Source organism: Tenrec ecaudatus, chromosome 14, assembly GCF_050624435.1.
Source record: "Tenrec ecaudatus isolate mTenEca1 chromosome 14, mTenEca1.hap1, whole genome shotgun sequence".
Classification (NCBI taxonomy): domain Eukaryota; kingdom Metazoa; phylum Chordata; class Mammalia; order Afrosoricida; family Tenrecidae; genus Tenrec; species Tenrec ecaudatus.
In genome coordinates, this window is record NC_134543.1 from 74,930,468 (window position 1) to 75,218,825 (window position 288,358).

Consider the following 288,358-nt stretch of genomic DNA (forward strand, 5'->3'; position numbering starts at 1 on the left):
GCACTTCCCACAGCGATCTTGGATGTGCTTTCTAATGATACGCTGTGCCCAGATAGCTCTTAAACACTATACACATATGTGCTATCTTAAATTTATATCAGATTTCCAAATACTCGATTGTTTTCTTTATTTATATCCTAATTTCATTGACTGTTAGCATATAAATACAGTATAGATTACTTGAAGGGAAGAATTTAATGACTTATGTATTTTCTGGCTTCTTGGGTTTATCAGCTTTATAGCATCACATCAATTCTCCAAAGGCCCTTATGTAATAAGTAGAAAATGATATTCAGTAGAATTCCTTTCATCAGAAGGATTGTTTTGTTTAGAAGAATTTCCTTGACAAACCTTCTTGGGGTGAAAAAAAAAGAGAGAAACCTCAAGGGACCTTATTGGGAAGAGAAAACATCTGAGTGGAGAAGTGGGCGATTGTCTGCCTGAGACCGAGGATCTGCCTGAGACTTAGCTCATTTGGTCATGTGTCTCCTCCTTGGGGAAGGTGACTTCCCACGTCGTCAGTAAAGCTAAAAACCTTACACAGTGCATTGAGCAAATAGCTTTAAAAAGAGAGGGGAAGACATTCATGTAGAGGCTTGACTCCGAAGGCACACAGATTGGAAAGGTGAGCCAGGCAGATGAAGGAATCGGAAATCGGTGGCGAGAAGAGTATGTAGAGAGGTGAGGAGCTTTTTGATATCTCAGACTATGGCACAGGGGGTTGGGTTAAGGTGCACCAGCTCTCCTTAGTCCTGATGGGCAGACCCAAAGAGAAGGCACACGGTGGCAGAGTTTAAATTTCTAACTGAATCATGTGTACTGTTGGGTGAAACCCCGAGTGTGTAGGCGTGCACATTGGTGTTGTGAGTTGCTGTCAAGCAGGCTCTGTTTCGTGGTGAGCTTAAGAACAGAATAAAGCACTGCCTGTTCCGTGCCGTCTTGATGATCCTTCCTATGTCTGAATGCATTGTATCAGCTGTTAGACCTGTCTGTCTCAATTGGGGGTTTTCCCTCATTTTCACTGACCCTCATCCCCAGCAGCATATTCTTGATGATGAAATGTGGTGGATTAATGAGTTGAGATACTAATCACAAGATCAGAAGTTCGAACCTACTGTGGAAGATGGAGGCAGCTTTCTGATTCCCTAAAGATGTACAGCCTTGTGAACACAAAGGAGCGTGCTACCTGAAGTCGCTGAAGGCAATGGGTGCACAAGCAAATGTGGTGAAGAAAGCTGATAGTGCCCAGCTCCCAAAAGATAAAGCATCTGAAGTCTTAAAGACCTGAAGATAAAAAAGCAGTCATCTAGCTGAGAGAGAGCAAAACCCACATGGAGAAACACACTGTCCTGTCCTGACTAGATCACTGAGGACAAAGTGGGTGCATAAGCAAAAGTTGCAAACAAAGCTGATGGTGCCCGGCTATCAAATGATCTAGCATCAGGGGTCTTAACGGCTTGAAGACATTCAAGCGGCCATCTAACTAAGAAACAACAAAGTCCACAAGGAAGAAGCACACCAGCCTACCCCGACATGAACGCTGAAGACAAAGCAGGTGCATGGGCAAGTGTGGTGAAGAAAGCTGATGGTGGCCAGTTTTCAAAATATATAGACTCTGGGGTCCCATAGGATGGAAGATAAGCAAGGGGCCATCTAACTGAAAAACAACAAAGCCCACATGGAAAATACACACCAGCCTGTGAGATGACAAGGCATCGAAGGGGTCAGGTATCAGGCATCAAACACAACAACAACAACAACAAAATCATAGCATCATGAATGAGGGGGAGTGCAGAGTGGGGACCCAGGGCCCTTCTGGGGGAAATTGGACATCCCTTTGCAGAAGGGCTGTGGGAGGTGACGAACCAGTCGGAGTGTAGTGTAGCAACAATGAAACATACAATTTTCCTTTAGTTCTTGAATGCTCCCCCCCTCCACACACACACACACACACACACACACACACACACACACACACTATCATGCTCCCAATTCTACCTTACATAACTGGCTGGACCGGGAGATATACACTGGCACGAATAGGAACTGGAAATACAGGGAATCCAGGACAGATGAGCCCCTCAGGAACAGTGGTGAGAGTGGTGATATCGGGAAGGTGGAGGGAGGGTGAGGGAGAAAGGGGAAACAGATGACAAGGTCTACATGTAACGTCCTCGCTGGAGGATGGACAGCGGAGAACTGGGTGAGGAAGATGTCGGATGATGTAAGATATGATAAAATAATAATTATTTATAAATTATCAAGGGTTCGGGGGAGGGGAAAGCAGGGACGGAGGAGAAAATGAGGAGCTGATGCCAGGGGCTCAGGTGGAGAGTGGGTGTTTTGAGAATGATGATAGCAACATACATACAAATGTGCTGGACACAAATGATGTATGTACGGATTGTAAAAAGAGTTGTATGAGCCCCTAATCAAATGATTAAAATAAATAAATAGTACATATTAAAAACAAAAACAAAGGAGCGTGCTAGCCTACCCTGGGGGGCCCTGTGAGTCAGAATCATCTCAAGGGTAGTGAGGGGTTTTTATTTTGAATGACATGATGTGTCCAAAGTCTGGTGACATCTTGCCATCCCTGCTATTAGGGACCACTCTGATTGTTAAGACTGACAGTTGTAGATTGCTGGCCAACATAGGACCGTTTACAGCATAGCTTACCCTGTTGTCATGCGATGTTTAAGAGCAGGGTTGGATGATGATCTCTTCTGAGATCCGGGTCTGTTGGCAGAGCGGGACCAGATGCGGATAGTCATGACCGGTCCAATCTTAAGTGCAGATACAGGTGTACTGCACAGGGAGTGCCCTCTCAGGAAGCTTCTTTCACAGCCCACCATCAGCGTGACGCGGGACTCAGAAGTAGGAGAGAGGCAAGAGAGAGGATTTTGCCGCTGGAGGATTTGCTCTCTCACCTCCGTGACGTGTGTGGCTGTGGATGTCCAAAGTGCTGCTGCAGAACAGGGCCGGCATCTCGCCCAGAGGAAGAGCCGAAAACCACCAGGTTGTCCGCTTCTCTTCTTGGTCTTTCGTTCCAATAGCTTTCTGGAGTTCTGATGGCCACTGGTTGATAAGCAGAGGTCAAGGCGGCAAGACCTTTTTTGTTGAAGACGCCACCTCGTATTTCTTCCAAGCTTCCAAGGTGTTCATGCTGGCCTTTTGGACCCTGCTCTCACCCCTGAGCTCACACTACTGTTTTCCCCAGCAGAATGTGGATTCTCTTAACACAACATGTAACGGACCAACTGTGTTTTCTGCCCCTCTCTCTCTGCTTGCCCTCGCATTGCGATGACTGTGTGCATCCTCTACCCTGTAAATCACATTGGCCTCCTTACAATTGTGTTCAAGAGACAGCAAGGCCTCACCCCTCTGGTGGCTTTCTGCTACTAGTGATCAGGGGCAGTTAAAAGTCTCCTTCACCTCACCAAGGTCATTCCCACTGTCAGTCTAGTTCAGAGCGACCTGACTTCGGTGGAAAGCTTTTCAGTTAAAAAAATAGTTATAATGAGCTTTGATATTGCCCGTTAATGTTGATTTTTAACTTCCGTACCATAGTTGGAAGTGCAGTGTGTACTGCTTTTTAACCACATTGAAAAACTAGATAATGATGTTACTAATTCTAAAAATAGAGCATGTTTGGCTAGTAAGATGTCTCTTGTATTTGCTTTAGAGGGGTCAGCTGTATAATTTAACATTCAACTCTTACCTTAAAGGTAATTCATGTGCTCTGTTCCAGGATAGCTCTCCCTGGGAGCCGAGTGGGGTGGGGGTGGGGGAGGCAGCATCTGAGTGAACACCCAGTAGACCACACAGTTCAGTGTCATGTCCAAACATTCAGAACAGGAGGAGAATAGCCACATTGTTAACAGGCACCCAAAGGCCGGTGCTGGTTCTTCTTAGAGGCTGAGCAGGGCATTTGAATGACTTTGAGGGCTTGGGTTATTTTTGCAACATCAGACAGTTTACATTTATTTACATATACATTACCATGGCTAACTACCTGAAAGGTAAAGTATACGAGAGGTGCCGAGAGCAGTCAAGGACTAGGAGAGCAGCTTCAAGACTCAGCTCCTTTCCTCTGCTTATGGGGCCACTGGGAGATTTTGTCACTCTTGTCCTGGGCCTGTGATTTAATTCACTCACTTCTCTCCCTTTCCCTCCTCATGGGGGAGGTGTGGTGCTAGGTCATGGGGAGACGGAGGTGAACAAAACTTTGGTACTGGTCCAGAGGAGTGCACCCTTTCATAATTCTTTATGTTTAATGCATGGGCAAATTTGCCTATGACATTTACCCCTTACGCACTTTAACTACTGTAAGAGGCAGCGTCTAGCATGGTGGAGAGAGACTCTAGAATGACACTTTATTCTCTTCTCAGAACGAAGAAGCAATATTTTCTTAGCGAGGACATTTTAAATATTTTCAGGCTTTGGAATAAAAGAGACGCATTAGATGTTAATGCCCGCTACACAGCTATAGCGGTCAAAGCAGCGTGGTGCCGGCGCTGTCCTGTAGGGTTGCCGTTGTTGGAAACGACTGGACAACAAAGGGTTAGTTAGTCTCTATCTCGGGTTTGTTGTAAAGGCTAGAGGATATGAAGACATGCAAATGAAATGTTCTGAGCTTCCTCACCATAGTGTAAAACAAATGTTCTACTGCTTACTGTCTCTTCCCTGTCCCCCGGGCTACCCCTCTGTTCTGTGGCACTTTGGAGTCCCAGCTTAGGGTCTCAGGTTGACTCTTCGCTGTGACTCTACTTCTTTGGACAGGACAGCTAGGTTGGTTTTGTTTTGCTTTGATTTTCCAGCAGCCTGGTCATCTGCCCAGTTACTTTTTCTCTCCAGCCAGAAGGAAAGTCCGTGTTTTCTCTGAAGTCCATTTCTGTTGGGCTGAAGGGACAGGACTCAGACTAGTAGCATGGCTTTCAGGTTACTCATTTTGTGCCGTGCAATGGGGTGCTTTCAAAAGGATGGCTTGTATTTTACTTGAGGACCTAGTCTTTCCAGGACCCCCCTGGTGCTCCCAAGAGATCTGGTTTTCTGTATTTCTTTTTGAAATAATGGTACTGTTTCTCTTTCAGCATTTTCTCTCTTCCTCCTTCCCCCCCCACCCCCAATTCAGCACACATGCCGGCAAGGTGTTCGGGGAGGGGGCTCTGATGCACAGAAATATATTTGATCACACTTCGGGTAGGCAGATGTCTGAATTCAAGGACTCGGCCCCCTGTGTGGGCTGTAGAGGAAGATCCTTCCTTGTCCCTTCCAGCTTCTATAGCTCAGTTACTGCGTGGCGTCCTTTGGCTGGGAGATGACATCATCCCCTACTTGTGACTTTTTCTGTCCCTGTACAACAGTGGTTCTCAGCCTTGAGTAGAGGCCCAATGTCTATTTGCTATCTTAAAACTTAAAACAGTGGTTCTCAACCTTCCTAGTGCCACGACCCTTTAATACAGTCCCTCATGTTGTGGTCATCCCCAACCATGAAATTATTTTCGTTACTGCTTGATAACTGTCATTTTGCTACTGTTATGAATTGGGTGGCCCTTGTGGAAGGATCGTTTGACACCCCCCCCCCAAGGGGTCATGACCCACAGGTTGAGAACTGCTGCCTTACAAGTTTTCCCTCTCAACAAGGCACCATACTGTTTGGGGTGAGGGACTAGGATTGGGACTGCCCTAAGCAGCATGTTCTTATCATCAAAGAAAGCTTCTGTTTCCCCACAAGTCCCATTCACTGATTGTAGGTGTCAGGACTTCACATTTAAGCCATAATGGATACAATCTGATGCCTGAGTTTCCCTGTGCTCAGAGTTGCCTTCAGACTTGCTTCCTTATGGTCCTGGACCCCTTCCATCTGGGTAGCTGCTAGCTGAACTTCACTCGGCTCTCTATGATAGATGAATATATTTATGAATCTAATTTTTCCTGTGTACTCACATTACTCTGCAAATGAGGTGGTGGTTTGTTCCCCAGTAAGTTGAAGAAAACCCATATTCACTGTGTGAAGGCTCACTGTAGCTCTGCGAAGATGAAGACTTGTGGAATTCGTGAGGCTTTCTTCTGCCACCAGTAATCCTAGACAGAAATTAGCTGCTTTCTGGTGGCTGATGGGACTCCTTCACCTGGGAAAAGAGGAAGCACGGTGTCAGAAGTTTGCTCTGCTTGCACTTATCTGTAGGTGGGATTTCTGGAATAGTCTTGGAGTCTGGGCCTGCTGGCCTGTGTAGAGGGGCGAGTTGGTGGAGAGATAATAGAAGAAAGTTCATCAGTTAGACTGGATCACTTGTCACCCCTTTAAACCTGAGCTTCTCCAGTCCAATAGTTTCAGAAGCTTTCACCTAAAAGGAGATTAAGACAATGGCTCCTAAACCTGGGTCAATGTGACTCATGATATCACTTAGTATCATTCTCTCTTTTTGTTCTTTTTCAAAATCAGCTTGTTTTGTTATACTTTTTTTCTGTATTAAATCTTTTTATTGGGGGCTCTTATAGCTCTTTAAAAATCATTTTATTGGGGGCTCATACATCTCTTATCACAATCCACACATCCATCCATTGTGTCAAGCACATTTATACATTTGTTGCCATCATCATTCTCAAAACATTTGCTTTCTACTTGAGCCCTTGGTATCATCTAATTTCCTCTTCCCTCCCCACTTCCCCCTCCCTCACGAACCCTTGAAATGAATAAATTGTTATTATTTTTTTCCCATATCTTACACTGACATCTCCCTTTACCCTCTTTTCTGTTGTCTTTTTGGAGACAAACCTTCCCCTTACCTTCCTGGTATTGCTGCTCTCATTGTTGGGCCTGAGGGGTTTCCCTCTCCTGGATTCCCTGTGTTTCCAGATCTTATAGCTCCTATCAGAATCCATCCATTGTGTGAAGCACATTTGTACATATGCCACCATAATCATTTTCAAAACACCCTCTTTCCATTTGAGCCCTTGGTATCACCTCTTTTCTCCTTCCCCCACTCTTTGTCCCTCATGAACCCTTGATAATTTATAAATTATTGTGTTTTTTATGAATTAGAATGTTATAATTTTATAAAGTAAGGTACATAGTACCAATGGGCACGATGGGGAAATAGCTCCCAGGTCAAATGATAAAGATGTTCTCCTTTCATATGTATTTATGGGGATACCGGGCTTAGAAGGTAAATTTAATTTGGAACATCGAAAGCAACTGAGATCTCCTTTAATTGTGCTTTCTCCTTGGGCATCTCTTTCCTGTGTCTTACTGTGGTGAATCCATGAATCTGTGGAGCATCCCGTCCAGATGAAAGGTGGGTTTGTTTGTTGGTGGAGGAAGGAAAGAAATCACTAGGTGAGAAGGGCAGTTGCCCAAAGAGGACAAAGGTGCCTTTGATGTGGGGCTTATTTTTACTCTTTGGAAAAATATCTTATTTTTACCGGCTTCAGATTCAGAATGTTCTTCACTCTTGTCTTTGGACTGCTTTCTCTCAAAACACAAGCCGTTTATTGGAAACCTGACCATCGAGCACTCTGTAGCCTAGTGATTGTCTCTGGGGCTGGATCCATCCTGATGGCCGCATCAGGGTCACCGGCCACCAAACCTTTATCTGAGCGCCGAGGGCCTGCATGTCAGGGGAGTAAGTCTGAATCCTGGGCTTTGTTGAGACGCTGGGGCAGGCACTGGATGTCATGACCAGTCACAGAGCACAGGCCAGTGCAGATACGCAGGCTATAGACACGGGCAGATTCAGCTGCAAAGGCAGCCTGGGGAGAGGTGACAGCTGGAGCCCATGAGCCACACGCATACCACACGGGGGTGATCACACCGGACACTGTGCCAGGAGGGAGGCAGGCAAATCACAGATGACACCTGCGGAAGGAGAGCATCAGCCCACTTCCTTCCTTCCCTTCCTGTGACGCAGCTTGGTGTGACAGCTTGCGCATTTTGCAGTCCTTGGAGAGGAGCTGTTTGAGGCGCCGGCTGGATCCAGGGAGACCTGGCCTTCCCGGCTGCAGGAATTAGACTGAGTACACCCGGAGGGCGGCGCCTCTGGCCCACCGATGCCTCCTTTCAAACAGCAAGAGTTTGGATTCAGACAGATCGGACTAGTTCAGAGTCCACTGTTTACCAATGGAACAAGCGGTCACAGGCCATGCAGCTCTATGTCCTTGTCTGTGACGCAGGGATGTTGTGGTTAGTTCGTTTCTGCCCAGTGAGTTCTGACTCAAGGCGCCCCGTGTTCAGAGGGTGACTCCAGAGGGCTTTCAAGGCCGTGACCTTGTGGAGCTCTAGGTCGTCTTCCTGCGTCCTGCTGCGTTTGCGCGAGCCGCCACCATGCCGTCTGCTGGTGGAGCACATCTCCTGAGAAGCCTGGGGACAGGGAGCCTTCTTGGGGGATTACTGAGCTCGCATGTAATGTACCTAACAAAGTCTGTCAGATAATGGACGGTAAGCTGTTCATTTCCTCTTCTGCCTCTCAGCAAAGTATGATCTAGGCACCTGATCATTGCTGATTCCTGGTACATGTTAAATTATTTTAAAAAATGGAATACAGGTGGAAAAATCAGTTATTCTATGGATTTCGTTGGAATATTAGCATATTAATGATGGTGGGGCACTTGAGGATTTGAAATCCAACCCACGTTTGTTTTTAAGTAGTGGACACATGATCAGAAATTCATTTGCATGTGCACAGCAGGGTTTTTAAAAGATTATGAGCAGGATTAAATATGTAAAACATATTTTAGTAGCGAATTTAAAAAAAAGTGGGCCAAAATACTTTAATTTATTTCCACAAAAGTTTATAGTTGGAGGGCGAGGTAATAGGTCAAATGTGAAACAAACTTAAGTGAGAAATCTGGTTTCTGACAGACTGGAGGCACCTTGAACTGTGGCGTCTATCCTTGGACCCACCTCAGTTCTAAATCTACTTCAACATCCATTGGGCGTGCTGGCTTCACTTTCAGCAGTGCTGTGACACGGAAGGCATTTTCTTTGAACCAGTCAGACTGATTGTTTGAATGATATCTTTTAGAAGGACCAGCACCAAGCCAGTTTTTATAAGGTAAAAGATGTCTCAGATATCTTAACTCTTCCAAACTGTATTACTCCGTCATTTCGACATCAACTGCTCCTGCCCCCCCCCACACCCTCCCTTCTGTATGTGGGCTTCGTAATTCTCTGTAATGTCTCAGAACTCATGACCCATCTATCAGGGTGGGGCAGTTCCATAATCTCCTATCAGCTTGAGTGAAGGGGTGGGGCCTGGCAATGGGGTCAGAGTCAATGGTCACTCTGTGTGGGCATGGCTCTCTCCTGAGGATCTGGGAACTCCGTTCATCCTCCCTGGAGGTGGGACACTCTCCCTGTGGGACATTCCTGTTGACAAACCACTGATGGAGCCAGAGATCTAGAGCAAGAGGAGCCACGTGGAGACACACGCCAGCGCTGAGATGCTTCCACTGCCAGTGGATCTACAACACTTTCCACCCACTGGCCTGAGATCTTCCTGCAGTCACATTGCATGTGCTGCATGAGTCTGAAGAGGAATTGATAGACTGGTATCAGGCATATGGGCTAATATTGGACTTACAGACCTGCTCTGGGATGTTTTCTTAATATACAATTACTCTCTTTCTTACATGTATATGAGCATCTCTGGTATAGACTGGTATCAGACATATGGGCTAATACTGGACTTACCTGATCTGGACTGAGCTGGGATATTTTCTTAATATACAATTACTCTTTGATATAAAGCTCTCTCTCTTACACATATATGAGTGTCTCTGGAATTGTTCCTCTAGTCTACCTGGACGAACACCCAGGGAAACAGCTTGTGCGGTGGTGGATGCTAGCAAGTCTGAAATCCATGGGTCTAGCATCAGTCTGAAGGCCTCTCCTGACTTACATAACTGCAGGGGCTGATGAACCCAGACTGGCAGACCACTAGTTGACAAGGCTGTGGAAGCCAATTAGGGACCACTAGCTTAAGTCCTAATAATCAGTGGTAATAAAAGGATATGGTGTAGTGGTTACACATTGGACTGCTAGGTCAGCAGCTCAAAACCACCGGCTGCTCCACAGGAGAAAGAATAGGCTTTTTACTCCCATAAAGAATTACAGTCTTGGAAACTCCCAGGCCGGTTGTCCCCTGTCCTACAGAGTTACTGTGACTTGGCATGGAGCTGACGGCAGTGAGTTTGGGTTGGCTTTTAGGAGGACAAAGACAAGGCAGACTCAGGATCCTGCAAAAAATAAGAGAGAGCAGTCGGCCGGTGCATCCCTAGATGTTGGGTACAGCCCTCCTCGCCAAGGAAACAAAGGGAAGTTACTTGAGTCATGCCCTCTAGTAAGGTGGACACTCTAGGTGCATTCTGTCCTAAGGAGCCCGGCCACAGAGTGAGTTGCCCCCTGCCCCTCCACAGAGGAAGATGAGGCTTTCTGCTCCCACGGGATGCGCCTTCTGGGACACCCACGGGCACCCACATGTCTGCTCTGCCCTGTATGCTTGCTCTAAGTTGGAATCGACTCTCGACGGTGCATCTTGGGGTTGTTTGAGGCATTCACTGCGCCGTGGTCTGCCCTTCGAGTCACTGGCCTTTCCTACTTAAAGATTGGCCTTCCTTCCCTTCCCCGATCACTTCACCAGGATGATTAACAGCCAGTCCTTCTGCTGGGCAGAAAGCCCTAGGGACGAGGCTTCTCAGGGACCAGGCCTGCGACGGAAACCCTCTGCTCTGGCCAGGCACTCCAAGTCAGTCTCGCCTCCTACCCTTTCTGGCCCCTGATTCAAATGTAAGTATGAGAAGTGTATTCCCTACGCCTGGCACTCTCAGCATAATGTCAGCCCTTCCTCGCCGCGTCCTGCCTTGGTTCATTTATCCCGGCTGTTGTTTCGCCTTCCTTCTGTTTGTCATGCAGTCTTACTTGAACTTCTCCAGATGGGATGACCTGAGGAGGTACAGCTGCTCGGCCAGTGCAGATGGCTGGCAGCATGACTGGTCTAGGAAGTGGTGTCCCCCTCCGTCGACTCCCATTCTTATTGGGTAGGGTGCACAGGTACACAATCAGTGGGCTATCTCGACCACTAGGCAATGCAGCAGTGTCAACTGTCGGCCCCAACTTTGCCTGATGGGGCCAAGGGAATTGGGGGATGTCAGCGTACAGGTTCTGGGGTGAAAACACAGTGCCGCGGCTGCCTGCCTGGTCCCAGGACTGCAGCGTCTGAGCAAAGTGCCGGTGAATTGGACTACCGTCACACCGAGGGATGAGGGAATCTGCCCGGTGGTGAGCCTCCCTTGCCCCTCCTCGTGTGGAAGATGACCACAGACTCACGAAGGCATATAAACCAGCTTGCCTTCACCTGCCCTCGTTTTAGATAATGTCTCACCTGCCCGTTCCAATTCTGTGTCAAACCATTCTTCTGACGCTGGGGCACACATGGCATGGTCATGTAATCAGACATCCCTAGGCCCGTTGCTGCGGCCCGTGGGCTGTAGAGTGTGTTCCTCAATCTGAGAAAATACACATTGTGGGGGTCCAAATTGGCATCCTTTCTTTAGCTCTGATCCCTTCTTGGTATTTTTGCCCCCTGTATCTGTGATGGGGTGCGTGAGGCCCCGTTGAGAGTAAGTATCGCTTTCTGGCTTTCTGGGAGGAGCTACCTGGGGCCAGTGTCATGCTTGCCAGCTAGTTGCGCGCCTTTCCCCACAGGGATCTGCTTTGTGGCTACCGGCAGCCTCTGCTTTCCCGCGTGCAGGAATGCACAGTACTCTTGTGCCTCAGAAAGTGCAAGAGAGAAGAGTCTAGATTCCCCCAGGTCTTTTCATTTTACGGACCCAGTTGGGCACATCAGGGGAATGTGCCAGTATGACCTCAGGCTGATTCCGATTTCCCTCGATCTATGAAGGGGGCTCTTCTGATGGGCATCGACATACCCCCCTCTAAGGCATCCTCTACACTTTCAGTGTCCATAGGGCCCTTCCACATATGGGCATCCCCTTAACAATCCAATTTTCTTGTGCCCATATGCCTGACCCCATAGCTAGGCAATTGTCCAGGAGTTTGTAAAAATCCAATAATGTCTTTGCTCACCACAGCTAAGAGAAGAATGCAGCACGCAGTTCTGTCCATTGAGTTGACATGGTCTTAGCTTCTTCAATCCGGGCCTTTCCAGCTGCTGGTTTTAACACAGCAGTTCCTCCCCCCCCCCCCCCATGCACCCCGGAACGGGAACTGCTATCTGCGCAGCCTTCTGCTGGTGAAGTAACAATTTCCTCTATGAGAATTAGCACAAGACTGGCCTCAAGAAGGTGAAGGTTAAGCATATTCCAAATGTCACCTTTCCACACTGTTGTGCCACTTTGTCACTTCTACCACCAACCACTACCTTCTCCCCTTAGTATAGGCTGCCATGGCTCCTCTAAACACACAATGTAAAGGAAAATGGCTCACCTCTTGTGAGTGTGGAAAAGTCCCAAATCACCATGCAGACATCTATCTGGAGGACCCTCCGGATCCCCAGTGCTGTTCAAGCGAGTGAAATACCAGGTTCAAGAACCAAATTCAGGAGCTGAAGGACGTGCTTCATATGGACTCTTGCTGGTAGTGAAAGGCCATTTCCAGGTTCTCTGAAGGCTTTTTCTACGCAGCAGGATGGCAAGCACATGTCGCCTGTTGGCAGTTAACTCACAGGTAAATGCTATCAGTCTCTTCCCAGCACCTCCTTACTCAGACCCGCGCAGGAAAAGGTTGTTTGGTGGGAGTGCTACAGAGACTGCCCTATAGCTGGTCAACCGGAAGTTGTTCCTAGTGCACTGTCCATAGGATGATGGGCTCTTCCGGCTTCTTAGGTGGTTCCAGGGCAAGGCCTAAGGAAAAGAGGGGACCTGCTCTTGGGTACCGTGAGTTTCCCCCAATAGCTTTCTGTTGTACAAATCATATTATTTGGACCTTTTTTCTTTTGTTTGAGATGAACTTTTTTGTCATTAAAACCTCCAAATTCATTTCAATCTTTCCTTCCTTAGTGTGTGATATTTTCAGGTTTTTGATACAAGCTTCAGTGTGGCAGATAGCTCCCAAATCATGTCTGAATATGGATCATTAGGGTCTAAAGGCAAACAGAGAAGGACTGCTTTCAGTAACGTTGACACAGCCTCCTGTTGCTCTGGTCCCCATTCATCCCCCCACCGAGTGATTAATGGATGAGAGCCGCAATATTTCCATATTTGGAATATGCATTCTCTCTAATCGATTCAAAGTAGTCTTGTGGGTAGGTAGTGACAGCCACTTATTTTGTATTGCCTGCAAAGTGTCACAGGTGACTCCTGGGCAAATTATTCCTAGGATATTCACTGTTTGCGCAAGGCCCTGGATTTATCAAGCAGCCTCTGTTGGTCATGTGGGTTACTACTTCTTTCAAATTAGTCCTAGTCTATTGTTTGACATTAACATACTATTGTCATTTAAGGCCATTTAATGTATCATTACACTGGAGATCGGCATCAAGTCCAAATCACTTCCAACCAAGCTATGACAGGAGACTGATGAACTCAAATACCTCTGGCAGAACAGTGAAAGTAAATTGGGATCTTTTCCACATGAAAACAATGGCAGCTGGCTCCTTTCTAGGACTGGAGTAAGAAAAAGGCATTTATAAAAGTTCTAATTTTACATTCAGATCTTTGACCCATCTTGAGTTTTTTGTTTGGATCAAGATTTTTATTAGGGTTTGAAAAAGTGTGCTTCTCTAATTCCTCCTTTTTTAAAAATAATTTTATTCAGGGATTGTACTACTCTTATCACCATCCATCCATCCATCCATTGTGTCAAACACTTTTTTTTAAAGATAATTTTACTTGGCTCTCTTACAGCTCTTATAACAATCCATACTTCAATTGTATCAAGCATATTTGTACACATGTTCCATTATTTTCTAAACATTTACTTTCTATTTGAGCCCTTGATATAATCTCCTTTTCCCCACCCCTTCTACCCCCCACCATCACGAGCCCTTGATAAATTATAATTATTTCCATATCTTATACTGAATGCTGGCTCCCTTAGTTTCCCCATAGTCTCTGTTGTTCATCCCCCTTGGGGTGGACCGTGTGTGTAGTCATGATCATGTGTTGATCATTGTGCTTGGTTCCCCCTTCCTCCTCTACTCGCTCTCATTTTTTTATGTTCTATGAGATATGGATTCAGAAGACAATGTGGAACAAGGGATAGCCACAGCCCATGAATCAGTATATAATCTCACATCTGGCCATTTTTCCTTATATGCAAACTGAACGGCCAGGTGCACTGCTCGAAGTTCTGCCCATTGGGAAGATTTCCCTTCACCACTGTCCTTTAGGGAGATCCCAGAAAGGGGCTGTAGTGCTTCTGCTGTCCACTTACGAGTGGCACCTGCATATCGTGCAGAGCCATCCGTAAACCAAGCATGACTTTTTGGTCTTCACTTAAAGTATGGTAAGGAACTCCCCAGGAGACCATAGGTGCAGACTGGGAGAAAGGAGGCAATGTGACAGGAGTGGAGACTGTTGGCATTTGGGCCACTTCTTCATGCAGCTTACTTGTTCCTTCAGGTCCTGCTTTGGCCCGATCTCGTATATACAACTTCCATTTAACAGTGGAGTGTTGCTGCACACGTCCAACTTTGGGTCAGACAATACCCAGTTCATGATAGGTAATTCAGGCCTCATGGTGACTTGGTGGCCCATGGTGAGGCGTTCAGTCTCCACCAAGGCCCAGTAACAGGCCAACAGCTGTTTTTCAAAGGGGGAGTAGTTGTTTGCAGAGGATGGCAAGACTTTACTCCAAAATCCCAATGGTCTACGCTGTGACTCACCAATAGGGGTCTGCCAAAGACTCCACACTGCATCTTTATCTACAACTGACACCTCTAGCACCATTGGGTCAGCTGGATCATATGGTCCCAGTGGCAAAGCAGCTTGCACGGCAGCCTGAACTTGTTGAAGAACCTTTTCTTGTTCTGGGCCCCACTCAAAAATGGAGGCTTTTTGTGTCACTTGATAAATAGGTCGAAGTAGAACACCCAAGTGAGGAATATGTTGCCTCAAAAATCCGAAGAGGACCACTAGGCGTTGTGCCTCTTTTTTAGTCGTTGGGGGAGCTAAATGTAATAGCTTATCCTTCACTTTAGTAGGAATAGCTCGACATGCCCAACACCACTGGACTCCTAGAAATTTTACTGATGTGGAGGGTACCTGAATCTTTGTTGGGTTAATTTCCCAACCCCTTGTACGCAGATATTGTACCAATGCTGGGTCCAATCAGCATAATGTCATCAATATAATGGACCAGTGTGACATTTTGTGGAATAGACAGGTGGTCAAGGTCCCTTCGGACTAAATTATGGCACAGGGCAGAAGAGTTGATGTACCTCTGGGGGAGAGTTGTGAAAGTATATTGTTGCCCCTGCCAGGGGAAGGCAAACTGCTTCTGGTGGTCCTTTGAGACTGGTATGGAGAAGAAGGCATTAGCCAGATCAGTAGCTGCATACCATGTACCAGGAGAAGTATTAATTTGCTCAAGCAATGTAATCACATCTGGGACAGCAGCTGCAATTGGAGTCAGCACCTGATTAAGTTTACGATAATCCACTGTCATTCTCCAGGATCCATCTGTCTTCTTTACAGGCCAAATTGGTGAATTAAATGGGGATATAGTAGGAATCACCACCCCTGCATCTTTCAGGTCTTTGATGGTGGCACTGATCTCTGCAATCCCTCCAGGAATGCGGTACTGCTTTTGGTTTACTATTTTCCTAGGTAATGGCAGTTCTAATGGCCTTTCCTACCATGATAGCCCTTATTCCACATTTTAGGCATCCGATATGGGGGTTCTGCCAGTTACTAAGTATGTCTATTCCAATGATGCATTCTGGAACTGGGGAAATAACCACAGGATGGGTTCGGGGACCCACTGGACCCACAGTGAGGCGTACTTGAGCTAAAACTCCATTGATAACTTGACGTCCATAAGCCCCCACTCTGATTGGTGGGCCTTCAAAACATTTTGGGTCTCCTGGAATTAGTGTCAGTTCTGAGCCGGTGTCTAGTAATCCCCGAAAAGTTTGATTATTTCCTTTCCCCCAATGAGCAGTCACTCTTGTGAAAGGCCGCAGGTCCCTTTGGGGAAGGTTAGAAGAAAGACTAACAGTATAAACCTTCAGTGATGTAGCAGGGTCCTCCTTACAAGGGGCCCAGCCTCCCCTTCATTCAAGGGGTTGTGGCTCAGGTCTGGGAATTGATTGAGCGATCGTGACTGTCTGTTCTGCTGTTCACCTGATCTACCATTCTTTTGCCTGTACAGATCACGTAAATATTTAGTAGGTTTCCCATCTATTTCATTTCTAGGGACACCGTGGCTAAGTAGCCAATGCCATAATTCCACACGAGACAGGTTGCTTTGATTATTATTGAAAACTTGTTGTCTAATATAACCACACCGACCCTGTCTCTGTTGATTCAGTGCTGACACCTGCCCTCTACCATCATGGGGACCAATCAGCCCCATTGTGGGCAAATGTCTGGGTTCGCTTAGGACAGTGCCCACTGTTAATCCTGGTGCACATAAAATAGCAATTACAGGAGTCTTAAGAGATGCTGGGGCCCACTTCACAAACCTGTTCCTTATGGTTGTGGTAAAGGGTATGTCCTCAGCACATCCCCTTTTTGGGTCTATGGGAATATCTTGATAGATCCATTCTAACATACCAATTTCTCTAAGCTTTTGGATGCCTTCCTCTACAGTGTACCAAGGTAGGTCAGGTACTTCAAGTTGGTCTAATCTAGGCCATCTGGCAGTCCATGCTTCATTGAACCAACCAAATAACGACTTTGATCCTTTTTTAGCCTGTCTCGCAGAGACATTGAAAGAAGAGTCTGTGCTTAGGGGTCCCATATCCAGAAACTCAGACCGGTCTGATATTACATTTCGTGCACCAGTATCCCACACCCTGAGTAACCATTCCCAGGGATATTCTCCAGGCTTTTGCTTGTACGTATTTGAGAACTCGAGCAGGTCTTTATGTGTGTAGCTCACTTCTTCTTGGATAATCCTCTCAACCTCACCTTTGGGAGGTTTCTGAGACTTAACTTTAGTGACAGGTCTAGCGGAAATAATGGGTGGTGAGGGTGTTTCCTGGGTGCTCTCAGCAATATCTTGAGAGGCATCTTCCTCAGGTAATGCTATTGATGCAGCCCCACCTGGCATATCAACTCGAATAGTTTGGCTAATCTGCTCAGGTGTTTCTAAGGGCTCAATATCCTCTTCTTCTGGATCATCAGCCCATATGTTCCCATCCCATGTTTCAGGGTCCCAACTTTTCCCAATTAATGCCCTTACTTTGGTTTCAGACACTTCTCTAGATCTGCAATTCAGCTGCCGTTGTAATTCAGCCACTTGTATAATGAGACTCTGGACCTGGTTCTCAGCAATGCCAGCTCTTTTACTAGAGGAGAGAAGGCTCTCCTTTGTAGCACAGATGGAAGTTTTCAAATCTGTTAGTCTGCACCTGAGGCGTGCTTTTGAGGCTCTGAGATCATCCCTCTCCTTAATCACACTTTCCATTGTATGAAGGACCAGCTAACCAGCTTCCCTGTACTTGTCATTATCACAAAACTCCTGGAAAATATCAAATACAGGATTACCTAGAGCATCTCCTTTATCCAGCACGTCATCTACTTTAGGTGCTACTTTAGGTATTATCTTTTCTGTTTCACACCATGGATTAGTACGGGTAGCAGACGTATCCACATCAAGACTAAATAGGTTGGAAAGCCAAGTTAAGAAATCCATATTTATAGTTTATTTCTCTAGAAGCTCTCCTGGTACCAAAATGTGTTAGACAGGGTTCTCTAGAGAGACAAACCAGATTTCTAGTAATTATATATAAATATATTTATAAAGATATATAATACAAGAAGTGAACCATTAAATTATATACAGATAGATGATACAAGAAATTAACAGTTAAATTATAACGCAGTGAGACACTAGCAGTCCTTTAAGGCTTCAGAGCTGCCAGTTGCCAGTCCCCTTCTGTAGAGAGAGCTGGGCTATATATATCCAGGCAGCAAACAGCAATGTCATCAACTGCCATTCACTCAGGTTGAAATGAGATTATCAAACTACCACAGCACCTGTTCTTTCTTTTTTAAAAAGCAGTAAACAAAATATGCAGTGTAGTGTCTATCTACCCTCCTCCCCCTGCATATTCTTTATTTGACAAACACACTTTTTTCAGAACTTAGGAGGTTAACTCCATTTCTTAGAGAGAGTTTGGTGCCGCTGCGTTGGTCGATGTGTCTAGTGTTGTATAGGTAGTTGTGACCACTGTGTAGGAGGGTCTGAGACTGGGGAGCGAGGGCCTCCTACATCGTTCTTCTTTAGTAGGCCTTGTTTATCCAGGATCTCTTTCCTTTCCATATAAAGTTGGTGTTTCACTTTTCCATCTATTTAAAAAATGATGCTGAAATCTGGACTGTGTTTGATTTATAAATGTAGATTGGCTTGAATCCAGGGATACTTATGGTAGCCAACTAAAAAGGAGTCGGGGAAAGGAAAAAAAATTAAAAAAGAAATGGGTAGCTGGGGCACAGGGCACTAACCCACCCAAAGGGGAGGGTATTGTTAATATCCACAGGGAAAGAGGGACCAGACTTCAACCCAGTGCTCCAAGATGTGGATGCAACATGCCAGCATGGAGTAGGGAAGTAGTGGAGAGGTCTGAGGGGCTGGCCTCAATCCCAACTATTTGGACACCTGCCCCCTCCCCCCAGAAGAATTTATTTCAGAGGACAGCACTGAATCTGCAGCTCAGGGAGAGAGACATGTCTGATCAGAGCACACGGGAGCAAATGAAGGGGGAGGACGAGAGAGTGGAGCACATCCTGGCCCAACAACCCTTGAAGACGATATTCCCGCTCAGAGCAGCCAATCCACATAGAAGACCATATGACCGGCCCCACTATGAGACACGACGTCCCTTACTGACCCATAGCCCCACAGGGGACAACACTGGAGACATAGTATGGGAATTTTGCTCGATCTGATCCCACCACACCAACGCAAAATACTAAGGGCATGGGACAGAACAGCAAGGGGAACAGAGCAAGAAAGTCCCCAGGGAATACCAAAAATAGACTTTGGGGCCAGACCTTGGTGCCCCATTAGACTCGACCGGAAAACACTTCTAAAGGCCAACAAACAGTCCTTGAACTAACAACAAACTTTTCTTGTTGTTGTGTTTTTTTTGGTCATTGGCTTGTTGTTTTGTTTTATTCTGTTGCTTGATTTTGCTCTCTCTTGTTTTTGTGCATGTTATTATCTCCATAGGTCTGTCTAAATAAGATAGGCTGGATAAACAATCTGGAGGAGAAAACAGTGGGACCAACAATTCAGGGGGGACATGCAAGAGGAGGAGGAGGGGGGAAAGGAAGTGGTGTTAACAAACCCAGGGATAAGGGAACAACAAGTGATCCAAATCAGTGGTAAGGAGAATGTAGGAGGCCTGGCATGGCGTGACCAAGGGTAATGTAACCGAGAGGAATTACTGAAACCCAAATGAAGCTGAGCATGATAGTGGGACAAGAGGAAAGTAAAAGGAAATAGAGGAAAGAACTAGGAGGCAAAGGGCATTTGTAGAGGTCTAAATAAAGGCATGTACATATGTAAAGATATTTATATATGAGGATGTGGAAATAGATCTATGTGCATATATTTATAGGTTTAGTATTAAGGTAGCAGATGGATACTGGGCCTCCACTCAAGTATTCCCTCAATGCAAGAATACTTTGTTGTATTAAACTGGCATTCCATGATTCTCACCTTCCTGAATACAATTGCTGAAGACAAAGCAGGTGAATAAGCAAATGTGGTGAAGAAAGCTGATGGTTCCCAACTATCAAAAGATAGCATCTGGGGTCTTAAAAGCTTGAAGGTAAACAAGCGACCATCTAGCTCAGAAGCAACAAAGCCCACATGGAAGAAGCACACCAGCCTGTGCGACCACTAGGTGTCGAAGGGATCAGGTTTCAGGCATCATCAGAACAAAACAATCATATCATTGTGAATGAGGGGTAGTGCGAAGTGGAACCCAAAGTCCATCTGTAGGCAACTGGACATCCCCTTACAGAAGGATTGCGGGAAGGAGACGAGTCAGTCAGGGTGTAGTGTAGCAACGATTAAACATACAACTTTCTTCTAGTTCCTAAATGTTTCCCCTCCCCCCCCACTATCATGATCCCAATTCTACCTTACAAATGTGGCTAGACCAGAGGATGTACACTGGTACAGATAGGAACTGGAAACACAGGGAATCTAGGGCGGATGATCCCTTCAGGACCAGTGGTGTGAGTGGCGATACTGGGTAGGCTGAAGAAGGGTAGGGTGGAAAGGGGGAACGGATTACAAGGATCTACATATAACCTCCTCCATGGGGGACGGACAACAGAAAAGGGGGGTAAGGGAGATGTCGGACAGTGTAAGATATGACAAAATAATAATTTATAAATTATCAAGGGTTCATGAGGGAGGGGGAGCGGGGAGAGATGAGGGAAAATGAGGAGCTGATGCCAGGGCCTTAGGTGAAGAGCAAATGTTGAGAATGACGAGGGCAATGAATGTACAAATGTGCTTTATACAATTGATGTGTGTGTGGATTGTGATAGGAGTTGTATGAGCCCCTACTGAAATGATTTTTAAAAAATCTATATTGGTTTGGGTAGAATTGACATTTTTCATAATGTTATATTTTCCTATTGATGAGCAAGGTATATTTTTTCATTATGTAACTTTCTTGGAGTATAGAGTTTTTGTTTTTTGTACAAGTCTTTGGTTTCTCTGGTTAAGTTTATTCCTAAGTATTTAAACTTTTGGGTACCTACTATAAATGGTATAGTTTTCTTGATTTCCTTTTCAGAGCACCAATAAGCCAATTGATTTTGGTATGTTGATCCTGTACCCTGCCAGTTTGCTGAATAAATTAGTTCCAAGATTCTTCATTCTGATTTGTATGTATAGGTCATATTACCTGCACATAAAGATGGAGCTTTGTCTACTTGGATGCCTTTAATTTCTTTGTTGCCTGGCAGCGCTGGGTAAGAATTGTAACATTGTGGTGATAAAGGGCATCCTTGTCTGGCTCCCCTGTGCAAGAGGACTACTTTCAATTCCTCTTCATTGAGACCATGTTGGCCATTGGTATTGCATATATGCTTTTTATTATGTTGAAGAATTTCTCTTTCATTCCAATTTTGTTGAATGTTTTTATCAGGAATGGGTGTTAGGTTTTCTGAATGGCCATTCTGTGACAATTTATATAATCATGGGGTTCTTTTCCTATGATATTTCACTTATGTGATAAATTACATTGATTATTTTGCTAATGTAAAACCATCCTTACATATTTGATACGAATCCCATTTGGTCACAATATATTATTTTCTAGACATACTGTTGTATTTATTGGCTAGGATTTTATTTTGAATTTTTACATCTATGTTCATGAGGGATATGTTCCTTTTTTAGTGATACTTCTGCTAGATTTTAGTATCAGAGTTATATCACTTTATAAAATGAATTCAGGAGTTTTCCCATTATCTTCTATTTTTGGCAGTAGAATTTTGAGTAGAGTTGGCAGTAGCTCTTCTCAGAAAGCTTACTAGAGTGCACCAGTGAAGTGGGACTGGCGTTTTTTTTTTTTGGGGGGGGGTGGGAGGGCAGAGAGAGATTTTAGTGACCTAATCAGTTTTTTTTCCTGAGTCTGTTCATGTTTTCTCCTTCGGTCCCTGTTAGTTTAGCTATATAGTGTGGTTCTAGAAATTTTTTTTCTAGGTTTTCAAATCTGTTGGAGTATAGGTTTTTTTTCCCCACGTATATATTTTTTGATAGAAGTAATAACATGTGATCTGGAGAGCAACACCCATTCATCCATCCTTCCATGCATCCATCCAGCCATCTACCCACCCATCTATGCATCCATCCATCCATGCAGTCATCCATCCTTCCATGCATCCATCCACCCGCCCATCTATGCATCCATCCATCCACCCACCCATCTATGCATCCATCCATCCATCCATCCTTCCATGCATCCATCTACCTACCCATCTTTGCATCCATCCATCTATCCTATCACCTTTTCTTTAAAAAAAGTTTTTAAATACTTTTATTAGGGGCTCTTACATTTCTTATTACAATCCATACATTCATCCATTGTGTCAAGCACATTTGCACATATGCTGCCATCATCATTTTCAAAGCATTCTCTTCCCAATTGAGACCCTGATGTCTGCTTTCCAGGAGGATAAGTTTTTATAATTTTCTCTTATCCTTTTTATTTCAGTTGGTTCTATTGTGATATCACCCATTTCATTTCTGCATCTTTTCCTGTATTAGATTTGCCATATTGTCACTCTCTTCAAAGAACCAAAGTTTTGGCTTGTTGATTTCTTTATATCCATTTATTTATCTTTTAATTTTTATTATTTATTTTCTCCTGGTGGACATCGGATTATTTTTCGCTTGTATTCCAATTGTTGGAAATGTTGCGTGAAGGTGTTTTGACTCCTTTTGTTGATGTGTGAATGTCTCGCTACAAATCGCCCTCTCAGCACTACTTTTGTTGTGTCCCAAAGACTGTTTTGTTCAGTCTTATTCTTGTTTTATTCAAGGAATTAAAATTTTTATTCTATTACCCAGTAGTTTTGAGGCAGAGTATTATATAATTTCCATCTATTTTATATTGTCTCCTCGAGCTTCCTGTTCCTGATTTCTAATTTTATAGCACTGTCATCTGAAGAGATACTGTGCAATATCTGAATGTTTTAAAATTTACTGAAGCTGTTCTGTGGCCTAACAGATGGTCCATTGTGGAGAATGCCCGATGTACACTGGAAAAGAATACATGTTGTTCTGTTGAATGTATGCCTATGAAGTCCGTTTGGTTGATTGTGTTTTTTAGTTCTTCTGTTTTATTTGAGTTTCTTTCTAGTTGTTCTGCCTTCATTGAAAGTGGTGTATTAAGGTTTCCTGATATTCTTGTAATCTTTGTTTCTTTCTTCATTTCTTTGAGTGTTTGATTAATGTATTTTGAGGCTCTTTTATTGACTTTATTGTTCCCCCACCCACCCACCTATCATACCAACGGTGATACTGGTTTCTTTATTCCATATAATCTTTGTGCTGAGTTAGTTTTATAGGGTTTCTTATCATTTTTTCCATTGCTGTTGCCTTAGTGTTTACTAAACCTTTATGATTTTTTTATTTTGATGAAATTTATTTTCTCTTACTTTACTCTTTAATTACTTAATATTTTCCAAAGTTGAAACAGTCTGTTCTAGTTTGAAAACTACTTGATTTCCTCTCCACTTGGAAGTCTGTAACTATAGAATTCCTTCTATTTACTTTGCAAGTTGGTTAAAAAATAATAATGTATGATTTATCAAGGGTTCATGAGGGTGGGAGGGGGTAAAAAGAGGAGCTGAAACCAAGGGCCCAAGTAGAAAGAAAATATTTTGAAAATTATGGCAACATAGGTACACGTGTGCTTGATACAGTGGCTGTGTGCATTGTTATAAGAGCTGTAATAAGCAATGTCTCTGGGTTCCTAGGTTCAATCTGGCAGGTGTATTTGAGCACTCTTCCTTGAGCTGAGTTCTCCATGGTAACCGTGTTAAGCTAATCTCAGGTTGTTGTCTTCTTTTGTTGGTTGCCTGTTCCAAGAAGGCTCCTAACTCTACTGTGTAGGGTTGGTCTGACTCCTCTGCAAAACCAGTGCTTCAGATCTACCAACTACTCCTTACACAGTTGAGACTATCCATTCATATAAAGATTTAGCATCTCAGAAACCCAATATAGCGTCCCTATGATTTGGGAGAGATTTTAGTGGCCGTGCGTCTCACTTAATAATGACTAATGATATTTAAACATGCTTTGTGACCATTGAATAGCCTCAGGTGAAATGTCCTTTTAAGTCCTTTGTCTCTTTGGATTTAAGCAGAGTATTATTTCATTTCCATCTGCTCTGTAGAAGAGACCCCCATACGCATCCTGCACCCCTCTTGTCTGTCAGCCTGCCACTGTAATGGCGTGAGCATTACTGTGATACTACACACAGTCAGTGGCACTTCACGCACAATCCCCAGACTCAGAACAGACTATAAAGAGGGAAGAGGCTCTCTACTTCAGAGGATTTAGCTACTAAGAATCTCATGGATAGCAGTATAACATAGTCACATACAGCAAACCTCATAAATGGCAGCAGAACATTGTCAGAGACAGTGCCAGAAGATGAGCTGCTTAGGTCAGAAGGAAGTTCAAACATGTCTGAGAAAGGAGAGTTAAACAGAATGATGTGGCTGCATAAAGCCGTCAGGCATACAGCTTTCTGGACCTGCATTTGTTGATGGGCCCAGCTCAAAATGAGAATAATCAGCACGTATCTATTAATAATTAGAAATTGGAATGTATAAAGTGTGAATCTAGGGCAATTGGAAATCATAAAAAATTAAATGGAATGAATAAAGATCAGTATCCTAGGTAGTAATTAACAGAAATGGACAGGTATTGGCCATTTTGAATCAGTCAGTCATATGGTTTACTATGCCAGAATGGACAGATTCAAGAGGAATGGTGTCATGTTTGTCAAAAAGGACATTTCAAGATCTTTCATGAAGTCCCATGCTATCTGTGATAGGAGAATAACTATTTGAATACAAGGAAATCCAGTCAATAGAACTATTACTTAAAACTTCTATTCAAATTCACACACCAACCACTATCACTTATTTTCAGTACTTGAAAATTTTTATGAACAGCTTCAGAGAAATTGATCAAACATCCAATCAAGATGCTTTGCTAATTTTTGCTGATGAGAATGCAAAAGTTGGGAACAAAGATGAAAGAGCAATACTTGGAAAATATGGCCATAGTTATAGAAATGAAGCTGGAGATTCCCTGATAGAATTTTGCAAGACCAATGACTCATTGAAAATACTTTTTAATGTCATGAAGACAAATAAGTGGTCATCTAGCTGAGAAACAACAAAGCCCACATGGAAGAAGCACACTAGCCTGTGTGATCACAAGGTGTTGATGGGATCAGGTTTCAGGCTTCAAAGACCCAGACAAAAAAAGCATATCAATGTGAATGAGGGGGAGAGCAGAGTGGAGACCCAAAGCATATTTGTAGACAATTGGACATCCCCTTACAGAAGGGTCACTAGGAAGAGACGAGCCAGTCAGGGTGCAGAATAGCATTGATGAAACATACAACTTTCCTCTAGTTTTTTAATGTTTCCTTCCCCACCTACCACACACTATCATGACTCCAATTCTACCTTACAAATCTGGCTAGACCAGAGTATGTACACTGGTACAGATAAAAGCTCGCAACACAGGGAATCCAGGACAGATAAACCCCTCAGGACCAATAATGAGAGTATCGATACCAGAAGGGTAAAGGGAGGGTGGGGGGTAAAGGGGGAACTGTTCACAATGATCTATATATAACTTCTCTCCCTCGGGGACGGACAACAAAAAAGTGGGTGAAAGGAAACCTCGGTCCGTGTAAGACATGGAAATAATTTATAAACTATTGGCTCATGAGGGAGGGATGGTAGGGAGGGCAAAAATGAGCTGATACCAAGGGCTCAAGGAGAAAGAATATGTTTTGAAAATGATGATGACAATGTATGTACAAATGACACAATGGGTGGATGTATGGATTGTGATAAGAGTGTACAAGCCCCAAAAAATGATTAAAAAAAGGAAGAAAAAATATCTTTTCCAAGAACACAAATGGCAACTAGACATGTGGACTTCTTTAGCGGGAATACACAGAGATCAAATCAACTACAACTGTGGGAAGAGATGATAGAGAAGCTTAGTGTGAGCTGCTGAAGGGAGGCCAGGAGCTGACTGTGGAACCGAACTCACAGCTCAGTTCAGCTTCAAGCCAAAAACAATGAAAACAAGTCCACGTGAGCCAAAATATGAATTTGAGTGTATCCCACCTGAATTTCAAGAACAGAGTTGATGCGTTGAATACTAATCAGAGAAGAGCTGATGAGCCGTGGGATGACATCAAGACTTAGGCATCAAGAAAGCAAAAGGTCATTAAAAAGATAGGAAAAACAAAGTGGGTATCAGTCGAGCCTCTGAAACTTGCTCTTAATGGTAGAATAACTAAGGAATATAGAAGAGGTGATGAAGTCAAAGAGCTAAAAACAACATTTCAAAGGGAAGCTCAACAGGATAAAGTATTAGAATGAAATATGCAAAGGCAGAAAACTCAAAAGGGAATAATTTCAGCGTATCTTAAATGGAAAGAACTGAAGAGTAGATTTAAGCTTAGAATTGCATGATTGAAAGCTCTTATGGGTAAAATACTGGACGATACAGGAAGCATTGAAGGAGATGGAACGAATACACAGTCCCTGTACCCAAAAGAACTAGGTCACATTCCACCATTTCAGGAGGTAGCTTATGAGCAAGAACCAATGGGACTGGAGGCAGAAGTTCAGGCTGCACTGAAAGCATGAGCCACAAACAAGGCTCCAGGAACTGGTGGTACACCACTGGAAATGTTCCAATAATCTGATTAAGCGCTGGAAGCCCGCATTCATCTATGCCCTGAAAATGGGACGGTAACTCCCTGGATGACTGGAAACAGAAGTCAAAAGTACAACTTACTACCATGGGGTTGATGTCCACTCACGGAGGCCCTGTAAGAAGGGGAGAACTGCCTCTGTGAATTTCTGAGGCTAACTCTCTACAGGAGTAGACAGCTTCATCTTTTCCCATGGAGCAGCTGGTACTTTTGAACTGCTGACCTTGAGGGTAGCAGCCCAGTGCATAGTCAGTGTACCACCAGGGACCCTACGTACCGGAGCAGAGACTATGCAGTTTGTTGTGATCCACACAGTTGAAGACCTTTCCATAGCCACTGAAACAAAGATACCATTCTGGTACTCTGCTGTCAGCCAAGATCCATCTGGCATCAGCAATGATATCTCTTGCCATAACTTCCCTGCCTGCCACAAGAAACTATTAATCCAGTTACTGCCTCTATAGATACCTATCCGAGATTTAATATAAAGAAAACCAATTAAAAAGCAAAACCAACAATAACAAGACAGAGAAAAACCAGTTGAAAAGATAATAGAACATACTTTAAGTACAACAAATTTAAAATGGGTCAAAAGTGAGAAGAAATGATAAGGTATTAAATATAATTTTAACCTAACTACATCCCGCATGAGTCCACCTTCTAATGTACTCTGTCACAATACATACATAATCCATTGTGTCAAGCATTTGTACATGTTGCCATCATTTTCAAAACATTTTCTTTCTACTTAAGCCTTTCGTATCAGCTCCCCCCCCCCATGAACTGTGATAATTTAAAAATTATCTTACATCGTCCCCTAACTTCACCCACTTTTCTGTTAACCATCCCCCTGGGGTGGGGACTTATATGTCAATCATTGTGATCAGTTCCTCCTTCTCCCCCTACATTCCCCCCGCCCCTTACCCTCCTTGAATCACTACTCTCATTATTCGTCCAGGGCCTTACCTGTCCTGGATTCCCTGTGTTGCAAGCTCTTATCCGTACCAGTGTACATGCCCTGGTCTAGCTGAATTTGTAAGATAGAATTGGGGTCGTGATTTGGGGGTAACAGGTGAGGGGAGAAGCATTAAACTAGAGGAAAGTTGTATGTTTCATTGGTGCTACTGCACCCTCACTAGCTCGTCTCCTTGTGACCCTTCTGTAAGATGTCCAATTTTCTACAGATGGGCTTTGGTGTCCACGCCACCCTCCCCTGATATGTTTTTTTTTTTTGTTGTTGTTCTGGGTCTTTAATGCCTGATACCTGATCCCATCAACACCTCATAATCTCACAGGCTGGTGTGCTTCTTCCATGTGAGTTTTGTTACTTCTGAGCTAGATGGCTGCTTGTTTATCTTTAAGCCTTTAAGACCCCAGATGCTCTATCTTTTGATAGCTGGGCACCATCAGCTTTCTTCACCACATTTGCTTATGCACCCATTTTGTCTTCAGCAATCATGTTGGGTAGGTGAGCATCACAGAATGCCAGGTTATTAGAACAAAGTGTTCTTGTGTTGAGGGAATACTATGAGTTGAGGTCCAATGTCCATCTGTTCCTGTCTTAATACTTAACATATCCACATAGATCTATTTCCCTATGATATATTTACATGTGTACATGCCTGCATCTAGACCTCTATAAATGCCCTTTGCCTCCTAGCTCTTCTATGTCCTTTCACTTTCCCCTTGTCCCACCATCATGTTTGGCTTTCATTCGAGTTTTAGTAATTTCTCTTGGCTGCATTACCCTTGAGCAAGACCCACCAGGCATCCTACACCCTACTTGCCATCAATTTTAGCTTACTTGTTTTTCCCTTGTCCCTGACTTTGTTGACAACTCCCCAATCAATTCCCCCTCTCCCGTGAGCACCTGGGAACAGTCAGTCCTGTTGTTTTCTCCTCTGGAGCAGTGTAGAAGTTTTGAAAACATGATGAGTACTGAAATAAAGACATTGTGTATAAAATGGGGCCTTGAGAGACGAAGGCATTACCACACTTGGTATGAGCCATTTCAAGCTTGACCTGATATATGTATGCCCCGCTGCTGTTTCAGCCTTTCCGCCCTATGACGAAGTCTGAACAGCAGCAGCAACCACTTCTCTAACAAAATAAATGTACTGAAGAAATTATGGAGAAGGCAACAAAGTAGTTTGAGGAAAGTGATTAGAAAAAATATTTCTGCTTACAAAGCAGCTATTAATAGACATACAGTTCAGTAATCAGGAAGTCATATGTTAAATACTTTACATTATGTTAATTGATTTACTTATATTCAAGTATTTAATGTTTCAGTAAATTGGCTGGAGTTTTCAATGGACATTTAATGGACACATTTTTTCATTTGAAATAATGGAAAATAGTTTCTTAAGAGTTTTAAGAACATTAAACTTAAAAAAATCATTGTATTGGGGGCTCGTACAACTCTTAACACAATCCATACATATATCCGTTGTGTCAAGCCACGATCATTCTCAAAACATTTGCTTTCTACCTGAACTCTTGGTATCAGCTCACTTTCCCCGTCCCTTATGAACCCTTTATAATGTATAGATTATTTTATCATGCCTTACATTGACTGACGTCTCCCTTTACCCACTTTTCTGTTGTCCATCCCCCAGGGAGGTTATATGTACATCCTTATAATAGGTTCCCCCTTTCTACCCCACCTTCTTCTATCCTCCTGGTATTGCCAACTCTCACCACTCGTCCTGAGGGGTTCATCTGTCCTGGATTCTCTGTTTCCAGTCCCTATCTGTACCAGTGTACATCCTCTGGTCCAGCCGATTTCTAAGGTAGAATTGGGATGTTAGTGGGGAAGAGGAAGCATTAAAGAGAGGAAATTTGTGTTTCATCATTGTTACACTGTACCGACTGGCTTGTGTCCTCCCTGCGACCCTTCTGTGAGGGGATGTCCAGTTGCCTACATATGGGCTTTGGGCCCCCACTCCACACTCATTCACAATGATATGATTATTTAGAACATTCTACTTTTACCAGCAGGTTACTTCTATATAAAACAGGTTTTATTTTACAATGTGTGATAATCCTGTAAGCTGAAGTCTTCTAGCTTATTTCTGCTTCCTGATGTTTTGCCAGTTCTAATGCATAGTACTTTTCCTTGTTTTGCTTTTTCAATGTGAGGTGATCATTTTTACTTAAACGTTATTTGTAGCAATTTCCTGAGCACTTGAGAGAAGGGCTATTCTTTGGAGAAGATCCACATTTAATTCTTCTAGTTGTCTAGGGCGCCTAAGTGCTCTAGGACCACTTCACCAAAGACCATAGTCAAAGGAATCCTGGACCATCCACTAGTTTATCATGTAGCTTCCGAAGGATAAAGCTGTCCGTTACCTTAGAAACCCTTGTGAGGAGCAGGACATAGGCCTGGCTCATCTGTGTGGTGAGGGGTTTAACACTTTGAGGCCCATTGTTCATGGAGAGAGTATGTTCTACTGGGTCCTGTTGGGGGGTGGGGGGCTCAGGGCTGTCTTCTGTCATGCACAAGGTGGAGTCTTCTGAGTATGACTCCTCATATTTTCCTTATCATTTTGCTAGCTTTTAGATGTCTTTTTAGATTAAAAAAAAACAACCCATCTTATTATGCCATTTTAGTTTTTTTTTTAACTACTGGGAATAAAAGACCAAAACTTGTATTTTCATATAAGTAGTGGCCCCTCAGAATTTCTAGAATCTCTAAAATTCATACAAAATTATAGGTAAAGTGGATTGCTGTAACTAATGTCTCTTTAAAAATCAGGTGGCATAATGCCTTAAAATACTATAAACTCTTAGCAAGCTGGGTCCCTACTAATCTCTTTGAGGTTGACATTTGATATGAAACATTGCTGTCTTTTAATGACTAGTACTCTGTATTCATTGAATGATACAAGTGGCCCAGTGTTGCCTCAGAAGAAAGGCCTGGCAAACGGCTTCCATGAAACCCATCACTGAAACCTTTGTGGGGCACTGTTCTACTGACGCACATGGGACTGCCTGCCAGGAGTCAGAATGGATTGGCAATGCATTTTTTAAATGAAATGTTCAGTACCCTAGTTTTGTTTCTATTTAAATGAATTAAAGTTGGTTTTTTAAAAATATTTTTAAATTTCAAAATCTCCCCCTCTTCCCTCCTCCCCCGCGGAGCCGAATTAAAGTTTTAAGAAAATCTGGATTTCAACCCCAGATTATTTCAACTCGTATGTAGGGGAAGATGGGAGTTGTTTTGGGTCTGTGTTCCTTTTAGGCTTTTCTAACTGTGAGATAGATGGGTCTGTATCATTTGCATATGTTTTAAATTTTGGCCCGGAACTAAGATGAGCAGTACTTACTCCCTAATGGGCTTTCTTGACCTCGGATGTGGTAGGATAGCAATGGCCCAGGAGGGTCGTGCACCTTGACAGCGTGCTGTAAGGTTACAGATTCCTTTTGATAAGGCCTATCAGAGGAAAAAAGAATGATGAGGTCAACATTTTCTTCTTGCTGTTGGGTACTGATTAAGAACTTTCTGTTCAACCAGATCGTGCTCCATGTTTGACTATCACCACTGTATAGAGGAATTTTATGTTATATTTAGGTGTGGCAGAAGAGACATTAAAAGGGCACCTTAAAGTTTTGAGATCTGGGAGATTAGGAAACAATGGAGAGAGGTAGGTTCTTAATTAAATGCAAGAGAATTACTTGTGAGCGAAATATAACAGGAGAGAAAATGTACCTTAAAAAATTTATTTCGGAAATGCTTTATTCTTTTAATCAGTATACATTATATTAAGTATAGAATTACTAAAAATTATGAAATAACGGTTCACTGTTAGAACATTGTTACAGAGAAGGAAAGAAAGATCTGGCTCTTCTTTTTAAAACTTTAATCCAAGTTCCAAGGAGTTGACCCTCCATAAAGTTCTTCCAGGTTATTTCTGTCCAAGTTGGGACAACTGAAACAAAACAAAATCCTTGTAAGTTATTCATACAATTTAAAAAAATCAGCTTTTATCATGGTAGAAAAAAAATTTTGTGATCACCACTAATTCCAATATTTAATAGATACTGTCAATTAGCAAAGAATTTAGGAAAGATATTAAAACCTTCACTTACAGATGACAAAATTGAAATTGTGACTTTTAGCAAGATACTAGATTTCTCTAAGTAAAAATGTAACATAATGGTTTATTTACTGTAGTTGTACAAAAACCCCTGGACAAAGGGTTTTATTGTACACAGCAATAGAACCAGTTCAACGAGCCCCAATTCTTGCTTATGGAATGGGATGAATTACAGGCTAAGAATCCTGAGTATAGAGAACTCAATTTTTTTAATAATAGGTGGTAAGCCTGCCTGATTTGCCTTTTGTTTGCTCCTGTGGCCTCTGTTTGCAAAATAGGCTGTATTATATGTTGATTATGTGAATTGTCTCCCAACAAATGCAGATAACACTGTTGAAAAAAAAAACTTAATAAATTTAGATATACAAGGGACTTCAAGAAGTTCATGGAAACATGGCATTAAAAGGTAATGGAAGTTTTCCATGTCCTTTCATGCTTAGCTTTCATGAAATCTGAACAACCCCCCTGGTGAGATAATGCTAAATTTCTATGCAAGTATGAAGGACTTAGTTTCAAATGCCCACAATCCCTACGTGGTTAGAGGCTATTGTTCTTCATGTACAGTAGTACACTGACCACACAAAGTTGTATAAGCAGTGTTCACCTGGAATAGCCAAAAGTTGAAGACCTTACACTTTCCTGATTGGTACAGTGGCACTAACAAATCATTGGAACTTGATTGTCTCTGTCACCAAAGCCATCCAATGGGGAGGAAGTCTTTGTAATGAAGGGCTCTAGGATATATGGTCTTCAATATGGGCATTCATATAAGTAAATCGATCTTTGGCTTCCATTTCAAATCTTACTCAAGCTAAAAGTACATAGTTAAGTTTTATTGCTGACTGTACAGTTTTTCAACTTTCGTGTATGTTTAAATAAATGTTGGGGGAAAATTTTTTAATAAGAACAGTATTAGGAAAGTATTTAGCATTCTTTTTACTACAAGGTCAGAAATACAAAAACCTTGGGGGGAGACCAATTCCACAAACAGGTGGCTAAAAAGGAGTATAGACTGCAGTTAAGATTTTTATGGCAGCAAAGGAGAGTAGACATTACCGGTCATCCCGTTATTGGGAACGTTAGCAATAACCAACTCAAAGTGTCAACAGGCCAATTACTATCGTAAGAGAGTTACTTAATTTCTCAGCCTCAACTTGTGATGTATTTGCAAAGGTCTATAAGTAAATGCTGAATTGAATATTGCCAAATGTAGTAAAGTTATTTTGATTTTGTTTTTTATGTTTGCCTTTTCCTAAAGATGTAGCATAATGGGGAAAAGATATTACTTTTAAGAGTTTACTTTAGTTATAAGTTAAAAATATCAAGCAAACTGATTCAACAAGCACGTTAACAGAAACAAACTAAAATGTATACCTTACCTGTTTTATGAACTGTGTAGCATTAAAAAGCTCGCTGCAGCCATATAAAATGTGTTTGCCTGGCTTTCCCTGTAAAAATCAGACAGGACTCAGATGTAATTAGGTGGCATTTTCCATGTTCCCAAAGGAGAACTACACACATAGGCAGCTTTTTTTTTTTTAATCTCAGTGGTGCTTTTTCCTTGGTAGTGGACTACTGATTAGATTTGTGTACACGTTTACCCGAAAATTGTATGCAATAAAGTCATGTGGTGACATAGGCATTAGTTTTATTCCCCCATCAAAATACAAATGGACTTTTAAAAGATCATGGAAAAATGGAAGACTGTTAATAGACTTTTCCCACAAGCCTGTTAGGCCCAGTGAAAATATAATGAATCGATTGATCACCACATTTACAATGTGAAACACTTTGTAGAATTTAGTTTTGCTGAACGTGTGGTATAGTGCAAGTAGCACACATTGTCATGTGGTCTCACTTGTTCAACCCAGTGTTAACAAAATAGCACAGCCCATTCCATCTTGTCACTCTTGTTCCTGACTTTCACAGAATATTGGCAAGTCCTTATGGACTATTTGTAAGATTTTTTTTATAATATAAAAATATTCTATAATAACGTTAATAATTTGATAATTCATCTTGAACAAAAGGATGATGGCTTTTAATATGAGAATAGTTTTTTGCGTCTATATGTGTGTGTGTGTGTGGGGGGGGCGTTGAATCTATTTCTAGCTGCCCTTCTCTGACAACAAATGAAACCATAGCCACTACACCTCACTCACATTCCAAAAAATTAGATGTAGCAATTACACAAGGTCTGATCATTATTGATGCCTTCACATAAAGTATCATACAGGGAAAAAAAGCATAGAGAACACCACAGGAATCTAAGATTTTCAGGCACGGCTCTATGTTTCGCTTTCTGATCCCAAACTCAATGTAAGGTACGGTCGTCTCAGGAGAGTCTAGTTATTCTGGGAGCGGTCCTTTTTTTTTTTTACAGGGGAGGGGGCTGTATGCTAAGTTTTTGCCTTTTATTTTTCCTCCAGGAGCGGTCACAACTGGGTCCATGATTAGTGCAAATTGCTTCTGGGTACCAAGGCCTCTCTACCTGTATTAACACTTTATGTGAGTATACTACCTTCTTCCATATCATTTACTATTTCAAAGTATCTCTTTGTGCTTGCTGCAGTTCATCTACCTTGAGTACTTTAAGCATAACTCAGTGATATTTATACAAGCAGTTATGTAATAGGAGACGTTTACTATTTCAAATCTTGAACGACACATGGACTGTTCATCAATGCAAAAGACAAAACCTATTAAAGGGTCATTCTCTTTCTTTAATGGCATTTTTCCTTTTCAAGCTAAGACTCTTCCTTCACTGTCAGCTGACTCCATATTTACTTTGCTATCTCAAATGTTCCCATTTTAGGGGGGCGGGTGGTGGTGGTGGAGCTGGGAAAAGCTATTTCAAGTTTGCTAGAGCTACATTGTTGGTTCTCATCAGTACGATGGGAGTAAAGCACATGTTATTCAGGTAAATGAGCTCTAGAAATCATTTCCCCAGAGACTTTGTTGGAACAGAAGCTTATTTTACATTTCTAAATATTTCAAGTAAAATCTAGATAGCGGTAGTACATTCCAATTATAACATACATTTTCCAGTGCAATACAAATGTGATCAGAACAGGAAAAACAACATATGGGCATTTCAGCCTCTTAAAAAAGAGCTGGTTACGTATACAGATCAAGAGGGCCTCAGCGACAACACTGTGACACTATCCTACGATAGAAGAGTAAAAAACCCAGAATATACCTTTATGTAGTCTACAAGATTTTGATATTCAATGTAGTTGCCTCCTCCCACCACAAAAACGATTGCCTAGAAATGCAAACAGGGAGGAAAACATAAGTTGAATCAAATAAACTAAAACAGTAATTTAACTTTCCAGCACCAAGACTTTTAGTCTTGAAGTCTGTTCCACATTTGAAGTAATGAAATACTAGATGGTAAGAGGTCCCTGGTGCAATTTCAATTAAGAAATTGTTTTCTAAAAGAAGTATATAAATTTTTAATGCCTACCCAGTGGTAAAGAGAAATTAAGTAACATCAAATAAATACAAAGGACTTTCTCCAGAGGGTAGTTCTGTATTAGAGGGATTTTGGGGGTAGGAAAAATTGAAAAGCTAGCACTTACAAAATTTCAATGTTAACCTTGATTTGTTATTAATTTTTACTAAGAATTTTTCTTTGCATTTAAATAAAATATTTGGAATCCAGTTTTACAAAGAAGCTTCATACATATAAAATGTATTATATGGATACCACATTTGTTTATGTTGGATGATGGACACTTGCTCCGGACCTTTTGGCTGTTATGACCAACACTGCTATAAAAATTCACAATCAAGAGTTTGTGTGGACATACACAGAATTGGTGGGTCATACGGTAACACTGTTTACTGCCAGACTATTTTCCAAATCAGCTGCGCCCTTTTATATTTCCCCCAGCACTGGACTAGGGCGATTTCAACACTTGTTAGCTTGTGTATCACTGTTTGAGCGGCCCTTCAAAGAGTTTGTGGGAACATTCCATTACCTTTCATTTCCAGTTTTTCTACCAACTTTTAGAAACCCCCTTATATATGGTATAGGATGGAGTTTAAATTTATCCTTGTGTTGTTAAACAATTGTTTTAAAAAAATATTTCTTAGCAACTCTATTTTCCTGATTTATAAAGAATTTTAGATTATGTAGTATTGGACTTAAAGCCATTCCTCAACATTTTATAGTCACCTTTTTTCTCTCCTTTGCAGGGACAGAGTTTTCTAAAGGCACTTACCTCTTGGAATGGATTTTTGTTCCTTGGCACTGAGCTGTAACAAAGAAAAAGTACCCTGAAAACATCGTAAGTGGTTTTTCTTATTGGATAAATAGGCATTGAGAATACATTTACAATTCTGCCTCCCTCTCTTAGGAAGGTGGGTCCTTGTTTTTCTGAGCAAAGAAGTGACTGGATGCAGACGGATAAGCTGCAAGCATCAGATATCCTAGTATCTTAAAGGGAGGGAGGGAGTGCTAACCCATTGACTGTAAAAGAAAACTAGGAGAGAAGACAGACGGAGAGACTGAATAGAAGTGCCCATTAAAAGTAGAATACTTGATATAGGTGAGTGAGCAATTTTAGAAGGAAGGGAAGAGAGAACTTGCTCTAGTTTCCTACGTAGTTAGTCTTGGAAACAAACAGGACAGTTCTGTGTGTTGCAACTGTCCTGTGGGGTTGCTAGGAGCTAGAATCGATTCCATGACCGTGTTTTTTTCTAAACGTTTTATTAGGGGCTTATACAATTGTGTAAAGCACATCTGTACATTCTTTGCCCTCATCATTTTCAAAGCATTTGCTTTCCACTTAAGCCCTTGGCATCAGGTCTTTTTTTCCCCTCCCTCATGAGCCCTTGATAATAAAGTATTCGTTTGTCATATCTTGCCCTGTCCGTCTCACTTCACCCCCTTTTTTGTTGTCCACACCCCAGGGAGGTGATCACATGTAGATCCTTGTAATTGGTTCCCTCTTTCCAACCCTACCTTCCCTCTACCCTCCCAGTATTGCCCCTCACACCCCAGGTCCTGAAGTTATCATCCGCCCTGGATTCCCTGTGCCTCCAGCTCCTATCTGCACCAGTGTACATCCTCTGGTCTATCCAGACTTGCAAGGTAGAATTTGGATCATGATAGTGTGGGAGGGGGAGCATTTAGGAACTAGAGGAAAGCTGTATTCTTCATCAGTGCTACATCACACACTGACTGACTCATCTCCTCCCCTAGACCCCTCTGCAAGGGGGATCTCCAGTGGCCGGCAAATAGGCTTTGGTTTTCCACTCTGCACTCCCCTCCTCATTCACTATTGTAAGATTTTTTTGTTCTGATGATGCCTGATACCTGATCCCTTCTACACCTTGTGATCGCTCAGGTGGGTGTGTTTCTTCCATGTGGGCTGTGTTGCTTCTGAGCTAGATGGCCGGTTGTTTACCTTCAAACCTTTAAGACCCCAGACGCAATTGTATCAGCCCCAATAAATTGTTAAAAAAAAAAAAAAAAAAAAAAGACCCCAGACGCAATTCGCCATATTTGCTTATGTACCCGTTTGTCCTCAGCGATCGTATCATGGGTGTGCACCTGGGTTTATTTTTTCATAGATATCATTATATATAAAAAGTATGTTAATTGCTATATTATAAAAGGTATCTATAACATTTTTCAAAATTTGCAAATCAGGCATTTATTTTGAGTGCTAAAACAGGCTATAGAATGACTTATAAAGAAGAGAGAGCTATTAGAACTATGTAAATACCCTGTGAATAATTGAGTAGGTTATTTCATTTCCCCCTCTTTTCTATGGGAATATTTCATAGCAAGGGCTTTAGCAGGCCCAGATGACAGTAACACCTTACCAGTTTATGACATTCTAGAGTGCTTCAAGTTCCTTTAACAGAGTTTTTAAATTTTTTTAAAAATCATTGTACTGGGGGCTTTCACAGCTCTTATAACAATCTATACACTCATTGTGGCAAGCACATTTATACATATGTTGCCATCAACCTTTTCAAAACATTTTGTTTCTATTTGAGCCCTTGGTATCAGCTCTTTATTTCCTTCCTCTCCCACCCACAGCAAGTGATCTAAAATTTATGGCGAGGAGGGCACAGAATGCCTGGTGGGGTTTGGATCAAGTGCAATGTAGCCGAGGAATTACTGAAAGCTGAATAAAGGTTGAACATGATAGTGGGACAAGAGGAAAGTGGAAGGAAATAGAGGAAAGAACCAGGAGGCAAAGGACATTTATAGAGGTCTAAATATATTTATATATAACGTTATGGAAATAGACCCATACACATTTTTTATATGTTAAGTATTAAGATAGCAGACCAACATTGGGCCTCTCTTTATTCAAGTACTCCCTCAACACAGAAACACTTTGTTCTAATAACCTGGTGTTCTGTTATGCTTACCTTCCCTACACGATTGCTGAAAACAAAATAGGTGCATAAGCAAATGTGGTGAATAAAGTTGGTGGTGTCTAGTTATAAAAGAAAGCATCGGGGTCTTAAAGGTTTGAAGATAAACAAGCAGTCATCTAGGTGGGAAGCAGCAAAGCCTACATGAGGAAGCACACTAGCCTGTGTGATCACTAGGTGTTGAAGGGATCAGGTATCAGAAGACTCAAAACAAATAATCATTATCGATGTGAACAAGGGGTTGGGTGGCATGGAGACTAAAGCCCATCTGTATAGACAATTGGACATCCTCTTACAGAAAGGTCACAGGGAAGAGATGAGCCAGTCAGGGTGCAGTATAGCACCGAAGAAACATACAGCATTTTTCTAGTTCTTGAATGCTTCCTCCCTTCCACTCTTATGGCCCCAGTTCTACCTTACAGAGCTGGCTAGACCAGAGTATGTACACTGGTACAGATAAGAGCACTCAGCACACGGGATCCAGGACACGTAAACCCCTCAGGACTAATAATGGGAGTAGATGAGGGTAGAGGGAAGGTGGGGGGAGAAAGGTGGAACTAATTGCAATGATCAATGTATAATACAAACACCCCGGGTGATGAACAACCGAAACATGGGTTAAGGGAGACAGCAGAAATGAAAATAATTTATAAGAGATTTTTTTAAGTCAGTTACTAAGAACAAAATGTATTTACATGTTAGTGGTATGTCACATGGAAGGAAAAAAATTAAGCTGGCACATATATTTTCCCCTCTTAAAAGCTGTCCTGCTCCATAAAAGGAGCAAAGGGAAGCAAGGAAGGGGAAACATTCCCTGACTGAAGGCTTTGTGGACATCTCTAACTTAATGCTGAAATAAGGCTATTGAAAGAGTAACACATACCATCCCTATTGTCTACAAGAAATTCTGTACTTAATAGCAGTTACTCCCTTCGGTAATTTATTCTCTGCCAATTTCCTGCCAACTGTATCAATTTTGGCTAATATTTTTGCTATGTTTAGAAAAAAGATTGTTACCAGAACCACCTAATAATGAACTATCTAGTGAATAGAAGTTTTCACATCTTTGTGTATAGTCATGACAGATTAAGGGAAGACTAAGTTCGAATGACTCCAAATGAAATGAATAAGCAGGAAATCAACTACATCCAATCCTGCCTGTTCTCTCTGTAGTTTCTAGGCTATTTTTCATGTCACCATTAATTAAATCTTAATACAGAATACGTTACCACATCATGCTTCTCATTGCAGACAGAAGTTATGTACGGACTATAAAAACGAAACACCTGGTCTGACCGACAGCCCTCTTTGGTCACAGACCCTCACCGTTCTCATTGTGATCAAGGCGACCCCAGCTCATAGCTAGCGTGTGCATTTTCGAGACTAACTCTTTCTCTGGTAACCTCACTGCCCTTTCAGGTAGCAGCCGACCCACTAGGCCCCGAAACATTTCACCCACCTTGGAAGGACAAACATCAAAATGTTAAGCATGATTTGGGATTTTAACGAAGATATCATTGGTAATCAGGAAAAGACAATCATTTCCATTCTTGGGGTGGCAAAAAACCCACAGCAAATTACTCAAGACAAAACCTGCTTACCTGTCATTGCCTCGTAACATTTTGGGGTCAAAATATCTGTAGTCATCTGTTTCCTATTTAAAAAAAAAGGGTACTTGACTACAGCTATGAAATTTCTTCTTTAGGAATTCACAACTTAGCAGGGTGCATAAGCCACCACCATTTGCTGAGTACTTACTATGTGCTAAGCAGTATTCTAAGTAATTTATATGAATTAAGTCATTTAATCCCAATAACAGTCCTATGATGCATTTTCATTGTTTTTTACTTTGGGGGTAAATGGGAGGTTATAAAACTTACCTGAGGTCAAATAATTAGTTGGGGAACTTGAAATCAAGCACTTAACCCTTAGGGCACAATCTTTCAAAAAAAGATTAACTGTTCATTGACCTAACTGTAGGTCTAAAATAAGACAAAGTATATGAAAAGAGCCTAACTTGAACAAGGCTTTGCCATCAAGGTCTAAAAGTCTTTCAGAAATGGTTGGTAATACAGTACACGTGTGATCCTGCTAACCAATCACAGCACTGGTGAACTCCGATTAGTGTCAGGCTCCTTCAACAGGTAGCTCCAGAAAAGTGCTACCAGCCAGTTTCAAGATGAGACTCACCTACCTTATACCTTCATTCCTTTCTTTTGCTTTATTCAGAAATCAGAGCAACTAACTATCAAAGATGGTAAGAATGCACCTAGAATTAGGTGACACCATTCTGAAGGTTCTGATACAGGAAAATGGAAGACTACAAACTGCTCAGAGTGCGCCCAAATCAGCTTTCTCATCTGGACGAAGAAATGCTGTCAAAGCAGAAATGCGCCCCAGGTCAGAATACAGGAATAATGGGTTCTAATTTCCTATTCTACCAAAGCAGCGTGACTTGGAAAAGGCACTTTAACATACATCTCTTGGCTTCATCTGCTCTAATGTGAAAATGCTTTCTTTAAATTTCCCTACCTCCTTCTGTGATTCCATGAAAGGTGTGAATTTTGGCCTAATTATTATTGCAGCATAGTGGTTACACATGGTCTGTGTGTCCTTGGGCAAGATAATTGACCTCACTGTGCAAGTTTCTGTAACTGTAATGTGAGAATATATTTTCAGATGACTCTAATGAGGATTAAAGAAATGCTGAAAATGTTTTCATTAGCACCTTGCGCACACTGAGTAATAAACATTAGCTTTATTATTAGTCTACCTCGACTTCAAAGGTTAAGGGCAGAAATAAAGTTTTTAAAACCATTATTATTACTGGGATACTATCTTTCAGAAGTTTACTACTTATTATGAAACAATCTCTAAGACAATTAGCTATAAATACACACCTCAGGGTTTTGAAGGAAAGTCCTTCAAATATTCTAAGAAGTCGTGACAAAATATATACTACATACCACTTTACAACTGTAATTACCCTTTTGGGGGTGTTTTATTAGACTATATGTAAAGATGTCACATTAGACTGAAGCTCCTTGACCTCAGCCTGGACTCTGAAGATGCTCTGTCAAGTCCACAGAGATCTAGATCAGCCCAAACTGGGGTCCTGGTATGCTTAAGAGCATGCTGCCTTTGGTGATTCCAGACTCTAAGCCATATGCTATGTAATTTTTACATTTTCCTCTTTTAGGAAATGTGAACACTATTTACCCATTCTAACAATTTGACTCAATTTTAGTACAATAAAATTCAGTGCCTTCTGATCATAGCCACGTAAAATTATATAAAATTATGCTGGCCTTCTGTTTTTTCTAATATACCAACTGTTAAGCAGCTCACCATTTCCCTTTCATTTACAGAAACTTGCTCGTGTTGTATATTGAATTACTCACACAATATATTCTACATTTAATTTAGGTGAGAGCCAGTCAGAGTGGTCATAGCAACTGCAAAAACTAGTATCAGTGATACCAGTATCAGTGATATTGGCTTAAAAAAAACTCTTCCCTTCTTTTTGCCTATTATGCCAGTGTTATATGTTTAAGTATGAATATATATATATATATATATAAAATCATTTTATTGGGGGCTCTTACAACTCTTGTTACAATCCATACATAATTGTATCAGACATATCAGTATATATATTGCCATCGTTATTTTCTTGGTAAGAATTTATATTTTACAAGTACAATGTTATTAGTTACTTACTGGGTTTGATTTCATCTCCATGAGGTTGTCTAAAATTCGAGTAACAGGCAGATTCTATAGAAGAGATTAGGAAGTATTTGTTAAATATTAGAATAACAAATCAGAGTTTTCTATTAAAAACCTAATCATGCTAATTAGATGTACTTATGGCTAAAATTTTAAATAAAAATATGCACAAAGCCATTTTACAGTTAAGCATACTTATTCATTAATTGACACTACATGATTACATATTCTCTCTAATGTGCCAGGTACAGTCAGTTTTAGAAGAAATTTTTTACTTCGTTTGCAAGCTTTTGTTGTGATAAACACCCTACTTTTTCCATTGACTATAAACATTTTCTTTATAAATGCAGTAAACTGTTAAAGTTTGTGAAGATGGACATAAACACAACTTCACTGATCAATTTGCCTGTAATAGAGGAAATTCCGCTTTGAACATGATATGTACAACCCATTGGTGTTGGTAGAGAATGGCCTCATTCATGCCTTGGAACATGAAGTATGATTCTTATATTCAATCTGACAGCGTTATCCGCATTTGAACATAACAACCTAACGAGCACAGACAATTTACTAAGTGGCTATTCTGCCATTTAAAGGACAATCTTACTGAGATGGTACTCTGCATATTTTGAACAGATATTTCCTGTGAACTATACAGGATGTTCTGGAAAGGGCAGTTCTGTGTCTTAGAGACTTCTAACATCAAAGACAACATTAAATCCGATTGTTTAAAAAACTGTCACATCATCATTTCACAAAAAGATTTAAAGGAATTCTAGTTTTCTTAGGGTCATAATACATTTTATTGTTACAAAGGACTATCATTAAGGGAAATGCATTTCTTTTCTTTCTCTAGACCAGTTAAGTAGAAACCTTTTGATTTTATCAGGCAAATAAAATTAAATCTATCTTTCTCGGGTGTTTGTGTTGGCCAGGAATTTTTAAATATAAACATGAGCACTAAAGGTTCAAGCTGACTGAATGTTCTTCCTGTATTCTACTACTTAGAATTAAAAAACAAACCACAAAAAGGCCATTTTAAATTTTTACTTTTTGGGTTTTTGTTTTTTGAATATAGTTTCTTCATTTAATAATATGTCTAAATAATAAATTTCTCCAAGAGTTACTGAGTATAAATCTAAACCTGTACCATACTTTTTTCTAAATGCAAAACGTATGCATTTATTTGTTCCAGGCAACACCAACTAAAGATGAAAGAAAAATTAAGAGTTTACCAACTTATTTCTCTACAGTGAATTCTGCTTAGTTCTTTGAAATGTGAACACTTACATCTACACAATGGATAGATATTCAGAAATTGTTTTATATACTAAAACCAACAGGAATGGTATATTAATTTTCATAATTGGAAATAGTGGAAAATTGAGTATTTATGATTCAAATAAATGTCATGCTAGAAGGTTCAATGAAATTTTCTTTGCACTTTTATAGATCTGTTATCTATTTCTGATAGCCACTAAAAATCCTGTGGCATGCAGTTCTACTTTGAAACATAGTGTTGCCAGGTGAGTAGCAATCAGCTAGACAGAAACTACGTTGGTTTTAAGTTTATATCTGAGGACAAAAATCTCTTACATTTTGTCTGTTCTTGTCAACCACATAACAAACTCCTAATCTACCACTGCTGCACCAATATGCACACAGTGACACATGCTATCGTTCTTTACACATGAAGTTTTCTTTAAATTTTAAAGGCATAAGAAATAGAATACTTTACAAGGTTCATCAAGTGTTCTCAACTATTGGAAAAAAAATGATACAATTTTCTTTGCTCAACCATCTGTTATATCTTACTCATCTTTACAAATTTTTGTATGCTTCACTAGGAGATACAAATAAAGTTTAATTAAATACAATTTCTTTTAATATTTAAATATTATAGCAACTTTGTTTTTGTAATATGATGGGAAAAATATAAATTTGATGGACAAGAGTTCTACACACATGCGTATCCTAAATTAAGGAATACTAGCTCTAAAATCTGAAATCTTACACAAATAAAAAAAATTGGGACTATTTCCAGAAACCTCAACTGGTTTTATGATTATAGTCATGGGAAATTTAAAAAATATTTTTCAGTTTCTGTTCATATTGTATTTCAGTCTAAGAAAAATTATGTGACAGGGTTTCTAAAAGTTCATGGAAAAATTCCATTATCTCAATTCCAAACCATTCTCATATGGCCCTATAATCAAAATAGTGAATTCCCCCCCTCTAGAATGAGCCACCTGTCAACAGATACTATGTCCCTTGCAGCTGTGGACTTGTACTCTGATGCCAAAGTCAGCAGTGGGGTTGGAACAATAGTTGCTACTATCTGGACTCTCAGAGCCCTGGAGAATAAATAATAGAAGAACCTCCCCTTGCAGGAGATGCCTAATTTGAAGGCTGTGGTTAAGGTGGAATGTGTAGACACTAGAAACACAATGGGGATGAGGAATATAGCAATGAGTAGAAAGTTGTCAATCTGTTTTTAACATTTTTAAATTATAAAAGGGATTTACAAATGTTATCTGCTGCCAGTAACTCACAGATGAAAAAACCATAAAAACATGCTCATGGCAAGCCAATGAAACACATGCTTATCTATGATGAGTGGAAGTGGCTACCAAATTTTAACAATTTAAAACAAATATAACTATAGTAATATAATTATTTTTGCTGCTATAGGAAAAATGTATAAACAACAAAACAATGCTTGGGTTAAGGTCCTCATACCAAAATACTGATCTTGTCAGCTTATAGGCAGATCATAAATTTTAATGTTACTTTAAAACTTTTTTTAAACCATAAGACAAAATTAAAACACATTCGAAAGCAGAGACTAATTAAAGAATCTTCCAGGCACTATCACCCAAATGAAAATCCATTGCATTAGCCCCTAATAAAATGTTTAAAACAAACAAACAAAAACAAAAAAAAAGAATTGTGATTAAGAGTTGTATAAGCCCCCAACAAAATGATTAAAAAAAAAAAAAGAAAATAACAAGGTACAATCTATCCATGGAGAGCAAATGTTATGAGAATGATGAAGGCAATGAATGTACAAAGGTGCTTTATACAATTGATGTATGCATTGTAATAAGAGTTGTATGAGCCCCTAATAAAATGAAAAAAACAAAACAAAAAAAAAAGAAAATCCATTGCATTGAGCCAATTCTGACTCATAGCAACCCTGCTTCAACAATGAACAACTCAGGACAATTCTTACTTCTTACTCCCCCCAGCTCTCACTATCAAATTATTTTATCTATATTGATTATGTATCTCTAAAATAATTGTATTACAGCTCAATATCCAACTGGTGCTTTAAGTTTTCTCGAGCAATTATCCTCATGTAACCATATTCCATATCTATGAACATTCAAAAGGTTTTATGCTGCCCAGAAAATGAAAGCCATCCTCTTATTTGTAGCTAATTTATTTACAGATTTAAAAGTTGATTCCAATGAAAGAGAAACAGTATTGATCTCTGGCTGTCTCGGTGCTTTAACTTTTCCCTTCCCAGACCGCCCCAGATCTCACTGCAGTGCTTGAATTTAGAGTACAGGGCAGGGAACAGGAGTGGCACAGTGGTTACCTGCTGGGCTGCAATCTGGAAGGTCAGTGATTAGAACCATCGAAAGAGGAGGCTTTTTACTCCCACAATTAATCCCAGACGGGAACTCCCTTCTACCCTGTCCTACAGGGTCACCACGAGTCAGCATTGACGCAATGGCTGAATTTGGTTTGAAGGCAAGCTAACTTTAAAGCATTTCTAGTACAAGACACTCTTATGTGTGAATTCACAAAGCTCGTACATAAAAACACAGATAATGTCCAGGGATAAAGAGAACACAGGGAAACAGACATTTCAAACACTGCTGGTAGTACTCTAAATCAATCCAGGGATAGAAAATTATTTAAGGTAGCTCTTCTAGTCAAAATCTCTAACTCCCACCAAACTCTCTCTCCCTGCATGTGTCAGGTATGAAGGTGGGAGAAGATTACTGTCATGATTCACCTGTGAATTACTACCAACAAAGTTCCCTGGAGTGTCATCCTCCTGTGTACGAGTGCTCTGAGAACAGAAGGAGGAAATCTCATATCAAGAGCCAGTAGTGGAGTGAGTCCTCTGGACCCAAGATCCCTGCATAGTGAACCTCCTAGATCCAGAGGACAGTTATGCCATCAGAGGAGCAGCAGCAGAACTAGAAGCCGGCGCATGCAACAGTGATGGACTTCCCAACTCTCAAGCAAGTAAAGCTGAGTGCTTATGTGCCTTTGGGCTGGCCGACCCACTGAGCTCCAGCTGCCTGCCTACCTGCAGCAGAGTGGTATGCCCTGTGGGTATTTGTTAGCCGACCTGAAACTCTGCAGCTTGTCTTGGTAAACAACGACCAAAGCCTTTCTCCCTGCATTACAATTGGTTAACTTCCTTAATAAACCCTTTAATCACGAATTTTGTCTGTGAGTCTGCATAGCCACTGCAATAGACATAAGAACTCAAAGAACTGAAGAAGAGAATACCAAGTCTGTACAATCAATATATGATCCAGAACAATGAAAAATGGTTTCATAACCAAATTCTAGGAATTTACTTAATATGATAATCAGAGATGAATACCAACCTACAAATAGCATTTTAAAAATTATGAAATGAAGCACCCTCCCAAGTAAATATTTCTTCTAAACTAATTAATGCCCAATTTTAAGGGACTGTTCGTGTGTTCACAAAATATATACAGAGAAGTAACTGTTGATCATCTCAAATTCTAATTTTATAAAGTAAGAAACTACATCAAAGCTGTTATTTCTAATACTGTGAAAAACAGGAATTTGAGAGCACAAGAGATACATTTCTTTTTATATTTTATGATCATTTAGGGTAACAATAAATTTTAGAGGTGGTCAGTTTAAATACTGTAATAACTCTGATGTAATAAAGCTCAATAAGTAAATGTGATCATTACAAAGGATAGACACTAGTTTTTCAGCGTATGAGGTACATGAGGAATATGATACAAAGATTACTTTCTGTTAAAGGAATCATACTACTGATATTTCTAACAAGAACATATTAAGACAAATAGGTAATTCTTTTGTAATATAGTATATCTGTCTATCCAAAGCCAATGTCATTTACCTTAGGAAATGGTAGTTCCCTTTTGTCTCATTAAGCAAAATCATTTTAGAATTGAAAGTAGACTAGTATTAGCTAAACTGTATAGTATTCGTCTTTAAAATGCACATCTTATTTTTGTGCCTTTTCACTTTTTGCCATCAAAGGGGTGAAGATATGCTGACTCAGGCAGTACAGCAAACCAGTTTAAAGAAAACAAAACAAAAAAACAAAAAGATAAGTAGAATGGGAGGGGTTAAAATAATTCTAGAGGATAATGAGGTTTAAAAATCTTCTGAAGTTTGGGGGAAATTGTACAGGGGTTTGAAAAATTATGGAAAAATGTTATTAAAAGATAGTGAAACTTTTACATGAGCTTTCTGTAACCCTTTTATAAGGCAATCTAATTAAATAAGGCAAATTAAGATTCTCACTATCTCTTAACATTGCATTTGAAATAATACAATGCTATTCATTTATCAAAGAGAATCGAATGTCTACTTTACTCAAGGTGCTATGAAAAAAACACAAAGATGAAAAAGACACATGGAACACATACCCTAAAAGAACCAAGCCAAATTTACTGCCGTCAAGCCAGTTTCAACTCATAGGAGAAGAGAAGTCTATGCATGCAGAGTAAGACTGTTCTAAGGTCTTCAGCCTGAGACCATTAGGAAGATTCCAAGGTACCTTGTGGGGGGGAAGAGGGGGCCCTGAACTGTTCCACCAACCTTTTGATTAGTAGTTGAGTACTTAATCATTTATACCACCTAGGGATGCCTTATAAATAATGCCAATTCAAAGAGCCACTGGATAAATATTATTACAAAGAGAAAAAGTATGGAGGAAGTGCAGAATTGAACAACTGATTTTTAATTCTTATTTTGGCCTTTAAAATCCTTCCCAGTACAAACTTAAGCATGAAATATATTTGTATCAGATTTGTCTTAAAAACCACAGAAACACAAAATCATTAAGAAGTTCTACTTATTAAAGACTACCATTCCAAAATGGAAGAGTAAAACCATGTATAGCTTCATTACTCCAAAACATTATTTCCTACTTTAAGTGATATTTTATTCATTCAGATTAAGACACTCTCCTAAGTTCAATGTCTTACTAATATTCTCATAATAATGGTTAAAAATTAAGTGATATTCATTATGTATTAAACAGTTCATGACTAATACGTTAAGTTCATTATTTAATGTACTTTCACAAACAATAATTATGGGAAAATCAAAACAATAAAGGAAAATTAGCAATTTTTTAAAAATAGCATTAAGAGTTGTGAACGACCCCATGTAAATATTATAAAAGATAATGATAAAGGAACCTGGATTTTATTCCTAACATTTATAACTTGAATAAAATGGGCAGTTACTCAAACTTAAGCAATTAACTCGTCAAATTTTATGTTCAAATTTTACTAGTATGTTCATAACAATTGTACTCACTTGCTGTTTCAATACGAGGTTCTTCACTCCTTCCATCACAAACTGGGATCCTGTATTCATGACTCTTGATAAGAGACTAGACGCAGACAAGTGAAAGAAGATCACACTAGGTAAAAAGTCTCTAATCTGCTACATAAAAACCATTTGCATCTCAATGAGATGCACTAACACAGTAGCTACAATATCGGCCTCCAACACAGCAATGATTGTGAGGACGGGACAGGCCTGGGCGGTGCATCACTGTGTTGGGCAGAGTTGGCATGAGGTGGAACTCACTCGATGGCAACACATATTTTTTGTTTGCCTATCTGAAGACATGCACAGAAAGAACATCTTATTAACAAAAACAGGACCAAATATTATTTGCTGAGGTAAATTCCTGGGAATGGGCAACTCTATGGAGGCATGCTCAACGATGCAACACTGTCTGAAGACGAGACTAGCTTGGATTCACACTGTCAAGCACTTTCAGGTCCTGCCCTAGTTTGGGACATTGTTTCTTTAAAATTAATGGCTCGCAGTGAGGCTTGAAAAAACAAGATTTGCTGTGGGCCTCATGTCTTTGTACTAGCACTGAGAGATAAGTGAGAAATTTGGAACTAGTAAGATTTAAGAAAGCTGTATTAAAATAACCATGTTCAGCTTCTTTGAAAAGTACACATTTTATAGAATTTACTACAGTCAGTCAGACCCAGCCTTCCTTGGGGATTTCCTACCTGTTTAACAGGATGCCTATATTGCTCTTGAAGAAGCTATATGAAATTCAAGCTTTTTTAATGCCCGTAACTAATACAGACTTGAAGCTAGACATTCATGTTAGCCTAGCTTCAAGTCTATAGTAGTTACCAATATTAATAAAAAAAGCTTCAAATTTTCAGATACTTCCTGAAAATGGAAAATATGTCTCACAACAATGAAGTACACAAAGTTAATAACTCATACTACATAAAATAACTGACATTTTAAAATGAGAACTTATACCATCTATGGAAGCCAAGGGCATGTTGACATTTATTCTACATTCCAAATGTCAGAGATTGTGTTTTAAAAGCACGAAGGCCTAATTATAATTTGGAATAAAAAATTTAATCATAATTATTAAACACTTACCCCATTGATTTAGCAGTAGTGTTGCCATAGCTGGCAGGAGCTGAGGCCATTTTGGCAAAAGCCCTATAAAATAAGGAGGTTATCTTTAAAAGTGGCTCTTTATCAGTTAATATTCAGAAAAATAATATTAATGTATCTGCTGATTCTATGCAAACCATTCCTGAAATGAAAAAATCTTTCAATTAATGTAACTAGACCACAATCAGTACTAATTCTTTTAAAAACACAAGTGCATTAGTTTCCCAAACTTAAAAAAAAATCGATTGTTAAATAACTAAAGCAGGGATTTGCTGACTACATAGTTATTGCTCCACAACCTGCACCCACTACCACGAAAGAGCCCGACTTAATGACTTCATATAGGGTTTCTAAGGCAGTAAATCTGAACAACAGCACTCTCTTGGGAGTGTCTAGGGGGTTTGATCTACTAACCTTGTGGTTAGAAGTGCAAAGCTTGCCCACGGCACCACTAGGCTTCCCCACAATATATAATTCCTAAGTCTCAGAGGAAATCAGACATTTTCTTTAATTATCATCTAAAATCACTTTCTTCATGAAAGCATTCTAATTCTACTACCCAATTGATATCTCTTAATCCTTTCAATAAATAAAATTTTTAAAGAAGTATGTGTGTAAAAATATACACAGCAAAGGATATACTATTTACTTTCATATCTTTTTAAATGACCAGAATATCTGGGTTTTTGAACCCTACGAACCATAATATTAGGGAAAAAGATGGCACTTAAAAAAAAACTTTTTCCTCTGGGAATTTATTTTTACTATAAAGAATCCAAAAAATATAGAATGCTCCCAGGAAAATCCTACAACTGTGTGATAACCACTCTTAGGTTTAGTAAAAATACATTTTTATTAGCATATCACATTTTTATGTCATCCAGCTTTTATAATTAATGTTTTTGTGTACTAAAGGCACTTACGTACAAAAAGGTTTTGAAGAGTAAAATTAGAATGGGAATTACTAAGATGTGGATCCTGTGATGGTAAAAATATTCTACCTCAATATTGACAACATTTGCAAACATTATCACTGTCATATGTACATGTAAGAATTTGTCTTGCTCAGAAAGCAGGCTGTGATTCACTTTCATGCCGTAGATGGCAACATCCGCTCGTAACAAAAGGGTATCGCCCCCAAGAGATAATCACACCTAAATAAAACAGAATTAAAGACGGCCACAATACAAATTTATGGAAAAACAATTAAAAATTCTATCTGTAATAGTTAAATCCCAGGTTTAGAAATATAGTATGTTATGTGCACACAAAATGGAAGGGTATACCAATGTTTATCAGTAGTCTCTTGATGGTGAAATTACAAATAAATTTTTATTTTCTTCATAGCTTTCTAATTTTTTCCCAATAAAGTAGTATAATTCTTATCAATAGTAAGAAAACTAGATGCTACTAAGTAGAAATTTGTAATCATGGGAACTGAAGCCTACGAATGGCTTCCTCTAAACCAGTGGTTCTCAACCTGTGGGTCACAACCCCTTTTGGGGTTGAACGACCCTTTCACAGGGGTCACCCAATTCATAACAGTAGCAAAATTACAGTGATGAAGTAGCAAGGATAATAATTTTATGGTTGTGGGTCACCACACATGAGGAACTGTATTAAAGGGTCGCGGCATTAGGAAAGTTAGGAACCATTGCTCTAAATCAAAGAATACTGAATTGATTCTGACTCATGGTAACCACCAGGTGTGTCAGAGAACTTAGGGTTTTCAAAAGCTGATTTTTCAGAAGTACGCCACTAGGTCTTTCTTTTTAGGCGCCTCAAGTGAGCTCAAATCACCAATCTTTTGGTCAGCAGCTTTGTGCAATACCCATCCAGGGACTCCTTTACCTTCCTACATAAGTCATAACCTAGAAAACACTGACATATACCACATTTCCAAATGTGTAAGTGTATACTTTACAAATATTGGAAAAGAGAGTTTTCAATACTCTTTTAAAACAAATATTTGCTGACTTTTTAATTTAACTATTACAACAAAAAAGTCAAAAAAGGAAATGTGGAGATAAAAGCATAGAAAATTAAAGGTACTCAGGTATCAGGCATCTAAGACCCAGAACAAAACCATACCCAATGTGAATGGGGAGGGCGTGGCGGCATGAAGTGGACATCCCCTCACAGAGGGGTGACTGGGAAGAGATGAGCCTATCAGGGTGCAGTATAGCACCGATGTAACACAACTTTCTTCTAGCTCTTTGGTGCTTTTTTTACCCCACTCTCATGACTTCAATTCTACCTTACAAATCGGATTAGACCTAGATAAGAACCCAGAACACAGGGAATCCAGGATAGGTAAACCCCTCAGGACCAACAAGGACAGTAAAGATACCAGGAAGATTAGGGGAGGTGGGGGAAGAGAGGGAGAATCGATCACAAAATCTAGAACCCCTCCCAGGGGGACTAATGGAAAAGTGGTTGAGGGGTGATGGAGGACAATGTAAGATATGGAAAAAATAATCTATACTTATCAAGGGTTCATGAGGGAGGGTGGGCGGGGGAAGAAATAGGGAACTGATATCAGGGGCTGAAGTGGGAAGAAAATGCTTTGAAAATGATGATAGCAGTATATGTATACATGTGCTTGACACATTGGAGGAATGTATGTATGAGACATAAAATCCCCCAATAAAAGTATTTTTTTAAAAAAGTACTCATATTCATAACCTAGAACAGGGGTCCTCAAACTACAGCCCATGGGCCACATGTGGCCCATCGAGGACATTCATCTGGCCTGCCGGGCAATTTTTCTCCGTTTTGGTTTTTATGTCAGGAATTTGTTCAGCTTAAAAAAAATCGTTTTCTTAGGGGCTCATACAACTCTTATCACAATCCATACATGCATCAATTGTGGAATGCACATTTATTGCTCTCCACCTAAGTCCCTGGCATCAGCTCCTCCACAGTTTCTTTTTAAACTATAGTCTGGCCCTTCAATGGGTCTGAGGGACAGTGAACTGGCCCCCTGTTTAAAAAGTTTGAGGACCCCTGACCTAGAGATTTCCACTGTTAACTTGATATGTGTATTTTGACACACTTGAGGTCAGAAGCATATTTAATATTCTAAAATTTTTCATTGTTTTTCTCAGGTCAGGTATTTTGTTCATTGAAGAAAATGTGCAAAATAAAGCACCCAAAAGGAAACTATTACATCACTTGAGTTATTTACCCACCATTCATATTTAGGCACATGTCATTTCCATTAAGGAATTATGCGGATATATATGTGTGTATTTTAGTAGATAACACATAGATAGATAAATGGATGCAGGATACGGATCATGCTGTATAAAATATCACCTATCCAAAAGTTTTATTATCACAACAAATTTTAGCATCACCTCCCAAGAAATTGATATTACTCAAGTTTTGTTTTCTTTATAACACTTAGCATGATTTAACATTATTCTGTTGATGTATTTGCTTAATTGTTGATCTTTTTGTACTTCCAACACAAATCTAACTTCAGTGAGTATAGGGACATTGCTTATCATGTTCACAACTGTAGTCCCAATGTCAAAAGAGTCCTTGGGATAAAGGACAAATGTACTTAACATGTAAATAAAAATGTGTCATAACCTTATGTTTCCCCACTTAAAAAAATAACACAGACATTTTCAAACATTAATTTTCAACACATGATTTCCCCCCCACTGGCCCCTAATTTTTAATGCTTCAATTGTATTCTGTCTCTAAAATGCATTAATTCTTAAATCCTGATGCTAATCATTCAGGTCAGGTTAATTTTCAAAATTTCATTATTAAATTGCTTCTAATATTATACGATCCAGTGATATCTGTGGGATGAATCCTTAAAAAGTAGAAGTGCTAGGTCAGAGTTTCTTTTCCAAGCATTTTTTTAGCAACCAGGGGGAAAAAAAAGGTTAATTTATAACTATAGTAGCAGAGTCTGAAGATATAACTGATTTCCACAATATTTCTAAACCCCTACATTAGGTTAATTTGCATTCCTGGTGAAAATTATCATTAATGAAATTGACATTTTCTTCCAATGCTTTAAGACACTGATTTTTACTCTCTTACTTTATCACTGGAGAAAATATAAAGCTTATCTGGAAAAGGTGACATGACTTTTATGTAATTTAAAATTGTGAATAAGGTAAGGTAGGTCAGACAAGAAAATTTTTATGTCACTGTGTAAGAACTACCAAAGCAAAGATTATGTTTGATCAGCCAATCCACAGAGAAGACCACCTGGCCAGCCCACTATGAGATACAATATCCCTCAATGACCCATAGACCTACAGGGGACAACACTGGAGACAGTGTGGAAATTCTGTCTGATCTGATCTCACCCCACCGAGGCAAAACACTAAGGGTGTGAAACAGAATAGAAGGGGAGCAGAACAACAAAGTTCCCAGGGAATACCAAAAATAGACTTTGGGGGTCCGGGCTTGGTGCCCCAACAGACTGAAAAACACTCCTTGAACTAACTATACGCTTTTCTTTCTTCTTGTTGAGTTTTTGTCATTGGCTTGTTGTTGTTTTATTTTGTTGTTTGGTTTTGCTCTGTCTTGTTTTTGTGCATGTTATTATCTCCGAGCTCTGTCTAAATAAAATAGGTTGGATGAACAATCTGGAGGAGAAAACAACGGGACTGACAGTTCCAGGGGGATATGGGAAAGGGGGAGGTGGGGGGAAAGGTAATGGTGTTAACAATCCCAGGGACAAGGGAACCACAAGTGATCCAAATCGGTGGTGAGGAGGGTGCAGGAGGCCTGGTAGGTCATGATGAAGGGTAATGTAACCAAGAGGAATTACTGAAACCCAAATGAAGCTGAGCATGATAGTGGGACAAGAGGAAAGTCAAAGGAAATAGAGGAAAGAGCTAGGATGAAAAGGGCATTTATAGAGGTCTAAATAAAGGCATGTACCTATGTAAATATATTTATATATGATGCTGGGGAAAAAGATCTATGTGCATATATTTATAGGTTTAGTATTAAGGTAGCAGATGGATACTGGGCCTCCACTCAAGTACTCCCTCAATGCAAGAATACTTTGTGCTATTAAATTTGCATTCTATGATGCTCACCTTCCCGACACAACCGCTGAAGACAAAGTGGGTGAATAATCAAATGTGGTGAAGAAAGCTGATGGTGCCCGGCTATCAAAAGATATAGCATCTGGGGTCTTAAAGGTTTGAAGGTATGCAAGCAGCCATCTAGCTCAGAAGCAACAAAGCCCACAAGGAAGAAACACACCAGCCTGTGCGACCACGAGGTATCGAAGGGATCGGGTATCAGGCATCAGCAGAACAAAAAAATCCTATCATTGTGAATGAGGTGGAGTGTGGAGTGGAGTCCCAAAGCCCATTTGTAGGCAATTGGACATCTCCTTACAGAAGGGTTGCGGGAAGGAGACGAGCCAGTCAGGGTGCAATGTGGCAACGATAAAACATACAACTTTCCTCTGGTTCTTAAATGCTCTCCCCCGCCCCCACTACCATGATCCCAATTTTACCTTACAAATCTGGCTACATCAGAGGATGTACACTAGTACATATAGGAACTGGAAACACAGGGAACCCAGGGCGGATCCTTTTAGGACCAGTGGTGAGTGACGATACCAGGAGGGTGGAGTGGAAAGGGGGAGCCGAATACAAGGATCTACATATAACCTGTTCCCTGGGGGATGGACAACAGAAAAAATGGGTGAAGAGAGATGTCTGACAGTGCAAGATACGGCAAAATAATAATTTATAAATTATCTAGGGTTCATGAGGGAAGGGAGAGCGGGGAGGGAGGGGAACATGAGGAGCTCATACCAGGGGTTTAAGTGGAGAGCAAATGTTTTGAGAATGATGAGGGCAATGAATGAACAAATGTGCTGTACACAATTGATGTGTGTGTTGATTGTGATAAGAGTTATATGACCCCCGAATAAAATGATTAAAAAAAACCATCAAAGCATTCCACTTAGGAACTCAATCTCAACTGTGCTCTCTAAAAGAATAAGGGTCATAGAAGAAAATAAAACTTACTTCCATTGTTTGATATATTGTAAAGGATTCAGGTTACATCCCGCATCAGTCAAAGCCTTTTTGTATTGCTCCAAGTCAGCCTGAAATAAGAAAGCGAACATATCATAAAAGTCTTCACTTTCTAGAGAACTTTATTATTTGATTAATCAAAGAGTTAGACCTGGAGTCATCTTAAAGGAGCCCTAGGAAACAAATCAATTGTAATAAAAAGTACCTTTAACAGTCTCCATAAATCCATTTTTATCATCCCATAGAAGACTAACAGAGTCAGTTTTCCTGCACTGTTGAAACAGTTATCCTTGGATGACACATGAAAGATTCACAACAACATGCGCATTACAAATGTGAGTTGGTCACACTTTTAGGAGACACAACAAGAAAAGATAAGAACTGTGGATTCAGGTTTCTTGTCTCACACACACTTTAAGGGTTCATACTCATCCACTGTAAGCAACTATCCATACTTTCATTCTTGTCCGCCTGTTGTCTTTCCTAAGGAGCAAGTCTAGTTGAATTCAGGTACCGTATATACTCGAATTTAGGCTGACCCGATTATCAGCCGAGGCACCTAATTTTACCACAAAAACTGCATTAAAATGTGCTGAAAAACCCAGCTTACACACGAGTATATATGGTAATAGCTAAGACAAAGAAAAAGGGGTGTGAGAGCTGTATGAGACCCTGATGCTTATTGCTCCTGCAGTAAAACTCCACACAGCTAACATTAGAAAAGGCAATAGGGTTCTGACTCTGTAAGAAGTTTGACACCACAACCACTACTGTCCTTTACTCTGTGTCCATTACATTTTAAAACTCATTTTTATTCTAAAGCAATTCATGGTTCATTACAGGAAAAGGCAAATAATTATCCATAATCCATTCACTCAGTTTTCTACAAGCCTGCTTATAGAAAGGAAAATTCATCATTTTCTAATTGCTCTAAGAAATTTATTCTTGTACTAAAAGTGTCTAAATTATTACATAATAAAACAGCTCCACATCCCCTCACAAAAGGGTCACATGGAAGAGATCAGCCAACCAAGTTGCATGATAGCACCAAGGAAACACACAACATTCCTCTGGTTCTTTAATGCTTCCTCCTTCCTACAATCATGACCCCAGTTCTACCTGACAAAGGCGGCTAGACCATAGAATGTATATAGAAAAAGATCTCTCAACACATGGAATCCAGGACAGATAAACTCCTCAGGTACAATATTTAGAGTAGCAATACCACGAGGGTAGTGGGGGCAGAAAGGGGAAACCGATTGCAATAATCGACATATAATACCCCACCCCCACTCATGCAGGGTGACGAACATCAGAGACATAGGTGAAGGGAGATAGTGGATGGTGTAAGATATAAAAATAATAATAATGTATAATTTATTAAGGGTTCATGAGGGTGGGAGATTGGAGGGAGGGAGGGAGGAAAGGAGGGAAAAAATGAATTCATACCAAGGACTCAAGTAGAAAGAAAATGTTTTGTAAAGGATGATGGCAGCATATGTACAAATGTGCTTGACACAATGGATGTCTGGCTTGTTAATAAGAGCTGTAAAATACCCCAATAAAATGATTTTAAAAAATGAAACAGCTCCACTCTTATATGAATATGCATATAACAGATATTAATGCAAAGTTTAATCTTACATAACTTTTTATATTGTCAAATGTGGACTTTAAAGAAATTCACTAAATATCAGTGGCTACAGGTTAACAAAATGAAGCTTTTAGGACCTCATGAATGAGAATGGTCTTTAAAAAGTATAGCAATCTTTGTTAATATAACTTAAAAAATAGCTGTTTTCCAGGGACACGGATTTTGGACACTTGAATTTAATTCATATCCCAACAAATTTAAAGCAGTCAGACACTTCCTGAATGCACAGTTTCCTGACTGGTCGCACAGGGTGCTTGGAAACAGAGCAGTACATAGATGTGGCACCAACAAGTGGTTTTTCTTTTAAAGAAGGGCAGTTGTTTGGCGGTAGTACTTTTTAGTTCTATTTTAAAATGCTGTCTGTAGCAGTTACTCTGCAAGAAAGCACTGACCCACACACTCTCTCCCACCATAAGACATACCTCAGAAGGTGCTTGCTGTGAGCTTATGTAATAGATAAGAAACAGCCTCATTTTATCTTCTGGCGTACCTGCTACATAGGGAAAATAGATGAAAAAGGCACTCATTATTCTAGTTAATATATGATCATATATGAGAGTTTATAAGTATATAAAATTAAGAGCATATGTAATTGTGTCAAAGAATGACTTTTTACTTACCTGATTTAAAATGTATTCTTATAAACATGCTGGTAAGTGCAATTTGGCTCTCATAGGTACCCTATACATTACAGAACACAATACTGCCAGGCACTGGACCAGCTTCACAGGCTTGTTAGAAAAATATAAAATACAAACATGGGAAAAAGAGTAAACTGTGTAGGATTACATGGGTGGGATTATGGAAGCATCTTCATTATAGCTTCTAAATCGTCTATAATGTTGAAATTTATCTCTGATGTAAATTCAAAAAGAAAAGGATATAGGTGGGGTGACTATGTGATTTTAAACTGGGGCACGAGATAAAAAAGCTAGTAATAATCACATAAGGAAGACTTATAAAAATGGAACTGTTCTGAGAAGCAGTAACTCATTGGTAAACACACACATAATTAAAAAAATTAAAAAATAAGCCAGAGAGAAAAGCTCTGTTGAGAAACAAGGAAGAATTATTTAAATCTTTAATAAATTCAGAATGGGTCAAGAGGGAGGTCAAATGGCTAGTTATTATTATATTTTAGTTTCATCTACCATAGTCAAGTTTACAGTAATCTTTGTTAGATAGGAAGGCTATTTGTGTCCTTCAAATATGTTCACAGGGGGACTGACTGCCAGAGAGCCCTAATCCACAAAAATACTCTGTAGATGGATCTGGTACTTCCACTATCCTCTATATAGCCTTCTACAAACTCGGTGTTCACAATTTAAGCCCCGATATCTTTCCTTCCATTGTATTTGGATTTTGTTATTTGTCATCTTGGGATCACATAGGCTGATGTGCTTCCTTCCATGCAGGCTTTGTTGATGCCACACTTGACACAAGCCTTTAAGGGCCCAGATGCTATTCTTTTGATACCCGGCACCACCTGCTTTTGTCACTACACTTTGCTGTAGTACCCATGTCTTCAGTGATTTCTTTATGAGGGCAAGTATTGAGCAGGGCCACTGTTGTCTAGAGAGATAAACCAGATTGCTAGTAATTATATATAAATATATTTATAAAGATAGATATATAATACAAGAAATGAACCGTTAAATTATATACAGATAGATGATACAAGAAATTAACAGTTAAATTATAAAGCAGTGAGACACTAGCAGTCCTTTAAGGCTTGAGAGCCGCCAGTTGCCAGTCCCCTTCTGTAGAGAGAGCTGGGTTATATATACCCAGGCAGCAAACAGCAAGGCAGTTCACCAACTGTCACCAACTGTCGGTCCCCAGCTCCAGAGATGAACATTCCAATCATGTGGGCTTAAAGGGACCTCAACTTACAGCGACATAGTCCACAGGCTAGGCATCCCACAGGTAGTGTACCCCTTTAAACTGAGGCACAGAACAACCGAGCCATTTATCCCTCTGCCCTTCAGTTAATCCTACTTGTGTTTATCGGCCAGGCTGGCACAATAAACTATCGCAGCCATGATGTAAGAACTAAATGTTCTTGGTTTGAGACTGGAATTATGTTGGAGCCAGAATCAATACACTTGTCACAATTTTGTATGGCTCTGGTTCCCTTTAGAGGTCTCATGGCCATTTTGATATACAACATTATCAATCCTCCCTCTAGGACATCCTTTGAACTTGACTGCTGCTTCCATGAGCGTTGATTGCAGACCCAAGCTACACAAGTTCCTTGATAACTTCAATCTTTTCTCCATTTACCATGATGTTACCTATGGATCTAGTTGTGAGGATGTTGGTTTTCTTTACCTGGAATTTTAATCCATACTTAAAGGCTGCAATCTTCTTCAGCAAATGCTTCAAGCTCTCCTCATTTTCAGCAAGCAAGACTGTGTCACCTAAAATCCTGATTCCAAGTTCTTCATATAATTCAGCTTTTCTCATCATTTGCTCAGCATTTAGACTGAACAAGTATGGTGACACACACCTTTCCTGATTTTAAGCCATGCAGTATTGCTTTGTTGTGTTCACACAGCTGCCTCTTGATCCATGCACAGGTCCTGCATGCGTTCTGGAATTTGCCTTCTTCTCAACGCTATCCGTAGTGCACTGTGAATCACACAGTCGAACGCCTTTGCACAGTCAATGAAACACATGTGAGCATCTTTCTGGTATCTCTCTCAGCCAGGATCCATCAGATATCATTAATGATATATATGCTCCACATCCTCTTCTCAATCCAGCCTGTTTATCTGGTAAACTTACTTAATTCACTATAAGCTCTTATGTATTTTGAGGGATCCCTTGGAATTTTGTATGTCGTAGCTACTTTATCGATTTTTTCCATTAATGGTATTTTAGCTTTGACATCTATTAGTTGTGTTTTGTCATGTAAGCTGAGTTTCTGGGTTTTAGAAGGCAGAGGAATGAATCAAATCCCAGACACTTTAAATGCTAGGTTCTGAGATTCTAGATCTTGTTTAAAACCTAGGAGAAGCTTTCTTTTTTATTTTAGCTGGATCAAGGCTATAAGTTCTGACCAGCTGTCTATGGGTTGTAATTTCTTCATTAAGTTCTGTTTTCAAAACATTTTGCAGTTCTATGGAATCTGTCCCATCACCCTGGGAACTGGGAGATATTCTAGCTCTTAGTTCATTTTTCAATGTTTGGAATACTGTTTAGAATTAGATCTACACAAGTTCAGCTCAAGGGTGAGCCCAGACACTCACACTTTATGGGGCTTCTTTCCTAAGCTCCTTCCTTTCTGAAGTCACTTTGTGCTCTCTGATATCCTTGGCGTTCCCTTTTTAGTCCTCTAGCTAGAAAGCTTTGACTTCAGTTAACCATTCCACTGTAGAGTTCCTCTAAGTACGTGGTGAATGAATGTAACTGTGACCAAACAGTTAGAGGACGAGAGATAAGAAGTGTAATGGAGCTTGCCCCACCTCTTTGGAACCACAGCTCCTAGAAAAAGGAAGGTTTCCCTTCCTCTGAGTTTTAGGAGTCTCTGGATCCCTGTTGTTGCTTTCAATGTCCTTGGCCTCTAGCAGAGCCTTTTCCAACAGTAAGCACTTATTTTGCTTAAAGAACCGTTCTCAATGTTCAAAGAGAAACATATCTATTTCTTAAATTTATTATTTCCAGTATTAATAAATGCCCACCTCTGCTAAGAGTCACGACGACTAAGGGGCAGACAGCATCCTGATGAGTATGACGACGTTAACAAGTGGGAAGCACAATGGAAACGGCACACATGTATCATTTGCCACTGAGGATTCTAGAGGCTATAGCCCCAGTCTGGAGCCTCTTGTCAGATCTAGGGCTCTCTTATGACTGCTCTCCATTTACGGCCAGAGTTCCCTCACTGAACAAAGCGACGGATCGTAGAGAAAAAATTAAAGCATACTTTAGAAATTTTTTTCTTTCCTAAAATATCTAAGTTATTTAAGAATGTCAAAAGCATTTTTCAGTATAACCTTAATATAACAACTACCAAAAATCAGAAATTAACATTGACACCTTACTATCATCTAATCTTTAAACTTCCAAGTTGCTTTCGATTATAATAATCATATGATTTATAGAGTATTTTCGCTTTTAAAATTCTGTAAAACTTGAAAGCTTTGTCAATCAATTCAGAGTATTTTTCAATTCAAATTTCAGTTGTTTTCCAAAATGAAAACCCCAAGATACAATTTTACATCTAAGCTATTCCGCAGAATTATTATGGCTTTTGAGTTATAGTTTTAGTATGCATTTGGAATTTCATTCCCAAATGGAAAGTAATTTCTGAAAGTCTTTTTCCTTGAACCAGCAAACACTGACCTTTGGATGTATGACTTTCAACAATGACTAGAAGAACATTTAATACTATTCAGTTTGATGAAATGAAAATCATGTTTCTACTTGAACTATTATGATGGAAACTTTTAGAGTAAATTCCATTTAATTACCTCATTATTAGCACAAATTGCAGGAAACACAATAATGTGACTCAGATTTAGTCAAACTGCAAATGCTACATCCATCCTTTGTGAAACTTACATTAACTTCAGATTTGTGGTACGTACCATCAGGGTCTGATATTATATCCAGAAGAGATTTATCCAGGGTAGTTTTGCTCATTATTTTTTCTTCATATTCAAAATATACATCCAGTTTTCTTGCCTATTCCAAAATAAATATTTGATTAGAATACATTAAGTAATGAAATATACTAAGGTTCACTTGCTTAGAAGCTTTTATATTTTTGACCAATTTTAAAAGCAAATTTTCACTTTCTAGTAGAATGTATTAAACTTTCTTTTTATCATATACTTAAAACCAAACTCACTGCTATTGAGTGGATTCTGACCCATAGTAATTCCTTTAGACAGAAAATAACTGATTTAGGGTTTCTGAGACTATAAATCTTTATGGGACACACAGCTTCACCCACTATGGAGAATGGCTGGTGGTGGGCTTGAACAATTAACTTTGCAATTAGCAGTCTACTGCTTAACCGACTGTGCCACCAGAATAAGTCTATCATATAATTAAAAAACAAACAAAAGAACCCACTGCCAGAGAACTGATTCTGTATCGTAGCAACCCTATAGGACAGAGTAGAACTGCTTCACAGGGTTTCTCTCTGAAAGTGATGGTGGGTTTAAATCACTGACCTTTGTGGTTAGCAGCGTAACTCTTAACCCACTAGGCCTGTAGACAACTTTGGGCTATTTTGTTTACCAGATCAACCTTGTAATTATCTCTGCATGTCACACATTTATTAGCAACCCCCCAAATCATACAAAGCTCCTTTTTGGTACACATTAGTAACCATCACATAAATCATATTATATTCCATGCAAATTCATGTCAAGTGGTCATGTTATAGTTACTTTTTTTAGCGTACAAATCTGCAGGTTTCCTTCTACCTTAACTGGATGGAAAGCTATACTAAGTTGAATTAGTTTTCATGCTTATGTTTTATAAAATTTTTCCTAATTTTTTATACTTAGGATTCTCTGCCTTCCCATTATCTAAAAATTATTATTTTCTGCATGATACATTTTACTAATTTTGTTTTGGGCCCTACAATATAAATAAAAATGATTATTTAATAGCTGTTAAGTTATGCTTCAGAGAACACAGAAGGGAGAAATTTTCTATTTGAAGGTGTTTATAATCTAAGTGGGACTAAAAACCAATCATGAAATAAATGAGAAAACTTAACAAGCCATCCAAGAAAAATATTAAATCTAGAACATAAACATACTATGCTAAGGCCAAAAATAAAAAACAAACTCACTGTCATCAAGTCAATGCCAATTCATAGTGACCCTGCAGGACAGGGTAGAACTGCCCCTGTGAGTTTTTGAGACTGTAACCCTTGATGGGAGTAGAAAGTCCCCTCTTTCTCCCATGGAGCAGTTGGTGGTTTCAAACTGCTGACCTTGCAGTTAGCAGCCCAATGGGTAACCACCATGCCACCAGAGATCTTAATGAAATAACCAATTTTAGAGAAAAAGGTGATTGGATTTTAAAAATGATTTGGGAAGTTGGATAGGCAGCAAGTTCATTTCAGTTAAAGGAACATACAAAGGCACAAAGGAGAGAAACCTGAATGTCAGACAAAGGAGTGGATTTCACACACTGAGCAGGAAGAAGTCAAGGAGAGTTCCCTTGCTCTTCCCCACTGAAGGTCAGTTATAAATAAGTGAAACATTCAGAGACTACAGAATTACAAAACAACATAAAAAGGTATGTACTGTGAAGTTTTAGAACCGTGAAGTTTCATTTCTCAACCCTGTCCTATTCCATCCCATTTCTATCTGTTCCTATAAGTATTTACCAGATTATTTTTAGCTTTTCTCAAGATTGTTCTTAATATAGTCTATATTTTATAGCTTTCCCCTTTCTAACACAAAGGACAATATATTTTCTATACTCTTCATTATTTCTTTTACTGAACGATATATTTTGGAGATTTTTCTACATTAGTGCACAGGGAACTAACTTCCTTATAAGAATAAAATACTTAAAACTTCTAGTAGTTTTCCTTATTACAAAATTTTTGGCTCTTCACTCCCTGATAAAGAACTTTTTTAGCTATTATTTAAAATAAGCTGAACAGTAAAATATTTAAAGTTGCTTTATACATAAAATAGACCAGAGATAAATTTTTAGGAATAAAAAAGGATCACATAAAAATTGGACAAAAGTAGGGTATACTATAGCACTGATGAAACATACAACTTTCCTCTAGTTCTTTACTGCTCCCCCTCCACCCCACTATCATGACCTCAATTCTACCTTACAAATCTCGCTAGATTTGTGTACCAGAACATGTACACAGGTAAGAGCTGGAAACATAGAAAATCCAGGTCAGATAAACCCCTCAGGATCAATATTGAGAGTAACCATACCAGGAGGGTAAAGGGAAGGTGGGGGGAGAAAGGGGGAACTGATCACAATGATCTACCTATAACCCCCTCTCAGGGGAATGGACAACAGACAAGCGGGAAAGGAAGACATCGGTCAGTTTAAGACATGAAAAAACAGTAATTTACTAATTATCAAGGGTTCATGAGGAAGGGAGGGTTGGGGAGGGAGAGGAAAAATTGAGAGAAGCTGATAACAAAGGATGAAGTAGAAAGAAAATGTTTTGAAAATGATGCTGGCCACAAATGTACAAATGCGCTTGACACAATGGATGTATGTATGGATTGTGATAAGAGTTGTATGAAGGTAAACAAGCGGCCATCTAGCTCAGAAGCAATAAAGCACACATGGAAGAAGCATACCATCCTGTGCGATCACACGGTATTGAAGGGATCAGGTATCTGGCATCATCAGAACAAAAAATCTTATCATAGTGAATGAGTGGGGGAATGCAGAGTGGAGACCCAAAGCCCATTTGTCGGCCACTGGAGATCCCCTTGCAGAGGGGTCCAGGGGAGGAGACGAGCCAGTCAAGGTACGATGTAGCACTGATGAAAAATACAACTTTCCTCTAGTTCCTAAATGCGTCCTCTCCTCCCTCATCCCCCCACCCCCCCGCACCGCCACTATCATGATCCAAATTCTACCTTGCAAGTCTGGCTAGACCAGAGGATGTACACTGGTACAGATAGGAACTGGAAACAGGGGATCCAGGGCGGATGATCTCTTCAGGACCAGCGGTGTGAGTGGCGATACTGGGAGGGTGGGTTGGAAAGGGGGAACCAAATACAAGGATCTACATGTGACCTCCTCCTAGGGGGATGGACAACAGAAAAGTGGGTGAAGGGAGACATCGGACAGGGCAAGATATGACAAAACAATAATCTGTAAATTATCAAGGGTTCATGAGGGAGGGGGGAGTGGAGAGGGAGGGGAAAATGAGGAGCTGATTTCAGGGGCTTAAGTGGAGAGCAAATGTTTTGAGAATGATGAGGGCAATGAATGTACAAATGTACTTTACATAATTGATGTATGTATGGATTGTGATAAGAGTTGTATGAGTCCCTAATAAAACGATTAAAGAAAAGTTGTACGAGACCCCAATAAAAAATTTTTAATTGGACAAAAGAAATACAAAGGATATTCTAGGATGGAGACCATAATAGTAGTTGAAATGAAAAGGAAGAAATAGATATTGAATAACCAACTGGATACTGGACATAGGAAGCAACATGGTCAAGTTAAATATAACTCCTAGAAAACTAGAATGATAGTAGGTAGGAGTTATATTAATATATGAGTACTAGACTGTGGAAGGCTGATTATCTCAAGTGAATCAAGGAGAGAAGAAAGGTGATAAATTAAGTTGCCTTTGGAGCTCTCACAATCGGATTCAGTTTACCTTTCTGTCTTAGTACTCACCCACTAGGGACAGTCCCTCCCCTCTCACTCACTGCCACTGAGTCAATGTAGACACATAGCGACCCTCCAGGAGAGAGAACTACTCCTATGGGTTTCTGTAACTAACTCTTTGTGGGAGTAGAAAGCTTCATCTTTCTCTCTTGGAGCTAGAATGGCTGTCCTTGAGATGTGAATTTTAGCACAATGCATAACCACATCTCATCAGGTCTGCTAGGCACATCAAGTAACTGACAGTTAAACACTCCGTGTGCTTTCAGGCCGAGGCTGAAATCTCTTCTTTGGAGCTTCCCTATTCCTCTCTTGAATTTGTCTATTCTGTTTCCTGTCCGACCTTCAATCTCCTTGGTTGGAAATGTTTCACTATTTCCTTTATCTGTTTAACAAGAGCACTTTATATGTCTGCCTATAATCACACAGATCACACTTTATTACTGGTTTTTGTTTATATGTCATCTTGCTAAAGATATAAACTCTCGAGAGCATGCCTAATTAATCATTTAATGCTAGAGTGGTTAACACAGCATCTGGATCCTCACATGTCCTTGGTAAAATATTTGTTGAAATTTTAAGCTGAGATCAGGACATATATAGACCCAGTGGTCATCTTTAAAATCATGGAATAAGATGAATGAACTTACAGAAGTTTAAAAAAAAGAAGCGAAGTCTTATGCTTTTAATTTAATACATGAAATTAAGTATGTTAAATGCTCTAATAGAAAGGGAAGAATTACTTTACTTCATAGAAAAAAAATAGGAATAGGTAAGGTGAATGCTAGCCCCTAAAATTTATACTATATAACTGTGCTTCTTCAGTGATTTATGTAGGAATAGGCATTAGATACACTTTGTTGATCTCGATGCATTAATTAACTCATACTTCACCCTCTAAAGAGCAGGTGAAAGAGAGTCTAACAGTAATGTAGTCTGAATACTAATGAGTAGAGGGGATCTTTTTGAGGTGAAGGAAATGTTCTATAATTACACTGTGGTAATGGTTGTACAACTGTGAACACACTAACAACCATTAAATTAGTAAGCAAACTATATTGTATGTGAATTATATGAAAATAAAACTGTTAAGAAAAAAGACACTTGGTCAAAATTTCAAATATATGGATTTTGATGGAGGACCCTCTATGAGTAAAACGGACGAAGCATTGCTTTTCCAGCCTGCACAGGAAAATTAGTTACATCTTCAGCATCTATTATGCGCTGGGCCCTGTTCATATAGGTATGGCTTTCAAATGTTTTTCAGGAGTTAACCTCAGACCCCACTTTCTCAAACTGAATTTTTAAAACCCTATTAAACATCTCAATGGAGCTCTAGAATTCTAAAAAGCCAGTGTTAATATTGAAAAATAAAGATTATCTTGTTTAATTCTCCAAATAACATAAGAGCTAGGAATTATTAGTCCCATTTAAAAGAATATAAACAGACACACAAAAATGTAAATTTGTTCAAGGTTACCAGAGTAGAAGTAGTAGAGGGTTGAGACTCAAATCCAGGTCAGACTCCAATGTGCACCACAGATAAAGAGGAGGGAAAATAATATTTTCCTCAAGAACAATTTTACTGCTTCTTTTGTATATGCTTTATGAAAAAAAGTATATTTATTAATTAGTATGTATTTGTTTTCTTTGTAAACACATAATTTATATATATGTGGTAAAGAGTCATTTTGACCAGAGATTTAATATCTTTATGTACTTTCTCAATTTCTTGAAATAGGGTTATTTTCCTAAGAGAAGCAACTTTTCTAACTCCAAAGATTATTATTATACACACCATGGGCTCAAAAGAGAATGCAAATTGGACAAGAACATGGACAACAGACAAATCAAATACAACAAAATAACAAACAGGGTCAAAGCAATAGAAAAACTCACATTTGTGGTAGCTTCGAGAAAAATCAAGTAAAATTGGAATATTGTAAAAAACTAAAAAGCACTATAGATTGAGGACAAATTTCTATCTAGTAAATGTATTTAACAAATATAAATTCTGAAATACATCAGTGTCTCAAAAATCTCTTTAGGAAGGGTTACCAAGGAGGAATGTGATTGAAGAAAACTTCTAGTGTTTTCCAGATTTTAGGATGGGTATCAATAAGTAATTATGTTGTTTTACTTTTCAGAAAGCATTTATATTATATTGACATAACAGATATACAATGGGACTTCAAAAAGTTTACAGGAAAATGCCACTTTTCTGCAAATTTTGTGAAGCTCTCTCATTCAAGTTATATTGAATATCTGACTGGTTATACTGGATTTGAAAACAAACTAATAAAAGCATGTTCTAAAACTAGCTTGTCCTTTCCTTCACCCTAATGAACAATTCTAAGTCATCTAGAAGGTGCAATAGTATATACATCTCTTGATTTTGAAAATCTATTACTTGAGAACATTTGCCATGACACACAAGCCAAAGGAATTTCCTTTTCCTTTTTATAAGCACAGGGGCTCTTCCTCCCTTTACCATTCCCTTCCTCATTCCAGCTAGATATTAGCACTCTGGATGCCCTAGTCACTGCTGGCTACAATTCTGATTCTTACGGCAGTCTATGATTGACAACCAAGTCTAGAGTACCACATCTATCCCCTAGCATCAATCAATAATAGGGAGAAGAAAAAAGCAATGAGAAAGTGTTTTATCTCCTTTCTTCCACTAAAACTGCCAGAATTTCCTTCCCTATTTCTTAGGAGGAAGATGGAACAATGATCCCTTCTTTGTTACTATGGAATATGTGATTCACATTATAGCTAAGGTAGGAGTGTGGGACAGGAGGAAACTCTGACATAGTAGTTTAGGACACTAGCTCCTAAGCTGTAATAACTTTAGCAGAGTTTTAGAAGATAGCCTATACTTTGTTGCTTCTAGGCGCCATCACGTAGCCCTAGTGGCATATGGTTATGAGTTGGGCTGATAATTACAGTTCAAAACCACCAGCCTCCATGGGAGACGGATGAAGCTTTCTACTCCTGTAGAGTCACGGAAACCCACAGGTGCAGCATCTACTCAGTCCAACAGTCATTCTGAGTAGGCATTGACTCGATGGCAGTGAGTGTGGTTCTGAGCTTCAAAGGTGCCATCAAGTTTGTTCCAAATCATAGCAACTCTATTTACAACAGATTAAAATACCTCCCAGTCCTGTCATCTTCAAATCTGTTATGTTTGAGGCCACTGTTGCAGCCACTATGCCAATCCATCTTGTCAAGTGTCTTCCTTTTTGTTGGCCCTCTACTAAGCATGATGTCTTTCTCCAGGGACATGTCTCTCTAAATAACATGTCTAAAGTACATGAGACTAGGTCTCACCATACTTCTTCCAAGACAGATTTGTCTTTTGGCAGACCACAGTACCTTCATTCTTCTTTGCCAGCACCATAATTAACATTCTTCTCTGGTCTTCCTTGCTAACCAACACTTTAGAGTCTCGTATAGCAGATTTCCCAAGGCAATGCTCTGTATGATTTCTTGACAGCTGCTTCCATGAACACTGATTGGATCCAAGCAAGATGAAATCCTTGACAACATCAATCTTTTCTCTATTTATCATGCTAATGTCTTAGTTCATTTTTGAGGATTTTGGTTTTCTTTACACTGAGTTCTAAAGCTATAGTTTTTGATGTCTATCAGCAAGTGCTTCAAGTCCTCGGGCTTTCATCAAGCATGGCTGGGTCCCCTGTATGTTACTCGTTGTTAATCAGCCTTCCTACAATCCTTAATCCACATTATTCACATTGTCCAGCTTCTTGGTATGCTCATACTAACAGGAAAGGGTTGTATTAAAAGCACACACCTAACAGGAGGGGGTTGAGCTAGGGGTGCACATGCAATAGGAAGGGGTTGTACTAGGGTACATATGATAGGAAGGTACATACATAACAAGATGGGCAGGCTCTAGAGTCAAGATGGCAGCTTAACCTTGGTAGTCTCTGAGCTAGCTTGACCTTAGGTGTCTTTGAACTCTTCTCCAGGGGAATCATCTATGATCCTTATCAGAGGGAGTGTGGGTCCTACCTTAGTGTGGGACAGACAATAGGGTCTGATTGCTTTTGATAGCAGACAACCTTCAGGCAGATACTTTCAAGCAATTGACCCTCAAGAGTATAGTGAGCGGCCATGTGTTTGCAGGCAGCACCTCGGATTTGGCATTAGGGGGGACATTGAAGGGAATGGCTTCTACTTCAGAGAAAATTAATGGGATGTATCTTCAACACACGAATGTGAAGGTTCCCTCCATGGGAACCCTGGCCTCCTAGATTCCTTAAGGTATGAATGCTAAGTTTGTCTGCATACACTATCTTCCCAGTTTGGTTTCCCACAGGTTCTTGATATCGTATTAACGCTTGAAATTGCTGATGGTCGACCAGTTCTTTTTAGTACAGTGACTGTGTATTCCTTCATTCTTCTGATACTTCTTGTATTGCTCAGTGTAGAGGATTACCCCATGAGATCACAAAATGGATGACGTCACCCACCACGGACGGCAGTGCTTTTGCTTCGCAACTTCATGTTACTGCCAGATGTACATCAATGCTCAAAATAGTCAAGATGTTAAATTTTTTACTATTGTCATATATGTAAAATGTCAAATAAGTAGAAAGTCAATACTTTTCCCAATTAAGGTGTATGTTCAAATGTTTTGCCCATTTTTATTAAATTGTTTGCCCTTTACGAGTTTAGAGATCTTTAGTCTTCTGTTTTAACCTTTATATATCTATTAATCTGGGCCTTGTTAAACAATGCTTCTTCACAAGGAAAAGAAAACTAATTCAGATTCTGACATGACATGTGGGAAGAGAAGAGGTAATGAATGCATTGCTTTTCCAGTGGGAACTTTCTGCTATATTTTCCTCTTACCTTGAAGAAAAGACAGATACCAAGCTCATAGGAGCATCCACTTGGTATGTATATATTTACAAGAGATCATTTTAAATAGGTTGGCACCAAAATTCAGCCAAAAAAAGATTCTGATTTTTACTATAACAAAAGACTGCTTTTGTAATGTGATGAAGAGCAACAGTTGGTCAATCTCAGTCAATGAAAAGATTCATGAAAAAGGGTCTTTGTGCATAGTTACAGCTGAAGGACTTTTTTACCTTAATAAATCTACAACTGTTTAAATATTGTTGACAACTGTAGGTCCAAGACCTTTTCTTTGCATATAGATTCACCGATTTTCCCCCTTTCTTGCTATATGAATCATAAGGGATCAACTTTCATATCCAGTTTCAGTTAATTTGGAGGGAAAACCCCCCAAAAACTACATACACTTGACTTGTAAAACAATCTGAGTATTCTTCAAGAATTTCCAAAGTTCTACAGTTAGTTTTATCCACAACTAATAAAAATAATTGTAAAGTCATCCATCTTTGTCAAGTCTAAGAAATATGACTTAGTTTTATAAAAACAACCTTATAAAACCAAACTCATCCAACTGACATAAATAAAATAGAACTAAACATAACTGACTCCTCAGTAAATAAAAAATCAATTTGTGAGCAAAGAAAAAGTATATAGAGATAACCAGGAAGTATACTACTTTGAACAGGAAGCATATCCATAATGTGGTCATTCCCTACTGTGTTTTAGAGGATATGGAGCAAAGCAGTAAATTAGCTATTTGTTGAAATGTAGAGAAGGTGCGAGAGCTTCTACTTTATTCTGAAAGCTTATCTTCCCCTAAGGATAGTATAGGTGAGTCAAAGAAAAATAAGTCCCCTACAGGAGGGGAAAGCTTTGTATGACAGAAGAAAACATGGCCTGGTAGTGCACCATCCTCACACTTGTGCTTATGGCGAGCCCATTGTTGCAGTCACTGTGTCCGTCCATCTCCTGGAGGGCCTTCCTCTTTTTTGCTGCCTCTCTCCAGGGACTGGTCTCCTTCTCCAGGGACTGGTCTCTCCTAACCAGATGTCCAATATATGTAAGACCAAATATTGTTCTCCTTGCCTTTAAGAAGCATTCAGGTTATACTTCTTCCAAAACAGATTGGTTTGTTCTTTTAGTAGGCCACATTACGTCCAATATTCTTTTCCAGTGCCACAATTCAAATGCATTGATTCTTCTTCAGCCTACCTTATTTGATGTCCAACTTTCACATGCATATGAGGGAACTGAAAATACCCGGACTTGGGTGAGGCACATTTTAGTCTTCAAATAATACCCTTGATTTTCAATATTCTAAAGAGTCCCTGTGCAGCATTACAGGGGAAAGAGAACACAGCATTTTCTTCATCCATACCTTTTAAGTAGGCTACTTGGTTTTCCTAGGTATCTGGTGTTAAAGAGTACTTAATTTTGTTTGACTATACAGTGGGTTAGGTGTTCAGGTGCCACTGTTGGATAGGTTTTGGACTGGTAATTGCAAGGGTGGCAGTTCAAATCCACCAGCTGTTCTGAAGGAAAAAGATGAGGCTGTTCCTGTAAAGATTTGTTGCTTCAGAAACCGTACTTGGGTTGCTATGAGGCAGAAATGACTCCATACAAGTGGTTTTTTTTAATACAAATGGGCTATGAATAATTCAAGCAGGTTGTCTACCAATTATTTAAGTATTTTCAAATGATATTCCCTAATATTCACATGGGAAAATTCTTATTTTAGAAAAAGAAATTTAAAAGCACTATTCAAAACACATAGGGTTCTACAATTTAGTCTTTACTCAACGAGACTGACGAATTACCCAAACCACACAAATCCTCAGAATAGGAACAAGCTCAGGTTACGGTATTTTTCCAAAGTTTAAGGCATGGGTAGCATCTTTCTAACATCCAATTAAAACACTGTCATATAACTGCCAGAACATCTAAGGAATTATTCTGCTTCAGAAAATTATCAAAGAACATAGACATATTTGTGATAAGCACACATTAAAAAATGTAGCAAACACATAAATGAATAAAAGTGCTCTGTGAGACCTCTACATAAAAGTTACAATATTCTTGTAGATACTTTGAGAGGTCAATGAGACTGCCTTGTTTTTCTATGTCTCATAAGTATTCTGTCTTTGCTCAATCTTACCACTTTTTCTATTAGTGGAAAATATTTTGAGTTTTTCGTCTGACAGTTTAAACAGGTTCCAGTTCTTGCAGGTTTTCTTGTAATGAAAAATATTTCCTGCTGAGGTGGGTAAATTATTACAATGAAAGTGAAGCTCAGATAGTAAAAAAATCTAGCAAAGAGCAAGAGATCATGGAGAAAAATCCTTCTTTAACATTATAGGCAGAACACCGAAAGCATAATACAAATAAACATGCTACTTAATAGTAAATACTACAGGGTTGGGAATTAATTAGTTACGGAAAACTATGAGAAGAAAAAATTTTAAGTATACCTACAATGTGAAGTAATGGAAACAGTATTTAATTTTTGACAAGGGAGAATAAGAATTGGAACAAAAAAAGAGACAACTGACATTAAAGGGACACTAACTTTTCTACTAAAATAGAATTTCTTGTGTTATGCTACTTTTTATAATTATATGACATTAAATACTGATGTTCATATGTAAATACTTAAGCATTCTCTTTCATCTATATTAAAAAAACAAATAAAAAACTTGCTCACAGGGATGGATTCCTTAGAATGATCCTACAGAAATAATGTGTCCTACACATGACACTATTTCCCTAATGCAAAGTTAATATAATTCAATATTAACTATTTCTTTAAAATTCAATTCTGTTAGGAAAGGCTGACTTCTTTCAGCTACAGCAAAAGAATTATTCCAAAATGTATAGCTTTAACAAATTCATTCATCATCCTGAATGACATAGCAGCTTGTTTTATAATACTGCTCTGCCAGGGAATTCAACAACATCAGAAGAAACAACTTCTTTCATTAAAAAAATGCCAAATAGCTAGGTGCTAAAACATAATTGTTTAAGTCAGACACGGTGTCATACTACATTATTCTCATACACCTGGCCTTTATTGGCACAAATGAATTTTAAAAACTCATATAAATCCATTAAAAGTCAAATCACAAAAAAGTATCATAAAGAATTACATAAATATATTTCCCTTACAAACAACCATTTATCATCATTCATTTGTTCGTAAACCTACCTACCCATCTCACCATTCTCCATTTAAAACATAAACGAGATTTCTTCATTACCCTTCAATGACTTCTCAACACAATGTCTATAAAGCCTTACTCTCCTAATATTCTGCCTTTCTTTTACTCTTCACTCTAAGTTCACTGGCTTTCCCATTCTAGATAATCAAATATACCAAATTTGTCCCTGTTTTGAGACGTTCTTATTTACTCTGAGAGCCTCACTAACTGGTTCCTACTTATGATTCAGGTCTCAACTCAAACATCATCTTATTAAAGATGACCTCCTTAACTCCTTACTCTAGCACAATCCTTCAGCCATTCTCTATTACCACATACATCACTGGCTTTACATTGCCTACCAATGGCTAAAATAAACATGCTTTCTGTTTACTTTGTGTCTCATCTCTGTCACAACATAAGGTCTAAAGGACCTATAGCTGTGTGTTTACCTGTCAGCAAGGCCTAAAACAATACAGAAACAGACAATAAATATGGCTTAAGAAGTAAATTCAAGATTTTATCAAACCACAAACCTCTCTGACCTATCCCTAAGAAGTACATTCACATAAGTTAGTGATAGGAAGTTTATGATGTTCCATGAGTGAGTTGAAATTATGTACTTTCCAGAAGTATGATGAACTTAACTAATTTTGAGTCCTATAACTCAGTTGTCAGCCTGAGTTGAGCTAAGCATTTCATGGTTTAGCAACTGTGAAAATTGAGACCAGAAAGAAAGTATAAAACTTAAGTTTTTAATAATGGATAAAATAAACAAACAAAAACCCTAAGTCAATGGAAAGCCATAAAAACATCTTTGATCTCAAAGCACCCATTAAATTACCAAAAGAGCTTCTCTGAGATTTGCTTTTAGTTGTCTTTTTAAGATGCATGTAGCACCTAGCACACAGCAGGCACTCAAAAAGATGTTTGTTGAATGGGTCATAAGGTCTTAATTACATAATTATAGTGTTAATTGTAGCTGTATAAAGAAGCTATAATCTTTCACTGAAGTTCATAGGAAAGGGGAATTAAAAGATAATGGAATTCCCCCACAAGCTTTTTGAAGCTTCTTCGAGTTATGATGTTTGCCTTAGCTAAAAGGACTGATCACGCAGGCTTTTCTCATTTTAGAGATGCTACATATGGAAAGAAAATACCAAGTATCAATACCAAGATACAGAAAAAAAAGCAGCAATAATAAACTACTTTGCTTTACTTTATAACTAATTGCTTTACTTTATAACTAATACTGTATTTCTGTTAAAATGCCTCCCATTACATGTTTATAACTAGTGAAGGAACCAATGATAATAAAAGAATTATTAAATTATGCAGGTTTAAATTCTATGCTGCATAATCCCCAGTATCTATCCATATATGCCGTGCTCTAATGCTTTATGACTTTTTAAACGATTAAAAATAAAAAAGGTTTTAGTCCCTTCTCCTAAATCCCAGGTGTTACCACCATCTTTCGTGGCGTCCTGTGGAGTAGTGGTAAAAGCACTCGGCTACTAAATGAAAGGTCAGTGGTTGAAACCCACCAGCCACTTTGTGGGAGAAAGATGTGGTAGTTTGCTTCCATGAGGAATGACAGCCTTGGGATTACAGGGCTTCTCTTTGTTCTATAGGGACACGAGGGGTTGGAATTGACCTGACAGCAGTGGGAGAGAGCACCATCTTGACACAGGCTAACAAGCATAATCAGCAGAAGCAGGTAGTTATCACATGCAACAGATCAAATAAAGAGCATGGGTAACAACCAAGTCCTGGTGCATGGAGTATTTGCCACTAGAATTCAACATCCAAATGATAACAAATGGATCAAGTCAAGGTGACATGGGGTACTTGTAAGGCAATAAGAAAAAGAACTATGATAACATTATAAAGAACCCCCCAATATGTTTGTTTCAAAATCACAGAACAAACGGTGATAGTTAAGAGGTCCCCCCCATTGCTATCAAGTCAAATCTGATGGATAACAACCTTATAGGACAGAGAATAGCTGCCCTAAAGGGTTTTCAAGGCTATAAATCTTTCAAGAAGCAGACTGTGACATCTCTCCCCCCAGGAGCTGCTGGTGGATTTGAACCACCAACCTTTAGCCAAGCAGCTGGGTATTTAACCACTGTCCCACCCAAACTCATCTAAAACTACAAAGTTCACAACCAAGTAATGTAATGAAGTGATATGATTATAGAATGTTTCAGACACTCATATTAAAAAGAGGGATGATTAACTCCGTATTTAAGGAGTCCTGGAGGCATAGTGGCTTGCGGAGCACAAGATCAGTAGTTTGAATACACCAGCTGTTCCATGATGGGAGACTGATGACACTGTCTACTCCTGGAAAGAGTTACAGTCTCAGAAACCCCTTCTACTCAAGAGGGCTGCTAGGAATTGGAATTGACTGGTGGCAGTAAGTACTGAGTTGAGTCAACTCCATATTGAAGTCCCTGGCTGGTACAATGGTTAACACACTTGGCTGCTACAGAGAGGTTAGAAACTTGAGTGCACCAGAGGTACATAAAGAAAGGTCTGGTGATCTACTTCTCAAGAAAAAGAAAATCAGCAATTGAAAACCCCACAATATGCAATTCTATGCTGACACACACATGGAGTTGCCATGTGCCAGAACAGATGGAAAAGCAACTTCTTTTTCTAACTCTGTATTTCTGATGGCACATACAGGTCCGTTACAAATCCCACTGTCACCAAACTGATTCCAACTCACAGTCACAGTGTAAGACACAGTTAAAATTGCCCTGTAGGGTTCCTAAGGCTGTAATCTTTATGGAAGCAGATTGCCACATTTTTCTCCCTTAGAATAAGAGGCAGGTTCTAATTATAAACCAAGTGCTTAGCCCCTATGCCACCAGGGCTCCTTGGTCTACTCTTAGTAAAATAATGTATATCAATGATAGCATTTAGGCAAAGTAACATAGTAAAAAAATGTCAGAAATACTAACATTTATTTACTAAATGTGCCAACTTGGTAAAGTGGAAAGAAACATTTTTCTGGATTCTTAAGTTTCCTCATTTTCAAAAAGGCGAAGGTAATACTGTTAGCACTCATAATTATACCTCATAAAGTTGCAATAAGAGAATGAGATAATGTATACGAAAATACACTGCAAAGAATAAAACCCTATATAAATACAAGTTTGTGCTGTGTGAAAAAAAATTAAATTTACCTTTATGTGCTCTAAAACAGCAGTGGCAACATTTGTATGGAGATCAATAAGTCTTTTTTTTTCAAGAAGTTCTGGCAAAGAACTACAAGCATCAAAAAATTAAATATTAACCATTTAAATTCTCTAAGAAAGTGACATAAACTTTTATAAATTCCACCGTGAGTGTTTTCCTCTGAGGAAACTCAGACCAGTGAAATAGAACAATGAACTCAACTTCCTACCAATTACCTTCAATCTCTATGCTTGTAGATAGTATTTATTATTTTGATAAATGCTTATCTTAAAATGTCTCAAATATCCTTTCTACCATTTCACATTCTGATTCCAAAGTTTGGCAACAACAAAATCAGAATAATAAATATACTTTGACATATATTTAGAAGATTTTTACTTTCTCTCCTCCTTGATGGCATGCAAAATATTTATAAACTACTTAACTTTCAATTAAGATAATAATGGTAGCAATGGTAAAATTAATAATAATGCTACCAAAACGGCATTTTATTATTTGTAAACATCTTTATTGATCAAAAATTTTATTGGGAGCTCTTACAGGTACCATAACATTCCACAGGTCAATCACATCAACAATATTGCACAGCTACCCAAATCAGTTTCAAAGCCTTTTCTTTCTTCTTGAACTCCTTGATATCAACTACCTTTTATCCCTTCCCTCCCTATCCTCCCTGCAGAGGAATGCTTATAATTTTTTCATATATATATATATATGCCAAATCTTACACAATCCAATATATTCATTCACATACAATTCTGTTGTTCCCTCCCATGGAGTTATAGTCATCAGTGCTATCAGCTCCCTCTTCCCCACCTCATTCCCTGTGCCCTCAGGGAACCATTACTCTTGCTAATGTTTCTGGAGGGTTATCTATCTTGGCTTTCATGTACCAAGTGATCTTAAATATACAAATGAACATATGCAAATCTAACATAATTAACGAGGTAAAGCAAACAAAAACCTTAAATGTAAGGGGAAGAAATATAAAAGAACTAGAGGATAGTTATATGGCTCATCAGAACTATACCACCCCCTAGAATTTTCATCCTTTCAGTGTGGCCCTTCCGTGAGGGGCTGTCCAATGATCTTAGAGGTGAGTTTTGGGTCTCCACTACATCCATGCCCCTTCACATTGATTTAGTTCTTTTTGAACTTCTGATACTTTTCCCATCAGCACCTCATGATCACACAGGCTAGTGTGCTTCTTCCATGTGGGCTTTGTTGCTTCCCTGCTAGATGGCTGCTTGTTTCACTACAAGGCTTTAAGACCCCAGACACTGTTATCTTTTAACAGCCGGGCACCATGAGCTTTCTTCCCCACATTTGGTTATGCACCCATTTTGTCTTCAGCAATCATGCCAGGGATGTGAGTATCATACAATTCCACATTATTAGAACAAGCCATTCTTGTACTGAGGTAAGATTTAAGTAGGGGCCCAATGTCCATCTATATATGTATATTTTAAAACCAACACTGTCTTCTTGGTAAAATTTCCCCCATTATATATTTCCAATTAATGAAAGGAGAAAATAATCTGCTAAAACAAAGAGGGAAATAATACTAGTCTCAACATATTAAAAACACAGTTTAGTGCTTTAAACTCAAAGGTATATTTGCTATTACCTAATCCCTTCATTTAAACTATCAACCTTGGTTTGTTTTTTTTTAAGCCTAAATCTTATTAGCAGGATTTCAAAGAGGATACATTGCTTACTTACCTAACAGCAGAGGTTAGCTTAGCAGTATTGTCAGAAAGCATACTTATAGCTCCTTCATCTTCCCCTTCTAGTCCCTTAGAAGGAAAAAGAGTATCCGTAACTTTTCAAAATCCTAGGTCCATGCATAAAAAACAATACATTCCTAAAATTGCTAGAAAAAATAAGATTTATATAACTTAGAACAATACTTCCCTGCAAGGTACAAGTACATGGATGCAGTTTTGACATTTAAAGATAAACTTCTAGTTGTCATCAGTCTAAGTAGTTGGATGACTTAAAACAGCACTTAAGAGGCCTCAAGACTTGTGTATGTAATAAACAGGAGAATGCCAATCTGAAGTTAGGTTAAAGTAAAACAAGCATTACTGGAATATCTAGTTCTAAAATTTAAGTCTCACTTCACATACTATATATTTTGAAAATCATATATTCATATTCTTCTATACATTTGTACACTTCACAATATTTAAAGTTTTTGAAAAACAAACAAAATAACCAAACAAACACTGATGCTTATTGTATGTCAGCATTGTTTCTGTTTTCTGTCTGGGAGATTATGGAAGATCAATTTAATGACCACTCTGTGGTTGTTGCTACCCACTCAGAGGTCTAAGCAGTGGAGGCTTTTATTTCTAGTTTGACAACATTTCTATGGGCACACAATTTACCTATCATACAACTGAACAAGTGTTCCATCCTATCAAGAGGATATGTGATGTTCTTATTGTCAGATCATTTTATTCTTCCATATTTCACTATAATACATCTTACAGCTGTCTAGAAATGTCCTGTAGATTTCTTACACTATTGAAGACACAATTACCAGTACTTCAACTTTTAATTTTTTAAAATAATTTTATTGGGAGCTCTTACAGATATAACAGTCCATAGCTCAATCACATCAAGCAATATTGTATGATTGCTACCACAACCAGTTTCAAAACATTTTCTTTTTTCTTAAACTCCTTGATATCAGCTCCCCTTTTCCCACTCCCCCTGCCCCCCCGAACCGTTATAATATTTTAAAAATCATTTTATTGGGGGTTCGTAAAACTCTTATCACAATCCATCCATTGTGTCAAGCACATCTGTACATTTGCTGCCATCATCATTCTTAAAACATCTGCTTTCTGCTTGAGTCCTTGGTATCAGCTCATTTTTTCCCTCTCTCCCCCTCCCTCATGAACCCTTGATAATTTATAAATTATTATTATTTTGTCGTATCTTACTCATTCCCTTAACCCACTTTTCTGTTGTCCATCCTCCAGGGAGGAGGTTATATGTTAGATCCTTGAAATTGGTTCCCCATAATATTTTCCTACAATAGTTTTGTTGTTTTTTGCCATATCTTACATAGTCCAATATATCCATTCACAAAAAAACCTGTTGTTTGATCCCATCCACTGGGGTTATATAGTCATCAATATTATCTGCTCTCTCTTCACCTCCTCCTCTTCTCTTCCCATACCCCCAGGGAAGCATTACTCCTGCTACTGTTTCTGAAGGGTTATCTATCTTGGCTTTTATGTACTGAATGATCTTAAATATACAAATGAACATAGACAACTCTAATACGATTAATGAGGTAAAATGAATAAAAACCCTAATAGTAGGGAGGAAATATAAAATAACAAGAGGATAGTTATATGGTTCATCAGTACTATACCACCTCCGAGATTTATCATCATTTCCATGCGGCCCTTCTGTGAGCGACTGTCCAATTATCTTACAGGTGGGTTTTGTGTCTCCACTACATTCACGCCCCTTTGCATTGATTTGGTTGATTGTTTTTGAATTTCTGATACCTGTTCCCATCCTCATGGGACACCTCATGATCATACAGGCTGCTGTGGGCTTTGTTGCTTCCCCGCTAAATGGTTCCTTGTTTAACTACAAGCCTGTAAGACCCAAGATGCTATACCTTTTTATGTAAATTAAAAAAATGTTTTTTTCAATTAAAGCAAGAAAGAACATTGAACTCTTCCCCCTTGGGTGTGCTTCTACTTCATTGTAATTCTTAGAAAGCAAAAAAAGCTTACCATAATGCTTTTAAGTCTTTTGACCTCATCTTCTTGCGCTCTGTAAGATTCTAGTTCTTGCTGAACTGATTCTGCAACTTCTGGGAATGGGCTAAAACAATAGTGCACAAGAAAATAACATTAAAAAATTGATTTGAAAAATCTGACACATATATACACATACAGAGCAAGGATTAGTATCATTTTAAACATTCTTATTTGAATGTGAATATATATTTAGTATAAATACAACTATATATATCTTTCTGATATTTCTATTTTAATTCCTTTAAAATGTCCATCACAAGCCGTTAAAGGAGCCCTGATGGTGTAGTGGTTACACACTGGGCTGCAAGTGATTGTATGGTTGCCAGTTTGAATATACTGACAGGAGATACTCTCTGCAGGAGAGAGACTAGGCTTTGAATTCCCATACACATACAGTCTTGGAAACGCACAGAGGGTTGTTATGGGTAAGCATTGACTCGGTGGCAGTGAGTTTGGTGATCATAAGTTATTAAATTTTTTTCTATTCCTTTTCATGATACTAAAAATTCTTTATCCTATGATATTGAAAGAAAAACTAAAAAAGTTGAATGAAAAAACAGAAAAAAATAAGTATAACAAATATCAATTAAATATTACCACTAAAATTAACATCTATTATCAAAGGCATTGGGAGCATTGGAAGCACAGTGGTTAAATCTCAGCAGTTCGAATCTACCAGCTCTTCCTCAGGAGAAAGACAGAGCTTTCTACTCCTGTGAAGTTAGTTTCAAAATCGCACAGAAGCATTTCTACCCTGTCGTATAGGGTATGAGTCGGCACTGACTTGATGGCAGCAAGTGAGATAACACATCTGCAATCATTTGAGTAGACAAGGCATGGGAAGTATCACAGAGTACTATTCTGGAATAATTCTAAATGACTATATGCTGACCTCTTGTCTGTCACTTTGCTGTACTGTGGTGATCTTTCAAATGCCAGCAGTGTTACTCAGAGTGAACAGGTTTCAGCAGAGCTTCCACATGAAGGTAGAACTTGGCAATCTACTTCTAAAACACTGGGCAATGAAAATCTTCTCAATAGCAGTGGACCACTGTCTGATATAATGCCAGAGGTTGGGCCCCTTAGGTTGGAAGACACTCAAAATACAACCGGAGACAGCTGTCCACTCAACGTTGAGTTGATCTTAAAGAGATGGACAGAGAAGCTGTCAGGACTAACTTTTGTGGATGTAAACCAATCCCCAAACTCATTACCCATAAAATTAATTCTAATCATTCACATTTCCAATAATGACTGGGATACATGGAGCACAAAGTATGAATCTATGAAAATGCGAAGTCACTTAAAAAATGGACTGTATTAAGAATGGTAACATAGACACATGTGAGTTGAAATAGAATGGCATAGGAAGAGATCTCTATTTGTGCCCATTCTTAAGAAAGGTGATAAAAACAGTTGTAGCAGTACACTGACAGATTATCAAATCAGATTCAAGTGAAGATGTTGAATGAGAGATATCACTGCTGTCAGTTGGATCCTGGATGAAATCAGAGATGATCAAAAAGACATTTACCCACGTTTCATTATGTAAAAGCATTCAATTGCAAGGATCCTAACAAATTATGGACACACCTTTTGAAGAATGGGAATTCTAGAAAACTTAACTGTGCTCGTGCAGAACTTGTGCATAGACCAAGAGGTAAATGTTCGGAAAGTACAAGGGGATACTGTTGCTGCTAGGTGCTATCATGTCATCTGATGCATAGTGACCGTATGTACAACAGAACAAAACACCGCCCAGTCTGTAATATCCTCACAATTTTTCTTAGGTTGAGCCCACTGCTGCAGTCACTTTGTCAATTCATCTTATCGAGGGCTTTCCTCCTCTTTGCTGCCTCTCCACTTTACCAAGCAAGATGTCCTTCTCCAGAGATTGATGTCTTCTGACAACTTACAGAAAGTACTTGACATGAAGTCTTGCCATCATTGCCTCCAAGAAGCATTCCAGCTATACTTCTTCCTAGACAGATTTGCCTGTTCTTTTGGCAATCTATGCTTCTAACAAAGGGATACTACTTGGATTAAAATCAGGAAAGGTGCACATCCCGGTTGTCAAAGGATACAACCCGGATGCGCACCTCTCCTGATTTAAGACACTGGTCTATAAGAAGAAGAACGTAGCATCATGAATGGAAGAGGGCTCATTAACAACCTTCAGTATGCAAAAATCACCAACTCTGCTTGCTGAAAGCAAGAAGACTTGAAACACTTACAGAGGAGCATCAAAGACTCCAGGATTCCTCTATGGATTGCAACTCAATGTCAAGAAAATGAATATCTGCAAAACTGGAAAAAGACACATCACAATAGAGAACAGATCAAAATGTCAAGAATTTTACTTGAATCCACAGTCCATGCTCACGGAAGTAGCAGTCAAGAAATCAAACAATATACTACACTGGGCAAATCTACAGCACAAGACCTCCTTAAAGAATTAAGGGGCAAAGATGTCACTTTGAGGACTAAGGTATGCTTGACCCAGCCATGACACTTTCAATTACCTTCCAAGTATGAGAAAGCTGGAAACTGAATATAGAAAACTGACAAAGAATGAACACATTTGAACTATATGCTGGTGAAGATGAATGGATATACCACGAACATCCAGAAGAACAAATAGATCTGCGTTGGAAGAAGTAAAACTAGACTGCTCCTTAGAAGGGTGGGTAGTGAGACTTCATGCCACATCCTTTATGCATGGTATCAAAAGGGACCAATCCACAGAGAACATGCTTGGTAAAGTGAAAAAGATGAAGATTCTCAACAAGATGAAGTGACCATAGAGTGGCTACCACAATCAGGTCAAAACACAGCAACAGTTGGAAGGCTGATGAAAAACCACGCAAGTGTTTGGTAGTACTGTACATACAGTGCCAATGAGTAATGTAATCCTTATCAGTCCAACCAAGGTAGGTACTATTAACACCTACCTTCAACACCTACCTACCTAATAATACCTTAAAATAGAGGGCTCTAGTGTAGCAACAATGAAACTCAAAACCTTCCTCTAGTTCCTGAACGCTTCCTCCCCTCCCAATTATCATGACCCCAATTCTACCTTGCGGACCTGGTTATACCAGAGGATGTACAGCGGTGCAGTAGGGATCTGGAAACACAGGGAATCTAGGACGGATGAACCCCTCAGGACCAGCGGTGGGAGTGGCAACACCGGGAGGGAAGGGGGTGTAGAAAGGGAGAACCGATCTTGGCGATCTGTGTAACCTCCTCTCTGGGAGATGGGCAATGGGAGGGTGGGTGAGGGGAGACGCCGGGCAGTGTAAGATAAGATAAAGTAATTATTTATAAGCTATTAAGGGACCAGGGGGAATGGGGGAATGGGGAGGGATGGGGAGGGGAAAAAAGGAAACCGAGCTGATTCCAGGAACCCAAGTGGAAGGCGAATTTTGAGAATGACGAGGGCAACGAATGTATAAGGGTGCTTTGCTCAACTGATGTATGTATGAGCCCCAATAAAAAGATTTATTAATTAAAAAAAAAAGGGCTCTGGTATCTCTTAGAACTGTGTTTCATTCCCAACATTGCCAATGAAAGCTGGGTGACTTTGGGGAAGTTATTTAATATTCATTAACACACTTAATCGTTATAACAAGTTTCTAAAATTAGTAGTTAAAATGATCATTCTTCCATTTTATTGATGAGAAAACTAGTTCAGGGGGGTTTAGGTCACTATGGTATCTTCGCATCTTTGTGCCCACATTACTATTTCCAGGACAAAGAACTAGATTTGGGTTTTGATATTGGGTTTCTGAAAACAGCTCAAGCAATTAAGGCACTTTTCCCCTTTCTAAAACACCCTGGGGACAAAGAAGCTACATGAGCATCACACCTGGAGACCTTTAAGAAGGGGAGGGGACATAAAACTGCTATGCGCATTCATTGTTTAAGACTGATCATAACTATGCAGTAAGGCCTGAGTGATGTACATTATTGAAGTCCCAAAAACTAGGGGATTCTGGATTTTGGAACTTCCTTTTTGAACATCTTGGGTGTGGTGAAAACATCATGGCACATCCCTGAAGACAAGGAAGTCTCATGATTTTCTCTCATTTCTTGCCTGATGCATCTCTTTTCTGGTCATAATACATGTAACTTTTAAATATAGGTAGCGCTGTGAATTTTGTGAGTCTTCCTAGTGAATTATTGAGACCACCATGGCTAGGATGTAAATTATCTTTGCATTTTAGGGATTGGCCTTGTACAGATATTATTTATGTAGTATTACAGTATAATCTTCAGATTATAAGGTCTATCTCTTTCTATGAATTAAAAACTAAAATTCTTATTATTGATCTGACCTCTTAGATTATTCCTAAATCATAGGGTCTAAAGAAAACATCCAAAACATATATGTTTAAATAGAGTTTCCCTTAATCTTTCTTAGAGAATATCAACTTTAAAATTAACTAAGATATTCTCCATACTTATGATTATGTGTTCCTAGACTGGAGCATGTACACAGATGTGGATAAGAAATAAGAGTCAAGACACACGTAGGCCAGGAGCAGGAATGGGAAGAGCAATACCAGAAGGGAAGGGAGAAGGGTGGGAGGGGAAGGGGGAACCGATCATAATGATCTACACACAACCACACACACCCCTCCAGGGTGAAGAACAAAGGAAACCATGGAAGAAGGGAGACAGTAGTTGGTGTGATATGAAAATAATAATTTATCATCTATAGGGTGGGGGAGAGGGGGATAAAAAGAGGAGCTGATACCAAGGGCTCAAGAGAAAGAAATTGTCCTCCCCCCAGAAGAACTCACTTCAGAGGACAGCACTGAAGCTACAGCTCAGGGAGAAGGACCCATCTTGATCAGAGCACATGGGAACAAACAAAGGGGGAGGCAAAGAGAGTGGAGCACATCCTGGCCCACCAACCCCCGAGGACAATATTTCTGCCCACAGCAGCCAATGCACAGAGAGGACCATAGGGCCGGCCCCACCAAGAGACATGACATCCCTCACTGACCCATAGTGCTTCGAAGGACAACAATGGAGACACAGTATGGGAATTGTGCCTGATCTGATCCCACCACACCCAGGCAAAACACTAAGGGCGTCAACAGAACAGCAAGGGAAGCACAGCAATGAAGTTCCTGGGGAGTACCAAAAATAGACTTTGGGGCCAAGCATGGCACCCCATCAGAACAACCAGAAAACACTCCGAAAGGTCAACAAACAGACCTGGCAGTATTTGTAGGCTTTTTTTTGGTCATTGGCTTTTTTGTTGTTGTTTTGTTTTCCTTTGTAGCTTTGTTTTGCTGTCTTGTTTTTGTGATTACTGTCTCTGCATGTCTATCTAGTTAAGATAGGCAGGATAAACAATCCGGAGGAGAAAACAACAGGACTGATGGTTCTGGGGGGACAGAGGAGAGGAGGAGGCAAGGGAAAGGAAGTGGGTGTTAACAAACCCAGCAACAAGAGAACAGTGGTGATCTAAAACCGATGGCGAGGAGGGTGTAGGAGGCCTGTTAGGGCTTGATCAAGGGCAATGTAAATCAGAGGAATTACTGAAACCCAAAATAAAGGTTGGACATGATAATGGGACAAAAGGAAAAAGGAAAGTAAAAGGAAATAACGGGAAGAACTAGGAGGAAAAGGGCAGTTATAGAGGTCTAAAAACAGGCATTTACATATGTAAACATATTTATGTATGATGATAGGGAAATCTATTTACATATGGACACAGGGCCTCTACTCAAGTACTCCCTCAACACAAGAACACTTTGTTTTAATAATCTGGCATTCCATGATGCTCACCTTCCCGGGAAGATTGCTGAAGACAAAGGTAGTGCATAAGCAAATGTGGTGAAGAAAGCTGACAGTGACCAGCTATCCAAAGATATAGCATCCGGGGGTCTTAAAGGATTGAAGATAAACAAGCAGCCATCTAGCTGAGAAGCAACAAAACCTACATGGAAGAAGTACACCAGCCTGTGTAATCATGAGGTATCGATAGGATCAAGTATGAAGCATCAAAGAACAAAAAATTATATCATTGTGAATGAGGAGTGTGGAGTGGAGACCCAAAGCCAATCTGTATGCAACTGGACATCCCCTTACAGAACGTTTGTGGGGAGGAGATGAACCAGTCAGGGTACAGTATAGCACTTATGAAACATACAACTTTCCTCTAGTTCTTTAATGCTTCCTCCCTGCGACTATCATAATCCCAATTCTACCTTACAAATTTGGCGAGACCAGAGGATGAACAGTGGTAGAGATAAGAACTGGAACATAGAATCCAGGACAGATAAACCCCTCAGGAACAATAATGAGAGTAGCAATACCAGGAGGGTAAGGAGAAAGTGAGGTAGAAAGGGGAAACCGATCACAAGCATCTACATATAACCCCCTCCCTGGGGGACGGACAACAGTCATCTGACAGTGTAAGACATGACAAAATAATAATTTATAAATTATCAAGGGTTCAGGAGGGAGGGAGGGAGTGGAAAATGAGAAACTGATACCAAGGGCTCAAATATAAAGAAAATGTTTTGTAAAAAAAAAAAAGAAAATGTTTTGAGAATGACGAGGGCAACAAATGTACAAATGTGCTTGACACAATGGAAGGATGCAGGATTGTGATGAGTTGTATAAGCCCCCAATAAAATGATCTAAAAGAAGGCTTGAAGATAAATAAGTGGCCATCTAGTTGAGAAGAAACAAAGCCAAATGGAAGAAGCACATCATCCTGTGTGAGCATGGGGTGCCGATAGGATCAGGTATCAAAGACCCAGAACATAAAATCATATCATAGTGAATGAGGGTGAGTGTGGACTAGATACACAAAGCCCATCTTTAGGCAACTGAACTTCCCCTTACAGAAGGTTCGCGAGGAAGAGACAAGACATTCAGGGTGCAGTATAGCATATTTAAAACATAATTCTACCTTACAAATTGGGCTAGACCAGAGTATGTACACAGGTACAGAAAAGAGCTGGAAATAAAGGGAATCCAGGTCAGATAAACCCCTCAGGACCAATATTGAGGGTAGGGATACCAGGAGGGTAAGAGGAAGGTAGGGGAGAAAAGGGGAACCAATCACAACGATCTACTCATAACCCCCTCCCAGGGGAATGGACAACACAAAAGTGGGTGAAAGGAGACATAGGTCAGTGTAAGACATGAAAAAACAATAGTAATTTATAAATAATCGGGGGTTCATGAGGGAGAGAGGATGGGGGAGGGAGGAGAAAAATGAAAAGCTGATTCCAAGGGCTCAAGTAGAAAATGTCTGGAAAATGATGATGGCAACAAATGTACAAATGTGCTTGACACAATGGATGTATTGCTGGGACTTTGTTCAAAGAAGCCTCCAGGTCAGTGGTTCTCAACCTGGGGGTCCAACGACCCTTTCACAAGGGTCGCCCAATTCATAAGAGTTGCAAAATTACAGTGATGAAGTAGAAACAAAAATAATTTTATGGTTGGGGGGGTTTCCACATATGAGGAACTATATTAAAGGGCTGTGGCATTAGGAAAGTAGAGAACCACTGCTCTAGGCAGATTAAAATTGCCAACCTTTCGCAGCAAACAAGTACTTAATTGTTCATGATACCCAGGATATCTAGGCTTTCTGCTTCTCTTTCACTAGTGGTTACTGAGTCAAGAAGTACCCTAAATGTTAAGTGGACATAGCTGCAGGTGAAATATGTATTTTTCACCCATTACTTCTAATGTAACTTAAGGCTTAACTATTCTCATCACATATACCTAAAAATTAGTCTTGTACAAGACATAGATCAAGAAGGAAAAACTCCCATCTCAATGTTTCCCCATCACAAAAACCTGTTTACTTAAAGACAGAAATGCTTCTGTAGAGGGTAGCAAAGATAGCAACAAATATTAGGAAGACTCTTATTGAAAAGGGAAATTGTCTCTGTAAAAACAAAAAACAACAGAAACCTAGACATCAAGAACTAAACAATTAAGATACATATCTATAGAACTATCAAGTTATAATTTAATTATACCTTCCACTCACGGTGGGAATAAAACATAATCTTGAGGGGGCTTGAAAAAAATCATAATATTTTTATTACAAAAGTATTAATATTTAAGGGATGAATCTTTTACATCCTGATGGTTTCTTACTTACCTTCCTTTATGTTTCTGCCAAAATTTATCAACTGGTGTTAAGTCGTAAGATTTCTTATTTTTTCTCTTTGGCCTGGCACCAGCTGGAGAATTTTCCATTCCTGAAGATTCTTCCAAATTAACTCTGTTTAAGTGGAAATCCTAGGACAAAGTTATCTCTGTTAAATAACTTTTCTAAGTTTAAGAGCCAAAAAATTTCTTCAACAAGGAAAATGCTCAAGAAAGATCCTTCCTGACTTTTCTATCATTTGCAAGTGCAAAATACAATAAGAAATTTAAAAGCTCTCCATCGGTTTTGTTACATGCAAATTTAAATTGTTTATGTATTTTCATTAGTTACATGTGTAATTTCAGTAAAGCAACATGATTAAAATGTTTAGCAATTTATCAAGAGTAAAAGCCATGCTAAGGTTCATGTGTGTTCTTAGAAAAATATTTATGCATACCAAGATTAAATTTACTGGAGGGGAGGTTAAAGAAAAAAAGGAGGGGGTATATTTTAAATTTCATTGAAAACAATGGGATTAGCATTACACATATTCTGTATCTCACTCTTCTCATGTGGTGTACTCAAGAGCTATTTTTTATCTGTACATACACATCTACCTCAGCTATTTTTACGTTTATATATAGACAACTATGACTGCAGGGTTGTCCAATGGTAGCTGTATTAATTTATTTGACCAGTCCTCTTGATACTTGGTTGCTTTTAGTAACAAATTTATTCTTAAATATAATTTTTCAACTCTTGGAGCAATTTAGGCTATAATAATAGCATTCTCTTTCACATTAACTCTAGGAACCAGTCAGATCAGTAGGTGCTAAATTATTTTGCTTTGGACTAATTTTACTCATGTAAAGCTGGATTTTGTTGTGCCCTTTCTCCAAACTGGCCCCCCCAAAAATAAAAGCCCACCTCACAAATATATAAAAAACAGAAAAAACGTATTCTATAAAATATTTCCCATTCCTGAATTAGACCAAAGGGTTTCTCAATAGTGTTTTAAGGCTCAACTCTTACTGTAAGAACAGTGAGCTGGAGGTAAAACATGAGTATAAACAAATGCGTATCAGTAAAGAATGAGCCCCACCCCCCAAATAATTCACATCGAGACATAAACTAGCATGACTATTATACAATCATCTTAATCCTAAGATATTGCTTAAGGTTTTTTATTAATAATTAAATTTCTAGGTCCTAGCAAGTCAAATATATAGGATCTAATTTACTGTTTCCATAAAACACACATTCTGAGATAAATACTAACTTTCTGAAATAAACCCCTTATAGTGCTTTCCATTGTTCACAGAAATAAAAAACAAAATGTATCCACTGCCACTGACACAATTCTGACTATTAGCAACCCTTTAGGACACAGTAAGAAGTGTCCCAAAGCCTTTCCAAGGGTACAAATCTCTACGGAAACAGATTTCCACATCTTTCTCCTATGGAGCCGATGGTGGATTTGAATTGCTGACCTTTCAGTTTGCAGTGAAATGCTTAAACCAGTGAGCCACCAGGGCTCCTTAGATTAAAAAAATAAAAGCAAACATGTAAAATCCGTCAATATCTAATGGGCCATAGTAGAGAAAGTTACACGTTTACTGCCCGTCAAATAAAATATGGAAGCAATGAGGTAGCTCTGTTGTATTTACATGAGGTTCATAAAACAGGAAATCACATATAAGTAGTTGTAAAACTTCTCCTTTGAAAGATGCAAATCTGAGATGTACAGAATTAGGTAAATTGTCCAAGGTAAAACAGAAATATGGCAGACCCAAAATGAAAACCCACTACAACAGACTAGGAGGAGTCTGGTGGCATAAGGGTTCAGCATTCTGCTACCAATCACATGGCTGGTTAGAAGCCAACTGGGTGCTCTTTGGGTAAAAGACCACAACCAAGACAATCCTATGGGTATGTTCTCCTGTCACGATGGTTCAAACAATGAATAAAAAATTGTCTCCAGGGAATCTAACAACAGTTTGACTTTAGAGGTACTGTTTGTCAATATTATGCTAATTCTGTACTGGATACAGGGATACTAGAATCAGGTTCTATCATATGAGGTCCCCGGTAGTCACGGTAGCACAGTGTGGACAGCCATAAAAGGCATCATTAGACTTAAGGACTAGAGACAGTTGCAATAAGTGGTTAAGATTTAAAAAAAAGTGAATGCAGATTACTATCTATTTCAAACTGTTACTACTCTTATGTCTTTTCTGGAAACTCATGTCATCCTAAGTGTATCGCTGACCTTATTTACCCATCCCCATACCTTCACTGCATTCTGTGTAACACAGCACAATTGTTCAAAAGCATTTTAAACAATATTTATATTAATATATCTACATAAATATTAGTAGCTACAACTGAGAAGTCTTGACTTTAAAAGTTATCTAATCAAACAAAAGATACAAAGAGAGGGAAACACCTTTAAATAGTTAAGCTTTATTAACTAGCATTATTGGTAAAGAACTATTTCCACAATGATCACAGAGTTAATTCAATATATAAAAGTTTCTTACTAGTAAAATTACCACTTTACAAATGAGTGGATATTATTTGTTACCAATATATTGATGAAACATTTAAAAGAAAACAAAATGATAATGGAATAAAAGGTATTAAGAATTCTGAGAAATAATAGCAACAAGCAATTGCCTGTTGTTTGCATGATGGCAAAACAAACGAGGTAAGACAATTTTCAACCAGGGAATTAGAACATTCTGTGCTGTAGTCAACTGTGTTGAAGAAATTCAAGGCTATGAACTGTCAGAACCAGTTTGCCAAATCTTCCTTCAACCACGTGTTGGTGGGTTTGATAGACCAACCTTTTACGTGGTAGTCCAGCACTTACCCATCTGCGAGCGACACAGAGAAACTCTTCACAGTGCAATTATGTTACACTAGCATGTTGAGTCCCTGGGTAGTACAAATGGTTAACACATTTTGCTCTGTAACTGTATGCTTGCTGGTTTAGTCTACCCAGAGGTGCCTTGGAAAAAAGTCCTGGCGATTTCTTCCAAAAACTCAAGTCAATGAAAGCCTTACATAATACAATTCTACCCGACACACACAGAGTGTTCATGAGTTGGAATCAACTCAAGCAACTGGTTTATACTGTGTGTACACACATATATGCATATATACTAATATACAGAGAGACTTCAAATAGTTCATGGAAAAAAACTTAAAGATTATGTAACTTTTACATAAACTTTTTGAAGCCCACTGGTTTCTACACTATTGATCTATACTAAAAAGGAGAGTTGGCTAGGTAGTGGTTAAGTGCTTGACCCCTCACTGAAAGGTGAGCAGTTCGAACCTGACCAGCATGGTAGAAAGATGTAGCCACCTGCTTTCCTAAAGATCACAGGTCTGGAAACCTATGAAACAATTCTACTCTGTTCTAGCTGGTTGCTATGAGACAGAACCAACTCCAAGGCAAAGGGTTGCATTTGGTTTAACACACACACACACACACACACACACACACACACACACACACTTGCAGTATTAAGATTTTTGTAGTATTTAAAATAACTGAAAATCCCTACAGACACATTGCTGGCAATATGAAAATATTTTCTACCCACCTTCATGTGGTAATGCAACCTTTACAAGCAATTTCTCCCGATTCTAGAAAAGCTAGTAAATAATTTGGGCCTTAATGATTCGGATGTAAATTAATATGGCCCTTTTAGCCATAATTCCCTTTGTGATGTACTATGATTGTAGACTCTGTCTATGGCTACAATCTCATTTTGGAGGGAGTTCTCTGCTACTCTAATGGACAAGACCCAAGTAGAGGGTGTGAACCAAGTCACTCCCTTTATTTCCTTGGGAATCTGATCAGCTGAAAGACAAAACCACGCCTCCATTAAAGCCAATCTCCAGTGTATAAGAGCCAGCTTGGACACAAAATGAAATCCCAAACCTATTGGAAAAACATATTTAAGGCCCCTTTCTGAAGTAGTAGAGGCCAAAAACAGAGGCACCAGAGACTACGGCAAAGAAGCCAAGTTGAGACCAGAGACAGAGACAGGTGGGTTTCCTGGTCCACTGAGGCAGAGGCCAAGGGGCCATGTGACTGAGAAAGCCGAGAACCAGAGAGAGATTTCACTGCTGGCTGTTGCTAGGGACCAATGACGGTATTCTTAGTGTCTACCTGTTAACTCCCCTAATAAGCCCCCTATATAATTATATTACATGTGATTTCTGTGAGGTCGCTGCCAAGACGTAGAGAACCCAGCATACATGTAGAGTGGTATGGGAGGAATGGTTGATGTCAAAATAGGTAAAGAAGGATGGACTGTTGGCATATGTCTGATCTCGACCATGTGGCAACATGGACATCGGGGTTGGATATGACCACGACCATGCCATTTTTGCAGTGATTTACAGCTGCACTGTAATGTAGTTACCATGAGTCAAAAGAGAACCTGGAATAGGGCTATCTTGATTGGGAGGGAGCAGTATGTGTAAAATACACACTGGATTTCTAAGAGTTCTAGTATAAAAAGAAAATATTTAATGAATGTTTTCAATTACATGTTGAAATGCTAATGTTTTGAATATACTTGGTAATATACAGTATCAAAATAAAATTAAACCTTTTTACTTTCTTAATGTAGTGGCTATAAAATTAAAAATTCCACCTGTAGCTTGCATTGTTGACTCAGTGCCACTAACTTTCACCAATGATGACAAGAATCAATTTTAAAGTAAATGAGTACAACAGAAGACAAAGGGAAGAAAAATCTCATTTGGAGTGTTTGTAAAATTATTAAATTGAAAAATGAAATCCTTTGTAAGGTACCCTATTATAAAAACAGATAAAATAAGCATTATATATTCCCAAAGCAAGGAGAATGTAAGGAGAAAATAGCATAGCAACTAATACTAGATTATTGATGAAATCTGAAGTTCATAAACTCTTTTTTCTTCTAAATTAATTAAAAATTTACTCCCAATTCAAAAATAGTTACAATTGTAAAGTTAAAGTGCAAAATCACTATTTAAAAGAAAATTAATAAAATCAAGGCATCCGAGTACACACCTATAAACTATTTTCAGTCAAGTATATTAGATGATTATCCATGTTCTAAATTTTTAGGGCAAACACATTCAAAATAAAAAGTGAATTGTAATTTCAAGTCAACATTTCCTATCTAGAACATTTACTCCATCTTGTGGAAGAAAAGAGTATAAAAATTTGTCCAGTTATGACAAAATATCAAAAACACCGCTTTTAATAACAAAAACATGGCAGTTATAGCTCATGACATCTCATTGTTCACATCTACAAGTGGCATTAAAATTAACTAACAGGATTACATCAATGTGAATTGTGTAATTTATTACAAGCAAATATGTCAGTCATTCATTTTGTAAGACTGAAATATGAATGCTTCTGACAAAAGATTGCTTAAAGAATAATATGGAATCGGAGAATCCACCCTAAGAGAGTAGCTAGAGATGTGTATTGCTCAAAAGAGCAACAAACAACAAAAATAGCAGAAATAATAGTGCCAGTGTCCAACAACAGGGAATCTAACACTCCAAGCTCTGGTGTTAGCATTACACCTGGTAAACAACAGACACTTAATTGCTGAATTGTGGGAGGATAGAAGGTTGTTCATAAACTTTTAACTTTGTGAAATATAGAAGATTGGGGTGTACGGGGAGGGAGGGGAAAATGAAGAGCTGATACCAAGGGCTCATGTAGAAATAAAATGTTTTGAGACTGATGAGGGCAACAAATGTACAAATAAATGTGCTTGACACAATGGATGGATATATGGATTGTGATAAGACTTGTAAAAGCCCCCAATAAAATGATTAAACTAAAAAAAGATTAAAATAAAAACGGAAATCCTATAATTTGCTTCCACCCTACTATATTAATTACTATTTTAAAAAGGATTCTATCAAAGACTGCAAGGAAGAATATAAAAGTTTATTCTAAAAATTCATTTCATAGTCCTTATTCTTTTTTTTAATCGTTTTATTAGGGATTCATACAATTCTTATTGCAACCCATACATACATCAATTGTGTAAAGCACATTTGTACATTCATTGTCATTATTCTTATTGCACTTTGTATTACTGAGAACTTCATCAAAGACCTTATCTAGACCTGTCTGTTTAACCTTGTTGCTGCTCTGGGATCTATATCTCAATTTTAAATCCTGACAACGTGTATGTACCATGGTTACTTATGCATATGCTTCATTTCCCTAGCTGCAAGAATCATATTCTTCAATTTACTCACCCATATTCAAGAGGGAGCCCAGGAACTCTTCAAGTTCGAGAAAGAACCCCTAGATCTCTCTGCTCTGGAGAGCCTCCACTGGTCTCTATTACACCTCTGGTGTGAATGAAGAGGCAATGCTTGAAGTTTAGGTTCTTTTTAAGACCTTCAACTGTTGGTTCTCATTTAGCCATCTAGGTCTTACCAACTCAATCTAACTTATACCAACACTATTTTAATAAGCTCATTAATTCCCCAGACACTTTTGGATCCCTTTTTCATTCTTACCCAACGACTGAGAACTTTTCTTTCATAATCTTTAGATCTCATGCTCAATCACCAGCAAGTCTCCAATTTTCAGTTTCGCCTTCAAACTGCTTATACTTTCGTGCTCCAACGCAACTCCAATTGGCTGGCAACCTCAGAAAATAGCATTCTTTAGCCCAGTCTCAGTGGGCTTGGGGCTGGGGGGCTTCCTTCTGATCCCACACCTTTTACATGCCTTCTCTAAAACCACCCCTGATTTGAAAATGTGTTAACAGCCCCCACCACTGGTTCTCACTTCCATTTTTGCCTCCTCCATCTGTATGTAGCAGTATCTGAAATCACTTTGGAATATGGAAGGAGTATCTAATGGCAACTAACAACAAGGCAGAAGCCAGGGATGTTGTTAAACCAGGGTAACTCTAAAAATAAATAGATATAACTAAGTAAGGCCCCAAATTATGAAACAAAAAAGGGGGTGGCCCAAATGCCAGCAGTGCCAAGGTTGAGAAATCCTAGTCTATGCTGCTCACACCTACCACAGACAGTCTTTTCTCTGGCACCATTACCTTTTCTCTTGGTCGGTCCCACTGGAAACAGCTGTTACATTATCTCCCTTTAAAAAACCATGATTTCACACCTTTGCCAACAATCACCCCTTTCTGTCTTTTAACTGGTCTCATTTCTTCCCTTGGGACCTCAAAATCTCTTTTCTATAAGGCTGTTAGTGACATTCTTAAAATGTACACTAGGCTTAAATTACCATATATACTTGAGTAAAACCCGACCCGATGTCAGCTGATGCACCTAATTTTACCACAAAAGCTGCATTAAAAATGTGTTGAAAAAACCCGGCTTATACACGAGTATAAATGGTATTTGCTCAAAATTGTATATGGCTTCCCATTTCCCTTAAACTAAAAACCACCGTGCTGACAATGGGCCTTCAACAGCCTACACCATCTTGCTTCCCATGCGTGCTTTATAAAGCAGGACTCCTTTAGGGTTGTCCGTTATTGCTCCTTCCCTTCTCTCTGGCATCCTCTTTAGTGTTTTATCCCTAGACTGTGGAAACTGCTTTGATAAAGTCATTCATCATCTCTACATTGTCACATGCAATCATGTCTCATCCTCAGTACTTCTCCTCGTTCATCCTTCTTTCCTTTTCGACACAGTTAATTACGTGGTTTCTACAGTTGCCATACTTCAAGTTGCTCCATCCTATACACTGCTGCCCCCACTAATTTCCCGGCCCTCTAAATTTTGAAATGCCTGGTGGTTCAGTTTTTGGAACCCTTTTCTACTGCTTTGGTGATCTCATATTGTTTCTTGGTGTTATTACCATATGTATATGGGCCATCTAGAAATTTCTCTAGCCCAGCCTGCCTTTCCTTTTTTTGAAAAATTATTTTACTGGGGCTCTTATAACTCTGACAACAAACCACACAATTGTGTCAAGCACATTTGTACATATGTTGCTATCATTTCTTTCTAGACATCTACTTTCTATTGAGCCCTTGTGTCCCAGATGTGATTACATTGCTTGAGCAAATTAATACTTCTCCTGGTACATGGTATGCAGCTATTGATCTGGCTAATGCCTTCTTCTCCATACCAGTCTCAAAGGACCACCAGAAGCAGTTTGCCTTCCCCTGGCAGGGGCAACAATATACTTTCACAACTCTCCCCCAGAGGTACATCAACTCTTCTGCCCTGTGCCATAATTTAGTCCGAAGGGACCTTGACCACCTGTCTATTCCACAAAATGTCACACTGGTCCATTATATTGATGACATTATGCTGATTGGACCCAACATTGGTACAATATCTGCGTACAAGGGGTTGGGAAATTAACCCAACAAAGATTCAGGTACCCTCCACATCAGTAAAATTTCTAGGAGTCCAGTGGTGTTGGGCATGTCGAGCTATTCCTACTAAAGTGAAGGATAAGCTATTACATTAAGCTCCCCCAACGACTAAAAACGAGGCACAACGCCTAGTGGGCCTCTTCGGATTTTCGAGGCAACATATTCCTCACTTGGGTGTTCTACTTTGACCTATTTATCAAGTGACACAAAAAGCCTCCATTTTTGAGTGGGGCCCAGAACAAGAAAAGGCTCTTCAACAAGTTCAGGCTGCCGTGCAAGCTGCTTTGCCACTGGAACTAGTAACTGGCAGCCCTCAAAAACTTGAAGGACTGCTAGTGTCTCACTGCTTTATAATTTAACTGTTAATTTCTTGTATTATCTATCTGTATATTATTTAACGGCTTATTTCTTGAATTATATATCTATCTTTATAAGTATATTTGTATATAATTACTAGCAATCTGGCTTGTCTCTCTAGAGAACCCTGTCCAACACACCTTGGTATCAGCTTAAAGCTCTTTCTTCTTTTTTAAAACAATCGTTTTATTAGGGGCGTCTGACTCCCTACACATAACTACCTACTCAACATATCCAGCTGTATATCTTAATAGGTATCTCACACTCAGCATTTCCAGTACTAAACATCTGATTTTCCCCTAGGACCCACTCTCTTCCATACCTTCCCCATCCCAATAAATAATTACATATTTCCATTCGAAAGAGCAAAACCCTGAATGGCTCTTTCACTTAGATCTCAAATCTAATACACCAGCAAATCCTATGCCTGCATTTAAAGGATAATCACAACCTTCACCAGTTCCATCCTGGAGCAAGCCATCATCTCTTGCTACAATAATTCCCGCAACCTTTTAACTAGCCTTGTTTCTTCCCTTGGCTCCCCAAATCTCTTTTCAATATCGTAGTTAGTTGAACTTTGTTTCTCTTCTCTAGCCTCTTGTGTGGGAAACAGAAAAGCTATTCTCCAGTTGTCCCCCATTATATATATGCCAAACCATAGTCACTAACACACTTGGAGGTCAACTGCTTAAAGGTTATCTGCCTGAAGGGTGACAGTCATCTAAGGCAGTGGTTTTCAACCTTCCTAAGGCTGAAATACAGCCCCTCATGTAGTGGTGACCACCCTTTAATACAGTTCCTCATGTAGTGGTGACTGCCCTCCCCCAACCAAAAAATTATTTTCATTGTACTTCAATTTGTAATTTTGCTGTTATGAATCAGTGACCCCTGTGAAAAGTTCATTCGACCCCCAAAGGGGTTGCAACCCACAGTTTGAAAACCGCTGATCTAAGGCCTCAGGCCCTACTGTCTGTCCCACCCTAAGTCGGGCCCACTCTCTTCTGATGAAAGATAATGGATTGATCCCCGGAAGGAGAACACAAAGACCCCTAAGGTGAATTCAACTCAGGGACAACCAAGGTTAGGCTTCCATCTTGACTCTGGAGCCTGCTTATCTTGTTATGTGTATGCCTTCCTGTATATGTCTGTGCATGCCTGTTTTATACTATAATCCCTTCCTGTTACATATGTGGTTGCCTGTAATTAGGGGCATTGGCATGCCCTGGAGTGTACATAAACCTTGGTTGGGGATTATTCGCTCTCTGTGTGTGCAGATCTAGCTCCTGAAGTCATGATGGTCCCAGAGGTGAGCACTTGCATGCTCTATCTTGTCTGATGTCTCTTTAATTTCACCCCTCAATTACACAACCACCCCTGGGACCCGTTCGATTCTGGAGGCTGGTACGCCACACTCTTCCTTGATCTCCTAACTTTTTTTGTTGTTGTTCTTTTCAGTTTTATTGCATGGAGTTACACTGTCCATGTAAAAAGTGGACCCCAAATGGTTACATCGTACGAGAGTGAGACAGAGTGTTGCTGTACAGCCACAGATATCGGAGGAAACAAAAACCTCAAAAGATGAAGCGACTATTTCTGGATGTAGCCTGCACCTGGGCCCGTGCTATTTTCGTCTACACACCTCTGAAGGCGGTGCTTCCATCTGACCCTGTCCCGCAGAACTCTCTCTCTTTGAAGGACTCAAAAAATGCTCATTTTTAAAGTTCTAATTCATTCCAAGAAATCCTCTTCAATAGCTTTGGTCTTGCTTAACAGGCTTGGCGAGATCAGGCCTTTGAGCTGGCTGATCTTCCAACAGTGCTTTTGGCAGCCATCAAGACAAAAGTTGCCCGAGGCCCAGACGGCTGGCTTACAGTGAAAACTGCAGAGCACCATGAGGTTGGAAACTCCCGGAGTGGTCGATGGACAGTCTACAGGGGTCGGTCTTCCGCCACACTCCAGACGTCGGTGTCAGTTTCTTCCTTTGTGGAGGTGGACGGTCACGCTTTTTGGAGCTCATCTTTGGGGTCTTCCTGACTCTCCCTGAAATGCTTGATCAATTTAGAAACGGTTGTTTTAGATGGGGCAGCAGTCCCGGAAGCTTGTTGTAAAGCCTCGGTGATTTGGGGAGATGTCCACTTGAGCTTTGTTAAGAATTTTATATTAGCCCTGACCTCAAAGTTAGTTTTTCCCATGGCACAAAAAAAGTATCTTTTTAAAAAAAGCACCAACAGTCTAAAACAAGTGGATCCCTGAGGGGACTATCTGTAGCCACTCAGTGGCTGCATGTGTTCGCGTCTGTGCTGGGAAAGGTGCCTTTGCAGAGAAACCTTGTCACTTACCCTGAATGAGCTGTGAGGTTTTAAACTTGTGACAAGGGGTGGAGAAAAATGTTCTACTCATTGCAGGGAAACCCTCACTTAAGCGTCCGTGGACCATAAGCACTTAAGACCCATGCACCTTCAGCTGGTCGTCCTTAGCCAGTCCGATCTCTACAAGGAACTGGCATATGTGCTTGCGCTGGTCCCCCTGGAGCTGAGTCACTTCTCCGTATTCTGGATGCTCAATCACAGTCCCATTGCAGGCCAACTTCTTAAAGGCCTTCACCAGCTTCTTTTTGTCGTAGTCATCAGCGATCCCTTGGACAGTGGTCAGGGTCCTCCTGCCGTTGCGCTGTTGAATTCTCATATGGATATAATCCTCGGTCCCCGCGGGAAGCAGGTCATCACCCTTACTGGCATCAGCAAAGGGGTCGAAAGACTGGAGGTTCTGGATAGTGGGCATACGATACGATTCCTTTTCCTCGCGGACACGGCCTGAAGGAGAAGGCGGGAGGAGGCGGGCGGCCGGGAGCCAGGTACGAGGGTCTGGAGGATGGAGCGGCAACTCAGTAACTGCGATCTCCTAACTTTTATACTCTGCTTCTCATAGGTCTAATTCAGTAACTGGTCTCTTGATTCAGCTTGCTGTCTCTACTGAATTGGAGTTGAATACTATGTATTTTTTCCTAGGCCTTCATCCTAGAATCAAAATGTAAGACCCTAAGATAAGGAAGTATGTCACAACAACTGCTAATTTCTGGGAGTAACTCTGAAACCAAATTTATTAAATATTTTAGGGTAAACATAACCTGAGTTTTAAAGAAGTATATGAAAACCTCTATTATATGTCTTTCCTTTGTATATATTTCAAAGGTTTAACAATTATAATACATAATCCCTAGTGGCCTGCACTAGGGGTTAGAAAACAAGAGTACTAGTCTAGACAGAGCCAATGATTTGGGTTCAGATCTTTAGCTTGTCTCTTGAGTTTTTCTATTATCACATTGGGTCCTCATAAACAGGGCTTTACAAAGGAGTAACTTACGTAGAGATTTCATCACTTTCGAAGGCTGGCGAAGCCCTGGTGGCATAGTGGTCATACTTTAGGCTGCTAACTGAAAGGTCAGTAGTTTGAAATCACCAGTTACTCCATGGGAGCAAGACTGGGCGCTTTTACTCCCCTGAAAAATTATAGTCTCGAAAAGTCCCAGGGGCAGCTCTTCTCTGATCTCCAGGGTCACTATGATTCGGAATCAACTTGAGGGCAGCGAGTTTGGTTTTTAAAGATTGGGGCTGTGCTATAGTATTGATGCATGTTACCTCGCTACACTATCAACACTGAATAAATGAATATATGCAGAGATAAATGCAAAGTTTTGCTGTAAGGATATTATCATATCATTCAAAGAAAATAAAAACATATGTATAAAATAGAGTTAAAACAAAACACTAGGCAGGGGCTTCAAGTTTGTAGACAAATTCTATAATCTTTTAATTCCATTTTCCACGAACTTTTTGAAGTCCCTTCAGATTTACTTTTACTATGAGACTTAGTTGATCCCCAAAGAAGGGTAAAAGTTATAGCTTCTTTCCCTAGGGAGGGAACATTTACTGAGTGATAATGAAAAATTAAGAAATTTAAAAAAAGATGTACATATATTTTCTATTCCCCACCCCCAAATCATTGTCACTAATAAACAATGAATTACCCTATCACTTAAAGATCATATATTTAGAACATTGAACTTCAGGGATTTACTATTCCTTAGCATCTACATTCAGTGATAGCAAATTCCATCATTTTATTTCTATATGGGCTTTTCTATAGCCATATTAATTCTAAATGTGCAGTCACTATATTTCAGTAAGTGCTATATTTAACTTCTTACCAGAACATCATGCACCAGAGCTTGATATGTCCAAGTATGGTGTAAAGGTGTTGCCAAATCTATATTTCTGTCAACAAGGACTAATAAAGGCCTTTGGAAGCTGTAAACATATTTAGAAATATACATAAAATTGCTGATAGCAGGATAAACATAACAAATTACCTAATACTTCCTAGTATAAGTCAATTTTTATCTGAACAATATTTATGCTAAGATTGAAAAATTCCACAATACAGTTTTAAAGAAAAAAATTTTAGTTCAATCAAGAAATGCTTGAGACTACTTATAGCCTATGTGTAATATTAGATTGTACTAAAAGAACTTTCATAGAAAAACAAATGTTAAAAAATACTTTTACAGAATTAAGAGTTAAGCTGTTTCTACTCAGAGATACAGTATCACACATTTTAAAGGGAAAAAGCAAAATTAATAATCACTGTCAGCTCAAGGGAAAGCATAAAGAGGATCTTTATACACGTTAGATAGCTTCATAAATGACAAATTATAAGGTCTCTTCTAGACAAATCTTGTCTCTAGATTCTAGAGAACAAACTTGAAGAATCTCAAAGCCCTTATTTCAGTTCATCCTAAGACACAAAACTGGAGCACCATAACACAGTACCTAACAACATAATCGTATTTACTTAATAAACAAGGATATACTTCATGAGTTATTTAGCTCCATTATCACAGGCAGATGAGAAATAAACTGCACTTAAAGCAAACTGTGGCACAAAGTTGTTTAGTTGTCATGTCCCTACAGAAGTTTTAGATTGCGTTAGAGGCACTGTGGGAGGAAACACTAAGTTTCACTAGCCATTGCTGGTTATATTAACTAGATCTATTTTCTCTGCTACAGACCTGTAACCATTTTAGTGAGCCATTATACCTCCCTTGGAATAGGGGAGTCGACTCTCCCAGGTGTTACAAGACTTTGAGATACAAGTGGGAATGGTACCCTTACCACAAGCATGCACTATCCAAATCAAGGTTGAACAAAGGAGGACCACCTTCAGTGGTATCTGTCAAGCGCAGCATGGCTAACATTTTGGCTCGGATAATTCTTTGTTAGGGGATTGTTCTGTGAGCTACATGATGTTAAACAGCGTCCTACCATGTACTCCGTTAGATTACGGTGTTATCTCCCGAGTTGCGGTAACCAAAATTGTCTGCAGACATTGCCAAATACCCCACAGGGTTCTAAATCACCTCTGGCTGAACATCACTGTAGTTGTTGGTTGCCTTTATTTAAGCTGTTTATAGTTATATTAAAATATGTTTAGCTATAGTCAGATATAGTTGCTTAACCTTAGTTGTAATACTTTTAAAATAAATTAAGATATAAGAATACTGTGATAATGAGAAATTTTTTTTAATGTTACCCAAAGAGTGTTCTTATATAAGAGTCTAAGGCCTGTACCAGAGTACTATTCATAAAAAAAGCAACAAAAATCTATGAAAAGATCTAACCAGTGGTTGCTTCTGTTAAAAAAAAATAAACAGGGAATTTCTTTACTTTTTGAGATGCTTGATGAAGAACATTAAAAACCACCAATAAATTACAGGATGGTTTAAGAAAAAAAAAAACACACCACAATATTGATATAGTTTGTCAAACAACTGAAACACAATGTGGGCATTAACCACAAATTACAGTAGTGATATACTGGCCTTAAAACCAATACCATTAATTCTGTGATGCTCACCTTCCTGACAAAATCGCTGAAGACAAATGGGTACATAAGCAAATGTGGTGAAGAAAGGTGATGGTGCCCGGCTACCAAAATATATATCATGTGGGGTCTTAAAGGCTTGAAGATAAACAAGGGGAGATCTAGCTGAGAAGCAACAAAGCCCACATGGAAGAAACACACCAGTCTGTGTGATAATGAGGTGTCAAAGGGATCAAGTATCAGGCATCAAAGATCCAGAACAAAATATCATATCAATGTGAATGAGGGGGAAGAGTAGAGTGGAGACCCAAAGTCCCATCTGTAGGCAACTGGACATCCCCTTACAGAGGTGTCACAAGGAAGAGACGAGCCAGTGAGGGTTCAGTATAGCACCGATGAAACATACAACTTTCCTCTAGTTCTTTTATGATTCCCCCCACCCCACTATCATGACCCCAATTCTACCTTACAAATCTGGTTAGACTAGAGAATGTACATGGGTACAGATAAAAGCCCGAAACACAGAGAATCCAGGAGAGATAAACCCCTCAGGACCAATAATGGGAATAGTAATAACAGTGGAGTAAGGGTAAGATGTGGGAAGAAAGGGAAAACTGATCACTATGATCTACATATAATCCCCTCCCTAGGGGACAACAGAAAAGTGGGTGAAGGGAGACATCTGTCAGTGTAAGGCAGGAAAAAATAATAACAACATAATCAAGGGTTCATGAGGGAAGGAGTGGGGGGCGGGGAGAGAGGGAAAAAAGAGAGGAGCCGATACCAAGGGCTCAAGAAAGAAAATGTTTTGAGAATGATGATGGCAACAAATGTACAAATGTGCTTGACACAATGGATGGATATATGGATTGTGGTAAGAGTTGTACAAGCCCCTAATAAAATGATTAAAAAAAAAAAGAAAATGATGATGGTAACACATGTACAAATGTGCTTGACACAATAGATGTATGTATGGATTGTGGTAAGAGCTTTATGAGCCCCCAATAAAGTGATTAAAAACAAAAAAAACACTGCCATGGTCAATTCTGATTAATACCCTCTATAGCTGTTTCCCAATGTGGAGATAATCCCTCCTGGGGCCACTGGAGTGATCTGGAGGGCTGTGAAAGCAGGCAAAACTAAACTTTATCCTGGATTATTGGCTACAATATAAAAATTTTTAATAACCAGGGGAATGTTGAACAATATTATTTTTCTCCTGAAAAGGCAGTACTAAGCCAAAGAAGTTTGTGAAACTATGCTCTATAGGGTTTTGCAGGCTGTAATCTTTATAGGAGTAGGCAGCCTCATCTTTCTCCTGTGCAGTGGCTAGTGGGTTTGAATCACCAACCTGGTGGTTAGTAGTCTAAAGTTTACCCAACAGTGCCACCAGGGCTCCTTAGAAGCCACCAAAATTCACTTGAAATTAGGAAGTCTACAAAGGGTTATCACAAAATTGTTATTCCCGAAGGGCACTAATTTTGTAGGTATCATCTGTGGGATACAGAAAGATTTCTCCCAAGTTGTCTCCCCAAATATATGCCAAACCCAAGACGCTGTTGGTATGCATGGTAAATGACTGTACACTAGGTGGCTGTTACACATAGTAAATGACTGTACACTAGGCAGTCAACGAAAGTAGGCAGAGGTTATTCTCCCTAAGGGTTATCAGCCATCTAGAGCAACCAGACTGTATAGTCTGACCCACCCTAAGTAGGGCCCACTCCCTTCTGATAAGGATAGATTGTTCCCTTGGAGGAGCCTGAAGGCGAGGTCGGTACCACTCAAGGATGACTAGGGTTAGGCTACTGTATTGAGTCTAGGGTCCGCCCATCTTGCCACATATGTACCTCTATTCCCTCCTTTTACTATTGCGTGTACACCCCTAGATCACCCCCCTTCTATTGCTTGAATAGCCTATGTTACAACACCTTCTTAAGATGTAGGTCGTTATCTGTAATTAGGAGGCTTGCCTACCCCCAATGATAAATAAGCTTTGGTTCGAAATAAATCAAGCTCTCTCCTGCCTTCCTTTCTTCCCACATCCCCACTTGGACCATCAAGAAGGGTTGAGGTGAGCATGATACCATGAAATGTGTCTGATTTCTTTACTCTCTCTCCTCTCTTCTATACTCTATGACTTTACTATAATCTTTATATATCATAACCACATGATTGTGCCTTCCAGACCCATGATAGTTGTGAGGGGCTGGTTTTCCCCCACAATCAACTTATTTTCATAGTGTTTCTTTAATAATTTCCCTAAAAGTAAATTTAAAAATTAATTTTCCAAAAAGTACCATCTCTTTCCTATTAAATAAGTCTCAGCCATTTGAATGAGAGTTACTACTTCATCCCAACATACAAATAATTTTTAGTAATCAAATAATTACTAAAAAGTATTTTTGTATTATAATATATAGGCTGGATTTTTGTCTTTTTTAGTACATCTATTCAAATAATTAAACACAGCCAAGAACTTTGGCATTTTTCATTAAAGAAATGCTAACAAAAACACTTTGAGTTTATGCTAATGGTATTTTTAATGAAAAAATTGAACAGTTAAGTCAAAGAAGCGTAAGTTTTTCACTGATTTTTTCCCCCCAATACTAAGGTGTTTAATGATAATTCAAAGGAAATTATTTCTCACATAAACAAAATGTTCTTCAATAGTCTTAAATGTTTTCAAAACATATCTTCAAAAACAAAACTGATGCATCAAATTGTCAGTTTATTTATGTTTAATAGAAGCAACCAGGAGATTATATATTCTCTTTCAGATACAAAAGAAATTTCTGTAAAAAGAAACTAAATTGAATAAAACATTCTATTTCTATTTCTATTTCAAGAACAAGTTGAGTCTAAAACCTGATCTCAGTGATGACCTTTAAAAAGAAGCAAATATTTTCAATTAGAAAAAGGGTATTTAGTTCCTAATCAACATGAAAAACAACCAAAAAGTTCTATGAATTTTTAATTTTTACATGCCTATTAAGATATGTTAGCATAATACCTGAATTGGCCAGTTCCAAGTGTGTCACCTGTAAAGAGACTGTTTCTTGCATCTCTCAGATTTTCCCGTAGTTTCTTATCTAGTTTCTAAAAATATAAAATTTGAGATTAATTCTTAAACAGTTCCATAGAAGTTTATACAGCAATAATACACATTGTAATTCTAATTTTATAGACAATTACAATTTGCTTTAAAAATAGTGAGTCTAATATTTAAATATTTTAATTTCTTTTCTATTTCAATACTATCAGAAGGTGGACTTCAAAAAGACTGATGTCTTTTCTGCTGGGTCTTAGGACTAATTTCACTAATAAGCACTTTTCATTGATTAATGATATCACAGAACCAGGCTATGCTTTGCAGAAACAACCCAGCCTTCCTTTCCTCCAGTGTGAGTCTGTTGTACTTGGTAAGATGTCTACTTGAATGGGTGGGTAAGAGTGACAAGTAGTAGCAATAAAATGGCCCAGAATGAAACTAGAAAATGTGAAGACAGCTGCCTTCTACCAGTCAAGGATTCATTTGGACAAATAAAACTCTACATGCTAATGTTTCTTGCTGACTTTCTCAGTGTCCTATTGTCTCTTGCTTTCAGCAATCCTCTCATTTCTCTACTCTCCCTTCCTCTTAAAAGGAAAAAATCTCCATTTTTGAATGCTGTTTTTACTGAATTTTATTCCAATAAAGGAGGATAGCAAAATACACATCACCATGTCAAAAATGCTTATGCTTATTAATGTAATTATTAAATGAAATTAGATACTGATTTGAGGGACTAAATAAGTACAAAATGCTATCAGATAGACAGTGCTGAATGAGGAATGTATGTTTGAGTAGGAAAGAAAGTGCTAGGATAGCATATTGCAGTAATTTTACTCCATCACACAGATGTATATAATTATCAGTGGTGGAATTTCAATGAAATAAAAATATCTGCCATTGATCCATAAGTCATAGCTCTTATACACTTAATATTAATGAAAACATTGAGGGATAATCATCCCTTGGTGTCCATTGGTTTCAGGACATCTCTACGGAGACCAAAGATGCAAATCTTCAAATCCTAATACACAATGGGGCAGTATTTGCATATAAGCTATGAACACTCTTCAAATCACCTCTAGATTACTTGTAATACTTAATATAATGTAAATACTTTATAAATGACATTTTACACTCCTTCTTAGCCTTTGAGGAACTGCTTTGACTTTTAATAATATCTCCTACCACACTCCCAAATTTGTTGAACTGGTAGAACAGAGGGCTATGACTGAGGAAAAGAATCCACACGTTATTATTTATGCCCAAACCCTAAAACCCACTACCACAGAGTGAGTCTGGCTTTTACTAACTTTATATAACCTTATATATCGTAGAATCTTTACAGGAGCAGGCAAAGCCTCTTCTCTTTTTTCTCTGAGGAGCAAATGTGTTTTGAACCTCTGATTTTGCAATTAATAGGCCACTACTTACCCATTAGCACTACCTGAAGGCCTTTTTTTTTAACTTAAGTATTATTTGCATAACTTACCACTGCTACCATTTCTGCTGCTGTTCCTCTTGAGCATCTGATTATAGGCACAGCACCTATTTTAAAAGTAGATAATTAGTACTGAATCTTAGCTTCTGAAAATTAAAATATTTACAAAATAAATAAAACAAAATAAAATACATCAAACAAAACAAACATAGTATATATACACAAGTTTTATAATCTCAAAAGTAAAATCAAGTCCCAGAAATAAACTTTTTCCTTCTAAAGAGACTTTCATGGAGTAAGAGAAGAAAAACAGTGTGATAATTCAATGGATACATTTTGTCATTTTGAGTTCCTATAGGCCATTACAAAAACCGTTACTTTCTACTCTGAGGATTGATTCACTTTAATCTGTAACTTAAAGTAAAAGAATGAAGAAATCTCAATTAATTTAGCAGCTGGAATTGTTATATTTTGATCATCTTGCATATTAACAAGAAAGTATTGTTTCTTTTAAAAAATAGTTTAAAACATTATAGAAAAGTCATTCTTAACATTATGTAAAATGTTCCTAAAATATGGTTTCAATTCATTATCAAACCAACTTAATTTCTCTCATATTACTTCAGTGTTTTATCAAAGGCTGTTTTAAATCAATAGAAAAATCCAATTGCATTGAAAAGCTTATGAAACAAAACATTGTAGTACTGGGTAGTACTGCTATGCTAAAGTTGTTACATTATATCCTATAGGAAAAGGACTACCTGAATTGTTTAAAACACTGTTTTCTTCTGATAGAAAAGTTATAAATGCTTATCAAAATAAACTCAAATAATATTCTTAAAAGTCAAACTCACTGGGTTAGTTATCAGAGTAACCCTATAGAGCAAGGCAGAACTGCTCCTGTGAGTTTGAAACGGTAAAGTCTCATATTCTCCTGCAGAGTGAATGGTGGTTGGAAGTACTGACCTTTCAATGTAGCAGTCCAACATGTAATCAATATATTACCAGGGCTCCCATCAAACAATAGACCTGTGTAAAATGGAACCCCTTGATTCCAGTTCCCCCAAAATATCCCCATTAAAAATTAAACGTGGATGATCTTAGGTTTGTTTTTCTTTATGAGCGCCTATTTTTCATTTAATCAATTAGTACTAGTACCCTTCTGTATCAAATTGGCATTTAATTTAAATTTGCACCTTGAAGAACAACTTTCTAATAATCCATACATAATAGAGGTGCTTGTAACACATCAGTGGTCTTTATACTTCTATTTAACTGTCCTTACTGAAAAAATTTAGCTACCACCAAGAAAAATTAAAGTGAAAAATAATTAGCATTTAGCAACATTTTAGAAGCCATGAGGGACAGCAAAACACAAAATTAATGATATCTATTCAACAATCATAAGTTGCATACATGAGCTTCTTTAATTAAAAAATATGCATAGTGGAAGACATTCAGAGAAATCTGAAGCAATAATTGAAACATAAAAGCCTTCAAATACAGGAATCATGTAGTTTGAGATGCACTTTAGATAGCTGTCCTCCTGGAGGGACTGTCCAGAGTGCAAGGCACTCAGGGCAACAGCTCAAGCAATAGAACACCAGGCTTAGTGAACTGTTTACAATATTGTGAGTGAAATATTGAGAAGCAGGTACTTATTTAAGTCTCCATCAGACCATTCTAACTATGTATGTGTTTCAGAAAGTTACCATTGCCACAGAGAGCTAAGGAGGTAAATGAACCTCTAAAGGTCTGCCAAATGCTCGAGTTATTGGAAGGATTATGATTTTACTCAAATCTGGAGAGAGCCTTCTAAGATCTAGGTGGATAAAAAAATCATATCACAGCATAATAAACTTAAAACCAGTTGTTAAATAATTCATTCACTTTGAAGAAGCAATCAAATTTATTCGAACACTTACCCAGTGTAACAAAAAAGCAAAAGAGGCTGTCAACAATCGTGTCCATAACAGTCTCCATTTCTGTGTCTGTGATATCTGGCCTATTAATGGCTAAAATGACATAAGGGAAAAAAACAAACATTTTACATTTGTCTTTTACTAAAATCTTAGTTATTAACTAAAATTTGAATCAATATGCAGTTTGAAAATGTCTACTTTCCAAAATTTCTTGAGAATAAGGTTTTATTAAAAATTAAACTACTTATTCCCGTTACCTTTCAGCTAAATAATAGATTGACCTATAAAATAAGCAACAACACCTATGAGGAATACACTCCTTTAAACAGTCAGCTATGAGACCAAATAGTCAACATTTACTCAAAGGCAAAGATGAGATGATAAAAAGGGAAAGAAACTAGATAGATAAATATGAGAAGGAGGGGTGGAAATATAGTACTGACACATTGGATGGATTTATCTGATGTCAAAGAACACCATGCACATGGGCTGTTGACTGAAAACATAATTTGCCGGTGAAAAAAAGAAAACCTAATTTATTATGTAAACTGTCACCTAAATTACACATATACAAAATTAAACAACCTCAAAACAAGATACATCAAAATCAGTAAAGTAATACTAAGGAAAATAACATACAAAAGCCAATTGGCCTAATTTTTGGTAGCATAAACTGGAAAATAAATACCCTAATTCCATTCACAGAAAACGGTCTCAAGAACTACTAGCTACAGCCAGAAAAGGCATGAATGAATTATGTCAAAACCAAACATCACAAATAATTTTTGTACTAAAAGTTAAATGAATTTCTTTTCATCTATGCAAGGTGGCTTCAAAAAGTTGGTGGGTGGAAAAAAAAATCAATGAATTTTCCCCAAAACGTACCTGGTCTGGTGGTTGAAGTGCTAATGCAATGACTTTATGAATGCAAGTGACTGGCATCCAGTTGTTCTGGTAAGCACCAGACTGGATGGGTCTGGGGAAGGGGTTTATAGAGGCAGCAGTTACAACCAGCTGAGTGTGAGTCCTGCTCCTCGGTCCCTAAACATCAGCAACAGTTTCGGTAATTGTGGAAATAAAATGCCCTTACACATTTTCAAATGTCTCCTAGTGGACCACCCTCCTCATTTAAGAGCCATAGAAATCAGTCATGCCAAAAGCATTTCAATCCTTAAGTAGCTGCTACTATCTATATTTCAATGAATAGCTGAGCACATCTTTTAAGTTGTAGCTGGTACCACTTTGTCAATTCTGACTCACAGTGACCTATGTATAACAGAATCTAACACTGCCCAGTCCTGTGTCACCCATGCAACTGTGGAGTTTGAACATCTAACCAAAAATGTGAGATAAAGTGTTGCTTCTAAGAAGCACTCTGGCTATGTTTCTTGCAAGACAGACTTGTTTGTTCTTCTGGCCAGCCAGGGTATTTTTCAATACTCTTTGTCAGCATCATAATTCAAGTGCATCAATTTTTCTTTGGCTTCCCTTATTATCCAGTTTTACATGCATAGGAAGCAACTGAAAATATCATGGCCTGGAGCAAGTATACCTTAATCAAGTGACAACCTTGATCTTCAACACTTTAAAGAGGTTTTCTGCAGATTTGCCTCATGCAATACATTGTTTCATTTCTTGACTATTGCTTCCATGAGCACTGATTGTGGATCCAAAAAAAAAAAAATCCTTGCCGACTTCAAACTTTTCCATTTCATGTTGTTATCTACTGGTTCGGTTGTGAGAATTTTGGTTTTCTTCACATTGAGCTATAATCCATACTGACAGCTGTAATCCTTGACCTTCATCAAGTGCTTCAAGTCCTCCTCTCTTTCAGGAGGCAAGGTTGTGTCATCTGCACAATGCTGGTTGTTAATGAATCTTTCTCTTATCCTGATGACATGTTCCTCATTTAATCCAACTTCCTGGATTATTTGCTTAGCAAATATATTGAATAGGTGCAAATAAAAAATACAGCCCTTATATATACTTTTCCTGATTTTAAACCATGCCCTATATACTCTCTATGGTATTCAATTTTCTTGAAAATTTTCCACATGGACAATAATGTGCTGTTAGTGATGGTGGGATAATTTTAACCTTAATCCCAGGGAAAAGTCAGTTACCAAAATCAAAAAGACGACCTCTAGGTCAGTTAGAAAGCATTTGAATAAATACTAAATCTCAGTTGTGACAATGAGACGCTTATCAATCCTACTACTACCAGAATCAAGTGGGTTTAATAGCCTATACATTACAGCTGCAGCTGATGACTTAAAAAACGTACTGTCTCCTGATCGTGACAAATTTGCGATGTTAGCTATTGCTAAGTGATTTAGTATTTTCTTTGTTCCAGAATCTTTTCTATGCAGTTTCCACATATTCTCCAAACCAAAGTCACTACCATCAAGTTGACTGCGACTCACAGTGACCCTACAGGACAAAGTACAACTGCCGCTATGGGTTTGTCAAGACTATAAATCTTTTTTTAATCATTTTATTGGGGGCCCGTACAACTCTTACCACAATCCACATACTCATCCATTGTGTCAAGCACATTTGTTCCCATCATCATTCTCAAAACATTTACTTTCTATTTGAGCCCTTGGTATCAGCTCATTTCCCTCCTTCCCTCCCTGCTCCCCTCCGTCACAAACCCTCGATAGTTCATAAATTATTATTTTTTCTTCAAGTTTTACACTATCTGATGTCTCCCTTTACCCACTTTTCTGTTGTCTGTCCCCAGGGAAGGAGTAATATGTAGATCTTATGATTGGCTCCCTCTTTCTACTCCACCTTCCCGGTATTGCCACTCTCACCACTGGTCCTGAGGGATTCATCTGTCCTGGATTCCATGTTTCCAGTTCCTATCTGTACCAGTATACATCTATGCAGATTTGTAAGGTAGAATTGGGACCATGATAGTTGGGGTGGGGGGAAGTATTAAAGAGCTGAGGAAAATTGTATGTTTCATTGTTGCTACACTGCACCCTGACTGGCTCGGCTCCTCCCCGCAACCATTCTGTAAGGGATGTCCAGTTGCCTATAGATGGACTTTATAGATCCCTACCCTGCACTTCCCCTCATTCACGATAGGATTTTTTTGTTCTTTGATACCTGATACAATCGACACCTCATGATCACACAGGCTGGTGTGATCTTCCATGTGGGCTTTGTTGTTTCTCAGCTAGATGGCCACTTGTTTACCTTCAAGCCTTTAAGAACCCAGATGCTAAATCTTTTGACAGCCAGGCACCATCAGCTTTCTTTTGCTTTCTTCACATTTGCTTATGCACCAGCTTTGTCTTCAGTGATCATGTCGTGAAGGTAAGCATCATGAAATGCTAGTTTAATAGAACAAAGTGTTCTTTCATTGAGGGAATACTTGAGTGGAGGTCCAAAGTCCATCTGCTACCTTAATACTAAATCTATAACTATATGTACTTAAGACTAGAAATCTTGATGGGAGTTGAAAACCCAGTCTTTTTTTCTTTCTTTCTTTTTTTTTTTCATATTAAAAAAAAAAAAGTCTTACTCTTCTCAAGATGCAGGGGAGCCAAACTCTGTGCCGCAGTTATGACATCGGGCACCCAATCAAAAAGATGGGCACTGAAATACGTAATCCCCGCAGAGCAAGATTTGCAGAAAGGCGGAGGGACTCTGGGCATGCACAAACGGTGTGTGCCAAACTGCAACTGACTGAAATCTTTTTTTTTTTTTCTGACTGAAATCTTAATTCAGAGTTTGATCATATCTTAAATCTTACAGTTCGAAGATGAAAATGCACTCAAGTATTTCGCCTTGAGCTTTATATTCAAATAATGGAATATGAAGGAACAATAAATTGACTAATCAAATGCTTGTGGTGGGAGTGCTTGAAGAATAGAAGAAACTAGAGCGTTAGACAACAGAACCTAGGAAATGCCCACAAAGCCCCCTGTGTGTTGAGACAAATTGAATTCAGTTGTGCAACTGACAGAGCTGAGCTCTCTTACAAAGGGTTACAAAGCAACGTAGAAGCGTTTATCTTTTTAAAAAGCCAGGGAAAGTATTCCTTTGTCTACACACTTATTGTGATGAACCTTGAAAACATGAGCTATGTGAGCTATTAAAAACTTACAATGAAACAAAAATGATGCCTGAAAATGGAGGGTTCGCTCGCTAAGGTAGGGGTTCTCAACCTGTGGGTCACGACCCTTTTGAGGGGGGGTCAAATGACCCTTCCACAGGGGTCACCGGACTCATAACAGTAGCAAAATTACAGTTGTGAAGTAGGCAAAGGAAATAATTTTATGGTTGGAGGGTCACCACAACATGGGGAGCTGTATTAGGAAGGGGGAGAACCACTGATCTAAGGGATCGATGCTTTGCATGAGGCGCAGAGTTGTGCCATGCAGCCAGTGGATGCTCCACAAGTGCTGGTGGAAGGCACGAAGGGTCGCTGTTTCCTCAAAGCACACATTATCTGGCAACAACACATTGCAAAATGAGTGGGCAATGGCTTATGCTAATGGTTAGCTGCAAGCTTCAAGCCACGTGCCAAAGTCTAATGCCTTCCTTTCTCTTCATGCCACCTTCTTCACTCACTACCCACCGAGCTAGATCGACTCCTTCCCTACTGGCATGGCAATGGCCAACCAGCCACTAGGTTGGTTCTTGTTCCCCAGCAGGGAAGCCTCCTTATGGATGAGTCTCGCCCCTCCTGCCCCTCCTCTCCCTCCCCTCACCCCCCCCACCCCCGGTGGCTTAGTATAAAAGGCCTGCAAGCACTGCTTGCTCCATGGGGGAAAAGATGAGGCTTTCTACCCCCATAAAGAGTTTTAGTCTCAGAAACCCACAGAGCCAGTTCTACTCTTGCCATAGGGTCACTGAGTCAGAATGGACTCTGTGGCAGTGAGCTGAATTGGCTATTATGAAAACTGCAGCCTTTCATCTGCTCAGTTCAAAACACCATGCAATCATTTGTGTCTCCTGTCCTCTCACACCTCACATTCAGACCATGCTGTCAGTTCTCCCTTCAAACTATTCACCAAACAACCATATCTCAACGCAACCCTGCTCCAGGGCTCCTTCTTTGGGATAGCAACAGACTCCTCCTCCGAAAACCCAGTCTTATAAACACTAAGTCCATTTAATTCTCCCCAAAATTCTGAGACAAATACTATCTTTATTTTCATTTTACACATCAGAAAACTAAAATAAGTAATTTGTTCTTGCCCAAAGTCAGTGAACTGAATCCTGTTGCAAAGATTCTGTCCTTTTTGCCATGAGTAAACCTTTCGGGCAAGTTGCTATCAAGGGACCTAAAAGGTAACAGAATGGCTATTTGAGTTATAAACTATAGCTAATAGGCTACCATTAGTGACCATTTTCATGAAGTAGAATATCAATCAAAAGGAAGAAAATGCAGAACAGAAATTCAAATTTTCATGGATTCAAGATATCTGGAGCCTTGAGTATTGATGAACCACTGAAACTACTGTCCTGCGAGTCTTTAAAACTTTAACCAAAAGTATCCCCTGAAGACTTCTTAAAGCCAAACAATAGTTTAGCTTAATTAATAAAAACTCTGCTTTAAGCATCATTGCTTTTTACAGAACTGCTTACATGCTTTTTACAGACTCCCTGGTGGTGTGGTGGGTTATAAATTGGGCTGCTAACCATAAGCTCACCAGTTTGAAACCACCAGCCTATAGGGAAAAGAATTTCTACTCCCATCACGAGTTAGTCTAGAAAACCCACAGGGATAGTTCTTACCTTGTCTTATAGGGTCTCTACATAATTTTCACAGGGGAGTTCTTACCTTGTCCTATAGGGTCTCTATATAATTTTCACAGGGATAGTTCTTACCTTGTCCTATAGGGTCTCTATATAATTTTCACAGGGATAGTTCTTACCTTGTCCTATAGGGTCTCTACATAATTTTCACAGGGGAGTTCTTACCTTGTCCTATAGGGTCTCTATATAATTTTCACAGGGGAGTTCTTACCTTGTCCTATAGGGTCTCTATATAATTTTCACAGGGGAGTTCTTACCTTGTCCTATAGGGTCTCTATATAGTTTTCACAGGGGAGTTCTTACCTTGTCCTATAGGGTCTCTATATAATTTTCATGGGGGAGAAAAAACTAATAAAAGGAGAACGTTTGCATACAACTCAGCAATGTAGTCAATATCACTGAATTGTACACACAGAAACTGCTGATTTGATATGTTTTGCTGTATATATTCTCAACAAATTTAGAACAAAAACAGATTTATAAGCACTCTTGCCATTTATCATTACTGATATGTCCATAATTCATTTGAGTTGTTTTTTTATAGGCTTTAAAAAACTTAACTGTTATTTAAGACAAATGGGTGCATAAGCAAATGTAGCGAAGAAGGTTGATTGTGTGCGTTGCTATCAAAAGATACAGCATGTGGGGTCTTAAAGGCTCGAAGATAAACAAGTGGCCAATATAGCTCAGAAGCAACAAAGCCCACATGGAAGAAACACATCAGCCTGTGTGACCACGAGCTGTTGAAGGGATCAGGTATCAAATATCAAGGAACAAAAAATCCTATCATTGAAAACGTGGGTGAATGCAGAGTGGAAACTCAAAGCCCATTGGTAGCCAACCAGACACGCCTTACTGAAGGGTTGTGGGAAGGAGGAGAGCCAGTCAGGGTGCAGTGTAGCAAAAATGACACATACAACTTTCCTCTAGTTCTTAAATGCTTCCTCACCCCAACTATCATGATCCAAATTCTACCTTACAAATCTGGCTAGACCAGAGGATGTACATAGGCACAGATAGCAACTGAAAACACAGGGAATCCAGGACAAATGACTCCTTCCGGATCAGTGGTAAGAGTGGCGATGCCTGGAGGGTGGAGAGAATGTGGGGTAGAAAGGAGGAACTGGTTACAAGAATCTACGTATAGCCTCCTCCCTTGGGGAGGGACAGTAGAGAAGAAGGCGGGGGGAGATGTTGGACAGTGTAATATATGACAAAGTAATAATAATTTATGAATGATGAAGGGTTCATGAGGTAGGGGGGAGTGGGGAGGGAGGGGGAAATGAGTAGCAGATATTAAGGGCTCAAGTAGAAGGCAAATGTTTTGAGTATGATGGTGGCAACAAATGTACATATTTTCCTGACAAAATGGATGTATGTATGGATTATGATGAGAACTGTACCAGCCCCAATGAAATGATTTAAAAAAATCATAACTGTTATTTAAACAGGTACTTTACATTTAAATATGTACTTAAATGTATTTAAATATGTAGTTTTATGTTTTAGTTTTACTGATGTTAACAAAGTTGGCTTTAGAATGTATTAAATAAACATGCTTACTACATTCCTCTTATAGAACATCAATCATTTAGTTAGCAATTAAGTACAATATTCCTATATATACCTACCACGATATGAAACAAGCTCCTTATTTTGATTGCATAATATAAACATATCATCTTCCAAAGTAATAAAATTGAGATACTGGTCAAAAACCTAGCAAAAGAAAATGTTTACAAATTAATTCAAAAACAGAATAATGTTTTAAGTAAATTTAGTTTTACTCCACCAACGGTGTTTTTAAATAAATGAAAACACGCATTTAAGCAATTAAAACTAAGTATCTTAGCTTTTGGCTATGATCAAGTACAGCAATTATTACTAAGTATCAGAAATGTTTTATGTTAAATTAATGATACAATTTGGAAGAGTAAGAACATTAAAACATGAGCCTTCCAAACAAGCTAGAGGTAGTAGTTTGGCCATCTATATTTAAAAATGATAAACCTATCGGTAGAGAAACAAATTGTTAAACATACAGTTGTTAAGTATTTGACTTATATAGTTTTTTGAATTTTCATTTATGTCTCATCCAAATTCAGGGAGAACAGGGGACAAGAGGGTATTAACTAAGAATATATTCTACATTATTTTGAATTTACATTAACTCAATGGTTCTTAATCTGTGGGTTGCCACCCCTTTAGGGGGGTCGAACGATTCTTTCACAGGGGTCGCCCGATTCATACAGTAACAAAATTACAGTTAGGAAGTAGCAACAAAAATAATTTTATGGTTGAGAGTCACCACACCATGAGGAACTGTATGAAAGGGTCGTGGCATTAGGAAGGCTGAGAACCACTGCATTAACTGAATTTTGTCTAACTAAAAAGTTACTATGATTAGAATTACTAATTTACTGTGAATTTTTGCCCTCTGATACAAAGTAGCTTCTACAGTATTAAAGTAAGAAAGGATAGGTTGACTTTAGTGATCACATTCTTAAAACACTGTCGAGGATAATTCAAAACACACAACTGTCAAACTATTTTTTAATTGAGTAAGATTATAGAAATGCCGTCCCAAAGCAAAAGCAGTGTCCACTAATCAGTCGTAGGGTTTTTGACTTTTCTTTTTAGATTAGATTCCTTCAATTTGGTTTGTATAGTCTAGGTCAAGTAGTATCTGTAAATTTACACTATCACAATTCTTTCCAAAACTCTTTTGAGCAAATATCTGAATTTATGTCAATTAACATAATTTATGTCAACAGGTTCAGAGTACTATCAAACTTTAGAACATTAATAGATAGTGATCAGAGAAACAAAAGCTCTTACCTTGGCCACTTGTGCCACTGCACTAGCTGCTAATGCCGCATTTGCAATATCTTCCAGCTTACTTCTTGAAATAGCAGAAATAAAATTTAAATAATAGGATTCATAAAGTTGATTTCGAAGATCCTATAAATACAATAAATAATTCATTCTTTCAAGTTAGTACAAAAGATGATGACTGATAAAAATCTTTTAGATACTTCAGTAGCAAGGTTTTAGAGGATAAGATATATATTTAAAAGACAGGAATTTAAAGGGTCATTAAAAAAAGTATCTGAAAGAACAAAGTCGTAACTGTTAACAAATTGTGACTGAAACATATTTTCGCATTTAAAGCTTTGAAATGATCATATAACCAACAAATTCTATTACCATATATACTCGAATATAAGCCGACCTAAGTATACGCCGAGGCACCTAATTATTACCTGGGAAACCAGAAAATGGATTAACTCGAGTATAAGCCTAGGGTGGAAAATGCAGATGCTATTAGTGAGTTTCAATAATCAAAACAAATGAAAATAAAATTACTAAAAATTGAGACATCAGTGGGGTAATGTATTTAAATATGTATTTTAAATAAAAAACATAAATAAAAGTCATTTAACATTAGTAAAGCAGCACAATAAGTGAAAAATAGGTTCAATAAAAACCATAAGGTATCAACAATGATACCTTAAGAGTACTATTCCCTGAGCTCAATCAGCAACCAAGCTAAAATGTAAAGAGTCAAAATCCTTCAAAACTGGATTCCTCATCATCATCCGTATCCCAATGCAGAGCTTCAGCTGGTGTGAGGTCATCATAGACGCTATCCTCACTGAGGTCGCCATAATCACCATCACTGCTGTCATTTTCATGCAAAGCGCAGTCTTCACTGCCATCCATAGCTTGTGTGCTTAAATACTTTAACTTAAATGATTCTATTAAATGGTGATTAACAAGTAAAACTTTTTGTAACTTGTGGCAGACATAGTCAGCTGACCTATCCAATAGCCAGTCTTTCCTCTCACCACCTCTTTCTCTCAGAAATAATCTAGGACTCTGTTTGAGGGGCAATATACATGGCAAAATTTAAATTTCTCAACCTTCCAGGCATTTAATTCTATACAGTGCAACTTAAATGGCAGTATTCTAGGAGTTTCTGGGAAAGTTTTAGCTTCTTGACAAAAAGAACAGTTAAGGCAGGCACTGTCTTTACTCTCCATTCTTTGAGACTTGAACACAAATGTAAGAACCACAGTGGCAGTTACCATGAAGCAACAAGCAGGACAATGAAAAGTTAAGACTTAAAGCTGGCACAACAAAATGAATGAAGTGGTACGCATAAAGGTGTCAGTGAGCTACTACACTGCACTGGTACTGACCATTGTGAATCAATCATACGGCTCATTATGCTGGGGTGACACAATCAAGAAGAATGGCACTGCATTCATCTGACATTTCAAGATCGATCTCGAAGTACAAATCTGTCCAACTAAAAGACAAATGGAACCTGGGTCTTTGATGACACATAGCTACTGGTCCAGCATGGACTTCCTACTCCCAGACAATATTATTTCAGAAAATAAAATGCTAATTTTATAGCGAATATAGTTAGGTCTTCTATATGCTTCTCAGATATAAAAATATAAAATGTTTTGACTATCTGTAATTTAAAGAAAGTCTCAGAAATCAAAATGGAAAACAACTAAGATAATTTTGGATTCTGAATAGCAATGATATCCAAGTTTTTTTGTTTTGTTTAAATCTGTTTCCAGATTCAAGGAAATAAATGTACACATTACCTGGCATAATCTGTCGATGTTTTCTTCAGTAGGCATTATAAAGTACACTGCAGGAACATCTGGAATAGGATCTCGATCAGAATGCAAAAGCCTAGAAAATGAAATATACTAAAAATTCACTTTTTTCTTAGTCACTAACCTAAAAAGATCATTTAAAATATTATTTTCTCAAACTGAAGGTTACCAGCTCAAGGACAGTAACCAATACTCTAAAAGCCTTGACATTACAATTCATTTAGTCATTTTCTTATTATATCAAGTGTTATTATGTATTAGTAAGAACTTAATCTCATAGCCTTCACCTGTCCTACACTTCACTTGTTTTATTCTCCAATACCGCTTACAGTCAGACACTCTCTTTTACCTACATTTTTCTTGAATGTCTTCTAAAGCAAATTCAAGATCAATGCTACTTCTACTTTTCATAGAAATGGGGACTGGGGAGAAGCTATAGCTCCCTAAGGAAAAGGAAAAGCTATAGGAATCTTTCTTGGAATGAAAGAATTTAAATGAAATCAAATATACATTTTAAATGAATGTTATATGTATGTGTGTTAAGGATAAATAGAACAGGGCTATCACTACTCTTCATAATTCAGCTAATATTTCTATCTGAATATTTCAATACCATTATATGATTATAAAATCTCTTTGTTTTTCACGGCACTATTTACAAGGCTGCTGTCAGGAATTATAACTAACATTTTATTTCTTTAATAATCACCTCTTTTTAGTGACCCTCCTACATTCAAGAGTGGAAGAGACTCATGCAGCCAGTGGGTCTGCACACAGTAAATTCTCTCCATCTGCTTGGTTATGCCACTGATGACACCGAAAGGGTTTTATAATGTGAGGTGGTCATAGTTTGTGGTCCTGTAGGGCTATAACAACTACTGAATAATTCAGACATGTAATTATTGTTTCCTACAAACCAGCTTATAGGGTGTAAAGTAATTGCTGCAATAGTCCTAAGCAAATTAAAAAGAGTAGACAGAGGCAAGGTGTACAGTAGTTCACCCCCCAAACAAAACAAAATAAAACGAAACTAAAAAACAAGCCAACAACAAACCCCAAATTTACTGCTATCTAATCGACTACAACTCATCGGGGCCCTATATGCCAGGGTAGAATTGCCTCTGTGGTTCTGAGACTTTATGGGAGTAGAAAGCCTCATCTTTCTAAGGAGTGGCTGGTGCTTTTGAACTATTGACCTTGAGCTTAGCAGCCCAAAACATAACCTGCTTCACCACCAGGGTTCCTGCAGTTCACCATGGTAGCTGTATAATCTTTCCATGTGCTGAAGGCAACAGCAACATTTAGGTAAAAGGTTCCAAGATGCCGAAACTAGAATTTGTTGTTGAGCAATATTGCCACAGTCCTGCTATTAACTAGCTCTACAGTAACTTAAGCTCTTTAAACTTATGTCTTCACATTAGTAAAATAAAGGAGTTAAGCACTTAGTAAGTTATCAATATCAACCTATGCTTATTAATAAACTACCTTTCCAAAGCTGGCATCATGCCAAACTTCCAATCAGCCCCTTTGAATTAACATGCAACCAACAAAAATTATTTTTCATTTCTGATAAATAATGAAAGAAAACCTGTCAAATACTATGTTTCATCAAACCTAAGGTGTTATCATTTTTAAAGCATATTATTACTCTTTATACCACTGAGGTAGAAACATATGCCAATTAATGATAAGATATATCCTGATTTCAGAGATGTAAAAAGCAATTTTAAGATTGATACAATATTCAATTAATTTTAAACAAATAATAAAATTGAAGAATGTAAGCTAATCTGACTACATTCCGATATTTTATATACCGAATATCTAAAATCACTATTATTAATACAAAAAAATTTCAATGTGCTATGACAGAATAAATCATATCATTAGTTATAACCTATATATCATTAGTTATAATGATAAGCAGAATGCATATAGTTTATAACATCAAAACCTGGACTCTTTCAGTAATATGTTAAGTATGATTTATGATTATAGTCCTTCTCCAAATGTTCTGAGACAAATGTATAAATATAATTCATTTTTCTTAACCAAACAGATCAGAAACAATATTATCTGACCAATATGGTAGTTGAGAATACAAGGTAGGAAGCATACTACGGTGAGTAATTTAGCAGCAATGTTTATAGACGCTTGTATTTTGGACATTAGAGAAAGGCTTCAAAATTGAGAGCTGAAGGAAACTTGAAGTTATCAGGTCTAATCTTTCGTAGAGAGGGTAAACCAAATATACATAAAAAGACAGATCAGAGGAAATTTAAATTTAGACTTTGTAAAGCCAGAGATTTTTTTTTTAAACTTCAGAAGTGAAAGATCAAATAAAGGAAGATTGGGGGTAGCATGGGAGTTTTTTTTACAATATAAGAACTGTAATCTCATTTTTTCTCAATAAATGTCCCATAATAAACTGATTCAAAAGTAGCCAAAGAAATCTTTTTAAGAATGTACCTTAAAACAAATGCCATAATTAAAAATGTATAAAACTCACAGATGCAGAGTGATTCCCATGTCTCTCAGCTCCTTCACAGATAGCAGAGGGGAGATTATATCTTGGCCAAATCTATCATAAATGAGAACCTAATGAAAAAGTAATCACATGTTTTTAAACACTGTTATCAATGAACATCCAATAGAAAGCCTACCATTAAGACATTGATGATATATCCGTCAGTGTAAGAATGGGCAAATAAATTTTGGTACATACGCCCAATGGAATACTACACACAGTGTTAAAGAATAAAGAAGAACTGTGAAAAACCTCATCTTGGGGGATAATCTGAGTGAAAACAATCAATCATAAAAAGGCTGATATTATATGAGATCACAATTGTGAAAAAAAATCAAGAAAATGTTTTCACATTAAAACAAGCATTCTTTAATGGTTACCAAAGGTAGGAAGGGAAGGCAGAGAGGGGAAGTCATGGTCTAGAAAGTAAGCTGTTAAATTAGCATAAGGGGCAGGTGACTGACATAAAAGGATGGCAAAAAATGGGGGTAGCAGGGCAAGACACTGGGAGGTTTATAAGAAAGGCAACAGAGACAAACTCTGTCATGCACAACTCTGTCATAGTGATGATCTACGAGTATTTCCCTGGAAAGAGTTGCTGGCTGAGCAGTGTGGGAGGTGAGTGGAAGTATACATATGTACTTGACTAAGGATCTCTGTAGATGAATGTGGGGCAGCAAACAGGGGGCAAAGTTATGAAAATGTCTGAGACATAAGCAAACACCTGGAGGGAAGGAAGTGCTGGATCTTGGGGATCAGGACTATACTTTCAAGGGAAACCAAGGTCAATTGGCATCAATATACTTCATAAAGGCATGTTCGGCATCCTACTTTTTAAAAACATTTTAAAAATCATTTTATTAGGGGCTCAGAAAACACTTACCACAATCCATACGTACATCAATTGAGTAAAGGACATTCATTGCTCTCATCATTCTCAAAACATTTGCTCTCCACTTAAGCCCCTGCCATCAGCTCATTTTTCCCCTTTCCCCTCCCTTGATAATTTATAAATTATTATTTTGTCATATCTTGCCCTGTTCAATGTCTCCCTTCACCCACTTTTCTGTTGTCCACCTCCCAGGGAGGCGGTCACATGTAGATCCTTGTAATCGGTTCCCTCTTTCCAACCCACTCTCCCTCCATCCTCCCAGTCTTGCAACTCACACCACTGGTCCTGAAGGGATCATCCACCCTGGATTCCGTGTTTCTAGTTCCTATCTGTACCAGTGTACATCCTCTGGTCTAGCCAGATTTGCAAGGTAGAATTTGGATCATGATAGTGGTGGTGGTGGGGGGGGGGTGAGGGAGGAGAGAAGCATTTAGGAACTAGAGGAAACTTGTATTTTTCATCAGTGCTACATCGCACCTTGACTGGCTCTTCTCCTCCCTGGACCTCTCTGCAAGATCTCCAATAGCCGACAAATGGGCTTTGGGTCTCCACTCTGCATTCCCTCACTCATTCACTATGGTAAGATTTTTTGTTCTGATGATGCCTGATACCTGATCCCTTCAACACCTCGTGATCGCACAGGCTGGTATGCTTCTTCCATGTGGACTTTGTTGCTTCTGAGCTAGATGGCCACTTGTTTCCCCTCAAGCTTTTAAGACCCCAGACGCTATCTCTTTTGATAGCCGGGCACCATCAGCTTTCTTCGCCACATTTGCTTATGAACCCATTTGTCCTCAGGGATGGTACGTATTATGGATACATCCTACTTTTGTAAGCAGCAACTGGGATCTTAAAAGTTTGTGGACATCCATCTGAGGTGCAACTACTGCTCTCTCTTCATCCAAAAAAAAAGACTGATGAAAATAAAAAAACACAGGGAAACAGTCCAATGTAGGCTCAAAAATGTAAAAGAGATCAAGGCTTATTGGTCAGAGAGACACTGCTAGAACTCTCAAGACTATGGTCTTGAGCCATCTTTCAGGTCTGGACTTGAAATCACCCCTATGATAGAAGAATCAAACATTTAAGATCAAAAGAGCATCATTTACCCAAGAACAAAGCTCAGGGTAAGGTTAGGAAAGGAGAAATGGAAACAGGAAACACAGGGAGAAAGTAGGAGGTGATGTTTTATTTTGGGGATTGCAGTGGATGAAGTAAAACAAAATATGTATGAATAATTGAGTGTAAAATTGATGATCTATTCTGTAAACCTTCACCTAATTCACAATAAAAAACTTGAATTTTTTTTTAATATATTGAAAAAGTTTATATTTAGCATTAGCCAGCTGGGCTCACTTTAGATGATTCCAATTTTGTTGGCAACATCTAAAGCATCATAGTCAGGAGCCAGTCGAACATATGCCTTCTTCTCCCTAACAGGCCTGATCAAGGTGTTGACCTTGGCTACGTCAATGTCATAGAGTTTCTTCACAGCCTGTTTGATCTGGTGTTTGTTGGCTTTGACATCCACAATGAAAACAAGTGTGTTGCTATCTTCGATCTTCTTCATGGCAGACTCTGTAGTCATAATGGTCCAGCTTATTTCTCCTGGGGGCGCTCTTCCGAGGGTATTTGGGCTGCCTTCTTAGTCTCAAGGTCTTGGGCCGCTGGAAGGTGGGTGACGTGCGGATCTTCTTTTTTTTGTGGCTGTGGATGCCTTTCAGCACGGCCTTCTTGGCTTTTAAAGCCTTTGCTTTGGCTTACGTTTTGGGAGGGGCAGGAGCTTCCTTCTTTGCCTTCGGCGCCATCTTCGTGAGTGAATGAGGGGGAGTGTGGAGTGGGGACTCAAAGCCCATCAGTAGGCACCTGGACATCCCCTTACAGAGAGATTAGCCAGTCAGGGTGCGGTATAGCAACAATGACACATACAACTTTCCTCTAGTTCTTTAATGCTTCCTCCCCCACTATCATGATCCCAATTCTACCTTACAAATCTGGCTAGACCAGAGCATGTACACTGGTACAGATAGGAACTGGAAACACAGGGAATCCAGGACAGATGAAACCCTCAGGACCAGTGGTGAGAGTAGTGATACCAGGAGAGTAAGGATAAGAGTAAGGTGGGGTAGAAAGAGGGAACCGATTACAAGGATCTACATATAACCCCCTCCCTGGGGGACAGATAACAGAAAAGTGGGTGAAGGTAGAAATCGGACAGTGTAAGACATGACAAAATAATTTAAATTATCAAGGGCTTGTGAGGGAGGGGTCAAATGAGTAAGGTCTCAAGTAGAAAGCAAATGTTTTGAGAATGATGACGACAACAAATATGTTTGACACAAAGAATGGATGTATAGACAGACTGTGGTAAGAGTTGTATGACCCCCAATAAAATGATTTAAAAAAGAAAAAAATATCCTTTTTAAAAATAAAGTTCACAAAGAATACTGGATAGCCTTATTCAACAAATCTAATTTTTCACATTCTAAAAGGCTTAAAACTGACACCTTTAATGAATGTAAGAACTCCAAAATCAAGGCAAAAACCCAACTATTCAATTAGTGTTTTTCACACCAACCACAAATATTTTTCATGGAATTAGAAACTGCTAATGAGAGATGAAAATGTTGGCATGGGTCTTTTCAATGCCAGAACTTCCTGAAGAGAAACTAAAATCCTTCTTCCTCTAGTTATAAGAGGTTAGATGTTGAATCTCTCAAAATTCTTGCCTTTTTAAAGGATTTGTACTAGATTCCAACTATCTTGTAACATAAAAATGATAGGTAAGGGAAGCATGTAACACTTAACCCGTACCCCAAACATTCTCAACTTTTAAAGTTAGAAAGCTCAATATGGGCCTTAAGAAATAAACATGTATCATTTATGAAAGAAGACAAAGATGCCCACAAAGGAACAGAAAGAGGTGGTAAAAAAGGTTAAAAGGTGGGTTGCTAACCAGAAGGTAAACAGTTCGAACCACCAGCTTGCTCCACAAAAGATAGATGAGGCTATCTACTCTACACTGCCCGGCGTCTCCCCTTTGAGTTCTACCCTGTCCTATATGGTCACTGGGAGATGGGCAATGGGAGGGTGGGTGAGGGGTTGCTAGCCACTGAAATCAATTCGATGGCACTTGAGTTTGGTTTTCACTTTCTACATCCCCTTCCCTCCCAGTGTCGCCACTCCCACCGCTGGTGTTGAGGGTTTCGTCCGTCCTAGATTCCCTGTGTTTCCAGCTCCCTACTGCACTGCTGTACATCCTCTGGTATAACCAGGTCCGCAAGGTAGAATTGGGGTCATGATAATTGGGAGGGAGGAAGCGTTCAGGAACTAGAGGAAGGTTTTAGTTTCATTGTTGCTACACTGAACCCTGAGTGACTCATCTCCTCCCCACTACCCCTCTGCAAGGGATGTCCAGCTGTCTACAGATGGGCATTGGGTCCCCATCACGCACTCCGCCTCATTCACGGTGATGTGATTCCCCCCTTCCCGCCTTTGTTGTTTGAGACCTGGCCTCCTCTGCCCTTCACGATCACCCATGTTGGTGTGCTGCTTCCGTGTGGGCTTTGTTGCTTCTGGGCTAGATGGCCACTTGTTTGCTTTCAAGCCTTTAAGTCCCCAGACGCTATATCTCTCAGTAGCCTGGCACCATCAGCCTTCTTCACCACACTTGCTTATGCACACCTTCATCTTCAGCGATTACGTGAGGAAGGTGATCACACAATGATTGTTTTTGTTCCTTGGTGTCTGCTACCTGGTCCATTCAACACCTTGTATTCGCTTAGGCCGTGTGCTTCTTCTCTGTGGGCTTTGTTGCTTCTGAGTTAGATGGCTGCTTGTTTGCCTTCAAGCCTTTAAGACCCCAGACGCTATATCTTTTTGACAGCCGGGCACCATCATCTTTCTTCACATTTGCTTACACACATCTGCCTTCAGTGATCATGTCGGGAAGGTGGGTATCATGCAATGACCGTTTAGCAGGGTGAGGTGCTATTGTATTGGGGGAGTATGCATGAGGAGGCCCAATGTCCATCTGCTACCCTACTACTGAACCTATAAATATATGCACATAATTCTATTTCCCCCATAATCATAAATGTATTTACATATGTACATGTCTGTATTTAGTCTTCTCTGTATACACTTTGCCTCCTACTCCTTTCCTCTATTTCATTTCGCTTTCCTCCCGTCCCACTACCATGTTCAGCCTTCATTCTGGTTTCAGTAATTCCTCTCAGTTACCTTGACCTTGGTCACTCCCTACCAATCCTCCCCTCCCCTCCCCCCTTCTGGTTTTGAACCACTTGCTGTTCCCTTGTCCCTGTGTTGGGCGACATCTCCTCCCTTCCCCTACCTCCCACACTCTCATGTCCCTCCAGGACCTTTGGTCCTGTTATTTTCTTCTCTCATTGTTTGTCCAGCCTATCTTGTCTAGGTGGACCTGTCTCCAGCATTTCTTAAAGGAGAATGTCTACAGTTTGCTTTTGGGTCTAATCAACAGTTTCAATGAGAGCTTTAAATCTTCTAAATTAATACACTGGTATTCTGGTTAGAGATCAGTGTACTGTAAGTTGGTTAATGCCTTGCTGTTATTACACAAATACTAGAGAGCGACTTTAAAGAACAAACAAGTATTTCCTCAGTTCTGGAGGCTGAAAGTCCGGGTATTGGTAGTGTTAACTACTTTCTTGTTATGTAGTCCCAGTATTCCTTGGCTGGTTCCTCACATGGCGCCTATTTTACATGTCTATTCTGATCTTCTTTTAAGTGATTATGGTTAAGATTGTCCAGAATATGGCACAACTTAAAGAAAAATTAATTTTCCAAACAGCATTACATCCAAGGCACAAACGCCAGGAATTCACCACATATTTTGGGATATACAATTAAATCTGTAATTTTCTACCTTTGAAATCCTGCCTCTGGCCCCAAGCTTCATGTCCTTTTGACATGTAAAAGCCCCATCAATGTGTCAAATTACCCCCAAAATTCTTAACCTATTCAGCATCAACGCTAAGTTCAAATTTTGATTCTGAATCACCTAAAAAAAGTGAATGTGAGCCTCTGAGTGTGTTCCCTTCTGGGGCAAAATTCTTTTTTTCTGGGGACCTGTGAAACGTGCTTCTGAAGCAGAAGGGTGGAATAGGCATAATGGGGACATCTCCATTTCAAAAGAGAGAAACTGGAAGGAGAGAAGGGGGCACAGGCAGGAGGCAAGCCCAAAACGCAGCAAGGCAAAACTCACTAATTCTCCAGGTTTGAAATAATCTTTTCCAGGTTCATCTGGTATATGGATCTGCCCTCCAGATTCAGCCCATATTCCGATGGCAGTCCTGTATCTCTGGGTGTCAGCATTGCCTTCCAGGTCCCCTGAGATGGTAACCCTATCCCCTCAACCCTGCACAGTCCTTCCTCTTGTTTCACTGGAATCAAGAATCCAGGTAGCAGAGACTCCACAGCAAAGGCGGCCGAGATCCCATTCTTTGCCACCTAAGCAGTATTCCCACTCTTTGAAACTTTGGAGGGAGTGGCTCCATCTTTGAATCCAGAGAAGCAGCAGCCTTGCAACCCATGTACCTTCCGTCATTTTTTGCAGAGTACGCCTCTCTCATTTAGTCTGGTTCTTTTTCCACAGTTCACTGCTGACCCTATCATTTCCCTCCTGCACTTTTCTATAAGCAGCAAAGAGCCACCGCAACGTCCTTTTAAGAACTTGCTTGGAAATCTCCTCTGCTGAATGTCCAAATTTATCACTTAAAAGTTCTACCCTTCCCCCAAACACTCAAACATAATTCAATTAAGTTCTTTGCCACTTTGTAACAATCACTGTCTTTCCTCCAGTGCCCAATAACATTTTAAAATAATTTTCTAAAATCAATTCCTCCCCTCCCAAATTCCTTTTATCACGTATCGCAAGCACATTTAGTATTTGCTTCTATCAAGATTGTATTCATGGCCATCGAAGCGTTCCCCACAACTGTCACTTCTTTCTGGGGAAGCACCGGAATCACTCTGAATGTCCAGTTCTACCAGGCACTTTGAGGAGATTTAGAATCTTGCTATCAAATGCCACCAGCCTCTATCCACTAACCTATTCAAAAGCGCTTCCCCATTGCAGGTACTTGGAGTAGCATTCCTTCTCTCTGGTACCACATTCTTAGTTACTTAATGGTGCTGTAACACAAATACAGTTGAGGAATAAGAATTAATTTCCCATAGTTCTAGAGGCTAAAAATCCAAATTGGAGTTTTAACTGTATTGATTCCTTCCTGGTTGGTAATTCTTACTTACTTGGCTTGTAGATATGGCATCTGTCTTTGGGTGTTTGTGTCTTTTTGCAACATGAAAGCGGTATGTTTTAATATCCACCCTACATAGGCCTAACATAGGAAAATCCTATTTCCAAACAGGATCACACAACTGGTATAAGACCAGAAATTCAGTACATATTTGAGAGGTGGGGACATGGACACACAACTCAATCCACAGCATTAACATGAACCAGTTCCATTGGGGTGACTGATCCTAAGAGAACAAGATATAGTTAGAAAGCTAAGGAACAATCACTCCTGCTAAAGGCTTACCAGTGAAAGAGGCCCTGCCAGAGATCAGGTGGATTCTTTAAGTGAATACAGCTTTCTCATTGCCCATTTTACTCCATAAATGTTTTATCAGAAAGATTCACATTAAGATGCTTGGTTAAAAGTAAAATATTCATGCATTATAACAAAAATGTGCTATAAGAAATGCCCCCAACTATGACTAATAAGGACTGAGTGAAAGAAATATTTCCCCATAAAATGAACTTCTCTTACCTTCCATACTGGTTCTCCAGTGCTGTTTTTAACATGAGGCACATTGAAATTCAACATACGCTTCAAAGCCACTAAAAATGAAAATAATGTTTATCAAATACCATTGTTTTTCAGAATTTCATTTCTTTTGCATTTACTTACTACCTCAAAACAAAATTGGACAAATCAACTCTAGTCATACTAATTAAATGTTGTCTGTATAGACCAGATCTTAACAGCTAACAGGTATCTGTTTGGGAGTTTTTCTAAAATAAAACACATCTATCCCCTTATTAAACAGTATGAAAATATTCTGGAAGAAGCTTTTTGGAGTTTTTCTGACTATCCCATACTTAATCTTACATCGATGCAATAACAGGTTCTTCAATCATAAACTTGCAATGAGATTCCATAGTCTATTATCTGGTTTAAAGAATAGATTAAGACAATATTTCTCAGAATGAAAATTATTTAGATAGTTAATTGGTTTATGTACAAACTCTTCAGGTGGAACGTCTAATTTTTAGTGACTTAGGAGTGCATGTTCCTACCAATTTATCCCCCCAGACTCACTGAAAAGTTGTATGGCTTAAAATTCCTATTATAGGGGAAAACGACTGTCCATGTGTATGGCAGACAACGAATCCCTCCTCTACTATACACACTCAACAGCCACAGCAGTCAAGCTCCGGATGGCACAGCCTTTGTGCTTTTTAGTGCTCATCTAGTCCTGTGTTAAAACACATTCAGAAATACTTGGTAAGAGAAATGAAAATACAAAAAAATCCTTCATATATTTCTATAGGAATTTGAAGTGGCCAGATATTTAAGGAAGTTTATTAGTTAAGAGATTGAGTTTTTTTAGCAAGATGAGTAAATCTAAAAATCTACTTAATCTTGGAAAGTATTTGGATTAGGTTTATTAAGCAACATGGACTAACTCATATTCCAAACCCCTTCCAGAGAGCTACAGAATATCCAAATCACTTGACTGTCATTGAAAAACACTCATCCACTCACTACAACAGCTTCTAGAAAATGTATGTTTAGCAAGTATACTGCTATAACACCTCTACTAATAAATAAAGATACAGTAATAAAGAATGACAGATTCATTTATTTATATATACGGGGGTATATCTCACTGCTGAGTTGATGCCAACTCACAGTGACCATATAGGACAGGGTAGAACTGCCCCCGGGAATTTTTAAGACTGCAACTGTTTACAGGAGTAAAAGCCCCATCTTTTACCCTTGGAGCAGCTAGTTTTGAACTGTCAGCCTTGAGGATTGCAGCCCAACATGTATCCATTATGCCACCAGGGCTCCCTGTGGGTGTATAAGATTACTTTTTTTTAAGACTTTAATATTTAAGACCAATAGATGCACATTCCCCAAAGTTTACATCCACCTCGGGGTTCACAGGTGGTATGCAATTATAAAACAAGCCAAACCTCAGGGTTAGCTCTCACTATGCTTTAGCAGAAGTCCTCCCGCATCTCTTGGCAATCTAGCTACTACTACCTTCATACTCATTACCTTCCAGTTGAAGCCAACTCAAAAAGTGATGCTAGGGAGCAGCGTAGAACTGCCGTTTCTGAGACTGTAAAGGTTTACAGGAGTTGAAAGCCCTGTCATTCTCCCTTAGAGCATCTGGTGATTTCTAACTGCTGGCTCTGAGGAATACAGCACAACACATAACCATTATGCCACCCGGGCTCATGAGCCAAAAATCTTTCTTCTTAGTTTATACTCTTGACACATGACTAGGAAGAATCACAGTCTGAGTTGCACCTTTCTTACTCAGGCCGTGTGAACCCCAGGTGTGACAGGTACTCTACAGTGAGGCCTTAGCTAATTCAGAAAGGCCGGTATCAGCAGGTAATCCTGCTGATTACTTGTTTTATAAGCTTCATCTAAGATTCCTGGACTTCTCCTACCCTAAAAATTGATTAGGTTGTACATGAAGCCCCCAAATCTGTAGTTTCACTGGCTGCCAGGTGTTTGCAATGATCGGCATAGTTTGGGTAGTTAAGATCTAGAACAGAATTTCCCCAGCTAGAAACGGATTTTTTAATGGGATATGAATATGAATCAGCACAGTGAATTCCTAATAAACCATGTGGCCTGTCTTCAAAGAGTGTATATGATTATAAATTTCCTTTTCATCATGATAGCTTAAGGCTTAAATCGCTGTTTTTACCTGAGGTGAGCTAGTTTCTTCATGGTTCTAAACATTTTATCCACCTTCCTAGATGTGGTTAATTTAGCTTCACTCTTACCTGAAATATTTTCTTGACTCAGTTACTACAGAAATACTATCAATTACATGTACGGTTAATTCATACACTCGCTCATTCATTTGTTCAATAAATGTTTAGTGGATGTTTACCATGTGCCCAACACTGCTCTCGCTACAGGGGATATAGAAATAAGCAAAGCAGAGCATATAAAAATTCCTTGATCTTCCAAAGCTTTATTCCAGTTGGAGGAGAAAGATATAAACAAATAAACAAAACATATAGTAGGTAAAATGTTGGCATGTGATAAAGACAAAGGGAAGGGGACCAGAGGCTCATCAGCGAAGGCCTGAGAAGGTAAACATTTGAGTAAAGATCTACAGCAGGTGTAAATGCAAGCCATATATTCCGATTATCTATAGAGGAAAAAAGTCGAATAAAAGGAGAAATATCACCACCCCTAACCCCATCTCCTAAAAAGCTCTCAACCTAGGGGGTGCTTAATTTGTTCAAGGAAATATGGAGAAAAATAAGTTTAGGAAAAGAACTGGGAAGACCACAAAGGGCCTTGTAGACACCATTCTACGATTTCTTTGGCTTGAGACATGCCTGAAACAGGAACTTGCTGGGTGGTTTTGAGTAAGAATGTGATAACTTTAGGTGCTGGGTGGAAAAAACCAAGAACAAGGGTATAAGAAAGGAGACAAAATAGATTACTGCAGAAATTCCAGCAGGAACTCATGGTCTCTTGGAGCTGCGTGATAACAAAAATGGTCAAATCAATGAGTAGGGCTTATAAGATTTACTGACCGATCTAATGTGGGGTATGAAAAGAAAAGGGAAGAAAAGAAAACTTCACAATTTTAGACCTGAGCAGCCACAAGGATTGGCACGAGTTGATATGGGAGGGATGAATTACTGATATGGGAAAGAGTTCAGAAGAGAGGTCCTCTGGGCTGGAGATACAAACCTGAGAATTGGCAAATAGATGGTATTTAAAGCCAGGTGGCCAGACCAGATTGCCATAAGGAGCGAAATCAGTCAGATGTGGAGCTTTTTAATGTTGTCAAGTGGAGGAGGAAGAACCTGCAATGGTAAGGATGTGTGAAGTAACAGAGGAGGAAACTAGAGATCTGACCTACTGAAGTGGAGGTATCAAGATGGGGAAAGAGAGGAGGCTTTCAGACAGAAAGGAAAACACTTTTGAAGAGACTTTTAAAAGATGAGTCAACATTCTTCTGCCAGGCTAAGAAACTGCCATGCTAGTTAACCTTTCTTTACGTTGGCTTCCCCATCTGTAAAATGATAATACATTGAAAACCCACTTACAACAGCACCTGGCAGTCATAACTACACAACAACCATCAGCTGTTATTGACCCAAACTGATTGCACATTCCTTTTCAACTATCACACACAGTATCTTGTATCTAGTAAGCTTTCAATACAAATTTGAAGACTGATTATTAGTTGCTTCCCAAAACATTTCCAACAAAACTCAAACTAAGCTAAACTCACTGCTCTGGAGTTGATTCTGACCCCTTTCCAACAAGCACCAGTACATTTTTATTTCTGCCACGACTGCACATACACAGGAAATTTACTTTTGTGTAACATAAGACAGAACTCAGTCAGGGTACTAATTTGCTAAGTGATCCATCTGGCATAACCTATCAAGCAATGAATAAGTTTACCTGTGGCATCATTGTCTCTGTGGGTATTTCCCAAATTGTATCTGGATTCTCATACACTTATACCTGACTTCATCTGATGGTTCACAGCAAATCAACTACTGGGAAGGGCTGCTCACAACTGCATACGCTACATGTCATCACAAGGTCGAAGTCTACCATGATCACTTGGCCTTTCTCCTCAGGTACCCCTGTAAAGACTGGCCCGAGAGACAGCAAAACGCAAGCCTGTCTGAAATGGGGCCCGTCTAAATTTTGCAACTGTGGTGAAAAGGGCCGAAAACCGAGTTCTTTGCACGGTAACACTGGCAGAGAACGGAACCAAATGGGCAGAAACCAGCTAGAGGCTCCACGGGCAGCCCCACGGGAAGGCAGGCGCCAGCTGTCAGACCCCTATCGAGATGGCCTTCCGGAGGCCCTCAGGGAAGGCGACAAGCCGCCCACCTCCGTGGGCCCCTCTCCTGCACCACAGGCTGGGGGCCAAGCCCTCGCGCCAGAAGCATCTCTTTGACAAGGAAAAAGCCCGGAACACCTCAGAGGGGAGGGGCCCCTGATGCTCCGCGGAATGTGTTAAACTCCCGGAGGTCGTTCCCTCCACCCCACGCACCGCGACCGAGAGAGGGTGACGCGCGCAGTGGGGAGGGGGAAGCCGCGAGGAGGACGAGGGCGTCAGTCGATACCTGTCTGTCTTTCTCGAATACCGGCCGCCGCCGCCGCCATCTTGACGCCCACTCTGCCCTGCCCCGCTGGCGAGCGGAGCCCGAGGGTGACGTGGACGCCCCGACGGCCCCGGAAGCAAACGTGGCGGGGCGGAGCCAGCGCGGGACCCGGAGCCGGGGCCCCGCCCCCAGCGCGCGCCGCCCACGCCCCTCGCTCCGCCCTGCGGAGCCGGGACCCCGCGTCCGCGCCCCAATCCGTGGCAGATTCGTGGCCAGCTGCGACAGAGAGTGTACCCTGTCTAGTAGAGGTCCTCTCTCCGATGGTAGCGGCTTGGTGACCCTAATTAAACACTTTACTGTTAGCGTGGTCCTTTCCAGGTCATGAAAGTGGGAATTCTACGTTAGGTGTGTCCGGATCACAGCACTAATAGAGGTGAAGCTCCTGGAAGAAAGGCACTCAAGTTAGGGTAGGTCCCTCCACTCTTCTATTTGTCCGATATTTGCTCCCTTCTTTTCAGGAATCAGGTGGTTTAGAAGCACAGCTATAAATCTTAGTCTCATCCGTCAGGCAACATGATCTCGTTTTGTGGTATGGTGTTACCTGCATTGGCTACTGGAGCCAGGCTGAAAAACGGCAATTGAGCCCACCCTCCAGTAACTGCAAGATCACAAAGGAGCCCTAGTGGCGCAGAGGGCTTTGGGTTGTGCTGCTACCCCAAGGTCAGCACCTGGGAGGGTGACTGCGCTGGAGACCCAGGGTTTCCGCATCTACAAAGATTTACTACTTCACAAACCCCAAAGGCCAGTGCTGTTCTGTCCAGTAGTGTGCTGTCAGTCAGAATCCACTTGATGGCAGTTTTGTTTTGCTCTTTGATTTATATGTAAGGATAGTAGTGAGCGTGCTGGCATTGAAATGTACACTTTAAGTTATGTGTTCACAAAACATCCAATATTTGTGCATTCTAATCCATTATTTTATTGCATAAAAAAGGTACACAATGATAATTCATTCCCCATGTCCAATAATTTTCCGGTGGTATTGTACTTGTTGCTGAATGTTAATTATGAAGCTGCACCAAAATTCTTAAATGACTCGGTCCAAAAATTTAATATTTTAAATTATGAGCTAGTAAGCAAAATTATAGTCGATAATAAAACACTAACTTCTCAAGTTCATAAATCAGAAGTTTATTTTCATGAAGTCAAAAGAACTTTTAGTTAACTAGATATGCTATAATTAAACAGAAATAGCAGTTTCTGCTTTTCTTTAGTCTCTGTGGAATAAATTACATAGGCTTTCCCCACCTCCAAATCTGAAAACGCAGTCTTGGGCATTTGGGTCCTCCCACCTCCCAATGAAAATCTGTCTTCTAACATTTCAGCTTCATCACTGACTTCTTGTGTATACATTGCATCAACATAAAACAACAAAATGTTTAACTTTCATAAACATACATAAGAAATGATAAAAAGTCATGTCCAAGTAATGTGCAGTGTGTGGGCAAAAAAATTATATAAAAACACACCCAACATAACAGGGCCCGAAGGTGTAGTCAGAGTCTGATTATTTATTAAAACCCAAAATAATTATTTATGGCTTTAATGTGTCATTAATCTAAACGATTGTAACCTTTTATCTGATTTTCCTATGCAAATTCTGGGTTTTAATTAATTCACTCTAGCAAGCTATTTTACATTAAGGAATAGCTTTAACATCTTATTCCATAGAGGTTCCTGGATATGAGAACTACTTACAGAACTTTTCAAATGTAGAGGAAAAGGTAATGTACCTATTCAGTTTTGCAATAATCCTAAACTGTTTTACTATTAACAAGTTAGTTCACTTAATTTATATAAGCACTTCACATTTAATATATGCATAAACATTATTTAGAACACTTCATTGTGTCAAAAGTGCCATGGTCTTTGGTAACATTTATCAGACTTTAAACCGACTGACATATAAATTATCATCTCACAAATTTGACATGCAGTAGGTACTGGAACAAATCTGGAAAATTGAAAAAGAGCTGGAAATTGATTCTGTTCAAGGCAATCCAAATGTTCTTATACTACAGGTAAAATGTATTCAACTACCCCATCATTCAATGTGTTTTTATACTGTATATTGTATTATAATTTGAGTATATAATCAGCTCAATAGATTGTAAAAGTAACATTAAAGCACTAGATACAATTTGACAGTCACTATATACTTGGTGTATATGACTGAATTACATATTTATAAATAGAATCTTATGGCAAAATCACCAAGAAAACTTTACTATACATCCCTTTGCTTAGCATTTAGCACTAAGTAGCTTCAATTGAAAGAACTGGTGGCACAATGATTAAGCCTTCAGCTATTAAACAAAAGTTGGCCGTTTGAACCTGCCATCCGTTCAATGGAAAAACCCACTCCCCAATCCCACGTCAATCGAGTTGACCCTGACATTCAATCCTATTGGACAAAGAATAGCTCCACAGGGCATGTGAAACCGAAAATCTTTATGAAAAGACAGCTTCATCCTCTTGCAGAGCAGCTGATGGGTTTGAACCACCTTAAGGTTCCCAGCTCTAATGCTTAACCAGGTCTGCCACCTGACCTCCTTCCCAGGCATGCTATGGGAAATCCACAAGGATTTCAGCCTAAGGTATCCTATAAGGCCACTGTTGAGTTCTAACTCAATGGCACCCAACAAAAAAGTTCCTAGACAAAGCCAAAAGGTATTGCTACAAAATCCAAAACGAGAAACCTTTATTAAGCAAAAAAATAGAAACGAGAAGCTCCTGCTTCTGCCCATAACCTCCATCTGGTTTTACACATTTCTGAAGGCAGGTTTTCATCTCTTGAAGGTGTCCCTGATGAATACAGCACTTTCTAATGAACACTATGGAAGATGGCAGTTTTGGCATCTTTGCGCGGCTCAAATCATGTTCCTCTTAAAGGATGAGTTCACGGAACAAATAGTAGTATGAAAGGGCAAGATAAGAGTTTTAGGTGAATGGGCTGTTCACTCGACAAAATTCTCATAAAACAGCCCTTGTTACCCTGGAAGAGGTACATTGTGACATGAAAATAAAAGCACATCGCTGCCTACTGATTCAGAATGCAGTTTTCACTCTTGAAAATCGTTTAGTGCTAAACCCTCATGATTTCCTTTTGCTGAGGAATCTATTATGATTGCCCCGTTAGGAATCAAAATACTGTCACCATAATCTTCTGACATCCCTTGATTTCAAGGGACCCAGCTGATCCTCTTGATGGGTACCGCCTTTGATTGAATCGTGTTCTGTTAATCAAAGACTAGTCCCATTTATAGTTCCTTCTAAAAAATCATTAGCCATTAATCTCACTTAAGAGTAATGGAAAGATCAGCCCTTAGAGCATTCTATTTTCTGTTTTAGTATAGCTTCTAATTTTTCACTTTTGTCAGTTTGTTCTTATAGTGTTGTCCTAAATTCTTAAGCCCCCCCCCCTGGTTTCTATGATTATGTCTGCATCTTTTTCTTAGCTGATCTTTGTGCAAATCCTGCTGAGGTCAAGCCGTTCACTATAAATGGAAAATGCTGAATCATCATGTGGAATCTCAACTTCAGTCGCTAGTACACATCAATGGGAATCCCACCAGTCTTTCAGCAGTTTCTGAATTTCAGCGCGTTTCATTAGTCCAGGTCATCTTTGAGCCCAACATAAGGCAGTTTCCCATAAACTTGTTGCACAACTTCAATGATCTGGGAAAAGGCCTTTGTGAGTTCTCTTAAAAATTGTGATTTTATCCCTGGTCACAAATATTTTATCCATGGCACAAAATGTTATCTTTTTTTTGTTCAAAAGGCACCTTAACCCTAAGTCTAAGGCTTGTATTACTGAGTGGACTTGTCTGCCATCACCTACTGACTGCAGAGGCATGTTTAGACAGTTCATTTGGATTAAACCTCTGCATATATGAACTAGACCACCAGTAACAATACTTTTTGACTACATAATGTAAAACACAGATACATATGTTTATAAATACCAAAAGTTTGTGGGAAAATGTCCACCCTTTCAATTCCATTTTTTCTATGAATTTTTTGAAGCCACAGTGAATTCTCAGGTTGGTGATCAAAATGGTTTCTTTACTTATCCCAAACAGAAAAAACTTAAAAAAAATTATGTAGAAACAAGTATTATTTACATGAAAACAAATATTCCAAAGTATAAAACCAATGGCTAGTTTCTGGTGATAATTTTAAAGAATCTTTAACTAATACTAAAATTGTAATTAGCCAAGCATAAAAATAGTAAAGAAATGTAAAAAGGGTCTACAGATGAAGCCCCCACACCAAAAACCATTTGAAAACAATTATAAACTAACCAAAAGCATTAACAATAGGAATGCATTAACAATCAACTTAGGATTTTTTTCATTATTGAAATAGAAAAACCACCTTGAAATAAATGGCATTAAATGATGAAATATTTAAGAAACACATATTACAAAGATTTAAAACAATTAATTTATATAATTCAATGTAGATAATAATTTTGAGCTAGCCAAAGCAAAGAATAAGCATGATGTCAACCAATTAACACAGTTAACATTGCAGAAAATAACATGAACATTTCTTGGACTATACAGCTTAATCTAAAACTTATATTAATGAAGTATCATTTAATCATAACACACTTTGCAATGTTTATCTTTACATTGTGAATGTTCTAAAGTATTTTTTACACCATCTTATCTCTAAAACCCTGTCCATAAATAAGGAAAACAAGGAGGTGAAATACTGTCTTTGTTATAGCCAAGCCAAGCACACCACTGACCCCACCCTAAATGTATGTGTGCGTACTATCAGCTTTAATTACCACAATAGAGATAGTTAATTAAAATTATAGATAATCAGAAATAGCCCAAATTAGGCTTTTTTGGTTTGCATGGCTAAATAGCTTTATGAGACTTACAAAAGGTAGGCTATGAAATAAAATACCCAGCTTATCAACATAACTGAAGTAAAAGTTGTAAGGTAAATGTGAAATCTGTATTAGATAAAAACTTTTGATAATCCTCTTACTTTTAATCCAATAAACTTTAATACTAAACAAATTTCTTGTATGAAGTTATTAAAAGCTACAAGTTAAAGTTTAATTTGATTGATCTCTAATTTTAGTTTTCCTTTTATACTGCTATCTACCACCTATGTCAAATCAATATTTTTTTCTATAAGAATATTAATAATTTAAGAACAATTTGGGGATGGATAAAGTATGACAGTTCATATATACTGTGAATATAACAAAATTTGGGTTCAAACAAAACATCTTACCTTCTAAAGCTTAATTCACGATTGATTGGCTTCGGTGAAAAACTATTATCTCATATGTATTTGATAATAGACTAAGTTTGTCTACATTTTTTGTTGGCAAGTGGGACATGACTATTGATCCTGGAATATCTTCAAATTGTTGTTACATGAACTTCTTACTACTAGGTATTTTTTTCATTAAAAATAAGTAACTAGAGTTTAGAACAGAAATATAAGTATTAAAAAGGACATACACAAAAATAGTAGCTATGTTTTATGTAGTGAGAGTATGAGTGGGTTTTTAATTTTGTAGTTTTTAACTTTACTTCTACTACAAAGAAACAGTATTAACAGCTCTTTCAGAAAAAAATTACTATACAATGAAAGCTATTTCCCAGCTTATGTATCATACAAACATTCTGATAATAACTGTCAAACAGGCAAACCTACCACATGATAACCTAGAGATCATTCAGATATCTGAAATTATTAAGCATCAGACATATTCTGATTTAGTACCACACATATGGGATACAGAAAGGAAAAAACCCACCTTTTTCCTATGGTTAATGCAAAAATCTTAAAGAAGATTCACTGTTAAGTATTTTCAACTACAGCATCTACTTCAAAAGTGTTTCTAAGCATATATACAATGCTCCTGGATTCCAGAATTTGTGCAATTCTATTTTTTGTGTGGTAATACTTCTTATTAGGTATAATCCTGTCTCAAAACAAACCTCACCATCATCAAATTGAATCCAACTCATGGAGACCCTATAGGGCAGTCTAGAACTATGTAGGTTTCTGAGACTGTAACTGTAGGAGTAGAAAGTCTTCTCTCTCTGCCAGAGCAGCTGGTTCCTTTGAACTGCTGACTTAAGGTTCAGCTGAACGTATAACCAACCCACTACGACAGCAGGTCTCCTACCCCTAATTGTAGCGAGGGGCATTTTAATATAAATCAGTAAAATTCAGATATTTTAAACAACCAACTTGATGTCATCCTGAAAAGCATGGCCAATTAAATTTAAAATTTTAGTGCTTTAAGATATGAAAAACCGTTTACTTGAAAATTGCTTAAAAGTAAAAAAAATCACTGTGGCATCTTGTAGTTAACAAATTATAAAAACGAGTAAAACAGTCTATTTCCAATGACACTATACTTGAAGAAAGTCTGTACAGTCATTCTAAAAATATTTATATAGCAGTTTACAAAGCACATATAAAAGAAAATAGAAAAATACTACAAATTTTGAATAGTACACCCCAAGAAACAAACAGTTTTTATTTAGTTCTAACAGCCAAAACATTCTTTTCCATTTAAATGATAAATTTTACTGGGCCCAAAAGATCTTCAAGTGATGATGGCCAGATTCTGAAACAAAAGAAAGTATCAATAGCAGCTGTAAAAGAAGCATTACTTTGTTCCAAGAAACATTTTAATGTCCAGTGTAGTGAGAACTTTCTTCCTTTTCTAGTCTTAGAGTGTTTCTTATAGAAAAGTCCATATTTTCTTGAAATTCTTTATATGTATTGGTTATTGGTAGTGCTAAAGAGTTATTACACTTGTTTCCAGTAGGAAAATCCATATGCAGGCACTCAATTGAAGGAGTGGGTTTAAATCCAGAAGGTGGAATGGAACTACAACCAGTTGCAAAGACAAGAATATCTTCCATTGTTGTAGTAGATTTGCCACCTGAAAAATTTACCAAAAGAAGAGAGAAATCAATCTGTGTTATATTTGTTATCATCATACTATACACCAACAAGATGGGAATTTCAGAAGAAAGAGACTGCCATATGCCTCTTTGGCAAGTTAAGTAGGCCATGTGCAGTAATAGGCAAATAGCACATCTGATAAATGCTGATGTGAACTTCGAATAGAAGGATCTTTAAACTCATTTAGCCCAACCACAGACTGTTTATGTGGATCCTTTAAAATATCAGATTTTAAAGTTTCAACTTTTAGGGATAAAATATTTAAAATAACTTAAAGCTACTTTTATAGATCATCACATTTATAACCCCTTTCAATGAATATAAAGAGAAAAACCAAATGATAACACACCAAGGAGAATGATATCAAACCAAATATCAAACTGAGAAAAAACTAAAGTTTTCAAATGAAAAATGTATTTTTAAGCCTATTATACAATATCCTCTTAATATAATTGTCATAGCCATGACCAATAAATAATGGGTAAGTTAAAGCTTGAGAAAGATGAAAAAGATGTTCAAAGACTAGTTTATGCTGTATTCTATGGTTTTTTTTTTTAATGTTTTGAAAACTGGAGCTGCCAAATGAATATCTCACTAAAAGGAAAAAGTAGGTATCACAAAACAAATATTGAGACAAATTAAACAAAAAAATTTAACTCACATACCTTCAACGGTCTGTAAGTAAGTGTTCCAAAATCCCAAAACTTGTACATCAGGTAATGTGTGGACTGTAAAAAGGTCACTAAGGACTTTTGCAGAAAGAGTCTCAGGTTTATAACACAGGATGCTACAAAATGCCTCTGGATAAGTCTGCATTTTCTCCAAAACACCAAGAGTTTTCAGACCCTGCTTAAAGCTTAAGAGACAAAAAGTAATGAGCCAACAATCAAACGTGTGTCAGGTATTAGAATAAGGAATTAACATTCCAAGCTAATTTACCTGACATTTTCCAAAACATTTAATAATTTAAAGAAAAGTTATATTTACTTATTGGGGGGAGAAGTGGCATGATACTTTCAAATCTATAAAGTAAAATACAGTAATAAATATATTTTATGATCTCTACTGCCTATATCATTTGGCTTTAGTTTTTAAAGCTCACAATTTTTCCACTACTCGTACATTAGTTTGTCATACTTTGGTGGCTTGCATGCAGCTGTGATGCTGGAAGTTATGCCACTTGTATTTCAAATAACAGCAGGATCATCCACGGTGAACAAATTTCAGCAGTTTCTAGAATAAGAACAGACTAAAGAGAAGAAACAGGCCACCAACTTCTGATACATTAGCCACATAAAACCACATGACTAGCAGTGAAACGCTGCCAGCTCTAACTAATGCTGGAAGACAGGCCATGCAGGTTGGAAAGTAATCAAAATTGATACACAGGTGACTGTGGAAGAGCTGCTGCTTCAAAGTGAGGTTGACCTTTAGGAAAAGGATAAAGTAGAGTTTTTGGACCTTCGTTTGCTGATGAGTAAAGATGCAAAATAAGAACTGCGAACACCCATTAATAATTAGAATGTAGGATGTACAAAGTATGACCATAGGAAAACTGGAAGCCATTAAAAATAAAATGAGGCAAATAAGAGGTTAATAGTCTAGGGTTTAGTAAGCTGAAACGTACAGGTATTGGCTATTTAAAGTCAATAAACAATCGTAATAGTTTATAAACAGTGGCTCTCAACCTTCCTATTGCCGCGACCCTTTAATACAGTTTCTCTCATGTTGTGGTGACCCCCCACCATAAAATGTTTTTTGTTGCCGCTTCTTAACTGTAATTTTGCTACTGTTATGAATTGGGCGACCCCTGTGAAAGGGGCGTTCAACCCCCAAAGGGATCGCAACCCACAGGTTGAGAACTGCTGGTTTATAATGATAGGAGATTCATAAACTCAAAGGAATGAAATCACATTACTATCAAAAAGATCTTGATTTACTTTAAGTATTATACTATCATTGTATCTGATATACTTCAAGTATTATACTATGTCTGTGATAGAGTAATTCATACAATGCTTTTAAGAACAAAGATAGTAACTACATAATGCTATAGTACAGTGTCAGCTTACCAAAAATACAATCACCAAGATAATAAATGTCAAATAGGTAAACTATCCCATTGACACAGGCACCAGCTTTTCAATACATGGTTATTTTGTTTTAAATGTATTCCTGTGAGTTAACAAGTATTTTTAAATTTAATTTTTACTAACTAATAGCATTTTAAAGTAAATTTATTTATATTGATTTTATTAGTAGTTATTCTGGGTATTACATATACATACATTACTGGTTAATTTTACCAGTTTGATAAAGTATATAAATCTTACCTTCTTAAACTACATCGAATTGTCCCAATATTCTCACTCATTACACACGAGAACCAAAATTGACAATGTTATTGTTTTGGTTTCAGTAATCAAGCTAAATACAGAAGACGTATTTTTCTTTTCTTTATTTTTTAATCATTTAATCATTTCATACAACTCTTATCACAATTCATACATACATCAATTGTGTAAAGCACATTTCTACCTTCATTGCCCTCATCATTCTCAAAACATTTGTCCTCCACTTCAGCTCCTGGCATCAGCTCATTTTCCCCCTCCCTCTCTATCCTCCCCCCTCATGAACCATTGATAATTCATATATTATTACTCTGTCATAACCTACACTATCCGATGTCTCCCCTCACACACTCTTCTGTTGTCTGTTCCTCAGGGAGGAGGTTATATGTAGATCCCTGTAATCGGTTCCCTCTTTCCACCCCACCCTCCCCATATCGCCTCTCTCACCACTGTTCCTGAAGGGATCATCCCATTGTTTCCAGTTCCTATCTGTACCAGTGCACATCCTCCCTCTGGTCTAGTCAGATTTGTAAGGAAGAATTGGGACTATGATAGTGGGGGTGGCGTGGGGGTAGGGAGGAAGCATTTAGGAACTAGAGAAAAGGTGTATGTTTCATCATTGCTATACTGCCCCCTGACTGGCTCGTCTCCTCCCCCCGACGAAAACGTGTTTTTATAATTACTTATGTTGTTCTTTATTCTTTCCTGCCACTTCCCGAGTTCCTCTTTTATAATTTTCTTTTTAAAATACTTCCTATAGCCATTCCTTTTAGATCAACTGGCCACAAACTGTTTTACTTTCCTTTAAATAAGAATTTCTAGATTTCATTTTATGTGATTTCTTGGGTCTCCATTAATTCTTGACCTAGTCTGTCTTCTCTCTACCTTTCAGAGCCTCTGTATGCTTGATTTATATATATCCAGGGTTCTAACTGTACTGTAGAGGAAAATATATCTACTCCACTTTAGCATAAGTCCATGATAATGTTTTCATTTCAAATTATTCAAAATTTTGTTTTGCTTTTCAGTTACTTGAATATTCTCATTCAGTTTATTCTGTTACCTAAATTCTTGATGTTCTTCAACTCCTCCCAATTCTAATTTTGGCTGTCTTGTTATATAATTTTTATGAAGAATTTTTAATGACAATTGCTTTGTATTTGGCATTGCCATTTGTCTTGGGCTGTATTTCTGTACATAATATTTACATCTATGTATATGCTTTAGCTTGGTACTCTACTAGTATTCTCAGGGCCCAAACTGGTTATTTTGTTACATTTCCTTTTTATAGCTCAGGGTCAATACCAGACTCTAACCCAATGGTGGAGTAAACAGAAGGTTTTGACTTTTAGGTTATGGTTTCCTTGTTACTTCTATCATCCCCAGTACTCTTACAAATTTAGATTATTTTAAAAGATTATCTTTCTTAGATAGTTTTTATTTGTTTAAATAGTAAAGTGTCTTAGTTATCTAGATCTGCTATAAGGAAAATACCAGAAGTGAATGGCTTTATTAACAAAAATTTATTCTCATAGTTTAGAAGACTAGGAGTCTGTATTTAGGGTGTCAGCACTAAGGGGAGGCTTTCTCTATATGCTCTGGAGGAAGGTTACTTGGTCTCCTTTCAACATCTGTGTGCCTGGCATCTTGGGATCCCTTGGAGAGCTCCATGTATCTTGGCATCAGCCTTCCCCTGATGGTCTAGAAGGTTTTCATCAGTACAGGGACCGCAAGCCCAAATGGCACGCTTTGTTCCTTGTTCTTCTTTCTTGTGATCGTCGGAAGGTTCCACCTTCTCGGCTTCCTTCTCATCTCTTATAAGATGAAGGAGGTTCAAGCTCCATCCCAGGGAAAGTACCCTTCCATGACATTAGTGCTATTACTGGAGTAAAGATAGTGTTCCACACGAATGCTCTTACAATTGAGTGAGTGATCACAACAGAATGCATTGTGGGAAATGAACACATCATCAAACAACTCCAAAATAATATCATTACATAATTGCCAAACCACTGAGAATTGTGGCCCAGCCAACATAACACAGGTTATGGTTTGGGGACGTTGGGAGGGGACGACTCAATCCATGATCAAAAGTTACTATTTAGCTGTTTAACCCTTGTCTTTTCATCTCAACCTGTGTAATTTCTATTTATAATTCTGATTTTAATGTAAACTTCACTTCTATAACAGTTTTCCCTGACCTCTAAACTATTCAGATCTGTGAATACAAATAACAATAACTTACATACCATTAGGACCATTAACTATGTGGAGGGGGAAAATCACAATTCTGTACATGTCACTAATGCTGCATTTAACTACTTAAGAATCTTATAGACCTTTGAAGACAATTAGAAGGTATTTTATTATATATTGGAAAGTGTATGCTCAGCAACTAAGATGTAACATTATATTTCAACTCAAAAGAGTTCAAGGGAACATCCCAAATACCTATCCATAGGGAACAGGCTGAATATATTCAGCCAAACAAAACAGATTTTTTTTCTTGTCTTGATTTTTAGGCCTGTTCCTGAGGTTACTGGGTGCTGACTTAAAAAAATTGCATTGGATCAATTTTCTAGAATTGACAACATCAACTCTAGTGTCTTAGATATTGTGTTCCATTATATTTTCAGCTATACTATCTCCTAGTTTTTTTGTTTTTTTAAAAAATTATTTTACTAGGGGCTCATACAGCTTAAATCACAATCGCCCAGTCTTAAATTTAAGAATCCAGACCCACCAATTACAAGATAAGTCAAAACAAGGGTATGGGTATTTGAAAATGAATTAGGAATCAAAGGACTTCCAAGAAAGTTGTACAGCCCAAAGTGGTAGTTGATTACGTATCAAACTATTAATCCTATAGGTGGTGGTTCAAACCCACCAGGCACGCTGCAGTCTTTAAATGATTAGAATTGATTAGATTTTTCCTTTTAGTGTGGCAGGCTGTGCAGAGATTACAAGTTGGATACTGCAAAACCAGAACACAGCTTGAGAAGAGTAAAAAATAAAAAAGGCAATTTAAAGTGTCAAAAAATGTTCAACTTCATAGAAATTTTCATAAATATTTTGAAGATCTAAAAGTTTCAAGTTATGAAATAAACACTTCAGAATGAATTTTAATATATAAAAATCAACAGAGAATTCATGTTAAATGTTTCAGAGGTCAGGCTGACTTCAAATTCTTTATAAGAAAATTTCTAACTTTTAATAATTACTTTGCACAGGTGCAAAAATTGTACCACCTTAAACAAGACTGAAACATTTAATTCTAATAGAATAATTTGAACTTTGACAGACCCATTTTGGGTTTCCGAACATTTGAATTTCATCTTTCTCTTGCAAAGCAGCTGGTAGGCTCGAATACCTGACCTTGTGAGTAGCAGTCAACTAACCCCACGATGGTTAGCATGCACCCCACTATATGCCACCCACAAGGGTTCATTATTTATTGCATAGTGACTCTTATTTCTGACCCCTTTTTAAGCTAAAAAATTAGTACTGCCTGCTCTTCAGTTCCTAATAAAGGTGACGTGATACTGGGGGGAAATTCCCAGGTCATGTAATTTGTCCCAAGTGTTCAAATCCATCTTTGGATCAAAGGACACCCCGTGAAGTACAACAATCTGAAGCATGCACTTCTTCTAGTCTCAGCTAATCGCTATTATATTGCATTAAAATATCTTGATATTTTTATTGGCAAGCAGAGTGTTCTATATCTAAAAAACTAGAGCTGATAGGGGAAAACTTAAATTAACAGGTCAAATATACCCAGAAACAAGTCAAATATTTAAGGCGCCAAAATGTGTGCTGACCAGTGGATAATATATGGAAACAATAGTGTTCTGAATAGCCCTAAAATGGTAGTAACAACTATGTCTACTTATTACCATGGTGTGATCCCCCAAATATATTGTCAAATGAAAAACAAGTTTTAAAAAAGGGTGGTAAGCATGTTAATATTGATTTATGTATTCATCTGCTGTCAGTAAAAAGAAAAACAATACCAAATTTAAGATACCAAATGGTATACCAAACGGTAGAAGTAATCATACCAAATGTACAATGGTTATTTCATTGGGGATAAAGGTGGAATGGATATGGATGAAAGATACACTTCTTTGAATACACTTTCTAGCATACCTCTAAATTCTTTCAATATACATTTCAATAAGAATAGTAACTATAATTGTTTTAAATAAACATATTTTAATCTAATAGCTAACAGTTAATGATGCTGATATTAAAAACAACAAAACTAATAATGTATTAGTCAGATGATATGATGTCATATATTTAGATGAAATAAAAGACTACCCACAATAAAGAGAAGATTGGTCACAATAAGTTAATAAATGTTAAGATCTGAGTGGTGATTGATTACATGGTTATATTATTCTATCTATTTCTACATATAACTGATTATTTTCCACTACTTGAAAAAAATTTAAACACAATACTATTTAAAAAAACAAAGTGCACACAGATAAAAGCTTGAAAAACATCTGAAGACTATTACGTTAGAGAGTGAGCCACATTTACGTTATTAGTCAAAGGATGCTCTGCATACCTATTAAAAGTGCTCAACAGACAATAGATGGTCAATAAATAGCTATTAAATGAAAGGAGGAAAAAATAAATAAATGAATGGAGATAGAAATAGCAAGTTGGCTCAAGTGGCAAGACATTTTAAATAATTATTTATTTAGAAAAATAATTATAAACTTGCAGAGGGTGGGGGAGCAAAATTTACTTTCCTAATCTAATCATCCTATGTTTACACAGATTCGGCTTTCTGCTAAGGCCAGAAAAGCAACAATCCACAAGACGCTAATTTTAAAGTACTGTTTTAAGGTAGCATTTACATTTTTTGTAGGACATTTAGATTTACTATCACTGTACTTCACACTAAAAGACAACAGTTTTAACATGCAATTTAAGAGAATCTTTTACATATAACTTACCTTTCAAAGGGTACTTGTACTCTCTTAATTACATGGTAGAAAAGTATGTCATTTATCAAGTGATATTTATCACTTATTGACGTTATAACTTTTAGACAGCCAGTAAGCTCTAGATAGTTATAGCATTCATTTATTGCAGAGTTTAAGTCAGCCATATTTGTTGCAGTTTTTATCTACAAAGCAAGACAAAGTATGCCTATTTTAACAATTTACTGGTGAGTGCCATTTACATTTTGAATTATACATTATATTAAATTCCCGAGTATACCAAAGTGGAGTGAAAAGCATACTAAAAATGCATTTTCTGGAATAAATGTATTTGAATCCAGTTCAATACTTCCATAATGTGATGATGTATATCTGTCTGACTGCTAGACATATCAGACTAAGCAAATAAAAATTGGATCAGGGTGTAAAGCTAAGAGGATAATTAGAGACCCAATAAAAAGTCTGAATTCTGTTCAATAGACAATGGAAAGACGCTGAGTACTCTTGGACTCCTTGGGGGTTAAAAAAAAAAAGTAACCTGATCAAGATGATACTTTTGGAAGAATTACACTGAATGAAGAATATTAGAGTAACATAACTGTCCTAGCCAAGGCAGTTATACTAGGTACATTAGAAATAAGGTAAAATTTTAAAATAAGTGATGCGTTAAGACAAATTATTTGATACATACTAGGAAGATGAAGTAAAGGAGGATGGAATTAACCTTTCCAGGATGACTTGGAATAGAAAACACCTAGGGTATAATGTATATATGCCACTTAAAAAAAGGAAATTATTTACATATGAGGGGGTTTCCCATTATCTTTTAATTCCATTTTCCTATGAAATTTCAAAGTCCCTTTACAAAAGAATAATCAACATAATAAATTATATTATAATAGAGACGATCTAAGGATAGCAGCTGAGATTTACGAGGATAACATTTTAACCAAAAAAAAAAATACTATAGGGAATAACGTAAGTCGATACATAAACATAAAACTTTCTTATACATTAGCTTATAAAGAGTGAAAGTTAAAAATGGGAGCTAGGAAAATAGTCTATTGGAATGGAAAATTTACTTGCTAATCCTTCAATATAAAATACTCTTCTCTTAGATATTTACATGACTCACTCCATCATTTAAGATCTCTGCAGAAATTTCCAAGGTTTTACCTGCCCATGCTGTTCAAAATAACACATTCATATTCTGTCAGAAATGAATAATTATGTGTATGGTATGTTAACCTCTCCATTAGTACCCCTCCCCCACTCCTGGGTTTTGTCCTAAGTGATTACAATAATGACAGAAACCCAATTTTATAGATGACCTTGAATGTTTCAATTGTATCTCTAAATCACGGGTTATTTCAGGAAAAAGAGTGTTTTATACATTGGTGTTTCAACTATGCAACCATGCCACTGTACTACGAATAGTCACAGACATAACAAATGAGCACAGCCAGCTGCAAAAAGAGGCAGTGGGACACAACTGGTCCACAGTTCATAATTTGCCATTCTAAAATCTAGACTTAAATGGCAATAAATATCTGTGATTTGGGGTCTCTGTTACAGAAGCGTAGTCTATGCCTTACCTATAAACTTCCTTATTCTATTGCATATAAAACACATTACCATTTGACTGTACATCATATAGTTAACTTCTGTTTTTCTTTTAAAATATAAATCCTAAGGTGGCAGGCACATGTCTTCTGTGATAAAAGGCCAGGCAGTATGTAGCATTTGCTGATTAATTGAGCAAACAAAATGGGAATAAAGCTCAGAGGAGAATTTGAGACTTTGAATGACCCAATAAAGTGTCTGAACTCTATTTAATAGGCAATGGAAAGATACTGAGTATTCTTGAAGGGGGAAGAAAAAGTAACCTGATAAAGATCATACTTTTGGAAGAATCACACTAAATAAAGAGCATTAGAGTAACATAACTGTCTTAGCCAAATCTGTTATACTAAGTACTATAGAAACAAAGAAAAGATTTTAAAATAAGCTACACATTAAGACAAATGATTTGCAACATAACAGAAAGATAACAGTAAAGAAGGTCGCAAATAACCTTGGAATAGAAAAATTACTGGAAAAGAACAAAAAAATCAGGCAAAAGAGTAAATTCTGGGGGAGGAAATTAGTCTTGCTTTAAATACACTGGGCTTAAGGTGCTATCAAGAACCAGATTTTTAGACATGTAGTTTAAAAATATATAGCTATGATCTCCTTTAGATATGTAGGCTAAAAACTATAGCTATGATAGTTAATGAAGGAAAAATGCTTTCCAAGAGATACTGATTGAGAGACTGTTAAGTCAACACTGAAAAATTCCTGCATTTCAAGAGTAGGAGAAAATATTGACAGAAGAAGTTACTAGGTGAAATATGACAATATAATCTTCAAGAAACCAAACTGTCATTCTCATGGTGAACCTACAGGACAAAGTAGAACTGTTTAGAATTCTTACACTTTAAATCTTTTTTTTTTAAGAAGGAGGTTTCATTTTTTAAAAATCATTTTATTGGGGGCTCGTACAATTCTTATCACAATCCATACGTCCATCCATTGTGTCAAGCACATCTGCACACTTGGGGCCATCATCATTCTTTAGACAACTCTAAATCTTTATAGGAATACAGCCTCATCTTTCTCTTGTAGAATGATGACTGGGTTCAAACACTGATCTTGTGGTTAACAGCCCAATGTGTAGACTGTTATGCTACCATGGATCCAACTTAGGGAAACCAGGAGAATGAAATTCTAAGTGGTAACTGCATACATTAGAGAAGATGAGACGTTAAAAAAGAAATGTCTTTGAATGTGACAAATTAGAACCTTAGACATAAGCTATGAAATAGCTAACTTGACAGAAGGGTGGTTGGAACAGAAGTCTGATTTCAAGAAGAAATAAAGAGGAACTAGAGGATGGAGACAAACAATTATAGATTTTTGGTAATGACAAGGAAAAGATAAGGTGAAGCTGTTCTTATGACAAAGAGTCTTTGACCATGTGAATGAAATTGTTTATACTTTACACTTATTTGGTACTTATATTGTACCAAATATTAATTCTATCTAGTAAATAATTCAATCCTATAAAATAAGTTACCATCATCACATGTTCCCATTTTTACAGAAGATGAAACTGAAGCAGAGGGGTCAAGTAACTTTCTCAAGGACACACACTGCTAAATGGAAGAGCTTAGATTTCAAATGAAAGTAAAACTAGCTTCTGAATTTGTGCTCTTATACAGAGCAGTTAAAGATACAAGGAAAAGTGATACCATTAATTACATTTGGTACTGAACAATACTAAGTTCCAATTAATAATAACAAGATATTCTTAGAAAGGATGGAAAAGTCTGTCATTTGAAGCAGAGAAAACAGAGGCAGAAAACAGAGCATGTTTAAGGAGGCTAAAGGAGAAAAAGTTAGAAGTATTTCTTTGTCTTAAATACTCAGTATAGTTTCATTTTGTTTTTTAAATGCCAAGCAGGTTTCTCTTGATTTGTTTTGGAATGTTTTTTAAAAATGTTGTTTTAATGCCATATAATACACATACCATGCAATTCAATGGTTTAAACATTTTTTTAAAAGACAAACAATTTTGGAACATTTTCTTCATTCATGTACTCATTATTATTGGGTTCCCATTTCCTCCCCAACCTCCCTTCCCTAAACCTAAGAAACTATTAATCCAGTTACTATCTCTATAGATTTACCTATCTTGAATTTCATATAAAAAAATAGAGAATATCTACTCCCCACTAAAAAACAATAATAAAAAAACAGAAGCAGAAAATAATAAAAACTAGAACAAATTTAAAACAGGTTAAAAGAGAGAACAAATACTAAGTTATTAATTTTAAACATACTACAACAGCATTAGTCCCCTTTCCAATGTATTTTTGAGAGCAAGGCAATTCGCATCACTGGTCAATGGTCAGAAGAGATCCTATGGAGGCTTAGTCCACGTGAGGATGCTGCAATTAGATTTGGGGTTTTCACTGTCATCCATAACCCTCAATATATGGTATAATGTAATGGCTAAAAGCATAAGCTCAGAAATTAGCCTTTAATTAAATGTCAAGTTTATTAAATCGCATCTGTGTAAACTTGGGTTTGTTAATCTTGTTATGCCTCAGTTTCTGATCAGTAAACCCCCTCCCAGGGGGACGAATAACAGAAAAGTGGGTGAGGAGCAACAGAGGACAATGTAAGATATGGGGGAAAAAACCCCTATAACTTATCAAGGGCTCATGAGGGACGGAGGGCAAGGGAGGAAGAGGGGAGAAATAGGGAGCTGATATCAGGGGCTCAAGGGGGAAGAAAATGCTTTAAAAATGATGGCAGTGGCATATGTGCAAATGTGCCTGACACTTTGGAGTAATGTATGGTCTGTGATAAGAGATGTAACAGCCCCCAATAAAAGTGTGTGTATATATATATATGTGTGTGTGTATATATGTAGCATTATAATTAAATGAGCTTTGAACATGTAACATCTAAGGTCGATTATAAATTCTACCTATTTTAGGTACAAACAGTGAGTCCTCAATACTTGCTTTCATACGGAAAAAAAACTTAACCAGGTCTTTCTCGCTCTCCACTACCCAACCCTCCCTATAAGAGGAAGCATTGTATGGAATTTTAAGATAAGTTTTTTCTCTCTTCAGATTCATATGCATGCAAGAAAGTTCTCTTTCACTCTCTAGCAAGCAATAGGAATCTAGCGCATACTGTCTTTAGCTGAGTATATACATCTATCTATTTCTGGAGACAGATAGCAAGCCTTTCTACACACAGAAATATGTCAGCATGGTACAAATGACTTTATCAACATTAAATCTAGTATTTCAGCTATTCTGCCTCTGAGTAATCTTTTAACTGATCCAAGTTCTGCTGGTAAGTATTGACAACTACTAAAACTACACAGAGAGTATTATTCTACTGCAGCCAGTAATTTCTTTTCAAATACATCTAGAATGTAGTCCACATGTTAATGAACAATTACATCTCTTACCCTGATTATAATTTGTGCCACATCAAAGTCTGAAACATCGTCTAAAATTGGTTGGGTATTTTCTGGTCCATAAACAAGGCAGTTAAACAAAGTTTTAGAAAGGAAACCAGGTGAAGGGCCACCATGAACCAAAGAAATGGCAAGCATTTTGCCAGCTTCATAGTAAAGATTCTCTTTCAGAGCTGTAAATGCAGACGGAAATATATTAAAACCATTTTTATTATTATAATTGTTCATGAATACATATGCAATTAACAACTTAAGTCTCAAAAGTTATTACCACACAATATACTCTCCTAAAATGTAAAAAACCTTTCTAAGTATAAAATAATATCCTATCAGAGAACAAATGTAAATATAGGAAATCTTAAAAATATTACCCATAAGCTTCCACCTTAATAACCACCATATGCACTTTGGTCTATTTGCATCTATATGTGCATATACACACGAGTAAATAATTCAGTTTTTTCCCCACTTAAGACACTTCAGAGCTTTTCTTAAATAATTAAAATTTAATAAAGTTCAAAATTTAAAAATGCATGAAGACTAACTCACACATGTGATGTAATTTAAGCTACTCTCCTATTATTGAGTATTGTGACTGAGTTAACAATTTCAGCTATGTAACACATAATGTTAAATCAATTATGTTTACATATTCTTGTTTTTATACACTGTATGAGGGGCTTCAAAACAATCATGGGAAATGGAATGAAAAGATAATGGAATTTTCTCACATATTCGTTGAAGTCCCCTCATAAACAATGAATATAAAAAAATAGATGCCTACTTATGGTACTATTGGTTCAAAATATATGAACACTTTTAAGGTTGTTGGTACATGCCACTAAGTATTATCTTCCAAAAACGAACAAATTTACTGTCTTAGCACACCCTCACAGATTTTAAAAACATTAAAAATATTTTAAAAAATTTATGCTACCTTGATAGGTCAATGGATATTTAATTTTTTATTAAACAATAAAACAATTTATTAATGAAATTAAAATTAAAAGTAACCTTAGTAGCTCTATCAATGTTTCCCCAAGTGAGCAACATTGCTCCCTGAGGACTGGGGTGTTGGTGGTGGTGCTGGAACTATCTATCTCTGGGGGCTGCAAAGGCAGATACCTACACTTCATCCTGGAATGTGGATTATAATACAAGAGTTTTTAATTGCCAGGGGTGTGCTGAATAATTTTCTGAAAAGGGGGAAGAGGGTCAAATAAGTTTGGAAACCTAAGAGTTTTTGTTAAACCACATTTTAACAGATAAAGAAGTAGACGCAGACTAAGTGCTTAATTTAAAGACAGAAAGTTGTTGATGTACACATATATAAAGTTGGATCTAGGTTCTGTAACACACACTCCAATATACTAAAGCTGCCTTGCGTTAACAATATTAGTAAGAGGGCTTTTAAAAAGGTGTTTTGAATTAAATAGTATGTATTGTATATAAGATACATTATCCTTGATAATTTCTAAATTATTTCAGTGATGCTTCAAGCAATGTTAAGTAAAGTTCTACTAATAAAAATGATACCGAAAAAGTCATATGGAATGAAATACATGCATTCTTACTCTCTTTCCAATTTCATTTTGCAGCACCAGTAGTCAAAGCTCACTGAGTAAATTCCAACTCATGGAACCACGAGAAGACACAGCAGAGGTGCCCCTATAGGTTTCTGAGACTGCAAATCATTAAGGGAATACAAAGCCTAATCCTTCTCCCACTGAGTGGCTGGTGGTTTGGAACTGCTGACCTTGGGGTTAGCAACCCAACATGTAACCCACCATGGGTAGATGATATAAAAGCTGCTGGAAATGAATGCTAAAAGTATCTGTTTTAAGGTGCCTCTTTTAATTATATAATTCTAAGAAAGTATCACCCACATCACTTATTCAAACATAGAGCTTGGATAAAAGTACAATTAAATAATTACCTTTATATAAAAACATTTCAGATGGTTATTATATAAAGAATTCATGAATAGTCCTAAGTAAATGTTTCATCACAAGTTTACATTATTACATTTTCCCCACTCCTTTTCTGTGAATATCAGTATTGTATTGATAAACTGAACGATACTATTTAGACCAGAATATGAAATATAAATTCTAACCTGATATGCCTTCCTTTACCTATGCCACATTTAGTAAATACAATTAATATATGAAATCATTACCTTGAGAATTAAGAGATAAGTTCTTTGACAAGGACCCTTCAAACAATGATGAGTTTTCAAGATGTTGCATTAAGATACTTAGGAATTCATGCTTTGATCCAGGAAGCTCTCTTCTAAAATTATCATTTTCATTCATATATGCTACTTCGATTATACATGAAGGATTAAAGTTCTGATTTTTGAATATATCTAAGGCACTATTCCAGACATTAGCTTTGTTGATATACAATTTAGTTTTTCTTTTTAATTGAAAGCCTAGCTCAGATAACACAGCTGATATGTCTCTTCTGATCTTCATTGTCTGCCTATAAAACATGAATTTTAGCATACATGTAAGTAAATACTCTAAAGTACTTCATGTGAAATGGTAGTATACAACAGTAAGAAAGAAAGAGTTTAAAAAAAAAGTTCTGCTCTGACTCCCACCCCAAAACAGAATGGTGGCTGCCTCTGATACCAAAAGGTTACTTGGTAATCTTATTTTTAAATTATTTATTCCTTTACCTAGTCTTCTACCAAGTTATCACCACCACATGCCATAAAGAGAAGGCCTTGATGGCACAGTGGTTAAACACTTGGCTTCTAATCAAAAGGTTGGCTGGCAGTTCAAATCCACCAGCAGTTGCATGGAAGAAAGAAGAGGCAGTCTGCTTCCCTAAAGATTATAGCCTTGTAAACATCATGGGTCAGTTCTACTCTGGCCTGCAGGATTTCTGAGTTACAACTGACTTGATGGTCAAAAGGTGCTTGTTGGTTTTTTTTTAAAGGCTTGTTTTTTAATGTTATTATTTATGAGAATGTTATCTCATATATGACTAATTCAGCCTATTTGTTAAGTCTCAGAAGCTCAAAATATCATGACAAACTTGCCAAATAATATCTTATTTTCATGTTCACTACAACTTTAAAAAATACGGCCAATGCAATCTCTGCTTACTACATGTAAGAACAATGGTTATGAGATATTACAAATGCACTTTTACTCATGAAGTTAACAAGAAGTTGACTCAATACTATAAACAGAATTCACAATTCCTTATATCTGGGCTTGAGTATGAGTGATCGGTTTCAATGAAACCCTCAATAATTAAAAGTGTTAGGTGCTGATGAGTCAGTTCAGACTTACAGTGACCCTATGTATAGGGCAACAAGATATTGCCTGGTCCTGTGCCATGCTTATAACTGTTTAAGTCCAATGTTTGAGCCCAATGTGACAACCCAGCTCCTTCTTTTTTTGCTGACACTCTACCAAGCATGATGTTCTTCCATAGATTAATCCCTCATTGCATGTACAAATGATGTGAGACCAAGTCTTGCCATTGTAGCTGGCTATACTTCTTTTAAGATAAAATTGTTCATTTTTCTGGTCATTAGTGGTACTCTTTAATATTCTTAGCAAACATCATAATGTAAATACCATATATACTAGAGTATAAATATGAATGCAGATGCATATGAATCAAGTGAAAATACAATGGTTTGGGTCAGGTATACCTTATTCAAAGTGACATCCTTGCTAGTCAACCCTTTAAAGACATCTTTTACAGCAGAGGAGGCCTGGTGGCGTTGGGCTATAATCTGCAAGGTTAACAGTTCAAAAACACCAGCCACTCCAAAGGGAAAATGATGGGGCTTTCTACTCCAGTAAACAGTTTGAGTCTCGGAAACCTGCAGGGCAGTTCTCCCCCATCCTATAGGGCCACTAATGAATGGGCACTGGCTGGACAGCAGTGCGTTTGGCTAGGGGTTTTGGTTTTGTACAGCCTGTTGTAATACGCTGTTTGATTTGACTGCTGCTTACATGAGCATCCAAATGAAAGGAAATCCTTGTTCTCAAATTTTTCTCAGTTCATCATGATGTTATGTATGCGCCCAGTGGTGAGCATTTTGGTTTTCTTTATACTGAGTTGCAATCCACACTGAAGGTTATAGTCTTTGATTTTCTTTTTTTTAGTCTTTGATTTTCATCAGCAATTGCTTCCAGCCCTCCTTGTTTTCAGCAAGTAAAGTTGTGTCATTTGATTATTGGAGGTTGCTAATACGCCTTCTTCATTTTAAACTACTACTCAGTGTGCCTGCAGTAAACAACATCTGACCTCCTCTCAGTTCTCTAGTGCCATGAGGCAAGGATCAGTCATGCCTCCATGCTCCCACCCATCTTTACCTACTCTGACATCAAACTTTCCTCCCACAGCACCCACAAAGTCATTGCAGTGGCCATACAGAACTCACAAACAATTCTCACATTTATGGGGGCTTATTGTTGTGGTGGTTAGGACTCATAGCGACCTGATGTAAAACAAAAACAAATCATTGGCCAGTCCTGCACCTTTCTCACAGTTGTTAAGTTGAGCCCATTGTTATAGCCACTGTGTCAATCCATCCTAACAAGGACCTTCCTCTTTTTCGCTGTCCTTCTATTTTACCAATCATGATGTCTTTCTCCAGAGTCTAGTTTTTCCCGAAAACATGTCCAAAGCACGTGAGACAAGGTCTCTTTATATATTCCTCTAACGAGCATTGTGGTGGTGTGTCTTCCAAGACAGATATATTTATTTTCTTGGCATTTCATGGTATTTTCAATATTAAAATGCATTGATTCTTTTTCAGTTTTCCTTACTCATGTCCAACTTCATCATGCATAAGAAGCAAGTGAAAATGCATTGGCCTGGATCAGGTACACCTTTGTCTCAAAGTAACATTCTTGATTTTCAATACTTCAAAAAGGTTTTGTGCAGCAGATTTACATATGAGCAAGAGCCGATGGTACTGAAAAACCGAGCTGCAATTAAAGCATCAGTCCAAATCAAGGTTCTAGGAATCAATGGAATACCAACGGAAATGTTTCAATAAACTGAAGCACTGGAAGCACTTACTTGTCTATGCCAGGAATTTTGGAAGACAGCTACTTGGCCAACTGATTGGAAAAGTTCCATGTCTGTACACATTCACAAGAAAGGTGACCCAAATAATGCTCAAATTATAGACCAATATTGTTAATATCACACACACACACACACACACACACACACACACACACACACACACACACACAAACCCACTGCCATATAGTCGATGCCAATTCAGAGAGACCCTACAGGATAGGGTAGAACTGCCCCTGTGGGTTTTTCAGACAGTAACTCTTTACAGTAATATGTCTTTACAGTAAATTTCTCTCTCAGAGCAGCTGATGGTTTCCAACTCTTGACATTACAGATTGCAGCACAACACCTAACCACTACACAATCAAGGTTTCCAATAACACAAGCAAGTAAATTTTTGCTTGACATCATCCAGTAATACATTGACAGGGAGCTGCCAGAGGTTCAAGTTGGTTTCAGAAGAGGGTGTGGTATAAGGAATATCATTGATGACGTCAGGTTAATCTTGGGTGAAAGTGGAGAATATCAGAAAGGTGTTTACTTGCACTTTATTGACTATGAAAGGCATTTGATTGTATGGATCATAACCAAGTATGGATAACCTTAAAAAGAATGGGTATTGCAGAATAATTCAATGTGTTCAAGTGGAATCTGTACATGGATCCGGAGACAGTTGTATAAACAGAACAAAGGAATACCTCATGGTTTAAAATCAAGAAAGGTGTTTGTCAGGGTTATATCCATTCACCATATTTATTCAATATGTATGCTGAACAAATCATCAGAGAAGCTGGATTATATGAGTAAGACTATGGCATGATCCCTCCCCTCATGAACCCTTGAAAATTTATAAATTATTATTATTTTTTTCATGTCTTACATTGAACTGATGTCTCCCTTCACCCACTTTTCTGTTGTCCGTCCCCCTGGGAGGGGATTATATGTAGACCATTGTGATTGGTTCCTTCTTTCTCCCCCCTACCTTCCCCTTCCCTTCCAGGTATTGCTACTCTCATTATTGGCCCTGAGTGGTTTATCTGTCCTGGATTCCCTGTGCTGTGAGCTCTTATCTGTACCAGTGTACATGGTTTGGAAGAAGGCATACTAATAGACTGCAGTATGCAGATGAACACAACCTTAATTACCGAAAGGGAAGAAGACTTTTAGCACTTGCTGAGGATCAAGGATTGCTGCTTTCAATATGGATTATGATTCAGTGTAAATAAGACCTAAATCCTCATAACTGGACTAATCGGTAACATCATGATAAACAGAGTAAAGATTGAAGTTGTCAAGGCTTTCATATTGCTTTGATCCACAATCAATGCTCACGGAAGTAGCAGTCAAGATCTTAAACAACACATTTCATTGGGTACATCTGCCAAGGGTTTATTAGGGAAGTTAATAGGTCACTACAGGTCAGGATCCGTAAACATTAAAGTCATTGGTCCACAGCAACTTCTCCCCCTCAGTCAGCAACGAAGTTTCTTTCTAGTTCTCAGCCTCTCCACCATGGAGTCCCTTGGTTTCTGCCTGTGGGACAGTATACCAGCCTGTCTGCCTGTCTCAAAGTCCCATTATATCTTGGCATTGCTCATATTGTTCTGTCCTATGCTCACCATGCCAGTCTCTGGTGTCCCTGGTCTTGGCCTCTGCCAAGTTTCAGAGTGATTTTCCCATGGTCCTGTTTTGTTTGTCCCCACCTACGCCCACACCCCGCCATTTTCTCCTGCTTCAAAGATGGCTTACCCTTATAGGCAGAGTGGTGATAATGAAAAGTGACCAATTCCCTCCAATAGTGTTACACATGCACTATTTGTATATGATTTCGTGTAAGTTAGAGAAATGGGTAGATGAGCCATATTAAGAAATTTCACTACACTATAATCACCTTGTCCTGTTTAAATGAGTGCCTGCTTGTCTATGTACAGATTCTGCATGAGCACAATTAAGTTTTCCAGAACTCCCATTCTTCACAATCTTATCTATGATTTGTTATGATCCACAGTAGTATGTCTTTACATAGTTAATAAAACATAAGCAACTATCTTTCTGGCATCCCCTGCTTTCAGCCAAGATCCATGTGGCATCAAAGAAACCCCTCATTGCAAGCCATCTTCCGAATTCTGGCAATTTCATATACTGCTGCCACCCTAAGTAGTATGAACTAGCTCCATCTGTTCCTGCCTCCATTTCTCCATCTGTAATTGAATTCATGTGCTCACAATAATCTTTTGGGGGCAAAGTCCTTGATTCATTTTTCTATATCAAGTATAAATGTGTCCCATCCCAAGACATATAATTTCCAAGCGTGGGTCTGGTTTTTGCCAGTTCTTTCTTCTCAAAAACCCTTATTCATGTCCCAAGCTGACGAAAATCAAGTCTTTAGGAACTAAGATAATTTTTCAGAATAGATTTTTCATCTAGCATGTGGGTTCCTTCCTCCTGTCTGGATCAGGAAGAACCTGAAGCTACACTTCTAGAATACGAGGCCTATTAGGGCAAGGGCAAGGAGTAAAGCTGCTCTGGGAACCATCTTTGAAAATCCAACACCAAAGTTATTTTTTAATGTTATTTGTTATATTAAAACAAATATTTATAACATAAGTTTCAGTTCTAAAAAACACTAAGTTGCACACTTACAAAGCAATTATTCACTTATAAACAGTCATTATATGAGCCAATAAAAAGATTAAGAAAAAGGCAGTCCTTAATATTTCCTCCTGTCTAGAAAACTTATAAAATATTTTCACAAAATGTTCACTTTTCTTTCTTCTTGATACTAATTTTTTAAAAATCATTTTATTGGGGGCCCATAAAGCTCTTATCATAATCTATACATCCATTGTGTGAAGAACATTTATACATATGTAGTCAGGGTCATTTAAAAAACATTTTCTTTCTCCTTGAGCCCTTGGTATCAGCTCATTTCTCCCTTCCCACATCCTCCAGGTATTGCTACATTCATTATTGGTCCTGAGGGTTTATCTGTCCTGGATTCCCTGTGTTGCAAGCTCTTATCTGTACCAGTGTACATGTTCTGGTCTAGCTGGATTTGTAAGGTAGAATTGGGGTCATGAAAATGTGTGTGTGTGTGGGGGGTGGGGGGTTGGTGGGAGAAAATAAGCATTAAAAAACTAGAGGTAAGTTGTTTCATTGGTGCTATACTGTACCCTGACTAGCTGATCTCTTCCTGTGACCCTTCTGTAAGAGGATGTCCAACCGTATACAGATGGGCTTTGAGTCTCCACTCTGTACTGCCCCTCATTCACAATGATAGGTTTTTTTTGTTCTGGGTCTTTGATGCCTGATACCTGATCCCCACGACACCTCATGATCACACAGGCTGGTGTGCTTCTTCCATGTGGGCTTTGTTGCTTCTCAGCTAGATGGCCGCTTGGTTATCTAAACCTGATACTAATTTTATCCAGAAAGTACTTAATTATACCTCAGCTATTGTTACTTTTGTCTCTTTCTATTTTCTATTGAGTAAAATCAGGGCTTCTAAAATCTTTTACCAAGCTACATTTATTTATTTAAAAGGCATAATTTCACCTGACGCAGTACAAAGACGTAATTCATCTGATTTAAATGTATATAATTATTTATACTCTCAGCCATTGGTTACTTGCTATTTTATGAAAATAAATTAATGTGGAAATATTTTTTCTATGGTAAAGACAGAGCATTCATTTACACTTGTGACATTGAAAGTAAATCCCTTAAACAAATTATTATACTATCAAGAAATAAACCATCACCTTAAATAGAATTTTTCGTTTAACAAAATGTCATGGAAATACTTGCTTGATTTTTAAATCGTCTATCTATAATCATATAACAATTCAAATGCATTTTTTCAACTGTCTTGAAAATGACCTATAACAGAAAAATCTATTTTAAATGACAATTCAATACACCACAATCAACACATTCATACACATTTAATATACATTCTTCCTATGTGCACTGCAATCTGATGTGTTACATTCTATCTCATTTCATTTCCTTTTTAAAATGTTGATTGCATTGATTATATTATCAAATGATGGGTCCTAAAATTTGAAAAAGCACGATTCCAGACACCTGTATAATCAGCTAATAGTATAACCAATGTGTTCTAATTCTCTCTAAGGATCTTTAATATTTTTTCAAATTCAAATACGCACCGCAGAAGATCTTTACTTTGGGCTCCAGGTGAATGTCTGAGTAATTTAGGTGAAGACTCTTCCAGTAAACAGTCATTAATGTCCATGCTATTTGAATTGGGTAGAGCATGTTTTTTGGCTTTTTGGAACTCTGCAAATTTAAACCCTAATGTTAGCATTATATAAATACAAGTAGTAATTTTAAAAAGTAATATATTTTAATAACATAATATTTATTCCAGATTATAAAATATTACCTGAATGATAGAGAATACCTCTACATTCCAAACACTCCCAATTTTGTTCCCATGACCGTAGTGAGGAACATGCTAAATGTGTTCCACTTGAACCACAACACTGACAGCGCTTGATTTCCCATTTGCTGAGGAAATAAAGAAAAGCGGGTAGTTACATTCAAGCATATATGTATCCTAGTTCCAACCACGGTACCATCACACTTCTAAGGCCCCACTACAAACAACCAACCACTCTGACCAAATCAGGGAAAACAGATTTTGTCTTCTATTTCCCTAAATGTTGGAACTAACTTAACACTAACATGTATATATGTACGCGCACATCAGGACGAATATAAATGAGAACTTTTTTTTCCAATGTAATTTCAGATGACTATGATCACAGGGACTGTGAAAAAAATAGAAACCTTCAACAATGGGCCCAAACACAGCAATGATTATGAGGATGGCAAAGGACCGGGCAGTGTTCCCCTCTGTTGTACATGACATGATGTAGTTATGATTTGGAAATGATACTATAGCACTGAAAAACAACAGTGCTCAACAGGGAGATTGTTGTGTCTGATATGGAAAAAGCATTTAATAAATACACAACTTGATCTAAAATATTCTCATTAAAGGTGAGGGATATTTCCTAAATAACCTTGCTCAGACACCTAAGTTCTAACAGAATTTTAACTTCCTGACTCATACATATTCATGCCTGGAGGTACTGGTCCCGAAGGAAGGAACTCTCCCACCTGGAAACAGCACGGATTCCATTGACCTAGCAGCTGAGAATGCCCCCTGGCCACTTTGGGCTTCTCATGCCTTTGGATCAACAGGTCAGAGAGAGTGTCACTGTACAGAGTGGTGTGATTGATCCTGATTACCAAGGAGAAATTGGGCTGATGTTACATAATGGAGATAAAGAAGAATATGTCTGGAATCCAGAAGATCCTGTAGGCTGTCTCTTAGTGCTACCATGCCCTGCGGTTAAAGTAAATGGTAAATTAAAGCAACCCAATCCTGACAGGACGTATAATGACCTAGACCCCTCAGAAATGAAGGTCTGGGTCACCCCACTAGGCAAAGAACCACGGGCAGTTGAGTGCTGGCCGAGGGCAAAGGTAATACAGAATGGGTAGTAGAAGAAGGTAGTTCTATCTATCAGTTACAACCACGTGATGAATTTGCAGAAGTGAAGTTTGTGCCTGTCAATATTTCTTATGTGCTTACTGAATATCTTTCCTTTGTTCATGTCTGATGTACCAGATACAATTAGATTCAGTGTGTTTTCATTTATATGTATAATAGATGTATGAGGTTAAGAATAAATGTGATTTTATTTACGTCTAGAAATTATATATGGCTAAAGAATTGCATGTAGGTGCCAAGTTGGCAAGGGTAGATGGTGACAGTTAGGTGTATGGTGCCAACCTGGCCAACAGGAGCATGGGGGAACTAATCAGGTTGCCATTTGATTGGAGGCCACGTGACAAACGGCTCTGCAAGGCCCGCCATCCTCGCTCTTGTTCTCTGGAAATCAGAGTGTGCTGCCGCTTTAGCTAGTTCTCTGCCTCAACCTGTGAGCTACACCATCGGTGGGCCAAGCCAACCCGTGGATCATGTGGCAAGACTTGAGACTCCCTCGAGACCTGCGTTGCCACACTTCTGGTACCTACATCACGTGAGCTTGAGGCTGGTAGATCCTGTCACCTTGCATTGCCTGTGTTTGATATCCCATCAGGGCCTGCTTCACTAAGCTCCAGAGCTACTGATTGTTGGTGACCCACCTGCTGTTTGCTGCCTATGGGCACACTCTGCTTGCCTTGCCCCAGGGAGGACTCCACAGTCAGCTTCCTTGACTTTGGACCCGGCAGCCCACATGAGTTGAAAGACTTCCAGTATATTAATTGTTCCACAGAAGCGAGTTGAACTGAACCCTCTGCTATATACCTTCTATTGTATAAACCTATATATATATGTTCATAAGTATCCCGGTTTTGTTTCTCTAGAGAGCCCTGCCTACCACAATCATCTAGACCCTCTCTCCAGATTTCCTCACACTGCTGTGCGGGCCAATCTATACTCTGTATGGGGGGCACTTCCTTGTGTGGATATAAATCAACCCTTTCTGAATTGGAATGGAGATGGTTCTTTGAATGTGTGGATATATGCAGGTGGGAAAAAAAGGTAGTTAGCTAGATGCCCACCTCTGGTAGGTATAAACATATCCTCCACTATTTGTGTGGATAAGGTTGTATAGGTATGTATCCTTTATGCATGTCATGCCCCTCTTCTGCAGACACTTGTGTCCATTGACAAGGAGAAAGTTGACAACTACCATGAACTTGAGTGTTTGCTATGCACCAGACCCAGCTGTCATTGTTTACAAGGATAGTAGGTAGGCGGAATCTTTAGTATTTTCATCTTTAAGAAGAAACCAAGTAACAGAGGCCCAATCACATTCACAGCCTCAGAGTGAGACTTCCAAACCAGTTTCTTTGGCTTCAAACCCTCATTCCCAGTTCCATAGTAATATTGCCCTTCTATCACTAGGGTGAGAAGAAGGAAGACTACAAAGAAAGTAGTCAAACAGAGGTCCATGTCCAAGAGAAAAGGCTAGGACACAATTTTAAAAATAGCTTCCAGGTATAAAGTTTTCATAGTTACTGGTTGGTTGATAATTGGTATATAAGAAACAGGAGTTTATGTAGGTAAATAAAAAACTGCCTAAAGTGAATTTAATGACTATTGCTCCTTAGGACTACAAGGTGCTTTATTGTTTATCTGGAATAAAGTCCAATCTGTGCCACAGTGCAATTCTTGAGGAAGGAATAATCAGTGTCTACAAAAGAATCAAATTAAGTAAACTGGGCAAGAACATAGATTACTTGGTTCTCTCAATAAGATTTCAAACCTTGAAGAATTTTTAGTCTAGTAGGATAGATAAATTTAAATAATATCAATTATACTGTGATAACTACAATAAAGATGCCACATCAAAGAAGCCCTGGTGGAAAAGCGGGTAAGCACTTAGCTCAGGTGCTAACCAAAGAGGTCATGAGAGATTTGAACCTACCAGCAGTGAAACCTATAGCATCTAAAACCCTACGGGGCAGTTCTACCTTGCTCTAGAGGGTCACTATGACTTGAAATTGATTGGAGGGCACAAGGTTTGCAGAAGACTAAGAACAAATCACTTTCCATGTAAAACAAGGTCAAATATCCTATTGGAGGTTTGAGTCTACCCTAAAGTGTCTCAAAAGAAAGGGGTGATGATCTATTTCGGGGCAAAAAAAAAGAGGACCTGATGCAAAGGGCTTAAGTGGAGAGCAAATGCTTTGAAGATGATTAGGGCAAAGAATGTACAGATGTGCTTTATACAACTGATGTATGTATATGTGTGGATTGTGATAAGAGTTGTATGAGTCCCTAATAAAATGTTAAAAAAACAAACACCCTAGGGATCATGATTTGAAATCAGTTTGATATCAACTAGTTTGGTGTTTTTATTTTGTAATAAAACTAAAACTTCCAGAAATACCTGTCAGGTGCATTATATTCTCGTCCTTCCTTGCAACGGCATCGCCGGACATCACAACGCTCATAGTGTTGTAAAAGCTCTTGATAAGCATTTTCCTCTAATTCCCAAGATGCATCTCTGCAAATGAATCAACATAATAAAGTACACTTTGACCTAAAGTGTTACATAAAATGACAGATAAATCTAAAAGTTATTTTAAAAATTCAGAGACAAACATGAAACTTAAAAAAAAAAACCTTATTATTGGCACATAACCCAAATTCAATACTTCAACCATATCACGAAGAGTTGTACAATCATCACAATACATTTTAGAACATTTTCTTCTTTCTTGTATTCACTGTAATTAGCTCCCCATCGCCCCCCTACTTTCCCTACCACACCTCTATGAATCCAGTTACTGTCCTTATAGATGTACCTATCCTGAATTTCATATACAGAAACAATAAAAACAAAAAAACTAACAACAATTAAAAAATTCAGAAAAACGTCAATCAAAACGAAAGAAAATATTAAAAACCAGAACAGCTTTAAAATGGGTCACAGGGAGACTAAATGATAAGGTGTTGAATTTTAACCTAACCACAGCTACCATACTGCACTTTTATGCAACCTGCGTGATAGCAAGGTTGGGCATGTCCCTGAGCCATGCTCAGAACGGAATCAATGGAAGACCTGCTGTTTAGAATCACTCTTTCTCTTAAACGTATAACTCTATTCATGTCATTCCATCCAATAGTGATTCTCAGTGTGAAATTTCAAACGCTACGTGGAAAATTACACAGAAATTTTCTAAAACTTGCATTTTCCACTTTTTCATTTTGCATACCACTGCGTCTTTAGTCTTCATTTTTGAGAACTAGAGAAATTCCCCCATGTATTTAAGACCCCAGCCCAATAGTCTTAGATAATTAAGAAATTTTGATGATTATAATTGTGTATAAATCAATTAAAATTATACACAACTGAAGTCTTTATGAAGAGACTTTCACGATGACTTACTCAAACATAAATAATTATTTTTAAACAGAAGACCAAAGGTTACTTACTTCTCAGGAATATGAATTCCCATTCTCAACATCTCTTCCTGAAATATATCACTATTGTTGCATACTGTGCACCGAAAGAAAAACACTCCTGCATTTATTGCTTGAACCTGAAATGAAAAGTAGAATAGCCATTGTTAAAATTTTAAATCTTTCATTAGATTACTATGATATCAATTAGATTATATTAGATTATATTATATAGTTAACGGTTAATTGTGTCCCCAGAAATGTGTGCAAAATTGGCTAGCCATGATTTTCGGTATTATGTAATTATATTCCATTTTTATGTTTTATAAATCCGAACGTCTGTACTAATGAGGCGAGATTAGTGGCAGTTATGTTAATGAGGCAGGGATTAATCTATAAGATTAAGCTGTATTTTAAGTGAATTAATATCTTTTGAGACACAAAAGAGATGAAGTAAGCAAAGATTATAAGTGCCACAGAAAGAGAAGAACCAGGAGCAAAATGCACTGTTAATCTCCTAGACCTAGGGGACAATGAATATCGCCACACATGTAAAACTCCATGGATGTGGAGATAGGGACTTTCCCCCAAGTCAACAGAAGGAAAACTGGCATCTTGAATTTCAATCTTAGCCTCCTACACTGAGAGAGAACAACCTTCCACTTGTGACATTTCTGCTATAGCAGTATTAGGAACCTAAGAAAGGAAGTACTAAGAGACTTGCTATTATTCACTTAACCATCTTACAGAAGCCTATTTTCCAGGTTAGGAGTTCTCAAGTTTGTTCTTACAGACTATTGGCACAGTTCTAAAATTTGGAGATCTGATTTAAATAGTGACTAAAAAAGGTTCTTACATTTTCTATAATTTTTTCTCAATCTTTAGTACCTAATATGTCATGTGCCCAAATAGTGTTGTCTACTATATTCTGTTACTAAGACAATATGACTTTGAGTTGATTTATCAAGGAAAGATTCTTCTACATAAAGGATGTTTCTATTTTTAACTCAATCTGTATCCATAAAGACAGGAGTATAAAAGCCAAGTCTCAGAGCAAATACAAACACAGAAGGATTAGGAAGAGGTATTCAGAAATAAACAAATGTGAATCTATTAGAAAAAGTCTCTAGTCTGAAAATTTTTTTAAAAGTATAACATATTTATGTATTTAACAATATTTAACCACTGCTATGTCACTATGAAGGAGCCACCTTGGAGACACAGTGGTTAAACACTCAGCTGTCAATCAAAATGTCCGAGGTTCGAACGAACCAGCCATTTCCCGGGAGAAAGATGTGGCAGTCTGCTTCTGCAAAGACGTATGGCCTAGGAAATCCCATTGGACAGCTCAACTCTGCCCTGTAGGGTAGCTGTGAGTTCAAGTCAATTGCAAGGCAGGAGGTTTGGTTTTCAAGTTTAGGTCCCTATAAGTCATAGCAACTTGGTGACTCCAAGCAATAACATATATAGTGGCAAACACTATGCTGGGTACAAAAATTAGAAACATAAAATTACTTTTATCTTACCTCAAAAGAATTGTAGAGTAGGCATGTTGTTATGCTTATAAGTATTATATACGAGGGGGTACCCCCAACCCCCCAAATAAATGAAAAAAGGCTCTACTGGGCAGAGCTGACATAGTACACATTTTTTCTACGAGGTGATCAGAAAGCAACTCACTCTGAGTTACTTCCCAGTTATTATCGCCTGGGAGGGTTATCTCTGGTCAACAGTATATTTTTCATAAAATCAGTTTTGCTCAAATCTTGATTTTTTGTGATGGCCAATTTAAGAGAACAGTGTGTGGCTGTGAAATTTTGTTTCCTGCTTGGGAAAAATGCTGCAGAAACTGTTGTGATGTTGAACACAGGTTACAAGGACAGAGTTAGGGAAAACTCAAGAGCACAAGTAGTTTGCTACTTTCAAAAAAGGTGAAATGTCAATTGATGACAAGCCTCATTGTGGATGTTTGTCAACTTCCTGAACTGAAAAAAAAGTCGACTAATAGTAGTGCATTTGGAGTTCATTCCACCAGGTCAGACTGTTATCAAGCTGACTGAAAAATGGCTTAACAGTGTGCAACAACAACAAAAAAGCCTGATTTTTGGCAGATGAGAGACTGGTTTTGCCACCACGACAATGCACCTGTTCATGCAGCCAGTTCAGTATGACAGTTTTTGGCAAAAAAATGGCATGCCTCTCTTGCCCCACATACCTTACTCACCTGGCCTCACTCCATGTCACTTCTTTTTGTTTCCGTGAATGAAGAGGGACATGAAAGGACAGAGATTTGATGATGTAGAAGAGGTGAAGGAAAAAATGAAGGAGGTACTGAAAGCTTGAAAAATGTTTCCAAGAATGGAATCACAGATTAGATAAATGTCTTAAGTATAATGCAGGGTACTTTGAAGGTGATATGTTGTTCTGTAAAAAAAATTTAAGTACATAGCTTTGGGAAAAATTCCGGGTTTTGGGGTACCCCCTCATATATATATATAGTATATACAGAAAGAAAAAAGAAGGTCTACAGAAGAGCCTGACAAAATGGATCTGAAAAGGCCAACGAGGAGTTGAGAAGAAGAAACAGGTTTTCCAGAAAAATGGGGGAAAAGACATTCTTAGAAGTCTGGCACAAGGAGGTGCATGTGGTCAAGGAGCTGTGATTACAGTACACAGAGGGATCACATTCTGACAGTATGGAATAAGTCGTGAAGGCTGAATTGGAAGGTCCAATAATGTTAAAGCTGCAAAAGTAAGGATGAAATTGAATGGATACACAAAAAAAGTTTATCAAGCAGATCTAGTAGACGTGGTGAATGATTTGTAGAAGGTTTGAAGAAAGAAGTAACTAAAGAGATTCAGACAGTTAATAGTTAGGACATTTTTGCAACATATGGGTGGGAAAACAAAAAGCTACTGTAATTTCTGCACCTGTAGGGATATGTGACCAATTGCAGGTAGACATCAAAATCACAGTAAAAACAAAACAAAGAAATGTCACTAAGAAAGAATTCTAGGGCACAGGGATGATACTAGTAAGACTATAAAACTGGAGAAATCCAAACTGACCAAGAATAGCAGCTATTATTTAGATACCCAGAGCTAAAAGTTTTTATTAACTTCTTTCTTTTAAGCTTTCATTTTTCCTCACAAAAATCTACCAAACATTTGTATTAGTTGCCAGTAATGAACTTTCACATGAATTTATCACCCAGTTCTCATTCTAGCACATCTATTCATTCTTTCTTTAACTTTTCAAATTAAGGAAGCTCAGAGACTGAAAAAGAAAATTCTTCAGGTATTGCTTTGGCTATCTAGACTAGGGAGAGCCCATTAACTATTTCGGGTAAGACTCTGGTATCTGAGAATTAAAAATATCAACAAAAAACAGTGGAGCCAATTTTAAATAACTTATAGCCAAGCTAACATTTCATATATCCTGTTTTTAAGTGCCTAAGGAGAACTCGGGAATTAAAATCGCTGTTTTGTACATTATGAAATACAAACGAAATTCCTAGAAAAAAATTACATAATTTTATAGATTAAAAAACCAAAAAAAAGAGAGGACCTGATGCAAAGGGCTTAAGTGGAGAGCAAATGCTTTGAGAATGATTGGGGCAGGGAATATACAGATGTGCTTTATACAATTGATGTATGTATATGTATGGATTGTGATAAGAGTTGTATGAGTCCCTAATAAAATGTAATAAAAGAAAAGAGGAGGAAAAAAAAAGAAAATGATTAGGGCAAAGAATGTACAGATGGGCTTTATACAATTGATGTATGCATATGTATGGATTGTGATAAGAGTTGTATGAGCCGCTAATAAATTGTTTAAAAAAAAAAGAAAAGAAAAGAAGTGAACTGGGAAGACATGGCCAATGAGACAGAAGGATACTGGGAGAATTACCAAAAAGCTTAGTCAAGAGTCTGCTCTTGAAAACAAGGAAGCGAGTTTTGAGAATGATGAGGGCACCGAGTGTATGAGTGCTTTACACAATTGATGTATGTGTGGATTTTGATAAGAGTTGTATGAGCCCCATAAAATGATTAAAAAAAAAAGAAATAAAAGGACATATTACACTGTAAAAAACAAACAAAAAACCCCCCAAAAAACCTTAAAATATAGTACTTAAGGTACTAAATGGTTGTTGAAAAATTGCAGATGATAATTTTTCAAATTACAATTCAAGTCAGTAAGAAACCTTATCTTACCTGTAAACAGTCTCTATGAAACCAAGCATTCTTACAACAAGGACTTCGTAATATGCTATAGGTTGGAACAGGCTCAATATATTCCAAGCAAATGGTGCATGGTAATGAGTCTCTATAATTATTAGGTGCAATTACTTGAACAGGTCGATGGTGCCAACAAAATGACCTAAAAATACACATAATTTAAAAATAATGTTTAATGAGTTATAAACACAACTAAATTGAAGAATTGCAATTCTTATACATAAGAGAAAATTTCACTCACAACTCTTATAATTAATTGGCCTACAATAGACTGCTACCTTGTTACTAATATAATAAATTAGGTTCACAATTTGAGATCAAGGACAGCAAGACTTTCATAATGTGAACTTTTGTGTATGGTTTCACCTCATATACATTTCAGTAACTAGTACTATCAATATTCAGAACCAAATACAATATTATTACAACTGAGTGTACATAGTATTGAATTCAACACCATATAATGAGAACCTATACTTAATATATTAACCGTATAGTCAGTATTTTAATATAATAAATCACTTCAAATGCAGTTTGATTAATATACTAAATCACTTCAAATGCAATCTATTTTTGTTTCAAGACATGACTTAAAACAAAGAACATTTATAACACTCAAATGCCAAAATTCAGATAATTTTGATGTTTAAAATTGGATTCTGAAAACAAATATTTTCAGGGGCATGATATTTAATGTTGCACTCAAATGACTTCAATTTATACAGAATACATAAGCCCTCTGAAAGACAAATGTACTATTAATTCTAATGAGTGACATAAAAACCCCCTGTATTTATATAGGTGTAAATTTTTGCTGAGTATGAATAAATTAAGTTTCATGCTCTATTACATAGCTGAAACATAGGTAAATATTACTCACTACGCCTTGTCCAAGTATGGCATTTCTCAAGACTTAGCAGGTAGAAATAACTACATAAAATAATGAATAGGAGAGCGGAGGGCAAGTGGGTTGGAAAGAGGGACGGCAGAGAACGGGGTGGGAGGAAGACTCCGGATAGGGCAAGATATGACAAAATAATGATGTATAAATTACCAAGGGCACATTGGGAGGGGGGAGCAGGGATGGAGAGGGAAAAAGAAAAGAGGACCTGATGCAAAAGGCTTAAGTGGAGAGCAAATGCTTTGAGAATGATTGGGGCAGGGAATGTGTGGATGTGCTTTATACAATTGATGTATGTATATGTATGGATTGTGATAAGAGTTGTGTGAGTCCCTAATAAAATGTAAAAAAATTTAAAAAATAAATAATGAATATATTCCTAAATACTAAATGTATGTTATTTGCATTTACATTATATGTGTATATTCAATGCAGCCTTAAGAAGAAATTTTACAAGGCAATTATATCATTGTAATACCTATTTTTCATTTTCTTAACATTCATTTATCTTTTATTTTTGTCAACAACTCACTTAAAATTGCCAGTAAATTGGAAAATACATTCTCTTTGAAGACCACATGGAAAATGGTAACTTCGTTTACATCGGGGTGCAACACATCCAATTGAAGCACCATTTTTCTTGCAAACACAGCATTTCTAGGAAAAAGAATGAAAACAGAAGCGAAATTAAGTATCAATAAGTTGGAATAAGAATAAGGATCCATATGTGACCTCCTCCTTAGGAGATGGACGGCAGAGAAGGGGGGAAGGGAGACTCCGGATAGGGCAAGATATGACAAAATAACAATCTATAAATTATCAAGGGCTCATGAGGGAGGGGGGAGCAGGGTGAGATGGAAAAAAAAAAAGAGAACCTGATGCAGAGGGCTTAAGTGGAGAGCAGGTGCTTTGGGAGTGATTGGGGCAAGGAATGTACAGATGTGCTTCATACAATTGATGTATGTATATGTGTGGATTGTGATAAGAGTTGTATGAGCCCCTAATAAAATGTAAAAAAAAGAAAAGAAAAAAAATGATGAGGGCAAAGAATCTACAGATGTGCTTCATACAATTGATGTATGTATATGTGTGGATTGTGGTAAGAGTTGTATGAGCCCCTAATAAAATGTTTAAAAAAAAAAAAGAAGAAGGAAGGTAGTGAAGTCAGTATTGTCACATGGGTTTTCAAGAGTCAGATTCTTTCATTTATAAAAATGCAAAATGTTCTTCTAAAACTTACCATATTTGATATTAATAAAAGTTGGAGGATAACATTTATAAAGTCTTCTATATAAAGTTGATAGAAACTACCCCAAGTACTGATTATATTTATTGCATTTGATTTAACAAGTAAAATTTTCTTACCAGTTTAGAAGCTCTGTTCACTTCCTTTCTGATGTCTTCTATTAGAAAACCATAAACTCCTTCTTCTTCTTTACCTCTCTGCCAAATTCCACTTGACATCAACTATGAATATATTCTTAATTAGAAAAATAACTGAATGATTGAAATAAAAATATATACCTGAAATATTAATTCTAGTAAAACAGATATAAAACTCACATTTCAAATACTTATCTATAGTCATTACTTTTCATAGTGAAAGTAAATTGGTGCACATATTACTTGACTTGGAAGATATTGTATTATTAACATTTCATATTACCGTATTAGTTTCTAAAAGTATTCCAGGAACATCCCCTTACAGAAGGGTCGCGGAGAGGAGACGAGCCAGTCAGGATGCGGTACAGCACTGATGAAACATTCAACTTTCCTCTAGTTCCTTAATGCTTCCTCCCCACCACTATCATAATCCCAATTCTACCTTACAAATCTCACTAGACCAGAGGATGTACACGGGTATAGATAAGGGCTGGAAACACAGGGAATTCAGGACAGATAGACCCCTCAAGATGAATAATGAGAATAGAGAAACCAGGAGGGTAAGGGAAGGTGGAGGAGGAAGGGTGAACCAATCACAATGATCTACATACAACCCCCTCCCTGGGGAACAGGAAACAGAAAAGTGGGTGAAGGGAGACACTGGACAGTGTAAGACATGGAAAAACAATAATTTATATATTATCAAGGGTTTGTGAGAGAGGGAAGGGGGGAAATGAGGAGCTGATACCAAGGGCTCAAGTAGAAAGCAAATGTTTTGAGAATGATGATGGCAATAAATGTACAAATGTGCTTGACACAATGGATGTAAGTATGGATCGTGATAATCGTTGTACTAGCCCCAATAAAATGATTAAAATACAATAATAATAAATAAAAATAGATTCACTGAAATACTAAATAAATAAATAAAAGTGTTCCAGGAAGTAAAAGAGGAGTAGCAAGCACAGATGGAAATGTAATAATAAAATATCAAGTAGATTATTCAAAGTATTACTGATATTTTAGGCTAACTTTGGATCTAGCTGGATTCATAACTTTTAAAAGGCATATATTTACAGGAAAATTAAATCTAGCATAAATGTTTCATTAACATTATTATGATTTTAACTTCAATGTTCAAATATGTTCAAGGAGTAAGAATCAGAAGAAGAAGGCGGATGGAAAGAATAAGACTGTGAACAAGAAACTCTGCTTGCAGACTAAGCTCTATGCCTAGCCTTTTACAACAGTAGGCCAAGTAATGTCTTTTCATCTAAAAATATCAGGTCACAGATTTTTGTATACTGTGCAACCCCTGTCTGTTATATTCTTTACTATGCCAATATTTTTCATATTGGTAACTTACTCTGTTTTTTCAATGGAGTTCAAGTTAAATCATTGTTTGGGGATTATTTTTTCATTCCCAGCAGGAGACCCTTACCACCCTACCTCGAGTTTCTAAAGAAGTCCCTTTTCCAGCATGATTCCTTCCTTGTTCTGTAAACTGCTTTCTCTAACGCAGAAAGAACTGACTTTAGGCAAATCAATCAACCCCAGCCCCATTTGGGTCTGTGTACCCTGGGCTGGAGAGTCCACTCAGAAAGGCAAGACCAGGGCTCTACATGCATTCACATTCCAACTTGACATCTGACTAACTGCCCAATACACTTGACACTTGGACTGTTACAACTTTCTACCCATATGGATATGATTGACATCTCTTGTTCAGACAAAACAGGTAAACTGGCCACCCTGGGGTTTTACTGTGCTGGAGTGCTATAAGCCACATCAGTACACTATTACCACTGGCTTCCAGTGGACCCAGAACTGTAGGACATGAGCATGTTAGGGCAATGGCCTCTGACTGTCACGGGACCAGGCAATACTCAGACTTTGGGAACCCTTCTCCCAGCCCTCCTTCTGACCCTCTGCCCACCTCTGATAAAACATACCTGGGCACAGGTCGTCTACAAAAAACTCTAGTTAGCACTCTCAGGGCCAGTTGAAATTTGCCCAGAGCAAGTGTCGACTTTCTATTATTGGGGCATTACCAAATCTGACCCATGACTTCTTGACCATGGCTTATGGTTTTATTATTTAAGTCTGATCAAAACTAACATTTTCAGACTACAGTATAAGAATGAATAAAGCTGAAATTAACTTCCAGAAATATTGGTTAACCCACCCAGTATAAGTATGGGGGTGACATTCGGCCAGAACTTTTACTAGTTGTGCTATTGGCAGGAGGGAAAAAAAGGGTAATTTTTTCACTGACCTTAAACATAAAAATAGGAGTACCAAGCAAGATTTTCACCAAGTCTCTTTCAGTTCTAAAACTCTAGTATAATTTGTATCAATTATTATACTTCCCTATTCATAATGAAATAGAATTTTAAGAGACTCATATTTATAACAGATTAGTCATAATTCAAAATTATATCCATAGATTAAATTTTTCATTGAAGAGACTTAACATTAACCAGTGTAATATATTCCAAAGAAATTAAAAAATGATATAAGTTAGGTGTGGGGAAAAAAACCTATTAAATCTCTAATTCTATTAAACAAAAAGTAAAACTTAAAAAAAAAATGAAGATATTTTCCGTTGCATTATAGAATTTAATTAGCAACAATCGCGCCTCAGGTAAACCTCACTGGCTACAATATTTCCACTGTGTAAAGCTGTATTATAAAACTTAATATACAACTTAGAAACATATTTTGGAATGCCAACTTCATGTTCAAGTCATGTTACGGAGTGATTATTAAGTTCTTAGACGAGGGCACAGCGAACCTATTTAACTCTCAGGGTAGCAGCAGCAGGAAACCTTATTCTTTAATACGAACTTATCAAGAAATATTCCAGATCATTCCTAAGAGAAGCATCTATTATTTTAACATGAATGCTATAGTGAGTTTAAAACTTTGTATACAATTTGATCATATTCCTTCCTTCAAAGAATGGAGTCTAATACTCCAACCCTTGAATGTGAGCTAGCCTTAAAGTGTGAGTTTGAACACCAGGTCCTAAGAGCCCATTTTGGTGAATGTGTCTCCATCTCTGATCACTTGCTTCAGGGAAACTAACTACCATGCTATAGGCAACCCAATGGATAGATAACTTGAGGTTAGAAACCGAGGTCCAAAGTCATGAGTGAGTCATCTTAGATGTTGATCCTCTGGGCCAGATAAGGCATCAGAAGACTGCACCCTTGCTGAGATCTCAATTACAACCTCATGAATCCCTGAGGCAGAAAGACACAGTGAAGCCGACCCCAGTTTTTAAAAACTATGTGAAATTAAAAAAAAAAGTTTTAAATTGATATTTTAAAGGATGATTTGTTCAGCAATACCTAACTTTGTAGGTGGCAAGAAATATTGCCTGTGTGAATGTAACCTTAGCACCAATACCTTGAGGTGCAAATTCAATGAGCTGATGGCAGAAGGGCCAATGGAAGAGGGCAAACCAATGAGGGCTGATTCTCAATTTGAAATCATCCTTTTTCTTTCTTTTGAGTGGCCCATAAATAAACCTGTTTCTCTTTCCACAAATTATGTATTACTAACGCTTGAATTTTTCCTTTCTGGTTCTCTGTGAAATAAAATCCTTGTACTCTCAACTTTCAAACAAGTCTTTTCTGAGATTTATCCCTAGAATAAGGGAAACTAAAAGGTGGCAAAAATATAACTTTCTATATCTATTTTATTTTTCATTCTTTTCACTTACACATTGAACAGTTACACAAAAACAAACAGCTAACATGAAATATGTTCTGAGAAATTAGAGAATTTTAAAATTTGATTTAGAAATATCTCATTTTTTCCATGTCCAGAGAAGTTCAATGACTTACACAACTCTGAAAAATCCATGTTTCTTTTAAGAGACTAGCAAGGTCCTCAAACTTGTTTATACGTTATACTCACCAAACAATAGTAATGTACAGTGAGATTCCATTTCTCGTTAGTTTTCTTTTCTCCATATTTATTGGGACAGTCATCATTTTTTCGGCAGAAAACACAAGCTAACAGTAAAAAAGTCAAGTATACAAAAGATAAATTCCAAAAATCACATAGAACTGGCCCTTCCTCAATTTATCTAGAATTACTTTCAGAAAGCAATTTGTATTATTATTTCTGTCAGTAATTTTATAGCTGTTAACACCTTATGTCTAAAACATTAGTACGATCTTACATTTTTTCATCAATCTGGAATGAAAATCTAGGATATAAAAGAAATCAAATGACAAATCACACTGGGTAAATCTGCTGCATAAGACGTTTTTTAAAGCACCAAAGAGCAAGGATGTCACTTTAACAACTCAGGTGTTCCTGACTCAAGCTATGGTATTTTCAATAGCCTCATAAGCCTGTGAAAGTTGGGCAGTGGCTAAGGAATACCGAGGAAGACTCAATACAGTTGAACTATGGTGCTGGAGACTAACGAAAATAACTGTAGACTGCCAGAAGAACAAACAGATCTGTCTTGGAAGTAGTACAGCCTGCCAGAATGCTCCTTGGAAGCAAGGATGGTGAGCTTTCACCTCCCATACTTTAGATGCTCTCAGAGAAGACCAGTCCCTGGAGGAGGACATCAAGCTTGATAAAGAGGAAGGGCAGTGAGAAAGAGGAAGACTCTTGATGAGATCGACTGACACAGCAGCTGTCCTTCAGTCTATAATATGTAAGGTCATTACAGGTTAGAACTGACTAAACACCACTTACCAACCACAACAATAAGATTATATACTTAAATGAGCCACTTATGGTATGAGGTTCCTGAAAATGGCGTAGTAGGAAATTCCAAAATCGGATAAAATAACAATTAAGTTGCAAAACTGTCAGGATCAACTTTTTATAAAATTCTTAAAAAACTTAGAACCTGCTTTGTGAAGAAAAAAAGCTGCTGAGTTTCAATAAAAAAGAGATGTGACATTTTTAACTTATCTGCTCACCTCCCCATATTCCGTAACTTGATTCAGGTAGTAGCAACTCATTTTCCAGGTGTGCTGGCTAATAAAAGAGAAAGCAACAAGAACCTTGTTCTCAAAGAATTGATTGTACGACCCTCTGCTGATCTGCATGGTGGCTCCCTTAGGGGATTGAATTGGAGGCTTGCCTATATTTCACTTGTGGCAGAATTTTTTTCCATGTATGGAGCAGAAGAACCATTTTAAGACAAACTTAAGTACTAGCTGCAACTGCTAGGATAACAGGCAAAGCGAGTAGCAAAGAAGCCAGAGCTCACACTTTAAGTAAGAGTTCAGAGAAGGTGACATAGGGAGAAACAAGTGCATCGGCACATGCCCAGGTAAGGAGGCCTGCTCACAAAATACGACCCAAAGCTTATGCCTCCGACGGACCTTTTAGGCGTGTGAAAGCACGAAGTGAAAGCTAAAGTCATGTTTAACTATTGTACATCAAGTAATACCCTAACAGAAAAATCAATGCAGAAAGTCCAGGCAGTTGCTTTATTTGGTTGTGCTTGCTTGTATGTTTTCTTGGTGTATGCATTTAAAAAATGACCAAAAACATTAACAACTATGCTAACAGGATACGGACTTCAAAAGTCATGCATCATGACTTTCTATAATTATTTGACTTTTCATGTGATCATAAAAGGGATTACAGATTTTAAAAATAGTTTAGGATAATCACTAAGGAAACAAATAACTATACCCATAACAACACATCTTAAAGACAAACCCCCCTGATATTTAGAGTTGTCATATTATTATAGTTAAAATATCCAGTTTTCAACCAAAAATTGGAAAGCATACAAGGTAATAAAGTATGCTCACTGGAGGTGAGGGGTGTGTAGTAAAAAGAAATTATCTCTAAGGAAACTTGATTATAATTATTAGATAAAAATATGCTCAAAGAACTAATTAAACCAAGCTGAGGGAATCGTATCTTAACTAACAGAGAATGGCAACAAAGAGAGAGAAACTAAAGAAACCAAGCAAATTTTGAAGCTGAAAAGTACAATAACAGTGGTCAAGTAAAATGATCGGTATGGTTCTTCTAGCCAGTCGTTAGTGGAAGGCTACTCAGCCTACAAAAATGTAGAGCTGAATACCTTTGAGCAGGAGGCTGGATGTTTATCAAAAATGAAGAAGTACAGGATTCATACCAACTAAATATGTGGTTCCGTATCATCAGCCAAAACCAGAACAGGGACCATATGCTGAAGAAAATTAAAACAAGGCCACAGGAGACAAAATAAGACTCGAATATAATCTATGTAACTGTATAGAATATTTCAAGAACAGATTAGATGCACTGAACACTACTGAGAATTCCTGATGAACTGTGGGAACACATCAACAACACTACATATGAAAAAAGTAAGTGGTCATCAAAAAGATAAGAAAGAAAGAAAAGAACAACGTAGATGTCAGAAGAGACCATCGTCCATGCCAACAGGCATCTCTCTCCTTAGCAATCCTGCTCTCTTGGCCGCTCAACTACGCTTCACTCGTGCAAATATAACACGGCTCTTCTGCTGTAAGTTTCCAGCTTCCTCAGTAAGCACTTCAAGTCCTCATTGCTTTCAATAAGCAAGGTTTGGTCCTCTAATTACCAAAGGTTGTCAATGAGCCTTCCTCAAATCCTGATGTCGAGTTACTATCCATCTAGTCCAGTCTCTCAGATCACTTGCTCAGCATACAGACTGAATAAATATTAAGAAAGAATACAATCCTGATGCTTATTTTAAACGACAGAGTATTCTCTTGTTCTGCTCAAATAACTGTCTCTTGAATTTCCACTCGTGTGGAATTCCCCCTTTTCCCATTGTTATCCAGTTTATGATTCACACAGATAAATGTCTTTATATAGCCAATAACACACAAATAAACGTCTTTCTGGAATTTTCTGCTTTCAAGACAGATTTATGTGGTGTCAGCAATATCACTTGCTCCATATTCTCTTTTGAGTCTCAGATGAATTTCTGGCTGCTCCCTGTCAGTTTCTCCGGCAACCCTTTTGGAATTGTATCAGCAATATTTTGCTTGCACATGATAGTAATGATATTGCTTAGTAATTTCCACATTCTGTTGAGTTTCCCTTCAGGCGGCGTAATTTCTACATTCTGTTGAGTTTCCCTTAAGGGGGCGAGGGATGGACATGCTAATGAATCTCTTCCAGTCTGTTGGTCAGGCAGCTGTTCTTTAAATTTCTTGACATACACAGTCAAGTCAGTGCTTCCAGTGATGTATCAGCTTGTTGACACATTTTATTCCACCCCTCCCCCACCAGGCCCTACCTACCTACCTCCTCCCAGCCCTACCTCTTGTTGAAACATTTTCATTGGTATGCTATCAGTTTTTAGGTTTGTTTTTGGCTAGTACTATTTTGGTTCTTGATTATATGCAACCTCTTAAAATGGTTGAATGTTGATCTATTCTTTTTGGTATGGTGATTCTGTGTATTCCTGCCATCTTCCTTAGATGTATCCGGCACCATTTTGCCCATAGACTCCTTGAGTATTGCAACCCCAGACTTGTCCTATGGACAAAAATGATTGTATCTTTAAAATTTTATGATCCTGATTTGATGTAATATAATCTGTTAATTTCTCTAATAAGTCCCCAGAATTTTGTGAATGTTGTCTTAGAACTCTCTATGCACAGAGCAGCAAGTTATCCAAAGCAACCAAGAAGTGAAGTGCTATGACAGGGGTGGTTAATATCAGAATAGAATAAAAAAAGGTTGAGGATGAAGTCATGTGTGACCTCTACTGTGTGGCAGTCAGCCTTGAGCTGGGTGTGCAGTTGGATACTCCTCCCTACTGAAGCTGGAAGAGATCAGAAGTGGGCCCCATTCCATTTCCTCAGTAACCATGTCTCCACTCTATGACTCAGCTTCCATCTCTGGACACATACTCAGAAGATCTAAAAACAGGTGTTCACATAAAAACTCAAACAAAAATGTTTACAGGAGCAGTATTCACAGTAGTCAAAAGAAAAAATCTCAAATATCCATCAACTGGTAACTGCATGAATAAAATGTGCTCTAGCAATACTAAAGAATGCTATTCAGCTATAAAAAGGAACAAAGTATAAATGCAATGACACGAATGAACTTTCAAAGTACTATGCTAAGACACAAAGGATAAAAGAATGTGAAATTCCATTTATATGAAATATGCAAAAACAGGCAAACTCACGGAGATGTGAAGCAGACTAGTGGTTGCCTTGAGATTGGAAGTAGAGCAGCAGTTCTCAACCTGTGGGTCACCACCCCTTTGGGGATACAACAACCCTTTCACACGGGCCTAGCAAAATTACAGGTATGAAGTAGCAATGGAAATAATTTTATCATACGGGTCACCACCACATGAGGAACTGTATTAAAGGGTTGTGGCATTAGGAAGGCTGAGAGCCACTGAAGTAGAGTGAATAGGAAGGAATGCCTAATGTGTATGGTATTACCTTTCAGGGTTCTGAAAATATTTTGGAACTTAATAGTGATGATGGTTGCACAGTAAGTATGCGAGGGAGCTTCAAAAAGTTTTTGTGTGAATTCCATTACCTTTTAATTCATATTTTGCCATTAACATTTTTTAGTAATCCCCTCATACTACCTCCCACTAAATTTTTTCTTCAGTTAAGATAATAAACTGGGGAACCAATTACAAGAATCTAAATATAACCTCCTCCCTTCGGGATGGACAGTGGAGAAGGGTGAAGGGAGACGTCAGATGGTGTAAGATATGACAAAATAATTTATAAATTATCAAGGGTTCGTGGGGGAGGGGGAGGAGGGAGGGGTACAAGGGCTCAAATATAAAGCAAATGTTTTGAGAATGATGATGGCAACATATGTACAAATGTGATTGACACAATGGATGGATGTATGGATCATGATAAGAGTTGTATGAGCCCCCACTAAAATGACGTACAAAAAGGTAATAAACTTTATGTATGTGCATTTTACATCACAATATTTTTGAAAAGCAACTAGCAGAGTCAGGGAGAGCTGAGTTAAAAATTCAACTGCAAATTCTAGTTGTAGAACCTTAGAATGGATCATATAATTGTTTTATGCCATTGTTTATGTTAAAAACGAGGATAACATCAGTATCTATCTCACTCTCTGCTATAATGATGACTAAATGAGACAGTGTGTATGTGTGTATATATATATATATCAGAGTGTGACTTGTTGAACTGAAGAAATGTTTTTAATTATAGCTACTTATAAGTTGTTTTATCTAACATAAATAAAAAATTTCCAGTAATATTGTAAAGAAACAAGTAGAAATCTACTAGTTGCAAAGAGAAAATAATGGAGGACCTCAAAGTATGCAGCAATTTCATACAAGTGGGAAAGAGCTTGAATCTTTAATTTAATGGAGCACAAGGCACCCCTTCTGTCCCATCTCTCACAACAAACCCATATTGGACTGTGACATAAGCAAGTAGTAAAGTAAGATTTTAGGTTTTACCTATTACAGCTAGGGCTGCTTACCTTGGTTGCCCTGGTGGCACTAAATAGTGATCACTGGACTGTTTGGCACTTAAACGTTATTATATTTGTTAACAGACTACTCACAGAATGGTTTCCAGAAATGGATAGAAAGAGCATAAGGTTTTATTAAATACAATACTTCCAGTACTCCAGGAGAGGGACATATCTGATTGGAGCACACGGGAGCAGATGAAGTGGGAGGAGGAGAGGGGAGTACATCCTGGCCAACCAGGCCTTGAGAACGATGTTCCCGATTAGCGTAGCCAGTCCACAGAGGACCACATGGCCAGCCCCACTGTGAGACAAAACGTCCCTCACTGACCCATAGCCCTACAGGGGACAACACTGGAGAAACAGTTGGGAATTGCGCCCGATCTGATCCTGCCATTCCAAGGCAAAACACTAAGGGGGTGCAAAAGAACAGCAAGGGAACGGCGCACTGAGGTCCCCAGGGAATGCTGAAGGTGGACTTTGGGGCCAGGATATGGTGCCCCAACAGACTGGACTGGAAAACACTCCTAAAGGCCAACAAATAGTCCTTGAACTAATTACAAGCTTTTGTTTCTTGTGTGTTTTTTTAATCATTGGTTTGTTGTTGCAGTGGTTTTGTTATATATTGATGCTTGGTTTTGCTTGTGTTATTATCTCCACAGGACTGTCTAAATAAGATAGGCTGGATGAACGGGATCTACAGTTCCAGGGGGGACATGGGAGAGGGGGAGGTGGGTTAGTAGTGGTATTAACAAACCCAGGGACAAAGGAACAACAAGTGATCCAAATTGGTGGTGAGGAGGGTATAGGAGGCCTGGTAGGGCGTGATCAAGGGTAATGTAACTAATAGGAATTATTGAAGCCCAAATTAAGACTGAGCATGATAGTGAGACACGAGGAAAGTAAAAGGAAATAGAGGAAAGAACTAGGAGGCAAAGGACATGTATAGAGGCCTAGACAGAGACATGTACATATACAAATGTATTTATACATGAGGATGGGAAAATAGATCTATGTGCATATATTTATAGGTTTAGTATTAAGGTAGCAGATGGATACTGGGCCTCCACTCAAGTACTCCCTCAATGCAAGAATACTTTGTGCTATTAAATTTGCATTCTATGATGCTCACCTTCCCAACACAACCGCTGAAGACAAAGTGGGTGAATAAGCACAAGTGGCGAAGAAAGCTGATGGTGCCCGTCTATCAAAAGATATAGCATCTGGGGTCTTAAAGGCTTGAAGGCAAGCAAGGGGCCATCTAGCTCAAAAGAAACAAAGCCCACATGGAAGAAGCACACTAGTCTGTGTGATCACGAGGTGCCAAAGGGATCAGGTATCAAGGCACAAAGAACAAAAAATCCTATCATTGTGTGCTCACCTCCCTGATACGATCGCTGAAGACAAATGGGTGCATAAGCAAATGTGGTGAAGAAAGCTGATGGTGCCTGGCTATCAAAAGATATAGCACCTGGGGTCTTAAAGGCTTGAAGGTAAAAAAAAGAAGAGGCCATCTAGCTCAGAAGCAACAAAGCCCACATGGAAGAAGCACACCAACCTGTGATCACGAGGTGTTGAAGCAATCAGGTATCAGGCATCATCAGAACAGAAAAATTATATCATTGTGAATGGGGGGGGGGGTGTGGAGAGTGGAGACCCAAAGCCCATCTGTAGGCAATTGGGCATCCACTCACGGAAGGGTCGCAGGAGGAGACGAGCCAGTCAGGGTGCAGTGTAGCAATGCTGGAACATACAACTTTCTTCTAGTTCCTAAATGCTTCCTCCCTTCCCCACTATCATGATCCCAATTCTACCTTACAAATGTGGCTAGACCAGAGGATGTACACTGGTACGGAAAGGAAGTGGAAACACAGGGAATCCAGGTTAGATGATCTCTTCAGGACCAGTGGTGAGAGTGGTGTACCTAGAGGGAAGAGGGAAGGTAGGGTGGAAAGGGGGAACTGATTATAAGGATCTATTTTCTGGGGGACAGACAACAGAAAAGTGGGTGAAGGGAGATGTCGGACAGGGGAAGATATGACAAAATAACAATTTATATCAAGGGTTCATGAGCGCGGGGACAACGGGGAGGGGGGAAACTGAGGAACTGATGCCAGGGGCTTAGGTGGAGAGCAAATGTTTTGAAAATGATAAGGGCAATGAATGTACAAATGTGCCTGACACAACTGATGTATGTATGGATTGTCATAAGAGTTGTATGAGCCCCTAATAAAATGATTATATATATATATATATATATATATATATATATATATTGCAGTACACTGCCTTTCTTCACTCTAGTTGAATAACATAAACTACCACCTGAATGCATCTACCAAATCCTTTAACAAATATATAAGCACCCCCTTTCCTTTGCCACACACAAAAATTGCCCACACTAACGCTAGCAAATTGCTGTTGGTTCATATTGGACATTTTACCCCAGCAGCTCCATCTGCTGGGGTAACTTCTTCCCCCCTATGCCTACATAGATTAGCCTTGAGTTACATGCAGCTAGCTGTCAAAAGGAAAGGAGATAACCAGAACAGACTGAGACTACAGAAGAGGCATCCTCATGATGAACCCTGAATGAGGTTAGATGCTCTATACACTCTAGGCCTGAACCTTTCCATTATCTTTACCTCTTCTCTTTAGCCAACATGGAGGTCTTAGATGCAGAATGAATTCATTTTAATAAATGATCATTTTAATAAATAACTTTTGTTTTTATTTGCACTTCTAATTGTACTTTTAAGTTTTAAGATTCAATAAAATGGTTCTGCTTTCTCTGAATGGAGCCAACCATGGGCTGTGAGTGGAGTAAAGCCTGTGGGAGTGAAGCCTGAGGGATTTTCATATGCTGATGGTACACAACTCAAAATGAGAAGAAATAGCTGCAGTTATCGATTAACAATCAGAACTTGGAATGTGCGAAGTATGAATCTGGAAAATCAGAAGTGGTCAAAATGAAATGGAACAAATAAAGATCAATATCCTAGGTATTAGTGATCTGAAATGGACTGGTCATTTTGAATCAGAAAATCACATGATTTACTATGCCATTAATAACAATTGTAAGAATGAATGGCATTGCACTGTCAGACATAGACATATATATATAAATCTTAATAATAATTTACATTCTCATAACTGGACATAGTCCCTCCAATAACCCCCATAAAATAAGTGTCACAAAGGAGCTACCATATAAATCATTTGTGTCTGGCTACCTCACAATGCTAAAAGGTTTTCTGTAGATAAAATCTATCAGTTTCTATAGCCTACCTACCGTAAAATGTAGCAAACTCTGTTTTGACATCACTTTCTGATACCAATCAGAGATTACACCCCCTGTGGAGGATTCAGGGAGGTTCGAGGTCAACTAGCACTAGGTCAAGACAATGATACCTTATTGCTGGGTTATTATGTTACCCGCTTATAATATTACCTCTTAACTATATTATTTGAAAGCTGTATGAAGTGCATGCCTTATGAAAGATTGTAAGTCCCATTAAATATACCCAGTGGAAAATACATTCCCTCTCAGTCCTGGAATGTGGGACACAAAAAGGGTTTTCCCCAGGTTGTCTCCCCCCAAAATATATGCCAAACCTAAGACACTGCTTGCTAGCGCATGGTGGGAGGTCAGCTGCTTAAAGTTTTCTTCCTGAAGTCATTCAGCCACATAGAGCAATCAGACTCTATTGCAGTGGTTCTCAACCCCTGTGGGGGTAAAACGGCCCTTTCACAAGGGTCACCTAAGATCATCGGAAAACATTTCCAACGGTCTTAGGAATCGAGACGCGGCTTCTCTGTCTCCAGGTGGGTCCACCCACATGCAGATATGCCCACGAGTACCCAAAGTGATGACATCATCACGCCAACCCTGTCACATACACCCCATACAAATATAGGTGTATGCGACAGGGCTGGCACCATAATGTACTTATAGGGACCAGAGTCACATGTGTAGAGAGCAGCTACTGTGTAGAAAACAGCTGCTGTGTTGCTATAAGATCCAATGTATATAAATCAGTTGAATTGTTGTATATTAAAGATCAGAGTGAAAAAAAAAAAAAAGAAAAAAAAAAAAAAAAAAAGATAACAGCTGCTGTGTTGAAATCAGCTACTCTGTTACAAGCAGCTACTGTGTTGAAAGCAGCATGTATTTGGTGGTAAAACGACACTTCATGAATTCTAATTACTGGGTAAATGTAAAATCATCAATTACTGCAAATATATATACCATGGAAACTTAATCTGGGCGCTAAGTAGTCTTTTTATACCCAGCTGTGGTTTTGTGAATACTGCCCCATAGAAACAGGTATGGTAAATCATAGGAATCTTTAATGAACTGTATTGACTTAACTGTGCCATGTATCATCTTTTATATTATTAAAGCTATTGCTACATATTATTTTCATTAGCAAACTATCCCATGACAATGGATTGTGTAGAAAAAAATGTTAAGAAAATATAGTGAGGATTTTTTTTTTACAGTATGGTTTTACCTCAACAATTACAGTAGGAATTGAGAAACCGCAATGTGTTAATTTTGGAAAGTTCTATCAGCCGAATCTATGAAGCTGAACAAACTAAAATGCCATTTTGATAGCAAGCATCTAAACTTTGTCAGCAAGGATACCAACTGTTTTAGAAGCAAAAATGATGGACTCAAGAAAGCCAGACTTGACACTGGTGGCAAGTACCACAAACAAAAGGTAGCAGTCATTGAAGCTTCATATTTGGTGGCACTCAGAATTTCCAGAGCTATGAAACCTCACACCATTGCTGAGGATTTACTGTTGCCAGCGACCAAAGACATTGTTCGAGTTTTGATCGGAGATGAATTTGTTATGAAATTGAGTGCAATTTCCTTATCTAATGACACTGTCCACAGAAGAATAGATGGCATGTCTGCTGATATTCTTGAACAGGTAATCCAGGAATTAAATCCGCTCCACTTCCAATATTGAGCATCCAGCTTGATGAAGCTATAGACACTGCAAACTGTTCAGTTACTGGTTTACATGAGGTATGTTAATGATGGCAACTTTAAAGATGAGTTTCTTTTTTGAAACCTCTTGAAATGACAACTACTGCACATGATGTATTTGACACAGTTTCTGAAAAAGCATAAGATCTCTTGGGGAAAGGTTTGTGGTGTTTGCACAGACGATGCTCCAGCTATGCTAGGATGTCCAGCTGGATTTCAACCTTTGGTAATGATTGAGTCACCAAAAGTCATCGGAACTCACCATATTAGTCATCAGCAAATATTAGCAACGAAGAGGCTGCCACAAAAGTTACAAGAAGGAATGAAAAACGTCTTAAAGTTCTGTAGGTTTTGTAAAGGTGAGCACTTTTAACAGTTGACTTTTTTCACCACTGTGCAACAAGTTGGATGCACCAAACAATGCTCTGTTATTTCACACTGAAGTGAAATGGTTGTTGAGAGGAAAAGTTTTAAAACATGTTTTTGAGCTTCGTGATGAACTCAAAATGTTTTTAATCAGAAAGCAAGGCCACAATGCGAAGCACTTTGCAACAATAAAAGTGAACTACAGAACATAGAATAGTTTACTTGGTTGACATCTTTGCCGTCTTGAATGAGTTAAATTTATCACTGCAAGGACCAAATGCAACATGCCTCGATTTGACTGAAAAGATCTGATCATTCCAAATGAAACTGCAGCTTTGGCAAAAAAAAATGTGGATGAAAATAAAATTTACATGTTACATCTTATCTGCTTTCTTTGAGGAACATGGCATTGAACCAGACAAAAGGATCAGGATGATCATTTCTGTGAAAGAATACTTGCACATGCTTGCAGATGAAATTTCAACGTACTTGTCTAATCTACCTGACACCCATTTGCACTTGCCAGAAGCCCATTCATAGTCAAAGTTGAAGATGCTCCTGAGACAGCATAAGAGATCATTGAACTTATTAACAGCGATGCAGCCAGAACTGATTTCTCTACAATGCCAGTTACAAGATTCTGGATCAAGTGTTTGCAGTCATATCCTGTTCTCCCTGAGACTGTGTTGCACCTTCTTCCATTTCCAACAACATATCTTTGTGAAACTGGGTTTTCCAGCTTGTTGGTTATCAAGTCTAAAAACAAAAGTAGACTTGTTGTGGAAGGTGAGCTTCATTGTGCTCATGCAAAGACTACCCCCAGAATTTCTGATCTGGTGAGAAAGAAGCTAACTCAACCTCACTCTGACTTTGCTTTTTTATGCATACTGTTGCAAGATGTAGCAATGTAGTTTACAGTTGTTATTTTAAGACTGTTACCCATGCTACATGCTTCAAGGCAAAATTTCATTTTTTTGTAATTTGAAATAAATATTTCACGATATATAATTACATAGTTTTTGTGATTAATCACTTTGCTTTAATTATATTCAATTTCTAACAATGAAAATACATTCTGCATATCAGTTATGTACATTATAATTCATAACTAGCAAAATTACAGTTATGAAGTAGCAACAAAAATAATCTTATGGTTGGGGTCACTCCAACAAGAGGAACTGTCTGAAAGGATTGCAGCATTAGGAAGCTTGAGAACCGCTGCCCTATTGTCTGTCCCACCAAAGGTGGGGCTCACTCCCTGCTGTTAAGGATAGTGGGTTGCTTTCCTGAAGGAGAGGAGGGTCAAGGTTAGGCTGCCATCTTGAAACTAGGATCCGCCCATCTTGTCACATAATATGTACACCTAATCCCTCCTCTTCCTATTGCGTGTACACCCCTAGATTGTCCCCCTCCTATTGTACTGCCTGTGGTGTAACTCATTTCTGACGTATGTTGTTACTCTCTAATCTGTGGGGCTTGTTTGTCCCAGAGTATATATAAGCCTTGGTTAGACATATCCTTTGTCCTCCTCTCCCCTCCACGTGGACCACCAAGAGGGGCTGTGGTGGCCATGCTGCCATAAAATGTGTCTGGCTCCTTTAGTTTACCTCCTCTCCCATCTTCTATGATTTTAATCTTTCTATATTATCGCTGTACATTGCGCCTACGGACCTCCTCACAATTGTCAGAGGCTGGTTACTCTGACACTGACATGGGACAAAAAAGCCCCTGTGCCCCGCTATCCAGCTTTAATATTTTCCACAATCGCAAAGTGCAATAGGATTGTATCTATCCATCTTCCAAGAAATCCAATCAATACATTATTTAAATTTATACACCAACCGCAAAGCTAGAGATGAAGAAATTAAATAATTCTATCAGCTACTTCAGTCAAAAATTGATCTAACATGCAATTAAGATGAATTGATAATTATTAGGGATTGAAATGTTGGAAACAAAGTGAAAGGAACCACAGTAGGAACATACAGTATTGGAGATAGACATGAAGCTAGAGATCAGATGATAGAATTTTGCAAGACCAACTAGCTATTTGTCCATAACAAAACCCTTTATCAACAACACAAAAGGTTACTATACCTATAGACTTCTCCAGACAAAATACATAAAAATAAAATTAACTACATATGCTGGAAGAGATGCAGAATTTCAATATCAGCAACTAAAACCAAGTCAGGAGCTGACTGTGGAACAGATCATCAATTGGTCATGTGTAAGTTAAGGATAAAGCTGAAGAAAATTTAAAACAAATCCATGAGAGCCAAAATACCACCTTTAATCGATCTCATTTGAATTTTGAGAATACCTCAAGAACAGATTTGACACCTTCAACACTAAGGACAGAAGATCTGATGAGCTATGGGAGGACATCAAGAACATCATTCATTAAAAATCCAAAAGGTCATAAAAAAGACAGTAAAGAAAGAAAATCTCAAAGTAGATCTGAAACTTACTCTTACTTGTGGAGTAACTAAAGCAAATGGAAGAAAGGAGCTAAATAGAGAATTTCAAAGAGCAGCCCAAGACAGAACCAAATATTATAATGAAATGTGCAAAGACCTAGAGTGAGAAAACCACAAAGAAAAAACATGCATAACATATCTTAAACTGATCAAACTCAAGGAAAAAAGTTCAAGCTTCGAGTTGCAATCTTGCAAGAGTCTCAAAATATTGAATGATGCAGGAAGTATCGAAGAAGACAAAAAGAATAGTCACTGTACCAAAAAGAACTAGTTTCACCATTTCAGGAGTTATCATATGAGTAAGAACCAATGGTGCCAAAGGAAGAAATTCAAATGCACAGTAAACATTAGCCAAAAACAAGGCTCCAGGAATTGAAACAATTGAAATGCTTCAACATGCTGATAAGCAACGGAAGCACTTACTCGTTCATGCCTGGAAACTGGAAGACAGGTACTTGGCTAACGGTGACTAGTCAAGATCCCTATTTGTACCCATTCCAAAGAAAGATGACCCAACAGAATGCTAAACCATAGAACAATATCATTACTATCATATCCAAGTAAAATCTTGCTTGAGATCATCCAACAACGGTTGTAGTAGTACTCTGACAGGGAGCTACCAAAGGTTCAGGCTGATTCAGAAGAGGATGTGGGAACAAAGTATAGTATTGCTGATGTCAGGTGGATCTTGCTCAAAGCAGGGATACCAGAAGGATGACTTTTGTTGTATTGACCACACAAGGCTTTCAACTGTGTGGATCAGAACAAACTATGGATAATCCTGACAAGAATGGGAATTCCAGAACACTTCGTTGTGCTTATATGAACTTGGATTAAGAGGCAATTATGTGATTAGAATAAGGGAATACTTCATGGCTTAAAATCAGGAAAGGTTTGCAAAAGGGGTGTATCCTATCACTATACTTATTCAATCTGTATGAAGGGAAAATCATCCAGAAGAATATGAAGAAGTTTATGGCATCAGGATGGGAGGAAGGCTTATTAACAAGCTTCCAAATGCAGAGGACACAACCTTGAGTGGTTAAAGTGAGGAGGTCCAGAAGCACTTGCTGATGAAGATCAGGGATTGCAGCCATCAGTTTGGATTATGATCCAATGTAAAGAAGACCTAAACCTTCACAGTTAACCAATAGTTAACACCATAATATATGGAGAAAAGGTTGAAGTTGTGAAGGATTTTTTTCCTGCTGGGATTCACAATGAATGCTCATGGAAGCAGCAGTCAAGAGAGCAAGACATGTTGCACTGGATCTACTGCACAAGATTTCATTAGAGTACTGAAAAGAAATGATTTTACTTTGAGGGCTAAGGTGAGCCTGACACAAGTATGATATTTTCATTACCTCAAATGTATGTGAAAGTTGGACACTGAATAAGGAAAACCAAAGAAAAATCGATGCATTTGAAATGCAGTGCTGAAGAATATTGAAAGTGCCAAGGACTACTAAAAGGACCAACAGCTCTGTCTTGGTACCAGTACAGACAGAGTGCTCCTTAGCGCTGAGTGTGGCATGACTGTGGATATATTTCGAGGCAAGATCAGCCCTGGAGAAGGACAGCACGCTTGTAAAACCTAGAGGCAGCACAAAAGAGGCAGGCTCTCGAGGAGCTGGACTGACCCCGTGGCTGCAACAATAGGCTCGAGCACAGGAACCATGGTGAGGCTGGCATGGGACCATATAATGTTTCCTTCTGTTGGGCACAGGTCCGCCCGCTATGGGGCAGAAGCGACTGAATGGCACCTAACAAGATTACCTTCTGCTTGTAGCATGATACTAGTTTCTATAGAATAATGAAATAAAAGTTTCCTCCTTAACATATTCATGAAAGAAAAAACTGAATCAATCTTAGGAACATTATTATATAAATAAAAGTATAGGTGGAATTTACATTTGGCAAAAACACTTGTTTAAAATGTTTTCCTTTATTTTCCGGCTTTTTCTCACAAAAGAGAAAATGTCAAATATCTTATTTACTTACCCAGGTTCCGTGAATCATCAGATTTATCTTCATTCATTTTACTAGGAAAAAAAAGAATGTTATCCATATGAGTATCTGTATTTTAAAAGCCTCAAATTATCCATTTAAAATAAATTCAGTCAATTCATGATTATAAATGTCATTTTTACTCTAGTACTTAATTTTCACACCTCCAATATACCTACAGCTAGTGTTCTCAACAAGCATAAAGTCTGGGTAGATTTTTTAATTTGGTGGATATATTTTCTAGTTGTGAAAATTATTAAGGTGAGAAGTTATTGGGAAAAGGCCAAGATTGCAAGAAATCCTTCAGTGGAATGAACTAAGAAAAGACTGTACTTTCAAATTTCCAGCTAGACATTCAAATATTTTTTTTTATTGTTCATCACTTAGGAAAATCATATCACCTACAGCAACTACAGTCTTATCATAGTAGAGTTCAAACATTTACATATGAAAATTTATCTAAATTATTTTATGCTATAGTTTATATAGAAGACATTATATTCTTGATGTGGTAGGCTTTTTAGCATGTATTATAAAATATGTTAATAAGAGAGAATTGGTTGAAGACCATTAAATAATCCTCAGTATAAATATCTGCCCCTACCACCTTAAGCAAGGAAAATTACATAATCATTGTATTATTTGACTTTTAAAAAATTGTTCTCTAGTGCCGAAAGAGCAAATAGATGAAGAAATATTCTTAATAACATCAAGCTCATTTTACCAAGGGTGTATGAACTGCCTACTTAAAAGATCATTAAGAAATTCAAGTATAATAACTTACATGCAATCTCTTCAGATTAAAGTGGAAAAGGGTAAACGTAACACCATTAGATAAATGTAATTTCATACTTGCAAAGTCAAGTGCTCAGAGGTTAAACATTTGTAATAGACTACATCACTGGACTAGTGGAAAATAAACTAATTTCTGCTGCTTTGTACAAAAAATAATGAAACAGCATTTTAAAATAATGAACATTAAATCTCCAAGAGAAATATTACTATCAAACTTTACCCAACCTAAGCAGCAAGAAATGTAGGATACTATTTGATGAAGGCTGACTAATCAAATAAGACTGATATGATGCTTTCTTAACAATTAAGCATTTATATCTGTACTGATTACATAAATAGATGAATTTCTCATGTTATCACTTATATACTTTCATAAAAATCCATAACCAATTCAAGCTTTCAATATGGTCTGGTTTTTCTTGTAAAACTTTCTTCTATGCTACCAAGATGAACATTTCTAGTTAAAATAAATCTATAAAATGAACTTACCCTTAAATTTCACTTTAAAAACAAAACAAAACTGAATGTTATGGAGTTGATGCTGACTCACAGTGACCCTACAGGACAGGGTGGAACTGTCCCTGTGAGTTCACAAGACTATAACTGTTTAAATGAGTACAAATCCATGTCTTTCTCTCAATTTTCATTTTAAGCTTTGTGCTAAAATTAAATAATTCACCATTTCTACTTTCCTGTCCACAACCAATAATGAAAAGTTAAGAATCTGTCTTTATTATTTCTTAAACTATTTTTTTCCCCAGGGAGTGATACATACCCTTTAAGAATACAATGGTGGGGAAAAAAAGGAGGGAAGATGAGGGGGAGGAAGGGAACAATTTCTTTCTCTGCTGTGCCTCTCGGTCTGTACTTGTTACTGCTTTGATTACTATTGTCAACTGGGTCCCCATTACATTGCACATACCATATAGAAGGTGTTTTCTTTAAACTTATTCTCCAGAAATCACCACAGAATTTAGCACGATGTAAGTTTCCAGAAAAACATGTTACCTAATAAAATGTGTTTGTATAAAACATTACTTTACTTTAAAACAAAAACAAACAAAAAAGAATATAATGGTGGTTTTGATGTTTATATATGTTAATGCAATAAGACTGCCCTAAATGATCAAAGAATATTGAAAACCATAACTTGACTTCAACTATACGTGTGTGTATGCAGAGTGGGGGGAAGTTAAGCAGGGTAGGACATTTTGAAACTGATAAAATTCAATAAATAGGTTGTAAAAATAACATCTCTAATATAACTTCTAATTATAATGTATAATTATTATAAATCCATCCATACAAAAGAATTTATTGCAGAAAGCTCCATAAACACATAGTTTATCAACAGTAAATGAATTTCATTTGTGATGCCTCTAGTTTATCCTTCCTTCACCTTTCTCTCCTCTGTGGGTGAATTGCAGTTAACTAGCGTCACTAGTGGTTAAAGCACCCTCACCAAAAGGTAAGTGCTTCAAACCCACCAGCTGCTCCGCGAGAAAACGATTTAGCAATCTACTTCTGAAAAGAGTTACAGACTTGGAAACACTATGGGGCGGTGGTACTTTGATCCGTAGGAATGTTCTATGTCTGAATTGACTCAACAGCAATGGGTTTTAATATGTCCTTGTAGATTTGCTATAATTCAGGATGATAGAGGGTCAAAATGTAATTAATTTTACTAAACATTTAAAATTTCTCACTGGCTTTGATGTAAATGTTATTATATATAATTTTGTATAATGTATGCATCAATTTTGGTAACTCCTCGGCTAGACAGGTACATATCTTGAGGATAAATCCCCGTATGAATTAGCATAGTGCTAACTATTTGCTGAATATGACTGCTACAGCAGTGGTGGTAGGGTTTCCTCAGTGACAGAACTGAACTGCCCCACGGGGTTTTCTAGGCTGTAATTTTTTGTAAGAGTTCACCAGGCACTTTTCCTTTGGAGCCATTGAATCTGAAAGACCAATCTTTCAGGTTAGTAATACAACCTTGAAATATGGGCCTCAAAAGCCCCTGGTACATATGTTAAAGACAGGCTATCAGCAGGCTATTTTCTTTTATAAAGATCAGAATTTCTACCTGGTTACATCTTCTCTTCCTTCTTTTCCCACTGCCAGGGCAGAAGGCATCTCTCTTGATAGACAGTTGAGAAGAAGGTCTATTAGATCTTTATAATACATTTCTAGAAGACTGTAGGGTGCCCTGGTGGTGGAATGGTCAAATGCTTGACGGCTTACGAAAAGGCCAGCATTTCAAATTCACCAGCAGTCTCACAAGAAAAAAGACCTGGCACACTGCTCCAAGCACAAGGAAGCCCTACAAGCAGTCTACTCTGTCCTGCGCAGGGCAGGTATGAGAACTGACTTGACAGCACACAACAACGTAAACAACTTTGTTACTTAAATTTATTGTTAATTATCACCTTCAATATTTAAATGCTTTCTCATCTTTACTGATATTATGAAAGAATAAAAATGTGAACTGACATGACACAAAAAGTAGTACATTAGTAGGCAGAGAACTGTGTTAAAAAGTCCAAATATCAGTACAGAAAAATCTAACACTATCACTATATATAAACATTTTCACTTGTATAAATCAACACCCAGTAAAGAACTTTGCAGATTTCTTCAAAGCATGTTAAACACATTACCAAAGGTTTCAGAAAAGTTCATGGGAAAACAGAATGAAAACATCATGGAATTTTCTCAAAAACCCCGTGGTATCAGCTCCTCATTTCCCCCCTCCCTCCCCAACACTAATTCTTAGTGTTAGGTATGGTTATCCTTGAGGAACTTTTTTTTGCATTTTTTAAAACTGGCATATAATTCATATATCAGACAATTCAATAGCTCAATCATATTAAGAAAGGTTGAAGCTTGTGTTACTATCACTACAACTTTAGAACGTTTTCTTCTTTCTCCATTAACATTTTGATGGCCTCTTGTAATTCACATAGATTAGTGAAACAGAATTAGTGCCAAGAAAGAGATGTGCTCTTCACCAGGCATTTAATTTTCAACAAAACATCAAAAGCAATTCAATGTAGGAAAATAAGTCTTTTAAAAAATGGCACCAGGACTGAATAAACATTGACCATATTTCACACAATAAACAAAAATTAATTTCAGATGGATCAAGGACCTAAATGTAAAGGTAAAAAATCACAGTGGCTTGTAGCTCCATAGGCTAAGAATGAGGCTTTCTACTACAGTGAAGATTTGCTGGCTCAGAGATTCATAGGGGAAGTTCTACCCTGCCCTATAGGGTCACTATAGGTCAGAATTAACTTGGTGGCAGGGGAAGTGATATCCCTGGTGGATGATGGATAATGCTAACATAAAACGACAATGATATCTCTAAGTTTATGTATGTCCAGAGTCATATACAAACTATACATGAGTGAATGAATTTTGGGCTTGCACATAATTCTAGCACTTAATTCAATCCAAGAACAATTAGTTCTTACAACACGGCTTTGCTTGATGCTTACCCTCATGCAGAGATCACTGAAGGTATGAGTGCCAGAGCTAAGTGTGTTGAACAAACTTGATAGTGCCTGGCTATCAAAAAAACCCAGCACCTGGGGTCTTAAAAAACTTGTATTTAAACAAGCAACCATCTAAGTGAGGCACCAATTAAGTCCACATGGAAACAGCACATCAGCCTGTGTTATCCAAGGATTTAAAATAGCATAATCCAAATCTAAAGAAGGGAATGTTATCAGAGCTTAAATTGTGAACACCTACTTTGCAGAAGGTTCTAGGTGGCAGTCGAAGCCCAAACTCCATGTACAGGGTCCACAGATGAATTTCACCTCAGAGCTGAGGGATGTGAATAGCCCTGTTATCAGACAGAGCACTGTACAGTCGACTATGGCAGATGTGGAGTTAGGTCAAAATGTAGTATCTATCAATTGATCTCTCATTTGACCTATTTGAAAGCTGCTCCTTCTCCCCCCCTCCCTCCTTCTCTTTTAAAGTGAAGGAGAAATACACATGGATGAAGCCCCTGGTGAGTTCCCTCTGACCACGGACCAGGGATGTGAATAACCTTGCTATCATGCAGAGTGCCTTTGAGATTGTTGCAGATGAAGAAAGGTTAAAATTTAGCACTCTATCAGTTACTTCCATTATGATCCACTTAAATTTGTTTCAGTTTTTAGTATTTTCTGCTTGAGGTTTTTAACTGCTGTACTTTGTTATTGTTGTTTGTTTTGGATTTTGGTATTGTTGTTTTTAATGCTTTTATGTATATGAAATCCAGGATAGGTAAATCTAGAAAGTCACTAAATTAATGGTTCCCTGGGGATATGTCAGGGGAGGTTGGGAGGATAAGGGGAGCTAATAAAGATGAGTACAAGAATGAAGAAAATGTTCTAAAACTGATTGTAATAATGGTGTACAACTCTTCTTGATGTGACTGAACAATTGAACTGTATGTGAATTATATGCCAATAAAACTGTTGAGAAAAAAATCCCAATGGCTTAGAAGAAAACAGTTAGCTTCATTCGTAAGGATAGCCAGAGATTTCTTAAACATAAATGATAATCACTATAAACACTAATACATTCAACTGTCATCCATAGCCTTCTGCAAATCTGGCATTCACAATTTAAGCTCTTATACCATTCCCTCCTTTAGATTTGGATTTTATTATTGACAATCCTTGGATCATACAGGCTGATGTGCTTCTCCCATATAGACTTAGTCGGCACCTCATTTAGATGTATTAGTTTCACTTTTCTTCAGAATGAAAAGCTTGTACTCATTAAAAAGGTGTAATAGTTAGGTACTGAGCTGCTAACCAAAAGAGCAATGGTTTGAATCTACTAGCAGCATTGCAAAAGAAAAGACCTGCAATCTGCTCCAGTGAAGATTATAACCTAGGAAAGCCTGTAAGATAGTTCTGCTCTGTCCAATAGGATCAACTATGAGTTGGTACCAACTCAAGGGCACAGAATCAACTCACCACAAAACACCATTAAAAAGGAAGTATGCAAGTTACAAACTAAGCAACAGTTTTTGTAAAAGATGTAGCTGGCAAAGACAATTGAGCAGTAAAAAGAAACAGATACATTACAAAGGAAGATATATGAATTGACCAATAAACACAGGAAAAGGCACTCAACATCATTAGTAATTATGAAAATAGGAAAATGCAAAGTAAAACCACTTCATTTTGACTCTAATGGCGAAGATATAAAACTACTATCACAAAATGTTGGAAAGGACATGAAACAACTAAGAACTCTCAAAAAGGGCACAAAACATGAACTGGTGAAACTGGACGAAGAGAAAATAGGAGCTCCTCAAAGTTGTCTGCAAGTTTGAAATTATAACAAAAGCATCTCAAAATTGTTGTTGTTAGGTGTCATCAGGTCAGATGCAACCCACAGCAGCCCTATGAACAATAGAATGAAACACCGCACAGCCGTGTGCCAGCCTCACAATCATTCCTAAGCCGAAAGACATCCCTTAAATCGCCAGATCACAGTAACTTCCTACCTAATCCCCAGAGCCTAAAGGAACATTTGTTTCTAACTACTAACTACTGACCATTTATTTTAAAGAGTTCAAATTTTAAATTCCCCAAAACAAAGCTTCCAAAAAAATAAAGGCAATTAGTGTGAGTTTTACTTGGATTTTATAATTTGCTTTATAAAAGGGTACCCCCCCAAAACCTGGAATTTCCCCCAAAGCGTGTATTTACATATTTTTAAAACTAAAACAAGCTTATCACTTTCAAAGTACTCTCCATTACACTTAATACATGTGTCAAATCTGTGATTCCATTCTTGGAAACAATTTTCAAACTCATCTTTTTGGATGGCTGACAGCACCTTCCTTATTTTTTTTCTTCACCTTTTCTTGCATGTCCCTCTTCATTCACGGAAAGAAAAAGAAGCTGCACGGAGCGAGGTCATGTGAGTATTGCTGTGTTTTTTTTTTTGGCCCAAAACTGGCACACAAAGATGGCTATATGAGCAGGTGTATTGTGGTGGTGGCAAAACCAGTCCCCGTCTGCCACAAGCCAGGCCTTTTTGGTCACACATTGTTTATGCTATCGTTTCAGAACCTCTAAATAGAAAGCTTTATTAACAGCCTGACCTAGTGGAACAAACTCTAAATGCACTATAAGTTGACATTTTTGTGAGTTCAGGAAGTTGATGGACATCCAGAATGAGGTCATCAATTTGTTATCAATCGACATTTCACCTTTTTTGAAATGAGAAAACCACTTATACACTTTAGTGTTTCCCATAGGGCTCTCCTTTTCGGCTAAGTTCAACATCACAACAGTGTCTGCGGCATTTTTCCTGAGCAGGAAACAAAATTTCACAGCTGCACCCTGTTCTCTTAAATCAGCCATCACAAAAAACAAGGTTTGAGTGAAACTGATTTTATGAAAAAATTCACTGTGACGAGAACCTTCCCAGGTGACGCCACTGGTTGCATTTACTCGGAGTGAGATGCTTGATGCTTGCCTAGCAGGAAAAAAAACGCGTACCACAAAAGCTCTGCCCCGTGGAAATTTTCCAGCTTTTGGGGGGTACTGCCTCGTATGTGTTTTCCTTTAACTACGTAGATTGTAAGACAGTGATTCTCAACCTCCCTAATGCAGTTCCTTTAATACAGTTTCTCATGTTGTGGTGACATCCCAACCATATACAATTATTTTCGTTGCTACTTCATAACTGTAATTTTGCTATTGTTATGAATTGGATAACCCCTGTGGAAGGGTGGTTCAACCCCCAAAGGAATTGCGACCCACAGGTTGAGAACTGCTGTTCTAAGACTTCTTAAGTAGAATAAGAAAGGCAATGTTTGTTATATAAGTCAACAACAACTTAAGTTTCATAGCAGGAGCAAAATGTTCCCTTTCTTGAGAAATCACTAGCCATTTAATGAAAAGTTCCTGGAAGCCACTGTCAAAAAGTATTCTAAGTCTCCAACAGCTTACTTTCACTTGGTTCCAACAGTATTACTCACAGTCTGACACTCTTCCCTTGTATGGTTGGAGCCTAACTGTCGTCTACTTAACTGTGCCATAAAAGACAGTTTGGGCTATGTCATAAGAGGCATCATGATTACTTCTTGCTGTCTCTCATAGATCACCCACTCCATCGTGAAATTGGCTGCCGTGTCATCAGAACTTTCACGGATCACTCAGCAAGGTAGAATGCCTCCTACTTGTAGACATTTTAGGGAGCCCTGTGGCGCTCTCAGGGAAGTGTTGGACTGATAATCACAGAGTCAATGGTTCAAACTCACCAGAAGCTCTGAAGGAGAAAGAGGAGGCTATCTGCTCCTAAAAATGTACAGCCTCAGAACTGACTTAATGGTCTTAGAAATGAATCCTTCCACCTCAGTCAAACTTTCTTGGGACTGAAACCTTACTGACAAGTCTAACAGCAACCTCACCAAGGACACAAAGAAACCTTCTGAGTAGATTCCAGGTCGTAGGAACCATATTAGGGTTTCCAAGACTGAAAATTTTTTACAGGGGCCAGTAACTCATCTTTTACTTGCAGAGTGGCTAGTGTATTTGAACTACTGACCTGTGGTTAGCAGTCCAACACGTATTTACCCAACAACACCCTCACAGGAGCCTTTAAATCATAAGTACCAGCTAGGAGTTTAGACTCCTAAATTCCTGACCCAGAGAAACTGAGTTATTAAGTATTTTTTGTTTCAAGGCACTGATTTGATTTGCTACATAGCAATAATAACACCCCAGCTAAATTAGTAACATTTGACTAGGAATTAGAAATAACAATTTTAAGCATAGTACCTGGTACACTTAGACACTGAATCAATGTCTGTCTTTGTTTTTAATTAAAAAGAAATGAACAATAAAAAGAACAAAACACCTAAACAATGAGAGGAGAAAGCTTCCTCTTTACTATGCTGGCAATACCCAGTGCCTCATCCCACCAGAGCCTTTTTGGACAGAAAGAAGGTAGCAAACATTCCATACCCACTGTCCCAGTCACACTTGCATCTTCTACAGGCCCACACAGAGGTCTGTCACTTGTTCACCAGCAGCCCAATAGTGTTTACTGTGATTATACAACCGTCGACTTCTACTGTGGGGATTGGTTAATTTTGTGTATCTGCTAGGTATAAAATGAGCAATCTCAAGAGCAGGAATGGGGGATATCACTCCAATGGTTCCGGGGGAGGGGGGGGCGGGGGCATGGGAGAAGAGGAGGGGAAGGTGAGCAGGGAGCCAACAATGATGGGTACAGGGGAATAGTAAGTGTTCTAAAATTGATGGCGAGGAGGGTAAGGCTTTTCTGGAGTGTTTGATCCATTGAGTTGTATCTGCGAGGAATTACTGAGAGGTGAATGATGGGTAAACATAATAGGGCAGGAGGGAAAAAAAGAAACAGAGGAAAGAAGGAAAAAATCCATACATATAAATATAGGTGTGCTTATTTATATATGTATATATATGCAAATGCAACAAAGAAACAGGTAGACTTTGGGTCTCTACTTAAATCTTACCTTGATTCAAAAACAGTTTATTCTAATAATGTGGCATTGTAGGATACTTACCTTCCTCACATGATTGACTGAAGATAAAATGGGTACATAAGCAAGTGTGGTAAAGAAAGCTGATGGTGCCCAGGTATTAAAACATAATAGCATTTGGGTTCTTAAGAGCTTGTAGTTAAACAAGTGGCTATCTAGGGCAGGGAAACAAAGCCTACATGGAAGAAGCACCAGCCTGTGTGATCATGAGGTATCAGAAGTTCTATAACAAGCAACCAAATTGATGTGAGGGGTGGGGATGTAGTGGAAACCTAAAACCCACTTGTAAAATAATTAGACAGTCCCTTTCAGAAGGGCCACACAGAAGGGATGAGAAATCCAGGGTGCAGTACGGCACTAATGAACCACCTCACTATCCTCTAGTTCTCAAAAATGTTCTCGCCTTACTATTATAGTTTTAATTTATTTTAGCTCATTATTCACGTTAGATTTGCGTATGTTCATTTGTATATTTAAGACCATTCAATACCTGAAAGCCAAGATAGATAACTCTTCAGAAACACTAACAGGAGTAATGGTTCTCTGAGGGTACTGGAAGAGGAGGGTGGGGGTGGGAATAGGGAGCTAATAGCATTGATGACTGTATAACCCCAATGGAAGGGATTGAGCAACAGAATTGTATGTGAATGGATTTATTGGATTGTGGACGATATGGCAAAAAAATTACAATAAAATCTTTTATAAGGAAAAATAAGTAAATAGGGGCTTGGGGGGGAGGGGAGAAGAGGGTTATAAAGGGGAGCTGATATCAAGGATTTCAAGAAGAAAGAACATGTTTCAAAACTGTGGTAGCAATTGTTCAATACTGTTTGATGTGATTGAACTATGGAACGCTATGATATCTGTAAGAGCTCCCAATAAAAAGATGAAACAAAAAGAAGAATGAATAGCTAGTAGAGGAGTGCATTTTTTTGTATCCTGTGAGCCCTGCACACTGAACTTCCTCAATTCAGTGGGAGAGGAGTTATCGCAGCAGAACCAAGAAAGAGAACATAAGACAGAGCAGCAGGTTTCCTGGCCCAAGGAGTGAGTAAAGCTGACTGTCTTCAGTTAAGAGATTTGCTTACGAGTAGAGTGTGTCCAGGCACTTAATTAAGAGAGTTAGTTTAGCTTACCTATAGATACGAAAGATGAGTGCTCTCATGCTCAGCCTTATAGTAGACTGACATATCCTTTGGGCATTTATCATCAGCCCTAAAAGAGCTATATACTATTCTCTGAGCATAGAAGAGACCCAGGAGCCATGTGGCTGAGGACCAAAGAGAGGTCTACCTGTAGTTATGCCTGGGAAGAGGCTCTCCTTACCAAATAACTGTGTCTTGACCATTTCTGATCCACAACTGTAACCTGTTAATAACTTCCGTAGTGAAAAAGAAAAGTGAACCACAATAAAAAGCAAAATAGATAAAAGATCTGAACGGTAACATTACTAAACATATACAACATGGCCAATAAGCAAATGAAATTATGATCAACTTCAATGGTCATTAAGGAGACACAAATTAAAACCATAGTGAGATAGCTATACAGCTACAACAATAATTAAGAAGCAGGGTTTATAAGAGATGGAGGGGTGGAATGTGGGTGATAGGGAGGGAAAGAGGATTTAGGGAGTAAACTATGAAGGTGGGAGGGGAGGAGGCACTAGAACTGATTGTGATTGCACAACTCATTTTAAAGGCAATTTAACCATGGCAGGGGGTGGGGGGAAGATATTCTAAAATTAATGTGGTAATGATTATATAATTCTTCTTGATGTGATTGAACTATTGAATTGTATGATATATAAATTATATATTGCCAATAAAACTGTTGGGGTAAAAAGAAAATATGGTTTTAGTGGTAGCAACAAAGTTAGAGATCATATGATACAATGTTGCAGAGTCAACAACTTCTTAATTGTAAATACCTTTTTCAATAACAGTAAAGATGACTACAGATGTGGCCTTCATCAGCAGGAATCCAATGCACTACATCTTTGGGAAGAGATGATGAAAAAGCTTAAAAGCAGAGCAAGGTTATTGGTAGACTGTGCAAAAGACCATCAACTGCATATATACAAATTCAGATTGAGACTGAATAAAAATAAAACCACCAGCACCAAATTATGACCTTGAGAATTTCCCAGCTGAACTCACAGAACATCTCAAGAACAGATTTGACTCACTGCACACTAAAGACAGAAGACCAGAAATGCTGTTTGACGAAATCTAGATTATACATGAAGAAAGCAAAAGGTCACTTAAAAAAAAAAAGGAAAGAAAAAGTACAAGGGTGGATGTCAGAAGAGATTCTAAAACTTGCTTTTGATCTTAGAGAAGCTAAAACAAATGGAAGAAATGCTGAAGTAAAAGAGCTGAATAGAAAATGACAAAGGGCAGCTCAAGAAAACAAAGTAAAATATAATGAAATGTGCAAAGGCCTGGGGTCAAAAAACCCCAAAGGGCAAACATATTCAGCATATACCAAGCAGAAAGAACTGAAAAATCCTCAAGCTTTGAATTGCAACACTGACGTTTTCTACCACTCAATTACAAGGAGGTTTTCTATCACTTAATTGGAGAATTGGCATATGATCAAGCACTGATGGTACTAAAGGAAGAGATTCACGTTGCACTGAAACAAAAAACTTAACAAAAAACAAGGCTCCAAAAACTGATTCAATATCAACTGAAATATTTCAGTAATCTGATGAAGCACTGGAAGCACTCACCATTTGGAAGAGATCCATATTTTTACATATTCCAAAGAAAGGTAACCCAATAGAATGCAGACATTATTGAACAATTTTAGAATATCAGAAAGCGGTTTCCTTGTAATTCATTGATTATGCAAAGGCATTTATTTGTGTGTGGGTTATAACAAACTATGGGTACCACCGAGAAGAAAGGGAATTCCAAAACACTTCCTTGTGTTCATGTGGAACCTGTACGTGTTCTAAGAGGCAGTCAATCAAACAGAAAAAAGAAGACTGTGTGGTTTAATATCCGGAAAGATGTGTCGGAGGTGTTTCTTTTGTACACTGAGCAAATCATCCAAGAAGGTGGCTTTATGAAGAACCATGTGGCATCAGGATCGGAAGACACCTTACTAGCAATCCTCAATACGCAGATGACACAACCTTGCTTACTGAAAGTGAAGCACTTAATGAAAATCAAGGATTGTAGCCTCCAATATAGATTACAACTCAATGTAAAGAAAATCAAAATCTCACAACCGAACCAATAGGTGGCATTCACAATAGATGGAGAAAAGATCGAAGCTATCATGGATTTCATCCTGCTTGGATCCACACTCAGTGATCATGGAAGAACAGTCGAGAAAATGAAGCAATGTATTGCATTGGGCAACCCTACTGCAGAAGACCTCTTTAAAGTGTTAAAGACCAAGGATGTTACTTTGAGGACTACAAAAAGCCTGACCCAAGTCATGGTACTTTCAGTCACCTCATATGTATGTGCCAAGTTGGATATCGAATAAGGAAGCCTGAAGAAGAATTAAAGTACAATTGTAGTGTTGTATAAGAATATTGAAAGTACTATGGAGCTTCAAAGTAGTACAGTCAGGGTGTTCCTTAGAAGCCACGATGGCAAGACTTCGTTTCACATCTTTTGGGCATATTATCAGGGAGATCAATCCCTGGGAAAGGACATCATACTGGATAAAGTGGAAGAGCAGTTAAGATCGGAAGGCCTGCGACAAGATGGATTGACATAACGGTTGCAACAATAGACTGAAACATAACAATTGTGAGGATATTACAGGGCCAGGCAGTGTCAGGAACCAAACTGACAGCACCTAAAAATAACAAAGGTTTCAAGATTCCAAACCCAGATCCCTGTAGCTCTGGACTACAGGCTGGAAATAAGGTAGTGAGGCAAAGTACATGGCTTTGAAGTTTGTCCAGCAGGCACGCTCAGTGGGTAGAGAGGCCTAAGTGGCTCATATTGCTCGGACAGGCAGAATGGTGGGCAGGGCTGTGAATACTCCACTCTCTCCCTGTTCCCTTCCTCTCACTCTACAGTCATTCAATACCCCAAGTACCCCTGGTACTCACTCTCACCCTTGCAATCAGTGCTGCTGCCAGCATTCCTTCTTCTGGCCTCCACAAGCAGCTTAAGTAGTAACAGCAATAGTGATGACGACAACTCAAAGAAAGCTCTCATAATTTTTCATATCGTGTTTGCATAACATCTAAATCACATAACACACTGTTTCGAGGCCATGATTGTGGACATCAAGCAATGCATAACTCTAGTAGTAATAAAAAGATCAATTACTTGAAGAAGATATTACAATTGTAAGCATATACACACCTAGGAGCAGAGGCCAAAATCTATGAAGCAAAAATTGAGATAAATGAAAGGAAAAACAAGTCCTACAATAAAAGTTGGAGACTTAAAGATCTCACTTTCAACATGAAACAGAGAATAAAAAACAAAAGCAAAACAAAAACCTCAGTCCCCTCAAGTTGATTCTGACTCACAGCATCTCTATAGGACAGAACAGAAGTGCCCCTGTGAGTTTCCAAGACTGTAACCCTTTACCAAATAATAGGAAACTGAAACAATACTACAAATTTCCAAAACATAACAGCCATACATAGAATACTTTACCTAACAACAATAGAATATATTCTTCTCATACACATAGAAAAAAGTTCCAATATAAACTCTACATCAGGTCACAGAACAAGGCTAAATGTATTTTAAGAGGAAAAAAAATCACACAAATTATCTTCTCGGACAACAAAATGAAATTAGAAATCAACAGAAGCAAAATTTGAAAATTCATAAATGGAATATTTAAAAGACATTCTTAAACAACAAATGGATTTTTAAAATTACATGGATAATTAGAAAACATTTTAAAACGAATGAAAACCTAAAGAAGGCAACAAAGTAATAATGAGGGAAATTTATAACCATAGACACCTGTATTAAAAAGAAAATCCCACATCAATAATGTACCTTTACACCTTATGAAACTATAGGCAAAGACAAAACTAAACTCTAAGCTAGCAAAAAGAAAAGCAAAGCAGAGACAGATAAAAGAGAATGAATGAATACACAAGTTGAATCTTGGAAATTTCTTTGACTAATCAACACTGTATTGGAAGCGCTACCCTGAGCAATTAGGCAAGGAAAGAAAAAAAAGAAATCCAAATTTACAAGGAGGAAGTAAAAAAACATTTCTATTAGGATACGCCAAAATCGCATATAAAGTAAAACAACAACAAAATAAATGGTAAGGTTCATAAGGTTCAGCAAAGTTGCAAGATAAAATTAATACCCCAAATTAGTGATATTTCATTTACTACTGTAATGGTTAAATGCGTACAGTAATTCAAGTATTGTGTTGCTAATCACAAGGTCAGCCATTCAAACCCACTAGCCATTCCACAGGAAAAAGATGGTGCTGAATAATGCTATAAAGATTTATAGTCTCAGAAACTCAATGGAGCAGTTTTACTATGTCATGTAGGGTCATTATGAGTTGAAATCAACTCAATCACAGTGTGTTGGGCAACAACGAAGGTTATGAGTCATCTTGGCAAGGCAGTTTTGGCAGCTATGTGTAGTTATTCCCTATGATGACATCTGATATACTGTAATCATCTTTATAATGAAATCTATGAAAAAGTCAATCAGTTGAAAAGGAGTTTCTGAAGGAGGTCCGCCTGTATCTTAATAGTTTTTGCTTATCTGGAGTCTACATTTGCCTTGGATACCTCACCTGTTTGGACTTTGAGGCTGCAACCTGCCATGTTGTCTGCTGGTCTTGGGATTCATTAGCCTCTGCAATCTGGAATCCAGAAGCTTATTGTCTAACCTGCTGACCTTGATTTGCCAGCCTCTGCAACAAGGAAGGAGACTGCCAATCTGACCTACGATCTCAAATCCATCAGATCCTGCAGCTACATGAGTCAGGAGAAGCCTCAGGCCTGACATCTAAACCACACACTTGGGACTTGCTATAATCTACAACTACATGAGCCATTTCCTTAAAATCAGTCTCTCTCTACACACACACACACACACACACACACACACACACACACACACACACGCGCGCGCATAAATACAGCTGTACATCACTGGCTTTGCTTCTCTAGAGCATACAATATAAGACAGAAATGAACAATCCAACACAGAAATTAAGAAAACAAATTAATTTACAACAGCATCTAAAAGAATAAGACTTAGGAATAAATTTAATCACAAAACATTTCTGAAAGAAATTAAAGACTGAAAGTACTAAGAAGGCAAAATTTTTGATATTGTAATCTGCCCCAAATTACAGATTCATGCTGATCTTTATCAAGATTCCTTTGGTCATTTTTGTAAGAATTGCAACACTGAAACATGAAATTCCAAGATATTCAAATAGCCAAAGTACACTTTAAAACGAACAAAGTTAAAGGATTCACATTTCTTAATTTCAAAACTTATTAAGTAATCCAAATAGTGATTTAGGAAATATAGATTACTGAAACAGAAGTGAAGGTCTAGAAATTTTTGCAAGGGATCAAGGCCTTACGAGAGAGAGAGAGAGAGAGAGAGAGAGAGAGAGAGAGAGAGAGAGAGATGAGAGAGACCAGTAGTTTAACAAATGGTGTTGGGAAAAATGGATTTTTGCATGTAAATAAATGAATGAAGTTAGATAGATTCCGTCCTTACGTTATATACAAAAACTAATTTAAAACAAGCTAAAGAATTAAATACAAAAGGTAAAACTATGAAATTCTTAAAAGAAAACTCTTAAAAGGCAAATATCCACCACCTTAAATTTAACAGATTTCTTATATTTGAAACCAAAAACACAAAAAACAAAAGAAAAAAGTTTAAGTTGGACTCAGAAGTAAACACTCGTGTATCAAAAAAATACTAATAAAATGTAATAATGGAAAGGACAACAGCTCGTGTGATGGAAGAAAATTACACATTCCATATCAAATTTTCAAATATTTAAAATGCAACAAAGACAAACAATCCAATTTTTACAATGTATAAAGAACTTGAAGACATATTTCTCCAAAGAACATATACAAATTGCCATGTATTAAAGACTCAATGTCATCAAGAAATGCAAATCAAATCTATAAGAGAAATGAATGCGTGTCCATTGTATACAAATGTTCACAGCCACTTTATTTGTAATACAGCCCAAACTGTAAACATCTTAAATGTCTTTCAACAGATGAACAAATTATTGTATAGCCATACAATGGAATACACTGTGTAATACTCAGTGAACACCATCTCAAAAATTCCCACCTATCCCACTGCCACCCAAACAGTTTTGATTTCATATGGCTAAAATAGGTGAATTTTATTGTATGCAAATTACATTTCTAACGATGACACTCTTCTTTAAAGTTTACTTCTTTAAAGTGCCTCAACTTTCTTCTGGTTCATAAGCAAAAAACCCCCGCTGTTTAAATTTAAAAGATAATCAAAAGTTACAATTTGATGGTGGTTTACTAAAATAACTAGTCCTTAAAAAATTGGTTTCATTTTCTCAGAAAACTGACTACCTCTGCTCACTGTTCAGAGTTCCTCATAATTCCTATGTCATCCTAGTACAAAAAGATCTTTCCAGCTTGGTGTATTCCAACTTTTGTATTCCATTTTATAATTCCAATTTCAAAATTCAAGAAATATGAATGGCCTTGCTTGAATTAGATATGTACATCTGATTCAAACATCTGAACTACAGTGACTTGGAAAGGGTAAGAAAAAGGGAATAAAATAGGAAGGCAAACTACTTAGACCAAATCTTAAGGACTTGTCTTTAGAATAATGTCTACATTGTTGGGTACATATTATTTTACTTTTTTTATAAATCATTTTATTGGGGACTCGTACAACTTTTACCACAATCCATACATCTATCCATTGTGTCAAGCACATTTGTACATTTGTTGCCATCCTCATTCTCAAAACATTTTCTTTCTACTTGAGCCCTTGGTATTATCTCATTTTTTCCCTCTCACCATTGATAATTTATAAATTATTATTTTGTCAAGTCTTACACTGACGGATGTCTCCCTTCTCCCACTTTTCTGTTGTCCATCCCCCAGGGAGGGGGTTATATATAGATCATTATGATCAGTCCCCCCTTTTCCCCCCACCTTCCCCTTCCCCTTCTGGTATGTCTACTTTCATTATTGGTCCTGAGGGGTTTATCTGTCCTGAATTCCCTGTGTTTCCAGCTCTGATCTGTACCAGTGCACATGTTCTGGTCTAGCCAGATTTGTAAGGTAGAACTGGAATCATGATAGTAGGGAAGAGGAAGCATTGAAGAACTAGAGGAAAGTAATATGTTTCCTCTATGATTTCAAATTTATTTTTTAGATGTGAAATGTAAAAGCCTTATGATTTTACTAAATCTTCTCTACTACGCTACATCAATTGTAGTACGTATATCTTAGGAAAATGAGCAAAACTTTAACTTCCTAATCATTAACACAGAACACACTGTATTAAATGACTGAAATAAAAAATATTTCATGAGTATATTCATTTAAGACAACTCACTATTCTGACAAATATAAAGATGAAGAAAACAAGAGTTCTTTGCCTCTTGCTGTCACTTGGTTATAACTAAATTGCAGGAAGTAGTAGTACTCTGGGTTGGTAAAGTCAAGAAAGGTCTTGAAATCCATTGGGTAAAATCTTCAAGGGGTGAAAAAATGGGAAGACTGCCACACTTGACTTCCGCTGGCTACACAAGGGAGGGGAGGAGGATCCACTGCACCTCTGCCCCAAAATGATTCCTATGAGGCAGAGATCAGACAAACCTCTACTCTTCTTTATCTTGTTCTGGAACCAACCATCCATCCCACAGCACTCTATTTCTCTGCTAGGTTGGATAATTCATCGCAATGGCCACAAAGAATTTACAAATGACACTCAGAAGCATTGGGGAAGCTAACAGGTTACAAATGTTAAAGATATAGTACTTTTGTCTGTAATACTTTTTCTCAGCCATGCTGGCAGACAAGTCTCTCTCTGGTCCTCAGCCTTTCAACTACATGGTCTCTTGGCCATTGCCTTGTTTCATCGGCTGGAAAGCATGTCACTTTGCCTCATGATCTCTGCATGAGTCCTCTGCTCAGTCTCATGATCTTGATGCTGAAGCCTCTGCTGCTTCCATCACTTCAAACAGAAATATCACAGGCACTCTGCTGTGACTCTTGTTTTTTGATGGTCATAGGATTCTCTCTCTTACTGCGTCTAAGATGTTTTACTTATATACACAGAAGTGGCAAAATTTACCAATCCCCTATATTAGTGTTTCATATATTTTATTTGCATGGTAATATTAGTCATTTGGTGGGAGTTACAAAGACATAACTAGTAAAGGGGAAATAAATCAAAACAAAATATGTATAAAAAATAAGAATGGATTTGAGAATTATAGTAATCTCCAGCTGGTTGGAGAAGGGTTGGTGGAATACCATAAAGATGACTGGAAAAGAAGATTGGAACCTAATTGAGAAAGTATTGTTCAAATAGGAGGAGAAAGAGAAGGAGGAAAAGAAGAAAACGGTGGCAAATTAAAAAGCTATGAACTCTTGAGTTACATATTATAGGTAATAGGAAGAAAATGACTTTTTTTATGTGTAAGAGAGAGCATTATATCAAAGAGAAATTGTGTACTGAGAAAACATCCGACCATTCTAGATCAAGTCCTTAAGTCCGACATTAGCCCATATGTCTGATGCTAGTCCATAAATTATTTTTCAGACTCATGTTGCCACACGCAATGACGACAAAAAGATCACAGGGTAAAAACTCTTGTGGATCCAATGGCAGAGGAAGCACCAGAGTTGTCTCTGCAGGTCTCCGCCACATAACTCGCTCAGGTCTCAGCAGAGCTCCACATGGTTTGTCCACAGGAAGACGAAGACAGAGAGTGTGGCCCCACTTCCAGGAAGAAAGAGACGAAGTTCCCAGCATCCCTATGAGAAGGTCACCCCACCAGGAGGCGTCATCAGGTTGTGATCTGATTGACAGGCTAAACTTCATCTCTTCACTCTATCTATCAAGTTGGCAAGATATTATGTAACTACCACAAATACCTCCTGGACAGCTGTGATCTCACCAGTCAGGTCTGCGCACAGCACAGCGCAGGCAGGGGAAGTCTCTCCAAAAATTGCTACTTTAAATCATTTTATCTGCCGTTCTTACAGCTCTTAGCACAAACCATCCATACATACATTGTGTCAAGCACTTTTGTGCATATGTTGCCATCATCATTTTCAAAACAGTTTCTTTATTCTTGAGCCCTTGGTATTAACTTTTTTCCCCTCCCACCCTCTTGGACCCGATAAATTTAATTTTCATATTTTACACCATCTACTGTCTCTCTTCACCCACGTTTCCATTGTTCGTCCCCCTGGGCTGCATGGGCAGGTGGGGAGGGGCTTAATACATCGATCATTGTAATCAGTTCCCCGTTTCACCCCTCCCCCGCACCAAGCTCAAGGTATTGCTACTCCCATTATTGTTCCTGAGGGGTTTATCAGTCCTGGATTCCCTGTGTCGAGAACTCTTACCTGTACCAGTGTACATGCTCTGGTATAGTCCAATTTGTAAGGTTGAATTGGGGTCATGAGAGTGGGGGTGGGGGTGGGGAGAGGAAGCATTTCCAACAGGATCACTGAACACAAAATGGGTACATAAGCAAATGTGGTGAGGAAAGCTGATGGTGCCCGGCTATCAAAAAGTATCTGGGGTCTTAAAGACTTGAAGATAAACAAGCTGCCATCTAACTGAGAAGCAACAAAGCCCACATGGAAGAAGCACACCAGCTGCTGTGATCATGAGAAGTCAATGGGATCAGGTATTGGGCATCAAAGTCCAAGAACAAAAATCTTATCAATGTGAATGTTGGGGGTGGGGGGGGGCAGGAGTAGAGACCCAAAGCTTATCTGTAGACAACTAGCCATTCCCTTACAGAAGGGTCACAAGGAAGAGATGAGCCAGTAAGGGTGCAGTATAGCACCAATGAAACATACAACTTTCTTCTAGTTCTTTAAAGCTTCCTCCCCCACCACTATCATGACATCTATTCTACCTTACAAATCCGGCTAGATCAGAGCATGTACACTGGTACAGATAAGAGCTGGAAACACAGGGAATCCAGGACAGATAAACAACTCAGGAGAATTAATGAGAGTAGCAGTACCAGGAAGGGAAGGGGAAGATGGGGAGAGAAAGGGGGAACCGATCACGATGATCTACATATGACCCCCTCCCAGGGGGATGACCAACAGAAAAGTGAGAGAAGGGAGACATCAGTCAGTGTAAGATATAAATAAAAAATTAATAAATTATCAAGGGTTCATGAGGGAGGGAGGGTAGGGGGAAGAGTGGAAAATGAGCTGATACTAAGTGCTCAAGTAGAAAGCAAATGTTTGGAAATGATGGCAACATATGTACAAATGTGCTTGACACAATGGATATATGTATGGATTGTGATAAGAGCTGTAAGGGCCCCCACTAATATGCTAAAAAAATTAAAAAGTTATAGTCTCAGAAACCCACAAAAGCAGTCCTACCCTGTCCATAGGATCACACTGAGTTGGAATCTACTCAGTGGCAGTGAGCTTGGGGAGATGGGGGTGGGGGAGCAGGAGGAGGTGTGTTTGGACACAGGAATCTAAGGTCTTTGTTGTCCCCTTTAGTCAATTCCTGAACTTGACAAACCTTGTGTATGCACAGAACTTCTCCCTAGAGTTTTAAGGCTGTGACCCTTAAGAAGCTGACTGCCAGGCCTCTCTTCAAGGTACCTTTGTGTGGATTTAAATTGCCAGTCTTTCAACTAGCTGTTAAGTGTTTAACTATTTGTACAATAACCCTTTGAAGAAGGTGCTGCCAATATTCCTATTATACAAGGGAACAAAATAAAAGAGAAGCAAAGAAAGGTTAACTAGCTTGGCTAGGATCATACAGCTACTATGTGCTAATGATAGGATTTGGATGCTGGCAATCCAGCAACAGTGTCTTTAAACAACATTGCATGTTAATGCCTCTGTAGGAAAAAGAGGAGTTTTAAAAAAATGTTGGTCTATTTTTTTAGCTCCTAGTTTAATAGCAGATCTCTCAATCCCATCCTTCAAGCCCAACAGATCAGAATCTCTAATATTTGAAGTGCAGGAATGAGTATTAACAAGTTCTTTGAAAACACTGAATTAGGAGTAAAAACAAAAACTCATGGGAAGAGTGCAGGCAGGGACAAGGGACAGATGAAAGATTAAGAGATTAAACTCCTTCAAGTATTTTGGATATACAAAATATACTTAACACATCTATTTTTAAATGAACTAAATGGCAATCAGACCCCTCCCCAAATTAACATTTACTAGTAGTATGTATTAAATGAGAACAGACATTTCTGTGAAATCCTTAGAGAAGCCTACCAAATGTCTTCTATGCACTCTTCAAAAAAATTTTGTTATAAACATCATTAGTGAGTTTATTTTTCCTAGTTAACTGTGTTAAAGGTCATTAAGTAGGATGTTCAGTGGATGAAACCAAGTCTTTATTCTGTGTCCTACTTCTAAAACTATACAATGATTTGACAGCTTATTGTTAAGATCTTGAAAAAACAAAACACACCCAATTTGGATTTCCGAGGTTTTAAATGTTCGTTGGAGCTGAAAGCTTCATCTTTTTCCAGTACTGCTCGGCTTCAACTGCTGGCCTTGCAGTTAACAGCCCAACGCTTCCCCAACTGGACTACCAGGACTCCACAAGACCTAGCTGTTTTTATAAGTAATACAGTAAGATATAATTTTCTACACATTTCAAGTAGTCACTGTAGTTTCACATTTTGTGGATGCACTTAAACTAGCCTAGAAGGCACGGCTTCGCTAAGGTAGTTAGGTAGATCGTTATCCACTAAAACCAAAAAAAGACTATGTTTCTGGAAGCTTTAATAAAACAGTATGAAAACGAGCCCAATAATAATCCAGGTGGCCCATGAACGAAGGGGGTGAAAAGGGAGGGCGGTGAAACAAACCTTATCCCTATTGTTAGGAAGGTAAGACGCTTTTGAATCCCAGCTGTTACTCTAGCCAGTTAAAATGAGCAAGAGTCTCGGGTTTTTGCGGTACATGGGGGGAAAAAAATGTCAACCGCGAAAGAAAAATATCCGGGGTTTAAATACAAAGGCTACTCGGATTTCAGTTTAAATCCCCACCAGGCTCCACAAAGGCTGTCACTTCCTGCGGTTCAAGGAAATAAACACGGCGGCAGGCATCCCTCTTGGCAGCGCATCTCTTGGCATTCTAAACCTGCCCCCAACCTTCCATCTTTAAGAATAGAACATTCTGTTACCTGTGATAACGTCTTCGCAACCAGACGTAAATACCGTTGACGCGTCGACATTCAAGCCGAAGTAGCGGAAACCCTAAATTGCAAATCGGATGAAGTGGCTACGCGTCCGTTCCCGGAGCCGTTTACCGGCCGGCCGGGCCTGCACACCCTCCGCACTACGTTTGCTGTGGACTGTGTGCGCGGCCGTCGGGAGAGGGGCCTGGGAGACGCTTCCCGGCGTCCCGACTTCCCAAGTCTCCGCTCAACGCTCCCGAAGGCACGTCCAGGGCCCCGCGACGCACCCGGGAGCCTCAGACTCGCGGCAGCTGCCCGGCCCCCGTGCCGCCTCCCTCCCGGCAGTGCCCGGCTTCTTCCCGTCCCCACCTACTCACCAAGGCGCGCGAGGTGCAAGTGCCACGGCGCCTGGGTCACTTTTCCTTTCTCGCGCTGCGTCCCGAGCCAGCCACGATGAGCCCCATCCAACGGCCAGCACGATTCAAATTCAGTCACTTCCGCCCGCAACCCGGAAGACGCGTCCGGCCCCGCCCTCGAGTGGGCGTGGCCTCGTGGGGTACGGCGGAGGCGTGGCCGCGCTCTCCTTCGTTGTCCGGCTTGCTGCCACTTATGCTTAGGTTTCTATTGTCCGGTCTTTCTTCCTTCCCGGGAGCATCCACGCATAAGTCCTGCTGTGGGCTCGCTGTTCCCGCCGAGGGCACTGGAGAGAATCCTCTTGTTTCAGGAACGTCCTGGCATCCTAGCCTTGCCAGTGTCCCGCGCCTGTCGCCCTCGCGGAAACCAGAGCAAGGGCGGACTGAGAGCAGGGTGACCTTGGGTCCCTGTCCCAGCTCTGCTTCCCGCGCCAGAGGACGAGCAAAAAGTCGAGTATCACACTCTCCCTTTCCAGCCAGCACTGCCTACTCTCAAAGCCGTCGAGGATAGGTGCTGAAAAATCACACACTTGGGGGAAAAAGTTCCCCTTGTAATAAGGAATTCTTTTGCCATTATTCTGTGGGTCTTGGGATGAAAGTGTCATTTCACTTTACTAGGGACCACACAAATACTTTCGATCCCAAAGTCCCTCGACTTCTAAACAGACGTATCTTTTAAGAAAGGAAGGGCAGAGCATCTTCTTAGACAAAACTAAAATTGAACCCATAACCAGTCTTTAGAGCTCTGACAGTGACAGAGGTTGCCCCAGTTCATTTCCATATCAAATAGAATGAATTTAGCAAAACTGACCAGTTCAAACCAAGCCAAGATAGAACATCCTCAGCTACCTTTAAAACTACAGTTTGGAAGAGTCAGTTGCTTTCCATTTACAACAGGATGAAATACAGCCCGGTCCTATGCCATCCTCACACTTACTATGTCTCAGCCCATTGTAACTACTGTGTTAATCCTCCTTTATGAGGCATTCCTCTTTCCCACGCTGCCTCTACTTTACCAAGCATGATGACCTTTCCCAGAGACCAAGGAACCCTGGTGACATGGTGGCTACACGTTGGGCAGCCAACCACAAAGTTAGCCGTTCGAAACCACCAGCTGCTCTACCCAGAGCGAGCTGAGGCTTTCTCTAGTCAAGAGTTCCAGTCTCGGAAACTTACAGGAGCCTAACAGAGTCACTCAGAGTTGAAATTGACTTGATGATAGTGAGATAAAGTCTCACCAAACTTGCTTTTAAAGAGCATTCTGGCAATACTTCTTCTAAGACAGATTTGTTTGTTCTTTTTGGCAGTCTGTGGTATTTGCAGTATTCTTCTCCAGCCCTATAATTTAAATGCATCACTTTTTCTTCTGTGTTACTTACTCAACCTCCAACTTTCACAAGCAAATGTGTTGTTATTGTTGTTGTTAGGTGCCATCTAGTTGGTTCCCGTCCACAGCGACCTTATGCACAACAGAATGAAACTGCCTAGTCCTCATAATTGTTCCTATGCTTGAACCCTTATGCATAACTTCCAAACAAGCAATCAAGGAGATAGAAAATACCTTAGCTCGCACCATACTCACCTTAGTCCTCAAAGTGACATGCTTGCTGTTCAACACTTGTGCAGCAGATTTAAGGCGCTTTGACGAAACAGTGGTTACTCCTTGGGCTGCAAACTACAATCAGTCGTTTGTAAACACCAGCTGCTCCAAGGGCGAAGGACTGCATTTTTATTCCCTAAAGCAGTGTTCTTAACCTTCCTAATGCCGCACCCTCTTATACAGTTCCTCATGTTGTGGTGACCCCCGCCCCCCAAGCATAAAATTATTTTCATTGCTACTTCATCACTGTAATTTTGCTACTGTTATGAATCAGGTGACCCCTGCGAAAAGGTCATTCAACCCCCAAAGGGTTCGTGACCTGCCGATTGAGAACCACTGCCCTAAAGAATTACAGTCTTGGAAATTCACAGGGACAGTTCTACCCTGTCCTATAAGGTCTCCATGAGTCATAATTGACAAGATGGCAATGAGTTTTCCCAGCAGGTTTACCCAATTCACAATGCACTGTTTGTGCTCTCTTCATCCAATTCAAAAAACATTTATTAAATACAGATGATATAGGATGATGAGCACCCTCCTTCAGCTTCTGAGTCCTGGCTATTCCCACTGACGCCACTGCCACACGCCCTTATCCCCCTCCCCCCACCTCCTCACCTCCTTGCCCCCTCCCCCACTGTCAATGTTGATAAGGCTGCTGTCCAGGGGTTCCCTTCTTGGTCTAGCATAGCCTTCATCCCCTTGATCTACTCAGGCAGTTCCAGGTTCAAGTCAAACTCAACTGGAAATGCTGAGAGCCAGTACCTGACCAGGTCACATACTTTCACCTGTAGTGAGTTGGAACTGTCCTTCCGGGATCATTGGTAGATAGGGAACAGTTTGGAGGTCAGCTGCAAGAAGGGGGTTTAGCAGGGGTGCATCATGAGCAACACACGCATCAACTGTGCGTCCTGTACCTTCCCTGAGTCATCAGAGGCTTTAGTGAAGACAAAGAGCCAGCTCATTCATAATGTAGACCTTATTCAGACCCAGGGTGCAGGCCTTGGCTGCTGGCATGGGGATGCTGGGCCCAAATGAGTTTCAAGAGCCTCCTCCTGAGCTTCGACTGGACCCTGTGTGTGAGAGTCCCGTTTGATCTCTTGACTGCTGCTACCATGAGCATGGAATGTGGATCCAAGCAAGACAACATCCTTGACAACTTCAATCCTTTCTCTGTGTATCATGAGGTTACCTATTGGTATAGTTTTGCGGATGTTGGTTTTCTTTATATTGCATTGCAAACCCCACTGAAGGCTGGATCCTTGACTTCATGAACAAGTGTTTCAAATACTACCTATATGCACTTAAAAAAATCATAAGCATGTTTTAATGTTACAATCATGTTTTTAAAGAAACTGTTCAAATATAGCACACTCTGGAGACATAATGAGGATTTAATAAATGCTTAACTGTGTAATGTTTGAATACTTTGTATCTATTCACTTACTTATTTGACAGTTTGCTGTATTGTGGTAGCTTACATGATGTGATGATGATGAAAGCTGTTCCCCCAGTGTTTCACACACCAGCACAATCACCCAGTGGACAGATTTCAGGGGTTTCTGGCCTAAAATAGAACAAGAAGAAGTAAAAGCCAGACTACTTCTCAAAAATTCGCCACTGAAAACCTGATGAATAGCAAAGGAACACTGACTGATAATTCCTGACGATGAACCTCTCAGGTTGGAAGATGCTCATAGTATGACTGGGGAAGGCCTGCCTCCTGAAACTAGAGTTGACCTTAATGATAGGGATGGAGAGAAACTCTCTGGACCTTCCTTTGCTGATAGACATGACTCAGAATGAGAAGAACCAGCTGGAAACATCCATTAATAATTGAAATGCAGATGCATTAAGTAGGAACCTAGGAAAAGTAGTAATCATAGGGACCTTACAGCTCTTGCAACACATTTAAGTTTGGGCTTAGTCACTTTTCAAGTGCAACATGCAACTTGTGGCTATCATATTGATCAGTGCAGTTTAAAAATATATCACCATCAGTACCTCAGAACACAAGCTACCCTGAGACTGTATTATCAAAATCCCATTTCACTAAGCATTAACAAAACAAGTCCTTGTGGTACTGTCAAGTTGGACACCTAATCAAAGAGTTGGTGGTTCAAATCCACCAGTCGCTCCATAGGAGAGAGATTCGGCTTTGTACTCCTGTAAAGACTTACAGACTCAAAAACCCTACTTAGGGCCACTACAGTCAGAATTGGCTTCATAGCTGTGGGTTGGCTTGGGTTAAACATTTAAAAGTTATCCCAGTACAGTGGCTGAACACTCAGTTGCTACCCAACAAGCTGGCAGTTGTAGTTCACCAGCTGCTAACGAGGAGAAATCTGTGGCAGTCTGCATGTTTTGCTTCTGTAAAGATAACTTAGGAAATGCCATTTGGCAGTTCTACTCTATCTTAAAGGGCCTATATGAGGAGAGAGCAATGATTTTTCTTTTTGTTTTTTCACCTTTCATATTTAAAAGGGTGATATAGACAATTTTTTCTGTACAATTTTCAGCAGTATTGGAATATTTTAGAATGTGCTTAATATCTCTAATTATGGCATTAATGCTGCCGAGTTTTGTTACTTCACTACGAATCAAATTTTTGTACAAATATTATACAAAGTAAATTAAAAGTCACTATCCCCACTAAGTATACATACGAAATGGGGACATGAAGAAAACATTTATTTAAAAATATTTCAGAAAGGTACAAAGTTATTCTACTTTTCCTTACCTCATGAAGCTTCACTTACTTTTTTTTCTCCTAAGATTTTTGTCCTATGATTGTAATGGGTTCCTATAGTCCATTGCCTAGTTTAGAAATGGTAAACTGGCATTTGCCCTCTGCCCAGTTGACTCTGTATAAGTTGATTGGCAGTGGGTTCAGGACAGTTTGAAAGTTCCAGTATGAATTTTTGTCCCCAAAGCTTTTAAGTTCACTATATGAAACTATTCTTGCTGTAATGTGGAATTAGAATAGAAGAAATGTAGTGTCTTAGGCTGTTCTCTACAGAAGCAGAACCAGCAAAGCTTATATACGCATATCTATATAAAGAGAGAGCATTTATATCAGGAATATGATTCATGCAGTTGTAGAAACAGGCTGATCCAAATCTAGGCAGGTCCAATTCTACAGGTCAAATATTAGTTGGGCAGAAGGCTTCTCCCAACTCATACAGCTATGGGGACGATTGAATCCAAGATCTTCAGGAAGACAACAGGCTGATAGAGATGAATGGCTCTAAGGTCAGCAGGTCAGATGCTTAAACTTCCAGGATCAGTAGGCCATTGACTCTCAGCTCCAAAGAACTGAAGGTCAATGAGCTAGATGCAGCAACCAGACCCAGAAAAAAGAAAAAGAAAACAAGCTTTCCCACAGCGTCCACTTATGTTGGAAGCAGTGTCCACTTATGTTGGAACTTCTTTAAGGAAGCTTCCTTTAAATTGATTGCATCAGGGTTGTAACCTGATTAGGGGGTTTCATCCCACCCTAATCATTTTATAGGCCACTCATATTAGATCCCATTGTGGATGTGAGTACATTTCCTTCGGTCAGATCATGGAGGGTTACTAGGTCTTAACCTGCAAGCCATTGCAAATCCTAGCATACCCAAGTGGTTACAAAATCTAACTATCACAGTTAGGTTGCATTTTCATTAACATTTAAAAATCCTTAATTACAGAGCCCTATTAATCTATTTAAAAAACAAGCAGATAAACAAACAAACAAAATAGCCCTGGAAAACCCTGTGGAGCTCAGACTGTTGTACACTGAAATATGTGAATCGACGAGTTGACTTCTGATATTGATAGGAAATCATTTTTGCCCCAGATATGGTATTTATGTCAATATAAAAATGTTATGAACATTCAAGTCCCCTCTTCTGAATTATTAGCACTGCACTAGAATCTGGTTGCTAATTTTTTTTAATTTGCCAGAAATAAAATAAAATTTCATTACTATCATTTAATGTTGTCATGTTTATAATTAATATATCAACATTTCTTTGTGTTAATAACATTATTATTGTATGAGTCCATCATCAATACATATTTATCAAGCATCTAATATGTTGTCAGTCAAAAAAATTCACTGAATCATTGGGAATCAACTGTCCTATGGTTTCTCTTTGGGTTTCCCAAGCTGGACATTTTTATGGGGACAGAAAGTATCACCTTTCTCCCTCAAAGAAGCTGAAGGTTTAAACTGCTGACCTTTCAGTTAGCCAGACATGTAAGCCACTAGGCTTCCAGGCCTCCATATGTCGTCAGTGGTGCGGAGAAATTTCTGAATGTGAATTTACTCACACACTGACGAAAATGCTCCTTTACTCCTATTAGTTTACCTGATCAGCCTTTAAACATCGTTTTTAAAACTTGAATCCCAATACATTTTAGGAAAAGTAGGTGGTTGTCTGCCACCAAATAGAACTTTTTCCTCAAGGTCTCATCCACATGTTTTGATTTAAAATTTTAAACAAACTGTAATTCAATGTCTCTTAAGTCAAACACACCACCTCTTGCCAGCAGGAAGCACCACCCAAAACAGCAATTTCAGGTCTCTTCTTTCAGGGTTGTTTGTATAATAAGTAGGTATATTAACAGCAATGATTTTGATGATCCTATTCCTGCTGGGTGACTATGTGGTTTTAGCAAGACAGGCTTAAAGGTTGTTTGTAGTTGTCTATACAAGAAAAGGCGTTTTAATATAGGTCAGGTCAGGAGTGTAGTAGGTGTATTTTAACATTGCCCCTCTTCATCTTGGTGTTTCAAACAAATTATGGTCTGGATCATTTTCCTTAATTGCTGTCTGTTGGCCTGAAGTGTTTGCATAGAAATCAGAGCCTCTTTACATATAAGAGTAACTTCAAAGGCACACTCACTGGTAGTGCCACCTAGAATAAATCAAGTAATGAACAACATGTTTGAACTGAATCTTAAAAATTCTTGGGTACAATTGCCAGCAATCAAAACTGTTTTCAGTTTATTTTGTGTACTTTGATTTCTTTAATGCCTCCCAAAATACTCAAGGAAAATGACTTCTCAACTGAGTTCATAAAGTGATTCAGTTATAATGAGCATGATTCTCACCTGCTTGTCTTGATGGGGTTGGAAGAAAAGTTCAAATTCTCACCAAGGTCCGGGGCACAGAATTACCTCTTAGGAAGCAGGCACTTTCCTAAAGCTTTACTTAGACCCTTAGGGATGTTCTTTAGGAAAAATTCTTCAAGGAGACTCAAAGAGCACCATCATCAAGTCAATGCTGACATACTGACCCCTTGTGGGTTTCTGAGACAGTAACTGTTCATGGGCGTAGAAAAGGCTGTCTTTCTTGCTCAGAGCTGCTGGTGCTTTTGAACTGTGAACATGAGGATCACCGCCCAATGCATAACTGGCAGATAGCTAGATTAGCGATAAAAATGGGTTGTTTCCCCACAATGTCTGCGCTAGCAGATATAGGCTGGCAGGGCCACAAGAAAGGGGTTGCAGGGAAATCCGGCACAGTACTTAGACACCTATGGGAAAATCCAAACTAGGCATGTGGAGACCCAGGCCACCTAAGCACAGGGGGAAGCCAACCTGGCACACCCACCTTAGGTACCAGCAATATTACATCACACAGGTGCGCCTAAATTCAGACAACAGATCAGTCAGTATCCTCCACCACGCCTCCCAGCCAGTGGGGATTGGAGGGTATCAACAGCAGACTGAGGGCAGGTTCAGGTGCTTTCAGGGTGCTCTCGGGATTTCCTGCTCTTGTTCCACACACTTGGTTTTGGTCTCCTGTTCAGGCATTCCTTACACATGTTTTCCAGTTGAGAACTTTCCCCCAGCCTTAGCCATGCAGCCTTGCATACTTTCCAGGGATAGTACATGCCTTTTGAGACTGTTATACCTGGAAATTCCCTTTCCCTCTTGAACGTCACTTGAATTATAAAAGTGCTTCTGACTGGAGAACCGAGGTAAACCAGCCCAGAGACCTCACATGTTCGCCACACCACTGGGGCTAAGTGGTGGACTATGTGGAGCTCGCCTTTTAGAGCTCAACAGGCGGCGGCTGATATACCATGGAATACTAAGAAAGCAGGAACAGTGTTACCGTGGGGCTTCTCTCCTGCTCATCTGTAAAATAGAAATGATCCCAAGAACCTGATCAGTTTGTGGCCAATTTTAAATGAGAAGAGATGTATAAAAGCAATGCTTATTAGGCAAAATGGGCACAATAACTTATTTCAATGGTATGTGGCATTCCTGCCAAGTACCTACAGGTTCACAGTTTATTTAAAATCAAACAGGAGTCTCTCAGGTGGTTTGGTTTTTAACCTCATGCTTCTTCTATCATCCATTCAGAGTCTATATTAAGTTCTGAGTCTCTCATACATATATATATATATATATATATATATATATATATATATATATATATATATATATATATAAAATAATCTGTTATAATATAAAGGACAAGAAGCCTTAGCGTTAAGTTTCCGGGCAGGGTGGTTTACCTCGGTTCTTGCTTCTCAATGCTGAAAGAATTCACCCGGCAGAAGCACTTTTGTCAATCCAAGTGACTTTTAGGAGGGAAAGGGAAGTTTCGGGTATTACAGTCTCGGAAAGTACAAGCTCTTTCTGGGAAGTGTGCAGGTTATGTGGAGACTTCACAGGAGCTTGCGACTGGAGATAGCCACTTCAGGGGAGCTCAAAAACCATGTGAAAAAAGTACCAGAACTGGAGCTCAAAACCAAGTGTTTGGAATCAAGAGCAGGAAATCCCAAGAGACCGTGAGCCCCGAGGGCACGAGGGCAACTGCACGCTGTGCATATGGGGAAAATGTCACCCTCCGATGTGCATGAGAGCACTGAAACAAGAGAAGAGAGAGAGCAGCCTGCTCTCAGCCTGCTATTTATGCCACTGGCTGGGGTTGGGTGGGGTGGGGTGGGGGCATGGTTGAAGGAATTGGTCAATCTTATTGGCTGAGTTTAGGCGCACCTTTTTAATGTCCTGTTGCCTAGGTGCCTGGGTCTGCACATGCCCAGTTCTGGATTTTCCCATAGGTGTCTACTTAGTGTACCTGATTCCTTTCAAACTCCTTTATTGTGGCAATGCCAGCTAATTTTCATTTAGGATAGGATAGGTGGAGACAACCTCTTTCTCCCAAATCTAGCTACCTTTCATTAGTAGTGCAATGGTTGAATGCTAACCAGAAAGAAAGTAGTTTGAACCCACCAGTAGTTAACGCCAAAGGAGAAAAGACCCAGAGAGCCAGCTACTCGAGTGAAAGATGGCAGCCCGGCAAACCCAGTACAGTGGTTCCACTCTGTTCTAGGGGATCGCTGTGAGTGGGGGTCAACACGAGGGCATACCACAATATTTAGAACTACTGAATTACTCTTAGCCATCTATTTCTGTATCTCAAATGGATAATGAGAACTTGGGGTCCAGTGTGTTACTTGTATGCTTTGTGGGAAATGATGGAAGTTTTCAAGCCTAGTGTCCCTGGTTGGTGCATATAATTATTCACGCCAGTGCTAACCAAAAGGAGATTCAAATGGCCTACTGTGACCAGTGTCTGACAAATCAGTCGTTGAAAAACCTGTGGATCTCAGTTCTACTCTGGCACACCTGGGGTTGTTTCACACATCAAATAGGTGATTGTGTCAGGCTAGGTTCTCTAGGAAACAAAACCAGTGATGCTTGCTTTGTGTTTATTAAAAAAAAAAAAGGACATATCAAGATGTGAACTAGAGGCTTCTCCTGAATCACCTCCCTATAGGGGCTGATGAATAAGAAGTGGGAAGATGAGGCAGGAAGATGACAGGCTGGTAGATGCAGAGCTGAATGCATCCAAGGTCAGGCTGAAACAGGCAAGCTCATATCACAAAAGTCCTTTGCTCCAGAAGGCCTTCTCCCCACCTTCTAACTAGCCTTTGTTTTGCCCAAGATCATCTGTGTTTTATCATCACAATGGAATGAAGGTCTGTAAGTGCCCTTAGGACAATTCTTGCTTAAATTACCCCTTTTTCCTTATCAAAGAGGAGCAATGAGTCATTCTCCCTGGGACAGGTGTGTTTATTTTCCCCTCATGAAGGAGGCTAAAGACAAAATTCAGGAACAGGATCGTAAAACAAGGTGCCTAAGACTTCACCGAAATATACTTTTACTTTACTACTGTTAATACCGTTTACTTAGTAGTAATATAAATTTTTAACATGCTTTCTGCTTTCTGTATCCTGCTTGCTCCCTAAAATGAAATTGAAAAGACTCAACCAATGAAACAATCCCGCTGAAGTACGGTAGATTGTTCCTTTTAAATGTCGCCTCTGCAGTCCGCCCTAGCCTGATAAAATAAAGACTTCAAATAATTTGAAGTGGACATTGTAGTGGTCTTCATTTACTCGAACCCGCAACAAGGCTATAAAACAGGAGGTGAATAAACTAATGTCCAGATCCAGCAGTATAAATGAGTTAGCTTCTGCACAGTGTCAATTTATACTAGGAGTAGGCCATGCCCATAATTAAACCTCTCTCAACTGTATCAGATGAAGAAGGTGTTATTCTACACTGTTCTTTTCATAACGGCCTGCTGTTTCTCAGAAGATCTCATCATGCAGTTGACCACACTATGTTAGATTATACCAAAACCATATTCACTGCCACAGAGTCATTGCTGACTCATAATGACACTCCTGTGGGTTGCCAAGCCTATAACTGTTTATGGGAGTAGAAAGCCCAGTTTTTCTCCTTCAGAGCTGCTGGTGGTTTCAAATTGCTGACTATGTAGATCGCAGCCCAACGCATAACCACTACACCACCAGGGCATGGGAGAATCCTGGTCCCCTAAGTTGACATAAAACCTAACTATCACAGTGATGAAACAAGGGCTTAATGAAAGTGAATAATTTGCCCAAACCATAGTAAGTAGAACTGTTATTTTGACTACTTCTTTGGAAACACACACACAAAAAAAACTCTGCTAGTGCAATAGATAGATTAAGCTCTGTGCTGCTAAATGTAAAGGTTGGTCCATAAAGATTTATAGTCATGGAGTAGCTGTGGAGCAGTTCTACTTTGGTAGGAAACAAGGAAAACCTGGGAGGAAGTGTAAGAGATTTAACCTCTACAGTTCATGACCACACGGCTTGGAAAACTAACACTAGTGTTTAGAGCATTGGTTCTCAACCTGTGGGTTGTGACCCCTTTGGGGATCAAACGACCTTTTCACAGGGCTTGCCTGATTCATAACAATAGCAAAATTACAGTGATGAAGTAGCAATGAAAATAATGTGACGGTTGAGGGGTCACCACCACATGAAGAACTGTATGAAAGGGTCGTGGCATTAGGAAGTCTGAGAACTATTGATTTAGAGGAAAGCTTCCACAGTCATGGGAGAATAGACAGAGCCAAGTGCACCTATTCTTCACAACCACTCGCTATGAAATGGTAAGCTGTCTCCCAAGATGCCTGGCTCCTCATATGGGCAGTTAAAGGATCCCTACCTCTAAGTGTATTTCTGCCTTTGTCTTTTCTTCTTTTAATTGCTCATTTAAGTGGGGGCTCTTGCAGATATGAAAACAATCCATAAATCAATGACATCGAGCAACCTTGTACAGATGCTGCCATCATCATTTTCAAAACATTTCATTCTTAGAGAGTAATTGACACCATTTGTTTCTCGCTTGCCAGGCACTTCTTATGAAGTGTCCCCATAGAGGGCTCGGGAGATTCAAGAGGAACACATTGCCCATTTCACTGTATGTACTGCCCAGAGGCTTGCAAGCCCCACAAAACTTTATTGTTGAATAACCTCCAGACTGCCCTTCTCCTGATATTGGAGATCAGGCCCTGGGGCCTTGCGTTCCTGTCTCCTCTTTTCTGGAGTTGCACACACAGCTCCTAAGGGCCCATGCGAGTGTGGGGCTGGAGCCCACTTACTCTGTGCTCCAGGATCATGATGGATAGGCATCGACTCTAAGGCAGTGGGTTGTTTGGTTTGGCATTTGGATACAAAGAAGTCCTGGTACAGAGGGTAAAGCACCAGACTGCTTAAAGCAAATATTTAGCAGAACTTCTATCGAGATTTACAGCCTCAGAAACCTTATGGGGCGGGTTTACTTTGTCCTGTGTGGTCCTCATAAATCCTAATCCATTCAAAGGTAGTTGGATATTTAGATTCAAAGACTGTTCCGCTTTCATTACACTATTTAAATTCACACAAAGTGAGATGTGAGCAGCTATAAGAAACCTGACACCAGGGCTCAAGGAAAAGGAAAACGTTTGGAGAATCATGATGGCAACAAATGTACCAATGTGCTTGACACCATGGATGGATGGATGGATTGTGATGAGAGTTGTACAAGCCCCCAATAAAATGATTTTTTAAAAAAAGAAACCTAACCCTAACGAACCTAAAACAACCAGCTAATACTGTTGGATTTTTATGGGAAATTTCTTTACCCACCCGTAGAACTGTAGGATTCTAATTTGGCAAGGTTTCCACGACTGTTCATAAGGGTTTCAGTGGCTAACCCCTCAGAGTGGACCACCCATCTCATCTTCCATGGCTGTTCCTGATATGGAAGCTCTACCGGAATCTGCTCAGCACGAGTGACCCTGAAATAGCAGTGACATACCTTTCAGCATCACAGGAACAAGTAAGTCACCGCAGTACAACAGACTCTCAAGTAATGGCAGCAAAACTGGAGATCACATGATAAAATTTTGCCAGGCAGCCTTTTTCAGCAACATAAATGGCAATTATACAGGTGGACCCTACCAGGTGGAATACACAGGAATCAAATCACCTGCATCTAGTAGGTTTCTGGGATGGTTGACCTCGGTTCTTGCTTCTCAACCCTGAAAGAATCCACACGGCAGAGCACTTTTGTAAATCCAACTTATTTTTATGAGGGGAAGAGAAGTCTCAGGTATTACAGGCTGAGAAAGTACACGCTACCTCTGGAAAGCATGCAAGGCCGTGTGGTCATCGTGCAACAGTTCGTGACTGAAGATGGTTACTTCAGGGGAGCTCGAAAAACCATGTGAGGGCACCAGAACAGGAGTGTGGAGCCAGAGCGCTGAGCCAGGAAGCACAACGAGGGAGAGGCCTCGAGAGGGGTCTGCAGGTGTGTGCGTGGCCCGCACATGGGAGAAATCCCACCCTTCGATGAGAGAGAGAGAGAGAGAGAGAAAGAGAGAGAGAGAGAGCGCCTGCCCCCATTGGCTGGGGGATGGGGGCGTGGTTGAGGGTATTGACCTTAGTGGCTGAGTTCAGGTACACCGAGTGATGTCACATGACTGGTACCTAGGTGTTTTCTCACAGGTGTCTAAAGGGTGCCTGATTTCTTTGTAACCCCTTTAATGTGGCACTTGGTGGAGACAACCAAACGGTAGATTAGGGCTAAAGGGGTTGTCTCCACCAAGAGCTATAATAAAGGGGGTAAAAGGGGGCATGTCACATCTAAGGAAATGACTGATTCTTGATCATTTCAATAGGATCTGTTTTCTCGATTTATCATGATTTTGTTTATTGGACTCACTGAAGACTTTTGTTTTCTTCATGTTGCTGAAGGCTGTAGTCTGTTCTATGCCACCAGTCAGCACTTCAAGTGTCCTTTGCTTTCAGCAAGGAAGGTTGTGATCACAGCTTGATAATGAGTCTCCAGCTGTGACGCTGCCTTCTTCTTTAATGTAGCCCAACGGCTCCGATTATTTGCGCAGCTCCAGACTGAGGTTACAGAGATAGATAAACTGCAGAAGCTAGGAGTCTAACTGTCTTATATTAACAAGATGGATTGATAGAGTGGCTACAACATGGTTTCGGACATAACAATGGTAAAGAAGGTGCAGGCCTGGCAGCGGACTCTCGTGTTGTATGTGGAGTTGCCACGAGTCAGAATGCACTGGATGACACCTAACAACAGCAACACGGGACAGGTGAAGAGTTTAACGTGCATTTCAGTAGAGTTAGTCAGAAAGTTCCTGAGGCAAAAACAAAGCAATTTGCAATGTTTATCTTTTCAAGTAATACTTTCCTGTAATGGTAAAGTCAAGTTGAAGAAGACAGTGGGGAAAAAGTCAAATTAGTTTAGTGAGGACAATAGACTAGTAAAGTCATATTAATGTAGCCTGGAAAGTAGGTGCATAAATGGTTCCTCTTTTATTATTTATTTAGGTTCCTCTTTTCAATGTTCTCCCTTACAGCCATCAGATAAATTTTACTTGGTTATGGGGAATTCCTGCCTGTGTACCTGGAGCACAAGGCAGCTCAGCCAACACTCATCAACAATCCAGGCTGTTGCAGGAACCTCTGCCCAACCTCTGCAATGCCAAAGCAGGCAACCCACCAGCCTTCTGGGGCACCCCCCTGATAGGGAAGCCACAGGAGTATAAAGTGGTAGGTTAATCCCATAGTAAAATTAGCTGTAGGAAGTTCGAAGCGGCATTCCTATAAGTCTCCCAGAGAGAGCCAGTGCTCTTCGACTCCCTGGAAAATGGCACCTGGCTCCTCTAAAACAACACAACACAAACAGCCATCAACTCCAACGACCTCAACGAAAAATCAGGAGAAACAAAAGGAAATGGCAGAAGATGTCCTGAACATAACAACATACATAGAAGAAGCAGACATTGAAGTGCCACAGAAAGAAATTTTCAGAATGCTGCTTGGAGTCATACAGGATATGAGGGGAACAATACAGAAAAAGGATGAAATGATAGAGGAGATAAAGGCCATACACTAAAGGGAAATACAGGAGCTTAGGGAGGAGATAACAAAATCCAGTGGCAGAAACACGGACCTTGAGAATCGACTGGAGGAATCAGAGAACCTCATCACTGACTTGGAGGACAGCCAAGCAGACCTTAACAAACATGAATAAAAATCTAATAAGATCATCAGAGAAGCTGACGAAAACCTAAGAGCTATGTCTGATGCTTTGAAGTGGAACAATATTAGAATTATTGGCTTACCAGAGGAAGACACAACAAAGACGTCATGTGCAACAATAGTGAGAGAATTCTTGAAGGAAAATGTCCCCAGCTTAATGAATGAAAACCAGGCAACCATTCAAGAAGAAGTCACCAAGGCACATAATAGTTAAACTATCCAACTTTGAGGAAAAGGAGAAAATCATGAGAGCAGCTAGGGAAAAACAAGCAATCACATATAAAGGTTCCACATAAGAATATGTTCAGACCTATCAGCAGAAACTATGAAGAAGAGGAGAGAGTGGTGTAACATATTCCAAAAATTGAAGGAAAACAACGCAAACGCAAGAATACTCCACCCAGCCAAATTATCAATCAAGATAGATGGAAAAGTAAGAGTCTTCCCAGACAAGGAAAAACTCAAAAAATACGTTAGAAAAAACCCAGCCCTACAAAAGAGCCTTTCCGCCCAGTATGGGAAGAAGAACAACACTCACCAAGCATAAATAAGAGAGCCACATAGAACAACGTCAACCAGAGGGCAACAAAGAGAAAACAGACCCCAAGATAGCATTGGCTTAAGGATGGAAAGAAGTCAAGAATGATATATATACACACACACATGCACAACACACTAATGAGAAAGGAAAATAGGAAAACTTCCAACACAAAAGGTACAAGGTGACATCACAGAGTCTGAAGATGGAGATAATAACCCTGAATATCAATGGCCTGAACTCAGGCATTAAAAGACAGACACTAGCAGATTGGCTTAGAAAACACAACCCATCAATCTGCTGCCTACAGGAGACACATCTCAAGGCTACAGACAAAAATAGGCTGAGAATCCAAGGCCGGAGAAGGTCCTACCAAGCAAACAGCAATACAAAAAAAGCAGGGGTTGCAATCCTTATCTCGGATAAAATTGACCTCAAAGGCAAATGATAAAAAGAGATAAGGAGGGACACTATATAATGCTCAAGGGAATGGTAGGCGAAGAACCACTAAGCATTGTAATCCCGCTGAATGAGAGACCCCCTGAATATATCAAGCAAACACTCCAAAAGATTAAGGAAGAAATCACAGACTCGACAATTATAGTGGGTGACTTCAACACACCACTCTCGGAGAAAGATAGATCACAGGGAAAGAAACTCACCAAGGAGCTAGAGAGCTAAACACCACAATTAGACAACTTGACCTGACAGATATTTACAGAGCTTTTCATCCAAATATAAAAAAATTCATATTCTTTTCAAGTCCACATGGAGTAGGGAACCAGTGGAAAGGTTTGGGGGGCTGACCCCAGTACCAAATACTAAGTGTGCACCTGCCCTTCCCCCCAGAAGAATTTATTTCAAAGGACGGCATTGAATCTGCAGCTCTGTGAGAGGGAAATGTCTGATCAGAGCACACGGGAGCAAATGAAGGGGGAGTAGGAGAGAGTGGAGTACATCCTGGCCCACCAGGCCTTGAGGACAATGATACCAATTAGAGCAGCCAGTCCACAGAGAGGACCACATGGCCAGCACCACTATGAGACATGACGTCCCGCACTGACCCATGGCCCATGCGGGGGTCAGCACCAGAGACACAGTGTGGGAATTGTGTCTGACCTGATTGCACCACACTGAGACAAAGCACTGGGGGAGTGCAGTGGAACAGCAAGGGAATGGAGTGGCAAGATCCCCAGGGAATGCTGAAGGTGGACTTTGGGGCCAGGGTGTGGTGCCCCAACAGACTGGACTGGAAAGCACTCCTAAATGGCAACAAACAATCCTTAAACTAACGACAAGCTTTTCTTTCTTGTGTTTTGTTCTTTGTCAGTGGTTTGTTGTTGTTTTGTTGTATATTGTTGCTTGGTTTTGCTGTGTCTTGTTTTTGTGCATGTTATTATCTCTGCAGGTCTGTCTAAATAAGATAGGCTGGATGAATAATGTGGTGGAAAAACAATTGGACCGACAGTTCCGGGGGGGAAATGGGACAGGGGGAGGTAGGAGGTAAGGAAGTGGTGTTAACAAACCCAGGGACAAGGGAACAACAAGTGATCCAAATTGGTGGTGAGGTGGGTGTGGGAGGCCTGGTAAGGCATGATTAAGTGTAATGTAAATAAGAGGTATTGCTGAAACCCAGGTGGGAATGGAGCATGATATTGGGACAGGAGGAAAGTCAAGGAATATAGAGGAAAGAGCTGGGAGGCAAAGGGCATTTATAGAAGTCTAGACAGAGACATGTCCATATGCAAATATATATATGAGGATGGAGAAATAGATCTATGTGCCTATATTTATAGGTTTAGTATTAAGTTTGTGGAAGGACATTGGGCCTCCACTCAAGTACTCCCTCAATTGAAGAATACTTTCTTCTATTAAATCGGCATTCTATGACCCTCACACTCCCGTCACAACTGCTGAAGATAAAGCGGGTGAATAAGCAAATGTGGTGAAGAAAGCTGATGGTGCCCAACTATCAAAATATATAGCATCTGGAGTCCTAAAGGCTTGAAGAAAAACAAGCGGCCATCTAGCTCAGAAGCAATAAAGCCCATATGGAAGAACACACCAGCCTGTGTGATCACGAGGATTCGAAGGGATCAATTATCAGGCATCAAAGAACAAAAAATCATATCATTGGGTGCACACCTCCATGATACGATCTCTGAGGACAAACGGGTGCATAAGTAAATTGGCGAAGGAAGCTGATGGTGCCCAGCTATCAAAAGGTAAAGCGTCTGGGGTCTTAAAGGTTTGAAGGTAAACAGAGGCCATCTCAGAAGCAACAAAGCCCACATGGAAGAAGCATACCAGCCTGTGAGATCACAAGGTGTTGAAGGGATCAGTGATAAGGCATCATCAGAACAAAAAACTTTTACCATAGTGAATGAAGGGGGAAGTGCAGAGTGGTGTCCCAAAGCCCATTTGTCGGCCCCTGGATATCCCCTTGCAGAGGGGTCTAGGGGAGGAGATGAGTCAGTCAGGGTGCGGTGTAGCACCAATGAAGAATACAGCTTTCCTCTAGTTCCTAAATGCTCCCCCACCCACTATCATGATTCCAATTCTCGTTTGCAAGTCTAGCTAGACTAGAGGATGTACACTGGTGCAGATAGGAGCTGGAGGCACAGGGAATTCAGGGCAGAAGATTCCTTCAGGACCAGGGGTGTGAGGGCGATACTAAGAGGGTAGAGGGAAAGTGGGTTGGAAAGAGGAAACCGACTACAAGGATCTACATGTGACCTCCTCTCTGGGGGATGGACAACAGAAAAGTGAGTGAAGGGAGACATTGTACAGGGCAATATATGACAAAATAATAATTTATAAATTATCAAGGGCTCATGAGGGTGGGGGGAGCAGGGAGGGAGGGGAGATAAAGAGGAGCTGATGCCAGGGGCTTAAGTGGAGAGCAAGTGTTTTGAGAATGATGAGGACAATGAATGTACAGATGTCCTTTACACAATTGATGTATGTATGGACTGTGATAAGAGTTGTATGAGCCCCTAATAAAATGTTAAAAAACAAAATAAAATAAAATTTCTGTGAAAAAAAGAAAATGACTTAAAGTGTTCGCTCCTCTTCCACTATTTGAGAGAGCTTTTGAAATATTGGTATTAAGTCTTTATCTGTTAATAGAATTCACTTCATTCCTTTAATGATTAACCAAAATTCTATTAGGTGTCCTCATTGGTGTAAATAGTTAAGTGTTCAATTGCTAACGGAAAGTTTAGTGGTTAAAAACATCCAGAGTTACATTAGAAGAAAGAGTGGGAGATTTGCTTCTTATAAGTCGCAGTCTTAAAGAGCCTAAAGAATGCAGTTCCTGACTGACCCATCTCCTTTCCTAAACCCCTCTGTGAGGGGATCTCCAGTGGCCGGACAAATGGGCTTTGGGTCTCCACACTGCACTTCCCCCTTCATCACTATGATATATATATATATATATTTGTCAGTCCGGGTGCTATGTAGTGCCGATGAAGAACACAGCTATCCCCCAGATCCTGGATGCTTCCTCCCCACAACTACCATTATCTGAATTCTACCTTGCAGGACTGAATAGGGCAGAGGTTGTACACTGGTGCATATGGGAGCTGGAGGCACAGGGAATTCAGGGTGGATGATACCTTAAGGACCAGGGGTGTGAGGGGCGATACTGGGAGAGTAGAGGGTGAGTAGGTTGGAAAGGGGGTACCGATTACAAGGATCCACATGTGACCTCCTCCCTGGGAGACGGACAACAGAGAAGGTGGGGGAAGGGATACTTTTGATAGGGCAAGATATGACAAAATAACAATCTATAAATTATCAAGGGCTCATGAGGGAGGGGAAAAAAAAAGAGGACCTGATGCAAAGGGCTTAAGTGGAGAGCAAATGCTTTGAAAATGATTTGGGCAAAGAATATATGGATGTACTTTATACAATTGATGTATGTATATGTATGGATTGTGATAAGAGTTGTATGAGCCCCTAATAAAATGTAAAAAAAAAGAAAAAAAAAAAAGAATGCAGTTCCACTTCGACAGACATGGCTTTGACTTCAGTCAGAATTGAGTGGTTGGCAACTCATTTGTTTATTTGTTTTTTTAGTTATTCTTAATATTCCATGTAGTATGAATATATTACATTTAAAATTCATGGATTGGATGATAGACATTTGTTCTTTGTACTCATTTTGGTTGTTATGACATGTACTACTATGAACATTTTCCTATAAGTTTTTGTGTATACATATTTTTTTCCACTTCTCTTGGATATCTACACGTAACTGGAAGTGAATTGCTAGGCCACATGGTAATTCTATATTTAATTGTTGTAGGAACTGCCAAACGGTTTTCCAAAAGGACTGCAGCATTGACATCCCACTGGCATTGGGTGACAGCTCTGGTTGTGCACATCCTCCCACCACTTGTCACTGTCATCCTTTTTTATTTCTCAAACACATATTGCCTGATTTACGTTTTAATCCACCGACAGTGGGCATTTGACATTTCACAAACGAGATCGGTAGCTTTTCGGACAATATTTAAATCCTGCCACTTTCCATTTCTCTCTTGTTTGTAAACAATTACATGTAAGTAAACAGGGGAACAATGACGCAATTCCTCTTTATGCTGCCTTCCATTTCTCTTTCCTTCTGTCTCAGTAGACCATTGTTGGTGACAACTTTTCATTTTCCCCCTGCATGTACCATATAGTGACACAAATTCCATTCTTTGCGTTGGGCAACCATTTTGGGCCTCCTTTTCTAAGTTTCGGAGCCCCGGTGGCATAGTGGTTGTGAGTTGGTTTGTGAACTTTAAGGTCAGCCATTCAATACCACCAGCTGCTCTTCAGGAGAGACAGGGTTTTCTAATCTGGTTAACAGTTATAGTGTGAGAAACTCACAATGACAGTTCTACCCTGTTCTGTGGGGTTGCTATTGGCATTGACTCTATGTCAGGGAGTTTATTCTTCCCTGTTAACATATATTATCTGCCTTCAAAGGTTCATATTTAATCTTCCAAGTTACTGTTATTAGTTGCATCCCAGATAGATTATTCTTACAAGAGTAAAATGTTCAAGGTAGACTTGTTCCCCCTACTTAAGCTAAACTATTTTGTTAGGTTTTCAGAAGACTCCAGGAGGTATTTTTTGATTTAAGTTTAAAAGATTATTTCAGGGCAATAGGTTCAGCAGTTCATCCTCACCCTTCATGGCTCCTACCTGGAGTTCATGGCAACTTAGCATTCTGCTCTACATATTCCCCCTTTTGACCAGGTTTCTTCTAGAAATCTTTGATCTAAATGTTTAGTAATAGTAGCTTGATGACATTTAGTTCTTCAGGTGTTATGGTAAAAAAGAGAAGTTGCTTCATAGATATAATTAGCCACACATTTCATCTCTTTCCTTATTCTTGACTCTTCTGTTGTTTCAGGTGAGTAAACTAATTGTTGTTCCTTGAATGGCTACTTCAAACTTTTAAGATCCGAAGGATTACATATAGAATTAGGAGGTAGAACAGAGGTGTTAAACATGTTATTGAGTCAATTAACGCTAAATTGCCAAGCCAAGGAACTAAATCTCAAGTAACTAGCTACACTAGTTACTTTTTCTCTTGCTGTTGTTATAAATATATCTATCAATGAGACCTCTGTCTGGACATGATTTTCTCCTGAGAATTCTGGGAAATCTGGCTTTTCCTCCTTGGAGACGTGAGAGACTCTCTTCTCATACCCTGGGAGACTTGGCAGCTGATAAGACACATGGAACTATATTAGTGCCCTAAACTGGAGGAGCCACATGAACCTACCCTGATGCAATAGACCTCGGAAGCCAGAGATGCCACATAGATACCCCTACCAGCGCTGAGATGCTTACAACAGCACTGCATCCAAAAACTTCTACCCACTGGCCTCCGCTCCTCCTGCATTCGATGTCATTGCATGTGTTTCGTGAGTCTGAAGAGGACTTTACAGATTGGTATCGACTATGTGGGCTAATATCAGACTGATGGGCTTGGACTGGGCTGGGGTGGGATGCTTTCTTAATGTACATTTACCCTTTATATAAAACTCTTTTATGCACATATGAGTTTCTATGGATTTGTTCCTCTAGTCTACCCAGACTAACATAGCTGTAAACTACCCTCTTAGCTCCCTCTTTCTTGTCTCTGGTAACCACAAATAAACTTTGTTCTATTTGTTTTAATATAAGCAAAGTCATACAATATTTGCCCTTGTAAGATTGACTTATTACACTTAGCATATTGTCTCCATCTAGATTGTTTTATGTATTAAGATTTCATTTCTTCTACGGGTTGACTAGTATTCTATTGAATGTGTGTATCACCTTTTATTTATCCATTCATTGTTGATAGACATTTAGGTTGTTTACAGCATCTGACTTTTGTGAATAGTACTATAGTGGAGAGTGGTGTACAAGTCTGTGTTTGAGTTTCTGCTTTCAAGTCTTTGACTACATAACTAGGAATGGAATTGATAGGACATATGGTAGTTACAGTTTCAGTTTTTTTTAAAGGACCTGCCACATTGTTTTCCAGTATGACAGTATCATTTTGTATTCCAAACAGCAATAGGTAAGTGTTCCAATTTCTATGATGGCTAGGGTGCTGCTTTGATGCTGGAAGCTATGTCATTGATATTTCAAATACCAGCATCCAGGAATTGATAGAATGCTCATTGAAGCTGCTGAACAACCCAAATGCTTCCCTTTGAATGTTTCTTTAGCTATTTGGATCCTCTTGCTATTCCATATAAAGTTGAGGGTTGGTTTGTCCATTAACTTAAAGAAGGCTGTTGGAAGTTTGGTTGGGATTGTGTTGAAACCATAGACAGTTCACATTGGATAATACCGACATCTAAACACTATTAAGTCTTTGAACCTGTGAACATGGAATAGGTCTCCATTTATTTCAGTCTTCTTTAATCTCTTTCAGTAGTGTTTATAGTCTTCATTGTATGAACTATCCATGGCCAGCTTAGAAGGATATTATTTTAAAGCATTTTCAACCACTCGCACCCACTGCCATCACGTCCAGTCTGATTCATAGTGACTCCATAAGACAGTAGGACTGTCCCTGTGAATTTCTGACACTGTAACTCTGTGGGGGAGTCGAAAGCTTAGACGTTCTCCCATGGGTTCGAACTGCTAACCTTGGAGTTAGCAAGCCAAAACACCACTATTGCCATCAGGACTCCTAATACTATGATTTTATAACTTATCTATACTTCCCTTGAGTTTCTTTCTTTCTTGAACTTTTAAACTTATTCTCTAGTTGACTTTCTTAGCTCTGGGAAAATTTAAATTGCTAATCAAGACTCAAGAAAAATTTACTATTTTAAGAGTGTGGTTAATTTTCTTAATAATAAAGCAGCAGGTTCAGAAACTATACAACACACACACACAAACACAACAGAAAAATCAAAATCATTTCTTGTTGAATTAATTCTGATTTACAGTTACTCTACAGGACAGAGTAGAACTGCCTCATAGAGGCTCCACGTTTGCAATATTGGCTAATGCGGACTGGCTCCAGTAGAGCCGCATCTTTCTTCTGAGGAGTAGCTGGTGGCTGCCAACCTTTCAGTCAGCAGCTGAGCACTGTGAGGACACACAAAAAGGGTAGGACCATCTAATTACTTTCAAAACAAAGATCAGAGACTGCCGGAGCAGCAGATGTACGGATCTCCAAGATTCCTTCCTCCCCACTAATGACATCTACCGCTGAACTGTGTTTGCTGAGCGTCCAATTTAAAGCTCTGTGTGGACACTGTCCTTTTATTAACAGAATATTGGTATGCTCCTTCCTTTATCGTAGAGTGGATTTCTTTACCTCCTGCAGACCTTCTAGATGTGCTGTGTGGACAAGACAGCACAGGTTATATCAGAAAGAGTCAGAATTATGGGAAACTCCCCTGGATTATAAATCATTTAGTAAATATTTATGTTAGGCACTCCAGATTCTGACTGTGCTATGACTTTATGACAGTGAAATTTTAGGCAAATAAGGCACTGTAAAAATTATTATTCGATAGAGTTTTCAATAAATATTCATGGAGTTTATTGTTTATAACATTTTAAAATGAAAGTTTCACTGTGTTTCCATGTATTTGGGTAAATTATGTCAATAGCCCTTATCAATGTTTTTATGCTGGAAGTAAGCTCTTTAGAAACTATTAAACATTCCACTAAATAAATCCCATACTTCCCAATTTGCCCTTTGAAACAGTAAAGTCAGCAGGAGGGGTGCCTTGGCAGCGTTGATTCAGATCCCTCCTGCTACCTTTCTCTTTTCTCCAATCAATCTTTGCTAACATTTTGTTTCTAAAGGGAAGATGTAAATAAAAAATTCCTGTTGCCAAAGAAATAATAGGCTTATTTCAGTAAAAGTTCTGATTAGGTGCCAAATAAGTCACAGTGTTTCTTCAGGCTTCTAACTTGAAATGAAAAAAATTTTTTTTTCTTTACCAGATTCTTTTAGCTAGCAAAATATATCACATCTTCCATAAGAATTCATGATATACATGCTAGAAATATATTTTCTTTAATTTTTCCCTTTTCTCCTTTCTATAGAAGGACAGAAAAAAAGGAGGAAGACCCTTGACAAGGTGGAGTTACGCAGTGGTTGCAACACTAGGCTGAGACTAAACAGTGGTGAGAGCGATGCCAGTTAGGGCAATGCTTCCCTTTGTTGTACATCGGGTCCCTGTGAGTCGAAACCAGTTAGACAGCAACTGCTTTATTCATCTTTTCAACACATATTTAACAGCTAATTAAGTTAAAATTTAGAATAATACAGACATGTACAAAATACTGGTGTCGTCTAAAGAAAATGCCAGAGTCTTTTTCTGCTATCTCTGGTCCTCATTCCATTTCGGTATCTTTTCTTTGAGATTTAGATTCTTAAGGGATTTTTCTCTTTCTACCTTGGGACAGGTAAGATAAGAAGGCTGCTCCTAATGTTGAGTTAGTCAATTCTGACTCTATCGTAAAGAAGCATTGTCCTTTTATCTGATCTCACTCCCCATGATCTTGTCACATTTTTCTTTGGGCGTCAGGGAGTTGGGGTAAAAACTGAAATTTGAGTTGGAAAGGTTTCAGGGGACTAGTAGGAGCCCTGGTGTCGCACTGGTTAAGTGGTCAGCTGATACCAGAAAGGTTGGTGGATCATCTAACTCATCCAGTTACCTCACCTGAGAATCTGCTCCTGTAAAGATTACAGTTATTGTGAAATCAAGTCTAGGGAACCTCAAAACAGCAGAAACAGACCAATAGAAACAGCCCACCTTTCTGTTGCAAGCTAGTCCGTGTCTTGCTTGGATTCTCAACCAAAGTAGAGTCTGAGACCTGGGCTTGAAAGCAGGTGGCTTACTTTGGAAAATAATCAGAGGAATTGAAGTAGTGGCATTGAAAGATGACAAGTGGCAGCATGAATCCATTCCTACCATACATTATTGAGATGGCCACTTCTATAGGTAACTGGGGCTCAATGGACTGGAGGCTTCCAGTGGACCGTAGAATGCATCTGAAAGTTAATCTGCTGAAGAGATGAGAGGAGAAGAGGATTAATCCTTACTCTCCTGTTAACCCATCAGTCCCAGGTTCCTTTAGTGTGTCAGGCTGTTGAGAGGACCCTCAGGGGCTTCCTCTATAGCAACAGAAGGGAATCACAGCACCAAGAAAGTCTTGCTGCAACGCACACAAGTGTGGACAGTCTACACTTTCCTGCAGCTTGTTGTGGCAATTATTCTGGAACCAAAGAGTGGGCTAAAAGGAGGTTAAGATGAGAAAAAAATACCCAATAGGCACGATTGAAACAAGCCAAGGCCCTTGCCCTCAAACAGTGTAAGTATTTTGGCATATTGTCAACTGAAATTCTCTGTGATTGTGGGACAACCTCTAACTAAAATATGTTAAGACCTATTACCTAGATGACTATATTTGCCATATACCAAAATGATTTTTAAAATGTGTGAAATTATGATTTCATATGGTTTAAAGTCAGAAAAATATAAAAGACAACAATTTTACTATTAATGCTTTTGACTGAGCTTTCTGTTTATATATTGGAAATGTTTGTATGAATCATAAAATATACAGTATGTAAATTACATAATAAAGAAATAGTAAAATGTAATACATAGTAAGATTTACATATATTTGTTCTATAAGATAACATTTAAAATTTTCATTTCAGAATTTCTATCGCTAATTAATAACTTTAAAATCCTTTTAAGGATTCATCTTTAAATAAGGCCCATGATATTTCCTCTCTAGTTAAAAACATTTTTTAAAGGTTTTGTTAATGTAGAATTAATATATAATAAACTTCACATATTATGTATACATTTGTGAAAACCTTACTATACTGAAGATATGAAGATATCATGAACATATCTTTCACCTAAAATTTATTTTCTTTTTTCCTTTGCAATCACTCCTTAATCTTTCCAGCTATTACTTGTGCTTCTCCTGTCTTTAACAATAGTATAAAGTTTTAAATATATCTGACAGATATATTTATATGATAGATATATTTACATGACAGATATATTTATATGATAGATAAAATATGTAGGAAAACATCTCCTGTTATTCCATCTGAAATATTTCCAGTTTATTATTTTAAAGCAAAGATTTTTCCTTTTCTTTTAAAAAATATCATTTTATTAGGGGCTCATACAACTCTTATCACAATCCATACATACATCAATTGTGTTTGTACATTCATTGCCCTCATCGTTCTCAAAACATTTGCTCCCCACTTAAGCCCCTGGTATCAGGTCCTCATTTTTTCCCCTCCCTCCCCACTCTCCCCTCCCCCTCCCTCTTGGACCCTTGATAATTTATAAATTGTTATTTTGTCATATCTTGCTCTGTCCCACATCTCCCTTCACCCACTTTTCTGTTGTCCATCCTCCAGGGAGGAGGTCACATGTAGATCCTTGTAATCAGTTCCCTCTTTCCAACCCACCCTCCCTCTACCTTCCCACTATGGCCACTCACACCACTGGTCCCGAAGGGATCATCCGCCCTGGATCCCCTGTGTTTACAGTTCCTTTATCTGTACCAGGGTATATCCTCTGGTCTAGCCAGACTTGCAAGGTAGAATTGGAATCATGATAGTGGGGGGTGGGGGTAGGGGAAGGAAGCATTTAGGAACTAGAGGAAAGTGGTATTTTTCATCATTGCTACATCGCACCCTGAGTGGCTCCTCTCCTCCCTGAGATCCTTCTGTAAGGGGATGTCCAGTGGCCTACAGATGGACCTTGGGGTGCCACTTCGTACTCCCCACCCCATTCACTAAGGTAAGATTTTTTTGTTCTGATGATGCCTGATACCTGATCCCTTCGACAACTCATGATCACACAGGCTGGTGTGCTTCGTCCATGTGGGCTTTGTTGCTTCTGACCTAGATGGCCGCTTGTTTAGCTTCAAGCCTTGAAGACTCCAGGCGCTATATCTTTTGATAGCCGGGCACCATCAGCTTTCTTTGCCACATTTGCTTATGCACCCATTTGTCTTCAGCGATCGTATCATTGAGGTGAGCACACAATGATATGACTTTTTGTTCTTTGATGCCTGATAACTGATCCCTTCACCACCTTGTGATCACACAGGCTGGTGTAAAACACAGATTTTTTATGTGGTATTTTAAACTACGTGATAGTGTCATCTCCTATATGCAATTTGCAGTCCATGTTTACTAATAAAATCACTTTAGAAATCCTGTGTTTCTTTAAACAGAAACAGAAATGATAACACCACCATTTATTTATAAATATCTTTGTGACAATAAGAATGAATATAAATGGAATCTTGCCTAAATAAAATTCAGTCTTCATAGTTTGATAGCTTGATATCCTGACTCTCTTCTTTAAAAACCTCAGTTCAATTGAACACTTGGCAATAATGATTGAGTACTAAGTATTGCTCTAAACTTTGAGGACAGCAAATACCGGCATTTCTCTCAGGAAGCTCCCATTCTAGTGGAAGAAGCTACAACATAAATAAGGAAATAAATACTACGTGCTCTGTCAGATGGCCATAAGTGCTTTAAAAAAAGGAAATAGAGACTTCTGGCCAAAATGGCAACTTTGCGAGACATAGCATGCTGACCTTTTACAGCTAAGTCTGGAGAAACGAAATGACACAGCTACTGGAGACTATTCTGGAGCTCTGCACATCATTGAAAGGATAAAGAACTCGACTGAAAGCTAATTGATGAAGACAATGACTGAAAATAGTGAATAGGAAGAAATGGAAAAGAAGGGCCTTGCCAGTGAACGCAGCACAGCATAGCCATCGTGGGACGCAGACAGCAGCCATCTTGAGTGAGCGTGGAGGCAGAAGACAGCTTTCGAGAATTCCTAATGAACAGAGTAACTGTGTTGACACGTCCAGAGTGAAATAAAGTCCTGCTTGTTGGCTGCAGCCACAAGGAAGAACCCAGGCTAGCTCACCAGTGCCCAGAGGAGCATGATGCCCTCCCTGACCCTCCTGGTGATTTAGGATACAACCCACATATATCTCTGCATCCTTGATGCCAGAGACCAAGATATGAACTCTGACCTTTATCACCATCCCCCTATCAAGTCCTGACCACCATCCTCACTTCTGGTCTTGACCATCAGACCTCACTCTGCCAAATAACCCCACCAAGCAGTGGCAGGCCACTTGGGCATGGTGGTGTCCACTCCCCATACCCCTCCCATCGACCGACCCACCCAAGCACTGACAACCCATCCAGCCATGGCATTGGGTGCCTGTCCCATGCCTTCTGCTCACTGACCCCACTGAGCTTCCTCCCCTGTCATCCACACACTCTCTCTTCCTCCTTCTCCTCTATCTACTACTCATTCCTCCTCTTCCTGCCCCTCTCTGGTAAGGAGTGGTGAGTGCAAGACCAATGTGTGGAGCGTGGGTGCAGCACATGACCATGAATACATCCACCTGCCACTCACCTCCACATCCAGCAGAGACAAAGACCTTATCTCCACTAGCCAGGTATACCCAATGTACCTTGTTGTGCTCTTACTTTGTGAATTCCACTTGTTCCTGATGTACTGCTCTGAATACAGAGAGTGGTCAATGCTTTCTAACTCACCCTCAACTGCTCCACAGGGTCAATGAACAGAGACTGGTGCTCACACACTGAGTGACTACTTCACCACCTAAAGACAGGTGGCAAGTGCTTCCATGTGACCAAACTAGTGACCAGACTAGCACACCCCTCCAGCCACATAGATAAATCAAAGCATAGCAATAACTCAAGCTGCAGCAAACAGCATACAATGAACAAATATGCAAGATAACACCCAAAATCTTGGAAACAATAGCCAATGTAAAATAATTTAAAGAAGCATGACAAGGTGGTTGTAGTTAAGTGACCAAAACAAAGAACAAGGGATTTCCTTGAAGAAGAAATAGTAACGGAACTACCTGGCACAGAATGTTCAGTATTTATACTTAAAGACCTGTAACAGATCAAAAAACAGGCAAAAGAAAACTCAGACAAAGCTTTAAAAAAACTCAGAAAAGACAATACAACAGCAAAACGATAAAATAGACAATTAAGAACCAGGTAAAAATAGCAACTAGGCATACAGAAGATTAACGCTAAAATTTTAAAAGTAGAAAACACATTAGAGAACAAAGAAGTATAATAGAATTAATGGAAGTTAGAATCAAAGAGGTAGAGGATAAATCCTTTGATACTTATCTGTTAGAGGAAGAGTCAGAAAAGGGAGTGAAGAAAACCCAAGGGGTATGCAGAAAGCCATAAAAATATTAATTTATGTGTGATCAGAATTCCAGAATAAAAAAACACATGCAGAGCACAGAAATCTTTTTTTGAAAATTTACTGGCAGAAAACCTCCCTAATATCACAAAAGACAAAGATATCTATCAAAAAGCTCAATATAGCTCAAATAGGATAGTCCACAAAAGAAAAATCACCAAGATATATCATGACAAATCTTTCCTAAACCAAAGACAAAGAAAACAGGGAGCAGTGCAGGAAAACCAAAATGTTACCTACAAAGTGGAAATAATGAGTAATAGGTCTAGCTGAAAGTAGGATGGTGTCTGGCCAATCCAAACAGTTCACTTGGATGCTTTCTGCTCATGCTTCCCACCCCCATATCTTCCTGTGCACCAAAAGCCATGTCAACCGCCCCCCCACCCCAATCCAAACTTGCCAATCAGGAAACTACACAGTGCTCTCCCACCCCTAGCCACCAGTAACCACCCACAGAGTACATCTGTCTGTGCCTCCTTTGTGTCGGTACAGCTAGCCATTTTGGAGTAGCCTGGCAGACTTTGCTTCCCAATAAAACCTGCTATTTGATACCTGTGTTTCTGCTGTTTGTCTATCATTTAGTGCAGTAACCTGGGAGAGTGTAGTGCCAGGACTGCGATGACTCTCTCTTGGGTCAGTTGGCCTTCCGGCCTCCTCTCCTGGATAGGACGAAGTTAGTATCATCCAGGGACCCTCTCTGCTTGCCTCTCTGCTTGTCGTTACAGACTCTGCATCCACACACCGGCTCATTCTGGGTGTTTATTTGGATTTTCTTTTTTTGATTGGAAGGGAAAAAAGTTACTTATAATTTTATAAACGACAAAACTAAACAATGTAAAACACCAGCGTCATGTAGCTGTGTAAGGCATCTTTGCTGCTTAGGAGACAGGAGTTATGTGAATGCAACTTTTCCCACACCTTCCTCCTTTAGGTCCAAGGTTGAAAGCAGATCATAACCTAGGGTTCATCAACATCTTCTGAACGGCAAAAACCCTCAAGCTAATTTTCCTGCCATGACAGAATAAAAAACCAAGTTTCAAATGGAAAGTCCTCAAACAATAAAGTCATTCCCAACCCAGCAGCCCACTTCCCAGAAAGGTAAAAGGGTTCCATCAATAGGCGAAGGGCAGTTGTGTTTTCTTTTACCCATCTTTCATTAAACACGTGCACATTCGTGAGTTTAGCTTCAGAACAATACAATCCATCGGTCCTTAGCTGAATGGAAAAAACATAATTATCGATGTCCAAAGATTTCCAAGAAAAAGTGTCTCTAGGAGACAAAAAAAAATCCCCTTCTCACGTAAAATTGTGGTTTACATATGCAAAAATTCACAACAGTACAGAGACTGTGATGGTTTATTCACATATGTCATGAGATGAGGTTTGGATCTATATGCCATGTTTCACCATCTCTTTTATACTTCAAATTCGACTGCATGTTAGACCTTACTGCTGCAGGATGAGCTGTGCTTTTCCCAATAATGGCTGAAACTGGAGGACATGGCAAAAAACAACAACAAACCAAACCTGAAGTCATCCATGTTTGCTATTTCGTTGGTCTTCTTATATGGAACAAAAAGTAAAGAGTTCACAATACCACCATCAAAGCATGCGTTTCAAATTTATGTTGAACTTCGGCTTTCAAAGTAACTTCTTTCCAATGAAGCCGCCAACAGCTGAAGTCCCAAGGCCGTTGCTTCTTTCTGGGGGGAAATCGGCATGATGCCTGCCTGTGAAGGGCTGCCGTGGGGTGAGTTTCAGAGGTGGGACAGACTAAGGGAAAGCAGCCTTTCCATGTCAATCCTGGAGGTCCCTGTAGAGGAGATCCCATGCTTGATGAAGAGGGAACATGGCTGCATAAAAGAGGCAGGACTACCCGCTCCAGGACATAACATGGAAATGCTTGCCAAATCCTGAGTTCAGAATTTTTGTTTTCTTTCTGAGATGAAGAAAATATAAAAGCACCTAAAGGTCAAGGAAATGTTCTTCTGATGATGAGGAAGCCCACACTCCGTCGGACGGGGGCCCTGCCGCAGGCGCCGAGGCCGGCTCCGCGAGGCGCACCTCACTCCGCCATCTTCGCTCCTTTCTATTTGGATTTTCTTCCTTGAGTCCTCCACCATCCGAAATCCTGGTATCAGGTTGGTGGACTCTCTACTTGTGTTAGTCCTGACTACAGAAACAAATCCAGGGACACTCAGATATGTGTGTAAGAGAGAACTTTATATTCAAGAACAATTATATATTGAGAAAACATCTCAGCCCAGTCCAGAACAAGTCCATAACTCCAATATTAGGCCATATGTATTGGACATAAATTCCTCTTTAGACTTACCCAGCACATGCAATGACACTGAAAGCAGGATGATCACAGACCAGTGGTGGATACAGTGGCGGTGGAATCATCCTGGCCCTGTGCGGGTCTCCACGTAGCTCCTTCAGCTCCAGGGCTCTGGATGCTGTCAGCATGGCTCCATGTGGCTTGTCAAGAGGAAATGTCAAACAGAGAGATTCTGTGTTCCACCTCCAGGGAGAAAGACAGGAGTTCCCAGCATCCTCAGGAGAAGGCCATGCCCACACAGAGGCATCATTGCCCAGATTTGACAGGCTAGACTCCACCCATTGACTCAAGTTGACAGGAGATTATGTAATTGCCACACCACCCTGGGGCTCAGGTCCCACTCAGGGTGGGCATGCCCTCCTGACCTGCTTCCCTATCTCTGTTCCCTTCTCTGGGCTCTGGAGTCTGATAGACTCAACAAGGATGCTCCTTGGGCTGTCTTTCTCCTTGGGAACTCAACTTTCACTCAACCTCCCATCATAGGAAGTACTCAATCCAGGCTGCCCAGAAATTTGCTTTTGTGGTGGCTACTTGATAATCTTAAGCCTCTGGGTCTATATCCAGAAATTAAGCCTAAATGCCTAATCTTTTTTTGAAATCAGGTTTGGCCTCAATACAAACTAGACAATGACTCTAAAATGGCCAGAAAATGACTCTTTCGATTTTAATGCCCTCCTGGTCTTCAATACATTATTATTATTTTTGACAAAATGGCATGTACTTAGAAGTTCCCTGTGTACAGGCTTTTTTTCATCTCTGCTCTCATCCCTCTCTGTATCAAAAGTGTCCCACTTCCCAACTCCAGCTGGCTCAGGAGAAGCCCCCTCGCCCAGACAATGATTCTGGTCTGTCAGATCATGCCCCTCCACCCACAAGAAAATGTCAATCAAAAGAGTGAAGAAATGGAAGACATCACAGAAAATGTGGCATTTAAGTGAAGCACTGAGAGTTTGAAGTTAGTGACTTTGGGCCTCTCATGTGGAATGGCATAGAAATGTAAAAGATAATGATTGATTAAAAGAACAGCATGTTCAGCATATTCACATAACTTTAATGCATTCTTAGCACAGATTAAAAATTTAATAAATATGAACTATTTTTAAAGGAATGAGGGAAAATGTTTAGTGGCCAACTTAGAAATGAGTTTTATGCTTGTTTGTGCTATGTTAAGAAAGTTGGAATGTATATGGCACGCAACATGCAGTCATAGGAAACGTTAGATTTAGAGGTGTGTTTACGAGAGAGAGTCCTTGTAGCATCAATAAGAATGGATTGAGATGGGGGAAAACTGAACAATGATCGATTCAGACCTTCTCGGAGTTACTGAAACGTGGTAGTGCCATAATCTGGTGTCACGTTGGGACTTGAGAGGATTTAGAGTGTAGGGGTGGAGTCTAGGCGGCCAATCAGGATATAGCCAATGAGGCCTCTGTGTGGGCATGACCTTCTCCTGAGGATTCTGGGAACTCCTGTATTTCCTCCTTGGAGGTGGGAGACACATACTCTCTCTGCTCACTACCCGTGAGCCATCCCTGTGGATGAGCCACATGGAGAGAGGCTGATGGAGTCAGAGCTCTGGAGCTGGAGGAGCCACGTGGAGACCCCTGCCAGCACTGAGATGCTTATAACACCACTGGATCCACAAGACTTCCCACCCATTGGCCTGTGATCTTCCTGCATTCAGCATCATTATGTGTGTTTTGTGAGTCTGAAGAACACTTTATAGATTGATATAGGACATATAGGACATGGGCTAATGTCAGACTTGTGGACTTGATCTGGACTGGGCTGGGATGTTTCTTCAATATTCAATGGTTCCTGTATATAAAGCTCTTTCTTATACACATATGCGTGTATATGAATTTGTTTTCCTAGTCTACCCAGACGAACACATGAAAGTATAAGGCATGATGATAGAAATAGGGAGAAAGGAACAGACTAAAGAGATAGTTTTGATGGTGAAATTAAATAAGATTTGATGACAGTTAAATTATGGGGAGTAAAAGTGAAGGTGAGAAGAATGCTTCTTAGTTTTTAGCTGGTGACTGGTAGATGGTATGTCATCAGTCAAGATCAATGTGTGTGTGTGTGTGTGTGTGTGTGTGTGTGTGAAAAAGAGCCCTGGTAACACAGTTTAAATACTCAGTTGTTAACTACAAGGTTGGTGCTGCACACCAACCAGCCCCCCAAAAGCATGATGTGACAGTCTGCCTCTGTCAAGATTTACAGCCTTGGAAACACTACGAAGCAGTTCTATTCTGCCCCATAGAGTTAATATGAGTCAGGACTGAGTCAATAGCAATGGGTCGTAGGTGTACAGACTTGTATATGTATGTCTGATGTTATCAATTCAGTTCTATGGATTATATAAAAGAAACTTTCAGTGCAGCATCAAGGGGGAGATGGACATCTTTTGTCAAAGAAGAGGTGGTATTTACACCGTGAAAACCTTTGACATCAGAGCATTTTCTTTCACACTTTTTGAGACATAAACAAGCAGGCAACAGCAACAATAGCACATTGAATGGGTCAAAAGTTTCACTTTGAAGGTCACTGTAAGTTTTTTAACTGAAATTCTTGTCCAAACTCTATCAGAGGCTCATTTAACATTTTTAAAACAGAAACAAAAGAGTTATACTTCAGGTATTACAATAGCAGCAGCCAAGATCTTTTATCTTGATAGACATGCAGAGACGATAATGAGCACAAAAACAAGACAAAGCAAAACAAAACAACAACAACAATCAACAACAAGTCCAGGTACTATGGCAGGGGCCAGATCTAATCCAGAGATATATATTGCAGCCAACTAAAAAGTAGGGAAAAGAAAGAAAGAGACTTGAATAGTGGGGAAACAGGGCATTCACCCACCCAAGGGGAGGGTATTGGTTATATCTCCACAGGAGAGGGAGAGAGGGACCAGACTTCAACCAGGTGCTCCAAGACGTGAATGCTGGCATGAAGCAGGGAACCAACAGAGAGGTCTGCAGGGCAGCCCCAATCCCAACTATGTGAACAGCGTGTGCCCCCCTCCCCCCCACCGCCCCCTGCCCCCTGCCAACCCCTGGCCCAAAGAATGCACTCCAGAGGACCGCTGGGGAGAGGCACGCGTCTGATCAGAGCACATGGGAGCAAACCAAGGGGGAAGGAGAGAGAGAGCAGAACACATCTTGTCCTCGCAAGCCCTGGGGACGGTATTCCTGTTTTTCCTTTTTCTTAAGCCACCCAGGTCTGGGTAACGGGGGGGTGGAGAAAACAGGGACATGGAAAGATAAGGCCCTCATTGGTTCACACGGGTTTGCACTTGCAATTTTAAGCGAACGTCCACGTGGTGGAGCCCTGGAGGTGTAGTGGGTACGCCCGCTAACCTGCAGACCAGGACCAGCCCACTCGGCGGGAAAAAGACGGCTTTCTACTTCCACAAAGATTTACAGCCTCAGAAACCCACAGCAGCAGTCAATTTTGTCCTCCAAGGTCGCTATGACTCAGAATTGACTCTATAGCAAAAAGTTTTTTTTTTTTTGTCCACTCGATAGCCTCAACAAATGAATATTTATCAAAACAAGGCCACTGATCTGGTTTCAATCCTACCTTTTATTCTCCACATTTCCAACGTATTATCAAATTCTAGGGAGTCTCTCATATTCCCTAACCTGGCTCACAAAGTCTTTGAATAGGTAAATCCGTGGGAGGACAATTACTCCTTACTCCCCTGCCCTTGGTCTATGTTAGGCAAGAACAGATCCTGGCCCATGTGGCCTTATTATTATTATTTATCATTTTATTGGGAGCTTTTACAGATATCATAACCTTCAATAGCTCAACCACATCAAGCAGTATTGTACGATTGCTACCACAATCAGTTTCAAAACATTTTGTTTCTTCTTGAACTCCTCAATATCAGCTCTCCTTTATCCTCCCCTCCCAAACTCTGTCCACAGGAACCCTTATTTTATTTTTCCATATATATAATATCTGACATAGTACAATATATCAATTCACATATAATTCTGTTGTCCAATCCCATCCAGTGGAGTTATATACCTCCCTAACACCCTCCCCTCCCATACCCTTAGGAAACCATTACTCCTGCTTCTATTTCTGAAGGGTTAGCTATCTTGACTTTCATGTATCAAAAGATCTTAAATATATAAATAAACATACTTAAGTCTAACATGATTAATGAGGTAAAACATAAAAATAATAGCAAGGGGAGGAACTATTAAAGAACTAGGAGTTAGTTATGTGGTTCATCAATGCTATACCATAACCTGGATTTCTCATCCCTTCTGTGTGGCCCTTCTGAGAGGGACTGTCCAATTATCTTACAAGTGGGTTTTTGGGTCTCCACTATACCCATGCTCTTCACATAGATCTAATTGCTTGTTTTTGAACTTCTGATACTTCTTCCTTTTGGCACCTCATGATCACACAGTCTGGTGTGCTTCTTCCATGTGGTCTGTTGCTCCCTTGCTAGATGGCTGCTTGTTTAACTGCAAGCCCTTAAGACCCCAGATGCTATATGTTTTAATAGCTGGCACCATCAGCTTTCTTCACCACATTTGCTTATGCACCCATTTTGTCTTCGGCAATCATGTCAGGAAGGTGGGTATCATACAAGGCCAATTAGAACAAACTGTTCTTGCACCGAGGTAAGATTTAAGTAGAGACCCAAAGTCCATCTGCTTTCTTGTTGCATTTGCATATATGTACATATATAAACAAGCACACATATATTTACATATATACATTTATCTGTCTTTTCAAAACAAAACCCCCAAAAGTCATTGTGATCTTACCAATCCTTGGTTGGACACTCAATTTTTTTTTTTTTGGCAAGGCTGACAGATTTTGTTGGAAAAGAAACAATGAGCTATATCTATAATAATATAGCTATATTATTGTAGCCTTTGCAAGTTACAGGATGTGAATCACTCCAATATTATTCTTTCTGATCAAGGATTATTATTCAAAGAGGAACTGTGTGCACCATTTAACTTCTTCTTTCCCCAGGGAGAACCTTCCTGGACTGTGTGGTGCCTGCAAGGTGAGGCTGTGGCCAGCGGGGCAGGATTCTGAGTTCTCTGCCAGGCTGCATAGTTACAGTGTTTTGATTTGGTGCCTTCCACATGAAATCTTTATGAAAACCCACTCCCCCCGCAAGCTCATTCTGCTGTCTTCCAGACATGCCTGGCCTGCATTGGTTGAGAGTATACAGCGCAGGCATTAGGGTTGTTGACACCAGAGCCCAAGAAAATTTAGAGCTGAAGACAGAAGTCAAACTGTCATCGGTTTATAGGTGATAGCCATGAAAACAGAAGCTGTCATTCAGAGAAGTGAAAGGTTAGTAGTGAAAAGAAGAGATGCCCAAAAGAAAGGACCCATGGAAACATTACTACTCGACATTAAAGAGACCGCTATGACTTCAATGGAGAGATAGGAATGTAGAGGAAGTCCAGGGACAAGCGTGATCACAGAAATTAAGGACAGGGGTTTTAAGGAAAGAAGTGATTGTACATGCCAAATATTTCAAGAAAGTTAAATTAGATAAGAACCGAAAATCAGTAATATACTATTTAGAAATAACATTATCTAATGTTTATGGGACACTATTAAGCGCCAGGCGAAATTCCAAGTACTCACTCACTCACTCACTCTTTATAATAATCCCAGAAAGCACGCATAATTATGATCTCCTTTATACATGAGAAGTCCGAGCATGTGGAAGTGAAGGACATTGGCCAAAGCACCACAGGTAGAAGCCGACTGTGCCAGGATTTCCACTCCGCTGGTCCCAATCACTTGCCACCAGAGCAATGATAAGGGTCAAAGGTGAGCTGCAGCAGCCAGAGCAGGGATGAAAAACAGCGAGTCCAGTCTACTCTCTCAATCAACTGACTGACGAGATGAAAAGGCTCAAGGAAATCACAAAGCTGGGATGATTTCCAGTTTTGTTTGGAAGCCTGTCCACAACAGTGCCATCTCAAGAAGAGAAGCAGGTTTAAAGAGGAGAAAATACAAGTTCCATTTTGTTAAAATCCAGCGGAGAAGCACAGCTATGCAGCGCTATTCCGAAGGCAGCTGGGTGCACGGGTCTGGAGGTCAGGAGAGAGATCTGGGGTTGAGGGGGAAAAAAGAAAAAGGTTGACGCTACTGATCGGTATGAGGATTTTTCAGAGAAAGCTTAGAGTGGAAACAAGGACAACGATGGAAGCTCATGTAACATGTGCACATAAACCCGGGGCAGAGAGACGATTCTGTGAAAGAGATGAAGAAAGAAGGTGCAGGGAAGTGGAAGTCAGTTAACGAGAGAGTCGGATTGTAAAATCTAGATGAGAATTTCGAAGGCAAGCAGTCACCTGAGGTCAAGCAAGATGACAACTACAGAGAAGCCGTGGTGGCCACCAGTGTCTTTCTCCGATACGTCTGTTTTCCTCTTGCTGGGCGCAGGCAGGTTTTTGTTGGCTCCATGTCTGTTTTTCAGCTATTCCAGATGCTGGGGGCGGGTGGGGGGCTGGGAATCTATCAATCCATGTCTCTCAGTAAGAAGGACATAAACAAAGCCCTCTGCCGTCTTTGACGGATGTCACCTGTCACCCGAGAGCATAGGGAAACTTTGCTTACTGAAGTTGAGCTACTGAAGTGAGGTTGTCATGGTAACATGTTGTTCCTATGAGCCAAGCCCATTTCGACTCATCGTGACCCCACAAGACAGAGTCGAACTCCCCCAGCCTTAATCTTCCCGGGAGAAGGTCTCTAGGTCTTTTCCTGCCCAGTGGCTGGCGGGTTTCGATGGCTGACCTTTAATCTCGCAGCCAAGGGCTGCTCCCAGGGCTCCTTCAGGGCAACACAAATGGGATTTTTATCATTAAGAGGCCATTTTATTTTCAGAAGTGTCAGTGGTATGGTAGAGCAGAATCTCAGATGAGAGAAGAGTGAAGAACTTTGGCAGTAGAGGAAGGAGTAGGGGCAATACAGGAACTCAGTGTGACTTGATGCGAAATTAGTGTCCGAAGAACAACAACAACAACAACAAAGCCAATGCAAAGTACACCTGCGAGCTGAAAATGGGAGCATTTATTTGGATAAAGCTAGGACTTTAAAAATAGAAGTCACCTGACCTGTTTTGGCGCTGTGGCATTGAGGAATGCACTTAATACATGGAGCATTAAAGAACAGTGGGAGAATGTAAATGATACCTCTTTAGGTGAAAGGTGTGAAAATGAGGGGACTTCTCTAAGGCCCTAAATGCTAACCCCGAATTAACTCTAGCTGTTAAGCCATGGTTACTCGGGCATCATCTGCCAGTGCTTAGTGGCCTAATGGTTTGGTTTTCCACTATTTGTTTTGTTTTAATGGCAACACAGAGAAAACCTAGGGCTGGCGCAGATAAGAAGCTGGATATGGATTCCTACGCACATAAAGCCGAGATCCATAAAGATAACACTCAAGCCAACGGTAAGCTAGGGAAGACCCCTGCCTGCAGAAGGAAGCGGGAGAGACACTAATTTGTATTCGTCTTGGCTGTAAGGAAAGGGAGAGAAACATTCACCTAATGAGTTCTAACCACAAGTAAGCCTTTATGTAGGTTTCCTACAGGAATTCCTAGTCTCTCTGTAGCCCCCAAAAATCCAGGGAAATTTTATTTTAGAGAGTTTTCTTTCTTTTTTTTTTTTTTGACTCAGGACAACTCTTTATTTCAGGCGTCTCGAACAAAGGGAATTCACAGAGGTTGATGATCACTTATTTTTTTTCCCTTTTTAAAATTTTTTTTTTATTTTAACAATTTATTGGGGCGGATACCATTCTTTTCACAGTTCATACATATACATACATCAATTGTATAAAGCACATCTGTACAGTCTTTGCCCTAATCATTTTTTTCTCTTTTCTTCTTTTACATTTTATTAGGGACTCAAACAACTCTTACCACAATCCATACATATACATACATCAATTGTATAAAGCACATCCATACATTCCCTGCCCCAATCATTCTCAAGGCATTTGCTCTCCACTTAAGCCCCTTGCATCAGGTTCTCTTCCCCCCCCCTCCCCTTTCCCCCCTCCCTCATATGCCCTTGGTAATTTATACCTCGTTATTTTGTCATATCTTGTCCTATCCGGAGTCTCCCTTCCCCACTTCTCTGCTGTCTCTCTCCCAGGGAAGAGGTCACATGTGGATCCTTGTAATCAGTTCCCCCTTTCCAACCCACTCACCCTCCACTCTCCCAGCATCGTCCCTCACACCCTTGGTCCTGAAGGTATCATCCACCCTGGATTCCCTGTACCTCCAACCCTCATATGTACCAGTGTACAGCCTCTGTCCTATCCAGGCCTGCAAGGTAGAATTCGGATCATGGTACTTGGGGGGAGGAAGCATCCAGGATCTGGGGGAAAGCTGTGTTCTTCATCGATACTACCTCACACCCTAATTAACCCATCTCCTCTCCTAAACCCCTCTATGAGGGGATCTCCATTGGCCGACACTTGGGCCTTGGGTCTCCACTCTGCACTTCCCCCTTCATTTAATATAATATATATATACACATACATATATACATATAAACATATATACACATACATACACACACTTATATCTTTTTTTTTTTTTTGCATGATGCCTTATATCTGGTCCCTTGGGCACCTCGTGATAGCACTGACCGGTGTGCTTCTTCCATGTGGGCTTATTTGCTTCTGAGCGAGATGGCCGCTTGTTTACCTTCAAGCCTTTAAGACCCCAGACACTATCTCTTTTGATAGCCGGACACCATCAGCTTTCTTCACCACATTTGCTTGTGCACCCATTTGTCTTCAGCGATCCTATCATGGAGGTGTGCAGACAATGATATGATTTTTTGTTCTTTGATGCCTGGTAACTGATCCCTTTGGGACCACTCGATCACACAGGCTGGTGTGTTCTTCCATGTGGACTTTGTTGCTTCTGAGCTAGATGGCCGCTTGTTTATCTTCAAGCCTTTAAGACCCCAGTCACTATCTCTTTTGATAGCCGGGCACCATCAGCTTTCTTCACCACATTTACTTGTTCACCCACTTTGGCTCCAGCCGTTGTGTCGGGAGAGTGAGCATCATAGAGTTCCAATTTAATAAAAGAAGGTATTCATGCATTGAGGGAGTGTTTGAGTAGAGGCCCAAGGTCCTTCCGCCACCATGTTGGTAGCTTCCAAAGGCATTTGGTAGAAGTAAATCCAACTCTTTCTGAATGAACTCACTTGAAACCAACCCTCAAATATATCTCATTTGTAAAGCACCCATAAGCCTAAGTTCACAATAAAACTCATAAAGGACAGAGGAAAAAAATACAATCTTCCAAGAATGAAATGGGAACAAGTAGAGGCTATACATATTCCCTACACAGATTCATCAGACTAGATAGTAAGACACACACATATACACACACTCATACATATAGATACACAAAATCAAAAATTATGGACAAGTTTATCATAAGCTAAATAAAAATTATTTGAATTGATATTTTGCTATATAGTAACTGAGCAAGAAGATAAGATCTTTGCCTTTAGTTTTATCAAAAGGAAGAAGATGGGAAGGTGAGGAGAAACAACACAAGATAAAATTCATAAATATTTCAGTGCTTGGAAATGTTTGGGAAATACACACTCCCCCCTGGGAATACTTATGGTATTTTAAAATCACTTAATAAATAAACATCTCTGCTTTTAAAAGTGAGTTATTTTATATTTGCAGAAGTTTTGACACTGATGACTTAAAAAAAGTCTAATACCCTTGAGAGTGGTGTTACTAATTAATATAGTGCTCTCTGAAAACAAAATCAATTCAGAAGAATTCATGCTACAATTACAACTTTGAGATAAACATTTGCATCAAAGGAATCTGATTTCAGATGTTGCATCAAATAACAAGCTGAACACTTCACACTGTATTTATAGACCTTCCAAGAGACTAAATTATGCATAATTTATTGTAACTTTAAGCTTGCCACTCATTATGTAGTGTTAGCAACAAATACTTACTCTGGGACACATAAAGTATCAAAATAAATTATGGAAGGTGGGAGACTATTTTTCAAAGCTAAGAACCTCATCACTCCTCTTGTATTTCCATAAAACAAGGATTAAAGGCCTTGTCCATAAGGCTACCACGTAATAGTAAATAAAAACACGTTCTTAATAAATTCTTTCTACAGTTGCTTTCCACAAGATGCTCCTTTCTCCAGGCTAGCTTGACAAATACTTGGGTAAATTTGAAATAATATATCGCTTCATGTTTATGTCAATTTTAGTTTGGGGGAGGTGAGGTTCTATTTACTTTCTCCAGACAAGTTCTTCTACAGGTTTCGGCTGAAAACAGCCATGCAGGTTCAGACTGTACTTTGAGTACTCATGCTTTACCAGACCCCTTAAGCCCCCATAAACAGTGGCAGGTTCAGTTCAGAACAATGGACTTGTTCTCACCAGTTGGAGAAAACATGGGAGCCAGGGACTTCCTTTGCAGGAGGATGAATTTCCGAGAAGGCAGGGGCAGTAACGTTAGCGGCGGCCCTACACCGTTCTGTGATTCTTTTGGGGCTGAAAACACACAGAGAGAAGTGTTAATTAGGACTGCGGAAATTGCTGAATACAAACATAAGGCTCCTTGCTCATCAGAGGGTATGGAAGCTGTTTCACAGGGAGACCTCTCTATCCATTCAGAATTGCGTGCCGGGAGTGTAGGAACCAAAGAGAGATGAAAAGAAAACAACAACAACAAACAACTGACAATGTGAGTATATAGGACAGACACTAGGAAAGAGTTGGAGTGGAGATGCCAAAAAAGCAATTTCTAAAAATGGAAGGAAAACAGGAATGTTGCTTCAAAGCTCTCTGAAAGAAGCAGGATGCAGGACTGCACATAAATGATGGGTTCCCTACCTAATCCCCCACTTCAAGATAGGGAATTCTAGGGTCCCAGTAAATCCCATGGGCGTTTTCTCCTGAATGAAATGTAGACTTAAGGATGGCGGACTTGGAACAAGTAGCATGGCCTGACTGGTCTCCAGTGTAGCGGAAACCAAGAAAGCATGTTTTTTCTTCTTCCCTCTGCCCTCCTCATGACTGATGGCTGGTATAAATCATCAGGGTCTGGGTTTCATTGTTTTCTGGTTTTTGGTTGGATCGTTTTTGTTTGGTAAATGATCTTGAACGAGGTTCAAGCAACAGCTGTAATTTTTCTAGAATTTGGAATTTATAATCTTCTGTGGCTATGAGGCTTATACACATTTTCTCAAGCCTTGAGCTGAGCCTGTGGCACGAAAAGTGAATACATGAAATGTTTATGGCCAGAGAAACCCAATTTACTTAACGTTGTAGGCACTAGAGAAAAACGAGTGTTTTTGGTCCCACAAAGAGTCCCAGTCTCGGAAAGCCACCGAGCAATTCTAGACTCTCTGAAAGAGTCACTATGGCATCTACTTGATGGCAGTGCGTTTGGTTTGGTTTGTAGGTGCCGAAGAATTTTTATTAATTAAAATGGAAGATGAAAAGGAGAGCCATTCTCAATATTGTAGATTGACTAAGCCTGTCCTTGGCAAAAGCCAAATAACAAATCTGGGACACTGTTTTCCGGCACAGTGATGGGTGTTTTATGATAACAGACTTAGTCAAATGAGGTTAAGGAAAACTATTCTTAAACAGCTTAACCATCATTTTTTTTCTGCAAAACTTAAAAAAAATACTTTTACTGGGGGCTCTTACATCTCCTATCATAATCCATACATTCATCTAGTGTGTCAAGCACATTTGTCCATAATCATTTGCCATCATCATTTTCAAAGTATTCTCTTCCCACTTGAGCCCCTGATATCAGCTCCCCATTTCTTCCCCTTTCCTCCCTCCCCACCTGACCTCTCTCATGAACCCTTGATAAGTTATAGATTATTATTTTCATATCTTACATCATCCTTTGTTGCCCCTCACCCACTGTAATATTAGACCGGTCTGAGTTTCTGGATATAGGACCCCTAAACACAGACTCTTCTTTCAATATCTCTGTGAGAAAGGCTAACAGAGGATCTAATTCTTTATTTGGTTGGTTTGCTGAAGCATGGACAGCCAGATGGCCTAGATTAGACCAACTTGAAGTACATGACCTACCTTGGTACACTGTAGAGGAAGGCATCCAAAAGCTTAGAGAAATTGGTATGTTGGAATGGATCTACCTATTGAGTGGAAGTGGGAGAAATGCAGCAATAAAGAGATGGGTTGTGTTTGGCCACTGACACCTGTGAACCTGGTTTACAGGATAAAAAGGAGAAGATGAGAGCGGGTTGGCTGGTCTAAAGTTCATGACCTAGCACGAGGGGGTTAGGCTTGTTGAGTATTGGTGAGAGCCCATGCTCTAAAGGCAAGGTGACCAATGGGCACCCTGTGGAGGCTGAGTGAGGCAGCCCACATTGAGTTGACCAGAACCTGACCAGATGGAGATTTTGAACTTGTGAACTGGTGCATATTATTGCTGACTTTATGGATGGCCTGTCTGGAGTTGACTTTGCTTATGGATGCAGACTTCACAAGGTTCTAATTGGAATGCAGACTCTTCATGTTGAAAAATATGATTGTCTTCTCAGAGAACTGGGTTGATATAAGTGGACAAGTATATAAATTGATTACTCAAAATTTGGGGGATAAAGGCATGAAGTGGTTGACTGACAATCTTTCATAGGTGGGGGAACACATTCACAGGATTATAGGACTAAAGTGTAGGCGTTACTTAATTGTGAAGCTAAAGAATTATGTACAGGTGCCAGGTTGGCAAGGGGTGGATTGAGGTAGTTAGTTTATTGTGCCAACCTGGCTGATAAACACATGTGGGGTTAATTGAAGGGCGGAGGGATAAATGGCTTGGTGAGCCTGGCCTTTCTAGTTCTCGGGTCTCTTGCTTTCTGATGGTTGGACCAGGCTGCAGCTGCCTTAGCCAGTTCCCTGCTTCATCTTGCAAGGCTCACTTCCTGCAAGACACCCCTGAGGAGAAGCCACATGGACCTACCCTGATGCAGTCCTGGGTGCTGGAGCAGGCGTGTGGAGACCCCTGCCAGTGCTGAGATGATTACCCTTTCACTGACTCGGCTTTCTTCCTGCAGTCAACATCATTGCATGTGTTTTGTGAGATGGAGGAAGACTTTGTGGATTGGTGTTGGACATATGGGTTAATATGTTAATGTTGGGCTTGGGCAGCACTAGGTTGGGATGTTTTCTTGATGAGAAATTAACCTTTATATAAAACTCTCTCTTATACATGAGTTTCTGTGAATTTGTTTCTTTAAAGACCCGGACTAAGTCCCACTTTTCCGTTATTCATCCCCCTGGGAGGGAGTTCTAGTTTGATTCTTTGATCGATTCTCCGTTTCTCCCCCACCCTCCCTTAGTCCACATAGTATCCCCACTCTCCTTGTTGGTCCTGAGGGGTTTATCTATCCTGGATTTCCCGGATTGTAGGCTCTTATCTGCAGCAGTGTACATGCTCTGGTCTAATCTGATTTGTTAGGTAGACTTGAGGTCATGAGAGTGTGGGGAAGGAAGCAACAAGAAACTAGAGGAAAGTTGTATGTTTCATCAGTGCTGTACTGCACCCCGACTGGCTCGATTCTTCCCTGTGACCCCTCTGTGAGGGGATGTCCAATTGTCTGCAGATGGACATTGGGTCTTCACTCCAAGCTCTCCCCTTTCCCCCACCATTCACATTGGGTATGAGTTTGTTCTGGGTCTTACAATGCTGATACCTGATCCCATCGACACCTCATGATCACACAGGCTGGTGTGCTTCTTCCATGTGGGTTTTCTTGCTTCTGAGCTAGATGGCCACTTGTTTCTCTTCAAGCTTTTAAGACCTCAGATGATATATCTTTTTAATAGCTGGGCACCATCAGCTTTCTTCACCACATTTATTTATGCACCCATTTTGTTTCCAGTAAATGTGTCGGGAAGGTGAGCATCACAGAATGCTGGATTGTTAGAACAAAGTGTTCTTGTGTTGAGGGAATACTTGAGTCGAGGTCCAATGTCCATCTGCAACTTTAATTCTTAACAAATAGATATGCATACATAGTTTTATTCCCTTCTCATTTTATATATATATATTTACATATGTACATGCCTGTATTTAGACCTCTATAAATGTCCTTTGCCTTCTAGCTCTTTCCTCTATTTCCCTTTACTTTCCTCTTGTCCCAACATCATGTTAGGTCTTCATTCAGGTTTAGTAATTCTTCGCTGCTACATTGCCCTTTATTGAGCCCCACTAGGCATCCTAAAACCTTCCTTCCATTGATTTTAGTTCACTTGTTGTTCCCTTGACCCTGGGTTGGTTTCCAACCCCCTTCATTTCTGCTACCTTCCCTTCTCCTGTATCCCTCCTGGAACCATTGGTCCGTTCTTTTCATCTCCAAATGATCTATCCTGCCTATTATCTAGATAGACATGCAGATACATCAGTAAGTGCAAAAAACAGGCAAAGCCAAATAAAACAACAAAGGAGGTAAAAACCAACAAAACAATAACAAAAAAATTAAAAACAAAATAACAATAACAAAAGAAAGCCACTGACAAAAATGGAAAGGCATATAAATAGTTCAAGGTCTGTTTGTTGGCTTTTATGAGAGTTTTCCAGTCGAGTCTGATGGGGTGCCACACTCTGTCTCTCAAGTTTATTTTTGGGTCTCCCTGAGGATTTCATCAGTCTGCTCCCCTACTGCTCTGCTGCATGCCCTCAGTGCCTCGCCCCAGCGTGATGGGGCCAGACCATGCACTTTTCCTGCACTTGGTGGGCCAGGATGTCCTCCCCTCCCTCTCCATCCCTTTGCATTTCTCCCATGTGTTCTAATCCGATGTGCCCCTCTCCCCAAGCTGTAGCCCCAGGACTATCCTCTGAAGTGCATTATTCTGAGGGGAGTGTGTGTGTCCACATAGTTGGGATTAGGGCCGGCCATGAAGACCTCTCTATTGGTTCCCTGATACATGCCGATATTCACATCTTGGTGCATCAGGTTGAAACCTGATCCCTCTCTCCCTCTCCTGTGGAGATATAAACAGTACCCTCCCCTTGGGTGGGTTAGTACCCTGCTTTCCCCCTACCCATGTCTTTTAGATTTATTTTTTCTCTTTCTTTCCCCGTCCTAGTTAATTGGCTGCTGTATGTATGCTTGAATTGGGTTTGGCCTCCTGTCATAATTGTTTGAACTTATCCCAGAAAGAAGGTATGTTTATATTAACTTTTCTCCTATGCCCGTATTTTTCTTAAAGCTTACCTCAGTGGACTCATGTTGTACTACTCCTTTTGTGCTTGGCTTACTTCACTTAACATGATTTCCTCCAGTTCTTCCCATGTGGCAATGTGCTTCATGCGTTCATCGCTGCTTTTTAGGGATGCGTAGTACTCCATTGTATGTATGCACCACAGTTTTTTTATCCATTCATCGATTGATGGAAATTTGGGTTGTTTCCAACTCCTTGAAATTGTGGACTGTGCCGTGATGAACATTGGAGGACAGATGTCTGGCTGTGGTTTGTTTCTTGCCTCTTCTGAGTCTATGCCCAGTAGGGGGGTCACTGGGTTGTAAAGTAGTTCAATTTCTATCTGTTTTAGATGTCACATCAATTTCCACTATGGCTGTACATACCTATAGGTCCACCAGCAGTGGACAAGAGTTCCTATCTCACCACAGCCCCTCTAACACTTGTTATTGGCTGATTTTTTAACTGGGCTGTCTTTGAGGATGTTAGGTGGTATCTCATAGTTTTAATTTGCATTTCTTTTATAGCTAATGATCAGGAACATTTTCTCATATGTCTATTGGTCATTCAGATTTCTTCCCCTGCAAAACTTCTGTTCAGGTCCTTTGCCCACCTCTTTAGTGGGCAGTTAGTTTTTTTCTTATTATAAGCTTGCAAAGTATTGTAGATTTTAGTAATAAGGCCTTTGTCTGATGTGTCATTGCTGAAGATATTTTCCTACTCTGTGGGTTCTCTTATTACTCTCTTGGTGAATTCATTTGATGTAAAAAGGTAATTTATCTTCAGTATATTCCACTTGTCAATTGTGACTCCTCTGTATTTGTATCCTTCCCTATTTCTGCTAGCCTATGTATTCTCGGGGTTTTACCTCATGGTCTGTGATCCACCTTGAGTTTATTCTTGTGCACAAGTGCGGTAAGAATCTTGCTTCATTTTTATGCAGGTAGATATCTATTTTTTCCCCAGTGCCACTTATTGAAAAGGGCACCTGCTTCCCATTTGATACCTTTTGGGCCCTTATAAAAATCAGTTGTCTGTATGCTGATGTTTTTATTTCTGGATTTTCAGCTCTTTTCTATTGGCCTGAGTATCTATCATTCTAACAGTACCACACTGTTTTGACCATGGTGGCTGTATAATATGTACTAAAGTCAGGTCGAGAAAGCCCTCCCACTTTGTCTTTCTTCTTGAGGAGTTCTCTGCTAATTCTGGGCTTCTCCCTCTCCATATGAAATTGGTAATCAGTTTTTCCAATTCTTTTACGAAGGATGATGGTATTCGTATTGGTATAGCATTAAACTTATATGGTGCCTTGGGCAGAACTGGCATCTTTACTATATTGAGTCTTCCAATCCACGAGCATGAGATATTCTTCCATTTGTTGAGGTCACTCTTGGTTTCTGGTAATATTGTTTTGTAGTTTTCCTCATAAAACTATTTTGTTTTTTCGGGTCAAGTTTATCCCTAGATATTTGAATTTGTGCTTGGCTATTGTAAAGGGTACTATTTTTTAAATTACCTCTTCTGTGAGCTTGTCTGATGTGTGTAGTAGTCTGATAGACTTCTGTTTGTTGATCTTGTATCCTGTCACTATGCCATATTCTTTTATTGCTCCAACACTCCACTTGTGGAGTTTTAAATATATAAAATCATATCATCCCTGTAAAACTTCTTATTCTTTAGTTAATGTATATCTCAAATCTTTAGGACAGAATTGTACAATGTAGTATTTCTAAGATATATTTGATCATTGAACACGTTTACAGTATATACCAATTAACATCTCTCAGGTAGAGTTTCTTAGGTAAACACCTTTGAAAACACAGCTCTAAAAGGTATTGCCTATTTCTTAGTTTATACAAAGTAACTATGGTGATGCTACATAAGTCCTTCAATTTCTCAGCTATTAAAATTAGAAGACAGAACAAACTCACTGGAATACTGTAGAATTGCTAACCATCTATTTGACACATAGCAAGTATCTAATAAGTTTTGTTGAGCAAATGTACCTAGCTTAGGGTCTGACATATTAAAATAAACAACTGCTATCAAATGAATTCCAGCTCATAGTGACCTCATTTGTATTAGAGTAGAACCTAGAATTCTCCATAGAATTTTCAATGAAAAAAAATTTTAGGAAGTACATTGCTAAGCCTTTCAGGAGCCTCTGGGTAGATTCAAATTTCCAGACTTTTGCTAGCACCCAAACACTTTAGCTGTTTGTACCACCCTTTGAGTTCACCTGATATAGAGGCCTTAAGAAATGGAAACTTTCAAAATGACTACTATCATTATGAGGTATGAATTCCACATCTAAATTCAGATAGGATGGGCACCAAGATGAAGGAAACAATGTACTTAGTAAGCTCACATTTTAGGCTTGTGTATGGATCACTTACATGGATATGTGAGGAAGAAGTACAGCCAGAATGCGCCTTAGAAGCAAGGATGGCAAGACTTTGTCTCGCGTACTTTGGACATGTTATCAGGAGACATCAATCCCTGGAGAAGTACATCATGCTTGATAGAGTAGAGGAGTCCCCAGAGAGAGGAGGGCCCTAGTGGACATGGATTGACCAGTGACTGCAACAATGGCTCAAGCATAAGAGCGCTTGTGAGGATGGCACAGGCTGGAGGATGTTTTGTTCTGTTGTACATAGGGTTGCTAAGAGTCAGAACCGACTCAATGGCACATAATACCACCAGCAGCAGCAGCAGCAGCAGCAGCAGCAATACATTGTCTAAGAGCGAATTCTAGAGTTATAGCATCTATAAGGAAGTAAGTGGCCAAGAAGGGGAGAAACAAAATACTGCATAACCACAACAACTTCCTCTGAAAGAATATGTTGTCCTAAATATAAATAATAAAATTTCTGCCAATATCATACTATCTTACACACTATGTCATTAGAATCTTCTCAAAGCTCAATATTTCAGTTTCCTCTTTAAGACCTTGAATAGTTGCAGACCAAGGAAGCTAAGAATCTGATAACGACAGACACGCTACCTAAAGAAATGCATATGTACGCTCATGCACAAGACATTTTGCCTCTGTGGTTGGAAGGTATTATTGGATATAATGAAGGCCACTATGAATCAGGGGTTCCACCCGAAGAATTTTCTTTTTTTGGGGGGGGGTGACCATAATAAGATAAAGCGTTGTATTTCAATTTTGACATCCCAAACCCTCTGTAATATGGCCCACATTCCCTTTCTTCAGTTGTATTTGTACCTCCCATTCTTGGCCACACACACAGGCCAGTTTTTTTTTTTTTTAAGGAAAGAGATGTACCCATTATGTTCCCAAACTGTCAGATACGTTCCCTTGTCCAAATCTAGTTTGTACTTTTTAACACTGCCTGCATGCTTTCCCGGTCTTCTTTGCTTATGTAACTCTTATCCTCTCTTTAAAGATCATTTAAATTTCACCTTTTCCTAGAAGTGTTTTTTCTGATCAGTGGTGACCAATGAAAGTCACATTTTCCTCAGAATCCCCCTGCTATTTATCTTTATCGCTCATTTGATAATACATGTGTTCTTTTATTCATATGTTATGTGTGAACATCAAGTTTCTTTAACTCGATTGTAAGCCATCCAAGAGCAGGGGACCATGTTCTATGTATTTCGACCCAGGGATGCAATGTTGCTCATAGTAGTGCCATGCAGGTCAGGCTTTCATAAGAGTGCAAGTTGAGTTGAGTTGTTGGGTGTGGTAGTTACATAATCTGTTGTCAATTTGAGGCTTAAGAGTGAAGGGGTGGAGTTTAGCCTGTCAATCAGATTGCAGCTTGATGACCTCATTTGGAGGCTCGATGGAGATAAATAGCAGTTTGGAGGCAGGACACATGCTCACTCCCCGGGAGACATTGCAGCTGACAAGACACATGGAAGTATGCTAGTGCCCTGAGCTGAAGGAGCCATGTGGAGACTCCTGCCAGGGCTGAGATGCTTACAGCACCACTGGATCCACAAGTTTTTCACTCACTGGCCTGTAATCTTCCTGCATTCAGCATCATTGTATGTGTTTAGTGAATCTGAAGAGGAATTTATAGATTGGTACTGGACATGTGGGCTAATGCAGGACTTATGGACTTTATCTGGACTGGGCTGGGATGTTTTCTCAATATTCAATTGCTCTTGTATGTAAAGCTCTTTTTTATACACACACGAGTGTCTCTGGATTTGTTTCTTTAGTCCACCCAGACTAACACATTGGGTAAGCATTGGACTGCTAACCCCCTTTGTCGGTTCAAATCTACCAGCCCATCTGTGAGAGAAGGATGAGGCTAGATGTTCCAGTAAAGATCTGTAGCCTCAGAAACTCTACAAAGGGTTACTATGAGTGGAAATCCACATGTTGGCGGTGGGTTTTGACTAAGAGTATAGGAAAATAATTCAAAAAGTGAAGCCAATTTATCTTAGCTTACTTGTCTCTACAAATGCACTTACTGTATTAAGAACACACAAGCAAACCACCTAAACTGCAATGAATTTTAAAATTTTGGAGAATTACAACCAGTCACCACTAGATGGAGGAATTGATGTTCTTAGTCTGTGAGTGAGTTTGAAGCTTTTCATTTGAAGAGTTTAACGTGATTACTTAGGGCTCAGATGGTTGCTGCTAGCAGTTTATCAGATTATCATTAAGGATTTGGGTCTTTTTCATAGTTTTATGAAAGCATTGTATACTTCATTTCCCCCATCTCTAGCAGAGCAAAACAGAAATAAAGCATGCATACAACCAGTGTAAAATAAAATTGACCATTTCCATAATTTGAAATTTATCTTTAAATGAAGTTAACATTTTACATAATTTCATTGCATATTAGCATAATTGTGCAACGGGCTACATTGGCTGCTAACTGGTCAGCAGTTCAAAACCACCAGCTGCTTTGTTGGAAGAAGAGGATGCTCTCTACTCCCATAAAGAGTTACAGTCTGGAAACCCACAGAGGCATGGTGGACTTATAGAGTCTACCATGACCTATAGGGTTGCTATGAGTAGGAATCGACTTGATTGCAGTTTTTTGGGTAGCATAGTTAATGTAACATAATATAGCATAATTAAGATGACACACATGTACTGATATTTATAGACCTTTATTGATTTCAAGGTCTTTCACAGGTGAATAACATGCTGTTTGACTATACTTAATGCTACATGCTTATAACATGACTGTATTTTAGACATCAAACATGACAGTTTTTACTTAATTGATTTTTGTTTTGAACAGCCCTTTGTCTTCCTTCAAAGTGGTAAACTTGCAATTTCATTAGGAAGAATTAAATCTATTTAACTGTGAAAATCATTTTCCACTAGGACTGAAATTGCTATCATTGCAGTTGGTTTGAAAGTGAAACCCTTTCCCTTTCTTTCCTGCATTCTTTTTTCTTTCTTCTTTACTTTTCTGTAACTCCAGCAGAAATGTTAGAATTATCATAAATGAGCTTTTGCGCATGCTGTTATTTCATCTTCTGTAAAAAATTTCAATCATATTCTTAATGTTTCTGTTTCCAAGCCAACTGTTTAATGCTTAAAGCTTTATTTCAGACTGCAGCTCAGACTATTCATTTATGCCAACAGCAGAGCATGAACAATACTGTAAATTAAAGTAAATGTAATTTTGGGATTTGTCTTATAATTTACCATTTTCAAAAAGCACTCTCTGGAGAAATTAATAGCTAAAATATTACTGGAATAATGAGGATCAAGTTTGAGGAAAATATAGCTTGAAAGTCTATTACTGAACATGATGGAAATAAGCATTTTTGTATTGCTATCTGAGCAAATATAATACCATACCATTTATCTCTAATTATCCCTAAGCAAAAGAACAAGAAGCACTGAAAAACAAAGAGCAAAGATTTAAATGGATCTGTTATTCTCTTGGTTTCTCTCACCTAGTATTTCTGTTATTATAAATATTAATAAAATCAGCAAATAGAACTGGAGAGTAAAAACAGAAGGCTGATATTCTTCGGGTCAACAAAGAGCTTCTACTCAGCACATTGAAAAATCTTGGACCTATTTTTCTGGGAAAATATCCACACATATAATCCAAATGTTCATTTTTCAAATCCATTCATGTTCAATGAAGTGTGTGATTTCTCTATTCAAGTTAAAGAAAGACAGATTGAGAATTTATCTAAATTCAGCTAATTCCATTTGGTCAAGCATTGTCCTTGGCACAACTCTTCTCTAGATCTGAAAAATTTGTGCTTTTAATCGGCTATGGTTGCAGGGCCATTGGCTGTAAAAATAGTAATTTTAATTACTGGGCTATGACTAGACCTTTATATTTTGTGTGGTTTCTTCCTGTCCAAATAAATGATTGGGTTTATGCAACAAATGTGTCCTAAAGAGGTAAAATAGGGACAAACAACCTGGAACAGTTCAGTGAGATTAATTTGTCTCTTAGTTCTGCTTTGGAAAGTTTAGAGCTTCATTTCTGAATGGTAGATAGCTTCTGACAGCCAGTTGTGCTGTATCTCTTATGGCTCAGTCATCATTTGGGCTGGGTAGTTTCACTGCCACCCAATTAATTTTTAAATTATACCACAAGGAATTGACACATTCTCTTGATGAGTTCATTTCGGGGATCTTGAAGCTTTGATGCCTCCACTCCCTACCCCTCTAACCCCTCCCTTGCTTGTGAGAAAGAGTTCTCTCCTTTGTAAAGGCAGGAGTATGAGACACAGAGAAGTAGGCAGAATTTTCACCCCTTCTCTTGTCAGTCTGGATGATTCACTAAGCCTGGTAGGGTGTATGCCCTGTATCAATACAATTACATAATCATTACCTGTAAGTTAAATCACTTCATACACCCACTGGCAAAACGATAACAATAAAGCTATTCTTATGATCTCCCCCTTCAGAGCAATTATATATAGTTGAGAAACTAAACTAAATTCAAACTAGTGTAACTTTAAACATTACCTTTCCCTTTCTAAAACTTTTTGTTCCTGTAGCCTTGCACCTTGATACTGAATTAAACACACACACACAACAACAACAACAACAACAACAACAGAAACAAGTTATGGTGCAGAGAAAACCGAGAGCGTGTTCACCAGGTTTAACAGATAGCAGGTGCTTAAAAATCACCCCCTTAATAAATGAGTTCCCTCCCCCCAAATGACTTGAAATAAATACCAACATTTCAAAGGCCAAAAATGTTCTTGGGGATGATTTTTCTACCACAAAGGCCAGCTTTGGTAAACTTCGCGTGAGTGGGATGAAGGGAGGGTGACTTTTTGATTTTATAATCAGTGTCTTTGGACATGCCTGTAGAACCGTCATGCTTCCCTCATGTGGAAGTGACCTGGTGATAGAAGAGGAAGTCGTGTACTCTCAGAGCCATGGGTTGCAGTCCAGCACGGGCTGTCGCAGGAAGTCGATACCATGTGACAACTGCTTTGTGAAATGAGCTGGTCTCAGTCCAGTGGACAGATGTCCGTATCACAAAATGCTCTAATTGGCAATGTGAGCAGAGGAGCCAAGAACTGAACGGACCTGGATCTGAACCCTCTTCTCACTCTCCAGAGGGGCAGACAGAGGTACACTCATAAACGAAGCTTAGAGTTGCTGGTGGCAATCCTCTATATGTTTTATGGATAAACAGAGGACTTTGTGTTTCGGAGCCGTCAGTCTGCATCCTCAATATGCTCAAGCGCTTTTAATAAGGCCTTTCCAAGTTGGTGCAAGTGATCATCACTTTCTGCTGCAAATGTGCGTTATCGCAAGCTTACACATCCTAGTGCTTTTCTCATATAAAATGTGTGCCATTGTTGGATTTAATAACCATCCCCAGTCAGCTCAAAAATATCACATATGCCATGAAAACTGGCAAGTAAAATGCAGTAAATACTTGAATTTAAAATATTTTGCCTTTGGCTCAAAAAATGTGCCCAATCTGCTAGAGTTTTTCTATTTGCCTTAGTGAAGCTGACATTCCGAAAGCCCGGGAAAGCAAATGGACTCAACTACTGGGCCTGTCCTGTAGAATCAGCGACACGCCAGAAATCTTGATAAGAGTGTTTCCCTGGAATATTTCTGCCACTAGGAGGAGGCCTATTGTCCACTATGGGAGTAAGATTTCAGGGCTGACGCTTTATTCTTTGCCTGCTGGTTTGATAGGTTCACACACACACAAGCACACACACTTGTGTGTAGTCCATAGTCATGTGAATTTGGAAAACACTTGATTAAATAAAGTTAAGTAGTTTCATCTGTGCAAACTTTGTAAAGATTTTAATATACAAATACATCTTTTTGACTCTGAAAAGAAGAAGAAGAAGAAGAAGAAGAAGAAGAAGAAGAAGAAGAAGAAGAAGAAGAAGAAGAAGAAGAAGAAGAAGAAAGAGAGAGAGAGAGAGAGAGAGAGAGAGAGAGAGAGAGAGAGAGAGAGAGAGAGAGAGAAAGCATTTAATCGAACACTAGAACTAACGTCCCAAGAAACATAGTTGGAGAAATGTTCTCTTTGGTTGTTTAGAGTTTACTGTGCAGTTGCTAATTATTTCTCGACAGAAAGGTTTTCAAAGGAAAGGAGAAAATAATTTGCTGTCTGGAATTACTGGCGTGGCCTCCTCCTCCCTCCACAACCTTGCTAACATCAAAACACTGTTTTAAAAATAACAAACAGCTTCCGCAGAATGGTATCTGTCTTATTCTTTGAGATTCTCAGTAGCATGCTTGGGAAACTTTTCAGGAAATCATGCCTACAGAACAATTTCCACTGAAACCTTAATTAGATAAGTAACCTCAGTTGAGTCCCTCAATGCCTTTTTTCTCTCGAAACCTGCAACTTTGCTGCTCTGCTTGGGACTGTGACACAGCAGCCCCCCAAAAACACCCAGACCCTCTGTGGGCAGGTTGTTGCCAACTCACAGTGACCCTATAGGACAGTAACACTGTGCAGGAGGGTTTCCAAGGCTGCAACTCTCTACAGATGGGCAATGCCACACCTTTCTTTTGCTGAGAACTTGGTGAGTACTTTGATTAGCAGTCAAACACTTTAAACCAACGATCTGCAAGGTCTCTTGATGGCAGCACAGCCGGTAGAAAGTCCACCCTTCCTGGGGACGTGTCGTTGCACAAATGGTCAGGAAAATGTCACTCCAAAGGGTCAGCTAACGTGAATTTGAACGCCGGCTCTGACTCCTGAATCGGATGTCCGGTATCTCCTTAAGAAAGTTTCCTTGAAGAAGAGTCTCGATTTCAGAGTGCATCCAACCCCCTGGGAGAACTTAGGAAAGTGTTCCGGGGTTTTGCTTCTGTAGATTTAGAGTGGTCCTAGAGATTCTTGTTCAATGACCTGCTCATGCTATTTGGATGTATTTCAAACACTTGGCAGTGAATTCCACGTCAACTCCAGGCACCCTCTGAAGTCTGAGTATTGTATCAGCACTCACGCAGTCCTGGAACCTGGAGGTGTAGTGGTTACACACTGGGCTGCCATCCACAGGGTCAGCAATTCAAAACCATCAGCCATTCTGTGGGAGAAGGACTGGGCGATCGACCGCTGTCTAGTTACTGTCTGGGAAACCCACAGGGGGCCTCTGAGAGTCAGCATCCACTCGATGCTGGCAGTACTCAGACAGTCGGTGCTGAGGGCAGATTAGACAAAAAAATAAAACCACACTCACGCCATCCAGTCAAAGCCGACTCGTGGCCACCTCACAGGGGAGGGTCTGGCTGACCTATCAGGTGAGTTTCTGAGACTGTGACTCTTTATGGGAATAGGATGTCCGGTCTTTTTTGCAGATTAGGGAATAAGTACTCAGTCTATTCTGACTCATAGTGACCCTCAGTAGGGTTTGTGAGCCTGTGAATCTTTATGGGAACAGATGGCCTCATCCTGCTTCAGCAGAATATTGCCCAAAGAGTGTTGTTAGGGGACATGGAATCAATTCTGACTCATGGCGATGCCGAGTGACCGAGTAGAACTTCCCATGGGGTTTTCTTGGCTATGATCTTTACTGGGGCAGATTGTCTGGTTTTTCTCCCCAGAGACTTCTTGGTGAGTTCAAATGGTCAACCTTTTGATTAACAGCAAGGTTGTTTTGCCTCTGTGCCACCAGGACTTCTTGCAATATGAAGAAAGAATCAATGGGTAGGAAGCAAAAAAATTAGGGAAAGACATACTGTCAGGCAGTTAATTCATAAAAATATATGATTTTTCTGGCATTGTGTAATTTATTATGATTTCTCTAATGATAAATATTTAGTCTCATTCTTAATTTTGTGCTATTTTAATTCAATATGTCTCCCAAATGATATGAGTTTTATCAAAACTAGAACATCTATATCTTCCCCTGAATATACTGCTAATAAAATGAATCACATTAGTATTATTTCTGTATTACTATTGAGTTGATTTAGTATGTTAAAAAATAATTCACACATACACACACACACACAAAACACAAAGTAAAGCCCTCCTCCAATGCTATTCAGTACAATTTAGAAGTCAAACCTTAGTTTTCTTTTAAAAGATGTGATTGATTGAATGAAGGACTATAAATAAATAAATTAAAAAACCATAATTAAAAAGTGGGAAAGATGAAAAAGGGATGATGAATTTAGAAAAGGAAAAGAAAGGTAAAATAGAGAAACAAGAAATAAATATACTGGGGGATAGACCAAAGGGAAGGCTAGAGAAGAGGACAGATGGGCAAAATGTTTATGAGCTCTGCCAACAACTGGCTTCCCTTGGATTTATGAGTGGAACTCATAGGTTGGAAAAATCTGCAATTTCTTAAGAAATGACCCAGAAAAATAGTCCCTAAGGAATATTACTCTAGCTACTTGACCATTATGAATCTAAACCAGCTCTTTAAACATTGTTAGTGAAATAAAGAGTTAAGGTTGTGGTTCCACAGATTTCTGAAGGTAAATCAGCAAAATAAGCCTATATTAGATGAGATTTAGCTGTATAAATGCCTATTTTGAACTTTAATGCATTTGGGAAATAACTTAGGAGTTATATATTTTCATCTTCGTTCTATGTAACAGTGATTTAAAAAACAGCATTCTGAAAAAGCGTTTATTCAACTTTTCCAAAACAAGTTCATGGATTTGTTTCTATATAAAACAACCCACTGCATTTTGGGACATGATACTTGTTAGAAAAAATAATCTTTAATGAGGTTTGAAAATACCTTCCTATAACTTCAAATATCTGGAGTCAGTATTGCTCTTGGGAGTAATATTTCACTTATTAAGCAGTTCTTCAAATACTTCAATACTTAGAATAACCTTGTTCAATTTTGTGACCACCCATCTGTAGACATATTCTTGAGGTCCCTCTCAAAGTATTGCAGTCAGAGGTGGACATGATACTCCACTTACAGATGGACCAGTAGAGGGACAAGCACCGTCTATGTTTCATTTAACTCTATTAGTAACTTTGTCACAGTGATAGTCATAGTAAGCGTATGGTCATCTAACATCCCAACTCCATTCCCATCCAGTCAGATTTTAAAATTTGAATTTCTGATGAGTCAGTTTTTGACCCCTAAAATGTTTCACTTGAGCCATTGCTCTGTGGAACAAAATGTAAAGATTTATTCCTACAATGCTGAATTCTTTTAGTTTTCATGCCTAACATTCTAAACGGTTGCGATCTTTCTGAGTTGTTCTTATTCTATCATATTAGTTATTTATTCCAGGATTGTCGATAATGGTTGTACAGACTAATTGATACCCAGCAGAGATGGCATTTTTGGCATCTCTCTAGAACTTTCTGTGATGATGGAAATGTTCTCTACTTGTGCTGTGTCCAGCACAGTAGTCATCTACAATGTATGGTTCTTAAACCTTGATATGGGCAACTCTGAGAGCCTCCACTGGAAGGTTGATTTTGGTGCATTAACCAGCAAACTTGGGAGGCTGGTTTTCAACTATGAATCTATCTATAATCTCACAAAGTAAGAAAATGGAAATAAAGAGCAGCAGTTAAAAGCAACATATTAAAAAAAAGCAACATACTAGGGACCTGCATAGCATCTTATGTGAATCTTGGAAACACACTACGAGTGAAGAAAAGTTATGGATGCCTTATACATTTGTGCATGGGAAGGTATTCATGTTTTTACATGTGGACAACACATATTGTACTCCTCTCCTATCAGATGATCTGATATCCATCATATTAAAGTGTTAGAGATCAAATGTTACATACGAACTTAGAGTTTACCATGCTGAATGAGACCTATGGTGCATTAATCCAGCATTCTGCTTAAATAGGGACCTCTAAGGAGTGGAAGGAAATGTTTTCACATGGAGTTTATATATGAAATGTTATCAGTTTCAAATAAACAGCATTACTACAAGCATTCTTTATTTAAAATAGCCTGTAAAATTTTTTTCCACAGACCCTAGTGTGACTCACATTCACCCAATGCAGGGCTTCTGAGATGGTAAATTTTTACGGGAGCAGACAGTCTCATCTTTCTGCTGTGGAGCAGCTGATAAGGTTGAACCCTGGGCATGCAGTTAGCAGTCTAACACCTACCCCTAGAGCCAGGAGGCTTCCCCCTAAAGCATCTTGCATTTCAGGAACACAGAAGAATAAAGGAATGAAGCACGTTAGCTAAATCTTCCATGAGTTAACTTTAGTGTGATTTGTGGAGCAGCAAACTTTTTGCCACAAAACTAACACCTTGCAGAATGTGCTCCTGCCAAAATTTGCTGAAGACTGTAAGGTTAAAGTAAGAAAACACTATGTTTCACTGTAAATTCATGGAATGGAAAAATGAAAATCAATTTACTATTATTTTTAATCAGGTGAATAAAAATAACTTCCATTGTGATATTTCATTGTTGTGACTATAAAATATTATTATTTGAATTCAACAATATTGTTCAAAACCTTTATTTAGCAAAAGGTTCAGTTTGGTTTCCACTTTCCAGCAACACTTACCCAGGTTTTGTAGGCTGTGATGACTGTCTACACAGAATGATGTTGAAATCCTATATATATAGAAAATCAAAGCCTTAGCTAAAGATTTGGAAACTACAGAACTAGTAAATGTAATGAATGCATTTATCAGAGCGTATAAAACCACATCACAATTTAATATCCATGCAAAAAAGACAAGTGATATAAAAGTAATTAAAATTCAAAATATAGAGATACATATTTGAATCAAGCTTTTGGAAATGGAAGAGTGGCTTAACCAGACTAATCCTCCTGCAGACAATTATTACAAGACATATGGACAAAGTAGATTTTAAAAATTCCAAACTATTTGAAGGCACTGGAGAACACCCAAATCTCTAGATCAACCACGAAAAATAAAAGTGTAGAGCTATAAAGCCAATCTAAGAATAAAAAGGAGTTTTGAAAAATAGTTAACTAAAAGAGGCAAGAGGAAAAGAGGGACAACAAAAACAAAGACGGGACTAATGAAAATCATGATAAAAATAGCAAAATGGTAGCTCTAAATTAACCACAAGTGATTACACCCATTGTGATCACCCGGAAGTATCACCATTGGACTAAGTACTCTAAGTAAAACCCTCTAGTTTGCACTGATTAAAAAAAAAGTAAAACCCAATTAGATGCCATGCACAAGATATGTATATATTTTTTGTGTGAAAATATACACAGCAAAACATATACCCATTCAATAATTTTTACATGTACAGCTCATTTATGCACACTTGACATTTTGTCACCATTTTTCCCTAGCCCTGCTCATTTTCTCTACTGTTTACTTAGTCTCTCTGCTCCTTAAAGTTCTCATTTATACTTTTGAATGAACTGTTGTCCATTTGATCTCATGTAGGTATTTAAGAGTTCAGTACAACCTAAATATAGGATGTCAAGTAGGCATGCTGTGGCAGTTAAATAATCTCCTGTCAACTTGTGAAGGGGTGAAGTCTAGCCTGTCAATCAGGTCATAGCCAATAATGCCTCTGTGTGGGGATGACCTTCTCCTGAGGATTCTGGGAATTCATGTCTTCCTTCCTGGAGGTGGGACACACGCTCTCTCTGCTGGGTCTTCCTTCTTACAAGACACATGGAGCTAGGCTGATGGAGCCAGAGCCCTGGAGACCCATGCCAACTCCGAGATGCTTCCACTGCCACTGGATACACAAGACTTTCCACCCACTGATCTGTGATCATGTGTTGTATGAGTCTGAGGAGGAATTTATAGACTGGTTTCAGACATATGGGCTAATGTTGCACTTATGGACTCGATCTGGACTGGGTTGGGATGTTTCCTCAATATAAATTGCTCTTTTACATAAAGCTTTTTCTTATACACATATGGGTAGAAAAGCTAAAAACAGTGTTAGACCATTGACTGACTGGAGAGGTATACAAAACCATTCTTAAAAGCCTTAGAAGCAAGTAAACTATTCCCATGAATATCTATTTGTACTAATGTAGTATCAACAGCTATGCTCTTTTCCTTAGGGTCCCTAGTATAGCGTGTTATGTGTTCAACTATAATCCACAAAATAGCAGTTACAAACCACTAGCCATTCTGAGGAGGAAGACGAGCCTATCTAGAAGGTTATATAAAGCGTTAATGTCTTAGAAAACCACAGGGAGGGTTCTAATCTTCTCACAGACCCTATGGGTCAGAACTGACTCGATGGCAGCGAGTCAAACTCATTGGGTTTGAGTCCATTGCAGCTCTATAGGACAGGGTAGAACTGACCCTGTGACTTTCTGAGACTAACTCTTTTGGGGACTAGAAAGCTTCATCTTTCTCTCTCAAAGAGAAGCCCTGGTGGTGTAGTGGTCAGTTAAGGTCTCAGTTGGCTGTTCTAAACCACCAACCTCTCCATAGGGGAAAGATGAAGCTTTCTATTTTTCCATAATGTAGAATTGACTCAATGGCAGTTTTTTTGGCTATTGTAAAAGTGTATAGAACATTCCATTTACCCTTTTGTTCTCTACCCTGCCCTGCCTTTCTTCCTCTGGTGTACAGTTTAGTGAAAGAGAGTCATGTTTATTTAAAGACATAATTCACTTGCAAGAAAAGCATAGACAGATGGATATTAGGCAAACAGAAAGCATGAAATGTTTACTGATTAACAACAGTGATAAAGAGCGCTAAATGGAATATTATACAACAACAGAAATGCACAAATTGCTGTTATATGAAATAATAGAGATGCTTCTTGTAAGCAATATTGAGTGAGAAGCCAGTTTCTCTCTCTTCAACGCACATGCTGAATTATTTCATGTACATAAAGTTCAGTAAAACACAAGACTTTATGCTGTTGGTTGTTAGGATGGTAATTATCTTTGGGGAGGAACATGGGAATAGAGGCTAGATGAGGATTCCAAAGACCTTTGAGTTTCTGAGTAATGTTCTTATATTTTGATCACAGTGCTGAAATGGACTAGGAGTAGTTGCTATAAAGATCTAGAAACCTAGAAAGGTACTACACAATCACTCAATAATCTCACCATTAAGAGCAGATCATTGAGAAAACACAGGAAAAAGGAGAGATAGCATATTTAAAAGCAACTATGCAAAACAAGGGCTGAGCTACAAAATGTGCTTTATTTCTAAAAAACCCTCCATAAACTAGTAGACCACAGTTAAAGATGTTCTATGGACTCAATTATAGGTGTTGCTATGAGCCAGAATCAATTTGAACTGCACATAAAAACATCAACAACAACAACAACTCTTTACAAATGCTTATGAGATTCACTAAAAAAAGTAAAAATAAAGACTATAATAAATAAGCACATCAATGTTATTGCCTATATCTTGACTTTGTAATAATGTTTTTAATACCATGCCTGTTCTCTACGATCTCCTTCCTTTTATAAAATATTTATCCATTAGTTTTTAAAATTTTGCATATAATAGTCATATTAAAGATAATTAACTTAAAAAATGAGGAGCTGATACCAAGGGCTCAAGTAAAAAGAAAATATTTTGAAAATGATGATGGCAACATATGTATCAACTTTCTCAACACATGGATATAGGTATGGATTGTGATAAAACTGCAAGAAACCCCAATAAAATGATAAAAAGAAAGATAATTAATTTTTCCCTTTATGCTTAATGCCTTTGTGATATTATGTCTCATAATTCTTGACTCTCTCTTCTAGGGTTCTGTTTTGGTGTCAGAGGTCTATAGATATTTGAATGCTTGAAATGGAAAATTTCTTGAGTGCTCATATAGATGTGTTAGGTAGAGTTGCTTATAACTTCAAGAGGTAGAATATGAGCAAGAGTCAAGATTATTGAAGAAAGCTGCACTGAAAGCATTAGCCAAAAGCAAGGCTCTTGGCATTCATGGAATACTACCTGATATGCTTCAACAAGCTGATGAAGCACTGGTTGCACTACTTCTCTGTGCTAGCAAATTTAGAAGATAGTTATTTGGTCAACTAACAGGAAGAGATCTATATTTGTACACATTCATAAGAAAGGTGATCCAACAGAATGCTCAAATTATAGAACAATGTAATTGATATCACATGCAAGTAAAATTTTGCTGAAGATCATCTAACAACAGTTGCAGCAGTACATTGACAGGAAGTTACAAGAGGTCCAGTTTGTATCTAGAAGAGGATGTGGAACAAGGGCTATCATTGTTGATGTCAAATGGATCTTAGCTCAAAGTAGAGAATACTAGAAAAATGTGCACTCATGTTTCATTGACTATGCAAAGATATTCGACTGTGTGGATCACACTAACCTACGGATAACCATGAGAAGAAAGGGAATTTCAGAACACTTCATTGTGCTCACTGAATTTGTACATGGATCAAGAGGCAGTTGTGCAACTAGAACAAAGAAAACACTGCCTGGCTTAAAATCAGGAAAGGTGTATATCATTTCACCATACTTATTCAGTTTGTAGGCTAAACAAATTATCAAAGAAGATGAATTATATGAAGAAGAAAGCAGCATCAGGATTGGAGGAAGGCTTATTAACATCGATGTTGTGCAGCAGATGACACAACCTGGCTTGCTGAAAATGAGGAAGACTTGAAGCACTTGCTGGTGAAGATCAAGGACTGTGGCCTTCAGTATGGATGACAACAAATGTGACAAAGACCCCAATTCTCACAATTGTACCAATAGGTAACAACATGATAAAAGGAGTAAAGATTGAAGTTGTCAAGGATTTTGTCTTGTTTGGATCCACAGTCAATGCGCATGGAAGAAGCAGTTGAGAGATCAAAACATGCTGCATTGGGCAAATTTGATGTACAAAAGACCTCTTTAGAGGGTTGAAAAGCAAGGATGCTATATTGAGGCCTGGCCTGCACCTGACCCAACCCATGTATTTTCATTTGCCTCATCTACATTGGACAGTTGGACACTGAATAAAGAAGACTGAAAAAGAACTGATGCATTTGAGTTATGGTTCTGGGGAAGAATATTGAAAGTACCATCACTGCCAAAAGAACAAACCAAAATGTCTTGGAAGAAGTACAGACAGAATGATATCCATAAGCATAGATACGGCTGAGGAGACTTCATCTCACTAACTTTGGACATGTTGTCAGGAGAGACTGGTCCCTTGAAAAGCATTATGCTTGGTCACGTAGAGGGGCAGCAGAAATGAGGAGGGTCCTGGACAAGATGGATTGCCATCGTGGCTGCAACAATGGGCTTACACAGGAGAACAATTGTGAGGATAGCTGGACGGGCAGTGTTTTGTAATGTTGTACATTGGTTGCTATGAGTTGGAACTGAAATGAAATGAATCAAAGAGACCACGATGCTTTGTGGGAAGAGTTTAGAGCTGGAAAGACTATATTCGTAAGTGTATCATCCTTGCTGGCGGGTACTTGAGAAACAGTGACTTTAAATTCTTTTTACTGACTCTCACATATGCAGGCATCTCTTGGAGATACAGCTGGCTTGGTTTCAGACTACGGCAATAAATCAAATACCACAGTAAAGTGAATCACAAAATTTTGGCTTTCCAGTGTGTCCGAAGTTTGCTTACACTCTACTATAATCTATTAAGTGTGCAATAGCTTTATGAAGTGGGTTACAAATTGGGCTGCTAACTGCAAGATCAGTGGTTCAAACCTACCTGCTACTCTCCTAAAGAAAGATGAGGCTTCCTGTTCCAGAAGAGACTTATAGCATTGGAAACCCACAGGGGTATTTCTACTCCACCCTATATGGTTTCAGTCAGTCTGAAACAACGTGATGGCAGTGAGTTTGAACTTAGCATTCTAAAAAGTTTGAAATGCTTTGAGAATTACCAACAAGGCATGGAGTGAGCACACACTGTTGGGAAAATCGCACTGATAGATTTCTCAACAGAGTTGTTAAAACCTCCAATTTGTAAAAAGAAATGCCTATCTGTGGCATACAGTGAAGTGCAATAAGACAACGCATGCCTATAGATAGAGAGCTGAATAGATAGATGAGGCGTGTGTGAGGTTTTCTTCAAAGGATTAAATCACATTGCTCTGGGGGCTGGCAAATCCCAAATCCATAAGTCAGGTGGCTTCTGCTGGCTTATGAGATAATAGCTTGAGAAAGAATGCAGCGTGGAGGGGTCAGTCTGCTAACATATCTCTTTGTAGTCCTAAGGCAGAACCCACTCTAAAGGAGACTTACCATTGATGACATCACACTAGACTACATGTGGAAGGCCTTTACACTGTGGAAGTATTGGGGACACCGCTGGAACCCATAGCCTATCCAAGTGAACACAAAACTAACCATGAGGCCAAGTTTAGGTTTTAGATGTATGTATAGGTTGAGTTATATATCACTAAAATGTGTGAGAAAGGTAAGCAATGTGACAAAATAATAATGTTATAAATTATCAAGGGTTTGTGAGGGCAGGGGTCCAGGAAAGGAGGGGGAAAAGGAGGAGCTGATATCAAGGGCTCAAGCAGAAAGCAAATGTTTGGAGAATGATGATGGCAACAAATGTACAAATGTGCTTGACACAATGGATGTATGTTTGGATTGTGATAAGAGTTGTACGAGCCCCCAATAAAATGATTTTTAAAAGAAAAAGAAAAATAATAAAATGAGATAAAAAAGAAAGTTAAGAAACTAAAGTCTCCTCTTTAGTGATGTTACAGAGAATAGAATGCTGTTTTTATCAGTTCAGGCTTTATTTTGCTTTAGGGCAGATGAGAAATTACACAGTATTTTTGTGTTTTCTCTTAAACGTTTGAGCCTATAAAAACTAATTTTGAAGAATACATTTTTCCTAGAATTATATTTGCTTGAAATTAGTCGGGGGATGTTCTTCTTCTTCTTCATCAGAGTTGCTTGGTCTCATGATAGTGCTTTTCTGGCTATGCTCCTGTCGGCCAAACAGACTGCTGAGCAATAGTTAAAATCACAGAAATAGAATGTTGATACTTAGCGTCAGTGCATAAAGAGATCAGAAATTTCATTAGAGGCCCAATTTTAAAATATTTTACATGCAAAATACTCCTCATCCAATACTATGCCCTGCTTGTCCATCTGCTCCCCATGCTGAAGCTTAATGATTGGATTATTTTGTTAGAAAATTATTTTAGTTTGAATTCAATTTAGTTGAACAGACCTATGTGAGGTTTTTTCTTTTTAATGTGGGTATATTAGCCTGGGTAATTTAGAGAAGCAAATCCCCAGAAACTCATGTATAAGAGAGAGTTTTATATAAAGGTTAAGTGCGCATCAAGAAAATATCCCAACCCAGTGCTGCCTAAGCCCACAAGTCCAACATTAACCTATTAACCTATATGTCCAGTACCAATCCACAAAGTCCTCCTACATCTCACAAAGCAGATGCAATGTCGCCAACTGTAGGAGGAAAGCCGAGTCAGTGAATGTGTAAACATCTCAGCGCTGACAGGGGTCTGCACACCACTGCTCCAGCACCCAGTGATGCATCGGGATAGGTCCATGAGGCTTCTCCTCAGGGATGTCTTGCGGGAAGTGAGCCTTGCCAGCTGAAGCAGGGAACTGACTAAGGCAGCTACACCCTGGTCTGACCATCAGAAAGCAAGAGACCTGAGAACTAGAAAGGCGAGGTTCACTGAGTCATTTATCCTGGTGCCCTTCAATTAACCCCACATGTGTTGATCGGCCAGGTTGGCACAATAAACTAACTACCTGAAGTTTAATGATTGGATTATTTTGTTAGAAAGTCATTTTAGTTTGAATTCAATTTAGTTGAACAGACCTATGTGTGGTGTTTTTTTGTTTTTTAAATGTGGGTTTCTACTTCACCCACCTTTATGTAGTGGCCACTGTCTTGGGAGTTAGGAAAAAGGGAGACATATAGTGTTGGCTCTCCGAAGGCCTAGGACTAGTTGGAGGAACTGTCATGTAATCAAAGAGCTCCCAGCATTAGAGATCTTTCCAACTCCCAACGACTCTATATTTATAAAATTTAAAAGTGTGGCTCTTTGTAGAAGTTCTCAGAACCTTGAAAAATTAGGTTGCTGTTTGTCTACCCCAAAGGAATTAAAAATAACAACAGTAACAAAACCTAAAAAAGGAAATCAAGTGGCATAGTGGATTACTTATTGGGTCACTAACAGTTTGAAGCCACCAGCTGCTTCTCAGGAGAAAAGCAGGTTTTCAGTTCCCGTAAACATGTACAGTCTTGAAGGATAAAGAGGCAGTTCTACTCTGCCCTAAAGCAGCACTATGGGTCAGAATTGACTTGTTGGCAGTGAGCTTGGTTGTCTTCCATTGCCATGTGGTAACTGCTATATTTTAAAGTATTTTTACATGCCAAAATAACCAACTAATTCAAGGAAAACAATCTAGTTATACTGTACACTAACTGGTTGTTTTGTAAAATCCAAAAGAAAGCAATGAACTTATTAATTTATTTTAGAGTTTTATTGAGTGATTGCTTTTTTAGATTCCACACTAGTTTGACTTAATGAGTGTGTTAGTACGGGTAGAGTAGAGAAACAAATCCATAGAAACTCATATGTGCGTAAGAGAGAGTTTTATATAAAGGGTAATTGTACATTAAGAATGCATCCCAACCCAGTCCAGTCTAAGTCCATTAGTCCGATATTAGCTCATAATGTCCTGTACCAATCTATACAGTCCTCTTCAGACTCATGAAACACTTGCAATGATGCTGAATGCAGAGTGATCACAGGCTAGTGGGTAGAAATTCTTTGGATCCAGTGGCACTGTAATTATCTCAGGGGGTTTTATAAGCTGGCAGGGGTCTCTATGTGGCTTCTCCAGCATCAGAGGTCTGGTTGCATCAGGGTAGGTCCATGTGGCTTGTCCAGCTCAGGGCACTAGTGTAGTTCCATGTGTCTTGTCAGCTCCAATGTCTCCCAGGGAGTCAGCAGTGAGAGAAGTATCTCCCGCCTCCAAGGAAGAAAAAAAAAAAGATTTCCCAGAATTCTCCGGAGAAGGCTATGGCCACACAGAGGCCTCATTGGCTATATAATGATTGACAGACTAGACTCCACTCCTTCACTCCCAGTTCTCAAATTGACACCAGATTATGTAACTACCACAATGAGTAATCTTCCAGATCCTAAAAATGCAGTCATCAAGATAGAGAAGACAACAAAACGTACAAATAAAGGAAAAATGAGTGGGTAGTGGATGCAGTGAGCACAATTCACTTGGGACTATCTGGACAGCAGGAGCTATGGCTAGGTTTTGCTTCCCTATTATTTCAGTTTGGAGAAGCTCTGACTCTAATATTAGGGAAATCATTACGGGGAGGAAAATGATTCAGTTGCTGTATATTTTGCTCGTAAAGAAAAACTAAACTTATATTTTGACTTACCATTACAAAGATGCTTAACATGTGTTGTTGTGTTCTTTTGTGTTGATTCTGACTCATAGTAACACAGTGTGACCGAGTAGAACTGCCCAAGTGGGGCAGTTTCTTTGGCTTAACCTTTACAGGAGCAAATCACCAGGTCTTTTCCTGAATGGAGTGGCTGGTTGGTTTGAACTACTGACCCTTCAGTTAGCTGTCTAGTGCATAATCATGTTTCACCAGGAACACTTTTTATTAGATTCATAAAATCCAAACTTGCTGCCATCGAATTGATGCAGACTCATAGCAACTCTGTAGGAAAAGGTAGAACTGCCCCAGTGGGTTTCTGAGACAGTAACTTTTTTTCTTTCCTTTTTAAAGATCATTTTATTGGGGGTTCTTATAACTCATAACAATCCATACATCAAGTGAATCAAGCATGTTTGTACATATGTTGCCATCATTATTTTCGAAACATTGACATTCTATTTGAGCCCTTAGTATCAGTACTCTCCCTCATCCCCTCCCACCCTCATGACCCCTTGGTAAATTATAAATTTTTATGATTTTCATATCTTACTCTAACCACTGTCTCCCTTCCCCCATGGTTTCCTCCCCTCACGTCTCCCTCCCCACGTTTCCCCTGCCCTCCTGGTATCACGACTCCTATTTTGAGACAGTAACTCTTAACATGAGTAGAATAACCCTTCTTTCTCCTGATTTATTTAGAGGTTGTTATATCTAAAATATTTTTTTCAAACCTAGTAAGAGCTGTTTGTGATCAATATGGTAATTAATAGCCCCTTAGTACATAAATCAAGCAGGCAAAAGAGTTTAAAAAATACATTTTTTAAAGGAAAGAGAGACATGAAAAAGATATCATTCTCCCAGGGACACAAAACATTATTGAAAAGTAAATTGTGATTTATCTTCACCAGACTTTCAAAGGCCTGAACATTGTGAGCATCAGGTTCTTGATAGGAACAGAACAGGGACTTCTACCTTGTCTGCTAAGGCAATGAATAAAGGACCAGGTGAAACTAATGATGAATAAGGACTCTGTGAGAACGGGCTTGGAAAGCACCTTGAACTTAAAGCCAGGCACCAGTCAAATTCTGGCACAGGACTGTACTCAAAGGGAATGCTGAGCCATGCTGACCCAAAGCAGAAGCCGAGACCAAATGGAAAGAAACCACGAAGAGGATGAACTAAGTAACTAATTAGAAAGTCGGTTGGCCATCTGCAGAGTGGTGATCCCCTCCCCTTTGAAAGTGTCATGTACGGACGAGAAACATTCCCCTAGACAATGGCCTTAAGTCAATTAGTGAAGGGGAGACAACTTTACCTTGGGAGTGAAGTGCATCTTATTTGTGCTTAATGTGTTCTCAGCTCAAGAGAGGGACCAGCTCCATCTCTTTTGAAGCGACTCTGCTTTAATAAACGTGTTGCTGCCGTGTTCGTGAGCTGGGCTTATCTCCGGTTAGGAGCTTGCTAGTTCCTCTGTGGACAATTGCCTGGGAAACAAGCTTAACAGTCTGATGGTCAAGGCCTTTTTTTTTGGATGGTTCTATGATCTCCACACTATCCAACTTAGGCTGATCCTTTTTAAAGATGGTAAGATTCTTTGCAGCAAACAAGTTTGGTTGCTCTTAAAAATTCTCTATGGGTAAACTAATCAACAGAGACTCTAAATTTCACTGTATCAAACAACAGAATTGCCACTGAGTTAACATCAACTCATAGCAATTCTACAGGACTGAATGGGACTGGGCCTTTGGATTTCCCACACTTTGAATCTCTACAGGAGCAGACTGTCTCAATTTCCAGATAATATTAAAAAAAACACAATCTCTCACTTTCCTCCATCACATCACTTTAAAATAAAGTGGGCAGGACAACCACCATCTGAAAGTGTCAGGTTTTCTTTTAATTCTTTCTGATACATTCTTTGTTTCTCCCTTATATTTCATTTATTTTATTGTTGAGCACAAACACAGTAAAATCCCCATCAATTCAGCAGTGTCTACATGCACAATTTAAGACATTGATTATATTCTCTGAGTGGTGTCACCATTCATATCCTGCTTTTGCAGAGTTTTTCCTCCCACACTGCCCTTTGAAGTTTCTAAAAAAGCTTTTGAATCGTTGTTGGCAATTTGATACCATATAGATAGTTCTGAAAAGAGCAAACTGCTCCCAGAAGATAGCTTTGTATTAATTAAGTTAAATTGCTTGATTCAAGGTGACTTTCAGAATTAGTTTTGGCTTATGGTTGAAAGATTATCTCAATGTTATGGTTTCATTAACCTTTTAGGATGTTAGAAAGGCAATAGAGTCCACACTTGGTTCCCCTCTTTGGAGGAAGAATCAGCTGAAAACCTAATGTACAGCACTGAAGCATTGTCGGGTATCAAAAGCCTAAACACAGGAAGCAGAATGCAGTTGGAGATACTGCTGGAGAATGGGCTCCTCAGGTCACGGAATAAGGAAGATTGAAGAAGAAGAATCGATGCATTTGGATTATGGTGCTGGACAAGAATTTTGACAGTACTATGCACTTCTAAGAGGATAAACCCATCTGTGTCGGAAGAAGTAAGGCCAGAGCGCTCCTAGAGACAAAGATGGAAAGACTTTGTCTTACATACTTCGGACATACTGTCAGGAGAGACCAGTCCATGGAGAAGGACATCATGTTTGATAAAGTGGAAGGGCAGTCTCAAACAGGAAGGCCCTCAACGAGATGGATTGACACAGTGGCTGCATCAATGGGCTCAGGCCCAGGAACAATTGTGAGGATGGTGCAGGACCATGC

General features: G+C 39.0%; 2 protein-coding genes and 1 pseudogene across 7 annotated transcripts; all 3 read right to left on the reverse strand.

The window, feature by feature from the left end:
* Positions 1-31,344: 31,344 nt before the first annotated feature.
* On the reverse strand, positions 31,345-135,222 carry SCFD1 (sec1 family domain containing 1). Of its 3 annotated transcripts, none has more exons than XM_075530484.1 (26): positions 135,102-135,222; positions 130,513-130,583; positions 122,788-122,876; positions 120,264-120,354; positions 118,480-118,602; positions 117,273-117,360; positions 109,870-109,959; positions 108,911-108,973; positions 107,996-108,051; positions 106,465-106,550; positions 101,779-101,878; positions 88,825-88,964; positions 80,655-80,745; positions 78,616-78,689; positions 76,881-76,962; positions 61,846-61,942; positions 57,676-57,746; positions 55,591-55,670; positions 49,550-49,612; positions 48,440-48,515; positions 41,855-41,908; positions 39,736-39,788; positions 35,962-35,995; positions 34,935-35,000; positions 33,115-33,183; positions 31,345-31,567 (listed from the first exon to the last, which is right to left on the reverse strand). In XM_075530484.1, exons 1-26 carry the CDS (start codon positions 135,139-135,141, stop codon positions 31,544-31,546), a joined length of 1,971 nt encoding a protein of 656 aa, XP_075386599.1. In that variant the 5' UTR covers positions 135,142-135,222; the 3' UTR covers positions 31,345-31,543. The 3 variants fall into 3 exon arrangements, with proteins under 3 accessions (XP_075386599.1, XP_075386601.1, XP_075386600.1); XM_075530486.1 differs by having other exon boundaries at positions 122,788-122,859; positions 135,102-135,157; XM_075530485.1 differs by lacking the exon at positions 108,911-108,973.
* Positions 135,223-136,286: 1,064 nt separating this feature from the next.
* G2E3 (G2/M-phase specific E3 ubiquitin protein ligase) lies at positions 136,287-217,505 on the reverse strand. Of its 4 annotated transcripts, XM_075532145.1 has the most exons (16): positions 217,371-217,476; positions 217,000-217,072; positions 194,278-194,318; positions 178,894-178,991; positions 174,952-175,053; positions 174,119-174,243; positions 172,662-172,827; positions 168,480-168,586; positions 167,431-167,547; positions 163,902-164,026; positions 163,666-163,795; positions 156,615-156,919; positions 154,427-154,608; positions 149,410-149,582; positions 142,757-142,947; positions 136,287-142,068 (listed from the first exon to the last, which is right to left on the reverse strand). In XM_075532145.1, exons 3-16 carry the CDS (start codon positions 194,312-194,314, stop codon positions 141,812-141,814), a joined length of 2,115 nt encoding a protein of 704 aa, XP_075388260.1. In that variant the 5' UTR covers positions 194,315-194,318; positions 217,000-217,072; positions 217,371-217,476; the 3' UTR covers positions 136,287-141,811. The 4 variants fall into 4 exon arrangements, with proteins under 4 accessions (XP_075388260.1, XP_075388259.1, XP_075388262.1 ...); XM_075532144.1 differs by lacking the exon at positions 217,000-217,072 and having other exon boundaries at positions 217,371-217,505; XM_075532147.1 differs by lacking the exon at positions 178,894-178,991 and having other exon boundaries at positions 217,371-217,477.
* On the reverse strand, positions 177,527-177,653 carry LOC142426961 (U4 spliceosomal RNA; annotated as a pseudogene).
* Positions 217,506-288,358: the final 70,853 nt, after the last annotated feature.

Coding starts and splice junctions, on each gene's coding strand:
- SCFD1 (XM_075530484.1), bottom strand. CDS start 135,141: ATGGCGGCGGCGGCGGCCGGTATTCGAGAAAGACAGACAG. Junction 35,996..39,735: donor ATGTTACGAGGCAATGACAG/GTAAGCAGGTTT, acceptor TCTTTGTTACAG/CTCAGTGCCAAGGAACAAAA. Junction 31,568..33,114: donor CTACACAGTTCATAAAACAG/GTAAGGTATACA, acceptor GTTTTGTTTCAG/TTGTCCCAACTTGGACAGAA.
- G2E3 (XM_075532144.1), bottom strand. CDS start 194,314: ATGAATGAAGATAAATCTGATGATTCACGGAACCTGG. Junction 154,609..156,614: donor CTTATCTCTTAATTCTCAAG/GTAATGATTTCA, acceptor CTGCATTTACAG/CTCTGAAAGAGAATCTTTAC. Junction 149,583..154,426: donor TGGCACAAATTATAATCAGG/GTAAGAGATGTA, acceptor CTTGCTTTGTAG/ATAAAAACTGCAACAAATAT.